Genomic DNA, 243,793 nt, shown 5'->3' with positions numbered 1-243,793 from the left:
AGAGGCCCAGCGTACTTATAATTAGGCCTACCAGTCACCTTTGGAGAGCCTTTCTGTTGCTCAGATATGGCCTCTTTCTCTAAGCCAAGTTGGCAGGCAGGTGAACTCACTGCCCTCCCCACTACATGGGACATGATTCCCAAAGGCATAAATCTCCCTGGGAACATGGGCCCTGAGTCCCAGAGATGAGCCATGACCTGGCACCATGGGAATGAGAAGGTCTTCTTGACCAAAAGGGGGAAGAGAGAAATGAGACAAAATAAAGTCTCACTGGCTGAGAGACTTCAAACAGAGTCAGGATTTTATTATTATGCATTATATAAATATCCCTTTTTAGTTTATGGGTATATTGGAGTGGCTGGAGGAAAGTACCTGAAACTGTTGAATTATGTTCTTGAAGATGACTGTATAACTATATGTATTATATATATGTAGCTATATATAATCACGCAGTGTGACTGTGATTGTGAAAACCTTGTGTCTGATGCTCCTTTTACCAAGGGTATGGACAGATGAGTAAAAAAAAAAAAAAAAGATGAAAAAGAAATAATAGGGGTAGATAAAAGTTAAAACTTGGGTTGATTGAAATACTGTGGGTCAATGAGAGGGAGGAATAAGGGATATGGGATGTTTGAGTTCTTTTTCTTTTTCTTTTTTATTTCTTTTTCCAGAGTGATGCAAATGTTGTAAAAATGATCATGGTGAAGAATACACAACTATGTGATGAAATTGTGAGCCACTGTTTATATAACATGGTTAGACTGTAGATGTGTGGCTATTTCTCAATAAAAATATTAAAAAAGGAAAGAAAAGCCCAAGACCAGATGGTTTTACGGGGAAGTTCTACCAAATATTATGAGAAGTATTTTAACACAAATCCTGCTCAAACCCTTCAAAAAAACATAATAGGATCAACACTCACTAATTCATTCTATGAGGCCAACATCACCCTCATACAAAAGCCAGAAAAAGATAGTACAAGAATAGAAAACTACAGACCAGTATCACTTATGAATATACATAAAAAAATCCTCAACAAAATACTAGCAAACTGAATCCAACAGCATATTAACAGAATTATACACCATGGTGAAGTGAGATTTAACCCTAGTATGCAAGGTTGGTTCAACATAAGAAAGTCAATTGATGTAATACACCACATTAACAGAACAAAGGAGAAAAAAAACCACATGATGATCTCAGTCGACACAGAAAAGGCATTTAACCAAATTCAGCACTGCTTCATGATAAAAACACTTGGAACCTTAGGAAAGAGGGAAATTCTGCAGCGTGATAAAGGCCAAATATCAAAAATCCACCACTAATATCAAATTTAATGCTGAAAGACTGAAAGCTTTCCCCCAAGATCAGGAACAAGATAAGGATGCCCACTGTCACCACTGTTATTCAACTTTGTACTAGCATTTCTACCCAGAACAATAAGGTAATAAAAAGAAATAAAAGGCATCCAAATTGGAAAGGATGAAATAAAACTTCCACTATTTATAGCTGACATGATCCTATGTATAGACAGTGCCCCCAAGTCTACAACAAAGCTATTACGCTTAATAAACAAACTCAGCAAAGTGGTAGGGTATGAGATCAACATGCAAGAACCAGTAGTGTTTCTATACACCAGTAATGGACAATCTAAGGAGGAAATTAAGAAAAAAAATTCCATTACAGTAATAACTAAAGGAATCAGACATCCTGGAATAAATTTAACCACAGATAGAAAGGACTTACACATCAAAAACTACAAAACAGTGCTAAACGACTTCAAAGAAGATCTAAATAAATGGAAGGACATTCCATGTTCATGGATCGGGGACTAAATTTTGTCAAGTCATCATTTGCACCCCAAAGAATTTACAGATTCAACACAACCCCAAACAAAATTCCAATAGCCTTCTTTGCAGAAATGGAAAAGCCAATTGTCAAATTTATATGGAAGGTTAATGGGCTCTGAAGAACCAAAACCATTGTTAAGAAGAATGGAGTTGGAGGACTTACACTTTCTGATTTTAAAACTTGTTACAAAGTTACAGTGGTCAAAACAGTGTAGTACTGGCACAAGGACACATATATAGTCCAAATGAATTGAATTGAGAGTTCAGAAATAGACCCTCACGTCTGTGGCCAATTGATTTTTGACAAGGGTGTCAATTCCACTCAATGGAAAAACCATAGCCTCTTCAACAAATGGTGGTGGGAGAACTGGGAATTCATATGCAAAAGAATGAAGGAGGACCTCTACCTCATACCGCAAACAAAAATAAACTCAAAATGCATCAAAGACCTAAATAAGAACCAAGACTATAAAACTCATAGGAAAAAATATAGGGAAGCATCTTCAGGACCTTGTGTTAAGCAATGGTTTCTTAGATCTTACACCAAAAGTTCAAGCAACAAAAGGAAAAAACAGATAAATGGGAACTCATCAAAACGAAAAATTTTTGTGCATCAAAGGACTTCATCAAGAAAGTAAAAAGATAACCTACACAATGGGAGAAAATATTTGGAAACCAAATACATGAATAGGGTTTAATTTCAAGAATATATAAATTAATCATATAACTCAAGAACAAGACAAACAACCCAATCAAAAAATGGTCAAAAGAGTTGAATAGATGTCTCTCCAAAGCAGATACACAAATGACCAGAAAGTACATGATACTTAATACCATTAACCTACAGGGAAATGCAAATCAAAATCACAATGAGATACCACTTCATACCCACTACTAGGACGGCTACTATTAAATAACAACAACTGTTGGAGAGGATGTGAAGAAACAGGAACACTCATTCATTGTTGGTAGGAATGTAAAATGGTGCAGCCACTGTGGAAACAGTGTGGCAGTTCCTCAGAAAGCTAAATATAGAATTACCATATGATCTGGCAATCCTACTTCCAGGTATGGAACTCCAAAGAATTGAAAGCAGGGACTTGAACAGATATTTGCACATTGATGTTCAATGTGGCATTATTCACAATTGCCAATAAATGGGGTGCAACCTGAATATCTATCAACATATGAATGGATAAGCAAATGTGGTATATACATACAATGGAACATCAGGCAGCTGTGAAAAGGAACAATGGGGTTTTGACTCATGCAACAACATGGATGAACCTTGATGACATCAGATTAAATGAAATAAGCCAGACACAAAAAGACAAGTACAGCATGATCTCACTTTTATGAAATAATCAGAATATGCAATTTCATATTCACAAAGTAGAATACAATGTACCAGGTGTGGGGGTGGGGACTGGGGAGTTGATGCTTAATTGGTACAGGTCTCTGCTTGGTATGATGGAGACGTTTGGGTAACTGAGGGTGGTGATGGCAGCACAACATTGTGAATGTAATTAACGCCACTGAATTGTATATTTGAAAATGGTTTAAGTAGAATATTTTAGGTTGAATACACGTTACCAAAATAAAATCAAAAACAAAAAAAGACCACAGAACAACACAGAGTGAGCCCTAATATAAACTATAGTTAATATAATTATAACAACATTTGCTTCATTAATTGCAACAGAAAAACCACAATAAGGCAAAATGTTAAAATAGGGAAAAATGTGTGTGAGAGTGGGTGGTATATGGGATATCTGCATTTTCTACATGATTTTTCTATAAACCTACAACTGCTCTAATTTTTTAAAATGGTGAAGAAGGAAGAGGAGAAGGTGAAACTTAGAATGCATCAATTTTAAAGAACCCCAGAAAAGCTTAGCAGTCCCCAGATGGGAACTAATTGTTTAAAAAACTGTTTAGCGGTTAGACCTCACAAGCCACCATGTCCTCACATATGCAGACAACCATACCCTGTATCCTCGCCCCCGCCCCATTCCCACACACAGTTAATTCTAGGCTTGTTCTATAGAGAAAGGGAGCCAGAGATGTTCTGAAGTTGAGGACACCGGGCACTGCAGAGGGTGAGGAGACTAAGTCCGCTACTGAGAACAGGGAGAGTAAGTGGAAGTCATATCCTTAACTGTGAAGCAAGAGCCCCTGCCCTCACCTCTTGCCAAGGGTGCGAAATGCCAAAAGCCAGGTCTAGGCTTCTCTAACCTCATGTGCTTCTCTAACTCATAACAAATTACAATGGTTTGTGCCAGCGTTTGCTATTGTTCCCTCCTTCAGACTATTCACTGGGGTGGGGATCACGTCTGATTGCTCCCTGGCATATGCCGACACTAACACAATGCCCAGCACTGGGCAGTTACAGCACTGATTAGGAGGTGACTGCACGGATTATGGGATTAAAATGCCCTCTTGGTCTAACGACCAGAATTGCCGCAAGAGGCCACAGCTAGAACAGTTCCTTGTAAGGGCAGGTGTTGAAGCCAGATTACAGTGGATCGAGAGTGAATGAGAGGGTTGAATTACCCATCTTGGTCAACAGATGAGTTTACAAACCTTCAAAATGGAGGTCGAGTTTACAAACCTTCAAAATGGAGTGAAAAGAGCATGGGTTTAGGAGTCCCACAAACCCAAATTTGAATTCTGACTCCATTTCCTATTGGCTATATGACTTAGAAGAAGAAACATCTATGTCCTCATCTATAAAGACTAATACGACCCACCTCCTAGAGGGGTTGAGGGTTAAAGGCGATGAAACACCCGTAGTAGTGTTAGTGTGTGCAGAAAGAGGGACTCATAAATAAACGGGTTGGTGGCTGACATGTATTTTTATAACCCCTCCTCCTACCAAAACCTGAACAAATCCTGATTTTACTAGGCCCTTCTGATTACTGGAACTTGACATATAAAATGAAATACTTGGGCACTCTGGGACAAGTAAAAAGCACTGGTTAAAAGGAGGTCTAGGGATTATATTTTGGTTTCAAATATGCTCTTCTTTACATACCGATGGCAATAATGTGTGTTCAAAAACAAAGCAGGGAGAATACACCCATCATAGTGTGTATTTAAATACATGTGTGTGTGTGTGTGTTTATGTATAAACACCCTTTTTTAGTGTTACCTTTGGAAGATGCACATACAAAAAACTGTTAAGAGTGATTGCCACTTGTTGGTGAGGGTTGGGGTTGAGAGTAAATGCATACACCTTTGAACGGTTTGAATTTTATTACTGCATGCATATATCACCCATTAAAACAAACAAACAAACAGGCTCTTGCTGTTGCTCTCACTCCTTGGATGCCAGCAGGCTCCGGTTATCATCGCAGCTGCGCAGTTGGGCCTGAGAATCCATCCTTTAGGTGGTGCTGGAGCAGAGCGTGTCTTCTTACCTACTCGCCAAGGCTACCTAAGCGGCCTTGTGACCCATACCTCATTAGCTTAGCTAGAGTGTGCCATCTGGCCCTTTTAAGCCATAATAATTTATTTTTTTTTAATGTCTTATTACTTCCCTTTTGTAGGTGATCTCTTTTACTAAATTTGTGAGCGTTCGCTTCTGGTCAAAATTGCCCCTATGCGGCTGCTGTATTTTTCCTTCAACTCCTACACTAATCTGCTCAGTCACTTGGGAATAATAATAATAATAATAGCAGCTAACGTTTAATGTTTACTTAATACATACAAGGCAATGTGCTAAGTCCTTTACAAACATGATGTCATTTAAAGCACAGTCAACCCCATGAAAGAAACTGAGACACAGAGAGATTAAGCAACAAGGCCCACGTAGTTGGTCAGAATTCAAATCCAGGCACAGAGACTCCAGATGCCACACTATTAATCCTCACACTACATATGACCTTTTTTTCCTCATCCATTCTATAGGATCAGATCCATTAAAGTTTCCCCAAAGAAGAATGAAATGGCTGCTGTAGTAAGCAAAAAGAAAAATACGGAGTCTGTCCTTACGAACCACATTTTACTACCGCTCCCCCTCCTGACTTAAGGGACCCGATAGTAGGTGGTGTAGCCAAAAGTAGGTCCTCTCTCACGTATAAGGAAGTCCATGGAAAAGAGTAGGAGAGGAAAGATAAACCGAGCCCCTGCTTCCTAATAAGGCCTTCCTTGGGGCCCCTGTATGTCACAGTCATACCTAGAAGCCTGAATTCTTATCCACTCCTGCCCAATGCCAAGGCTTCTAGATTTCCGTAATTAGGAGAGGCCAGAAAAGGCCAAGCCTTGTCCATCTGAATCATATTCCTAGTTAGAAGCATTTAACCAGGTGACCACCATGTTTTTTTCAAACAAGTTAAAACATAGGGATGTGGTCAGAAATATTAGGCCAGCTGCTGGGCCCTGTTCAGAAGGGAAGAAAGGAAAGCTATCCCAGTTCCTACCTGACTTGCAATTTTGAAAACCTTGTTTTCATTTAGAAACAGAGGCATATCTGTAATCATCTTAATTAGGGGATTTTATTCAAGTAAAATGTTTTCTAAAACATCTATCTAGTAAGATTGTCTTTGGTGGACTTGAAAGTTCAGAAAGTAAACCATAAACTTCTTGAGAGAAGCTGAGGGACTGAAGATTTTATGTCATTTCCAAAACATCTATGTGAAATGAAAATAAAATGTGATTTTTGGATTTTAAGAATCCAGTACCTTCATCTCGCAAACATTTTGGAAAACTCACGATCTAAAATCTGGAAATATTCTTGACTAATTTCTGGAGAGATACCAAATCCATTTTTAAACATCAATGAAACAACTAATGAGAAATGAATCTTATCTTAAACCAACATCAGTATTTATTTACATCAATATCTTATTCAAACAAGCTTTTACATTGTACAGAGCCATGTAAACAGTGAGCAGTCGTAAAACCAGACGCAATAAATCCACAAGATTCCCCATCCCCTTTATGCCCCCAAAGTGAAATTGATTAGCAAACACCTGTTTCGAAGCGCAGCTTCCAAAAGGACAGGTTACGTTTTGGTTTTGACAGGACTTCAAACAACAGTACATTGATTATTAACATCATTGACCAAGCAAGGGTGGAAGTAATAGAAACCAGGAAATCTCTCCCCTTCTGGCTTTCCTTCAGAGGAAGTGCCCAGAAATTCAAGCATCTACAAAAGCAGCATGGCTTAAACAAGCTGTAAATTAGCCTTTAAAACAATGCTGTAATTAACAGGGTTCCACACCTCAGCCTTTGGTAAAAGCAGTGGTTTTCAACCTCAGCTGCACATTATAATCCCCTGAAGGACTTTTAAACCTATCAATAATCCTGCTCTACTCCTGACCAATTAACTTGGTATTTAAATAAAAATGCTGGGAAGCAGTTTTGAAACACTCCCAGGTGATTCTAATTGCACCCAGGGTTAAACACCACTTACATCACTTGCGCAAGGGACAGGAATGGATTCTGCAGTCATGTTTTCCCCTTGGGTCCCTTTCCCTCCTGGGTTCTGGAGGGTGTAGAAGCAATATGTCCCTTTGCCCTGATTCTATATGACTACGCAGTACACGTATCAGCGCCCATATTCGGAAGGGGGTGGAGACTTTGCACCCTGAGATAAACCAAAGTAACAAGGCCAATATCCTGGTTTTGATCTCAAAAACAATATCCTTGGACATTTCCCATAAACCTGGACTACCTAACAAAAGCAATTTTATCCCAGTTTTTGCTGCACAGATGTCTGCTTTGTCATGACCTTTGTGCATATGAAAATTGTATGAAAGAATTGCTGTTTTTCCACCAAGAAGAGACTAATACAAACTTGGAAACCTTGGGAATTTTTGCTTTTTTCCTCTAAATACCTGTGCTTTTTTATTTGGCAAATCATTCCTTCTCTTGCTTTCCTTGCAGGTAAACTTCTCCTTTCCCAAATGCTTCTGTTTCTGAGTCTTTCTTCAACAAGTGTAAAGGCCAAAGGGTGTTTGGACTCAGAACTAGATAATCTGCTCCTAGGGGTAGAGAGTTCTCTGCAAGTGGTAAGTGAGAAATGAAAGCCTGTTTGGAAGTGTAATTCAAGTTCCAATTCAATTATAAATGCATCCCTTGGCTCTACAAAACGAATTAGACTCCTTTTCTGCGTAACCCATTTAAACAGTTTTTACCTATGTTAACCTCAATGGCACTAATTTTTACAAAAACTAAATTAAGAATGACCCCAAGGAATACAAGTAAAAATACAGGAACAGAACAGACACAAACACACACCAAAGAAATGCAGCCTGGCTACTTTACTAAGTTTTCTGGATCTGGGGAAAATTCAATACAGTTAAGTATTCTCTTCTGCTAACAAACGTAGTCATAGCAAATCTTATTTTAAATAGTAAAATGTAAGCTCAGTTTAGGCAAGGATCTCATCTATCTTTCCCTGTTATATTCCCAGCCCTGATTACTGAACTCAGCAAACATTTGTTAAATGACTAAAATGCATGGACTTGGAGAACCTTCTGGCTCACAGTGACTAGAGTTGTAATAATCTCTCTTGCAACCTGGGAATCCTCTTGTATCTCACTCAAGAACAAATGCTACCGTATTAGAATAAACCTTTTTTTCTTGCTAGAAATCAAACAGCCTCCTACTGACCTTATCTAAAAAGTTTTTCAAAATAAGTCTGCAATTTGGTGTGATTCTGTTTTTCCAATTCAGTCCAAAACACGCACCAGACCATCAGGCATGGGGCCTGTCAATTTACACACCATTCAGGCATTCCTGAGCAAAAATTTACTAAGTGTCTCCACACCCAGCTCTACCCGAGGGACAGGGCAGCCAGTGGCACTTCCCTCTTGGTTATAACAGCTCCTCCCTGAGAGCAGAGGGGACAGGAGTGCAGAGGTGCCACTCACTGGCCAGGGGCACAGGTACCAACCCAAGGGAGGCCCATGCACAGGCTGACCAGCAACCCTGGAGAGAGGCGAGGGCAAAGGGCTCTGCCCTATAAGGGCAAAAGCGGCTACTCAAGGCAGAGAGGCTCCTAGATCTGGACAGAGATATCCAGATAATAGACCAGGAGGGAGGAAGACTATGGCACAGTCCCACAGAGAGGCAGGGCTGTGAAGAGAAAGAGGCAGAGAGCAGTAGCCCCAGCCTGGGGCCAGGTCCTGAGGGCTCCAGTCCTGTTCCAGCCCATGTCCCCTGACCACAAACCACCTGGTCCCATGGTGTCTGTAAACAAAGGAGCCTAGCAAACAGGAGCACCTATTTAGTAGAAAACTGGGATCAAAATCCCAAGCTACACACTCCGATGCAGGAAATGAATTTCATTACCACTTTGTCCACAGCACCTAGCACAGAGTAGACTCTCAAGCATTTGCTCCTGCTGAACAAAATTTGGAAGCAGAGATGTTAAAACATTGAGATAGATGCCTGACAACCTTTCTCTGAGTTCACTTACTAAGGAGATGGGTGATAGAGCAGATGCTGATGGCCAAAAAATCTGCCTAGACTGAAGCAATACTAACAAAAGTATCTATTTCTCGATCTTCTTTCTATAGTTGGCCTCTTCTAGAAAACCTGCATTCAGACAAAATCTAGGTCAAGTGATCAAAAGAAAGCACTTTATAACCTCAACAGGCTCTTCAGAAGCTAAGAAGCTCAACTCTTAGGCCACTTGTATCATCTAACAACTTCAAAACATTTCTCCAGGCCACCCATTAACTAACTCATAACCAAACTGCATTAAAAGCAAGCTGCAACAAATTTAGAGACCAGATACTAAATGATTCTACAATTAAAGCTCTATGCCAAAAGGAAAACACAAAAATAATATACAATTACCAGCTGCCCTAGTGCAAGGATGTAAGGGTATGTGTGGAAGGTGTATGAGGGAAGGGCGTGCTCGAGGACTATGGACTCCTAAAGATTTACGGTTCGATTTGGAAGAGAAACCCCAGTCCCTGAATCAGAAGCTGCCCTCTTAGATCACCTACCACCATGACTCAACCAGGCCTTTCTTAAGGCCCACGATAATTTAAATTATGCCATTTGAAAAGGATCGCAACCTTTCTCTTCCCAGATATTTGTTAATTTCAAGTATAACAGGTAATAAATCTTTCCTAAAAACAGTGGCTATGATTGTCTGATGCCTTGTTTCTCCCACTAGATCAGTGCTGTCCAATATGGCAGCCACTAGCTACTATGGATATTTAAATTTACATTTAAATTAAATTAAATTCAGTTCCTGCATTATACTAGCCATATTTCAAGGACACAGGTAAATGTGGCCAGTGACTACTGGGCAGTGCAGATATACATCCAGTGCAAGATACAGAACATTTCCAGCTTTCCAAAAAGTTCTACTGGGCAGTGCTGCATTAGAACGAAAGCTCCATGAGGGCAGGGACGCTTTGATCTTAATTTAGCACTTCCTACAGAAAATATTACATAGGAGGGATTCAGTAAACATGGAAGACATGATCAATAGCCAATTGGCATGGGTAGAATGTAATACTATGGGTCAATAAGGGGGTGTAAAGGGGTATGGGATGTTTGGAGTTTTCTTTTTTCTTTTTATTTGTTTTTCTGAAATAATGTAAATGTTCTATGATTGATCATGGGGATAAATGTACAACCATGTAATGACACTGAGAACCACTGATTGTATACTTTGGAAGGACTGCATGGTATTTGAATATATCACAATAAAATTACATTTGAAACAAACAAAAAAATAGCCAATTGGCAAACACCCCCTCTAAAAACACCCCTAGAATGCATGTGTGGAGGGCGCGAGGGAAGAGGGTGCCCAGGGACTGTGGACTCCTAAAGACAGAGTTAGATATAGAAAAGATACCCCAGTCCCTGAACAGAATCTGCATTTAACAGGCAGTGCTTATGAACATTAAAGTTTGAGAAGCACTGGTCTATGTTTCTACCCTTCCAGGATAGACATATCCTTCCCTCCATGAATTTTTTAAACGCCACATATAATTGCATGTGAATCTATAATAATCTCAATAAAAATTTCAGTTAAGAAAGGAACATTTTTTTTAACAATGAACTGTATCTTAATCTTTTCTGTATCCTTTCCCTAACGCCTCCACCCCCAGTGGAGAAAAATATCAAACACACACAAGCATTTAATAAATATGTGTTAATATATGGGGGTGGCGGATCCATCACCACACACACACAGAAAACATGGTGTACAAAACAAGTGGTACCTAACAAATGTCAATACAAGGATCCCAGAAGAATATATCTATTTCCATTAAGAATTTTAAGTTCTATTTCAATAATAATTTTTAAGTGGCAGGATTCAATTCTGGTTATGAGAAAGCTATTCTGATTATTCAATTAATCTAGGAAGCAAAAGCATTCTACATATGATCTGGGTTTTACAAGTGTGTCACTGCACTAATTATCTCGCAATTATGTTTTTTAAAAATATAATTCTTCAAACTAATAACCAGCTCACTATCTGTAGTGTCGATAAGTTCTGGGCACAAATCTTAACTTATGATACTTTACTGCAAAGGAGGACTTTTTTTTTAGTCTCTTTACTATTTAGTTAGGAAATTAAGTTGATGAGAAACAAAACACACTTCTTAAAAAATAACAGAGCAGTTGAAAAATTCATTCAAAGTGTCTTTGGGCTTCATTATGAAAATAAAATTAAACATATTTACCTATTTCCCTCATATTAAGCTTTATTCGAACAGATTAAAAGCACAGTGGTAAAGGACATAAAATGTCAAGAAAAAAAGGTATATCTCTGAACTAACCCATCCGCAAAGAAAAACAGACTCTCCCACATTAGTTTTGGTTGGCCTGGCCTTTGGGGAGCCTTGCATCCCCAACACTGGGACTCTTAACGGGCTATTCCTATAATCAATTTCAGTGACTGTGGAAGCTTCTTTTTCTCCTGTTGGACGTTTTCAGCTGAGAACTCTGATTTTGCAGATATCTATGTAGCAGACACACCTAATGAGTCATGTCCCTGCACTAGCCTCTTCCCTTGAAATGGGGGGAAACTGGGACTTGCTTCTGGCTAACAGAAAATGACATCAATGATGGGATATGACTCCTGTGATTACACTAAGTTATTTAAGACTCTAGACTAGCAGAGTGGAGAGATTCTCTGCTGGCTTTAAGGAAGTAAGCTGCTATGTTGTATGAAGGACACAACTACAGGAGGCCTCCAGAACTGAGTGGCCCTTGGCCAACAGCCAGCAAAAAATACACATCTCGACTTATAGCCACAAGCAATTGAATATTGGAAACAACCACATGAACTTTAAAGAAGATCCTGGCTCCAGAAAGGAACATAGCCCCATCCAACGACACCTTGAATACAGTCCTACAAGACCCTAACAGAGTATCCAGCTAAAGTCTTCAAGCCCAGACTTTGGACCCTGAAACTGTGAGATAATGTATTAAAGCTGTTAAGTTTGTGGGGATTTGTTAGTCAGTAACAGGAAACTTGAGTTTTGGTTACTTGAGAATCTGCGGACACGTTACTAAGAGCTGACCATTAAGATGAATGCTAATTCTTGGAACTGGTTGCACTAAGTCTTTTTCTTCCAATATGGAAAGATATCATTGAATTTTAACAATGTCTATAATCTCACATTGGTCATTTATACTTTGGTTTGTAAAATCCCAGCGGATTTACTGGTGTAGGTTTCCAAATTTTCTACGAAGTTCTTACCATCCTTCTCTAAGCCATGAGCCGCATCTTCTACCCCCTACAAAGAGATACAGGAATACTCCCTGTTCTAACAAACTTCCCAGCTGCCAAACAGCTGTTACTGTGTAAATTCCAACAAACCAAGAAAAAGCAGTAAATGGAACAGAAGGTGATCACTAAGTTCTAGCTAAGGGAAAACTATAGCATAAAATGAATAAGAAGAGTAGGCTTTCTAGGCTTTTTAATTCCTGTACCACCTGTCTCTAAAATGTTATTATTAATATGAACCAGTATTGTGGCAAATATTTACAATGAATAGGCAACGGTCAAAAAAAGTCCTGAATTTGACTAAAATCAGCAAAAAAACACTTAAGGCAACACAAAGGCAAATTTACAGAAAACCAGATAAGAGAAAGTAGACATACTGCAAAAATTAGATGTTATTCAGCATAAAACTTGAGAAGGAGAGGTGAACACGTGCTACCATCAATTCTAGCCATTTATCAAAGTAGAGTCCACACGAGATTTGCAATAACTCACATGAAGTACACTGACTCCTTACCCACCACACCACTGCTAATCTTTACTTTCCTTTCCCAGGCATTTCAAACTCAGAAAGGAGGAGCCTTTCTGAATGGCAGAAGTATTCCAATCACGAATAAAGACTGTGCCTCACTGTAAATTAAGTTAGCAACTTGGAACACGCGTATGATGTGATTAACAAGCAAACCCAAAGAGGACCAGACCCTGAACCCCGAGGCTTAGACCCGGCCCTGCTACCGAGGTAGGCAATGGACTTCGGGGAACCCTTCTACTGCCCTACCACTAAAATGCTCAAAAGTTGAGCGTATCATCTCCAGATACAATTTGCACAGAATTAGAGAGAAAATGAGCATACAAAAATAATTTTTCTTTTAAATAAAAAGTCTGTAAAAATAGTATACTCTCCACAATTTCATGAATTACTGTATTTCACTTGAATTAATTCAAGACGTTGAGTGCAAACTACACTATTATTTTGTTTACATTTTGAAAAAAAACTCTCAAACTTTGTCACAACGTTAAATGATCATTGATTGTACAGCCTATCCTGTTTTCAGAGATGGTAAAATTATGAAAAAAGGGGCATCTTAGAATCGATGAAATAGAGTACTAAAAACGTATTTTTAGACAATTACTGAAATAAAGCATTAAACACTGTTTGTTAAATTGATATGTATTCATAACCAGGAGCAGATTCTTAAAGATATTTATCATGTTCACGTCACTTCTCATTTGAAATGAAGAATGGAGTGGTACTTACACTAATTTCTAGCAGGCATCTTGCACGTACTTTAAAAACTTATGGATTCCCATAATTTTCCATGGTGGATTCCCATCATGGAAATCATCTATTTTCATTTATAAGAGTTTTAGATTAGGAAATGAAATAAACACGGTCTAAATTAAGTGACTTTTGTCAGAGTCAAAAGGCTAGCGAGGGGCAAAGTGAAGGCTCCAAGCCCGGTGTCTCAGGCCATGTTCTGTGTTCTTTCCATAGAAATCAGAAATCATAGAAATCGTTATTATTCGGTCCAACCTTACAGATAGGGCAAAACAATTAAGAAAAGTCTCTGCCCATTTCCAAAGAAGCTCTTTTATGAAACTACTCTTCTCAGTTTCCCCGGCAGAATAATAATGCCTGATAAACTGTTCAGCTAATCAATCTGACTCCTAGATGATTTCATTTGAGGAGTATAGTACCCAACCTCTCAAAAACAAATGCCTTCTTTGCACTGAGGAGTGAAGTTGTAAAATATGACCTAATCAGCTACATGCCAAACACTAGCCTCGGAACAAGACCCTACTGTACAACACCATTTGGTTCTTTACGGAAGACTCTGGAAATTACAGAACATTTCAAAATTTTTTAGCATTTGCTATAATCTGCCCTAAAAATTCTCATCCTCAAAGCACACAGAAAATCTGCTAATGTCCTGCTCTGCCTGGCCTCTTTGAAGAACTGACAATTACTCAAGGACGTCTACAAGGAATCCATCTTCTTCTCTAAGCTTTAGTCCTTTTCTTCTTAGTTTCTGGCAAGGTATTTCCCGGGGGAGTTGCCAGCACTAACTGGAGAGGAATCAAACACTAACACATTTTGATTGCGAGTGGTTGGAGACTGTAGCTGTGGGCTCCACCAAAATATTTCTAGATGTCTCTAGTACAGAATTCCTCACTGTATCATTCATTTCAATCACTTCAAAATCCATTTCATTCCATTTTTCTGCATCCTCATCTTCATCCTCTTCCTCATAGTCGTTTAGCCCAGAGCTAGGGAGCAAAGCTTTCTGGTCCTCACTTTTTCTGTTTTCCTTTCGCTGATGATCAAGAGGTAAGGTGGCTAATTTATACATCACAGGGAATAAAACAGCAGTGGCCACCGCTGCCCCCAGAGAGGTATACAGGACTACAGGTAAATCAGGGTATTTTCCTTGAAGAATTCCAATTACGGCAGGAATAGCCATTTCTCCCAGGGCAGCACCGACCACAAAAAATGCTGCAGATTTCCCATGGATGGACGTGTACTGCTCAATCCAAGAAATGCCACTGGGAAACGTGGTCGCCATGGAGGACCCATATACTGAAGTTGCTATCCAGAGACAAATTGGGCTTTTGTCAAAAAGCACCAGCACTAAAGATGACACCAGGCTGCCGATGTTGCTCAACATAATCATGGTTCCAGGTTGTAAACACGTAGCAAAAAAGATTGCCAGGCCCCTGCAGGCTGCAAAGGTGCCCCAGAAGATGGAATTCAACCCGGCTGCTTCTCCTTCTTTCATGCCAACATGGGTAGTTGCAAATGAGAAGAGGTAAGAGCCATATGTTATTTCCGCTCCAACATAAAAAAAGAAGAAAATAAAAAGGAGACAAAGAAGGGCGTGGTGATATTTGGCTTTTCGAGATCTCTGAGCAGATGCTTTTGCTTTTTCCCGCTTTGAGCTACTCTTGAAAAATAGAGCAAAAAGTGAGACAGAAACCACAAAAATATAAGTAGCGATAACAGCATAAGCCCACAGCAAATTCATATTGTCAGGTACTCCAAATATAGATTCTGAGTTGGCGTCAGATGAGCGGTTGAGGATAGAATGGTGAAAGTCAGCCTCGGTGTGGTTTTCGGCAGACACGGTCGTACCTAATGCCAATTTAGCCAACAGGGGAGCCAAAAAGGCACCCAGAGCAAAACTGAAGTGTAAGGCCTGCATATGTGGGGCTCCTTCGTCCCCCCAAATAGCCAAGATAAGGACGTTACCACCTAACAATGAAAGATGGGAGGAAAAATAATTTAAGTTAATTACCCTACAAATAAACATAGTTTGCTACTACCAGAAAAGTATCTATCTATTTTACATGGCACAAAGATTATAAGTCATTAAATGTTGCAACTAAGTCAATTATATGATTATAAGGAACTCTAATCCACTTTGTCCAAGAACTCTAAACATAACATCACACTCCCACAAGTGGTATTCTATAAATTAATAAACAACTGCACCTCCTAGAGCCAGGCATATTAGCAAAAGGCTTTTTATAATGCATTTCTAACACCAAGCTGAGGTGGGGAAGGCATATCTATATAGTTATTTTTAAATGTTTATTTACCTACTTAACTTATTTAAAAGGCAAAATGTTATCTTCAGATAGTGGCCAAATTATCAAAGTTTTCTGTACTTGCAAATTTATAGTGACTTGAGGGAAATTATTTATGTATGTAGCAGATGCAAAATACATGTTCTGAAACCTGAACACTACAGGATTCTGGCATGCTCATTACAGGAAACAAGGATGCCTTCTAGCATTGCAATTACGCTGTCTAAACACCTACAAGGTGGAAACTAAGAAGTATCAAGTCTTGGGCTGACTTTGTTTGTTGTGTTGTTTTATTTTTATAGATTTAAAAATAAACACATAATTCCACCCTGTTATTTCACAACCACATAAGCCTAAATTACAAAATATTTCCCTGACCTATCAAATAATAGTAGAACAGGAAAGCATTTGAAAGGTAGCTTTAGGGATAAACACATGCCATGTTCATTATTCGATAGGTCTTAAAGGTAAGAGATACCTGGAGATCTCCTGCAAGAAGGCAGAAACTTACTTTTGAGAGAAAAGAATTGAAAGGAAAGAGAAGGAAAAATGGTACACAGCATAAGTATCCTTAGCTTGAAAGTCAGGTGAGGGACTTTCTTATTTGGATACTATAAACCAATAATCTCCCATAAAACAAAGACTCTTTAAATTCACTCCATCTTTAGGCTCAAAAAGAACAAGAAAAGTAGTTGCTAGAAGGGCTCTGATTAGGTGACTCCATGACAAACACAGAAGTCAGTGTGATTTCACGAGGTTTCCCAGGTGACAGTCTAATATCATCAGTTCTATTTCTTGATATAAAGTCCCTACTCTCAGAGACGACACTTAGAAGCTCACTAACCTGTATCCAGGATGCCCATTGAAGCACCAAACGTGGACATAATGACAATCAGGAATATCGCTGTCTTACAAAAAGGGACAAGATAGAGACCAACTGTGGTTGCCAACATCGACACCCCTGAGAAGAAAGGCAAAAGTCAGATAAAAATCAATATTCACACAAAAAGTCATGGATCAAGCTAACATCGTTAAAACTTCCAAAAAATGCAAAATTAAATAAAATTAAAACTGGCTAATAAGTAGATAAGAGGTTCAGCTTCTGTAAGCAGTTATTTCATGTAAAAGCATTTATAATCTTTATGAATTATAAAATATAAATTATTCAAATATGAATACATTTATAGCGCTACTAATAACCAAATTATAAATTATACCACGAGGCAAAATTCTAGCACAAAACAGAAAGGTAAAAACAGAAAAGTTAAAAAATTATGTTAGAAGTCCCCTTCGGGGAATGGTGAGAACGGGGGAAAATTCAACCTTCCCAAGTTGAATTCCTGATATTCTCACAAGCAGTGTGGACAACCAAAGCTGTAGGCTGAGCCCTCAGTCTTGGGGTTTGTTCATATGAAACTTAACCCCACAAAAGATAGGTCAAGCCTACTTAAAATTAGGCCTAAGAATCACCCACAAGAGAACCTCTTTTGTTGCTCAGATGTGGCCTCTCTCTCCAGTGAACACAATAAGCAAACTCACCACCTTCCCCCTGTCTACGTGGGACATGACTCCCAGGGGTGTGGACCTTCCTGATAATGTGGGACAGAAATCCTGGAATGAGCTGAGACTCAGCATCAAGGGATTGAGAAAACCTTCTGGACCAAAAGGGGGAAGAGTGAAATGAGACAAAGTATCAATGGCTGAGAGATTCCAAACAGAGTCTAGAGGTTATCCTGGAGGTTACTCTTACGCATTAAGTAGATATCACCTTGTTATTCAAGATGTAGTGGAGAGGCTGGAGGGAACTGCCTGAAAATGTAGAGCTGTGTTCAAATAGCCATGTTTCTTGATGATGATTGATTAATGATATAGCTTTCACAACGTGACTATGTGATTGTGAAAACCTTGTGTCTGATGCTCCTTTTATCTACCTTGTCAACATATGGAATAAAAATAAATAAGAGGGGGAACAAATGTTAAAATAAATTTAGTTTGAAATGCTAGTGATCAATGAAAGGGAGGGGTAAGAGGTATGGTATGTATAATTTTAATTTTTTTTCTGTTGTCTTTTTATTTCTTTTTCTGAATTGATGCAAATGTTCTAAGAAATGGTCATGATGATGAATATGCAACTATGTGATGATATTGTGAATTACTGATTATATATGTAGAATGGAATGATCATATGTTAAGAATGTTTGTTTCTTTCTTGTAATATATTTTTTTAATTTAAAAATTTTTTAAAATCCCATATGAATCACTTTGTAAATTGCAAAAACCGAAAATTTTATTCAAAATTAAAGATAAACAGAAATTGAAAAATCAATTAATTTGAATGAAAAAAAAATATGTTATGATGAAGGGTCTCATACTTAAGAACCTAAAATAATTTCCAGATAGGAGGTTAAAAAAAAAGCAAAATAAAATACAATTACTGTACCAGTTTGAGGTAGAAATTTATTAAATATATTAGTTTGGGGAACAGAGAAGGAAATATATTAAATATATTCTTTTAACCCATTTTGGAAGTAAGAGGAATTAGTTATTTATTCATGAATAATAATAAATGATCCTGGTTGTTCCCAAAGCACTTTTATCACATTAATCCAGTTTTTCTTTTAACAGGTCAATTTACTCTAAAATGAATGCTGTTAAAAGCTGCGCCATTAGGGTGCATGGGTAGCTCAGTGGTAAAATTCTCACCTGCCATGTAGGATTCCCAGGTTCGATTCAATTCCGGGCCTGTGCACTGCCCCTCCCCACTCCCCAAATCAACAAATGATGCTGCAATAACTGGAGACTCCCATGGAAAACGAATGAAATGTGGCCCCCACCATACAGCAAGCAAAAAAGAAAAACAAAAGCTGTGCCATCTATTTCAAAGGGAGGGGACAGAGGTCTGGGGTCACTGACATGGGCCAGCAGGGACAAAAATGTAACCTACTTCATTTCACACATCATCCCTTCCCCTTTTCATTCCCAACCCTGCGTCCAACCTGGGCAGGTTTGAGGGGCTCATCTTGACCTACAATGGCCGCAGGAGATCTGCCCTAAACCCTGACAAGCTCTTTGGACAACCACTGTGTGATTCAGGAGTAGTGAAGGTTGGGAAGGCTAAAGATCACTGACACAGCGGGCAAGTCATTGAAATTTCCTGAGCAGCCCAGCCCTTAACAGCCAAGGTGAAAGGAGGCACAGAAAAACTCAACTTCCATCAAGGACACCTGACCACAGCCCATTTAAGTTGTCAACACTTCTGCAGGCTAGTATTGTTCATTTTTAAAGACAAACTGTAAATTCACAGTGCATCACAAAGAAGCCAAAATAATAGCGATTACTTACCCAGAAGTAAAAAATGATTCATACAGTCAAAAAGAACTCCACCAATCACAGAGCCACTCAAATATCCAAAGGCACGGCCCACAAAAATCAGAGAAATACTGCTGATATTGCTGTTCACATTTGTTGCTAAATCTTGAAACGTGGGTCCCAGTATAGCAATACTCATTCCCTAGGATTTAAAAAGCCAGAAGCCATTATTTACAATCATTAAAACACTGTCAATCTATCTGGTAATTTTTTTCACTATAAAAAAGGTGTGTGTGATCACACTGTAATCGAGGGGAATGCCTGAAATTTCACAGTAAAGAATAAATTCACAATGACAATACTAGTCTTACTAAATCTACAGACTCCTATTTCTGGTGTGCCAAATTTCCGTTTCTCCACTTTTGACAATTTTCAATTTTAAAAAAATTTTAACTGTTTTGACTTTTTGCTGCACTTGTTTCCTTTTCAAACAATTCCTTAAATGACTCGTTGGTACTAACAGTTAATGTCACATTAAAACTATTTTTGCAATAGCTTTGTATATTTTGAAATATACTATATGTTTTTTTAAACATTAAATAACTAAGAATTTAAACTTCAAAATTTTAAACTATCAAATCATCAAAATATTATTCCCATGTTTGATATTAAAACAGACACTATTTTTGGGGTGCACCTGGGAATCCTCCTCTGTACTCCGCATGTAAAACATGCAGGAGATGAATAGTTCAAACGTTATTAAATCTGAATTTTTCCTTAAAGAAAACCTAAGCCATCAGGAGAACAGTCTGTAAAGATTTTCTTAGAAAATACTACACATACATGTACACAATGACTTTAAAAATAAAATCCTACTCAAAGACAGTGTAATGTTAGCAAGACCTATGGGTTACAGTTGATTTTTAGAGAAAATTCAACAGCTGGACACTAAAAAAATGTTCTTAATCGGTCTATATTTCAATGAGTAACTGATTCTAATGGTAATATGCGGCTCTAAACATATAGTTATATCACCTGCGCAAGCCAAACAGTCCAGGACTAAGGACCCACGTGAGCGAGACGCAGAGTCCGCGCTTGGAACCAGTGAAGGCTGGTTCCCAGCGCTAATTAAATTATTTTTTGCTTTCAAAGCACCTACAACAGGGCCCGGCATACAGCGAAGCCTCACAAGCGTCTGCAATGATTTCCAAGAATTGGTACTCCAAGAACCAATTGTAGCTGGATCTTGAAGACGCTAAGTGACCAGAAGTAACTCTTCCCAGGGACTCGCCCTCCTAACTCCCTAGCATCCCAATTATCAAGTCACGCGATAAAGGTAGAGTTTCCGGAAACAAGCGAATAGCGGAACCACCAAGGGGGTTGGCAAAAGCTTCTCGTCTGGCAGTTTGCTCCAAGAAAAACATCTGAGGATTTGAAGATTTGTCTTCAATAAGACTGCGGGTAGCATACGAGACATAATACTTCTGACCCTGCCACTTAACCAGTAGTGTGATCCACAAAAGTCACTTTCTCTCTCTGGACCTGAAGTGCAGCTTTGTGTATTACTTTGCGGCTTGGTGGGCACTGCGGGCTGCGGCTCTAGACCTGGGCAATCTCCCTTGCATGTCCCGATCTCACGTAGGAGAGGTAGGAAGTTTCGCGGGCTCGAAAACATATTAGGAAAATCACTTTCGCACTTAACAAGAACCCTCCAAGGTGAGAACTGCGCCTATTTTCCAGATCACAAAACTGAGGCTGAAACAAATTAAGTAGCGTGCCCCAAGGTCACACAGATAGCAGGTGGCCGACTCGTGCCCCGGCCTGGGAAGGGTCCAGCCCCGGCTCTCACCAGCCCCAGGAAGGCGGCACACAGGATCACAGTGGTGAACCAGCGCAGCATGCCCCCGGTCCGGCAGCTCCGCCGGGAGACCGCCTCCGGTTCAGCCTCCGCCGGGCCCTCGGCTTGGAGGAGCCGCTGCCCGGAGGCCGGGGCTACCGCCCCGCGGAGCTCTACTTCCACCTCCAGCTCGGCGGCAATGGAGAAGCGGTCCTGCTGCCGCCTGGGCTTCTCAGCGGAGCCTGTGGAGACCCGGGCCACAAGCCGAGCCACGAGCCAGGCCCCGCCCCTTAGGGCCCGGCCGTCCGGCCAGGCGCCACCTCCCCCAGTGCAGCCCCTAGTCACTAACGGAGAACTGAGCTTTGGAACGCGCGCGGAGTCGAAGGCAGCAGGCCCGCACGCCTGGCGCATGCGCAGGTCACGTTGCGGAAATATGGCCTCTAGCCACCAAGGGAGAGCTCCAAACCGGAAGTTGATGTGGTTGCCTAGGGGACCGATGTCTCTCTCCTACCCTAGCATCACACACATTTATACGATTCCAGTTTTCTGTTACCTTTTGTTTTTTGCTCAAGCAGAACACAGCCTCAAAGGGCTGTGTATTTTTCTTTATTAGCTAGCTGAAATGTTCTTTTTCCACTTGACTATTTTGAGTCCACAGAGGCCATGCGGGCTGGCGCCGCCACCCGCCACCTGGGGCCTGAAGGCCAAGACGTGAGACACGGCCAAACTGTTGTGAGGACATACCGGCCCTCTCCCCGGGCTTCCTGGGAAGCGGAGGGTTTTTGAAGGTTTGTTCCTTACTCAACTTTCTAAAACTTACTGGCTCCGTTATTTTTCTGCCACTCCACAAACATTTGTTGAATCTGGTGTGTAAAGTTTCACTTGTATTATCTCAATCCTCAAAGCAAAATTCTAAATTACATGTTGTAATCTTTTGCAGATAGGAAGATTAGGTCATAGAGAATAAGTAACAGGTTCTCCAAGGTCAGACAGCAAATCAGTGGCTGTAAATAAACAGTGTAACAGTAGCGCGAGAAAGAAATCTGGATCCATAGCTGCGGTTTCAAGCACACTTCTACGCCAGTAATCCAACTGTGGAAAGCAGGTGCAGCAGGCGTTAATGACAGCGGAGAAAGAATGGGCTTATCTTCTTTATACGATTCCAGTTTTCTGTTGCCTTTTGTTTTTTGCTCAAGCAGAACACAGCCTCAAAGGGCTGTGTATTTTTCTTTATTCGCTAGCTGAAATGTTCTTTTTCCACTTGACTATTTTATGGCTCATCCACTTAGGCTCCCAAGCTATACACCTGAGTGAGTCCCATCATCGCTTCCCTCACAGCCCATCTCTCCAGCCCCATCCATTTAAGTCATTAAGTCCTTTCCAGTTTATCTCAGAAATGTCTTAAATCCAATGCCAACTCTCCATCCCCAGTGCCTTAGTTCTTATGCTCCTCTTTTCTTGCTTAGACCACTGCAAATGTTTCTAATTGGCCTCCAGACTTCATGCTTTGAAAATTTCATTGGGGCCCTCTGGAACTTCAAGGTGATGATGTATGGCAGGATCTTAAAAATTACCGTCAGGCACTCAGGTGAGAGAGAGAGAGTAGTTTGAGATCACATTGTGGCCGGGAGCATGGCTGTCCAGCTCCACTACACTTCCCAGCTTAGTTTACTGTTGAATGTGAGCAGAAGGGCTGATATTGTGTTTTTCATACAGGTAACAGCTCTTTATGATAGTACCTGAGTTACTTGTTATAACTGAATATTTTTTCTCATTCTTACATTCAAGTTTTTTAAAAACGAATTATGCTTATTAAATCTGAGAAAAGCCCTGGTTGAGATTGATAGTTCATATTAAACCTATTAATTATAAAAATAAAAATTTATATATTTGTGCTGTCACTTAGAGATGGTTAAAAAAAAAAAGAGGAAGAGAGATTGAGGTAGAGAGAGTGATGAATGAATGAGACAGACTACCTACTCCAGCTGGAATCCAGGGTAGGGTCTAGTCAGTGATCAGTTTTCCAAGTTCAGAAACTCAAGTGTTAGTTTATCTAGAACTGATCAGTACCTACAGAACTGACTGATGTTGTAACTGAGAAATCAAGATTTAAGGGATGATTTTGATTACTGAATCATTATAGAGATATTCCTTTTTGCTTTCTGGTATGTTGGAGTAAACAGAGGGAAATACCTGAAATCTCTAAATTGTGATCCAGCTGCCTTGATCTCTTATAATGACTGTATAGCCTTTATCTTGTGCCCCTGTGATTGTAAAAACCTTGTGACTTACCTTCATTTGTACTCAGTTATCCAAATTTTCAACTTTGGAGTCTTGTAATCACTGAAGACAGTCTCTAATGTTTATGAATGAAGGGTCTTGGGTCATCCCAGAAGTAACCCACCCCAAGTCCAATGTTACCCTGATACTCAAGACTGGATCTAACCAAAGTGAGCCTGCCTGACATGCACAGTAGCTTAGACTTTAACCTATAGGTCACCTATACCTCATTCCACCATTTTCTTACATAAGTTTTGTGACTAAGCGTGTAATCAGTCTGTGCATGCTCAATAATCAGATCACCTCTAATTACATCATCTGGAGCCACTGTGCTCATTATCCCAGACCTGCCCATCTTTTCCTCTGATAAAGCTATCAGAATTACTGCAGTTCAGGGAGGCAGATTTTGAGCTGATAGGCCATTTGCTCTCCTACTACATGCCTAATAATAAACTTTTTCTCTCTTTGAAACCCTTGTGTCTCAGGAATTGCTTATTAGAGAGTCTTAAGCAAAAGAATCCATGGCTTTTGTCTGGTAACAATAGGGTTAGACCCACAGATCTATCTATATCTAGGTATCTATCCATCCAGATAGTTATAAACAGAATGATAGGCCCTTTTTCAAGTATTCCCATTCCTTCCCATCTGGAAGTCAAATGATAATCTAGGCAAAGGTCAACAAGCTACAGCCCACAGCCCATATCTGACCACATCTCATTTATGTAAATAAAGTTTTATTGGAACACAGCCACGCCCATTTGTTTACACATTATCTAGTTTTTGTGCTACAACAGCAGAGTTGAGTAGTTGTGACGGAGACTTCATGGTCTGCAAAGCCTAAAATATTTACTTACTGCCTCTTTACAGAAAAAGTTTGCCAATTCATGGATTAAAAGTTTCCCTATTAAAGGGTGCACGGGTGGTTCAGTGGTAGAATGGTCGCCTTTCAGGTGGGATACCCAGGTTTGATTCCCAGACCATGCCCCACCACCCCCAAAAATAAAAGTTGCCCTATTAGAATGAAAATCATAGCAGAAGGAATTATATATGTCCTTAAACTCTAGAACCAGATAAATTGCCCTTTCCCACTTTAAGCTAGAATCCTAGCAGTGTTGAGAATATACTGACAAATTCTTACCATTTAAATGTGTTCCATTTCAAAAACTATCCTTGAATTCTGAATTACCAGTCTTCCCATTATAGATGTGTCTTCAATTTCCTAGATTTCAGTTTATCTTCCATTGTTATGACTTAAATTACTATCTTTCCTTTTAGGGAGATAACCTGGGCCTTATGCTGAGATTTACAAAGCACGCTATTTTTATTAGCAATATCTTTATAAGTCATTTCTTTGGTATGTTATTTTCTTGAAAAATTTCTACAGAAGGCTACTCTTGGCCATTTAAAGTTGGTTCTTGTTAGTTTTGAAATGTTAATTCTCCCCTGCCATTGGGGAATAACATTTTCTGGCTTTGTCCACAAAACCTTAGAGGAATGGATCTGGGGTTATCAGCTAAGGAGTGTCCAACAGCATGTATTGACCACCTCAGCTTCTCAGCATTGAATCGCACAAAGAGGTAAACTTTGCTACAAGTCAAAAAGGTTCAAATGAGCAGTAACCTTTGGGCATCAAATCAGCTAGTTATCAATTTATTGCCTCTCAGTTCTAAATTAACCTTTAAGTACCTGCTCAGTGAAAATGCATAGGACTCTAAGCATTTCTCCTTTACAGTGCGCACTCTGTTAAACTTTTTTCAGTAGACGATGCTGGAGAGACGCTGTAGGGGGGAAGGAAGCTTCCCCTGATGCTGGTTTGCTGCATTTTGGTTTTTTTTGCTCCTGCCGCACAGTCTAACAGCCATGTATAGGGACTCAGCCACTGGTCTTCTGCCAAAGCTATTCTTATAACCAAGAAGTTAGGACTTAGGGGATGATTATGATTGCTGAATCATTACATAGATATTCCTTTTTTACCTTCTGATATATTAGAGTATATAGAGGCAAATACCTGAACTGTAATCCAGTTGCCTTGCTCTTCAATAATGATTATATAGCACTTATCTTGTGTCCTTGTAATTACAAAAACTTTGTCACAATGGGTGCATGATGAGAATGCTCATATGCCAGGTGTGAATCCTGACCCATACACTACCACCACCCCTACCCCCGCCCAAAAAAACCCAAAAGGCTTGTCACTTTATCCATGTTTTTCTGTTTGATTATTTAACTTAGTGTCTTAAAAACACAAAGGCAACCCCCTAATGTTAATGGAGGAATTTGAATCCTTTCAGAACTGACAACTGACTTGTAATGGTTCTAGCATAGCTCCACTCCTTTACATTTGTAATTTGTTTCTGTTTATGTGTACCATTGAAATGGTAACAACTCCATTTCCCCTTGTTTGAATCCATAAAAACCTTGAACTTCTTAGACTTAGGGAGCCAGATTTTTAAGCCCATAGGCCCAGAAATCTTCTGCTTCATGCCTAGCAATAAACTCTCTCTTTGAAACCCTGATGTCTCAGCAATTGGTCATTTGAGCAGATGGGACAGAGAACCCACCCCTTTCTCCAGTAACACTCAGGCCCTCTGTGGCCTTGTATCATCCCCCATTCCCTTCCTGGGCCCAGTGAACACCTCCACTCTGCCTCCCCAAGCTGACTCCACACCTATACTGGCAGTAGTTTATTGCCTCCTGCAAACCCACCTAGCAGCCTCCTTTCATCTGTGCCCTGAGGGTTGTTTCCTGCCACCTTCCTGATGCAGACAGTATGCACACCAGGCTCCCAGCTCCACTAGAAAGCAGACTCCTGATACCCTGATTCCCTTATACATGCCTGTCTACTAGCCTTAGCTTGCCTGCCCCCCAAAGAGTTGTTTCCTGCTGCTCAGCGACAGTGGACCAGCTCTGTCCTGGACAATCCCATGACTTTTCCACCATAGAATACACTGGACCACATCTTCTCCAATAAGATCTAGTGCAAAGTACCAGGGCCAGTGATTCCCCTCGATATTGAGAGCATTCCCCTTCATATTGAGAGCAGGCTATTGCACGTAACCTGGACAGAGATTAAAGATCTGACCTCCTCAGGGCGGGGGGTGGGGGAGGGGTAACATACATATGGTATCATATACAAGGCACTGACACTCCCCTTCCTTGATCACTGCTGATAACAGATCTCCAAACCCCTGTGTCACAAGCCCCTGCTGAAACTCTTTTGTCACACCCTATGAAATCTCTTTGTTCTGAACCCTTATAAGCCACCCTCTGACACTTCCAGCCCCTTTGCAGAGCTCTAACTTCTACTTCCTGACCTGTGCCACCAGGAAGAATCTTCTATTGGTAAGTCCCAATAAAATTCATGTCTGACTCTGCCTGATGTGTCTTTGGTCTTCAGGCTACCCCAATCAAAGCCCTCCAAGAGCTGGGTTGAAACGTCTAGCTGTGGAGAGGGGTGTCCCCTCCACATTTAGCCTTCCTTGGATACTCTCCCTTTGCCCTAGGCTGTTCTTTATCGTTTTCTTTACATTTTAATATTTATTCTGCTCTCATAATTTAACAATTCGGATATCAGACAAAAGTGGTGTTTTCTCTGCCCAATGCACTCAAATGACCAATTCCTGATACAGTGGGGTTTCACAAAGAGCTAGCTGCGAAGCAGGAGATCAGATAGCTTAAAAATCTGTCTCCTGTACTGCAGTAATTCTGATAGTTTTATATTATCAAAAAATGGGCAGGTTTTAGGATAATGAATACAATGGCTCTAGATGATGTAATTAAAGATGATCTAATTGAGCATGTGCAGATTGATTACATTCTTAGTTGCAGAACATCTATAAGAACTTAATAGGATGAGGGTGTGATTTCTGGTAATATAAGGAGGTATAAGTCATAGGTTAAAGTCTAAGCTACTGTGTGTGTCTGGCAGGCCCATTTTGATTACATCCAGTTTCGGTTATCAAGATAACTTTGAAATTGGGGTGAGTTAGTTATGGACTGACCAAAGACCCTACATGAATAAACATTAGGGGCTGTCTTTAGTGATCATAGACTCTAAAGTTAAAAAAAAAATGGATAAAACGGGTACAAGTGAAGGTCAGTGGTAAGGCTTTTACAAGCACAAAGGCACACGGTAAAGGCATACAGTCATGCTCACAGATCAAGGCAGCTGGGTTGCAGGCCAGAAATTTCAGGTATTTCCCTCTGTCTAATATATCAAAAAGTAAAAAAGGAATATCTATATAATGATTCAGTAAAATCATTCCTTAAATCCTAACTTCTCAGTTACAGTTCTTTTTATTAAATTTTATCTGTTCAAATTACTCAGATTGTCTGTCTCTGAATCCAGACACACTATGTTAAAGAAAAATTTTCATTTACATATATTTCTGTGAGACCTATTCAGGATGTCTGGATGCATCAAGAAGCATCAAATACCAGATGTTGAATTTATTTCCACTATGGCTTGTAAAATCTAAGCTTGTTCTATCCATAGGAGTTATATTGTATGATAAAACCCAAACTTAAAATAATAATCATGAAAATAAACATTTTTATTGCAAATAAAAATAAAAATACCAAGTTGACATTTCATAATTATTATAAAATAGCTACTTGTTGGCTTCAATTTCACAGAATTTAAAGGCATGACCCACTGTAAAATATTATTGACATTTTTATATCAATATGAGTTTTTGTGTCCTTTTTTCCTGTGGAAGGGCCAAATCATTTCTATACGATTAGTCTGAAGCACTCTTTATGTAAAAACTACCTATTTCTGTACAGTTATGTTCATAGTGGCATTATTCACAGTTGCCAAAAGATGAAGCAACCCAAGTTGTCCATCAACAGATGAATGGATAACCAAAATGTGGTATAAACAAACAATGCAATTGTATTCAGCCATACAAAGGAATGAAATTCTGATGCATGCTGCAATATGATTGAAACTTGAGGACATCATGTTGAGTAAAATAAGCCAAATACAAAAGGAAAAGTGATACAATTTTTTGTGATACAATTTAATATGCAAATTCATAGAGTCAAACCTAGAATACAGGTTACAAGGTGCCAGGGTTGGGGATAGGGGATAGGGAGTGTGGTAATTAGGTTCAGGTGTCAATTTGGCCAGGTGAAGGTGCCTAGTTCTGTTGCTGTGAATATGAGCCAGTGGCATGTGAAGCTCATCTGTTGATTACACCTGCAGTCAGGTAGGAGGCGTGCCTGCTGCAATGAATGATGTTTGATTTAATTGGCTGGTGCTTAAATGAGAGAGGTCAACATAGCACAGCCTAAGCACCTCAGCATACCTTACCTCAGCAGCTCAGCCCAGGCCTTTGGAGATGCAGAAAGGAATCACCCCAGGGAAAGATGTTGGAACCCAGAGGCCTGGAGAGAAGGCCAGTGGAGATCGCCCTGTGCCTTCCCCTGTAAGAGAGAACCTCAGATGAAAGTTAGCTGCCTTTCCTCTGAAGAACTATACATTTTTAACTAAATAAATCTCCTTTTATTAAAAGCCAATCCATCTCTGTTATGTTGCATTCTGGCAGCTTTGCAAACTAAAACAGGGAGTTAATGCTTAATTGGTAGAGTTTCTGTTTGGGGTGATAGAAAAGTTTTGGTAATGGATCCTGGTGATGGTAGCACAACACTGCGAATGTAATTAACACCATTGAATTGTATATTTGAAAGTGGTTAAAATGGGAAGTTTTAGGTTGTATATATGTTATCAGAATAAAAAATTTTAAAGCCATAGAACTAGACAATGCAAAGAGTGAACCCTAATGTAACTATGGACTACTGTTAATAATATAATTATAATAATATTGCTTCATCAATTATAACACAAAGTACCACACTAATGCAAAGTGGTAATAAGAGGGAAAACTGTGTGTGTGTGTGTGAACTCTGTACTTTCTATGTTTCTGTAAACGTACAACTGCTCTAATAAAAAAACCATTACACAACAGCTTAAAAAAAATCTTGGAGGGGTTTTGAAAATCAGTAAGATAAAAGATAATTAACCCAGTAAAAAAAATGGACAAAGGATATATACAGATAAATCACAAAGGATGAAATATAAATTGCCAATAAAAACTGTAAAACATGTTCAATTGTAATTAAAGAAATGGAAAAAATGGTATTTACACTTTCCTGGGGGAAAAAACCACCATAAAATAATGGAGATTTCTTCTATTGGTAGAAATAACTTTCTCAAGATTCTTTTAAGCCAATATAACAGTTGTATAGTTATGAATGATCAACTCAGATTTCCAAATTGGTGCATTATTCATTTTTCAGAAATTCTTAATCCCTAGGAGCACAATTTCTTGGTAATGGTACTGAAAATAAAATGTCACAAAGTCATACCACTGCCTGAGTGTACAATTTAACAAATTTTCTGATTACATGTTTTTCATAATTTTCACCTTTTTTGCATGGGCAAACACCAGGAATTGAACCTGGGTCTCTGGCATGGCAGGTGGGAATTCTGCCAAGGAGCCACCATCGCACTGCCCCATAATTTTATGTATATAATAAATTGCCTTGAAATGGTCATTACAATCCTATATTAGCAAATGTATTTTCATTTTTTGATAGAAATACACACACTTGTGTAATATCTTAGATTGCAAACTTCAGAATTACAGAATCCTAGTAATTCCATTCTAGAAACTCCAACTTAAGAAGATAATCATAAATGTAGAAGGAAATTTTTATATTAAAAAAGTCATGTTTAAATAGAGAAATTTAAACAATGCAAATGTCTAAAATAAATGTAAAAATAATAAAATAAAAATAGGAAAAAGTAAAAGTAATGAAATAAAAATGGAAAAATAAATTGTGGTCAAGAAAACAAAATTAAAATGATTTTTAAAGTAGATATTCTTTATAACCTATTAATTTCCAACAACCAGACTAATAATATCTTTAAACAGACAAAATTCAGTTTCATTTGGGAAGTTGTCCAGAAGCCTGCCCTTTTACCAATCTTAACCTTATTTCATAAATCATGGTAAAAATCACGGTGAAGTACATACTAAAAATCATAAGGTTGGGCGCAACCACACTAATACTGATCATAGAATCAAGAGGTTTAATTCCAGAATTCCCCTAAAATGAGGACTAACCCCTGGAATGTGTTTGGCATTCCAGTGGTATATTGGTGGCATGTATTTTAGAAGAGCCAGGAAAGAGGAAAATTTGCCTTCCAGAGAATAAGTGGTGTACATTAGTGCAATTTTATCTTCAAAGCAAGACTTTTTTTCCTCAGAGGAAGCTATGCCACTTAGTAGAAAAAGCACCTTTGGGATCAGGCAAATTAGGTTCAAACCCCAGTTCCCTTACTTATTAGTTTAGGCAAGTTACTTAAGCTCTCTAAGCCTTAGGTTCCTAATCTGTAAAATGAGTGATAATGAAGATTAAATGAGATGACATATGTAAAGAACCTAAGTGGTAACAAAGCGAGGCTGCTGTTATGCTGGTAATGTAAAGCACTAATTCTCAACCCTGTAAGAGCCAAACACTCCTTCTTATAACACATATATTGTCTTCTTTACTACTCTGAAATAAAATTCATGAATAATCTTATCTTTGGACATCATTAAAAAAACCATATTATATCCACATTATTTTGAATAACTAAAAAGCAATTCATGATAAAATAACATGCTTTTTCAGAATGTGAATGTTTTGTGCACTTCACTGGAATACAAAATAATCAGATGCTTGCACCTATATAAAATGAAGAGGATTGGTGTTAAATAATTAAGAAACCATTCCATTCCAAGAACAAGAAAATTAAAGAATAGAGGTACAAGAGGACGCTAAAATAAAAACAAGTGTTAGGATGAATAATAATCAACCAGACTTAGTTTGTAAATAGGCAGCGGGATCAAAAACCTTTATTAAAATAGGAACAACAGGGTGGGCCAGGGTGGCTCGGCAGGCAGAATTCTCACCTGCCATGGGGGAGACCCAGGATCAATTCTTGATGCCATCCTATGCAAAAAACAAAACAACAACAAAAGAACAGTCATGTGGGCAGGCCAAGGTGGCTCAACAGGCAAAATTCTAGCCTGCCATGCTGGAGACCCAGATTCAATTCCTGGTGCCTGCCCATGTTAAAAAAAAAAAAAAAAAAGTATTTAAAAAAGGGCGGAGCACAGTGGCTCAGCAGGCAGAGTTCTCGCCTGCGATGCCGGAGACCCGTGTTCGATTCCTGGTGCCTCCCGTGCAAAAAATAAATAAATAATCCACATAAAAAACACTATGGTAGAATTCTCACCCATCATGTGGGAGACCCAGGTTTGATTCCCAGTCCATGCACTTCCCAAACAAAAAAAGCAAGCAAACAAAAATTCAACAAATGGTGCTGCGATAAAGGGATACTCACATGGAAAAAGAATGAAATGTAACCCCCACTGTTCAGCATACCAAAAATAAAAAAATAAATAAAAAAGACTATGGAGTCCATATTTCTGAAAAGGTGATGTGTAATAAAAGATGAATTGGAAAACAATACAACGAAAGGTCTATGTTATATCTCTAGGGATAATATTCATGTATTGGAAACAATAGGCAATCCCAAAAGAAATAATTTTAATATGCATTTTTATGGATTTCTTACAATTGTACTATAAATATCAAATAGAATATTTTAAATATATAGAAAGCAAAAAATTTTAAACCTTTATTAAGTAATTTAATGCAATTGCTGTATTAATGTTTAATTTGATAATATTTTATTTAAGTCTACAACCCCTCTTTTACACTTGCAGTTTCATTGCTTTTATAATAACTGTACTTCCACATTGAAACCTTTCTATTAAATCCATAGCTGGAAATGCTATAAAGAGTAATCTAGCTTTTCTCTAGAAGGGGGTGTGAAAGTTTTAATGCATCCCAAACCTTTCATATTGGAATATTAAATTGTGCCTTGACCTCCAGGTCATTTTTTGAACCTCAGTTTCAAGTGGATTAATCACCCAGTCTGTTAAGGTTAATTTCCTATAAATCTTTAGCCATCACATTTTTAAAAATACTACCCAAACAAGAACAAAATATTTTAAAAGTGGCATCTTTAACCCTATTCTTATTTAACTGCACAAAGATGGAATTGATAAAAAATTGCAGGAAGCAGATATTTTAAATAATGTAACTTTATGGAGAAATCCTAAGGTAATTCCTTTACTTGAATGATATTGCACTATAAGAAGGAACCTCCTTAACTTCTAATATATCTAGAATATATGTCAGATCATTTCACATATTTCAATTTGTATGTTTAAATTTTCATTGATGGAATAAAAATATCAATGGTATGTGTTTTAGTTTCCTTGGCTGCTCAAGTAAACATCATGCTTAAATGTGGGAATTTATTAGCTCATGGTTTTGAGGCCTATATGAAAGTCCAAATCAAGGCATCATCAAGGTGATGAATTCTTCCCATTGACAGATGCCCTGGGGCTGGCTGCCCATGGTCCTTTATCTCAGGTGCCTCTTGCCATATGGCAATGCACATGGCAGTCTCTCCTGGCCTTTTTCTTCTGGGTCCTGTTGACCTTCAGCCTCTTCCTTCCTGTGGCTTTCTCTTCTGTCTGAATTTCATTGTGCTTATAAAGATCTCCAGTAATAGGATTAAGACTCAACCTGGTTGAAGGATGAGTCTTAATTTCTAAGTAAACTCATCAAAAAGTCCTACTTAGGGTTGGCCTTAACCTCTAAGTAAACTCATCAAAAAGTCCTACTTAGGGTTGGCCACGGTGGCTCAGCAGTCAGAATTCTCATCTGCCATGCTGGAGACCCAGTTTCGATTCCCTGTGCCTGCCCACATTAAAAAAAAAAGTCCTACTTATGGATTTACATGCACAGGAATGGATTAAGTTTAAGAACATGTTTTTCTGGGATAACGTGGTGATTTCAAATCACCACAGTACTCATAGTGAACAAAAATCTTAAAAACAATATGCACTGGAGAGCCATTTTACTTACATGTATAGATAAGATATTCAAAACCTTCTTCATTGGCATTGCAGTTTATGAAATAATTATTTTTCAGGGATCATTTTAATTTTTTTCTTTGTTTATTACCACTGAGCACATTGTTATTTTTGAAGTCTTTCTATTAGGATTCTTGAAGATAAGTATAGTTGATGAATAGCAAAATACCTGATGTAATATGGTGTGTGAATATATCTCAATAAAATTGCATTAAAATAACACCTGATGCTACTTTAAGTCAGCCATAAACCTATACTGCTAACAAGCATAGCTATTGTTTCTTATGCTGCAGAGCAGTGACATTGTAAAAAGTTAAATTTTTTCATAAAATAATTTTTTAGAGTTTCAATTGTTGTATCCATTGTTAGTAACTTTGGAACTAAATTTTCCTTTGTGATTTTTTTATTCCCTATGAATATTACTCATGCACATGAGAAAGACTCATTATCATGCAGAATGCTTTCATCCATTTGTAATGAAAATCTCTTGAATACAAGTCATTACATGGCCAATTTTCAACATCTTTTTTTTTACCATCTTAATTCTTCTTGACACACTCAATTCTTCTCAGCGAAACAAGAAATTATTCCTATTTAATTTCTTTCCTTCAGGTTAATAAACTCTTAAAAGGTGACAAGGTTAATTTTTCTCTGACATTGGATGATTTACTACATTACATAGTCATTTGTGCTATTCTGTAAGAAACAATAAAACCATCTTTCTGATTAGGAAAATTAATTTTAAACATTCCAATGACAGTAAGATAATTTCAAAACTTATTTCAAATTTCAGGATTGTGCTGGTTTGAAAGAATTATGTGCCCTAGAAAAGCCATGTTTTAATCTTGATCTATCTGGTGGAGGCAGCAGTTTCTTTTAATCCCTATTCAGTACTATAGGTTGGAGACTTGATTAGATTATCGCCACAGAGATCTGATTTACCCAATTGGGGTATTAACCTTTCAGAGAGGGAGTTGTGGCTCCACCCATTCCAGGTGGATCTTGATTAGTTTACTGGAATCCTTTAAAAGAGGAAGCATTTTGGAGAGAGTCCCTTTTAGAGCCATGAGAACCATGAAAGCCCATGCAACCAGAAACTTTTGTAAATGAAGAAGGTAAATGCCCCTGGGGAGCTTCATAAAACAAGAAGCCTGGAGAGAAACCTAATAGATGTCACCATAGGTTTGCCATGTGCCTTTCCAGTTGAAAGAGGAACTCTCAACCTCATCAGTCTTTTTGAATCAAGGTATCTTTCCCTGGATGCCTTAGCTTGGAACTTCCTATAGACTTGCTTTAACTGGGACATTTTCATGGCCCTTAGTACTGTAAACTAGCAACTTATTAAATCCCCCCTTTTAAAAAGCCTTTCCATTTCTGGTGTATTGCATTCAGCAGCTAGCAAACTATAACAAGGAGAACAATTTATCTCTGCCAACTTATCACCATGTTTCTTTTCAAGAGGTCACTTAATCTTGATGGTTTCATTGCTTCATTAGAAAGAAAAACACATTGACAAAGTAGGCAAATTGATAATTGTTCCTTTCTGAACATCGAGCATAGACGTAAGACCCAATTTGAAATAGTCAGCTGAATCTTGACACTTTTTCTTTAGAATCATTGAAATAGGGACTAAATCGGTATATTCATGTAGATGTATCACATCCCAATGAATGCAACAAATCTCTGTAAATACACACTGAGTTTTATTGGATGAGTATTGGCTATTCATATACCCTGAATGCATTGCCTTTGGTGATATTCAAAAATAGAAAACCACTCTTGGTAAAATTCTAAAAGAAATAAAATGTTATGTTCCTTCGATTTACATGATAATTTTCCTTCTTGGAAATTTAATGTTTATTGAAACTTCGCCCTCACAAATTTCCAAATTGCCCTCTGGGGGCAATAGCTCTTTAGTTGAGAACCACTCCTGTAAAGTATCTGTCTCAAAGTCTGGTAGACAGCATTCTATCAAATTGCCAGGGGCAACAGAAGAAAGTGTCATTCCAGTTGTCTGCTGTGAGGATTCTAGATAAAAGTTTTCCTTTGTAAATTGCTTCATAATGTTCACATATGATAAAGGTCACATATAATAAGATATTCCTTTTGCTCTTAAGCCCCAAAGCATTTTTTCTTTGCTAGCAAAGAAAGGTAAGGATGATAGTTCCTAGGTGGTAAATCCTCTCTTATCAATAATTTGCTCACTGGTATCTGAAGAGACTAGTCTTTCTCTGTTTGAAAACCCTGATACATACAAAAGAGTGAAAGTGGACCTGTAACTTACACTATATGCAAAATTAACTCAAAATGGATCAATGATCTAAATATAGAGCTAAAACTATAAAACTGTTAGAAGAAAACATAGGGAAACATCTTCAAGACCTTGGATTAGGCAGTGGATTCTTAGACTTTACACTAGAAACACAAACGACAAAAGAAAAATAGATAAATTGGACTTCATCAAAATAAAAACTGATGCATCAAAGGACATTATCAAGAAAGTGAAAAGACAAGCTACAAAATGGGAAAAAATATTTGGAAACTCTATATGTTCTAGTTTGCTAGCTGCCAGAATGCAATATACCAGGAATGGAATGGCTTTAAAAAATGGGAATTTAATAAGTTACAACTTTACAGTTCTAAGGCTGAGAAAATGTCACAATTAAAACAAGTCTATAGAAATGTCCAATCTAAGGCATCCAGGGAAAGATACATGATTCAAGAAGGCCAATGACGTTCAATGTTTCTCTCTCAGCTGGAAAGGTATGTGGTGAACATGGAGGGGTCTGCTAGCTTTTCGTGGCTCTACAAAAGGGACTCTCTCCAAAATGTTTCCTCTTTTAAAGGATTCCAGTAAGCAACTCCACCTTCAATGGGTGGAGACCCACCTCCATGGAAATCATCTAATCAAAAGTTACCACCCATAATTAGGTGGGTCACATCTCCATGGGAACAATCAAAATGCTCCCACCCAGGAATATTGAATGAGGATTAAAGGACATGGCTTTTCTGGGGTCCACCACAGATTCAAACCAGTACACTATATATCTAATAAGGGTTTAATATCCAGAATACATATAACTGCTATAATTCAAGGACAAAAAGACAAGCCAATTCTATTTAAAAATGGACAAAAGACTTGAAGCCACTTTTCCAAAGAAGATATACAAATGGCCAATAAGCATATGAAAAGATGCTCAAAAAAGATAGCCTTTAGGGAAATGCAAATCAAAACCAAAATGATATAACACTTCGTATCCACTAGAATGACTATTATTTTTTAAATGGAAAGTAACAATTGTTGGTGAGAAGGTAGAGAAAAGGAACTCTTATACATTGTTGGTGGGAATATAAAATGGTGCAACCACTGTGGGAAACAGTTTGGCAGTTCCTCATAAAGTATAGAATTACTGTATAACCCAGCAATTGTACTTCTCGGTTTATACTAAAAAAAAATGAAAGTAGGAACTTGAACAGATACAGTAAACCACTGTTCATAGCATAATTATTCACAATGGCCAAATGTGAGAACAACCCAATGTCCATCAACAGATAATGAATGGATAAACAAAATGTGGTATATAATTAAAATGGAATGTTAGCCATAAAAAGAAATGAAGTTCTGATAAATGCTATAACACAAATGACCTTTAAGATACCATGTTGAGTGAAATAAACTAGACACAAGAGGACAGATATTATGTGATTTCATTTATATGAAACAAGTAGAATACACAATTCATAGATTCAAAAAGTAGATTAGAGCTGGGAGGAAGGAAGAAAGGGGAATCAATGCTTAACGGGTAGAGAACTTCTGATTGAAGAGTCATGGATGGTGGTAATAGTAACATAAGATTGAAAATGTAAATAATGCCACTGATTGTATTGTGGTGAAAATGGAAAATTTTTGGTTTATATGTTATCATAATTGGAAGAAAGGAAGGAAGGAAACCCTGTGATAATGTCAGATGCCTTGAAAGATGATGCCCATTCTTCTTAAAGACCCACAACAACCACCCTTTGTTGCCATTAGACCCATAACTAGAGTTAAATATCAACATATTTCAGGGACACAGGTACACACTATGACCCACGAAGAAAGAGCTTACACACCAAAAGAATTGCAATTCTTTGTTAATATATACCAGCAGAGAAGAAATACAGATTGCGCAACAGGACTAATTATAAAGATTCAGAAATGGATTGCACAATACTACCTGATGGTAGCACAATAATACAAGTACACTGAATGAAGCTGAATGTGAGTATAATTGAGGGAGAAGGGATGGGGATACATATGAACCAGAAGGAAAGATAGAGGATAAAGACTGAGATGATATAACTTAGGAATGTCTAGAGTGGACAATGATGGTGATTAAACGTACAAATAAATTTTTTTGCTCGAAGGAGAACAAATGATGTCAACATTGCAAGGGGTTGAAAATGGATGGTATACAGGAAAAGGTACAATCAATGCAAGCTAGAGTTTATAGTCAATAGTAGCATTGTAATATGCTTCCACTGAATATAACAAAAGCATTATGCCCAAATTAAATGTCAACAGGCAGGAGGCATGGGGAAGGTATATGGATTCTGTGTGGAAGAAAAGGAAATGTTTCCCTATAGATTATGGTGGTGAATGCATGTCTATATACTTAGGTTGGATTGTATGATGTGTAAATAAAACTGTTTAAAAATGAACAGAGAGACACAAGTGCTAGAGAAAATGTGGAGGAAGAGATGTTCCTATTCACTGTTGGTAGGGAAACTGAGAGGAACAGCCCCTTGGAGGGCAGGGTGGTGGCTCCACAGGAGGCTAGGGGTGGGGCTGCCATATGATCCTGAAACCCATTGCTCAGTACATACCTAGATAACTGAGTGTGGGGACTCAAATGGACATTGGCATACTGGTGTTTCTGACAGCAGTATTCATGATTCACAATGGATGAAGGTGGCCTAAGGATACAATGATTAAGGAATGGAAGGGTGAACTATGGTGTATACATACAATGAACTACTGCGCTGCAGCAAGAAGGAATGAAGTTGTGAGGCATGCAACTAGTTGAATGAACCTTAAGGACAGTGTGTTGAATAAAACATCAGAAACAAAAAGACAAATATTATCATGCCTCACTCAGGAACTAACTATAATATACAAACTTGGAGAACTGAAATCGAGAGCGTGGGTTATCAAGCCTTTTGTAAAGGGTCTTAGATTGTAAGCTCTTACAACAGTCACATACATCGGGGAGTTGTAACTGATATTTCTAAATCTGGAGATACTGAGCTATTTGTATTTGATTTGGTTGTTCCCTGAAACTTTGGGTATTTATGTGACACCTGAGACTCAGAGCACTAAAGCTATGAAAGTCAGCATTACCCCATTTAGCAACTGTTTAAAAAGCTGAAAAAGTGATCAGACTTCGTCTTGAGATATGAATGAAGGTGATCTGGAGAGGACTAAGGTAAATCAAAATACTGCGTAAAGGATGATAGTCCATATTTTCAAACTTCAACCTCTGGGTGAGATCAAAAGTAGAAAGGTTTTATTTGGTGCAAAATTTATATTTTTGGTAGCACATTTCTAATTTAACTTTTATAATCAGTTTACTTGAACACCATAATTACATGGAATTCTGAATAGGGCATGAGATCTTATTGGTTTGTACAGATTAATATGATGCCCTGATATATTCCAGAGTAATTGGGGCAGAGAATAAAAAAAAGTATTTGCAAAGTCCCCTTGGGGAACTTGGGAGAAAGGAGGAAATATTCAAATTCATTATCTGGGGAATTCCAGATACTCCTGCAAGTGGTGGGGACAAAAAATTCATTTCTCTTCGAATTGACAATGACTCATTAACCAGTTGGTTTTGATGTCCTCATCACAAAGGTAGATGAGTTGGTACAACGGGCAACAAAATATTCCCGTAAGCCATTCCTACCCTGGGATGGCTAGCAGTAACTTAACAATAGCTAGAGGTGACTGCAAACCACAGAGAGATATTCCGCTACATCCACACTCAATCAGCTCCTCTCCAGCTGGATCCTAACATCAGCAGTTATAAGGAATATCAGTTAGGGTTTAATCCGAGAAGTAGAACCATATATATGTTACGTATAATGAAAAATTTATTACAGAGATATGACCTTATGCAGTTGTGGGAGCTGGTTCAATAGTTTCTGTAAGGCTTTGTCTCTAGTGTGGGAACTTGAAATACGTAGGGCAAACAAGCAGGAAGGGAAGATGGATATAAAGTGGGGGAGAATGAGGACAAACTGAACCATAGATGGGCTGAAACCAATGTTAGTCTCTTACCACTCAATTTCAGTGATGAAGGTGGCCTGCAGGAGAAGCAAATGCTCTTGTCACAGGGTTAAAGAAGCTGCAGGCCTTTGCTACCATACACCATTGAGGTAAATGTGTGTAAGCTACAACAGCACCAAGGGCTCTAAACTCAGATTAAAAATAAAAAGTAGTCAAAGAAGACCTAAATAAATGGGAGGACATTCTGTGTTCATGGATTGGAAGACCAAATCATTAAGATTTCAATTCTACCCCAAATGGTTTCTTGATTCAATATAATCCCAATAAAAATTTCAACAGCCTACTTTGCAGAAATGGAAAGGCCAATTATCAAATTTATTTTGAAGGGTAAGGAGCTCCAAATAGACAAAAACATCTTGAAAAAGAATGAAATTAGAGGACTCACGCTTCCTAACTTTAAAGCTTATTACTAAATTACAGAGGTCAAAACAGCATGGAACTGGCACATAGATATATAGACCAAAGCAATCAAATTGAAAGTTCAGAAATAGACCCTGACATCTATGGCCAATTGATATTTGACAAGGCTACTAATTTTATGCAAGTGGAGAAGAAGAGTATCTTCAACAAATGGTGCTGGGAGAACTGGCTATCCATATGCAAAAGAATGAAAGGGGAGCCCTATCTCACTCCATATGCAAAAATTAACTCAAAATGAATCAAAGACCTAAATATAAAAGCCAGAACTATAAAACTCCTAGGAAAAAATGTAGGTAAACATGTTCCAAGATCTTGGGGTAGGCAATGGTTTACACCCAAAGCACAAACAAAAGAAAAAATAGATAAATGAGCTCTCCTCAAGATTAAAAACTTTTGTCCATCAAAGGAGTTGGTCACAAAAGTAAAAAGACAACCTATTCAGTGGGAAAAAAAGTTTGGAAACCACATAACCAATAAGGGTTTAATATCTAGAATATATAAAGAAATCCTACAACTCAACAATAAAAAGACAAACAACCCAATTTAAAAATGGGCAAAAGGCTCTTTGTCACATCTACTGTGAGAATAAAGAACATTCTCAGCAACCAGACTGTCAACATTCCAGCAAATGTCACCATCATGCTGAAGGGATGCACAGTTATTATGAAGGGCCCCCAAAGGAACCTTGTGTAGGAACTTCAATCATATCAGTGTAGAACTCAATCTACTTGGGAAAGAAAAGAAGAGGCTTTGGGTTGACAAATGGTGGGGAAGTAGAAGGAGCTGGCTACAGTTTGCACTATCTGTAGTCATATACAGAACACGATCAAAGGTGTCACACAGGGCTTCTGTTACAAGATGAATCTGTGTACACTCACTTCCCCATCAATGTTATTTGGGAGAGTGGGTCTCTGGTTGAAATCTGGAATTTTTAGGATGAAAAATACATCTGCATTGTTCAGATAAGGCCAGGTATAGCCTGTTCAGTATCTCAAACCCAGAAAGATGAGTTAGTTCTTGAAGGAAATGACATTAAAAACTTGTATCAAATTCAGCTGCTTTGATTCAGCAAGCCACAACAGTTAAAAAGAAGGATATAGTATCTGTGTCTCTGAAAAAGGAATAGTTCAGTGGACTGATAAATAAGATCTTAAATAAATAAGGAGTTGTGCAGCAATGGAAACAACAAGATGCCAGACCTTGATTTTAAAGATGCAATAAAGTTCATCTGTGAAATTGAGAAAGAAATGGGCAAAAAGACTTGAATAGACATTTCTCAAAAAAAAAAAAAAAAAAAGATACACAAGTGGCTAAAAAGCACATGAAAAGATGCTCGATATCACTAGCTATGAGGAAAATGAAAATCAAAACCACAATGAATAACATTTCACATCCACGAGAAAGGCTACTATTAAAAAACCAGAAAGTTGGGCAGTGCAATGGTGGCTCAGTAGGCAGAATTCTTGCCTGACATGCTGGAGACCCAGGTTCGATTCCCGGTGCCTGCCCATGCAAAAAAACACACACACAAAAACCTGAAAATTCCGGGTGTTGAAGGAGGATGTGGAGAAATGGGAGCACTCATCCATTGCTGGTAGGAATGTTAAATGTGCAGCAGCTGTGGAAGGCAGTTTGAAAGTTTGTCAAGAAGCTAAATATAGAATTACCGTATGTCTCAGCAATCCCAATCCTAGGTATGTACTCAGAAAAACTGAAAGCAGGGACTTGAACAGATATTTGTACACCAATGTTCATAACAGCATTATTCACAATTGCCAAAAGATAGAAGCAACCCAAGTATCCACCAACCAATGCATGGATAAACAAAATGTGGTATCTACATATGATGGAATATTACTCGACTGTAAGAAGGAATGAAGTCCTGATGCATGTGACAATATGGATAAACCTTGAAGACATTATGCTGAGTGAAATTAGCCAGAAACAGAAGGATAAATATTTATAATCTCACTGATATAAACCAATTATAATAAGCAAACTCATAGATTTAGAATCTCGAATATAGGTTACCAGGGGATAGATTGGGAATAGGGAACACAGAGCTAGAGCTTGAATTGTACAGAATTTCTATTTAAGTTGATTGTAAAGGTTTGGGAATGGATGGTGGTGATGGCAGCACATTATTGTGAGTGTAATTAACAGCATGGAATTATGTATGTGATTGTGGTTGAAAGGGGAAGTTTTGGGTTGTGTATGTTACTAGAATGAAAGAAGAGGAAACTCAGTGAACCCTGTTGTGGACAATGAACTGGGGTTCATAGTATAATTAGGACAATAAGATGTCCTTTCATGAATTAAAATAACTGTTCGAAACTCATACAAGTTGTAATAATAGGATGGGATAAAGGAAACAAATACACTTGTGCTGGTTTAAAAGGATGTATGTCCCCTAGAAAAGCCATGTTTTAATCTAAATCCCAATTCTTAAAGGCAGAATAATCCCAGGGAGCTTCATGAAACAGGAAGCCAGGAGAGAAAGCTAGCAAATGACGCCTTTCTTGCCATGTGCCCTTCCAGCCGAGAGAGAAGCCCTGACTGTGTTCACCATGTGCCTTCTCACTTGAGAGAGAAACCCTGAATTTCATCGGCCTTCTTGAACCAAGGTATTTTCCCTGGATGCCTTTGATTGGACATTTCTATAGACTTGTTTTAATTAGGACATTTTCTTGGCATTAGAACTGTAAACTAGCAACTTATTAAATTTAAAAATCATTCCGTTTCTGGTATATTGCACTCTGGCAACTAACAAACTATAACAACACCTAATGTAGAATTTCAACTATAGTTAATATTACTATTTTAATATATTTCCATCAATTGTAACAAAGATACCACACTAATGCAAAATGTCAACAATAGGGTTTTTTCCAGACTTTTCTGTGAACCTACAACTTCTCTAACTAAAATAATAATTCAAAAAAATAAAAAATAAAAACATTATGGCATAGGAAAGGTAACAGACATAAAATACTACATATTTTGTGATTCCATTTAAATAAAATTTAAATATAAATAAATCTGTAGAGATAGAAATAGATTAGTGGTCTTGTAGGGCTGGAGAAGGATAGGGGGATTGAAAGGTGACTGCTAAGGGGTACTTGGTTTTTCTTTTTGAAGTAATGAAAATATTCTAAATTTCACTGTGGTGATGAATGCTCTGAATATGCTAAAAACCATTGATTGTACACTTTGTATGAATTGTATGATAAGTGAATATATCTTAATAAAATTACTTTAAAAAAAAGAGAATATACTTTGGAATGTGTTCTAGTTTGAAAGCTGTCAGAATGTGACATACCAAAAAACAGAACGGCTTTTAAAAAGGGGAAATTATTAAGTTGTAAGTTTACAGTTCTAAGGCTGTGAAAATGTCCAAATTAAGACATGGCTATGAAAATGTAATTAAGGCACCAACAAGAGGTTACCTTCATTCCAGAAAGGCCGGTGAAGTTCAGGGTTTCTCTCAGCTGGAAGGGTGCATGGCGATGTCTGCTAGCTTTCTCTCCTGGCTTCTTGTTTCATTAAGCTTTTCTGGGGGCGTTTTCCTTCTTTCTTTCCAAAGATGAAGTGGGCCTCAAAACTTTTTCCAAAGTGGTTCCCTTTTAAAGGGCTCCAGTGAGCAACCTAACCTTGAATGGGTGGAGACACATCTCCATGGAAACCATCTAATCAAAAGTTACCACCCACAATTGGATGGGTCACATCTCCATGGAAACAATATAAAAGATCCTACCCAGCAATACCAAATGAGGATTGGCTTTTCTGGGGTACATAACAGATTCAAACTGGTACAGAATACCAGGCAAAAAGACCAAGTCACTTATTTTTTTAATCTTAAAAACCCAAAAAGTTTATTGGTTTAAAAAAATTAAATTTGCATTTTTATTACTAATTTATATAAATATTTTTTCATAAGCTTCTCAGCCATTTCCATTTGGGGGGAGGATTGTCTGTTCCTGTCCTTTTTCTATTGGAGTGTTTATCTTTTTCTTGTTGATTTGTGAACTTTTTTTCTGTATTAACTGTGACTCTAATACGTGTTTCTGAATTTTTCCCCAGTTTATTATTTGCCTTTTTATATTACGTATGGCATTTTTTTTCAAGTTAAAGTTTGCATTTTTATAGATTCTGTCATTGCTGACATGATTACAAAGCCCTCCCCATCTCCCTATATAAATTCCTTCTAATATCTTTATGGTTTTATTTTTATATTAACTCTCTAATCTTTCTATAATTTTTGTGACTGGTATGAAATAGGAATCTATTTCTTCCTAACATTTATCCAGTTTTTTGATGCTGAATATTACTTATTGAATAACCAATCCATCTTCTCCCTCCTGATCTGACAATCTAATAATTTTCTACTGTAAACAATGATATTAATATATTCCCTTTTTCTCCCTCTCCCCATACTTTTCTCCATCACTTGATTTTAGTAGGCAATATTACCTTTCTTAGTGTTTACCTCTATATTATTTTGCTCTTAATTATTCACTGTAATACTTAAAACTCTCCTTATCACCTTAAAACAACTTCTGACCCCTAGTTCTTGAAGATGAAGAAAACGGTACTTTCTTCTTTTTCCATCCTTTGCTTCCCACCTATTGTTAGCTGTATCATTTCTACATTGTCATGGCTTATTCTATTGCTGTTTTTTAAATTAAATTTAATTATATATATATTTTTGTCATCACAATTGACTTTTTTTCTTTTTAGTCAAAAATAATATAATACAAAAAAAGCAATAAATTTAAAAGCACATTGCAACAATTAGCTGTAGAACAGATTTCAGAGTTTGGTATGGGTTACAATTCCACATTTTTAGGTTTTTACTACTAGCTGCTCCCAGACATTGGAAATTAAAATAAATATGAATATAATATTTCAGCAATCATACTCATTGTTAAACCCTACCCTCTCTGTATAACTCCACCATCACCATCTTTCTCCCACTCTTTAGGGGTATTTGGGCTATGCCCATTCTAACTTTTTCATGTTGGAAGAGGCTGTCAATGACATGGGATAGGGGGATGGAACTAATTTATGTTTTGGCCCGTCTGCATTTCAGGACTTTTCTGTTCCAGGGACCCATCTGGAGGTTATGGGTTTCTGGAAGGTTACCCTAGTGCATGGAACCTTTGTAGAATCTTATATAATGCCCTAGGTATTCTTTAGGATTGGCAGGGATGGTTTTGGTTCGTGTTTGGCAAGTTCTGATAGGTAGCAAGGTCTAACTGAAGCTTGCATAAGAGTGACCTCCAGAGTAGACTTGACTGTATTTGAACTCTCTCAGCCACTGACTTGCATTGTTTTGCCCTATAATCCTCATATACTTCTCAGCCCTATAGTCTTAGCAGTGACCATTGCCAATTCCTTTGCAGTCAGTTTTCAGTCATTTTGTTTGGCTGAATCTTCTCATAGATTTCTCAAGTGGGTTATAAAAACAATATCTACAGAGTTCTTTCATACTTCAACTGCCTTTTGCCTTAAAAGCTGAAAGTTCAGTCGTAATTTTTTTTTTTTTTAACATTTGTTCCCCCTATTATTTATTTTTATTCCATATGTTCTACTAATCTGCCGATAAGGTAGATAAAAGGAGCATCAGGCACAGGTTTTCACAATCACACAGTCAAATTGTGAAAGCTATATCATACAGTCATCATCAAGAAACATGACTACTGGAACACAGCTCTACATTTTCAGGAAGTTCCCTCCAGCCTCTCCATTACATCTTGGATAAAAAGGTGATATCTATTTAATGTGTAAGAATAAACTCCAGGATAACCTTTCAACTCTGTTTGGAATCTCTTAGCCATTGACACTTTGTCTCATTTCACTCTTCCCCCTTTTGGTTGAGAAGGTTTTCTCAATCCCTTGATGCTGAGTCTCAGCTCATTCTAGGATTTCTGTCCCACGTTGCCAGGAAGATCCACACCCCTGGGAGTCATGTCCCACGTAGACAGGGGGAGGGTGGTGAGTTAGCTTGTTGTGTTGGCTGGAGAGAAAGAGACCGCATCTGAGCAACAGAAGAGGCTCTCTTGGGGGGTGACTCTTAGACCTAATTTTAAGTAGGCTTGACCTGCCCTTTGTGGGGTTAAGTTTAACATGAACAAACCCCAAGACTGGGGCCTCAGCCTATAGCTTTGGTTGTCCACATTGCTTGTGAGACTCAAGAATTCAACTTGGGGAAGTTGAATTTCTCCCTGTTCTCATCATTCCCCGAAGGGGACTTTGCAAATACTTTTTTTTTTTTTCATTGGAATTGTCTACTCTTTATTCTTCAGCCAAAAAAATCCATTTTAGAAAGATTTATCTTTATGATTTTTAGCCTATATGGTCAGCTTGAGGTATTCTGATTATAGATAATGTTCTTTTTTTAATTTTAATTTTAATTTTTTTATTAATTAACGGAAAAAAAGATATTAACCCAACATTTAGAAATCATACCATTCTACATATGCAATCAGTAATTCTTAACATCATCACATAGATGCATGATCATCATTTCTTAGTACATTTGCATCAGTTTAGAAGAACTAGCGACACACCAGGCAAAGATATAGAATGTTAATATAGAGAAAAGAAATAAAAGAATAATAGCAAAAACAAAAAAAACAAAAAAACAAACAAAACACACAAAAAAACAAAAACAAACAAACAAACAAAACCTATAGCTCAGATGCAGCTTCATTCTGTGTTTTAACATGATTACTTTACAATTAGGTATTATTGTGCTGTCCATTTTTGAGTTTTTGTATCTAGTCCTGTTGCACAGTCTGTATCTCTTCAGCTCCAATTACCCATTATCTTACCCTGTTTCTAACTCCTGCTGGACTCTGTTAACAATGACATATTCCAAGTTTATTCTCGAATGTCCGTTCACATCAGTGGGACCATACTGTATTTGTCCTTTAATTTTTGGCTAGACTCACTCAGCATAATGTTCTCTAGGTCCATCCATGTTATTACATGCTTCATAAGTTTATCCTGTCTTAAAGCTGCATAATACTCCATCGTATGTATATACCACAGTCTGTTTAGCCGTTCTTCTGTTGATGGACATTTTGGCTGTTTCCATCTCTTTGCAATTGTAAATAATGCTGCTATAAACATTGGTGTGCAAATGTCCGTTTGTGTCTTTGCCCTTAAGTCCTTTGAGTAGATACCCAGCAATGGTATTGCTGGGTCGTATGGCAATTCTATATTCAGCTTTTTGAGGAACCGCCAAACTGCCTTCCACAGTGGTTGCACCCTTTGACATTCCCACCAACAGTGGATAAGTGTGCCTCTTTCTCCGCATCCTCTCCAGCACTTGTCATTTTCTGTTTTGTTGATAATGGCCATTCTGGTGGGTGTGAGATGATATCTCATTGTGGTTTTGATTTGCATTTCTCTAATGGCCAGGGACATTGAGCATCTCTTCATGTGCCTTCTGGCCATTTGTATTTCCTCTCCTGATAGGTGTCTGTTCAAGTCTTTTTCCCATTTTGTAATTGGGTTGGCTGTCTTTTTGTTGTTGAGTTGAACAATCTCTTTATAAATTCTGGATACTAGACCTTTATCTGATGTGTCATTTCCAAATATTATCTCCCATTGTGTAGGCTGTCTTTCTACTTTCTTGATGAAGTTCTTTGATGCACAAAAGTGTTTAATCTTGAGGAGCTACCATTTATTTATTTCCTTCTTCAGTGCTCTTGCTTTAGGTTTAAGGTCCATGAAACCGCCTCCAATTGTAAGTTTCGTAAGATATCTCCCTACATTTTCCTCTAACTGTTTTATGGTCTTAGACCTAATGTTTAGATCTTTGATCCATTTTGAATTAACTTTTGTATAGGGTGTGAGATATGGGTCTTCTTTCATTCTTTTGCATATGGATATCCAGTTCTCTAGGCACCATTTATTGAAGAGACTGGTCTGTCCCAGGTGAGTTGGCTTGACTGCCTTATCAAAGATCAAATGTCCATAGATGAGAGGGTCTATATCTGAGCACTCTATTTGATTCCATTGGTCGATATATCTATCTTTATGCCAATACCATGCTGTTTTGACCACTGTGGCTTCATAATATGCCTTAAAGTCAGGCAGCGCGAGACCTCCAGCTTCTTTTTTTTTTCCTCAAGATGTTTTTTGCAATTCGGGGCACCCTGCCCTTCCAGATAAATTTGCTTATTTGTTTTTCTATTTCTGAAAAATAAGTTGTTGGGATTTTGATTGGTATTGCATTGAATCTGTAAATCAATTTAGGTAGGATTGACATCTTAACTATATTTAGTCTTCCAATCCATGAACACGGTATGCCCTTCCATCTATTTAGGTCTTCTGTGATTTCTTTTAGCAGTTTTTTGTAGTTTTCTTTATATAGGTTTTTTGTCTCTTTAGTTAAATTTATTCCTAGGTATTTTATTCTTTTAGTTGCAATTGTAAATGGGATTCGTTTCTTGAATTTCCCCTCCGCTTGTTCATTACTAGTGTATAGAAATGCTACAGATTTTTGAATGTTGATCTTGTAACCTGCTACTTTGCTGTACTCACTTATTAGCTCTAGTAGTTTTGTTGTGGATTTTTCCGGGTTTTCAACGTATAATATCATATCGTCTGCAAACAGTGATAGTTTTACTTCTTCCTTTCCAATTTTGATGCCTTGTATTTCTTTTTCTTGTCTAATTGCTCTGGCTAGAACCTCCAACACAATGTTGAATAATAGTGGTGATAGTGGACATCCTTGTCTTGTTCCTGATCTTAGGGGGAAAGTTTTCAATTTTTCCCCATTGAGGATGATATTAGCTGTGGGTTTTTCATATATTCCCTCTATCATTTTAAGGAAGTTCCCTTGTATTCCTATCCTTTGAAGTGTTTTCAATAGGAAAGGATGTTGAATCTTGTCAAATGCCTTCTCTGCATCAATTGAGATGATCATGTGATTTTGCTGCTTTGATTTGTTGATATGGTGTATTACATTAATTGATTTTCTTATGTTGAACCATCCGTGCATACCTGGGATGAATCCTACTTGGTCATGATGTATAATTCTTTTAATGTGTTGTTGGATACGATTTGCTAGAATTTTATTGAGGAGTTTTGCATCTGTATTCATTAGAGAGATTGGTCTGTAGTTTTCTTTTTTTGTAATATCTTTGCCTGGTTTTGGTATGAGGGTGATGTTGGCTTCATAGAATGAGTTAGGTAGTTTTCACTCCGCTTCGATTTTTTTGAAGAGTTTGAGGAGAGTTGGTACTAATTCTTTCTGGAATGTTTGATAGAATTCAGATGTGAAGCCGTCTGGTCCTGGACTTTTCTTTTTAGGAAGCTTTTGAATGACTACTTCAATTTCTTTACTTGTGATTGGTTTGTTGAGGTCATCTATTTCTTCTTGAGTCAAAGTTGGTTGTTCATGTCTTTCCAGGAACCCATCCATTGCATCTAAATTGTTGTATTTATTAGCGTAAAGTTGTTCATAGTATCCTGTTATTACCTCCTTTATTTCTGTGAGGTCAGTAGTTATGTCTCCTCTTCCATTTCTGATCTTATTTATTTGCATCCTCTTTCTTCTTCTTTTTGTCAATCTTGCTAAGGGCCCATCAATCTTATTGATTTTCTCATAGAACCAACTTCTGGTCTTATTGATTTTCTCTATTGTTTTCATGTTCTCAATTTCATTTCTTTCTGCTCTAATCTTTGTTATTTCTTTCCTTTTGCTTGCTTTGGGATTAGTTTGCTGTTCTTTCTCCAGTTCTTCCAAGTGGACAGTTAATTCCTGCATTTTTGCCTTTTCTTCTTTTCTTTTTTTCTTTTTTTTTTTTAATTTTTTTATTAATCAAAAAAAAGAAAAGAAATGAACACAACATTTAGAAATCATTCCATTCTACAAATGCACTCAGTAATTCTTAGTATCATCACATAGATGTATGATCATCATTTCTTAGTACATTTGCATCGATTTAGGAAAAGAACTAGCAAAACAGCAGAAAAAAATATAGAATGTTAATATAGAGAAGAGAATTAAAATAATAATACTAATAATATATATATATATATAAAGGAAAAAGAAAAAAAACAAAAACAAAAGATACAAACACACAAACAAACAAACAAAAAACCATATTTCAGGTGCAGCTTCATTCAGTGTTCCAACCTAGTTACATTACACTTAGGTATTATTGTGCTGTCCATTTTTGAGTTTTTGTATCTAGTCCTGTTGCACAGTCTGTATCCCTTCAGCTCCAATTACCCATTATCTTACCCTGTTTCTAACCCCTGCTGGTCTCTGTTACCAATGATATATTCCAAGCTGATTCTCAAATGTCGGTTCACATCAGTGGGACCTTACAGTATTTGTCCTTTAGTTTTGGGCTAGACTCACTCAGCATAATGTTCTCTAGGTCCATCCATGTTATTACATGCTTCATAAGTTTAGTCTGTCTTAAAGCTGCATAATATTCCATCGTAGGTATACGCCACAGTTTGTTTAGCCACTCGTCTGTTGATGAACATTTTGGCTGTTTCCATCTCTTTGCAATTGTAGATAATGCTGCTATAAACACTGGTGTGCAAATGTCCGTCTGTGTCTTTGCCCTTAAGTCCCTTGAGTAGATACTTAGCAGTGGTATTGCTGGGTCGTAATCCATTCTGCCATTCTATGTCTTTTGATTGGGAAATTCAGTTCATTAACTTTTAGTATTATTACTGTTTGGATAATATTTTCCTCTACCATTTTGGCTTTTGTATTATATATATCATATCTGATTTTCCTTCTTTCTACACTTTACTCCATACCTCTCTCTTCTGTCTTTTCGTATCTGACTCTAGTGCTCCCTTTAGTATTTCTTGCAGAGCTGGTCTCTTGGTCACAAATTCTCTCAGTGACTTTTTGTCTATAAATGTTTTAATTTCTCCTTCATTTTTGAAGGACAATTTTGCTGGATATAGGAGTCTTGGTTGGCAGTTTTTCTCTTTTAGTAATTTAAATATATCATCCCACTGTCTTCTAGCTTCCATGGTTTCTGCTGAGAAATCTACACATAGTCTTATTGGGTTTCCCTTGTATGTGACAGATTGTTTTTCTCTTGCTGCTTTCAAGATCCTCTCTTTCTCTTTGACCTCTGACATTCTAACTAGTAAGTGTCTTGGAGAATGCCTGTTTGGGTCTATTCTCTTTGGGGTGCGCTGCACTTCTTGGATCTGCAAATTTAGGTCTTTCATAAGAGTTGGGAAATTTTCAGTGATAATTTCTTCCATTAGTTTTTCTCCTCCTTTTCCCTTCTCTTCTCCTTCTGGGACACCCACAACACGTATATTTGTGCGCTTCATATTGTCATTCAGTTCCCTGATCCCCTGCTCAAGTTTTTCCATTCTTTTCCCTATAGTTTCTGTTTCTTTTTGGAATTCAGATGTTCCATCCTCCAGTTCACTAATTGTAGCTTCTGCCTCTTTAGATCTACCATTGTAGGTATCCATTGTTTTTTCCATTTTTTCTTCTTTGTCCTTCACTCCCATAAGTTCTGTGATTTGTTTTTTCAGATTTTCTATTTCTTCTTTTTGTTCAGCCCATGTCTTCTTCATGTCCTCCCTCAATTTATTGATTTGGTTTTTGAAGAATTTTTCCATTTCTGTTCGTATATTCAGCATTAGTTGTCTCAGCTCCTGTATCTCATTTGAACTATTGGTTTGTTCCTTTGACTGGGCCATATCTTCAATTTTCCGAGCGTCATCCATTATGTTCTGCTGGTGTCTGGGCATTTGATCAGATTTCCCTGGGTGTGTTACGCAGCTGGTTGAAAGCTTTTTCTGTGAAATCTCTGGGCTCTGTTTTTCTTTTCCTGCCCAGTAGGTGGCGCTCGTGGTGCTCGTCTGTCTGCACTGCAGTCGGCCCGGGAAACCGCGCGTGGAGGTGGGGGTCGCTGGCCGCCGCGGCCTGGGAGAGTGCCGGTCCCAATTGCCCAGCTGGCCCGAAACGCCAAGCTTGACGGGAGGGCCCCGCTATCCAACGTTCCCAGTCAGGCCGGTGAGCCACGCGCGTGGAGGCGAACCCAGTCGCCAGCCGCCCCGGCCGGGAAAACGCGCGCCCCTCGGGTAGCTCACCGCAGCAGATTCTCCCTGCCCGTTCAGCTGTTCCAGAATGGGGTACGCTGTCTTTTTGGTCTCTGTCGTGACTCCGGGAGCTGTTTCGTATTGTTTCTATTTCTTTAGTTGCTTTTCTGGAGGAGGAACTAAGACCCGCGCGTCTTACTAAGCCGCCATCTTCTCCGGAAGTCCTTTTCTTCTTTTCTGATATAGGCATTTAGGGCAATAAATTTCCCTCTTAGCACTGCCTTTGCTGCATCCCATAGGTTTTGATATGTTGTGTTTTCATTTTCATTTGCTTCGAGGTATTTACTAATTTCTCTTGCAATTTCTTCTTTGACCCACTCGTTGTTTAAGAGTGTGTTGTTGAGCCTCCACGTATTTGTGAATTTTCTGGCACTCTGCCTATTATTGATTTCCAACTTCATTCCTTTATGATCCGAGAAAGTGTTGTGTATGATTTCAATCTTTTTAAATTTGTTAAGACTTGCTTTGTGACCCAGCATATGGTCTATCTTTGAGAATGATCCATGAGCACTTGAGAAAAAGGTGTATCCTGCTGTTGTGGGATGTAATGTCCTATAAATGTCTGTTAAGTCTAGCTCATTTATAGTAATATTCAGATTCTCTATTTCTTTATTGATCCTCTGTCTAGATTTTCTGTCCATTGATGAGAGTGGTGAATTGAAGTCTCTAACTATTATGGTATATGTGTCTATTCCCCTTTTCAGTGTTTGCAGTGTATTCCTCACATATTTTGGGGCATTCTGGTTCGGTGCGTAAATATTTATGATTGTTATGTCTTCTTGTTTAATTTTTCCTTTTATTAGTATATAGTGTCCTTCTTTGTCTCTTTTAACTGTTTTACATTTGAAGTCTAATTTGTTGGATATTAGTATAGCCACTCCTGCTCTTTTCTGATTGTTATTTGCATGAAATATCTTTTCCCAACCTTTCACTTTCAACCTATATTTATCTCTGGGTCTAAGATGTGTTTCCTGTAGACAGCATATAGAAGGATCCTGTTTTTTAATCCATTCTGCCAGTCTATGTCTTTTGATTGGGGAATTCAGTCCATTAACATTTAGAGTTATTACTGTTTGGATAATATTTTCCTCTACCATTTTGCCTTTTGTATTATATATATCATATCTGATTTTCCTTCTTTCTACACTCTTCTCCATACCTCTTTCCTCTGTCTTTTTGTATCTGAGTCTAGTGCTCCCTTTAGTATTTCTTGCAGAGCTGGTCTCTGGTCACAAATTCTCTCAGTGACTTTTTGTCTGAGAATGTTTTAATTTCTCCCTCATTTTTGAAGGATAATTTTGCTGGACATAGGAGTCTTGGTTGGCAGTTTTTCTCTTTTAGTAACTTAAATATATCATCCCACTGTCTTCTATCTTCCATGGTTTCTGCTGAGAAATCTATGCATAGTCTTATTGGGTTTCCCTTGTATGTGATGGATTGCTTCTCTCTCGCTGCTTTCAAGATCCTCTCTTTCTCTTTGACCTCTGACATTCTAACTAGTACGTGTCTTGGAGAACGCCTATTTGGGTCTAATCTCTTTGGGGTGCGCTGCACTTCTTGGATCTGTAATTTTAGGTTTTTCATAAGAGTTGGGAAATTTTCAGTGATAATTTCTTCCATCAGTTTTTCTCCTCCTTTTCCCTTCTCTTCTCCTTCTGGGACACCCACAACACGTATATTTGTGCGGTTCATATTGTCCTTGAGTTCCCTGATACCCTGCTCAAATTTTTCCATTCTTTTCCCAATAGTTTCTGTTTCTTTTTGGAATTCAGATGTTCCATCCTCCAAATCACTAATTCTATCTTCTGTCTCTTTGAATCTATCATTGTAGGTATCCATTGTTTTTTTCATCTTTTCTACTTTATCCTTCACTTCCATAAGCTCTGTGATTTGTTTTTTCAGTTTTTCTATTTCTTCTTTTTGTTCAGCCCATGTCTTCTTCATGTCCTCCCTCAATTTATCGATTTCGTTTTTGAAGAGGTTTTCCATTCCTGTTCATATATTCAGCATTAGTTGTTTCAGCTCCTGTATCTCGTTTGAACTATTGGTTTATCCTTTGACTTGGCCATATTTTCAATTTTCTGAGCGTGATCCGTTATCTTCTGCTGGTGTCTGGGCATTTAGTCAGATTTCCCTGGGTGTTGGACCCAACAGGTTGAAAGATTTTTCTGTGAAATCTCTGGATTCTGTTTTTCTTATCCTGCCCAGTAGGTGGTGCTCGTGGCACACGTTTGTCTACGGGTTCCACCAGTAAAAGTTGCTGTGGGTCCTTTAACTTTGGAAAACTCTCGCCATGGGGGAGGTTCGGCAGCGGAAGCGGCTTGGAAGAGTGCCAGCCGGCTCGGGGGTCTGACCGCGGGGAGGGTCGCCGGCCGCCGCAGCCAAAGGGGACTGCCTGCCCAATTCTGTCAGCTAGCCTGGGAAGGAGGAAGGGAGGGACTCCGGCCGCTTGCCGTCCCGCCTGGGAAAGCCCGTGCCCCTCGGCGATATCACCGGAGCTGGTTCTCCCAGACAGTCAGCCGTTCCAGGATGGGGTACGCTGTTCCTTTGATCTCCGTCGTGGCTCCGGGAGCTGCTCTGTATCATCTCCACTCCCCCAGTAGCTGTTCTGGAGGAGGAAAGGTGCGGGTGGCAAGGCTGTCGAGGCCGGTGGCGGAGGAGCTGGTGAAGGCGGAAGAGGGCACGGTGGTGGTTGGAGAGCCGCCGGAGCTGGAGGAGAAAGGGAAGGATAAGATGGCGGATGGAGCGCCGCCGGAGCAGAAGGGGGAAGAGGGAGAGGAGGGTGGGCTGGCTGGCGGGGCGTGAGCGCCGCGCCGGGCCGGCGGACAGAGAGGGAGAGGGGGGTGGGCTGGCTGGCGGGGGGAGCCATAATTTTTTTAAATTTATTTTTAATTTATTTATTTATTAAATATAACAACATACAAACACAAACATTCTTACCATATGATCATTCCATTCTTGATATATAATCAATAACTCACAAAATCATCACATTGTTGTATATTCATCATCATGATCATTTCTTAGAACATTTGCATCAATTCAGAAAAAGAAATAAAACATAAAAAATTCATACATACCATACTCCTTACCCCTCCCTTTCAGTGATCACTAGCATGTCAATCTACCAAATTTATTTTAACATCTGTCCCCCCATTATTTATTTATTTTTAATCCATATGTTTTATTCATCTGTCCATACTGTAGATAAAAGGAGCACCAGACACAATCACACAGTCACATTGCGAAAGCTATATCATTATACAATCCTCTTCAAGAAACATGGCTACTGGAACACAGCTCTACATTTTCAGGCAGTTCCCTCTAGCTTCTCCATGACACCTTAACTAAACAGGTGATATCTATTTAATGTGTAAGACTAAGCTCCAGGATAACCTCTCGACTTTGTTTGGAATCTCTCAGCCATAAACACTTTATTTTGCCTCATTTTGCTCTTCCCCCTTTTAGTCAAGAAGGTTTTCTCAATGTCTTGGTGCTCCCAGCTCATTCTTAGGATTTCTGTCACACATTGTCAGGAAGGTCCACACCCCTGGGAGTCATGTCCCACATAGAGAGGGGGAGGGCGGTGAGTTTGCTTGTGTTGGCTGAGAGAGAGATAGGCCATATCTGAGCAACAAAAGAGGTTCTCTGGGGGTGACTCTTAGGCCTAATTTTAAGTTGGCTTACCCTATCCTTTGTGGGGTTAAGTTTCATATGTATAAACCCCAAGATTGAGGACCCAGCCTATTGCTTTGGTTGTCCCCACTGCTTGTGAGAATATCAAGAAATTGCCACTTAGGGAAGTTGAATTCTCCCCCTTTCTTACCATTCCTCCAAGGGGACTTTGCAAATACTTTTTTATTCACTGTTCAAATCACTCTGGGGTTTATCAGGTCATCACTCTGGACAAACCTACAAAATCTCATGCCCTGCTCAAGTTTCCATGTACTATGGTGTTCAATTAAGCTGTCCACATAAGTTATGTTAGGAAATGCACTAGTCAAAATATAAATTTCATACCAAATAAACATTTTTTGCTTTAGTCTCACACATAAATTAAAGTTTTAAAATATCAATTGTCATCTATTTTCAACACCCCGCATTATTGACATTCCTTTGTTCTTCCTCATACAAAAACATTTTAAAATTTGTACCTTTAGTCACTGTCATTATACAGTCTAGGCTTTCTTAGATTATACCATCTCAGTGTTTGTCGGTTATCTTTCCTTTTCTAGGAAAGGATTATACCTAGATTATACCATCTCAGTTTTTGTCATTTATCTTTCCTTCCGATTTCATTTGTGCTCCCAGGCCTCCTCCCTCTATTATTCTCACATTCATCTTCATTCAGTGTTCTAACATTATTGTATTACAGTTAGGTAGTATTGTGCTATCCACTTCTGAATTTTACAATCAGTCCTGTTGCCCAATCTGTATCCCTTCAGCTCCAATTACCCAATATCTTACCCTATTTCTGTCTTCTGATAGTCTCTGTTACCAACTGAAATTCTCCAAGTTCATTCACTAATGTCAGTTCATGTCAGTGAGACCCTACAATATTTGTTCTTTTGTTTCTGGCTAATCTCACTCAGCATAATGTCCTTAAGGTCCATCCATGTTGTTACATACTTCATAACTTTATTTTGTTTTACAGCTGCATAATATTCCATCGTACACATACACCACAGCTTGTTTAGTGACTCGTCTGTTGATGGGCATTTTGGCTGTTTCCATCTCTTGGCAATTGTTAATAACGCTGCTATAAACATTGGTGTGCAGATGTCCACTGATGTCCTTGCCCTCATGTTCTCTAAGTAGATACCTACTTTTCACTCTTCCCCTTTTTGGTCGAGAAGGTTTTCTCAATCCCTTGATGCTGAGTCTCAGCTCATTTTAGGATTTCTGTCCCATGTTGACAAGAAGGTCCACACCCCTTGGAGTCATGTCCCATGTAGACGGGGGGAGGGCAGTGAGTTTGCTTGTTGTGTTGGCTGGAGAGAGAGAGGCCACATCTGAGCAACAAAAGAGGTTCTCTTGGGGGTGACTCTTAGGCCTAATTTTAAGTAGGCTTGACTTATCCTTTGTGGGGTTAAGTTTCATATGAACAAACCCCAAGATTGGGGGCTCAGCCTATAGCTTTGGTTGTCCTCACTGCTTGTGAGAATATCAAGAATTCAACTTGGGGAAGTTGAATTTTCCCCCTTTCCTGGAGGTATTCTTATACATTAAATAGATATCACCTTTTTAGTTAAGGTGTAACAGAGAGGCTGGCAGGAACCACCTGAAAATGTAGAGCTATGTTCCAGTAGCCATGTTTCTTGAAGATGATTGTACAATGATATAGCTTTCGCAATGCGACTGTGTGATTTTGAAAACCTTGTGTTTGATGCTTCTTTTATCTACCTTATGGACAGATGAGTAAAACATATGGATTAAAAATAAATAAATAATGGGGAACAGATGTTAAAATAAATTTAGTAGATTGACATGCTAGTGATGAATGAAAGGGAGGGGTGAGGAGTATGGTATGTATGAATTCTTTTCTGCTTTCTTTTTATTTCTTTTTCTGAACTGATGCAAATGTTCTAAGAAATGATGATGATGATGAATATACAACTATGTGATGATATTGTGAATTACTCGTATATGTAGAATGGAATGATCATATGGTAAGAATGTTTGTGTTTGTATGTTGGTACATTTAATAAATAAAATAAATTAAAAAAAGATTTATAAGATATTTCCCTACATTTTCTTCTAAAAGTTCTATGGTCTTAGATCTAATGTTTAGGTCTTTGATCCATTTTGAGTTAATTTTTGTATAGAGTGTGAGATATGGATCCTCTTTCATTCTTTTGCATGTGGATATCCAGTTTTCTAGGCACCATTTATTGAGAGACTGTTCTGTCCCAGGTGAGTTGGCTTGACTGTCTTATCAAAAATCAATTGTCTGTAGATGAGAGGGTCTATATCTGAACACTCTATTCGATTCCGCTGGTCAGTATATCTGTCTTTATGCCAGTACTATGCTGTTTTGAACACTTAGCTTTGTAATATGCCTTAAAGTCAGGTAGCATGAGACCTCCAACTTTATTTTTCTTTCTCAGGCCATTTTTAGCTATTCGCGGCACCCTGCCCTTCCAGATAAATTTATTTATTGGTTTTTATATTTCTGAAAAGTAAGTTTTTGGGATTTTTAATTGGTATTGCATTGAATCTGTAAATCAATTTAGGTAGAATTGACATCTTAACTATATTTAGTCTTCCAATCCATGAACACGGTGTGCCCTTCCATTTGTTTAGGTCATCTGTGATTTCTTTTAACAATTTCCTGTAGTTTTCTTTGTATAGATCTTTTGTATCTTTAGTTAAATTTATTCCTAAATATTTTATTCTTTTGGTTGCAATTGTAAATGGAATTTTTTTCTTGAGTTTCCCCTCAGATTGTTCATTACCACTGTATAGAAATACTACGGATTTTTGAATGTTGATCTTGTAACCTGCCACTTTGCTGTACTCATTTATTAGTTCTAGCAGTTTTCCTGTGGATTTTTGAGAGTTTTCGACATATAGTATCATATCATCTGCAAACAGTGAGAGTTTCACTTCTTCCTTTCCAATTTTAATGCCTTGTGTTTCTTTTTATTGTCTTGTCTAGCTCTGGCAAGAACTTCCAACACAACTTCAACAAGAACTTCCAACACAATGTTGAACAGCAATGGTGACAGTGGACATCCTTGTCTTTTTTGCCCTGATCTTAGGGGGAAGGTTTTCAGTTTTTCCCCATTGAGGATGATGCTAGCTGTGGGTTTTTCATATATTCCCTTTATCATGTTGAGGAAGTTCCCTTCTATTCCTATCCTTTGAATTGTTTTCAACAGGAAAGGATGTTGAATTTTGTCAAATGCCTTTTCTGTATCAATTGAGATGATCATGTGGTTTTTCTGCTTTGATTTGTTGATATGGTGTATTGCTTTAATTGATTTTCTAATGTTGAAACTTCTTTGCATACCTGGGCTGAATCCTACTTGGTCATGGTGTATAATTCTTTTAATGTGCTACTGGATTCGATTTGCAAGAATTCTGTTGAGGATTTTTGCATCTATATTCATTAGAGAGATTGGTCTGTAATTTTCTTTTCTTGTACTATCTTTGTCTGTCTTTGGTATGAGGGTGATGTTGGCTTCATAGAATGAATTAGGTAGCTTTCCCTCCTCTTCAATTTTTTTGAAGTGTTTGAGCAGGATTGGTACTAACTCTTTCTTGAATGTTTGGTAAAATTCACATGTGAAGTCGTCTAGTCCTGGACTTTTCTGTTTGGGGAGCTTCTTAATGACTGATTCAGTTTCTTTACTTGTGATTGGTTTGTTGAGGGCGTCTATTTCTTCTTGAGTCAATGTTGTTTGTTCATGCCTTTCTAGGAAGGTGTCCATTTCATCTACATTGTCGAGTTTATTAGCATAAAATTGTTCATAGTATCCTCTCATTACTCCCTTTATTTCTGTGGGTTCAGTGAATATGTCTTCTCTCCCATTTCTGATTTTAGTTATTTGCATCCTCTCTCTTCTTTTTGTCAACTTCACTAAGGGTCCATCAATCTTATTGAGTTTTTCATAGAACCAACTTCTGGTTTTGTTTATTTTCTTGATTGCTTTCATGGTCTCAATTTCATTTACTTCTCCTCTAATCTCCATTATTTCTTTCTTTTCACTTGCTTTGAGGTTATTTGCTGTTCTTTCTCTAGTTCTTCCAAGTGAACAGTTAATTTCTCGATTCTTGCTCTTTCTTTTTTGATATATACATTTAGGGCAATAAATTTCCATCTTAGCACTGCTTTTGCTGCATCACATAGATTTTGATATGTTGTGTTTTCATCTGCATTTGCCTTGAGATATTTACTGATTTCTCTTGTAATTTCTTCCTTGACCCACTGCTTGTTTAAGAGGGTGTTGTTGATATCAGGAGGCAACTGTGCTGGTTTGAAAGGAAGTATGCCCCCTAGAAAAGCCATGTTTTAATCAAATCCCATTTCATAAAGGTAGAATAATCCCTATTCAATACTGTATGTTTGAAACTGTAATCAGATCATCTCCCTGGATGATGTGATTTAGTCAAGAGTAGTTGTTAAACTGGATTAGGTGACGATATGTCTCCACCCATTTGGGTGGGTCTTGATTGGTTTATTGGAGTCTTATAAAAGAGGAAACATTTTGGAGAATGGAGATTCAGAGAGAGCAGAGCAGAACAACATAGCCATGAGAAGCAGAGTCCACCAGCCAGCAACCTAAGATGAAAAAGGAAAATGCCTCCTGGGGAGCTTCATGAAACTGGAAGCCAGGAGAGAAGAAGCTAGCAGATGATGCTGTGTTCACCATGTGCCCTTCCAGATGAGAGAGGAACCCTGACTGTGTTTGCCATGTGCCTTCTCAAATGAGAGAGAAACCCTGAACTTCATTGGCCTTCTTGAACCAAGGTATCTTTCCCTGGATGCCTTTGATTGAATATTTCTATAGACTTGTTGTAATTGGGACATTTTCTTAGTCTTAGAACTGTAAACTAGCAACTTATTAAATTCCCCTTTTTAAAAGCCAAAAAAAAAAAAAGTGTGTTGTTGAGCCTCCATATATTTGAATTTTCTGGCACTCTGCCTATTATTGATTTTGAACTTCATTCCTTTATGATCTGAGAGAATGTTTTGTATGATTTCAGTCTTTTTAAATTTGTTGAAACTTGCTTTGTGACCCAGCATATGGTCTATCTTTGAGAATGATCCATGAACACTTGAGAAAAAGGTGTATCCTGCTGTTGTGGGCTGTAATGTTCTATAAATGTCTGTTAAGTCTAGCTCATTTATTGTAATATTCAAATTATCTAATTCTTTATTGATCTTCTGTCTAGATATTCTGTCCATTGATGAGAGTAAGGAATTGAAGTCTCCAACTATTATGGTAGATGTGTCTATTTCTCTTTTCAGTGTTTGTCTCATGTATTTTGGAGCATTCTGGCTAAGTGCATAAATACTTATGATTGTTATATCTTCTAGTTGAATTGTTCCTTTTATTAGTATATAGTGTCCTTCTTTGTCTCTTTTAACTGTTTTACATTTGAAGTCTAATTTGTTGGATATTAGTATAGCTACTCCTGCTCTTTTCTGATTGTTATTTGCATGAAGTACCTTTTCCCAACCTTTCACTTACAACCTATGTTTATCCTTGGGTCTAAGATGCATTTCCTGTAGACAGCATATAGATGGGTCCGATTTTTAAATCCATTCTGCCAGTTCATGCCTTTTGATTGGGGAGTTTAATCCATTAACATTTAGTGTTATCACTGTACAGGCAGCACTTTCTTCTACCATTTTGCCTTTTGGATTTTATATGTCATATCCAATTTTTCTTCTTTTTGCCTTTACTGATAGTCTTCATTTCTACACTCTTCTCCACACTCTCTCTCCTGTGTTTTCATATCTGTCTCTAGTGGTCCCTTTAGTATTTCTGCAGAGCCGGTCTCTTGGTTCCAAACCCTCTCATTGATTTTTTTTGTCTGAAAATGCTTTAATTTCCCCCTCATTTTTGAAGGACAATTTTGCTGGATATAGAATTCTTGGTTGGCAGTTTTTCTCTTTTAGTAACTTAAATATATCATCCCACTGTCTTCTTGCCTCCATGGTTTCTGCTGAGAAATCTACGCATAGTCTTATTGAGCATCCCTTATATGTGATGGATTGCTCTTCTCTTGCTGCTTTCAAGATTCTCTCTTTCTCTTTGACAACTGACATTCTGATTAGTAAGTGTCTTGGAGTACATCTGTTTGGATCTATTCTGTTTGGGGTACACTGAACTTCTTGGATCTGTAATTTTAAGTCTTTCATAAAAGCTGGGAAATTTTCAGTGATAATTTCCTCCATTAGTTTTTTTCCTCCTTTTTCCTTCTCTTCTCCTTCTGAGACACCCACAACATGTATGTTTGTGCACTTCATGTTGTCATTCAATTCCCTGAGTCCTGGCTCATATTTTTCCAAGTCTTTTCCCTATATTTTCTTTTGATTGTTGGATTTCAGATGTCCCGTCCTCCAGTTCACTAATCCTATCTTCTGCCTCTTGAAATCTAACATTGTAGGTTTCCATTTTTTTCATCTCTTCTACTGTGACATTCATTCCCATAAGTTCTGTGATTGTTTTTCAGACTTTTGATTTCTTCTTTTTGTTCATTCCTTGCCTTCTTTATATCTTCCCTCAATTCATTGATTTTTGATGAGGTTTTCCATGTCTGTCCAAATATTCTGAATTAATTGTTTCAACTCCTGTATCTCATTTGAATTGTTGATTTGTTCCTTTGACTGGGCCATATTTTCAATTTTCCTAGTATGATTTGTCATTTTTTGCTCGCATCTAGGTATTTAATTACCTTAATTAGTTTATTCTGGAGGTTGTTGTCACTTTTTTTAACCTACGATTTTCTTGCTGGATGACTTTGTTGTTTATCTGTCCTTTGACATTCAGTTCAGCTTATTCTAGACCTCTAATTAGCTTTTGTTTAACAGATCAGAAATTTTCAGTTCTTGTTTTCTTGTTTCTTGCCTTGCCTGCATGGTGCCTTTCCCCTGCCCCCTACCCTAGGAGGGTCTACTTGTTTGAGTAGGGTCTACTTAGGTATTATAGATCCCAGCTAGATTTTCCCAGACCAAACTGGTCTCCTCTCAGGAGTTGAGAGTCATCTGTATCAGTTTTCCCTGAGGGTGAGACCCAGCAGGTTGAAAGACTTTCCTGTGAAGCCTCTGGACTCTGTGTTTTTCCTGTCCTGCTCAGTATGTGGTGCTTGTCTGCCTGTGGGTCCCATCAGCATAAGGTGATGTGGTACCTTTAACTTCAGCAGACTCTCTTGCTGGGGGCATGGTTGAGACAGAGGAGAGGTTGTAGGCTGGCTTTAATTGTTTCACTTTTCCAGACCCTGGGGTCTGACTTCCTTGAGGGAGGGATTCCATCTGAGCTGGCCGCCCCCTCCTCCTGGGGAAGGCACTGGCTCCAGACAAATACTCAAAAAAGCTCAATTCTGCCTATGCCTGTGGCAATTGGAGCCTGGAGCTGTGTCTAAAGAGTAGTCAAGCTATAGAAACAGCCACAAAAAAGAAAAAGAAAAATCCTTTTCAGAGCAAGACCCCCTTTTCTCGGGTTTGCCCATCAAAAGCTTATGTTGGTATGTTGCTTTGTGTATCTTCAGGTCCTATGTGCCCTTTCCTTTCCTTCAGGTCCCAGACCCTTTCAAGTATTATGTGCTATCTGATCCAAAAAACCTCTGTTTTTTTTCTTTTTTCTTTTTCCATCAGCCCTGCCCCCTCTGTGCTGGGGCAAAACCCAGCAACCTCTGCTTTTACTTGAGGTTCAGCTGAGCTAGGAGCCTATTTTTAGTAGTCAGAATGTGTTAATTAATTCCACAATTGGAGCTTGGTTGTGCTCAGCACCTTGCTGTTAGTCAAGTCTCTTTCCTTTCCCTTCTGGGAACCAGCCTGTGGGGAAGGGCTGTCGGCTGCCGTGGCTTGGGGAACTCACAGTTCTGGGTGGTCTCGCAGCTGGTCCAGCTTCTCCAGACTGGTGTACGCTGTGTGTCTGTCTGGTCACTGACGTGGCCCCAGCAGTTGTTTTGTACTGTTCCTGGCTATTTACTGGCTGCTCTGGAGGATGAACGCCACTAAGCCACCACCTTGCCGCTTCAATCCAGCCATAAATTCTTGATTCATACTTTCTTCAGGAATCTCAGTATTGAAGTTTTCTATGGAAAAAGACTAAGACCAGGCAGAGTTTCTTCCTTTTATGATCGAGGAAATAGAATAGGGGTTCAAAAACCAAGCCAACTCAAAATGGATCAAAGATCTAAACATTAGGTCTAAGACCATAAAACAGATAGAGGAAAATGTTGGGAGATATCTTATGGATCTTACAACTGGAGGTGGTTTTATGGACCTTAAACCTAAAGCAAGAACACTGAAGAAGGAAATAAATAAATGGGAGCTCCTCAAAATTAAACACTTTTGTGCATCAGAGAACTTCATCAAGAAAGTAGAAAGACAGCCTACACAATGGGAGACAATATTTGGAAACGACATATCAGATAAAGGTCTAGTATCCAGAATTTATAAAGAGATTATTCAACTCAACAACAAAAAGACAGCCAACCCAATTACAAAATGGGAAAAAGACTTAAACAGACACCTACCAGAAGAAGAAATACGGATGGCCAAGAGGCACATGAAGAGATGCTCAATGTCCCTGGCCATTAGAGAAATGCAAATCAAAACCACAATGAGATATCATCTCACACCCACCAGAATGGCCATTATCAACAAAACAGAAAATGACAAGTGCTGGAGAGGATGCGGAGAAAGAGGCACACTTATCCACTGTTGGTGGGAATGTCAAAGGGTGCAACCACTGTGGAAGGCAGTTTGGCGGTTCCTCAAAAAGCTGAATATAGAATTGCCATACGACCCAGCAATACCATTGCTAGGTATCTACTCAAAGGACTTAAGGGCAAAGACACAAACGGACATTTGCACACCAATGTTTATAGCAGCGTTATTTACAATTGCAAAGAGATGGAAACAGCCAAAATCTCCATCAACAGAAGAGTGGCTAAACAAACTGTGGTATATACATACGATGGAATATTATGCAGCTTTAAGACAAGATAAACTTATGAACCATGTAATAACATGGATGGACCTAGAGAATATTATGCTGAGTGAATCCAGCCAAAAACTAAAGGACAAATACTGTATGGTCCCACTGATGTGAACGGACATTCGAGAATAAACTTGAAATATGTCATTGGTAACAGAGTTCAGCAGGAGTTAGAAACAGGGTAAGACAATGGGTAATTGAAGCTGAAGGGATACAGACTGTGCAACAGGACTAGATACAAAAACTCAAAAATGGACAGCACAATAATACCTAATTGTAAAGTAATCATGTTAAAATACTGAATGAAGCTGCATCTGAGCTATAGGGTTTTTTTTGTTTTTGTTTGCTTGTTGTTTTGTTTGTTGTTGTTGTTTTTTACTATTACTACTACTTTTATTTCTTTTCTTTATATTAACATTTTATATCTTTTTCTGTTGTGTTGCTAGTTCCTCTAAACCGATGCAAATGTACTAAGAAACAATGATCATGCATCTATGTGATGATGTTAAGAATTACTGAGTGCATATGTAGAATGGTATGATTTCTAAATGTTGTGTTAATTTCTTTTTTTTTTTTTCGTTAATAAAAAATAAAAATAAAAAAAAAATAAAAAAAAAACCAAGCCAGATGGGCTTCCAATATTTAGAGGTTTGATGAGCAAGACCCAGGAAATGAGAGAAGGAAGGAGTGGCTAGAAAAACAGGAGGAAAGTCAGAGAAGCATGGTGCTCCAGAAGCCACGTGTTTCAGAGATTGGGAGGTGATCCACTGTCTTCAAATAAAATGAGGTCTAAGAAATAAGCATTAGATTTACTGATGTCGCAGTCACCTTGAGAAGGACAGTTTTAGTGGAGTGGTAATGGGAAATTCCTGATAGACTTGATTCAAAAGGGGAGATAAAATTAGTAAGAGTTTTTTCTTTGAAAGAATTTTGTTTTTATACATGGATGGAAAGATATGGGGCAGTAGTTGAAGAGGGTATGTGGGGATGATGGGGGGGTCAAAATAAAAGTGTTTTTTTTTTTAAGGTGGAAGAAATAACAGTATGTATATATATTATGCACACTGGATTAATCCCGTCAGCATATGCTGATGGGATTAATCCAGTAGAGAGGGAATTAATGATATTAAATCTTGAAGAATCTGGAGGTGTTTAATTTGGAAAAGAAAAGATGTAGATGCAACTACTGAGCCAAATGCTCAGAAGACTGAGATTCTGCAGATCCCAGGGTTAAAGCTGGGGTTTATTTTAATGACAAAGTAAAGACTGAATGGAGCTGACAGACTGAGAGAGAATGGAGAGTGGGAGAAAATGGAGGAGTCAATGGGAGGATGATCTTAGTGTTGAAAAGCAGGTATAATGGAAATGGGGAAAAGGGAACTAAAGGGAGGGGAGATGTGATAGGAGAAAGAGAGCTTATTGAAATATAAGATTTCAAAGATCCAGCATTTCCAGAGATGACAAGGTTCCAAGTGTCGCAGTTAAGTATGAGTGAAAGTAAAGTTGCTCCGCATGAATACTGTAACTTGGCCCCTAGGCCATTTGGTTAGGGTAACTGGTGGGTATAGGAAGGGACCAAGGTGGTCCACAGATGACTGTGACAAGGACAGGTAGACGGTGGTAGAGCTGGATAGGGTGAGCCCCGGAGGCGACCTCGTGGGGTGGTGATCTTCCTGTCACTGAAAGAGTTCATGATACAGGTGATGCTGAATTGAGGATTTAAAAAAAGAATTCCTGAATTTAAAAAGTTTTAGGTTCCTCTATGAAGGGACTATGAGCAGAGCTTTCAATCCTAAGAGACTGATACAGTGATAATTATTTTCTCTGAGGTATGCCTCTCAAATTACGTTTTCAGAATAAATTACCATGCTTCCAGTTTTTTAGGAGCATGAATTTAATCCTGGTTAGGACCAGCCTCTCCAGTTCCCTCAAAGGCCTTCTAAAGGCCTGCAAATTCTGGCACCTATGTGCAGGTATGCAAAGGCTTATTGGATTAATTGATATACCACAGATTCCAAGTTCTTGAGTTTAATGTTTTAAACCTCTTTAGGATGATTAGATACAATGATCTGCTTTGTAGTTAGGATTAATAAAATGATAAACATCCTCTGGCCACAGAGTCAGTTTTTTTCCAAGTGAGTAATCTACAATAGGAGGGGGCTGTTTTCCAAAATTCCAGCCTAGTTTTTCACTGTCCTCCAAAATGGTCAGTCAGTATGAGCTGAGAGTACCAACTGAGTGTATTAAGTTTAATACATGTAAGGAAAACAATTACATAAATCAATTACCAAAAAAACAAAAATAGAGTGTGAAAAAGAAATGGTTTTTGGACTAGTCAATGCTTTTGGATTATTTCTTTCCCTGTTCCTTGTCCTAGAGAAATAATAATACTCAAACACATTTGCAATACATATATGCAGCTTAAAAGCACACAGCTTCTTTTATTCCACACAGTTTCCTTCATTTCAGTAATTTTTCCTTTTTCACAGAAATTTCATATTCCCAAAGTCTTACAGGAATTTGCTAATTTTTCTGTATTTACAAAGAATACCACATTATTCCACAGTAAAAGTATTTTACCCCCAAGTGATTACAAAGTTCTTTTCATTAAGAAGGCTTTGGTTATCTATATCAAATTTCACATTATAAAAAAATCAATTACAAATTAGTTTTTTAAAAGAAACATGAATATGTAAAAAAAAAATTAAGCAAGTATTGAAATACCATATATGGATCAAATCCAGCATAATCATTTAGCACAGTGATCTACATTTAAACAACTATTAATGCCCAAAATGGCATCCTGGGTAGGGAGTGAGAAGGCACAGCTGCACTGCGGTGTGCAGCATACACTTGGAACTTGGAATCATTGGGTTTGTTTTTTTTTAATGTGTCTCCCTACATATATGTATAGCTATTGCTATACAAACACACTTACAGAGGCAGATAGGTGATATGTATAGTATAGGGAATTTTGTTGATAATTTTTTTTTAGTGTGGGGGAGGGCAATGGTACATGGGCAGGGAATCGAATCTGGGTCTGGGAGAATTCTACCACTCTTGCCCACAGGCGAGAATCCTATTACTGAACTACCCTTGCATCCCTAATCATTTTTTTTTTCCAGAGCACAGTTAGATTTTATTATGCAAAGTAACAAAGGTCTATAGGTTACAAAAGAAATTGGGAAATTAGGCTACAGGGGAGTCATATTTTAATCAAAACAGAAAATTTAATCCTTAGCATTGGCTGTACACTTTTCTAGGCTCCTGCTGTGCAGACATGCCGGCTCTGGCAAACGGAGAAGGCATATTTGGGAATGTGACTCTTTTAAGCCCCTAGCCAAGAACGACCTCCTCAGTGTCACTGTTAGGTCCACATGGGTTGTGTACTGCACAACTCCAGGGCTCCTCATGCATAGATAGTACCTAATCATTTGTTTTTGATGTCTAAGATAAAATGTTTTTCTAATAAGAGTATACAAAATAATTTAGAAACTAATTTTCAGATAAACATTAAAATAAAGTAAATTGACATAAAAATGTCATATTATACCAGGAGCTAAGACTTAAAATACCCAAGCTCCCCTTAATAATACTGCAGGGTTCAATCTGTTGTAGCTATAAGTTTCAGGCTAAAATGAAGTGGTAGAAAAGCAAACAGACAAAATGCAAATTTATCAAGTATTGCGCAATCTCCCATATCTCAAATCATGATATATCAAGTTACATCAGAAGTTACTATTAAAGGGATTTTTAATGTCATTCTAATGTAATTTCTGATTAGCAAGCCTCCATTCTCCCTTCCACCTACAATCCATGTTAGTAGCAGAAAGGAGTTACCAGTTACAGTGTGAATCCAGAATACTAGAATAGATTCAAATGCTTGATCTTCCCAATTAGGAAAATGATATCACTTTCCTAACTTATACTTATAAAATCCTCATTCAATAGTTAAGACAGAGTCGTAAATGACAGAAGAATTAAAAAAATCTGTGGTCCCAACTTTATACTAATTCCACTTTCAGGCAGCACTAGGACATTGTACTTCACTTGAAATTTTAGGAGGGATTTTAGGTGGGGGTTACACAGTCAGCCACAACCATAACGCTGAGATCCCTTGATGAATTGCAGGTCCGGGACGTGCTGACACTGACCCAGGGGCAGTACTAGCTAATGTAAATCTTTACGTTAAACCTGAAAGATGAATAATGATACTTTCAGTGTGAATTTTTTTAAAAATTGAAGTGCAACTGAGAAAACAGCACATTATCCACATTTTAAGTTTTATAGTGACTTCCCAAACTCCTATTTTAGTCTGACAAAGAGTTTCAAATATCTACTTAAGCAAGTTCAATAGAAAGCCATAATATATATTAGTAGATAATATTTTTCACATTATCTCAGAGGTATAGGAAACTTCTGAATAGGAAACTTCATACTAGAAACATAGACATGGAACTTCTTTAAAATTATTACCTTGGGTGCTATGTTCATTACAAATTCCTGTGAGTTTCAAAACTTTCTATGTTTATATGATAACACAAACATTACATACCTTTCAGTAGATACTTGAATTCAATAATCACTTTTACAGGTCAGGGTTTTTTTAAGACGTGTACACAAAGTGCAACCTGCATTATATTGCTGGAGCCACATGTTTCCTATTGTGTTATACACACTTCAAAAGAAAAAATAATTTTGAAAGGAACATGCTACCACCAATCCTGATCTAATCTTTCTTTGGTAAGGAAAAAATAGAGGCAACAACCAACTATACACAGTCTGTTCACAGCCGCGAGTCAAATACAGCACTTTAAAAAGAAGCCCTAGACCCCCTGAAACAGCTTGCCAAAATGGACTGCATTATGAAAGATACTTTGACCCATCACTTTCTGGCATATTAGAGCATGTCCATAGAACTAAGTTTAGGGAAAATTGCAGTATTTATGCACACAATATTAACAAATTTATTATTTTAGTAACAGAGTGAAAAATATGATCTGGTGAAGAGTAAAAGGCATATATCAGAAACCACAAAATTGTATCACATATCTGATTTCTAATTTATGCTATGCCAATAATTCCTATCTCTAACAGTAGTAATATTCAACTCTAAAATATCCTTCTTACAACTTTCATATTGAGAGGCAAAGAAACATCGTTAGTTAGATTGGGAATTTGTAGGTTAATTCCTACAACTCCTATCACCTCGCTCAATGACAGCATTTTCAAAAACTCCAGGGAGTCAAAAATTCATTGCCACGGTCCCTGTTCCACTAAGGCTGGGGTTCCCCTTGCAGGAGTTTAAGGTACAGGTTGTAAGGCTAAGGCACAACCGCATGAGCTATTGTCAGAGATCACAGATCCTCCTGTCAAAGGAAAAACAAGGAACAAAAATGAGACTTCACTGTTGAGCTGCCAGTGTAAGGTGAAAAGCCACCAGCGAACTATTTTAGGAAGTGTTCATTATTTTATAAAGTTTACACATTTCTTGTCTTCCTTTTTCAGATTATCCAAAGGCCATGTTAGTTGGTACTCTGCTCTATTCCTTTTATATCCATTTATCAGAACAAAGCATTTAACATTTTTTTACTGATATTTTGACCACTTGACAGGCTGCCCTCCCTTGCCTTTTAACCCCATCGTCACCATATTTCTTCTCTGATGATGCAAGAATTTACTAATCACAAAGCTGAGGTAGGTGGGCAGCACAATCAAGCGTCATGATCCAGTACTCGGAAAGGTTACATTTCATTTCCAGTGTCTTTCCTAATAAAAATGTTGAAATTTTGTTTCAGAAATGAGGTAGCTTTCTATATTGTTTTATCATTATTTGTCAAGAAAGCAGTACCAAGAGGGATTTTTTGCAGGAAGGATGACTGTACCCAGTCAATATGATACTTTGAATTTTAGGAGATTTCCTTGGATATATGACTAATGTTTACTATTTAAAAATCGCTAATTAAATAGAAAAAAAGGACAGGGCTGGCCAGGTGGCTCAGAAGGCAGAGTTCTGGCCTCCTGTGCCAGAGGTCCAGGTTCATTTACTGGTGCCTGCCAATGTGAAAAAAAAAAAGGACAAGCTAAGTAAACCACTATATCCCAAGTTTCAGAGTTTCTCTGAGTGATTAAAGATATGACATTGTTTTTTCATAGGTCTTTATTGTCTCAGGAGTCATATGATAAGGTCCTTATTTACAGTTGTTCAATACTGTGGTTCTAAGTTGGATGCAAGTTTCACTTCAGCAATGGCCACATGGCCCTATATTCTTGATAGTTGTAACCTACCACTCTGTTTAGAACACAAAGCATTAGTCTCTGTGTACTGAGAACACAAAGCATTAGTCTCGCCAACAAATAAAATGATAAGCATGGTTTCTATTTTGGTGAGCAGTGGCTATGAAATTATAGTGAGCCCAGAACTGTCTGTTTTTCCTTCACCCTATTCTCTGTTCCTGGAACCCTTCTCAAACTGAGCACCAGCAGTCTTTTTCTTATAGCAAACCATTGACGAAAATCAGTGTATAATATGGGAACTAATTATTAAGTCAATAAAGAAGAAAGTCTTCCTTTGATGGGTGTGTTCTTATTCCACATTTCTACATCTGTACCATCATAAAGTGATAAACTGCTCTTTTGTTCTAATAACAAGGCAAAAGGTTTGTGGTTTTAAGAGCTGATTAAACTGTTATGGGTGGTACATTTTTCTAATAGCCAAGGAACCATTTGCCTTTCAAATTAAAAAAGAATATGGACACCTCTGTGATGATACTGTGAGCCAGCGATTGTATACTTTCAATGGTTTGTATGGTGTGTGGAGGTATCCCAATAAAACGGCATTAAAGAAAAGAATATCGATGTAAAAAGAAAGTAATAAAATTTTACTTATTCCTCTTTTTAGGACAACACATTGGAAAAAGTAACAATCTGTAAGCTGATGCAAAAATGCTGTCATCAGTGTTTATACTGGCAACAATGAAGTGTTCAGTGTTACAGTTTTAAGTGCGGGTTTAAATTGTTGACATATTTAAATATTGGAGTAAGTAGCTTCTGAATTGCCCCTTATAGTTCTAGAGTCTGGGAATTGACCCCTTTACCATTCATCATGAAAGGTAATTCCACGCTAAGGCAGGTGCCTTAGGAACCACACCCGAGAGACCCCCACATTCAAGGCATCCTCCATGATGTGCTCCCAGGACAAGGATTTAGCAAAACTTTCATGGAGTATGAAAATCAAGTAAAAAGTTTGCTCTCTGGAAATAAATAGGTTAAGAGTTTGGCAGTTTTTTCCTTCAAAGCTTTGACCTTAAAATTTTAAGCAAAAATTAAAGTTTTAAATATTAGCACACAAGATGCCAATTGCCTGGTACTTACTACTTCCCCCAAGTATCTTAATCATGTAATTAAAAAAAAAAAATTCAGCTGAGACCATTAGGACTGCAGCCTGGGAACAGACCATTCTCGAGACAGTTTACATAAAATTAGGTGGGGATCCAGTCTCTGAAACTACAGGAACCTTAAGCAGTGCAGCTAAGTAACCAGTGAAACTACCTCAAGGTGTTAATGGACTCTTCAGAGGCTTTTTGAAGTATAGGAAGAAGTAAAGGGAAGCCAGGAAAAGAAGTGATGAGGACAAATATGAAAAGACTAACAAGAACGGTGCATATGAAAGGGGTGAAAGTGTACCCCAGGAGCTCCTCAGAGCCACCCCTGTGCTAAGTGCCTACCCCTAATCTAGGACCTCATTTTCTAGTCAGTTTATTACTGACTTAACATCGAAAGTCATCGGATACAGGGCAGTTTACAAACAATATTGGCATAAATTAAAATATCCTTAAGTGCAGTTAAGAAGCATTAAAATTGCCAAAAGTAAAATGTACATTCACTTTACAACTAAGTGTACATTTACCTTAAAAGCATGGGAAGTTGAAGCTAACTGCACCAAAGCTTTTCCATAGTTGGGCAGGGCCTGCGGAATGATCTGCAAATATGTGTAAAAAGATAATGATGGGTTTTGAAATGTACCCCTGTTTTTATTTGTGAACAGGATCTGAAGCTTCATGCAAGCACTATTGGGGAAGTAGAAATTGCGATCTTGAAGGAGCAATGGAATGAGCACCGCAACTGTCATCAAAGGGACTTACACATTTTGAGGAAAGTATCAGGAGTCTGAGTGGTATATTATTACTGACATGTATGGACCCCAGCTGTAATAAAATTTAAACATTTCTGGAAGATCCTTAGGCACCTATTAGAATAGCAGCTGATCCAGAGTTTCAGTGGAGAAGAATGATTGCTCTCCTTTTAAAGGGAATTGTTGGCTCAAATGTCAGAACCTTATGAATTTGAGAACTTGCTAAATCCCATCAGATCAGCAGAGCTCTGGCTCTGTACCCTTTTCCCCTCAGAAAGCATCCGGGTTGAATGAAACAAAAATGCAGCCCATCAGGCCACATTAGTGTTGCAGTAACATTCCGTTCAGAAATTAGAAAGGATTCACTTTGACTGAAAAGCTAAAGTAATAATTCTTGGTACAAAAGAAACACAACACTTTGTGACTATTAGTATTTTTCATTTTCTTGGTTTGTATATTTTAGATTTTTAGAAATTTTCCTACCAAACAATATATTGCTAAATAAGCATTTTATGAAATTTAACAACTTATCTTTATATTTAAAAAAAAAAATTACTGCTGCAGAGTACTCTCCCTAAGAGTCCATTTTTGTGGGGCTCTTTTAGTGTTATAGATCCAGTTTTATTCACTCCATTAGACTAACAACTACGTATGTGTAATATTACACATAGACACAATATGCTGAGAACTAAGTTTTATTATAAATACTTAAGTCACTTTGCTGTTTTAATATGGAAACCAACCACACAAGATCAAGTCATTGGATTTCAGATTTTTTTTTCTCTAAAACCAGACAAATTTTGAAAGGAAAAAAAAAATTGTGGAGGTCTTTAAGGACTAAATCTTCCATTCTAAATTTGTTCATTCTGTAAAATCAGGATTTCTAGAAGTTTGTGCTGAAACTGTACATAAGTAAACATTTTATAAATGGCAGTCTAGAGAATGAGTCTTGGTTGTGACTGTTATTGCTGAGCTTCTCAAAAGCACCATTAATAATGAGGAAGTAATATTTTATATAACTGGGTGTGAACAAATGAAGAACTTGAAAATGTATTACATGATCATTTCTAAATTACTTTCTAAAAGCTTAAAATGAGAGCATGAAAGGACAGCATGGTCAAATGGAGATTTTCTTCTGCAGTAGAGCCTTCCACAGACAAATCACCTCACCTAAGTCCCTGAATATGAAATATGGAAGTAAAGGAAGTCGTTAAGTTACAAATGTGTACATAGCATAGTAAGTTGCTAAATGTCATTTCAATAAAAATTATTTAAAATTCTATTAAAATAAATTCCAGGTTTAGCATTTACACTTTGAATGTCTAAGGTGGCAGATGCAAAACTTACCAAAAGAAAAGTCATTGGATTTTCCAAGTGTTCCATGGGCAGCCTCACTTCCCTCTTTCCCCCATCTGCCACACCTAAACTAAACAACAAATCCATATGCTCTCCAGGTATCTCCGTCCTCACCGTCCTCAGCTAGAGACAAGGAATGGATAGGAACTGAAAAATAGTGATATATTAGATTTAGTTTCTCTCCTTACAGAGAATTTTGTGGAAACAGATGGATCCTGAAGTGCTTTAGAAAAAGACAGTAGTCATTCCAGGTGAACAAGAGACATTCAAGATTAATGCACATCTATAGATAGGATTTAAATATACCATGTATATTACTAATTTTTAAAGATATAAATACAAATTTTAAAAATAAAGTACAATTTAAGGGATGAAGAAAGTGTTCTTGTTTTTGTAAATAAATATGGGTCATTGTGTGACTGTGGTTTAATTTTAGGTCCTTGGAATCCTAATAGCTATCGGTGTATAAATAGAAAAAATATTTGGAATGTTACTAGTAAGCACACTATGATAAATAAATAAATACAGATGTAAATTTTTGCCAGAAAGTTTTGGAAATACAGGAATATTTCTCTTTTTAAGTGTACTTAGCCTTTTAAGACCCAGTGATTTCATAAACCAATTGAAGCAACTGTTTCTATCAGAAATAGGTATTTTCTTCATAAGTACAAAGTGGTTGTTGTTGTTTTACCCTGTTTGTGCAACTGGATAACATACCCAATAATGCTTATGTTTAAATAGCAGGTCTTAGTGCTAAGAAATCCAGAAGGCCAAAAAATCCAAGTTAAAATGGTCAAAATACCTTTTGCTCATTCTATTTTACTTTATTACAATTAAAACAAATTCAGAAATTCGGGGGCATTTCTTGCTTACTTGAAACCCAAAGGAAACAAATATAAATGGAAGAAATGCCTGATTTCTGAACTTCTCTGCCTTATGAACAGCGTTCTTTTCCTCACACATATTGATTTTGAATACATTGTAACATCTGTCCCAAGAAAGTTCCTTTGACACTAGAACAAGATTTCACACTGGAGCAAGTCAGGACATCTTAATAATTTCATAGCTTATTTAACATCAGGCAAGCAACTTCAACATGAGGTTTAGGTAGATCAGGTACGAATTTGCAAAGTTTCCAAATAGCAAAAGAACAGAGATACCAGAAACCGGAAGTGAAGATACCATGTGAGACAACAAACAATATTTCCAGTCCTAATCAAATTTCAACTCTTTCAGTATAGCTTGAGGTATTTAAAAATATTTGTACAAGCTAAATAGCATTCAGTTTCCAACGCTATTTTTTTTTACTGAGACAGCTTCAAATTCTCTCGTACAATTAAATATAATTTGACTTTCAGATATGTTTTTAAGTACCAGAATCACCGTCCTCAGACTCATGAAAATATCAGACAGCATGTAGTGGCAGAAAATGGTTCTTGTAGTAATGAGGGTCCTTATTTCCCAATTGTTGTGCTATTCCTTTGGATGTGATTTAAAAAAAATAAGAAGTTTGCTATTCATAGAAAAGGAAAACTTGCTTTAACTTTTGAAAGCAAGGCCAGTCTGGCGGAGGTATGTAAGACATTAAATAATAGAGTCAGATTCTTTCTTGAAGATTCCAGAAGAGCTTGATAGAGAGTTCAGGTTCTCCAACATTTTCTCCCTGTTACTTCCTTCAGTAGTTTTATTGGTCTCTCTTTGCTTCTTACTATGGATCCATGGAATAAAACAAAGAATAGCACCTCCTATAAGTGGAGGGATTCCAGCGAGGTAGAATGCCACATCATAGTAGCCCAGCTTCTCACGAAGTAAGCCTGAAAAGGGAAAAAGCGGTCACCCAGAGAGAAGTGTGGCATGTAGGGATTTCAGATCCATCACTGAAGGCCTAGTCCCAGCTGAATAAACTCACCTCGGCAGGGCTGGTGCAAATAGCATCTCAAATATCAGACATTTCTTAGGAAAAGGGTCTAAAATAGAAACCTTTTCTGATATGAGAAAGAAAAAGATCTCACATCTTTACTTTTGTCACAGAGTCCAGGATTCTGGGTTTTCATACCATGAAATTACTGGGAAGAAATATTTGCAAGACAAAGCTCTGGCTTTTCCAACCCCTCAGAGGCCATCTGGGGTATTCTGACACATGGTGTAAAACTTCTCGCTTCTGGCGAAGGTAAAAAGACCATCAAGTTGCAACTTCTGTCTCACACACACCTCAAATACCTACATTGCCCACTCTTCTTGGGTGTTTTCATTTTTTAATGAAATAACATGAAAATATTTTAAATGACAATCTAAAAGCTTTAAAAACTGTAAATCTGAGAGTTCAGATGAAAAATTAAGCTGCTAAATACATTTCGGAAAGATGTTAAGGTTTGTCAGCAAATCGGGGGAAGTTGAAGAAAATGAATGTGACATGCTAATAGATCTCTGGGCTCTACTTCTGAAAACTATTAGAGTATCCTTGTTTCAAATGTCTCTAAAAAAGCCCAGTACTTTAAGGGTTCTTAAAGTCAGCTTAATGTTTTTAAACTTTTATAATACTATACAACCTCAGTCACCTGAACTATCCAGGAAACATACTGAATATCTGACTTTACTAAAGAATTAACTTGAGTATTGGTCCAGTTCAGTTCTAACACATTAAAAAATGTGTACATTCACTGTGGATAGAAATATAAAATATATGATATATCTAAAATATATGACTTTTCAATCTTCTTAATCAGAATATTCCATACACAACTGAGCCTTTCATTCTTCGGAATGTTAATTATTATATTTGGCTGTAATACTATGTGGCCCTCAAAACCTCCTGGTGAGCTAGCAGCTTTTTGCTGTCAGTTGTTTTGGAAGTTTCCTATCACTTCCCTTATTCTGGGTTTGTTATTAGTCACATCTGATAGCAAACATCACTCCTCCTAAAGTGCTGTTCATAGTCTGCTACAGACTTGGAAACCTATAACTAAACTTGTAGGATTTGTAAAAATAAAGTGAATGGTGTATTGCCTGGGCAAGAGGGAAAGGAACAGAAGGTTCTCCTACAGGGGCCTGTCAACTTTAGAACATAAGTTTGGTGGACTGTATATTGTCTGCTCAGTAGCGGCTGCCTGCTTGATTCAGAACTAGGTTCCAGGCTCAGAAGTTGCTGGATATGTGTGGTCCTGGGTACGGGAATGAACGGAGTTGAACGTTCACTGAGTCCCTCACGTGCCAGACACAGGTGACAATACATACATTTAAGTTTTACTGAATCTTATTACCATACTAATTCATCCTGGCACCTAGGTAATACTGAGTATGAAATATCTTTATGCTATTAGAAGAAATCTAAAGGTACAACATATATATATATACACACAATTAAAACTATTTCTCAGGAGGACCTAATCTCTTACACAAAACATACACATTTAGAAACCTTTCAGAATCTTCATCTCTTAAAAACAAAACCATTTTTCCTTTCCCCCAAAGTACATACTGAGTGAAAGATAGAAATTGTGACAGTTTACGCTCAGAAGCCTATTGTTACATGTTTCATTGTTTTAGATCCTGGTAAGGACAAGAGGAACTCTCCAGCAAACTTTCTCAACCTACCATCTATAGCTGATCTTATTAAAAATGTTACAGTTAAGGCACAGACAAAAGCAAAAGACCCAGTGATCAATAAATTATGATATGATTTGCATATAAATGAGACTTAGGAACTAAAGTGGAAAAGGGTTTGAATTAATAGAATAACTGGAGAATCATTACATTTACCTGCAATGGGTGGGCCCACAGTCATGGGGACAGACATGAATCCGAGCAGAAATCCAATTGCTTGGGAGACATCCTGGGCACCCACCAATTCAAAAGCAATAGGGGCCATGATGGAAATGAAGCACCCATCGAAGAGACCCATTACGAGACACACAGCGATGAGCGCTCCAAAGACACTGCACAGGGGGATCATCATGGACATCAGGCCAATGAAGAAAAAGGAGAGGACCTAGGACAGACACCACAAGGTCAACTCTGCTCTCATAAAGTGAAAGTTACAATCTCTGAGCAACATGATTAGGACTTCAAAGTAGTTAACTGTTCACTGTTTGCCTTGGTTTTATATACATAATCGACTCTCATAACCTTCTCCCCACCAGTTCCCCTAGCATTCTCAATGTTTCCACTGAGGCACAAGGGAAAAAGGAACAATTTTTCTACTTACCCTCCTCTCTAGCCTGTAAACTCTTTGAGTCAATGTCTGTATCAATTAATCTTTGGACTATATATTATGAGGTACAAGGATTTTGCACTAGACAGTACTCAATACAGAGTTCTTTGAATTCTAGTTTAAATTCATTCTTTCATTAAACATTCGATTTTTAAAATAAATTGCATTAAAAATTGTGGCAACATATATATAACATAAAATTTGCTATTTCATACATTTCTAAGTGTACAATTCAGTGGCATTAATTACATTTACAATGTTGTGCTGTCTTCACCCCCATCTTTTACCAAAAGTTCTTCCTTGCCTCAAACACTTGCTTTTGCTTCCCATTTGGTAGGTACTAAGCTATGTGCTAAAGATTTCAACAATGAATTACGATCTGGTTCCTACTACTGAGTGGTGGGGAGAGGAACATGTAAAGAAGTAAGTACAAGTGAAGACTTCTAGATGCTGTTGTATTTGTATATTCAGCGTATGGTGGGTACAAAGAAGGAGGGAACAGACAATAGCTCTTTTAAGGCAAAGAACTAATTAAAATTGGACACATCTCTAATCAGCAGAAGAAATGTTTTTAAAAGCAAGGTTTTCCAATGGAGTATTATTCAGCCATAAAAGGGATGAATTTCTGGTACATTCTACAATATGGATGGACCTTGGAAACATTATGAGTGAAAGAAGCCAGACACAAGAGAACAAATGTTGTATGATTCCAGTTATATAAAATATCTAGAACAGGCAAATTCATAGAGACAGAAAGTAGATTGCAGGTTAGCAGGGGCTGGGGAAAAGGGGAATGGTGAATTATTGCTTAATTGGTATAGAGTTTCTATTTGGAGTGATGAAAAAGTTATGGAAATAGATAATGGGAGATGGTTATACAAAATTGTGACTGTAATTAATGCCACTGAGTTATACACTTAAAAAAATGGTTAAAATGGCAAATTTTATGCTATATATATTTTACCACAATAAAGTTTTTAAGAAAGCATTGGGTTTTCAATATAATAGCATATTATGTTGCATTTTATAGTAATAATTATTTATTTAGTGTCTACTAAGTGCCAGGCATGTTCTAAGCACTTGAGAGCCTGTATTTCACTGGTGCTCCTCATAACTTTATGAAGTTATCTCCATTTTACACTTACAGAGTGATGCTGGCAGAGGCTAAGTAAGTAACATGCCCAGAGGTCTTGGGGTAGCAGCAGGAAGCATTTGGAACTGTTCCTGAAGGGTGCCCAGGGCGTGGCTGGGAGGAAGGGAGAGACCCTATAAAGCAGCTGTTCTAGTCGCCTTCCTTGACTGTCTCACTTTTTTGAGGACTCACTAGACAGGCCTTTGGCATACCAAGCTCGGCGGTGCACCTCTGGGCAGGGGCAGGCAGCGTCATGAGCGTCAGGATGACCGCGGAGCTCCTGAAGAAGCTGACTGGGGCTCAGGCAGGGCCCAGGATGGGTATTCGCACAAGTTCCCCAGGTGACGGTAATGCAGGTGGCCTACCTGACACCCACGTGCTCTTGCAAAACCTTTCAAGCTCCAGGTTGGGTCTCTTCTCGATACCATCACAGCATAATAGCCGAGTAAAATTTTCATCTTCATTAATGGACGATATAGCATTACAGTAATACTATGACTATTTAAGAATCTGACTAGGTTATTTGAAAAGTAAGCCTGGCACTTGACGCTAGCATTTCTAAATCTTAAACATCTTTTTCTCCAACCCAACTTCCATGAAAGTACAAACACAATTTCTTGGCAGGGGGTGATTATTGGAGCTTGCAGCGTGCTGGAGTGGAAAGAACTAGGGCTTGGAGGGCTGAGACTCAGGTTCTAGCTCCTTTGTGGTCCTAAGCAAATAAAAAAGACTCCCTGAAGCGTTACTCTCCGCATCTATTAGGATCAAAGGAAACCTAAAGATAAATCAAAATGTACAAAGTGGCTGGAAATGAGCAAGTAGGGAAGGGTTTAAGGAGTTATTTCTGGAGAAATGAACCAAACTCTAATTTCCTTAATTAGAAAACCAACATAAAGGGAGATAAAATGGAGAGTCTTTAAATCTTAGAACCATCTATAATCACAAACTCCAGAGAATGTGGAATAAAAATTAAGGACACTTTGGGGCCAGATTCAAGGTGTTCAACGGGTCAGGCCCAGAGGCCAAACGTTCCCCACCAGGTGACTGCAGGTGCATTAGGCTAGTTTTCAGAACAGCTTTTTTTCTTTTTCTTTTAATGTGCTTCATATTCTTTTTAAAATTTTGTTCAGTACAAATTTCTTCCAAGTTAAGAAAAAACAGTTCTGTGGAATTTTATATTTGGTGAATTTTGAAAGCCTAGCACGGTACTTGGCACAAAGTCTGGCTCAGGGAATGACTGTTTTCCTTTGAACAATTCATATAATGTGAGACAAGGCACGACACTTTTTGGTACACAATTTTCCTGATTTCTCTACCCATTTTTAGCCCCCTTCAAATTACTTTTCTTCAGTCAATTTTGTAAGAAATCACTCACTTAAAAGAGTTTCAATTTTATTACTATATATAATATATATTATTTCTTAATACTTTAACTGCTAGTTTCCCTTTCCCAGTTGGGACTGTATTAATTTATATTCTCGCTCTTTTTCAATTATTTGACAATGATTTATTCATTTTGTTATTGAAAAATAAAATATTTTCTTTAAGAACTGAGTTTATAGAAATATATGCATTTATTCTATACCATTTTTCAGAATACAACTAGCTGCTACTACCTTATTGTAGGTATAGCAGAGAGAAATGATTCTCTTTTCTAGTAGGTGTCATCCAAAATGAAGCTACCTGAGAAGGTGAGCAGGCTGTACTGGTAAATACACACCTATTCCTTCTCTGCAGGGATACATGAGAAACGAGGGGCCCATGCCAAGGCCTAGTAAGCTTCATAGAGGGGGTTAGTGCTTCCTATCATTTCCTAAGACAAATATTGACCCATCCTTCAAATACTGATCTATAGATACTGGGACCCAGTTTGAAACATGGCCAAATTTAGTATTATTATTACACACAATCATATTTTTTTCTCAAACACAACAACTCTGATTATATCTGCATAAGGGATTCGGAGGCTCCTAATTCTCCTCCGGGCTCTAGCACTGACACTTAATAAGGCAGCTGCAGTTTAGATATTTCTACTGCTCTTGTTTTCTTAAAATCATCCAAGGAAATATCTTCTATCATAGCATCACAGGCTTGAGAAGAATGATCCCCCTTGAGGCAGTTTACATACCTAAGAACAAAAATATTGGTTTAACTATCACCTCCCCCATTTCTATTACAAAGAGAACTTTCTTGGAGAAATGTCAGTTTAAGTCTTGCTCAGGAATCTGAGTATAGCTCAAGAGGAAAGATGAGCTGCACCTGGCCAAGAACAAGCAGCAGGCGTCTACGAATCAGACACACAATTGGCCACAGCTAGATTCCAAGGTCGCTCCTAAGTGGTTTTGTTTCTTCTTGTTTTTTTCCCCAGTATAAAGTTGCAGTATAAAGTTCCCAGACTTGCAGAGCCTCAGGCGTGGCACCAAGGGCAGAAAGCAGTTGCAGCTGAGTTCTGCTGTCCCAGCACAGACTAAAGGGAAGGTTCAGGTCAGGAGGCCGGTGCTGGCTTCTCCAGAGCACACAGGGGCCTCCGCTGGTGGAGGAAATGGCCCTGGACATCGGCGTCCCTACTGCCAGGGCCAGAGGAGCCGGAGGAGCTCAGAGTCCTTATTCAGGCCCAGTCCAATTGTTAGGACTGAATTTTAAATATTCAGATACTATTATGGAAATAGCTTACATTTAGTAAATACACTCTCATTCCAAGGCATCTTTAGAAAAGTATAAAATGCCTAGGGTGGGCCACAGTGGCTCAGTGGCAGAGTTCCTGCTTGCCATGCCAGAGACCCAGGTTTGCTTCCTGGTGCCTGCACATGTAAAAAAAAAAAATGCCTAAAAGAGATGTTCAGGCAAATGGAATGAAAAGGGGGCAACACAGATGGGTTTACTTCACCTGCAGCAGAAGATACTTACACAGGAAGGCAGATATGAAAGTCATTAATTTTTCTAAATTACAAAATAACTCATAAATATATTCTCTTTTCTTCTTAAAATCTTATTAATATATTTTTGCTTTGTCTGCCCTCTGTCAAACCCTGAGCCAACCAGTTTTCCCAGCCTGCCTGGGAGCTAGGGGAAAGGGAACACACGACCGACGAGACACGGGAGACAGAATTCCGGAGGCGGAGACGGCTCCTTCGCAAGGGAAAGAGGATGAGAAAGGCCACATGCAGGCAAAAGAGCCCCCCTGGCCTCCGAGAGGGCGAGGCCCAGAATGGCAGAGGGGGAGAGTGGGTGCTTCAGAGAAGGGCCCCTGGCACAACCAATGACGAGGCTCCCAACACAGTCCTGCTCCTAGCCCAGCCCAGCGACCCGACTGCGGGGGCCCCAGCCCCAGTGAACTTGGCTGCTGTGTCAATGCCTCTTGAGATGGTTTGGAAGCTGCGATGGGGGAAAGTGAAGTCAGGGGCCGTGGGATTGCCTAGCTGCGCTCATCTGCCAGCCTCTCAGGTGGCCGAGGGTGCCGCTGACCAGGCTGGGGAGACCACCTGGGGGCAGGGTGCATTTTCAGGGGGTGAGGGGCTGTGGTAGGAGACCTGCTCCCAGCGCAGCGAAGACTGAGAGGATGAATATATTCTTTAAACTGATTTGTTTCTGTAAAACCTGAAAGAAATTGATACAGTAACACGTAAAAGCCTTCCTTCAACATCCTTTCCTCCTCAATCCACGCTCACTCTCCTCCCAGGACACCACACAGTTTGGTTTGCACCCTTCCAGACCTTTCCTATGCGCACGTACATCTGTTGTTTGGTTTGTCTGCTTTATACACATGGGCAAGATGTCCACACTGCAACAGGCTGTCACGAAAAAGTGATCTAAACCCAAAGTTTTCAATTCTTTCAATTCAAAGTTACAACTTTTAAGCCTTTGAAACACTCTTGCCCTTCTGAAAAAGTTACATTTTAAAGACACAAACTGTAATAATTTAGAGGTGACTAGAAAGACAGGCCTGGGAGGTTCAGAAAGATGGAAAGAAGATACCCAAGCACAGCCTCTCCTCCTCTCCCAATAAAGCACACGCTCCTGACACCACCGCACAGATTTTCTTTTCCATTATTATTCTACATAATGCAATTCAGTCCTCTCTGGCAGGAGTGATGGCTTTCACTCAACACCTAGAATTGTAAGGCTAAAAATACCTGGAATCCAGGATCTGGATGGCAGTTTAAAATTCAGAACTCTTAAGCAAAAGTGTGAAATACAAACTCCTGAACTCTAGTGATCTACGAACAAAAACCTAATTCAGGGCAGCCAAGGTCCCTTTCTTGAGACATGTTCCAAATCAAAGTTTGCCTTCAGTATTTTACAGAATATTAAAAAACATTAAAAGCAAGGATCGGCTCGTCATCCTCTGCACCAGGGGCCTTACATATGCTGCCACCATGATCCTTGCCACAGGCCTGGGCCTGGCAGGAGACAAGCTGGTGGCAGAGCTAGGGGACCCGGGTCTCACTCCCGGCCGAAGCTTTGGTGGCCTCCCAAATCTGCAGTGACAACCAGATGCCAGGCATGGGGCAGGGCTGTGGACTGTGTCAGTGTCACCAGCGTCCTGGGCCCAGCTGCTTCTACCTCCGGAGCTGGCCTCCAGGGGACAGGGAGGGACGGCAGCTGCCACTGTCCCAGGAGTCCTGGGAGCGGGAAAGCAGACAGCAGGTGCATTCCTGCCCTGAGGAGCTGGGCCAGAAGGCAGATAGCAGGGTGGGGAGAGAAAGGGGGAGGAACAAGCAGCAGAGCTGAAATCAGTTCAGGCAGAGAAGAAAGCGCCAAGAACCGAGCCCACTCGAGTGTGTGGGAAGTTGGGAATGGGGAAGCCAGGAAAAAGAAGGGACAGAAGGAGTGATGGCGGAGCGAGTCCAGCACCTGGCGTGGCGTGTGTGTGCTGTCTCCCAGGCCGCTGTGTTCACAAGATGGAGCTGCATGCACCCGAAGGCCTCCTGCTCTCCCTCCCCAGCCTCTCTGAAACACTGTCACCTCGGCTGTGACTTGGCTCTTGCTATTGGACATCAAATCACTACCCCACATTTGGATGCAAAAACCTAGATAAGGCCTAAAAGAAGCCAGGCAGTGGCTAAAGCTCTCAACCAAAATGAAATATCAGACCCACAGTCCTGCCTTCTAACTCCCCACTGTGTAACCACAGAGCAGACATGGGACAGGTTAGGAGAGCCTCTATTTTCTTTGTAAATTACTAGAACTCTACTTCATTAAAATGTGCCCTTGGGGCATGAGATTTTGTGGGTTTGTCCAGAGTGATGCCCTGATAAACTCCACAGTGAGTTGAACAGTGAATAAAAAAGTACTTGCGAAGTCCCCTTGGGGGATGGCAAGTAAGAGGGAAAATTCAACTTCACCATGTGGAGAATTCCTGATATTCTCACAAGCAGTGGGGCTGACCAAAGCCATAGGCCGAGCCCTCAATCTTGGGGTTTGTTCATATGAAACTTATCCCGGCTTAACTTTAAATAGACTAAGCCTATTTAAAATTAGGCCTAACTGTCACCCCCAGAGAACCTCTTTTGTTGCTCAGATGTGGCCTCTCTCTCAGCCAACACGACAAGCAAACTCACTGCCCTCCCCCTCTCTACGTGGGACATGACTCCCAGGGGTGTGGACCTGCCCGGAAACATGGGACAGAAATCCTAGAATGAGCTGGGACTCAACATCAAGGGATTGAGAAAATCTTCTCAAACAAAAGGGGGAAGAGAGCAATGAGACAAAATAAAGTGTCAGTGGCTGAGAGATTTCAAACAGCGTGAGAGGTTATCCTGGAGGTTATTCTTACACATTATATAGATATCACCTGTTTAGCTAAGGTGTAATGGAGAGGCTGGAGAGAACTGCCTGAAAATGCAGAGCTATGCTCCAGTAGCTTTGTTTCTTGAAGATGATTGTATAATGATGTATTTTCACAATGTGACTGTGTGATTGTGAAAACCTTGTGTCTGATGCTCCTTTTATCTATAGTATGGACAGATGCATAAAACATATGGATTAAAAATAAATAAATAATAGTGGGAACATGTTAAAATAAATTTAGCATATTGAAATGCTAGTGAGCAATGAAAGGGAGTGGTAAGGGGTACAGAAAAGAAACAGGGGAAACACAGACTAAAATATATTGGGTAGATGGAAATACTAGCAATCAATGAGAGGGAGAGGTAAGGGGTATGGTATGTATGAGTTTATTTCTTTTTCTGAATTGATGCAAATGTTCTAAGAAATGATCATGATGAATATACAACTATGTGATAATATTGTGAGTTATTCATTATATACCAAGAATGTAGTGATCATATGGTAAGAATGTTCATGTTTGTATGTTGCTATGTTTAAAAAAATTTTTTTTTTTTAAAAGTGCCCTCAGAGAGTTACAAATGACCTGACTGCCCCATCTGTTTGGGGAAAGACTTTTAAAAGTTTTGGGGGAATAAAATGCCGATGTATAAAATTTACCACAACTTCACCTACTCTAGGACCTTAATCCCGGCCACCACCAAGTCTACCCTGGCCCACGGCCACAGAGCAGCCACAGTGACCTTAAAATGCAAAGTCAGACCATGTCATTCTCCAACAAAGACCCACTGCACTTCATCTTGGCTCTCAAGGCCGGCATGTTCTGGCCCCCAGGAGCCTTCCAACCTCTTCCCAGGCCACTTTCCCTGCCTTCCTAAGTTCCCAAACACACCCAGCTTTTCCCTGCCTCAAGTCTTGGCTCCAGGAACTCAGAGACCATGTCTGTCTTGTGTGTACCATCTTGTACCAAGGACCATTTAGGCTGGTCCTTGGGGCACAGCAGATACTCAAAATGTCTTGAATGAATGAAAGGAAACAGAAAGCCTGTAGGGCAATGAGTGTCCGCTAGAGGGGTCTCTTGTCATTTAGATGGTCACCTAAATGCTGGGCAAGGGAACCCACAGGGAAGCACTGACAAAGGAGGAATGATCACAATATAGTCAAATAATTAAAAGAAAAAAACAAAAACAAAAATCTGCCCCGCTGTCTATACCACCTTCCAGCTGTGTGATGAGACTCCTTCCTGCAGCTGTCAGCCTGGACCTAAACACATGCTCAGACACAGTGACCTGCCTCTCTGTTCCTCACAGTTCACATCTATACATGGAATTCACGACAGTACCTCCCTCCAAGTGCTGGGAAGAGGCTGAGGTCAGATAATGCATGCAGATCACTTACCTGATCACCTGGCACATGACATGCTCAATAAATGGAGGCTCTTATTATTTCAAGTCAATTAATGGAAGTTACTTTATCTGTGATAAATGCCTTTTCCAGTCATCTTTCTGTGCCCCAATTCTGCCTCTCCTTCAAGGCCCTGCTGAAATACTGCCTCTCTGTGAGTGGACATGCCCATTCCCAGGGCCCCCTCTAGCTCTCCTCACCTTCTTTCTGCAGACAAGCTTTCTGACAAAGTTGTTTAATCTTTCTGTCTACTCAACTGATCAGGATCAGTCTTCTACGCCCACCACCCCTCTGAACTGCTCTCTGTACGGTCACTCATGGCCTTTTTGTGGCTAAATTCAACGATAATGTTCCGGTCTTCATCTTGCCTGGCCCTTCACTAGATCGCCCTGCCTATGGAAACACTTTATGCCCGTTCTCTCCTACAGCCTGGCCACCTCTCATCTCCTCTTCAGGCCCTAGTCACTCACCCTGTCTACCCCATCAGGGCCAATCCCACAGACTCGAATCCAGGCCTCTCTCATGAGCTCCAAATTCAACCTGGCTTTCTCCCAAGTACAACTTTACATGGCAAAAAGTAACTCACTGCCCCATCCCCATTAACTGAATTACAGGTCTTCACACAATATCAAAACCATCTACTCTGTTGCCCAAGCCACAAACCTTAGACCCAGCTGAAGTGGCTCCATTGAAGCCTCACCCCTGTGTCCTTATTTGGCTCTGTTTGATCCTACTATCTCTGCCTTGGTTCTTCCTGTGTAGACAGTTTCCACAGTCTCCTGCTAGTCCCTCTGCCTTGCCTCTTTTATTTCACATAGCAGCTATACTGAGATACAATTCATATAGCATAAAATTTATCCATTTAACATGGGTTTTTAATGGGTGTTAGTATAGTCACAAAGTTGTACAAATATCACCACTATAGTTTTTAAACATTTTCATCACCCCAAAAAGAAACCTTGTACCCAGGAACAGCCACTTTCCAGCCCTCCCCTCCCCCAGCCCCTGGCAACTATGAGTCTGCTTTCTATGTATTTGACTCTTCTGGGCCTTTCCTGTAAATGGAATCATTAACATGTGGCTTTTTGTGATGCCTCAACTCTTGTCCCTTCTTCCATTCTCCTCTTTGATCTTTGTAAAGATCTTTGTAAAAAGATCTTTGTTTGATCTTTATAAAACATAATTCAGGCCACACAGCTTCTTGCTTAAACTCTTTAAATGGCTCCTGGTTACATTTCACAATACAGTTCATCCTCTTTGGTGCCCAGAAAGGTCTTTCACAAACTGGCTCTTGCTTATCCCTGAAGCCCATCCATCCACTATTCCCCTTTATTCCGTTCAAACATCACTCACAGTTTCCCAGATACAACATACGGGATAACACCTCCACATCTTTGCCCACATGGCTTCCTCTGCATGGCACAACCTTCTCTGTCTTCCTTATTGAATAATTACCACTTACCTCTTAACACAGCCTGCCCACCCTGCCTAGATTTCGATGCCCTTACGTTTCCATGGCGCCCATGGTTCCACTGTGCTGCAACACCATTTTACCGGTCTCCCCGTGAGACCACTAAGCTACAACCCAGGGCACAGACCACATTCCATTCAACCCTGAAACACTTAGCACAGGGTCTTGCCTGAAGGTGTCACTTAAGTATTTGTTGAACAAGTGCCAATAGGCAATAACGATCTTGGCATTAGCATTTGTTCAGCGTTCACCCCACAACACTCAGGAGGCAATTTGCAATAAAGAAGCTCAAAACATATACACAAACCCAAATTTCACAAGATATTGGAAGGCACAGGATTTTCACATGACTACGAGAAGAAGGTCGAAAAGGAAACAGTCCCCTGAGAAAAAACAATAAGAAAAAAAATTTCGTTGGGGAGGGGTTCCATAACAAAATAAAGAAGACCATTGAGTGAGCGTTAGTTTTGCATACTTAAAACCCAAAACTAAAAACTGATTTTGCACTTGAAAAACCTGCCTGTAGAAGAAATAATGTTCTAGAAAATATTTCCCGTTTTCACAGAGGACCTTAAGCAAATAAGTACATTTAATGAACCTTAAGAATAATTTTGTTGGGGGAAAAGTCCTAAGAAAGTACCTGGAGGTAAATCTTCTTCACACCAGGCACATAATCCACAATTCGGCCAAAGACCAGGCGTCCAACTCCTGAAGTGATGCCAATGCACATCAAAACCACCTCTTCATTTTTTTCATTTTGGAACCTTTCATTCACGTGTTTCACCTATAGACCAAAGAAAAAGAAACCACATTAAATATTGTAGGGATAATTTGCAAGTTTTAAGGCTTTGTACAAATGTCTTTGTTTCTACAATGCTATGGACTATCACCCCATTCCAGACTCAAATATTAATAAAAATTGGCTCTGTATCTCATAATTTTTCATGAGAACAGATAGTAAGAAAATCTCACATGATTTAGCTTGTAGAAGAAGGAATACGAGTTTTGTTTTGCCTAGTAATAAAGGGTTACCAGCACACACGTGATAAACTGACATTGAACCAACAGCTAGAGGAAGAAAAGAGACTTGGAACATACCACATGGCTTCGATCTCTCTGCTCTGAACCGAGGTCACCCAAGGACTCCACACGTTATCCAACCCCAAGAGAGGCAGGTCTTAAGGGTCAACTGTGGAATTTCATCTCTTCTGAGAGGCCCTGAACCAAGCTGACACCCCTGGAAAAGACTATCGTGGTGCTTCCAGGCTAAAACCATACAGTTCTCCACCCATGAAGACGCCTATTTATGAAGCATTAATACAGTTATCTTTAGAGATGAAGATACAGTATACAGTGTGTTAAGAGAAAAGCTTCCAGAAGGTACGACTGCTCAGGTACAAGTCCTGGGTCCACCTCATGAGCCATGTACCGTAGGCAAGTTCTTAACCTCCATTTGGCCTCAGTTTGTCTGCAAAATGGAGACAGTGATAGTATCTACTTCAGAGGGTTGTTGTGAGGATTCAACATCTGCGTAAAGAGCTTAGAACAGTGCCTGGTACACAGAGTAATAACTGTCAGATATTAATTTCAGTTTATTTTTCAAAAATGACCTTTTCCTTCAATTTACAGTCCACCTAGAACAGTGAGCATAACCTGTGAGCCATAACGGCCACAAGCCCATTTGGTTGACCTTCCCATAAAGCCCTGACTGTGCTTTAAACGGCCACGTGTCCAGGCAGATGTTTGCACCTACTGTCTAACACCAGCTTGGCCCCGCAGCTCCTGAGCTTCAGAGATTGACCCCACTGCTACCCTGTGCTTAGCACTCCCATCTTCTCAACGAGCATCTATCTGTGCTCACAACAAGGAGATAAAGGATGTCTGCACTCCCACTGCGTTCTCTGAAATCACTAAGATATTATAATATCAAACTCACTGTCCCCTGCACCAAACATGGGCCTGAAGACTCTGGAAATCTGCAAACAAATTTCCTAGCAAACTCCATGGCCCAGATGGTTCCCCGGGCAGTAAACAGCATTTCAAACTAATATCTCCTTAAGAGACTTTCATTTTGCTTTTCCTTTTTAAAACTTTTATTGTGGTAATATCTATACAACATAACATTTCCCATTTCTGTTTTGCTTTTTAAAGGCCATGTGGATATCCCAAAACCATCTCATTTCTCTCCTCCCTTTCAAAACAAGCAGGTGGTCTCCTGAACTTCTGTTTGTTCATCATGTCCAGAAAAATCCTCCTAAAATATGGCTTTGATCTCTCCCGTTTCTTACCCAACAACTGGCCACTTCCCAGCATGGTAATTCAAAGCTGCCATAATCTGTTACTAATTTATTTTTGTGTCTTCATTACCTACTGATCACTGCCTGCCTTAGAGGTAGAAAACTCAAACGTCTGCAGGACCCAGGCAAATAACATAAAGGAGTAAACAGACTTGCTGGAGAGGGAAAGTGTGCAGTTACTACTCAGCCTCAGCTGATTAGTGCCATATAGAACTCCCAGTGTTGACACATCTATCCCCAGCTCCCTTTTATTCTAAAGAGAAGTCAGAAATTTGGACTTTTGTGTGGAAATGTTGGGAGCTAACTTGAATTTAGAACACTGTGTGACCTGACCCTATAAAAACCAAATAAAATGTGTCTGCAAACTGCATTAGGCCAGCTTTGGCCTCAGTCTCAATTCCAGCTGGACTGGTTCATTCACTGTGTCACTTGAACACAGCCGATACAGGCTCACTTATCTATATTCTTGCTGCCTCTTCTACCTTCTAGGACTTTGTAAATCCGACCCATTCTTAAGATCCTGCTTAAGTCCCACCTTTTCCATGAAGTTTTCCTTGATCACACTAGCTTTATATCACCTTGTTACCGCCTATAGTCCATTTGGCACCTCTATTACTGAATGTTCCTACCAAGCCTTTTTAGCTTCTCACGCTACACACTCTCTGACCAATCTCATCCATGTCCAAACTGACATCCCTGCCTATTCCAAAGACACCTCAAAGCCAACAGGCCCCACACCCTACTCCCTCTCCTCACAACTGTTCTCCCCCCAGTTCATTTAAGAACTTTACTATTGGCCCAATTCCCCCAGGCAGAAATCTGAAAACTAACTCTAGATTATCCCCTCTCCCTTTCTTCATATGCAATAGTTACCACCAAATCCTGGAGACTGTGCCTCCTAAATCTCTCTCAGACCCATTTCTTTTGGAAAAAGTCCCCAGAATGTTGGCTTGAGTTGTCATCATCCCTCTCCTGCACCACTAACACTCTTCCTGATTCTTGTCCCCTCTCCTAAATCTCCAAACTAAATTCCCTGCGGCCACACGATTAAGTTCATAACCAGACTCCCATCTTTGTTTCAAATCCTTTCATGGCACAACAACAACAAAATCTCAAACCACAATACAAAAGAAAAAAGAGCCTTTCGCTGCTCCCACAGCCTTCAGGGAAAAGCTCCGACTCCTGCGCTGGTCCATAAAGCCTTCCTGCCTGCCGCTGCAGCCTGGCCTCCTGCCGCTCCATTACTCCTACCAGCCTAGCGCCGGGCAGCCCAACGCCATGGCCACACGAGGGCCACTTCCCCAAATGGATGAATACAGATAGAACCTGAACGCAAATTCCAAATAAAGCCAGCGAACACATGGAGTAATTATATCCCAGCTGCCTTAGTTATTCATTTTCTCCATGTCTTTCTACTTTGAATTCAAACTGATTTCTGTACTTCCAACTTTCCAAAAAGAAAACTGAGTTTAGAGCACTTAAACTCACTGGCTATTCACTCCAGAGGTAGCAGCTTCAGCCTATTCCTTTTAGTTTGCTTGCAGTTTAGGGCAATTTCTAAGACTACGTTCACCCCAATATTTGAAGAGCTATTCCATAATGCTAAAAGATCATGCTGCTTAAATGCATTCTGTAAAAGTTAAACTCAAAGAAAAGAGACTGGCTCCTTTAAAAATTAGATGTAGACCTGACTGGGAGTAGAAAGTCTGCTAGAGGGGTTAATGGATAACCTCAGGGTTTGTTGCAAATCAAAACTTTATACTACCCTTTGACTTCAAAGTAGGATGAGTAGAAATCTTCTGAATGGAATGAGAGAACTTCATTTGTTTTTTACTTTCTTTTTTTAAACAACTACCTTTTCTCCACCTCTATTTTTGCTAAGAAAAGAAGGGGACGTGAATTAAGACAAGCAGAAGTTCCCCCAGGAAGTTTTGCATAAGGTTGTACACCAGTAAATCAAGTGAGATGATTAAAGGTGGAAGAAAATGAACCCCATAGATTTAGGTACATAAGGTTAAACCCTTTACACCAAATTATGGTCATTCACATAAATATTCGTTCATTAAGCAACTTCATAATGCAGCTTGAGCTTGTTAAATTTAATCAACTGTAACCTTGAAAATAAAAAGCCCTAAGAGGTGCTTAAGGTACTTTCCTTGTGGATCAGCCTGAGACCCTGATCCCAAAATTCTTGGGCTGCCGATATTTTTCAGGACCAACAGCTTTAAACAGCCCAACAGTGGATTTCCAGTAAGAGACTTTTGTTTACGACTAAACTTGTGGTGCAGGTGCCTCCAGCAGCTGACCAAGTGGAGAGCAGACCTTTGGCCTACAGGACTCCAGGAGGCATGGACAGTTGGCTGTGTTTGTTTTTTTAAACAGCCAATCTTTCCATTTAATTAAGATGAGTTTCCATGTTGTCAATCATCATACTGGCACTGCTGAAACACTAAGCCAGTACTGAGAAAAAGAGGGAAGAGTTTCCAGGGTGAAGAGTATTTGACACCTACCAGGGGAGAGAAAAAGAAGATTCAGAAGGAAGAATGCTAGCTGATAGTTCAAAAAAAAAAAAAAAAAAAAACATGGGTCTAATTTTGAAAGCATTTTATAACTCAAACATTATTTAAAGTCTTTGTTATTTTCCCCTTTATAAAAAAATTATTAATTGAATTAATAAACAAAAAAGCACAAAAGTTCATCCTACAACAAAGTATTATTTAGACTAGATCAAGATTTGGTAAGACATCCTACAGCAATTAGCAACTAAACAAAGTAAATTTACATGTCAGCTCAAATAATCCTGAATTTTAGAAGGTTACTGTGAAATGCAACTTACAATTGAAAATAAATCACTAGGATTTTTAGGTAACTTGAAAATATATAGTGACCCTGACAATAATGTCTATGTGCCAGGTAATCTGCAAATTACCAAAATTGATTCTACTCCTTCCTGTGAATTGGAAAAGTAAATAGCTTTACTAATATTTAAAGTCCAATTTTACTCAGGAAACTAGAAAGAAGAAGAAGAAAAAAAAGCAACCAAGAAAAGTTGATGTGTCAAAGGACCCTTGCGGTGCTAATTAAGACCCCTGCCTCCATGGGAGAGAAGAACTGTGATAAACAGGTCATGCTGACACCAGCAAGTGTGCCACTCTTCACCAGAGAAGCCCATTCTGCCTATGCTGTCCAAGGATGCCCCTGTCCCAGACAACTCAAAGCTCATGTTTTCCTTGCCTGCTCCTCCCCATTCTACCCAGACCCTTTCTTTGTTCTAAGCAGGTATATAAATTGTTTCCTCACCATTTTGCTTTGAGCAGTAACTTTCTTTTAGTTCTGCTCCCACACGAGCCACTTAGCTCAATAAACTGATTCTGTACCTTGGTTTTCAGTCTTTTTTCAACTTAACATTCCTGAACAATAAAAGGTATTTATAATTGGTTATTTATTTATATTTGTATTCATTACACCTAAGTCCGCATTTGAGTAAATTTTTTCTTGGGAGACGCATTATAGCACACCAGATTCACCGCCCTCTCAGAAGAGGGTAGCTCCTTATTAGTATGGAAGAAGACAACAGACTTTTTCAGTGGAGGAGCTGGGCTGCCTCTGCTCAGTGGTCGATGGCTCTGGAGGGCCTCTCCATAGCCCCTAGCCTGTCTGCACATCCAACTAACTATATTGCAGTAGAGCCCTTTGAAGATACACAGTGGTCCCAAAGGCTCTGCAGATGTACACTGTTTGAGGTTAATGCGCTAGAGGCATCATATTTTGCATCTGTTAACACACAATTTAAAGGTGCTTTTAAACTTACTCCAGATTGATTTGGTGATAGTCACCTAGCCCAAATGTACAAGCAAATAGATAGATCAGTGTGGGTTTAATCAATAGTTGAATTGCATGAATTTGGAAAAGTGGTCCCAAATGAATAAATGAACCCAACAGCAGGCTAATTCAAATTAATATAAATTTCAGATTAGTTTAAGATAGATTTCCTCCTCAAATAGAGAAGGGATAATTTCAGAAAATACTACCTAAATCACTAGAATTTAGGGTTACTTGATAACTTTACTTATTAAATAACAACCCTGGCAAGAATGTTAATAAGCAGACCTTTTATAAATGACCAAAACTGCTTCCAGTTCCTTCTTGAACAATGTTCTAGTTTGCTAGCTGCCGGAATGCAACACACCAGAGGCAGATTGGCTTTTAATAAAAGGGGATTTATTTTGTTATTTCTTCAGAGGAAAGGCAGCTAACTTTCAACTGAGGTTCTTTCTTACATGGGAAGGCACAGGATGCTCTCTGCTGGCCTTCTCTTCAGGCCTTTGGGTTCCAATCAACTTTCCCCGGGGTGATTCCTTTCTGCTTCTCCAAAGGCCTGGGCTGAGCTGCGAGTGCTGAGATGAGGGATGTTGAGCTGCTTGGGCTGTGCTATCTTGTTCTGTCTCATTTAAGCACCAGCCAATTAAGTCAAACATCATTCACTGCAGCAGGCACACCTCCTAGCTGACTGCAGATGTAAATCAGCAACAGATGAGGTTCACATACCATTGGCTCATGTCCACAGCAACAGAACTAGGAGCCTTCACCTGGCCAAGTTGACAACTGAATCTAACTACCACAAATAATGCAAGATGTGTAGATTGTTGGTTTATTGAAATTTTAACTTATTTAAGTTTAATCTGATTTTGGAGAGAAGCAGAGAAATGAGGCTGTATTAGTTAGGGTTCTTTAGAGAAACAGAATAGGAAATATTCATAAATATGAAATTTATAAAAGTGTCTCATGTGACCGTGGGAACAGAGAGTCCAAAATCTGTAGGGCAGGCTGTGAAGCTGACGATTCTGATGGAGGGTCTGGGCTAACTCCAAAGGAGAGGCTCACCGGCTGAGAAAGAGAACTTGTCTCTTCTGAATCCTCCTTAAAAGGCTTCCAGCGATTAGATCAAGCATCACTCATTAAAGAAGACATGCCCCTTGGCTGATTACAAATGGAATTAGCTGTGGATGTAGTCAATGTGATCATGATCTAATTCTATGAAATGTTGTCATAGCAAAAGATAGGCAAGCACTTGCCCAACCAGACAAACAGGTACCACCACCTGGCCAAGTTGACACATGAACCTGACCATGACAGTCCACCCCTTGTTAACTTGGCAGCTATACTCATCATCTTAAACCATACATACTTTCTAAATAGAAAATATTAAAAGACATATTTTTTTCTCTAACGATACTCAACTGTCCTGCATATAACCAGAAACACAGTAAATCTGTACAGAATAGGGTGCAAGTCCTTGGGTAATATTCATCCTTAAACTTGATATCTTACAACTTAAATAGTATAACATGAACAAAACAGCATCATGGTCCTCATTTCTGTAACTGATTACGTGGCCATAGTTCACATTTCTCACCACCTTCTTCCACTACCCATTCCATGTTACCTTTACCCTGAGCAAGCACTTCAGCTGGCTGTGGTTTTTTGCCTGATGGGGTGACCCAAACCTTCATTCCTGAAGTTTCAGAGCCATTGGCAGCCCTGCTTGGATTGGGTTGTTACAATTTTCCTTTGATTTTAATCATAGGGCATGGTAGTACTAAAAGATGCCCTAGGGGATCGCCTACATTCCAGGAAAACTCTTCTTTATCTCTATTGTGTAGTTGCAGCCCTATTTCCACTTGGTAGTCAGGGTCAATCACCCCAGCTAGTAATGTAATTCCCTTTCTTGGCTTGTTGATCCAGGGGCATGAGTAGCCCAAAATGACCAGGTGGCAGTCTTAGATTCCAGTTCAATGGAATCATTGTTGTTTCTCCTGGTAGAAGCACTCCCCCTTTTGGAACTAAAACCTGTAGACCAGTAGAGCTCAGCATCGCTGGGACAGGAAGCAAAAATTTTCCTAATGGATCACTAGGGGTAATAGTGAGTGCTGCCACTCCCACTTCCACCCCTTGGTTCCTGGACCCATGGATCCTGGCTATGGGAGAAACAGCACCATACAGCAGATGCTAATTCAGAGCATACACAGCTTCCTGGAGAACATTTACCCCAGCCCTTCAAGGTACTGCCATCTAGTTGGCACTGTAATTGAGTTTTCAAAAGGTCATCCAGCTGCTTCTGGATGATGGGGAATGTGGTAAAACCAGAGAATTCCATAAGCATGTGCCTGTTCCCACACTTCATTTGCTGTGAAGTGTGTTCCTTGATCAGAAGCAATGCTGTGTGGAATACTATGACGACAGATAAGGCATCCTGTAAGCCCATGGATGGTAGTTTTGGCATAAGCATTGCGCGCAGGGAAAGCAAACCCATATCCAGAGTATGTGTCTATTCCAGTTAGAACAAATCGCTGCCCTTTCCATGAAGGGAGTTGTGGTAGTTAGATTCAGTTGTCAACTTGGTCAGGTGAAGGTACCTAGTTCTGTTACTGTGGACATAAGCCAATGGCATGTGAACCTCATCTGTTGCTGATTACATCTGAAGTCAGCTAGGAGATATGTCTGCTGTAATGAATGATGTTTGATTTAATTGACTGGTGCTTAAATGAGAGAGCACAATGTAGCACAGCCCAAGCAGCTCAGCATACCTCATCTAAGCACTTGCAGCTTAGCCCAGGCCTTTGGAGATGCAGAAAGAAATCACCCCAGGGAAAGTTGTTGGAACCTAGAGGCCTGGCAAGAAAGCTGGCAGAGATCGCCCTGTGCCTTCCCATGTAAGAAAGAACCTCAGTTGAAAGTTAGCTGCCTTTCCTCTGAAGAAATAACAAAATAAATCCCCTTTTATTAAAAGCCAATCTGTCTCTGGAGTGTTGCATTCTGGCAGCTAGCAAACTAGAACAGGAGAGGTCCAATGTAATCAACCTGCCACCATGTAGCCAGCTGGTCACCTCGGCTATGGGGAATGGTTCCATATCAGGGGCTGAGTGTGGGTCTCTGCTGCTGGCAGATTGGGCACTCAGCAGTAGCTGTAGCCAGGTTAGCCTTGGTGAGTGGAAGTCCATGTTGCTGAGCCCATGCTTAACCTCCATCCCTACCACCATGGCCACTTTGTTCATGAGCCCATTGGGCAATGACAGGAGTTGCTGGGGAAAGAGGCTAACTGGTATCCACAGAATGGCTCATATTATCCACTTGATTATTAAAACCTTTCTCTGCTGAAGTTGCCCTCTGGCATGCATTTACATGGGACACAAATATCTTCATGTTCTTAGCCCACTCAGAAAGGTCTATCCACATACCTCTTCCCCAGACTTCTTTGTTACCAATTTTCCAATTGTGGTCTTTCCAAGTCCTTGACCAGCCAGTCAAACCATTAGCAATAGCTCATGAGTCAGTATATAAACACACCTCTGGCCAGTTCTCCTTCCAAGCAAAATGAACAACCAGGTGCACTGCTCAAAGTTCTGCCCACTGGGAGGTTTTCCCCTCACCACTGTTCTTCAAGGACACCTCAGAAAGGGGTTGTAGTGCTGTAGCTGTCCATTTTCAGGTGGTACCTGCATATCGTGCTGAACCATCTGTAAACCAGGCCCGGGTTTTCCCTTCCTCAGTCAATTCACTGTAAGGAACTCCTCAAGAGGCCATAGTTCTGGTCTGGGAAAGAGAAGGTAATGTGGCGGGAGTGGAGACCATGCACATTTGGACCACTTCCTCATGTAACTTACTTGTGTCTTCAGGACCTGATCTGGCCCTATCTCGTATATACCATTTCCATTTTATGACGGAGTGCGGCTGCACATGCCCAACTTTATGGCTTGGTGAGTCAAGCAACACCCAGCTCATGATAGGCAACTCAAGTCTCATGGTAACTTGGTGGCCCAAGGTTAAGTGTTTGGTTTCTACTAAGGCCCAGCAGCAGGCCAAAAGCTGTTTCCCAAAAGGAGAGTAGTTATCTGCAGCAGACGTAAGGCTTTGCTCCAAAACCCTAAGGGTCTGTATTGTGATTCTCCTATAGGGGCCTGCCAAAGGCTCCAAACAGCATTTATATTTGCCAATGACACTTCCAGCACCATTGGATCTGCTGGATCATATGGTCCAAGTGGCAGAGCAGCTTGTATAGCAACCTGGACCTGTCACAGAGCCTCCTCTTGTTTAGGTCCACACTCAAAATTAGCAGCTTTTCTGGTCACTCAATAAATAGACTGGAGTAGCACACACAAACGAGGAATATGTTGTTGCCAAAATCCAAACAGACCAACTAGGTGTTGTGCCTCTTTTTCTGTCATAGGAGGGTTCAGATGCAGCAATGAATCCTTCACCTTAGAAGGGATATCTCGACATGCCCCATACCACTGGACACCTAGAAATTTCACTGAGGTGGAAGGCCCCTGTATTTTTGTTGGATTTATCTCCCATCCTCTGACACGCAAATGCCTTACCAGTAAGTCTATAGTAGTTGCTACTTCTTGCTCACTAGGTCCAATCAAAATGATATCATCAATATAGTGGACCAGTGTGATGTCTTGTGGGAGGAAGAAATGATCTAGGTCCCTGCAGACAAGATTATGACATATGGCTGGAGAGTTGATACACCCCTGAAGTAGGACAGTGAAAGTATATTGCTAACCTTGCCAGCTGAAAGCAAACCGTTTCTGGTGGTCCTTACTAACAGCTATTGAGAAAAAAGCATTTGCCCAGATCGATAGCTGTACGACAGGTACGAGGGGATGTAATGATTTGCTCAAGCAATGATACCACATCTGGAACAGCAGCTGCAATTGGAGTTACCACCTAGTTGAGCTTACAACAATCCACTGTCATTCTCCAAGACCCATCTGTTTCCTGCACAGGCCAAAAAGGAGAGCAGAATGGGGGTGCGGTGGGAATCACCACCCCTGCATCCTTCAAGTCCTTAAGAGTGGCAGTAATCTCTGCAATCCCTCCAGGAATCCGGTATTGCTTTTGATTTACTATTTTGCTAGGTAGGGACAGTTCTAGTGGCTTCCACTTGATTTTTCCCCCATAAGAGCCCTCACTGCACAAGTTAGAGAGCCAATGTGGGGATTCTCCCAGTTGCTCAGTAAGTCAATTCCAATTATGCATTCTGGAACTGGGGAAATAACTACAGAATGGGTCCAAGGCCCCACTGGACCCACTGTGAGATGGACCTGAGTTAAACCACTATTGATCACCTGACCTCCATAAGCCCCCACTCTGACTGGTGGACCAGAGTGACATTTTGGGTCCCCTGGAATTAACTGCACTTCTGAACCAGTGTCTGATAATTCCCAAAATATCTGATCATTTCCTTTCCCCCAATGCATAGTTACCCTGGTAAAAGGCTGTCGGTCTCCTTGGGAAAGGCTTGGAGGAAGATTAACAGTATAGATTTGTGGCAGTGTAATAGGGTTCTCCCCCAAAGGGACCTGGCCTCCCCTTCATTCAAGGGGTTCTGGGTCTGTAAACTATCTCAAGTCTGGAAATTGGTTAAGGACCATGGCTCTGTCTTTTTGTAATTCAAATTAGACTTCTGTTCACTTGACTTAGAACTATTTTGTTTATACAGCTCAAACAAGAATTTAGTAGACTGCCCACCTACTGTATTTCTAGGTACCCCATGATTTATTAGCCAAAGCCACAAATCTCTGTGAGTCAGATTATTCTGACTCCTGCTTTGAGTTTGCTGTCTATTATAATAGCCCCGTACATGCTGTCTTTGGCAATTAAGTGCTGCCACCTGGCTTCTGCCAACTTGGGATCCAGTCATCCCCATTGTGTTTAAGGATTCCAGCTCAGTGACAGCAGTTCCCACAGTATTATCTGACCTACAGAGAAGTGCAACCACAGAGCTCTTCAGGGATGATGGTGCTATTCTCACAAATTTATTTCTCACTGTTCTGGTAAAAGGTACATCCTCTGGACATTCCTGGGTGTAAGAGCAGGCTTTGCATGATAAATCCACCCAAACATTCCAATCTCTCTAAGCCTCTGGATCCCCTCATTTACATTATACCAGGGCAGTTCTGGCATTTCAACCTCGGGTAATGTCAGCCACCTTTTGATCCATGTTTCAATCAACCATCTAAACAAACTGTTAATGCCTTTTCTAACCCCTCGAACTATAACATTAAATGCAGACTCTCGGCTCAGTGGGCCCATATCAATAAATTCAGCCTGATCCAGCCTTATATTCCTCCCACCATTATCCCACACCCTTAAAATCCATTGCCACACATATTCCCCTGATTTCTGTCTATACAAATTGGAAAACTCACACAGTTCTTTTGTAGTATAATGTACCTCCTCATGTATAATACTTTGCACCTCACCTTTAGAGGCCTGTTGGAACTTTAGTCTAGTTATAGGTCTGGAAGAAATGAGGGTGGTGGGGGTGGGTCATGAAAAGAATTAGAAATATCTTCCAAGCCATTTGCTTTAGGGCTTTCATGTGCAGTTTCATTTGGTGAAGCAGGATTAATCACTCTAGGGCTAATCCCTTCAGGTGGAGGTTGGGTGGCCAACTCCTCAAGGTAGACTGGAGGTGGGTTGGCTATGTCCTCAGGGCAAACTCTTACAGGGTTATCTAGAGAAGACTCAGCATGACCTAGGGTTTCAACCTCACCCCTGACATCATTATCAATCCATATGTCGCTATCCCATTTTTCAGGCTCCCCCTCCTTCCCAATCAATGTCCTCACCTTAATGGCAGACGCCATGCAAGATTGAGATTTCAGTTTATGTAATGGCAGACACCATGCAAGATTGAGATTTCAGTTTACGTTGTTAAGTTGCTACTCTAACGACAAGATTCTGAGTCTGATTTTCAGAGCTCTCAAATCTATGACTACAGGAAATAAGATTTTCCTTCAGGACACTCACAGAAATGTGTACATCTGTCAGATGGTGCTTAAACTTCTTATTTGAAGCCTTAAACCCATCCCTTTCACTCATTAAGGTATACAGTGTATCTAACAACAAGCAGCCAATATCTCTATACTTACTATTTCTACAAAACTCTGTAAAGAAGTAAAAAACATTATCCCCCAGAGCCTAGCTTCGTACAGGCGAATCATTAGAAGAATCAAATGGTGATATTTTGACTATCTCTTTTGCCAACTCACTCCACAGTTTGGCAATGTCATTCTGATTATGGGAATCAGAGTCCTTAAGTGCCTTTGAGTCCAGTCAGTTTAGAAAACCATTCATAAAAACCCATTTTTAAGATTCTGTTTCTTAAGAACCACTCCTGGTACCAAGTTCTATTAGTTAGGGTTCTCTAGAGAAACAGAATCAACAGGAAATATTCGTAAATATAAAATTTATTAAAGTGTCTTATACAACCGTGGAAACGTAGAGTCCAAAATCTGTAGGGCGGGCTGTGAAGCCAACGATTCCGATGGAGGGTCTGGACGAACTCCACAGGAAAGGCTTGTCGGCCGAAGCAGGAAGAGAACCTGTCTTTTCTGAATCCTATTTAAAAGGCTTCCAGTGATTAGATCAAGCATCACTCATTAAAGAAGACACTCCCTCTGGCTGATTACAAATGGAATTAGCTGTGGACGTAGTCAACGTGATCATGATCTAATCCTACGAAATGTCCTCATAGCAAAAGACAGGCCAGCACTTGCCCAACCAGACAAACAGGTACCACCACCTGGCCAAGTTGACACGTGAACCTAACCATGACAGAGGCCATCAGTTCTTATTCAACTTCTTCATTTTGCTCTTAATCCTAAAGAAAGTTTGATCTTTCCACAAAAATACTATCTTCTGATATCTCACTAGATCCTTCAGGTTAGAGGGGTACTTTGCCAAAGCCTTCCACTTTCCTCTCGCCTCCAGCCTTTCCTCAGGCACAAAGTGTTTGCTGAGCTTTTCCTATTACTCCAGGAGCTAGCTAGCTAATTGCTGGCTCTCTTCCTAGAATCATCCATAAATTCTGATTTTTTTTTTCTGTATCTAAACAAAGATGACAAATTCTTAGGATAAAACCCAAATCAATTTTTCTTTCATTGTTGTCAGTTCTACATACTTCTGTGATTGTCAACTCAATTTCCATTTTCTTACTCTTATTTCAGAGTTTTGGGGGAAAAGTGTAATTAACATTATTTTAAACATAATCACTTTTGTGATTTTTAAATCTTCAAGAAGGAAAGGCCCACACCCCTTAGGAGGACAGTAAGAAGGTGGAAAACCTGAGCAGTTGGGATTAAAACAGCTGGCAGAGTAGAGAGAGAAGGTCCCTGGTCTGGGAGTCACAAGGCTTAGGGGTAGTGGAAAGAAATGTCATTGGTGTCAGACACAGGAGCGCTACTCCTTAGTGATTCTAAGATCTTAGGCATTAGTTTCCTAAACTCAAACAAATACTACCCACTGGCTCACAATTGAAGTAGTACCACCCCCCCCCCCCCCACACACACACACACTGGGGGTGTTATGGAAATTTGTGGGGATTATTTTTTACGTTTTTGGTATATATACCAAAGTTGTGCCTTAGCCTTACCTTTTACAATTCATATTATTTTATAGTGACTTCTTTTACTTCTTTATATTAAGAGTTTATATTAAGAGTATATTAAGAGTTGATTATTTATATACAATTATATTATTGATTTTTAAAAATTAAGTTATGTGTTTAGATAGGTTTTATTATCTAAGAACTTCATTTCAGGAGAGAAAAGAGGACACTGGATCCCTTATGCTGTTCTATGGACAGCACAGGATTGCTGTGAAGGTGAACATGCTGCAGAGCTTAGAAACGTGGGGTTACATTCTGGACAATTCCAACTTCAGAATTCAGAGTGGCCCTGAGGGCTGAAGAGCGGAAGCAAGGAAGAGACACCTAGCAGAGAGGAAAGCAGTTAATGCTCAAGGCATCAACAGAGAGCTAAAACCGAGGAAAGGCTGGAAAGGACTAGAGGAACCGTGAAAAGTCCCTGAGGCGGCTGCTGAGGAGTGAGAAGCATGTAAAAGAAAACCATGCTCCCCAAGCAAAGACTAAAACAAGCGGGACAAGGACACTTGAATGATCGTGAAGACTTTTGTTTTCTACACTTTAGAGCATCATCACGTTTCATAAATCGAACAATCAGTAGATAACAGTACCTAAAATTCACAGATACATGTGTGGGTCAAAAGGGGCACAGGTATCTGTTACTTGCTTGGGCTTTGATTACCCTCAGCAGGCACCCCAATATTCTGGAAGCAGGTGCAAGGCAAAAGGGGAGTCATTTCATCTCAGCACGGGGGAATCTTTGCCACCCATTCCCGTAGCTTCAAGTTACTCCACAAAGAAACTAGTATGGGAAGGTGTCTCAACCTCCTAACTCTTTTGCCTATAAGATGGAGATAAAACCATTTCCACCTTCAGCGGTTATATATTGAAGATCATAGAAAGAAAGAACTTGAAAAATACAAACTGCTAGTCAAATGAAAAGCCGTAACGGGAAGGGGAATAAGTAGACCTTGTACTTCAGCCACTCAGCCAACCTGTAAACTCAACGTAAAATTGCTAAAAAATGATTTATTAAGTGCCAGGCCCATGTCGGGTGCTGGGAACAGAAAAAGAGAGAGGAGATGTTTTTGTCTGGCTACCTTATTCGTTTCTTATCATTTCCTGTAGTGTGAGGTGCTCTCCATACAAAACAGTGTTTTTTGTCTGTAGATGAATCCAGTTTTCACCAGCCTTTCCCACACGTACATTGAATACATTATACAGCAATAGAGTCTAACAAAAATATATGTCTCCTGCTTTTCAAATAAAATAAAATTTAAGTTAAAATGAGATATTTTTAAATGTTTGTGGATTTCAACCTTCCAGACAAATTTTAAATCTTTTAGACATTTGGGGCCTACCTTCTGGGGATAATTTTCATGCCGGAATAAACTATACCATCATCTCTAAAAACTATAATTGAATTATAAATTACATAAATTTTTGGCTAACAAAGTACAATTTAAGACACATGAGAAATGTATTCTGCCTCACTAAAAGCAGTAGCTCTGGGGCGGGCCACAGTGGCTCAGTGGCAGAGTTCTTGCCTGCCATGCCGGAGACCCGGGTTCAATTTCCGGTGCCTGCCCATAGCAAAAATAAATAAATAAAATAAAAGCAGCAGCTCTGTTTTAGCTTATTTGTAAATGATCAATTTTCTAGGTTTCCTATGAATTATGTCCTCTTTTTCTATCAAATTCCTATACTAGCATATCACATTTTGAAAAAGAAAAATACCCTTTGCAAAAGACTAGCCTGTTTTAATGAGTGTTTTGTAAATATATAAGTTCACCATTAATGGACTGCAAGATGCCAGAGAGGTAAAGATCTTCATTCAAGTAGGAGAATGCTGGGGAACACTGCTTAAGGCACAAAACTGGTAAGGAGACAGATTTTCACTAACCTGAGTAGTCAAATTGCAGCAGATGTTGAGATCTGAAGGGAAATAAATGCAAGGTTAGAAAAGCAAGAAAAGCATAGACACCATTGAAAAATCTGAAAAAAAGTAGGGATAAGTAAGAGGAGAGAAGATATCCAATCAACCACTTAATAGCCACACCAGGACTTAGTAATGGTAACATATTATTAGAAGAGATGAGCAGCCAATAAATTATATGAAGAAAAAACAATGCTTGGGTCCTAGAGCAAAGTACACAAGAACTTTAATTTCCAACATACAGATTCTAGAATAATACATGAGACAAAAATAAATGGGGTAGAACTCATTAACTGTTAGGTGACCTTAAAGCTAGAGATTGGAGAAATCCCATGTTATAGCTCCTCAAGGGCAGCAGGAAGTCAGATTAATTTTGTTTTTTCCAAATGCTTAATACTGCCATTTATCCATACACTGTGCTTACCGCCACCTCCTAAAAGAGGCTGTTCCTGACTGCCCAAACTAAAGTTGTTTCCCCCATCACCGCTCATCAAATTTTAGTTTTTCAAAAGAAAACAACTTTTTTTAACACCATTTTATGTATTGGTATATTTACTTGTTTATTGAGCTCTGTAAGGGCAGAGACCACATCTGTGTTCACCACTGCCTCCTCCCATCTAAAATGCTCATGGCACACAACTGGTGTTCAATATTTGTCAGATGAATGATTAAATGAAAAATTTTAAAAATTGAGTTTTAATTTTTAAAGGAAGTCACACACATGCAAAATAGTGAAAGAATGGAATAACCCATTCTATTTCTATTCTAATGTCGCCTCTGTCATTTACTGTGCAACTCTAAGCAAAGAGATAGGATTTCTCTGAGCCTCAAGGTCCTTTTCTTAGTGGGAGAAGCAATATTAGACTGCTTTCTTCTAAAAGGTTGCTGAGAGTTGACTCAGAAAACGAATGTGTCAAGTAAATAGCTTCATATTCTTTTTAGAAGTTGGTTGGGAAGAGAAGGGAAGAGAATGAATGAAACATTTCCAGATGTAACAACAACAAAATGCAACAAATACATATGGGAGTTGTGGAGGTGTAAATAATCAGCAGTGAACTTAATGGGTAAATCTGGCATTTAGATTAATACACTTAAAAGAATTATCTTTGTGCCACAGAAATTTTATAAGCTTGTTTTTTTTTTTAATGAAAAATAGAAAAGCCAATATTACCTAAAGTAGAAAACCTGCTGAAAAGGCAATGTGATTATTTGGATTCTGCAAAGTGTCAATACATCCTGCATGGTTAATGTGGAAGGAAGGAAAGAAGGAGGGAGGAAAAGGAGTGGGGAGAGGAATGAAGGAAATGAACCCTAGTCCTAGAGTTTAAGCCATTGGGCCAAAAAGAAAATTTTAAATGCTTGTTCTCACTCTGTCATCTAGTTGGAGTACTAAGACTGAGGCAGGCTGTACAACTCCATTTTACACCAATTTAGAAGCATTTACAAAGCTTGACAGCCACTGTCCACAGGCTGGGGACTGGTAGTGGGCACTGAGGCATTGCTCCTGAGAGAACCTTCTAGTGACCAGAGATGAACAGTTATCAGGAGAGGTCAGCTTCGGCACCCAGTACCTCTAGTTTACAAAGACAACTGTGAGCCCTTCATTCTCAGGAAAAATCGGGCACCTAACAATCTTGACCCTGAGCTCCAAAGACATCCATGAAAGAAAGCAACAAACCCCATGCAACTATGACAACTTTGGAGAACTGGACTGTGTCAACGTGCCAAAGCAATCTCCTGACTGGAAACGTGTCCAACTCCGAGTTGACTAGGGTGATACTAGCTAAGAAAACAATCTCCTTCCTCTAATGGTTCTGTGCCTGCTATGTACATATTTGGGATATGATGGGCTTCCATATGTTTTCCATGGATATTTTTAGGTATGACATCTGACTCTGCCACTTTTATAATGTGACTTTTTGGCTACGACTTAACCTTTCTGTACCTTAGTTCCTTTACCTATTTAAAAAAATACAGTACAATTAAATGACCTGTACCATCCTTTTTAGCTTATAAATTACAGTCCAGCCATATTATATACAATCAATGGCTCACAATATCATCACATAGTTGTGTATTCTTCACCATGATCACCTTGAGCTTTGAAAATCTAGGGATTATTGTCTATAAAAACTTCTCCAAAAAGGTGCCCCAGAATTTGGAGACAGAAATGTGCTCTCATGGATGAGATAACACTCTACCCCTCAGGCCACTGGGTTGATGTGGGATAAAAGCCTGTATCCAAATAAAGCTTCATGAGGGGAGGAGCCTTCAAATTAACAATTCTATTTCTGTTTATTCTATAACATAACAATTTATTTTCTAGTTGACATAAAACTTGTGAAAGGGTCCTTACCTCATCACCTAGTTTAGTTTCCTCAAACTTGGACAAACATTAACTTGATACTAATCCAAGGATAAGCAAGTATCCATAGTACTGTTGGATTCTGAGATAGTATTCAAATAGATACTATATTTTATCAAATAAAACCCAAGATAGCCAAGAACAAAACAAAACACCTGGAGAAATGCACACATAAACAAGCGAGAGGAAGCCGCAGCTTTCTGACACGCTAACTTTTTAGGGCCCTCCCAGGAGACTGATTCATCAGGAGCCTCCAAGAGTTTATATGTTTACTCCAAACTTCAATCAACTTACTTTATTTCAATTTCTCCACAATATTATTTATGTTAATAAAATACAAAACAGATCTTGCTATAATTTTGTCCATTTGCCCATTTGTGTTCCTCTGCTAGGTTTAATGTTTGTTGCAGAAAACAAACTTGAACATAAAGCGATGTACGGTCCACGTCTGCTCCTCACAGCCCGTGAGTGGCGATTGTGCACTGCCTCAGTTATCTCATGTTCCCAGTGTATTAGAGATCAAGGAGAAGTTGGACCTGGACATAAGGCCACATGACCTCTTGTCATCCACATCACACTGGAAAAAAACCCCGTTCTCTCCTGAGTCCTGTCCGTGGCTGTGTGGCACACCCTGAGTCTGGAACCGTTCAATGCTGCCTGTGCTCTCAGCTTTGAGAGCACAGAAGAGAAACTTACAAGGAAAAGGAAACCTCTGACTAGGCCCAGTGTGGCTGGATATGGGTGGAATCCCCTCTCTGAGGGGTGACCTGATGGAGAAACTGTGGACTCTCTTGTAAAAAAGAACATGGGTGGGCAGGCCACGGTGGCTCAGCAGGCAGAGTTTTCGTCTGCCATGTCTGAGACCCAGGTTCATTTCCTGGTACCTGCCCATGCAAAAAAAAGAACATGGGACTTAAGAGTCTGAGACCTGTGTCCAAATCCCGGCTCTGAACATACTCAATGAGTGACCCTGAATAGGTGTAGCTCTGCAGAGTGCTTCCTTAGTTGCAAATATGTACTTATTTATTATATTAATTAGTCATCTTTTGTGATGATCATGTGAGATTTTCTGAAAATACTCCATGTGTGAAGATTCTTGACAAATGTTAACTGAGTCTCTCTCTGCAGAAGTCAGAAAGATGAAAGCACACGTGCTGCACCTATATCTAGGAAGCAGCCCCTGAGCTTGGCTTCGAGCAGAACCCCTCTCTGACAGCAGTGTGCATAGAGGTGCCAGCCCATGAGGTCTAACGGCTGCTTTCCAGGAGTGACCCACAGCCACATATGGGGTTACTCAAAGCTATAAAATCTCTCTTACTGTACAAAGTGCCCATTGGCTTGTTTGCCTCATTTCATTTCCAGCTTAAAAACACAACTTATTTGTTCACTATTTACAACTGGACTTGGAGTCCACTTAACTGCCCTGTCAGCAGACTAACAATGGTGTCTTCAGTCACCGTTTCAGGTAAATGACCTTTTCTCTCGAGAACAGTCAATTGCTACCCATATATCGCCAACACACGCCTTTTTCACAGAGGTTTTGGAAAACAGGCTGTTAAGCATGTATATTAGAGATTTCAAGTCATTGGTCAGTCATCTTCCTACATGGGTCTAAAGCTTAAAAACTAAAACTTGATCCAAATGTGGTATATTATGGACTCAAAGAACACATGTGCCAAAACAGCCGATTTTTCAAAGTGAGCAGTGTGGAGAGATATGAAGCCCTTTGAAACTAAACTTCATTGTCACATTCAATTCAGGATGGAGGATTTCATGGCACCAAGAAAAGTTGCCTGGTCACTGTCATTGTGTGGCATCTGTGAATCGTCTGATGGGTGTGGCTCTAAGCTCTGCAATGCAGGGTTCCCGGGCAAGGGCTCTCAAAGCCTGTCCTGACAGGCGCCACCCGAGGCTCTTCAAGATTTTTGACTTTGCTTTTATTTTGCTGTAGGTATCAGGTAGAAATGCAGACACTGAATGAAATAAAGATTGTGTCTGCAGTGAGTGTTTTTGGGGGGGATACAGTTTACAGACATGTCTTTATATAGCCTCATCTATTAGTCACATATTAGTCTATGTTTGAGCTTGTAAAATGAATACTTTTTTACACGTTTAATATAAAACAAGGGCCTCTGTCTGGCCTTCCTTGTTAACAGGGATGGCTACCAAGAGTTCTTGGTGTTAAAAAAAAAAAAGTGCATTCACTTACAATAGGGACAGAGGCAAAAATTTTTCCCCTCTACCAACTTACAGTTTCAATGAATGTGAATAAAACTACAGGTCAAAGCAAAATATTTCAACTCTCCCCACCATCAATAGATGGCATTAATGGTTACACAATTATTCTGAGGTTTGCTGCGTTTGAGCCCTTTTTTCTTTTAAGTGTTTAATGAATACATATATCAAGTCCTAGAAGTAAAAAACATGAAAAATCAGTATGACATCAAAAGTAGGGAATTTTAAATGGTGAGAAAATGATGAATGCTGCTTGCATAGTGTCACTTTAGACTTATCCAAAATAGGTTTAGTCACTCAAGTTTCTGAGCACCCATTGTGCACCAGGCACAATGTTAGATGCTTGGGGCCCATCAATGAACAAAATGGAGAAAGGTCCTCACCCTAGTGGAGTTCACAGTCTAGTAGAGGTAAATATACAGACAATGAACAATAATCATAAGAATTATTCATTCATGTAGTGTATCAGAAAGTATTGAGTGCCATCAGAAAGGAAAGCAAGCAGTGTGAGGTGGAGCTGGGAATGCTGCGTGGGGTGTGGGAAGGGGGTGGTCAGTGTCAGCCTTCCAAGGGAGAAATTAAGAATTAACAAATGATTATGATTACTGAACACTATATAGATGTTTTTCTTTCTCTATTGTGAATGGGCAGAGTTAATACCTGAAATGCCTGAAACTCAAGTAGTTTCATGCTTGTTTATACTTAAGATTGTAATGGTTATGACCTGGTCTCAGTCCTTACAGCTGCTGTTGTAATGGCTATTCTTGCCTAGTTTCAGCCCTGTTTATACTTTCTAATTGATGGTAACAATTTCATTACCCTACTCCCACCCTCCTGCAGTCTGAATCCATAAAAATCCTGAATTCCTTAGACTCGGAGAGACAAATTTTGAACTCTCTCTTTGAAACCAGGGTGTCATGGATTGGCTGTTATGGGCATCAGACTTAGAAACCACCATTTTTGATTGGCATCTGCTGCATTAAGAAGGTAAATAGCAAAGGTGCCCTCTCTTTCCTGGGAAGGGAAAGAGAATGGAGGAACTGCAGACTGAGTTCAGTCACATGGACATTGATTCTATCATTCATGCCTACTTAAATGAGACCCCATATAAATTTAGAATGCTTGAAACCCTGATAAGCTTCCATGCAGGAACAGAGTGAAGGAGGCGGATGGTGGCAGGAGATGAGACTGCAGAGGCAGGAGGGACCAGAGGCGGCAGGGACCAGATGGCAGAGGACCTTGTAGGCCACAGAAAGGACATCAGTTTTTCTTTTAGATAAATGGCTTTTGAGCAGAGTGGTTTCTGTTTTCAAGTGTGGTTTCTTTGTTGAGAACAGACGGAAGGTGGCTGGGGAGGGAGCTGGAAGACAGCTGTGAAGCTATTTCAGTGATCCTGGCTAGGGGTGATGGTATCTGGTCTAAGGTGTTAGTGGTGGGATGGCGAGAAGTGGTCAGATCCTGGATATATACTGAAGGGAGAACCATCAAGATTTCATGCCTGTATCAGGAATATAAAAGCACAAGAAAGAGGAGCCCAGGATGACTCCAAGGTTTAGAAGAATGGAACTGCCATCTTCTGAGATATGGATGGTAGGGTGTAGTGCAATGAAAAACTAACATGGCTAGATTTTGCCCTCGGTTCCTGATGAAGCGATCACTGAATCTTTGGAATTTCCTATGTAGGAGTATCTTTTGTTTTTCCAGGTGGGCCCTGGACTCACACTTGATAGTCGTAGAGTGGGCCAGCCACACTGCAGTCCTAGGGTGGAGGCCAGCCACAGAGACCAACCAGATGATTATGGGGTTGGAGCTATGAGCCTTCTCAGATCAGACCCACCACCTGGGCCTCTGGGAAGGGAAAGAGGAAGGAGGAGCTTCAAACTGAGTTCAGTCACATGGATGTTGATTTTATCAATCATGCCTGCTTAAATGAGGTCCCATATGAATTTAGGATGCTTGAAACCCTGATAAGCTTCCATATTGCTGTCATGCTGGGAAGGTCAAGAGACATACTGACTCCAAGTGAAGAGCACATGAAAGCTTGTGTTTGAGACCTTTCCAGAACTTGCCATAGAATTTCTCCTTTTGGCTTCTTCTTATTTGTATCTTTTACAATAATAAAGCTGAAATTGTTAAGTATAGTGCTTTCAATGAGTTCTGTAAGTCATTCTAGTGCATTAGCAAACCCAAAGTGGTGGGAATCCCTGAATCTATAGCCAGTTGGTCAGAAGCACCGGTGGCCTGGGCCCCTGAACCGGTGCCTACAATAGGTCTTGCAGAGGATTGCCCTTAGCCTGTGGAGTCTGGTCTAATTCTCGGTAGAGTCAGAATTGAATTGACTGAGTTGCTATAAATATTTGCTGTTGGTGTTGGAAACTGGCAGAAATTGGCTGATAAACTTTATACAGGGGGCAGAGCAAGTTTGGGGAAGATCAGAACTTCAGGGTTGGATATATTAAGTCTGAAACATCCAGCAGTCATCCAAGTGGAGATACTGAGTACACAGTTGGATATCGGTCTGGTGAAGAGTTCAGCAAAGAGGTCTGGGCTAGAAATAAAAATTTGGAGTCACTAGCAGATAAATGATATCTGAATTCAGGAGACTGAATGAGATCACCAGTGGAATGAGTAGAAAAACAGATGAAGGAGTAAGCTGTAGCACACTGATATTCAGAGGTCAGAGACAAAAAAGAAGCGACTAGCAAAGAAACAGAAGGAATGATAGGGAGGTAGGAGGAAACTAAGACAGCATTACCCTCCTGGAAGCTAATGGAGAAAAACTGGATAAGGAAGAGCCATAAACCCTCAAAGCAGAAAACAAAACAACTTAACCCTCAGGCAAAAGGGCCAATCTGTAAAAAGTGAAGCAGCTGCTATGAGGAATAGTTGTTAAAAAAATTTAGGTCTTGGGGGTGCAAGGGTAGTTCAGTGGTAGAATTCTCACCTGCCCTACGGGACACCCCCGTTCAATTCCTGGCCCATCACTTCCCCAAAACAAAACAAACAAAAACTCAACAAAGGGTGCTGCAATAATGGGATACTCACCTGGAAAAAAATTGAAATGTGACCCCCCCCACCATAGAGCATACAATGAAAAAGTAAAAAAAATTAGGTCTCATCTTAATTGATCTAGAAGATTTCAATGGATAAGCATAAACGAGTAGGCCTAAAAGAGAGATCATTTAACAGCTTCCAAGTATGAGACTTCATTTTTAAAAGTCAACTACTGAAAAGATAAAATCCCTACCCTTGCTTTAGGAGCACATTTGCCACAAAGCACATATAATCTCTCTCAAATCATTGTGTATGGCCTGATAAACAGGGAAAGATTTTAGAATTTTGAACACAACCATAAGAGTACCTCATTGTACTTCTGAAGCTCAAAGAAGAACTAGACTGACAAATTACTTTCCTAGCTGATTAAAGATCCACTTTTAAAATAAAACTTCACAAAACCCATGGAATTATACTACACAGTGAGCCAACTTAAACCATGGACTTCAGTGAATGGTACAATTATAAAAAGTGCTATCACCCATTGTACAAACGTCCTACACCACTGCAAGGTGTTGGTGGTGGGGTGGTATATGGGAATCCTGCATTTTATGCATGATTGTTCTGTATAAACCTATAACTTCTCTAATAAAGAAAAAAATGAAAAAATAAACCACCAACAACAACTCAAAAAAACCCCACCTCATCTTCAATTCCAACTCCAATGCCAAGAAGCTAGGGAGATTTTCTTAACCACCTACCCAAATGGATATGATCTTTCTTCTTAGAATCTTCTATACCTCCCCCCTTAGAACCACTCCAACAGGAATCACACTGTTTTAAGCCATAATAACTCATTCTCACGCCAGAGCAGGTCTAAATGTTTAACATATGTTTTCTTCAGTCCTCACAACAACTCTGCAAAATTGGGTTTATTCCTATTTTGCAGAAGAGAAAACTGATATTTAAAAGAAGTTGCCTAAAGTAAGGAACAAAACCAGGATTTCAGTCTAGTTCTGTCTCATTTTAGAGTCTTCAGCTTTAGCCACTATATAATACAGCTTCTTGCACCAAAGAATTACACTAATAATTACCATTCAGTTACTGTTTCTGTGACATTAACTTTGAGAAAAGACAGAATAAATGTTTTTTTTGACAACATAAGCTATGGAAGAGGTAGGATGGTAAAGTTGATCCTTCCACAGTAGATCTATATGAAAATGAAAAATAGCTTCAGGTGGTTCAGATACACCTTTCTAGGAATGTGAAATGGACTATCAGATCACAATGTGGCCACATAACTGCATTTGTGACAGTGTTTCCATGCTAGTTAATTTTACCTACCATGTCAGTCTCCGGAAAACACCAAATGGCTAAGAATACTAAAACCTACTCTTTTTCCCTTGTCTCCCCACCACTGGTCGTCACAGTTGCTTCCTCAACTGCTCTGGCAAGATGAGAAAAAGGACAGTAGAGAAATCAGTTATTTCTAGATCCAGAACACGTCCACAATTGCTCTCCTTGTTTCTTTGCTCTAATTTCTTCCTGAACTAAGTAAGCACGGAACAGTTGAGGATACAGTTTAATAGCTACCTCACGAACCCAGTAATTCTTTGAATTAATGATGCCAACTTTCACCAAAACTCTTAACTAAAGAAAAACTGCACAAGCATCCAAAAGTTGACTATAAGCTAGAAAAAATACGGGTATATAAACACATATATGAAAAAGTTATGCTACTATTATTTCTGTTCATCATTTACCAACTATATTAAACTGCAAATACATTTACTGCCATAGCAGAAAAAAAAAAAAAAAAAAAAAAAGGAGGAAGTATAATGAGCATTTCTGACGAAATTTTGTCAGGGCCAGAGACTTCAGACACTGCTTATTCTTGTTATAGAATACAGAGGCTGAAATCTGCCTGTGACATAGAAATAAACAATATAAACTGCTTTAGCACTTGAAATTCTAATTTCCTTTGGAACCCTAGCTCTCCTCTCCTCTCCTCTCAATCTCAATTTGGAACTCACCTTTAACATTTTCCAAATATTCCTCTGAATAGAATTCCCATTTTCCCTTAAGTGTCCCACAAGTAAATAAAAGGTTTCTTCGTACAAAGGCCATTGCTTTTCAGCTAGTTACCTAATTTCTGTGCCTTTCTGTTGAAAAATAATTTATTGATGTTAACAAACTCATTGCTCCATCCTTGTTCTTCATTAAGATTAGTAAATTACTTGAAGGAAAAAAATGACCTATCAAGTATTTTGTGCTGATGTTATTTGTTCTAAGCTTTTAGCCTTCCTTTATTTATTTTTAAATTGTTTTTATTTGTTTGGGTCTGGGGATTGTTAAAATACTAAAGCACACCATGAAAACAAATCTCTGTTCAATGATCTGATGGATACGCTGTCCTTAACTTGAGAGACCTTTAGTTTCAAGAGTCTCTAAATTACAACCTGGAGTGTGTGAGGCCAGCTTCAACCTGATCTATCTCACTCCACCCAAAAGCTTTCCCGTATAAAACAATATCCATTACTGGGGAGGCCAAAAAAGCATACTCACCAAATGCATATAAGGCACAAAGTATCCAAAAAGTGCGAGAGGTATTCCGATGGCCCACACCCTATAAGCTGTCACCTTGAAGATGGCAAAATTGAAAACTCTTTTCGGAGGACTGAACTTTCTCCTGGAGAAGAGCGCGCATCTGCTTTCTCCTTTGGCTGCACTCTCCTTATCACTGGCACTGGGAGTGAGAGGTCGGTAAGTGAAGCCAGCCAGAAACAGAATAAACATGAAGACGCAGAGGACCCTCAGGGTCCCGGAGAGGCCCACGCTCTTAATCAGAACCCGCAAAAGGAAAGGCCCCAAAATCGTAAAGACGCTGCTGCCGGCGGTGACGATGCCGTTCACCAGCCCAAGGCGCTTCTGGAAATAGTGTCCCAAAATGACCAGTGAAGGCTGGTATGCAAAGGAGCAGCCGCAGGCAAATATGATTCCATAGGTGAGGTACAGAGGCTCGATGGAGCTGTATAAAGATGAAAAAGATGGAAAGCAGCTTTCATTATTTTCATCCCTGTGCTTGGTAGAATAAAACCCTATACTAAAAGTGACTTTTAGTTAATCAACAAATTTCCTACAGACAAATATTAAACAAAAAACAGAGGAGAAAACTTAATAAATCAAGAATGTGCATGAAAAATGTCTTTAATTGACTCTGAGTAGATTAAAAAAAGGTTTCAAGTATGTGAAAAATGACGGTGATTTTGTTCCTTCTTTCCCCCCTTTAAAACTGACAGTGATTAAAACTAACAAAAAGCTTAGTTTCAATAAAACTTTTAAAAACTGAAGAGTTTTATTATTAAAAGCCATTATTTTACTGGATTTTTTCCAAGCACCTATTATGAAATCTATTAAAATAAAAGGCTGCATTTGATATATTTTCTCCCCAAGGTTATTTTGGGAACATTTGCACAGAGCAGCAGTTGTGCCTCATTTTTGCTGGCTTAAGGGCTGCAGACCGACCTTCACCCCTCTATTGTGTGTCTCTTGGTGTTGTGTAAGATACCAAAAAATCATATTCTGATTGCAGAAAGACTAAATTGTGTGTCCATCGGGGATCCCAGTTTGCATGCCTCAAAAGAATAATAGCAGATTAAGAATTTTATAGCTTAATCTAAAACTTGATATTTTGAGGGCAAAGAATCATATTATTACATTCTTTGAGACAATTAAGGTAAGGAATAAAAGAAAACTAGTTAAAGTCTTCTTTTTTTCCTTTTGAAAAGTCTAATTCAAAGGCTATTAGAAACCAAGATAAAGTTAGTTAATAATTAAATTTTGGAGAATAATGCTAGGCTAGCCATTTGCGAGGTATTAACATGGAATTCTAGAACCTGATAAAGTTAAGACACATCGGCGATCTTCTCTGAGGTGCCCTCCCCTCTCTGCTGGTCCAAAGCCAGCATCATCTTCAAATCAGGCTCAACACTCAACTCCTAGGTTTCCCCAGGTTAAACCTACCTCACTCCTCTTTTACTAAGCCTACACACATCGTTCAACAGGTATGAGGAAGCTACTGTGTACCAGGTATTTGGTAAAAAAAAAAAAAATTAAAAATATGGCTCTACCCTCTGCTTAGGGAAACAAGACATCCACCCCAAATAATATAATTATACAAAATAAATAAAAAATAATACTTCACTCGTTCTGCATCAGCTTTCCAACATAGGTAATTAATTTTCCAGATAACTGCAACTGAATTCTTAAAATGCTAACATCTTTTCATTTAACATTTTTTTGAGGGGAAAAAAATCTAAGATCTACTATACACTCCTCTGCCTACCTCAACCATACCATAAAAATAGTATTGACAACACTGTATCATCACAAACATCAATTTCTATGCAGTTATATCACATTATTATAACGCTGTTAGTAAGAAAACTGGACTGCCACATATATCAAATTAGAAATATTCTTTTACATACAACTTTGAATACCAACCCTTTAGAGACACTAGCTTCATATCTTCACCTACAGAGTAAAAAGCATGAGCTTTTTGATGGTATCCTTCCCTGCTACTGAATCTTTTTCACTTCTAAATTTTCACTTCAGTAAACAGACAATTAAAATTAACAGACATTCAACAACTGAATAAGCGTAAAGTAAACCAGTAAGGCAATAGGATACTGACCTTGTGTGCAAAAAAGGAGTCAGAAGGGACTGACGTTACCTGAGGTTGCCGGAGGAGGCGGTACTAAGAAGGCAGACCCAGAGCCAAGAGAAAAGTGGTACCCGGCATACCACATTGGAATGTCTGTCCCATCCCACCTTGCTGCTGTACATTGGTCTGAAATCATTCTAGTACAGTCAGTCATGAAATACGTTTGGTAACTTCTGACCAGGAAGTTAAATGAATAGGAATTGAATAGAAAGAGAACATTACATGTAGTAAGAAAAACCTGGTCTCAAGGTTTTGTTTCAGTTAGGAATGTGTGATGAGCTCACAGAATTATCTAAATAAAACTATTTTTTCCTTTAAAAAGTTTTTTTAGAAGAAAAATAATCATAAAAGTAATTTAAAGATGGATGTCTATTTTCTACTAAGCAATAGTTGTTTAGAACCCAACTAAAATTTCTAAAATAGGTGGAAGAAAATCAGAAATGGAGTTCACTTTAGAGTGGAGGAAGGTATGGAGAGAAAGTGCTTCCTTGCAGAGTCTTTGAAAGGAACTACTTTAAGATATCTATCTTCTTAAAAAGCAACACAAAGAAACCAAGTCCTTACCTTACAAAAGAACTGGACATGAGCCCAATGAAACCAATAGCAGCCCCCACGACAGCTGTTTTCCGACAACCAAATATGTCTGTGAAGACACTGGCAATCGGACAGCAGAAGAAAATCATCCCCATGGAGAGAGAACCTACCCATGCTGTAAAAGAGAAAGGAAAAAAGGACACGTTTATATTTATTTATTACATCTGCTATAATACATATATTTTAAATGTTAATCTGAAAAAGCATTACTAACACTGATAAATAGGGGGCAAGTTGAAATAAGTTAGTAACAAATCTGAATCATAGTTCAAAGCATTGGTTAATACTAATTGTAATTAAAATAGCAATTATGGGTTTAATTAAATTCCTGGAAGTTTGTACTCAAATCAAACATTTCCCCTATGATCCTAACGCTATTAATCTCTACCCTGAAATCTATGGTTTTATGCAACTTCTGATTTATGAAAGAAAGTCATTTAGGAATAGAAACTGCAAAGAAATGACCACAGCAAACAGAGTCATTAACTCTTGCAGGGATGAAGAGAACTATAATCATTTGGGTCCAGCCATTAAGAATGGATAATTTGTTTAGGGTTCATTACGTAGTTAAGGAAATAGTCATACATTAGTAGACTATTTGTTGACCTGGATCAGGGTTACTGGGTGTACACTTGATAATTGTTCATAGAACCATATATAAGTTTAATATATCTTTTCTGCAAGTACATTATTTTTCACATTAAAAAACTGTAGAATCATTAGTCATAACGTCTTATTACAAATCTGTAAAGACCACACCCACCCACCCCATCCCCAGCTGAGAAACAAATTCTGAGTATAAATAATCATAATCTATGCCAGGAAAATGAATGATCTCATAGGAAATCTGTAAGTTCCTCTGAAAAAGTGTAATAAAATTGATGGGCCTAAGTGAATTTGGCTGTAGAGCAAGCAGATCTGGGTTGAATCCCTCATCTCCACAATTGCAATACGTCCTTGGGCAAGTCACCTCACCTCTGGGTCTGTTTTCTTATCTCAAAAATGGACCTTTCCAGGATTATTAAGCTATAAGGGCCCAGGGCCCAGACTTGCCACCTCCTGTATTTTGAGAGCAAGTCACATAGCCCCCCACATGACCAGGACAGATGTTAAAGGTCAGAAAGTGTGAAAACCCCTTCACCCCTAATAACCAAACTTACAAAAGTCTGCTGAAAACCTCATTGGAACCAAATCTCACAAGACTGTTAAACTTTATAAACCTTTCCCTAGGGTTGTGCTTCTCTCTCTCACTTGGCTTTGGGTGGAGTGCAGATTTTCATCTCCCAGCTGGCTGCCATTGGAAAGATCTTCCTCTTGTCCATAAGCCCCTAATTAAACCCATCGGTAATCTTCTGTCTAGTATGTTCTTTGGTTTTGGGGTTGTGCTGGACTAGAACATTTGGTGAGCCAGCCAGGAGAGCAAAGAGCCACCAGCTGTAGAGAGTATGATGGGGAAAGGGGACTCTCTGAGGTAATCCTGGGGCACCCGGCTTCCCTGGTGCAGGGAGGGTTGCCCATTTGTCTGACTACACTGCAGGTGGTTGGGCATTGTGTACAGTGTGGCCAGTTATGGCAAGCTGTCTTGAGGAAGACAGAAAAAATCTGTAAGTCTGTGGGGACTGTTGCAGCATACTGTTTCAGAAAGACAGGGAAATCAGCAGATTTCAAGGAACCATTGAATGAGAGGCAACACCTTGTAGATAAGAGTTTAGAAATATTAGCATGCTGGTATACTAGAGTGAGAAGGCATATCCTGACTTCCCCTCACTGGGATCCAAAGGCTTGAGGTCCTAGATTCTTTATCTGACAATGAAAAGGAGAAAAAAGAGGAAATTTGGGAGGCAAAGGGTAGAGCTATGTCACATCTCTATGCAGTGTTTCCAAAGGTTGCCTCTTTCAACACTCAATTCTTTCGTATTTCCTTAAATAGGGCCAGTCAACATGTTTTCATCCTCACCTGGGAAGAACAAAGGATTTTCATCATGCTTCTAGGAGGCTAGTCACATATCCTGACCAATTGCTATGGGCTAAATGGAAAAATGTGACTCTATTTCATTATATTGATTATGTCATGTTAACCAGTTACTTTTCCAGAACCAAAAAAAAAAAGCCTCAGGCTCATTATTATTTTGTCTGAACATCTGGGAATGGACAACTGATAATGGTGGACTGCAACGCCTCAGCTGCCCTGTCAAATTCTTGGGTATTGTATAGTTGGGGAACAGCAAAATCTATTCATTATGTAGTAATTGATAAGGTACAATGTTTTCCTATGCTGAATATGCCAAAACTAACGGCTTTCTTGGGATTGTTGGGATACTGGAAACTTTTCATTCCTCGCTCAGCCCAAATATTAAAACCTGTGTATATTTTGATTAGGTAAAGCTATCCTGGGAATGGGGTACCTCTCAGCAGGCTGCTTTTGAAAAACCCAGATGGGCCATACCACTGGCTCAGATTTTATGTGGGGTGAACACAGATGTAATTTGTGAATTAGATATGGCCAGTTCTGATATTTGTTTTGGGTGGGGCTTGTGGCAAAGGCAACAGACAAAGCAAGTTCCCACTGGCTTTTGGTTTTAGTTCTACAGTCCCTTAGAAAAACAACCATGTGCTGCCTATAATGCCTTACTGCAAGTTTAAGGAGACTAATTCAGAAATGCCCTGTGAAATTAAGAATAACCATCCCCATACGGGGATGGGTATATACTTATCTGCTACAGCACAGCATTTTCAACAATAGCCCCTTAAGTGCAGAAATGCATGATATTCTGAGACCAGGTTCCTATATGGAAGAACAACACTTGCTCCTCCCTGCTGATCCTCCCAAGGTGGCTGTCCCTGTGCCCACCATTGATGGATATGGACAGTATACCTAAGTCTGCCTGGTATAATGATGGATCAGACATGGGCAGTCTGCCACCTGGATGGCAGTAGCCATGCAATCCAATACATTCACAACATGGTGGGAAACTGGGACTACGCAAAGCAGTCAATGGGCTGAATTAAGGGCTGTATGGATGGTCATTGTTCATGAACCAAGAGATGAATTAATTATGTGTACTGACAACTGGGCAAGGTACCAGGGCCTGGCATTGTGGATGATCACGTGGAAGCAAGAGCAATGGACTGTCGTCTGGCGCCCCTTATGGGGAAGAGAAATGTGGAAAGATATCTGGACTGTCACAAGCAAAAGGTAACTGTGTTCTATGTCTCTGCCCATAACACTGATTCTTTGCTTGGCAATATTAAAGCAGATGCTTCAGCAAAAATTCATACTCTAAAGCCAGCATCGCACGAGGCTGTCAAATGGTTGCATAGAAAAACAGAACACTATGAGTACCAGACTCTGTGGAGAATGGGACAACAATTCCAGCTGCCCATCACCAGAAAACAACCCAAAGAAGTCACAGACGCCTGCTCCTCCTGTTCGCGGTGATGCTGAAGGATCCTTCTTCATCAACTCAATCACATCAGCCTTGATCAGATGCCAGTCACCAGGTGGCAGATAAAATGTATGAGGCCCCTTCCCTTATCTAGAGGTGCAATATATGCTTTTACAGTTGAAGATATGGCCATTAGTCTGTGGTTGACCTTCCCAGTATAGAAAGCTAGCCAAGAACTACATATGTAGCTTAGAAAAGTTCTGTGCATTCTTCGGGGTCCCCAAACATGTGGACAGTGATGGGGGACCCCTCTTATGGACTGCCTGCACTACTGAACATGACATCTTATGAACATTTCATTTGCCTTACAACCCACAGCAGTAGGGGTTAATTGAAAGGATGAATATGCTTTTGAAAAAGCAATTAAAAGGTGATAAGCAACCTCTGCAGCAGTGGCTAGCTGGTTGTATCCAGCCCTTGTCAGCCTCAGTTCACAGCCCCAGAAGCTGCTCTGGCCCTTGTTGAACTGGTAACGGCAGGGCTATACAGGTGCTGTGAATTCAGGTAAAAGGAACACAATGAGATAATGAAAATAACTTGGTCTTGCCTGTACCACAAACATTAAAAATTGGGGAAAACAAGGTTGACTGGCAGAGGTCCTGGCCAACACAGCTGTGCTAGCTGGGAATCCCAGGTCCGTGGGGTGTTGGCATCACCCAAAATGTAAGTATTAGACCACAGTTTATACACAAAATGCTAAAAGTTGTATATATAACCAATTCAGGACCCCCCACACCCCAAGGCACAGTATATATGACTGTGGATACTTATTATGCCCAGGCTAAGTATGGATTTGACTCCAAAAGCTCCCTGCAATTGCAGGGGGGAAAGGTGTGGTTATCCGTCTACTAATGGAAATTTAGCTTGTATTCTTTTTGCCCTTAGTGTCATAGCAAATACCTTCCTGCAATAGGCTTCTGTGGTAATCTACGTGCATGCTCAATCTCAATGCCGAGTGTGCATTGAACTGCCACTGTCAGGTGCCACCAGCTGCCTTGGACTATGGAGAATACCCTGCTGGCCTTGCAGAATTCAGCATATCAGAAAATCTGGGCGACAGTCTCACTTAGAACTAATCACAGGTTTCATCAGTTATCAGTAGAATGATTCCATTCCCTTTTGCAGTTGTGGCGGCCTCACTGTAGAGCTGTTATCTCTGTGTAGGTGTTGTCTCTGATGTTCTCTGTCTCTTACACTGTTACTGAACGCAGTGTCTGTTCCATGGTCAATGCAGTTTGCTGTGCGGGGTGGAAGGTAAGGACCCAGGACCTGGCCCCGCCACCTCCTCCATTTTCAGAGCAAGTCACTGCACACAGACACTGCATGATGAGACAGATATGAAAGGTCAGAGAATGTAAACCCCCTACCCTAGCAAGCAAATCTCACGAGAGTCTGCTGAAACTCCACTGTAACCAAATCTCGTTAGAATGCTAAATTTTATAAGCCTTTCCTTGGATATGCCTCTCTCTTCTCTCTTGGCTTTGGGCAGAGTGCAGACTTTCATCTCTGCCTCTGGGAAGACCTTCCTCCTGTCCAGAAGCCCCTAATTAAACCCACGGGTAATCTTCTGTCTGCGTACTCTTTGGTCTCGGGGTTGTGCTGGGCTGGAACCGTAGGATTACAGAGAATGTTCCAAAATCTGTCTGTCTTATAAAATGAAGTACATGATCTCTAGAGCCCTTAACCAGCTCCAAAGGCTGCTAGGATAAGACTATTTCCTTAGCACAGGAAAATGCAAATGATCAATTCTTAATTACTGGATCCAAATGAAGCTTTACCATACTCCTAGGAGTTTCATTTAACTCTTTGTCTTCTTACATTTTACATTATTTTCTAAATTATATTTATTTCAATCAGCCATATTTCTACTTCCGTTCTTCCCTTACAAAAAGTAAGCATGACTATAGTCTTAAAACAAAACAGAGTAAAAAGATCTCAAAAAAAGCCACCTTGATGTAGGTGATACAGGCGGTTTTAGGAGTGGACGGTGGAAGGAGGCTGGTTGGCCAGTTGATTTAGCAAAGCCCAAACCCCAGATGTGCTGAGCCATTCCATATGGGTCTGCTCCGGGAGAAGGAAGCATTTTTTTTGTGTGTGTACTATTTTATATAAAAATTTCACTGTTTTAAAATAATTTAGTCCCCTCAGAAATGGACAGCACAATACTACTCAATTGTAATGAAATTATGTTAAAACACTGAATGAAGCTGCATGTGAGGTATAGGTTTTTTGGGTTTTTTTTTTTTCTTTCTTTCTATTGTTTTAATTCTTATTCTGTTGTCTTTTTATTTCTTTTTCTAAATTGATGCAAATGTACTAAGAAATGATGAATATGCAACTATGTGATGTTATTAAGAATTACTGATTGTACATGTAGAATGGAATGATTTCTAATTATTTTGTTAATTCTTTTTTTAATTAATAAAAAAAAAACTGGAAAAAAAATAATTTAGTCCCACTCAAAAAAGTCTGGTCATCTGTTATGTGTAAGAAACAATCTGACATTAAAACTAGGCAGACTAGGGGGAGAGAACACCAAGTGACGGGAGGCAGGGACGCAAGCCCAGGGACCCAAGGACTGCAGCAAACCGGCACTGAAGTCAGGGAGAAAACGTGGTTTTGCTAATGACTTGATTTTGGACCACGGCCTCTAAAATGCAACTCCTCTTTTTTTGAAGACACAACCTATTCATGAAACCTTCTGTGAGCACTCCAGAAGAATTTAACATTGTTTCCTTTGCACCCCTACTCGCCCCTGAAAATAAGAAAAGCGCATATAATACACACACAAAACTAGCAGACTAGAAGAAAAACATCCTAACATCTATTTTTGGATACAGGCACATTTACAATTAAGTAAAACGCCGACACTAAATGTTAAACTGCATCAAGAGATTCAGGAGCATGTATATAGTCAATTCTCAGAACTCACAGTCATGTTGCATAAAGCTGCTGGGAGCCCTGTAAAGTAGTGAATACTGAATTAGCAATTACTGAACCATATTTCAGGAAAACATAGGGTTCGGTTCCAGGGAACCTTTGGTCACAACATTTTTCAGCCAATCAATATAAAACCTATTCTTTGTGTGTTTCTGTTAAAAGATGTCTTATGGCTTCTGCTTCCTCCCTAAGTGAGCCAACAGGGATACCCTAGGAAGGTCCGCATTTGACCAGTCTTTCAGAGCTGCCCCCACTGAAGCCATCTGGAAACAGTATCATTACCTTCAGAGCATGTTACAGCAACATTTAAGCACAGTTTCTGAACACCAGTTTAATTACAAAATTACACTGGGTGGGAGGGGTAGGTCATTGGAGCTCATTAAATAAGGTGTTGATCATTAGCACTGAACTCTGTGCCAACAGCACTGTGAATGCTGAAAGCTTACTAACCTACACGATTCCCTCCAGCCCGGCACAGGCACATCACAGCTGCCTTCTGCTTAGAAACACTAGAGAGCACTTCAGTTCTATGCTTGGGGGCCATTTTAAGCAGCAAAATCACCAACAAAAAAGCACACAGATGTGGAAAATGTGGCACTAGATATCCAATGAAAAGGACACTTGTTTATGGTCTGAGAGCTGAAACAAAGAGGCAGGGACCCATTCGACCTCAGTGGGGAACAAGCGCATTGTGTCACCCAAAATTTTTTGGGCTCTGGCATGTCTGCAAATGACTATGAAAGCACTGTGTGTACTGATTTGGGGGTTCCAAATGAATTTTAATGGCAGGCAAATTCACAAATACAGAATCTGGGTTTACGAAGGATGGACTGTACTTATATTGTATGTAATGCTCATGTAAGTCAGGATACCTTCAAGAATAAAAAACCCTTGCAAAAGTCTTTGGGAATTACTGTAGATTCAGATCTATTGCTATTTCAAATGGGAAAAATTAAAGATTTTTCTTCCACTGAATAAACACTAATTGTAGGACATAATCAAATGCAACTTTATTTTTGTCTCCCACTGTCCTCTTGAAATTTATTCAGCGGGGAAGTTCTTTCCCCTGCCAATGGATGACCATTTCAGAAGGCTCACATGGTTCTTCTGGCCAGCATTAGGTACGAGAGAGGCCTATGGTCATTTTAGGTCACAAACTAATCTTCACCCAGTAATCAGATCTTCTTCCCAACTGCAGCTGGGAAGGGAGGGCTTTTTTTCCCATGGCCTCCCCTCTCCTTCCATAGCTGCAGCTTGGGTTAGGGGGAGGAAGGCAAGGAGGTTCTAATGTGGGTAATCTTGCCAAAGAGCCTGGCTGATGATAAAAGGTGACTCTTTCCCCAAATCCACTTTTGTGGCTTTTTCAGTCTCACCTCACAGTGCCTTCTGGTTGCAGCTCCACTAACTACAGTTCCATCTCCTCCTGGCTTTCTGGCTGTGACTCCTCATTAAGTCAAACATCTGGCTACTCCGCTAGGCCCACCTCTGATCTGCAGGAAACATGCCTCCTTTGCCCCAACAAATGCTGAGGTGCAGGCAAATTCCAGTATAGCCCCTTTCTGTGGCTTCTGCAGTAGGAGCAGTTAGCCAGCCATAGTTTTCTGCTTGGGTTTCTCAGGGATTCAGACGCCACTCCTCTGTGCCCTTCAACTGGAGGAAAGCTTAATTCTGTAAGTGGTCCCTCTTCACTAGACATCAAGTGAGAGGTCATGTACTTCCACTTCTCCCTGGGGATACAGAAGTCACAGCATAATTTTCTCAAAAAAATTTTTTTTATAATATGCTCTTTTTTGACCAGTAAGCATCCTTCTTATGGGTTTTAAAAACAATTCTAAATGGTTCTCCAACACATCATTTGAAAAGTCACTTGAAATACTTCACTTTTGAATTTCACACTATTGTACCTCTATGCCACAACTGAAAGTCCAATAGAATATTCTGTTCCAATACGAATTTGCAATATATGACCCTAGATCTGTCTTGCTATATTAGATATTTTCTGATCAAATTCAAGAAGAAATTCATTTTTGAAAGAATCATTACTTGCCATTGTCAATTCATAACATTTCTAGCCTTTGTGAAGTTTTATGGTCATGTTAGTTTGTGACCTAAAATGACCTAAAATGGTCAGGTTAGTTTGTGACCTAAAATGACCTGAAATGACCATGAAACATGGCATTTCAAAGAATTAAGGTCCTATGGGTTAGGTCATACACCATAAAAGCAAAATTGACTATTGTTGTCTTTCATCCTTTCTAAGTCTGAAAAAAAACAGGATTCCATCGAGTTTGCTGTTGTGCAGCTAATATACTTATCATGTTCAAACAATTATCTCATTTAGTCCTCAAAACTCCATAATATAGGTACTTTTATTAAATTCACTTAGCATGCTAGAAAATGAAGTACATACTCACTACTACTAGCATGGTAAAATTTCTATTTAAAAAAATGCAAACTGGCCCTAGTGCCTCTATGAAGCTCTACCAAATACAGTCATAGATGGTTTCCTAACACAGTTGCAGAAACGAATTGTTCTTCAATGGAAGAAGAGCTATTCAAATTATTTTATACTGTGATATGGAATAAGAATACTCCCTCCCTTTTTATTAAGGATGATTACGTTCTAGGTACCATGCTAGGCTGTTAAGAATAGAGAACTAAAAGATTTCTCTACTTTCCAGAGATTTTCAGTCCAGGAAAGCAGATGTAAATAGAGGTCCAACCAGAACACAAGATAGACTGTGTTAATGTCTTAAGAGACACAAATGCAAAAAAAAATACACAATAAAGAAAGGCTTTAGATGTGATGATATACTCTTATTTGAGTATGTGTGTCTGCTTAATGTTATATAGAGATGTGCATCAAAGAAAGCCATGTTGGGTAACCTTTCTTAGAATATACCAGGAAGCTTTCCAAGTTTCCCATTCTGACCCTCTTGAAATCAACTTCCTTCCCATTTTGTATGCCATACTGAGAACAAAGATCCTTCTCTCAGTTTATGGCTAAGACACAATGTAAATCACTCAAAGGAAGTACTCAGATCTAATATTTAAAATTTTTTTCCTGTATATGAAATAAATCAAGTGTATTGTAATTAAGAGGATACAGGTTGTTCTATACACTCAAACTTCTCTAATAAAGAAAAAAAAAGACATAAAGGATTGCAAAGGCAAAATGTTTACAAAGAAAACAACTAAAGGAAAGATTTATTGTAGTTAATTCAAGGTTGGTTAATATTCTTTTGCTCCTTTTGGTACCTCCAACCCGTATTTCCTCTTGATCTTGGCCTCTTTCAAGACATCTTTGTGATATAATACCTCAACAGCTGGTCTTATAAAGCCTTAAATGAAATGAAACAATAGCATATAAAACATTAAAATGCAAAAGACTATTTAACAAATTTCCAATAGCTCCTAAGGCATGGCGTTGTTTGGCAACTACACAAAAAATTGAGAAATAAGTAGACTGTACTTGCCTTGACCATTTTATTGCCACAGTAAAGGTTATTTGATAATTATACTTTACTTAAGAGCGGTTTTAAAATTATTTCTTAATCAACTCCTGTTAATGACATTGGAATGAAGGAGTCATATACACCCTCCTGAAAATAACCATTATAAAATGTAGACACACACACGCACACAAAAAATAATTGAAAAATGTGGACAAAAAAACAAAACCTATTAAAATATGCCAGAAAATGGCCTAAAACAGACAGAAGCTGGAGGAGAATTTATTCTTGAAAAGCTACAACTGGAAGATAGAAGCACTGCAAGTTTGTAGGCTATCTTGAGAACCACCAAACTATGCATGTGCTGGGGAGATCAGCAAGGGGCCAGGCTAAAAAAAAGAAAAGAAAAAGCAGATGCTGAAGGTTGTAAGAACTGAGCAATGATATCAGCTGCTATACACTGCACTGCAGACAGAAGCTGCAATTTGAGGCCATACAATTAACTACCTGCTAGGAATAAAAAGTTAATAATCCTTGGAAGAACACAATGGAGTTAGAATTGCTTCAATATATTATCTACAATGTCCAGGTTTTAACGAAAAAATAACTGGGCATGTAAAGAAACAAGCAGCCAATAAAATTGGCTCTGGCCCAGCTATTGAATATAGCAAAGACTTCAAAATATCTACTTTAAATACGTTAGAAAAATAAAAGGAAAATTTTTTTTCAGAATTCAAGGTAAAGAAAAAAGATCTTATTGAATGAAGAGATAGAAAATATCAATGGAGAAATGTAAACTATTAAACACATACACACAGGAACTTCTAGAGATAAAAAGGACCATAACTTAAAAATTCATTCAGTGGGCTCACTATCAGATGGAGATGAAAGATAAAGAATCTGGGAAGTTGAAGATAGACTTATTGAAATTACTCAATCCAAAAAAGAGAGAGAAAAATAATAAACAAAATCTTAGAAAACTGCAGCATAAATTCAAGAAGCCAAACTACATGTAATTAAAGTCCCAGAAGATGAGAGAAAAAGCAGTAAATGATATATGAAGGCACAATGGCAAAAAAAAAAAAAAAAAAATCATGAATTCTGTGAAAGTCATTAAGTTATAAATCCAAGACACTTAAAGAACCTCAAAAGCAGGATAAACATGAGGAAAACCATTTCCAAGCACATCCTAGTCACACTGCCAAATGCCAAAGATAAAGAGAAAAGTTTGAAAGTAGCCAGAGAAAGATGAAACATTATATCCAGGGAACAATGATACCATTAACAATTGGCCTCTCGTTTGGCCTCTCGTAAAAAATAGAGGGGAGAGATGTCATACACATGGTGACATGAGACATCCCCTGGAAAAGTCACTCCTCAGAGTCTACTAATAAAAGGACAAATCCCACTTGTCTGGATCTCTGGAGGGCGATAGAGACTGGAGAAGGACTCCACAAATGCTAAATCATAGAAAAAGAAAACTAATCTCCGAAATCAGGTAGGAGATTTCCATCCTGTACTCCCCCAGTCCAGAAGGCGCCCTCTCACATAACTTGAGAGTCACACCAAGGCAGCAGGGGGCAGGTCCCTCCCAACGCAGATGTAATCTATAGAGCCACTCAGAGCTGCAAGTTAGAACCCCAGGCATATCCAGCCAGGCACAGGAACCCAAGTCCACAGAGACTCAGGGCGCAACAAAAGTGGCCGAGGATTACAGCAAACAAAAGGGCTCCCAGGGGGTTGAAAAAAAAAAAGAGAGACCGTGGCAGAAGCATTGGCAAGAGATGTGCCCACTCATTCCAGTCTCTTTTCTGGACCACCTAAATCCAAGACAGACCTTTCTGGATGGACCCTCCTTCCTGAATTTACTCATTTGGATCACCAATGGTGGGATATCCTAATGGGGAAGAAAGCAAAGGATAAACAAAATGTGATATATACATATGACGAAATAGTATTCAGCATTAAAAGAATGAAGTTCCGGTTCATGCTACAACATGGATGAACCTTGAAGACATCATGTTAAGTGAAATAAGCCAGACACAAAAGGACAAATTTTGTATGATCTCACTGATATGAAGTAATTATAATAAGCAAGCTATTCATAGAGTTAGAATCTAGAGTAAAGGTTACCAGGGGTTGGGTTGGGGTAGGGAATGAAGAGTTAAGCTTACTTGGTACAGAATTCCTATTTAAGTTGATTGTGGAGTTTTGGAAATGGATGGTGGCAATAGCAGCACAACATGATGAGTGTAATTAACAGCACTAAACTATTTACGTGAATGTATTTAAAAGAGGAAATTTTAGGTTGCCTATATGTTACTAGAATAAAAACTAAAAGATAAAATTACAACTGTACAGAACAATGTACACTACTGTAAACAATGGACTATAGTTAATAGCACAATTATAAAAATGGTCTTTCATGAATTATAACAAATGTACCACACTAATGCAAGGTGCTGATAATGGGGTGGGGAGGGAGGATATGAAATGCTGCATTTTTTGACATGATTTTTCTGTAAACTTACATATTCTCTAATTTAAAAAAATTTTAAGTGGAAGAGTTAAGGCAGAAGAGAGCTGTGACTTGAGAAGGACTCAACATGCTGGCTCTGAAATGGTAGGAGGAGTTCACAAGTCAAGCAATGAAACCCTTAGCTAAGAGCCAGCTAAAAGATGAAGAGTTTGGTCCCCCAGCCCTGAGGAACTGAATTGTGCAAACAACCCAAGTAAGCAGAAATAGGTTCTCCCTCTGTGTCTCCAAAAACGAGCATCGCCTTGCTGACACCTTGATTTTTTTTTTTTTTCCACATGGGCAGGCACCGGGAATTGAACCCGGGTCCTCTGGCATGGCAGGCAAGCATTCTTGCCTGCTGAGCCACTGTGGCCCGCCCGACACCCTGATTTTAACCTGGTGAAACCATTCTGGGCTTCTGACCTCTAAAATTGTTAATAATTTTGTGTTGTTTTAAGCCAAAAAAGAAAAGATGATCTCTGCTCCAGCCATCATCTGAGTATACCTACCTGACAGACTCTAAGAGAGGATCATCTACCTGAGCCCAGCCAACCTCCAGGACTGTGAAAGATCATAATAAGATTATTTTATTGTTGTTGTTGTTTTTAAAAAACTCAATAAAAACCAGACAACACAATTAAAAAACAAAACAAAACAGGCAAAAGATTTGAACAGTCACCTCAGAAAAGATATAGACAAATGAAAAATATGCATTTGGAAAAAGATGCTCAACATTATTAGTCATGAGGGAAATGCAAATTAAAACGAGAAACTGCAAAACGATGCCTAAGATTAAAAGGACTAATTACACCAAGTGTCGGTGAGGAAATGAAGAAGCTGGGCCTCTCAAATACTGCTAGTGAGAATATAAACAGTACAACCATTTCAGTAAGCAGTTTAGCCACTTCTTAAAAAGTTAAACATCTACCTAATCATGCAATGCAGCCATTCGACTTCTAGGTATTAACCTAAGAGAAATGAAAGCACATGTCCCTACAAAGACTTATAAACAAATGTTTATAGCTGCTTAATTTTAATAGTTAAAAACTGGAAAGAACCCAAGTGTCCAGAAATATGCAAATAAACTATGGTATATCCATAATGGAATACTACTCAGCAATAGATGGGAATGAATATCCATCCATGCAACAACATGAATGAATATCAAAATAATTATGCTCAGTAGATGAAGCCAGAACACAGAATACATACAGCATGGTTCCATTTATAGAAAATTCTTTAAAATATGACTCAATCTAAAGTGACAAAAAGCAGATCACTGGTTAGCTGGGGAGAGGCCTAGAAGGAAGGATCATAAAGGGGATAATAATTTTTTGGGAGGTGTGAGTGCTGGATATGTTCACTATCTTGACTACAGTAATGGTTTCATTGGTATATATATATTGAAAGCTGTGCTGGTTTGAAAGGAAGTATGCCCCCTAAGAAAAGCCATGTTTTGATATAAATCCCATTTCTAACAGGTAGAATAATCCTTATTCAATACTATATATTTGAAACTGTAATGAGATCATCTCCCTGGTTGATGTGATTTAGTCAAGAACGGTTGTTAAACTGGATTAGGGGATGACATGTCTCCACCCATTTGAGTGGGTCTTGATTGGTTTACTGGAGTCCTATAAAAGAGGAAACATTTCGGAGAGATTCAGAGAGAGCAACACTACAAAGCAGAGAGTCCACCAGCCAGTGACCTTTGGAGATGAAGAAGGAACATGCCTCCCGGGGAGCTTCATGAAATAGGAAGCCAGGAGAGAAAGCTAGCAGATGACGCCGTATTTGCCATGTGCCCTTCCAGCTGAGAGAGAAGCCCTGACTGTTTTCGCCATGTGCCGTCTCACTTGAGAGAGAGACCCTGAACTTCATCGGCCTTCTTGAACCAAGGTATCTTTTCCCTGGATGCCTCAGATTGGACATTTCTATAGACTTGTTTTAATTGGGACATTTTCTCGGCCTTAGAACTGTAAACTAGCAACTCATTAAATTCCCCTTTTTAAAAGCCATTCCGTTTCTGGTATATTGCATTCCAGCAGCTAGCTAACTAGAACAAAAGCCATCAAATTATATATTCTTAACATGCAGTTCATGTCAATTATATTTCAATAATGCTGATTTAAAAAGAAATGAATTTATGAAAGCTTTTGACAACAGATTTTATAAAAAAGCATGAAAACAAAAACTCACAGAATGAAAGAGAGAAACAGACAAATCTATCGTCATAGTTGAATATTTTGGCAATAGTGTATCTATTTTGGCTAAATAGTATCTCTTAGCAATTATGAGACAAGGCAGACAAAAAGTTAGTAAGGATACAAAAGTCTGGACAACATTATCAAGTCTCTTAATCTAATTGACATTAGTAGAACATTGTACCCAATAACAACTGCAAACGATTGTTTGTTCTGCCATGAAAAGTGTTAGTTTCTGATCAGGGTGTAGTGAGAACAAGAGGAGAGAAACAATATTTCTGGAGTGTCTCCGAATAGAAATAAAGGATCTGGCACAGAATTGTCATTAAATCCTCAGGCAACCCTAAGGCATTACCTTGATTTCAGAGATGGGAAAAGGAGATTAGAGTTGTTAAAACCTGCCGAGGTTATTTAATCTTGGTGGGATTCAAACTAAACACTCTGCTTAATCTAAAACAGGGACAGCATGCACAAGAGTCCTTCCTTCCAAAAGCATCCATGGAGTCTCCTCAATATGATAAAGGGTATATATGAGTAACCCACAGCTAAAATCATAGTCAATGATAGATGACAGAAAGCTTTCCCTCTAAGATCTGGAACAAAGCAAGGATGCCCACTGTCACCACTGTTATCCAACCTTGTACTGGAAGTTCTAGCCAGAGCAGTTAGTCAAGAAAAAGAAACCAAAACCCCGGAAGGATCAAACTCTCCCCACCCTGATTTACAACTGTAGGTGCTGCCCTATGACCTCTGCCAAAATTCATGTAAGGAGCTGAGTTTTTAAAGATTGAAGAAAAACAAGTCTCTGGAAAAAAAAAAAAGAATTAAACATTGAAAAAAAAGGAAAACAAACGTTGGAGAGAATTTGGAGAAATAGGGTCACTCATTCATTATTGGTGGAAACAAGAATAGTGCAGCTGGTAATCTCAATTCTAGGCATATACCCCAAAGAACTGAAATCAGGGACTCAAATAAATATTTACACACCGATGTTCACAGATGCATTATTCACAATTGCCAGAAGATGGAAGAAACCCAAGTGTCCATCAACGGATGAATGGACAAACAAAATGTGGTAAATTATTTGGCCATAGAAAGGAAATGAAGTTTTGATACATGAGACACCATGGGTGAACGGTGAAGGCATCATGTTGCATGAAATATACTAGACACAAAAGGTCAAATATTATATGATCTTACTGATATGAAATAAATAGAATAAACAAATTCATACTCAGAAACCACAATACAAGTTACTAGGAGCTGGGGTATGGGTAAGGAATGGGGAATTAATGCTTGATTGGTACAGAATTTCTGTTCGGGATGATAGAAAAGTATCAGTAATGGATGGTGGTGATGGTACCTCAACATTAGGAAAGTAATTAATAGCACTGAATCATACATTTGCATATGATTAAAAGGGGAAATTTTAGGTTGTACAAACATTATTAGAAAAATCAACAGTCAATACTTGGAAACTTTGTAAGAAGTACACTTTTTTACTAAATTCTTACAAAAGACACTGAAAAATATTCTAGAAAATAATGAGTAAAAAACTGTTTTTCACTTGGAGGTTATTCATATGCAGTATATAGATATCCCTTTTCAGTTTTTGGTGTTTTGGAGTACCTAGAGGGAAATACCTGAAACTGTTGAACTGTAATCCAATAGCCTTCAATCTTGAAGATGATTGTAAAACTATATAGCTTCTTAAAGTGTGACAATGTGATTGTGAAAACCTTGTGGCTGACACTCCCTTTTATCCAGTAAATTGACAGATGAGTAAGAAAATAAAGATAAGAAATAACTAAATAATGGGGGGAGGGTGGGAGTATGAAATGTTTGGGTGTTCTCTTTTACTCTTTTTCTTTTGGAGTAATGAAAATATTTGAAAATCAATTGTGATAATGAATGCAGAGCTATACAATGAAACTGTGAACCACTGATTGTACACTTTGGATGATTAAATGGTATGTGAATATATATCTCAATATAATTTTAAATTCTGGGCAATCAAAAAGAAATCCTAATTAGACTCCCTTCAAACACCTCTTTTCTCTACACCCATTTCTGAGCACTTCCTCTCCCCTAGTGGAACTTTGCTTTTTTTCTTAACTGTAGGAACCATGTGGGTGGTATTAGATTAAGAGTTAAAATTATAACCAATAGTGATCTGCAAGAACATTAAAAACATACTCAGAGCAAGGATTATGTCTTCGTAAGAAAAAAACCTAACATTTACTGAGCACCTACCAGGTGGCCGATGATGTACAGGACACTTTGCATACACCTCTTTATTCAATCTTTGAAGTAGTCCCAGGAGTTCAATAATATCCTCATGTTACAGACAAGGCAGCCAAAGCTCAGAGAGATTAAATCATTTGACTAAGAGCACCTAGCAATTTATTTAAGTGGTAGGCTTCAAACCTAAACCCCAGAATGTCTGGCCCAAAGCTTGCTCTATCCATTCCATTACTCCTTGTAAACAACCATGCTGCTTATCAGTGCCCCTAAAGGGAAGTGTCCCCCCCACCTCCCACTCACTGAGAACACCATTTATAGAATAAGTACCTGCAGAACTGATTAAAATGCCTTCTATGGAGGAATATATCAGAACTGTGCTCTTCCAAAACTGTTCTACCATATTGGCGTCAGTGCCCTCTCCCTCCTGAGTTTCTCCAGCCCTTACTATTGGTGTTACTTGTTTGCCACTGACTCAAGGTTCTTTACCCTGTGTACGATCTTTAAATGTAATATAGCTTGTCTTTCCAAGTCTAAATTTCTTAAATGCTAAGGCCATGCTTTATACATGCTTTTTCTACCTTCTATTCTTCAAATCATAGTGCATACTTATCAAATAAAGGAATGGATGGTGTTTTAGTTTCCTAGGATGCTCAAAGCAGATACCTTGAAATGCGTTGGCTTTAAACAAATGAGAATTGATTGGCTTACAGCTTGAGGCTGTGAGAATGTTCAAATCAAGGCAACATCAAGGTAATGCTTTCTTCCCAAAGACGCTGCTGGCAATCCATGGGTCCTCTGCCACATGGCAAATCACAGGCAGCATCTGCTGGTCTCTCCCTTTTCTTTCAGGTTTTGTTGCTTTTAGCTTCTTCCTTCTGGAGTTCTGTGTGTTCATTCTGTTTATAAAGGACTTTGGTAAAAGGAAAGACTCATTCTGAATGAGGTGGGTCACCACCTTAACTGAAGTAGCCTCATCAAAAGATCCTATTTACAATGGGTTCACACCCTCAGGAATGGATTAGCTTTAAGAACATGATTTTCTGGGGTACACAGGGTTCCAAACCACTACAAATGGGAACATTCAATCCTTGGAAGGGAAGTTACCACTGGAGATGTAATCAGACCTCTCCGACACTCTCCAAGAGAACCCGATCCAAATCTACTGCCTTTGTCCACATTAAGTTTCTCCCTCACTCCAGCAGCATGCTCACTGAGACATAAGAAAAGAATTCTTGCACATTAAGCCTGAACTATTTACAGCACAGGGATCAATTGTTTCTATGTTGCTTCATTTCTACAGTGAAATAGCCTTGATTCATTAAGATTTTCTTTGAACTTTTCAGTATAATCTTGTTCTGCTAAAAGGGTCATAGAACTAAGTTCTATGTAGCAATTAAGGAATGCTTAAAAAATTATCCCTGATAAGAATGTTGAACAGGACAGGTTAAGGAGAAAGATTTGAAAGGAAATCCAAGTTCTACCTATCAAATTTATACATGACCTATTCATTCATTAAACAAATATTCACTGAGTGCTTATAATGTATATGACAACACGGTCCTAGATGCTGTCTAGATATCAGTGAACAAAACAGACATTAATCTCAGTCTTCATGGAGGTTTCATTCTAGTGGGAGACGCATTGCTAGGAAAAATGGTTGTAAAAACAAAGACACAAAATCTATATAAGGAGACTAAAATTAATAAAAATCTAATTCAATGGGGAAAAAAACCATTTTACCTTTAGAATCCAATAAATCAAATGTACAAATGGGAATGGAAAATATACAGGTTTATTTATGCAATGAACATTTATTGAGTCACAGACCCTGCTGGGCACTGGCACTTTTGAGTGCCTAATCTAAAGAAGCTCATAAGCAAGACAGGCAGACAAGGACTTCAGAGCAGTGTACACTGTAACCACTGACCAAATCATGTACTGTGAATTAAAGTACCACTTCGGAGACAGACCCAATCTAGATATGGGAAGGAAGGGGTAACCAGATACTTTTTCTTCAGGGTGGCACACAAACCATCTTGAAGGGTGAATGGGACTTAATCAAGAAAAGGACTAGAGAATGAGAGGGAGGAATATTCCACATCAATGGAAGAGCATGTACAGAATTAATACCAGCAAGTGGTTCTCTAAGGATGTGGCCAGAATTACACAAAGCCTTGTCTGTCACGAGAAATCTAGACTTTACTTTTAGCTGTTAGGACGCATTATTAGGTTTTAACCCGGGAATTACATTATCAAGCGATATTTTAGAAACGTCACTCTGGCCACAGTATGGAGAGCAGAACTTGTGATTCGTCAGATATAAAACGATTAAGGGGATGACAATAATGTTGACTCTTTTTCCCCCTTAATTTCTACTCTGACAACATATATACAACATAAAATTTCCCATCTTAGCCACTTTCAAGTTTACAGTTCAGTGGCATTAATTACATCCATAATGTTGTGCAACTATCACCCTGATAATAAAGTCAACTCTTAAGAGATATGGCGGGGTTACAAAGCGATGGGGTGTGCAAAAGGGGGAAGAGAGAAATGAGACAGAATAAAGACTCAGTGGCAGAGAGATTTCAGAGTAGAGAGATTATCCTGGAGGTTATTCTTATGTATTACATAGATAGTCCTTTTAGTTTATGGTGTATTGGAATGGCTGGAGGGAACTACCTGAAATTGTTGAACTATCTTCTAGTAGCCTTGAGTTTTGAATAAGACTATAATTATAAAGCTTTTACAATGTGACTGTGTGATTGTGAAAACCTTGTGTCTGATGCTCCTTTTATCTGGGGTATGGACAGATGAGAAACAATAACAATAAAAATAAATAAATAATAGGGGGAGATAAACGGTAAAAAAATTGGGTAGACTGAAATTCTATGGGTCGATGAGAGGGAGGGGTAAGGTGTATGGGATGAGTTCCTTTTTCTTCATTTTATGTCTCTTATTATATCTCTTATATAAATGTTCTAAAAGTGATCACAGTGAAGAATACACAATTATGTGATGATACTATGAGCCACTGATTGTATAATATAGTTGGACTGAATGTATATGGATATTTCTCAATAAAAAATATTTTTTAAAAAAGTGATGGGGGCAAGACTTCTGAGTCAAGATAGTGGCTAAACAACGTGCGCATTTTAGTTTGTCCTCCAGAACAACTACTAAATAACCAGGAACAGTACAGAACAGCTCCTGGGGCCACATCAGTGACCGAACACACAGCGTACCCCAGTCTGGACCAGCTGGACTAGCTGCGAGCACCCCCCAGAATCGTGAGTTCCCAAAGCTGTGGCAGCCAGCACCCCTCCCCCATAGGCCGCTTCCCAGAGGGGAAAGGAAAGGACTTTACGAGCAGCTGGGACTGGGCACAATCAACGCCAATTGTGGAACTAATTAACAAATTCTGACTACTAAAAATAGGCCCCCAGCTTAGGTGAACCTGATCAAAGCGGAGGTTGCTCATTTTTGCCCCAGTGCCAAGCAGGCAGGACTGACAGAAAAAAAGGGGGAAAAAACAAAAGGAAGGAAACAGAGGTTTTTGTGGCTGTGTATCTACAAAGGCTTGACTGCCTCTGGATACAGCGGCAGGACTTTTCAGGCTGCAACTGCCCCAGGCATAGGCAGAAGTGAGCTCTTTTGGGGGCTTATCTGGAGCTTGTGCCTTCCCCAGGGGAGGGGTGAAGCCCCATCCAGGTAGAATCCCTCCATCAAGGAATTCAGACACGAGGGCTTGGTAATTTGAAGCCATTAAAACCAGCCTACAACCTCTCCTTTGTCTCCACCGTGCCCCCAGCAGGGAGAGTCTGCCAAAGTTAAAGGTACCGCATCATCTTATGCTGGTGGGACCTGCAGTCAGACAAGTGCCACATACTGGGCAGGATAAGAAAAACAGAGTCCAGAGACCACACAGAAGTCTTTCAACCCGGTTGGGTCTCTCCCTCGGGGAAAACTGACGCAGGTGACTCTTTCCTCCTGATAGGAGACCATTTGGTCTGGGAAAATCTGGCTGGGGTCTATAATATCTAAGTAGACCCTCCTAAGTGTGTGTGGGGAAAAGGCACCACACAAGCAGGGCAAGAAACAAGAAAACAAGAACTGAAAAATTCTCCTCTGTTAAACAAAACTTAAGCTAAAGGTCCAAATAAAGCTGAACGGAATGTCAAAGAACAGATAGACAACAAATTCATCCAGTAAGAAAACCCTAGATAAAAGAAGTGAAAGCAATCTCCAGAATAAACTAATTAGGGTAATTAAATGCCTAGACGCCAGCAAAAAATAACAAATCACACTAGGAAAACTGAAGATATGGCCCAGTCAAAGGAACAAACCAACAATTCAAATGACATACAGGAGCTGAAACAATTAATTCAGAATGTACGAACAGACATGGAAAACCTCATCACAAACCAAATCAATGAATTGAGGGAGGCTATAAAGAAGGCAAGGAAAGAACAAAAAGAAGAAACTGAAAGTCTGAAAAAACAAATCACAGAACTTATGGGAATGAAAGACACAGCAGAAGAGATGAAAAAAACAATGGAAACCTACAATGGTAGATTTTGAGAGACAGAACATAGGATTTCTGAACTGGAGGACAGAACATCTGAAATCCGACAAGAAACAGAAACTATAGGAAAAAAAATGGAAAAATACGAGCAGGGACTCAGGGAATTGAAAGACAATATGAAGCACATGAATAAACGTGTTGTGGGTGTCCCAGAAGGAGAAGGGAAAAGGAGGAAAAAACTAATGGAGGAAATTATCACTGAAAATTTCCCAACTCTTATGAAAGACTTAAAATTACAGATCCAAGCAGTGCAGCATACCCCAAAGAGAACAGATCCAAATAGACATACTCCAAGACATTTAATAATCAGAATGTCAGAGGTCAAAGAGAAAGAGAGGATCTTGAAAGCAGCAAGAGAAAAGCAATCCATCACATACAAGGGAAGCCCAATAAGACTATGCGCAGATCTCTCAGCAGAAACCATGGAGGCGAGAAGACAGTGGGATGATACATTTAAATTATTAAAAGAGAAAAACTGCCAACCAAGAATTCTATATCCAGCAAATTGTCCTTCAAAAATGAGGGAGAAATTAAAACATTTTCAGACAAAAAATCACTGAGAGAATTTGTGACCAAGAGACCAGCTCTGCAAGAAATACTAAAGGGAACACTAGAGACAGACACGAAGACAGAAGAGAGAGGTGTGGAGAAGAGTGTAGAAAGGAAGACTATGAGTAAAGGTAAAAAGAAGGAAAATTAGATAGGACATATAAAATCCAGAACACAAAATAGTAGAAGAAAGTACTATCCATGCAGTAATAATACTGAATGTTAATGGATTAAACTTTCCAATCAAAAGACATAGTCTGGCAGAATGGATTAAAAAACAGGACCCATGTATATGCTATCTCTACTCAAAGGACACGAGGCCAAGGACACAAATGGACATTTACACACCAATGTTTATAGCAGCATTATTAACAATTACCAAGAGATGGAAACAGCCAAAATGTCCATCAACAGACAGTTGGCTAAACAAACTGTGACATTTACATAAGATGGAATATTATGCAGCTGTAAGACAGAATAAAGTTATGAAGTATGTAACAACATGAATGGACCTTAAGGACATTATGCTGAGTGTGATTAGCCAGAAACAAAAGGACAAATACTGTATGGTCTCACTGATATGAACTGACATTAGTGAATAAACTTGGAATATTTCCTTGGTAACAGAGACCATCAGGAGATAGAAATAGGGTAAGTTATTGGGTAATTGGAGCTGAAGGGATACAGATGGCGCAACAGGACTGAATATAAAAACTCAGAAATGGACAGCACAATATTACCTAACTGTAATACAATTATGTAAAAACATTGAATGAAGCTGCATATGAGAATGATAGAGGGAGGAGGGCTGGGGCATAAATGAAATCACAAAGAAAGATAGCCAATAAAGATTGAGATGGTGTAATCTAGGAATGCCTAGAGTGTATAATGATAGAGACTAAATGTACAAATTTTAAAAATGTTTTTGCCTGAGGAAGAACAAAAGAATGTCATTACTGCAGTGTGGTGAAAATAGATGGTACTTAATAGTTTAAAATTTCAACTAATGTGTGAGACTAAAGCAAAAAATGTTTATGCGGTACAAATCTATATTCTGACTAGTGCATTTCCTAATATAACTTATATAGATAATTGATTGAACACCTTAAGTACATGGAACTTTGTATAGGACATGAGATTTTGTTGGTTTGTCCAGGTGATGCCATGATGAATCCCAGAGCGATTTGATCAGTGAGTGGAAAAGTATTTGCAAAGACCCCTTCGGGGAATGGTGAGAACGGGGAAAACTCAACTTCCCCAAGTTGAATTCTTGATATTCTCACAAGCAGTGTGGACAACCAAAGCTACAGACTGAGCCCCCAGTCTTGGGGTTTGTTCATATGAAACTTAACCCCACAGGGGATAGGTCAAGCCTACTTAAAATTAAGCCTAAGAGTCACCCCCAAGAGAACCTCTTTTGCTGCTCAGATGTGGCCTGTCTCTCCAGCCAACACAGCAAGCAGACTCACCACCCTCCCCCCCTGTCTACGTGGGACATGACTACCAGGGGTGTGGATCTTCCTGGCAGCGTGGGACAGAAATCCCAGAATGAGCTAAGATTCAGCATCAAGGGATTGAGAAAAACTCTAGAATGAGCTGAGGCCCAGCATCAAAGGATTGAGAAAACCTTCTCGACAAAAGGGGGAAGAGTGAAATGAGACAAAGTGTCAATGGCTGAGAGATTCCAAACAGAGTGGAGAGGTTATCCTGGAGGTTATTCTTACGCATTAAGTAGATATCACCTTGTTATCCAAGATGTAATGGAGAGGCTGGAGGGAACTGCCTGAAAATGTAGAGCTGTGTTCCAGTAGCCATGTTTCTTGATGATGATTGTATAATGATATAGCTTTCACAATGTGACTGTGTGATTGTGAAAACCTTGTGTCTGATGCTCCTTTTATCTACCTTGTCAACAGATGAGAGGAACATATGGAATAAAAATAAATAATAGGGGGAACAAATATTAAAATAGAGCTAGTTTGAAATGCTAGTGATCAATGAAAGGGATCAGTAAGGGGTATGGCCTGTAAAAATTTTTTTTTTTCTGTTTGTTATATTTTTCTGTTGTCTTTTTATTTCTTTTTCTGAATTGATGCTAATGTTCTGAGAAATGATCATGATGATGAATATGCAACTATATGATGATATTATGAATTGCTGAGTGTATGTGTTGGGAATGTTTGTTTCTTATAATTTTTTTAATTAATAAAAAATTTTTTAAAAAGTGATGGGGTACACAGGCAGCCTAAGACTAAATAAACTGAAAAGGCTTGGTGAATGGGGAAAGGGGAAGATGGTGAGTTTGTTTGAAAACATCAGCAACTTTCTCAATATGCCTGAACATAAGCAGGGTTTCTTTTCCCAAAATTATCCCTCAGAGAAGTAGCGGCTTTATACTCAATTTTCTTTCAAAGTTTCTCCTATCATGGGGCACTTTCTCAATTTCTTTATTTTGAACAAAGTATTGTCTGTGAAAGACACATAAGCCTGAAACCACCTCAATCAATGCTGGTTTTGGATGCTACTAATGGCCACTGGATACATGGAATCAGTCAAGATGCAACAAAGACTTTTAACATACATTTAGTAATCTTTTAGAAAGTCTAACCTCACAATTGCAAGATTGGATATTACAAATTTCAGAGCAATACACAGTGAATACGTAGTTATGTTGTGAAGATTACAAATATACACTCACAGGACAAATAAAAAAATCTGTACTAAGTTGTACAAGTAGAGACTTGTTCAAGTTCACAGGGAACTTGGGTCACTGCCTGGCCTCTGTCTCCATTCAGGGACTTCCCAGTGGAGTCAACTCAAGACCTGTGTCTAACTCCTCAGTGACAGATCCTGGGAAAGAAGATCCATCATATCGGTGCCTTTGGAAGAAGGAACTGAACATGCTCACTTAGCCTCTGCTACTTTTTTTTAGTGGTCTGTTCTCAGGAGGCCAGAATCCTCTGATCATTCACGGCATCCATTTCCAGGGCAAAGTTTGCAGGAGATGTTGACAGCTGACCAGCTCACCTCCCCATTCTTTGATTTCAGAGGGAGGTATTATATGGCCATGGATGATGATGATGATGATAATGAAGGCTAGAATTACAACTCACTGTGTGCCATACACTCTGGATGCTTTATATACATGACATCATTTACTATCCATAACAATCCCATGAGGTAGTTTATTCTTAAGGAAACAGAGGCACAGAGGTTAAAATACTTGCTCAGAGTCACACATATCTCAAGAGTGGTGAGGCTGGAATTCAAACCCAGAGTCCACACACTTTTAGCCACTGTGTTATACTACCTTTGAACTGATTTAGCCAAAATTTGTGACATATATTAAGAGGATGAGAGAAGGGGTAGTATAAGAAAGCTAAATCCTTCTCTTCATAGGAGGAAATCTATAGATATCTAAATTTGAAAATTCAAAATACAGCTATAAGCATATTGTTTAGAAATATGAAGGTAACAAGAAACAGCTGAAAGACTTGAAAAGCAGTTGCCTTTGGAGTAGGGTGCCCAGGTGAGTGAAGGAGGGGCAGAGTAAAGTTACTTTTTAAATAAACCATATAGAAATCTGACCCTTTATACTATATACACATATTGCTTTGATAATCATAACATTATGTTTGTTGGAATTAATTAGAACATATGACCAAGCCATTGCCCTTAAAAATAACATGATCCCTTTACGATGAAATGACTTAATAAAACTACCCAGCAAACAGCTTAGCCTGAGAATGCAACCGGAAATAGGAGAGTTGTGATGGGGTATGACCTGGCTTAAAATTCAAGAACCCTCATTAGAATTCCTGAATCTGTGGATCAGGTTTCAAAGACAGAAGCAGATTCCCTATATCAAGTTAGAATACAGCTTCTCCTGATTAGGGAGAAAAAAATAAAAAGACAAAAAAAAAAAAAAAAAAGAGAGAGAGAGAGAGAGAGCAAATACAGTCTTTTGTAAATAGTTGACTGAGCAACAATCTAGTTCAGGGACTAACTTGCTAGAACACCTAACCCTTGAAAGTATAAAGACATCCATCCTTCCTTTAGCAATGAGAAGATCTGAGGCATGGGGGAAATGGAAAGTTAATGTAATAACTACAGAGCAAACTTAACAAGAAAGGTCCTGACTATGAATAGGCTGTTTGCCAAGAAAGATCAATACCATCAAGGAAAGTAAATATCAGGGCCACAGAGAAGAAAATAATTACTTCGAAAAAGTCCTATGTAAGATCTCTGAGAATTTAAAAGTGATCTGAAATCATTAAGTTTTATCTTGCTATTTAATACTTCATAGTAATGTGTGTTGTTTTAAAAAAGTAGAAAAGGAATATACTTTACAGATCCCAGAGTAATAAAGGATAATTGAGCTTATTAGAGACAAATCTGATAACCCCATACCCTTCAAAAAGGAAGAAAGAACTGTATACTCCCATTCAAAGGCATTTATTCTTGGATAAGTAATTTAGGCATATCTACGACAAACTCCAAGGAAAAATTGCCAGGTAATCTCACACCATTAGCCCCTATGTTGTAGTCAAACACAGAATTTGGTATCAATCTTCTACAGGTCTGTGCTACTTAACATGAAGTTCTTACAGTATGATAGGCACTCAGTGTTTTGGATGCATTATGTCGTTTAGTCTTCACAACAACCCTGAATGAAGTGTGTTCATTATTCTCAGACAAATGAGAAAACCGAGGCAGAGAGGGACTGAACAACTTGCTCAACATCACAAAGATATTGTTCTAGTTTGCTAGCTGTCGGAATGCAATATACCAGAAATGGAATGGCTTTTAAAAAGGGGAATTCAATAAGTTGCAAGTTTACAGTTCTAAGGCCAAGAAAATGTCCCAATTAAAACAAATCTATAGAAATGTCCAATCTAAGGCACCTGGGTACTATCAAGAAGGCCAATGAAGTTCAGGGTTTCTCTCTCAAGTGAGAAGGCACATGGCGAACACAGTCAGAGTTCTTCTCTCATCCGGAAAGGCAGGTGGCAAACATGGCATCATCTGCTAGCTTTCTCTCCAGGCTTCCTGTTTCATGAGGCTCCCCAGGAGGCACTTTCCTTTTTCATCTCCAAAGGTCACTGGCTGGTGGACTCTGCTTCTCATGGCTATGTCATTCCCTGCTCTCAGAATCTCATGGCTTTCTCTCTTGTTGTTCTCTAGCTTTTTCCAAAGTGCTTCTTCTTTTAAAGGATTCTGGTAAAACCAATCAAGACCCACCTGGAATGTGTAGAGACATGTCTCCACTTAATCAGGTTTAATGCCCACACTGATTGAGTCACATCTCCATGGAGATAAGCTAATTAAAGTTTCCAACATACAGCACTGAATAGGGATTAGAAGAAATGGCTGCCTTTACAAAATGGAATTATGATTAAAACATGGCTTTTCTAGGGTACACAGATCCTCTCAAACCAGCGCAGATATTAAGTGGAGGAAGGGAACCCAGACATTCTGGAGCCCATGCTCTTAACCACTGTGCCCTACCACTAGGAACGGTGCAATATCTGGAGAATTTCAATAAACCTCAGAGAATACCTCTTTCTAAATCTGTCATGCAAAAACAAGTCTTAATATTCAAGCACAGTATCAATCTACGCAAACAAGTTCCTACCTAACGGGGTGGGGGTGGGGGGTGTTCAATCTTGGTGAATAAAATGCCTCCTTGCCCATAATTGTCACAGTCTCAAATAGATAACACCTCCTGTCCTAAGTACTGACAAAGACACTTTGATAACAGCATTCCTAGCCACAAGTAATTCTGCCAGGGACAAATGAATAGCAGGAAATTAAGAGATAAGAACATTTGAACTGCCATGATATACCATAAATTGTATACATAGGCTAGGTTGCAAGCCAAGCTTCTCATCCACATTCCTTCTTGACAGTGAATACGAGACCTGGATGATCTTTTATTAAAAAGTTTATTAAGACAAGTTAAGATGATGAATTACTGAGAAAAAAAAAATAGCTTTAAAGAAAGGTTACCAAGACCATTCATCCTTTGCTCTATTCTATGTTTTAGAAACCTTTTCCTTCTTGCCATAGCACAAAAGGAAAGATTCAATTTTGTCAAATAAAAATGATCTTTTCCATTTGTTTAATCTCAAAATCAGATTTAAATGGCTGGCATCCATTAGAAGTATAGTAGTGAAGAAGTATAGAAGCATTATAGTTAGCTGCCTTGCCTCTGAGGAACTATATGTTTTTAACTAAATAAGTCTCTTTTTATTAAAAGCCAATCCATTTCTGGTGTACTGCATTCTGGTAACTAGCAAACTGGAACAACATCCCTGGATTTAATATAAGAGAAATGTGATACTGATTCTTTATATTGGGAATTAACAGGCATTGAACGCCAGAACAACTGTGACTTCATGAAACTATTTAATAAAATTTTATAAATTAAAAAAATTAAAGCTTTGTATGCATGAGTTTAAAATATTCACAGATAAGCAGAAATTGAGAGAGTTCATCAAGAAGAGTACTGCCTACAATAAAAACTAAAGGGAGTTCTGGTTGAAAGGAAAGGGAGGCTTGGGAGAGTGTACAGAAATGAAGATTATCAATAAAGGTAATTAAAAGAGTAAAAAGAGAGACAAATAAAAAATAAAAATACACTGGAGGGTACAACAGCATATTTGAAAAGGTAGAACAAAGAATCAGTGATTTAGAAGACAGGACATTCAAAATCTTACAGACAACAGAAAGAGAAAAGACTGAAAAACATTGGGCAGGGTCTCAGGGGTTTAAATGACAAACATAGCACAGAAACATACATGTAATGGGTGTCCCAGAAGGAGAAGAAAAAGGAAGAGAGGAAGAAAGAATACTTGAGGAAACAATGGCCAAAAATTTCCCAACTCTTATGAAAGACATAATTATACATGTCCAAGAAGTTCCATATACTCAAACAGAATAACATGTCTTTAAGTGGGTCAACTAATGAGAATTTCAAATGCCAAAGATAAAGAGAGAATTACAAAAGCAGCAAGAGAAAAGCAATTCATTATATACAAAGGATCCACAATAAATCTAAGCACCAATTTCTCATCAAAAACCAGAGAGGCAAGAAGGTAGGGTATAATACATTTAAGGTATTGAAAGAGAAAAAACTCCCAGTCCAAAATTCTTTACCTGACCAAAATTGTCCTTCAGAAATGAGATTCCGGGATATCCAGCCCCTCAGGACACCACCAGATTGGGCCAAACATACATGTTTCCAGTATGTGCAAAAGAGTTACTCTGCCCCTTTCATAACAGGGACAATAATGGATTCACACAATTAGAGTACAAATGGGCTCTGCGCCAAGTCAATGAGGACAAGGTGGGAGAGAGGGGCCAGACAGGGCACCAGGAGATCTCTCTGCTTTTAAGTATAGGATCATGTCATCTGCAAATAGTGACAGTTTTACTTCTTCCTTTCCATGAGTTTAACTCACAACAAAACTGTTTAACTCATAATAAAACACAATAAAAATTGGATGTCTTTTATTTCTTTTTCATGCCTAATTGCTCTAGATAGAACTTCTAGCACAATGCTGAATAACAGTGATGACAGCTGGCATCCTTGTCTTGTTTCCAATCTTAAACACAAAGCTTTTAATCTCTCACCATTGAGTATGATGTTAGTTGTGGGTTTTTCATATATGCCCTTTATCATGCTGAGAAAGTTTCTGTCGATTCCCACCTTTTGAAATGTTTTTATATTGAAAGGATGCTGAATTTTGTCAAATGCCTTTTCTGCAGCAATCAAGACACTCATGTGGTTTTTTCTTCTAGATTTGTTAATGTGGTATATTACATTAATTGATTTCCTTGTGTTGAACCACCCTTGCATACCTGGAATGGTCATGGTGCATAATTATTTTAATATGCTGTTGGACATACTGCTTTTGAGTAACTTTTTCTTCATTTGTTGCTTGCCCTATACTGCAGTCCTTTTTTCTGTGGAGCTTTGAGAAGGGTGTTTCTGTCAGTACTTGCTGGTTTTCAAAGCTCCTGTGGGGAGATGGAGCCCTGAAGCATCTCACTCTGTTCTCTTGATTGGGGTGGGGATTTGGATGCCTTTGATAATAATAATTTTTAATATTTAGAAGAAAACTAACATTCTCGAAAAATGGTTTTTAATTTTTTACAGCTTTATAGAGCTATAGAGAGAGGGAGAGTAAAATAAACTGTTAAATAGAAACTGAGAGAGTTCAACAATAAGAGACCTGCCTTACAAGAAATATTAAAGGGAATTCTGCAGGCTGAAAGAAAAAGACAGGAAAGAGGGGCTTGGAGTATGTGAAGAAATGAAGATTATCAGTAAGGGTAACTTAAAGGGTAAAGGAAGACCCAAAAAAAGGTATGACATAACAAACAAAGGATAAAATGGCTGAAGTAAGTATTGCCTTTTACAGTAATAACACTGAATGTTAATGGATTAAACTTCCCAAAAAACAGACACAAATTGTCAGAATGGATTAAAAAGTATGATCCCTCTATATGCTATTTACAAGAGACTCACCTTAGATCCAAGATACCAAAAGAAAAGAAAATTACAGAACAATATCCTTTCTGAATATAGATGCAAAAATCTTAAAATACTAGCATACCAAATCCAACAGCACATTAAAAAATTTTAAACCATGTTCAAGAGGAATTTATCCCATGTATTCAAGGATAGTTCAACATAGAAAAAAATCAATTAATGTAAAACATCACATTAACATATGGTAAAGCTGCATGATCACTTGAATTGATTCAGAAAAAGCATTTGACAAAATCCAGCCCCACTTCATAATGAAAAATACTTAGAATACTAGGAACAGAAGGAATTTTCCTCAATATGATAAAGGGCATTGTTCTAGTTTGCTAGTCTCCTGAATGCAATATACCAGAAATGAAATGGCTTTTAAAAAGGGGAATTTAATAAGTTCGAAGGTTGAGAAAATGTCCCAATTAAAACGAGTCTATAGAAATGTCCAATCAAAGGTGGCATCCATCCAGGGAAAGATACCTTGGCTCAGAATGCCGATGAAGTTCAGGGTTTCTCTCTCAAATGAGAAGGCACATGGTGAACACAGTCAGGGCTTCTCTCTCAGCTGGAAGGGCACATGGCGATCACAGCATCATCTGCTAGCTTTCTCTCCTGGCTTCCGGTTTCATGAAGCTCCCTGGGAGGTGTTTTCCTTCTTCATCTCCAAAGGTCACTGGCTTGTGGACTCTCTGCTTTGTGGTGCTGCAGCATTCTCTGCTCTCTCCTAATCTCCTTCTTTCTCCAAAATGTTTCCTCTTTTATAAGACTCCAGAAACTTATCAAGACCCACCCAAATGGGTGGAGACATGTTGTCACCTAATCCAATTTAACAAACACTCTTGATTATATCACATCTCCAGGAAGATGATCTGACTACAGTTTCAAACATAAAGTATTGAATAGGGATTATTCTACCTTTATGATATGGGATTTAGATTAAAACATGGCTTTTCTAGAGGACATACATCCTTTCAAACCAGCACGGGCATATATCAAAATCTCACTGTTAATATCAAATTCAATGGTGAAAGACTGCAAACTTTTCCTCTAAGTTGCCCACTGTCACTACTGTTATCAACATTATGCTAGAAGTTCCAGGTAGTGCAGTTAGGCAAGAAAAATAAAGAAAAGGCACCTAAATTGGAAAGGAAGCAGTAAAAATTTCCCTATTTGCAGATGAAATGATCCTATATATAACAAGCCCCAAAAGAGTCTACGACAAAGCTACCAGTCCTAATAAATGAGTTCAGCAAAGTGGTGGGGTACAAGATCAACACACAAAAATCAGCAGTGTTTCTATACACTAGTGATGATCAATCTAAGGAGGAAATCATGGAAACAAGTCCATTTACAATAGGAACTAAAGAATCAAATCTGTAGCAATAAATTTAACTATGGATGTAAAAGACTTATTACCAGAAAACTACAAAACATTGCTAAAAGAAATCAAGGAAAACCTAAGTACATGGAAGGACAGTCCATGCTTATGGATTAGAAGACTTAATATAGTTAAGATGTCAATTCTACCCAAAGTGATTTACAGATTTAATGCAATCCCAATCAAAATGTCAACAGCCTACTTTGCAGTAATGGAAAAGCCAATTATCAAATTTATTTAGAAAGGTTAAGGGCCTGCAAATAGCCAAAAAAGATCTTGAAAAGGAAGAATGGAGTTGGAAGACTTGCACTTCCTGGCTTTAAAGCATATTACAAAGCTACAGAGGTCAAAACAACATGGTACTGGCACAAGAACAGATATATAGACCAATGGAATAAAAGTGAGATTTCAGAAGTAGACCCCCCACATCTATGGCCAATTGAAAACTGACAAGAAGAACAAGTTCACTTAACTGGGATAGACTAGTCTCCTTAATAAATGGTGCTGGGAGAGCTGCATAACCACATGTGAAAGAATAAAAGAGGGCCCCTGTCTTACACCATATGCCCAAATTAACTCAAAATGGATTAAAGGCCTAGATATAAGAATCAGGACCAGAAAACTCCTAGAAGAAAATGTAGGGAAGCAACTTCAAGATCTTTGTGGCAGAAGAGAGAAATGAGACAAAATAAAGTTTCAATGGCTGAAGGATTTCAAACAGAATGGAGAGGTTATCCTGGAGGTTATTCTTATGCATTATATAGACAACCCTTTTTAGTTTATGGTGTATTGGAGTGGCTGAAGGGAAGTACCTGAAACTGTTGTGCTGTGTTCCATTAGCCTTAATTCTTGAAGATGACTGTATAAAGATACAACCTTTACAATATGACTGTGTGAGTGTGAAAACCTTGTGTCTGATGCTCCTTTTACTCATGGACAGATGAGTAAAAAAATATGGATAAAAAATAAATAATAGGGGGGACAAAGGGTAAAATAAATTGGGTGGATGGAAATACTAATAGGCAACAAGACGGAGGGGCAAGGGGCATGATGTGCATGAGTTTTTTTTTTTTTCTTTTTCATTTCTTTTTCTGGAGTGATGCAAATGTTCTAAAAAATGATCATGGTGATGAATACATAACTACTGTGATGATATTGTGAGCCACTGATTGTACATCATGTATGGAATGTATGTGTGAAGATTTCTCAATAAATTTTTTTTAAAAAAAACCTAAAATTTGTGGAATTGTAACCCATACCAAACTCTGAAATCTGTTCCACAACTAATTGTTGTGATGCACTTTGAAATTTATAGCTATATTATATATATGTTACTTTTCAAAAAAGAAAAAAGAGAGAAGGAGAAGTATAATATAATGACTGATAATCATTATATTGATATTTCTTATAGTCTCCAGTATCTTGAAGAAGCTAGAAGAAAAAACAAATCCTTGTGGAACTGCAACCCATACCAAACTTTAAAATTTGCTCTATAACTACTTGTAAAAAATGTACTGGAAAATTTATTGCTTTTTTGTATATATGTTATATTTCACAATTTTAAAAAAACATTAAAAAATTGTAGGCAAAAAATAGATAAATGGGACCTCCTCAAAATTAGAAACTCTGTGCTTCAAAGAAATTTATTAAGGAAGTGAAAAGATAGCCTAGTCAATGGGAGAAAATATTTGGAAACTACATATCCAATAAGAGTATAAGGGGGCGGGCCGCGGTGGCTCAGCGGGCAAGAGTGCTTGCCTGCCGTGCCGGAGGACCCCGGTTCGATTCCCGGCCCCAGCCCATGTAAAAAACAAACAAACAAACAAAATATAATAAAACAAGAAAATGTTTAAAAATGTTTCCCTTCCTTCCTTCCATCCTTCCTTCCTTCTCTGTCTTTCCTTCCTTTCCTCCCTCTTTCTTTAAAAAAAAAAAAAAAAGAGTATAATATCCATAATACATAAAGAAATCCTACAGTTCAACAACAAAAAGACAACTCAATTTAAAAATGGGCAAAAGACTTCAGTAGACATTTTTCCAAAGAGGAAATACAAATGGCCAAACAGCACACGAGAATATGGCGAACATCACTAGCTATTAGGGAAATGCAAATTAAAACCACAAGGAGATAGCATTTCACACCTACTAGAATGGCCACTGTTTAAAAAAACCCAGAAAACTACAAGTGTTGCAGAGGATGAGGAGAAATAGGAACACTCATTCACTGCTGGTGGGAATGTAAAATGCTGCTGCTGCTACAGAAGACAGTTTGGCAATTCCTCAGAAAGCCAGAATTGCCAGAAGCTCTGGCAACCCCACTACTAGGTATATACTCAGAAGAACTGAAAGCAGGAACATAAACAGACATTTTTCACATTGATATTCATAGTAGCATTACTCCCAATTGCCAAAAGATGGAGGCGACCCATGTGTCCATCAACCAATAAATGGATAAACAAAATGTGGTCTACACAAACAATGGGCTATTATTCAGCTGTAAGAGGAATGAAGTCCTGATGCCTGTAACAACATGCATGAACCTTGAGGACATCATGTGGAGTGAAATAAGCCAGACATGAAGGGACAAATACTGTGTGATCTCACTGATATGAATTGGAATAAGCAAACTCATAGAGTAAGGATCTAGAATATAGATTTCCAGGGGCTGGGTTGATGTAAGGAGAGTTAAAGCTTAATAATTTGCACAGATTTTTTATTTATGTTGATTGTAAAGTTTTAGAAACAGATGATGGTGATGGTAGCACAATACTGTGAGTGTAATAAACAAATTGAATTATATATGTGAATGTGGTTTAAAGGGTAAGTTTTGGGTCATGTATGTTATTAGAAGGAAATTTAGAGGGTAAGACATGGGACTGTATGACAGTGACCTCGGTTGTAGACAATGACTGTAGTTAATGGTAAAATATAAGAATGTTCTTTCATGAATGAACAAATGCATGCCACTAATGCAAGGCATTAATAATAGGATGGTATGGTAGTTTGAAGCTGTTATGTATCCTAGAAAAGACCATGTTCTCTTAATCTACTCCTGTGGGTACAGATCTATTGTAAGTTGGACCTTTAAATTAGGTTTCTCAGTTGATCCGTGACCCACCCACACAGCTTTGCACATGCAGGAACAGGAGTATCTGGTAAGCAGCAGCAGTGACAACCAACAGCGAGTAGCTTTTCTGCCTGGTATCATTACTGCTTCCTGAAGGCAGAGGTAGTAACTCCCAACCCACAGAGTAGCTCTACACACCAAAACAGGATGTTCACGGCTAAGAGAACAGCATGTTATTTAATCCAGGCTCCCCAAAATGGAACAGCTTGGGGAGAGATGCTTCTAAGCTTTGCTTATTTGCAAACACAAAGGACATCCCAGGATGTCAGCAAAGAGGTTTATGAAGACTGTCTCTAGAAACCACAAAGACAAGTACCGTAAGGAGAAGACAGCAATGACGAAATTTTTTTTTAATTTTTAATTTTATTTTTTTAAATACCAAAAAAACACCAAACGCAAACATTCCTATTTTGATCATTCCGTTCTGCATATATAATCAGTAATTCACAATATCATCACATAGTTGTATATTAATCATGATGATCTATCTATTCTTGGAACATTTGCATCTATTCAGAAAAAGAAATAAAACGAAAACAGAAAAAAAAATTTATACATACCACACCCCTTACAGCTCCCTTTCATTGATCACTAGCATTTCAAACTAAATTTATTTTAAAGCAATGATGAAAATTTAACAGGAAGACCGTCTCTCTGGAAATTTCACTGTGGTGGCATTTCATTTGGAACACATTCCCCTTGACCTATCTATGATACAGGACTCACATCTGTCTCGCATTTTTATGATAAAAGTAGAAAAAGTTTTAGAGTATACAAGAAGCAAATACACTTTCTGACATAATGATGATGTTTTATAATTAAATATTCCAGTTCATAGCTCAAGTGTAGGCTTCCAATTAAAAGAAGTATGATGGCCTCAACTTAATATAAAACCTGATTTTAGAATTCTAGTTTATATGAATTATTTTCCCAAGGATTTGTTGTATAAGATGATCTCAGTGAGTTAGAATCTGACGTGCCAAAGCCAAAATAAAAAACACTTTGACCTTCTCCACATAGGTTTAACATGCTTACTAGTTTTTTTTGAGGCCTCTCAACTCCAGAGGTCCAAGAGAAAAGGCACAAGTGAGTTGAGGGAGCCTCTCAGTAAAATCCCAACTATGGGATTCCATCCTAAGAGTGGCTGACATTAGATCATGAAGGGCTTTAAATAACACATGGTTAGTCTATATTTTTACAAATTTGAAACTCGAAACCCATTTTGAGTTAATCACAGAATACAAAATAACGGCTTATCACTAAAATAGAATTTGTTACCTACTTTTGTTCTTTCAACCTGATAAAACTGGTTTTTTTTTTATTAATTAAAAAAAGAATTAACAAAACAATTAGAAATCATTCCAATCTACATGTACAATCAGTAATTCTTAATAACATCACATAGTTGCATATTCATCATTTCTTAGTACATTTGCATCGATTTAGAAAAAGAAATAAAAAGACAACAGAATAAGAATTAAAACAATAATAGAAAGAAAAAAAAAACAAAAAAAACAAAAACAAAAAACCTATACCTCACATGCAGCTTCATTCAGTGTTTTAACATAATTGCATTACAATTGGGTAGTATTGTGCTGTCCATTTCTGAGTTTTTATATCCAGTCCCGTTGTACAAAACTGGTTTTAAAACCAATAAGTCACTAATAAACATAAAACTACTAAAAAGAGCAACATATTGATCATTCTGATGAACTATGATACCCTTTCACTCAGTTAAAGTGCCATATTAGGAAGGGATTACATTTCTTCTTTTCTAACACTGAACTCAACCAGCTCGTTAGCTTCGCATCAGTTCCCAGGCTCTGTATTTTTCCATTTCCACCTCCCCCCCGCCCGGCTTTCTTGGAGGGCTGACAGATTGCCTGGAAAGATGAAGACTTTCCAAGGTCCAAACACACAGCTGCTCCTTCCAAGGCCAGCTCCAAAACTGACGGGGGCTGGCTGGTAGGCACCACTCCAACCAACCACTAAGGCCTCGTAATGTGTCCCAGTCCAATCTTTTCCTTTTCATTGGAGGGAGTTAATGCTTAACTTTAAAACCGTCGTGACAGAACATTAAATGAAAAACAAGCAGATATTCCATAATTAGAACTACATACAAATTATATACACAAGAACACAAGGATTGGAAGTGAATGTGAAAAACAAGAAAAACCAACTTTTTCTTAAACATTTTTATTATTTCAGTATTGTTTGTGCAACATAAAAACACTAAAGAGGTAGTAATCACAATTTGTCACTCGTATGCCCCCTTCTCTAAAGGGACAGCATAACCCCTTTTGAAGAAACAGAGGTATTATTAGTTCTTTCCTCAATAAAATACCCAACCATAAAACATTTCACTTCAAGTGGTAAACAGGTGGAACTCTTCAGAATAGAAAGGCTTACAATATAGGGCTAGGGATTTAATGTCTATCCTTCTTATAATCAACCAGTGTGTCTTCCAGTCTCCTCAGAAAGAAGAGAACCATCTACCCCTCTTATCAGATCACTAAATTACCAATAAGTAACTAACAAATAAACACACAGAAGTATGAAGAAGCAATTAAGAACATAGTCTCCAGCCTAAAATTAAGTCTGGGTTTGAAACCTGGCTTTACTAACCTGCTGTGTAACCTCAAGCAAATTAATTACCTTTTCTGTGCCTCATTTTTCCCATCAGTGAAGTGGGAAGGATAGTGTTAACCACAGAGAGTTATGAGCATTAGTGAAATAATGCAGATAAAAGTGCTCAGGAAAGAACTGAGTGAATGTCGGCTCTACAGCATGTTAGCTCCTTACAAAGAGCAAAGGCAGCAGCATCTGGGGTTGCACTGCGTGGATTCGGTGTGGTGTATCAGGGAAAGGCCCAGCCTGGGGGCCTGTGCTTCACCCACACCACCTTATGAGCCAAGAGTTTAAAAAGCATCCCTCATCTCTGTGCACAGCAGGATCTTGCTTTTCCATCACTTCCCCTCCTTCCTAATCTTTATTTTGTTTCCAGGGTTCAGAATTAACCTCTTTAGCCTTGTCTCCCACTCTATCTCCATCCTCATCCCCCTTTAGACTGTTAGAGCAAACAGATTCATCACTATATAACAAGACCTATGCCATTTCAGAGATGACTTTTTGACAGTGGATGATAAATAGCTGTCATTATCAGATTAGGAGGCAGATAAGTATACCAGCAGGAAGACTGCAGTGAATCAGAAGGACTAATTCTAACTGCAGATCTGCCATTTGCTAACTGTATGACACAGAAGGAAAGAAACATCTCTTCTATATTCTTTATTGTTCTCTATCTTTGCTTCCTTCACAGCACCAGGTTTAGTGCCTGCTCAAAATAGAACACATCACTCCCCTGCTCAAAATCCCACACTTTAAATCAACCCAAGCTCTTTACCATGACTTAGAGGCCCTACACAACCTGGCCCCTCCATCTCTCTACACTGGGCGATGTCCTTCTGTTCTTAAACACACCACCCTGAATCCTGCCTCTCAGCCTCTGTGCTCCTGTTTCCTCCTCCTGGAAGGCCATTCCCAGATCTTCACACGGCTACTGACACTCAGATCCCAGATCAAATAACACTTCTTTCAACCAGGAGGACTTCCCAACAATGCCCCTGCCTTGCATCATCCCATTTTATCTCTTCAAAATCCCTGTCATGACAAAAAAATTTTATTGATGCATTTATCATTGCTGCCACTAAATATATAAACTCCATTAGAATAAGGACTTTATCTCTCTTGTTCACCATCATGTCCCTGATGCCTCGCATATGGAGACCAGCAGGTAGAAGGTTCTGTGCTAGTTTGAAAGGATGTATGTCCCTAGAAAAACCACGTTTTAATCTAAATCCTATTTCATAAAGGCAGAATAATCCCTATTCAATACTGTATGTTTGAAACTGTAATCAGATCATCTCCCTGGAGATGTGATGTAATCGAGAGTGGTTGTTCAGCTGGATTAGGTGACAACATGTCTCCACCCATTTGGGTGGGTCTTGATAAGTTTCTGGAGTCCTATAAAAGAAGAAACAGTTTGGAGAATGAAGGAGATTCAGAGACAGCAGAGCAGAACGACACAGCCATGAGAAGCACAGTCCACCAGCCAGCAACCTTTGGAGACGAACAAGGAAAATGTCTCTTGAGAAACTTCATGAAACAGGAGACCAGGAGAAGCTAGCAGATGACGCTGTGTTCACCATGTGCCCTTCCAGATGAGAGAGGAACTGTGACTGGGTTCACCATGTGCCTTCTCACATGAGAGGGAAACCCTGAACTTCATCGGCCTTGTTGAACCAAGGTATCTTTCCCTGGATGCCTTCGATTGGACATTTCTATAGACTTGATTTAATTGGGACATTTTCTTGCCTTAGAACTGTAAACTTACCAACTTATAAAATTCCCCTTTTTAAAAGCCATTCCGTTTCTGGTATATTGCATTCTGACGTTAGCGAACTAGAACAGGTGCCCTCGGTTTTTGTTGCATTAAATAATTGAGTAATAACCTCTGAAGATAATATTACTAATATTTATTGAGTGCTTACTATATTACTTCATGTCCTCCATTCTTGTAAACATTTCCTACCCATTATCTTATTTGAACTCCCCAACCACCCTTCAAGGGCCTCATCTTACATTTTAGAAACCCAAGGCTTGGAGAGTAGGGGAACCTTCTGATGGGGGAATCTGAAGGGAAGGTGTAGTGAGACTAAAAAGGTAGAGGCCAGCTGATGCACTAACAGATTGCTACAAATAGACCAGAAGCCGACCATTATAGGATATTTGGGTGCAGGTATTCAGATTCATAGGAGACATATTTGAGGGGCTGAATCAGAGGAAATACAGCATATTTGCACTTGGACTTCATTTAAATGACAAGATTTTGGGCCTCTAGTCTGAGCCTGATGCCATCGTGGGATGAAAATGTTGGAAGTCTTGAGAAAGACGCTCTTGAGATATTTCTTCTTACAAACCAGCTATTGCTGTGAGAAGCCTACACCACACGGAGAGACCCCTGAAGGCCCTCCAGGTGAGTGCTTGAAGGCCAACAGCCAGTATCACCCACCATTTTGGAAGAGCAGCCTAGTACAGCCTCAGCCACTGCCCAAGACCCTAAGCAAAAACTACCTGGCACAACCCAATCAGTAAAAAGAACCATGACAGACAATACTATTTTTTTTAGCCACTACATTTTCAGATGGTTTGTATGCAACAGTACGTAACCAAAACAATAAACATTTGTCACACCTTGCACACTCCCTTCCCTCCACCTGTAATATCTTGCCTTCTCACATTTTTAAGTGTCCCACAAACCAACCTTTCCTCTAAGATTTCCTTGAAAGCTCCAAATAGTCAGTCTTGGTTCTTTGACTAATCTTACTTATTTCTGAATTTCTCCTCTGCATTTGAGATATAATTCATCTAGTGTTAACTTGCATTTAATTACTTTTTTGCTTTCTATAAGTCCTCGATTCATTCTCAAGCAGTGTATTCTCTGGGTGTTCCTCCCCCCCCCCCCGCCCCCGCCCCATTCATTGTAAATTTCTCAAGAGAGACTCGGCAACACAGGCAGCTGCCTAGAGAGAGGCAGCCGGTGTCTGAACCGCAGTCGCTGGGGGAAGCTGCTGCTGCCGCCCAGGACTGGACCCTCAGGGAGGAGGAAGAAGCCAGAGGATGGCAGGGGCCCCGAGTGCTGCTGACGGGAAGGTAGAGAGCTAGAAGACCAAGACGCTCATCAAGAGCTTGGCAGTGGCCCATAGGTGAGTGCCACATCCCACCCCCGGTGTCCTCCTGGTTCTGGGGCCCCTCAGGACAGCTGCCCCTGCTGCATGGCCCAAGGAGGAGAACCAGGTAGCAGCCAGCTCCCACCACCTGGACCTCTGGAGATGGCACAAGCATGAAGACCAGATTTCAGGGGTGTCAAAATGTTAGCAAATGAGTCTGGAACTGCATCTAACATTAACTCAGGAGTGAACCGTCCTTCGGTCCTGGGACCCATTACATCTGTACAACAAAGACTCAAACTTCATAGCAAAGTACCTCCAAATGGTCTGCTTGTTTACTGTGGAACAACTGGAACAGAAGAAGGAAAGGAAAAGAAAGTCAACATTCACTTCAAGCCTTTCAAACCAAATACAAATCATTGTATTTGCATGACATCAAATTCCATTTGAGGCCCTTCCAATGCTACTGATGATAGCAAGTTCAGCCTCATTGTAGTAGAGAGATATAGTGCACTTTGGGCACACTCCAAAGTAGCACAAGAAAAGTCCTATACAAATTCACTGTGGAGGTCCCAAAGAAACATGGTAGAAGAGGTCAGTCTGCCTTATGTTTTGCCTGTTTAAGAATGGGAAGAGGATATAACTATGTTCGGAAAGTAGCTGAGACTGCTGTGCAGCTGTTTATTTCTGGGGACAAAGCGAATGTGTCTGGTCTTGTTTTAGCTGGATCAGCTGACTTTAAAACTGAACAAAGTCAATCTGATACCTTTGATCAGAGGTTGCAATAAAAAATTTTTTAATTAGTTGCTATCTCCTATGACAGTGAAAATGGATTCAACCAATCTATTGTTATCTACCGAAGTTCTCTCCAATGTGAAATTTATTCAAGAGGAGAAATTAATAGTATGATATTAATTAATTAATAGTATGATTCTAATGCCAGAACAAGAGAAGGCTAAATCTCATTTCATAAAGAGATAGGCCAGGAACATAAATTGATTGAGATCATGCCCCACGCTGGAATGGTTTGTTAACAACTATAAAAAATTCAGAGCTACCTTAGAAATTGTTACAGATAAGTCAAAGAAACACCCCAGTTTTTGAAAGGATTTGGTGGAAATGGTGGTATCTTGTGGTACCAAATATATTTCCAAGGAATGCCAAGGATGAGGTGATGAATTTTATAACCTTGATGACTACTATTGCAGTCGACATGGGTCTGGCAAATTGTGCTTCACCCTCCAGCACCCAACTGAAGGAGCATACTCACAGGGGAATCCAAAAAGATCCCTACCATGCAACTGGAACATTTCCAGAACTTAATCCACGAGCACTGAGTAGTAAAAAGAAAATCAAAAACAAAACTAGGCCCAACCCTACATTTTGGTTTGTCATGATGTCAGCACAGCAGCCTACAACTAAATTCCTAAATGCCACTTGGAATTAATTTAAAAAAGAGTCCTAGGTTTTACTTTTATTCGATGGTGAAATTGGTTGCTCTTGTATTTTATGGGGAAAATTTTTTTTTAACTTTTTATACATAGAGGCAAGAATACTTTAACTGCTGTAAACTTTCAAAAGTTAATAGAAGTAAGATCATACTGAATTGCTTCTTATTTTGATTGAAGAGAAGTTAAATTGCTGCATTTTGCAGTAACCCATTTATATGGCATTCTCAGTTTAGACTGCATAAGAAGAAATACATGTGGTGAAATGTTGGAACCAATTTTCACTTAGTCTCTGTTTAATGTTGAAAGGGTGAGCTAATAGGAGGCAATCTGCACTTGACTCCCTCACACTATTTCTCCCTCCAAACTGTAAGTTTCAAGGATACAAACTGCATTTGCAAGTTAACTGACTTCTTTGAAGATTTAGGCCAGTGCACTGTTTCTTCCGTCTTTTTGCAGACATATTTTGCCCACAGGTTGGGCACAAGCATCAGTTACTTTGGCAGGGGTCCCTATAATCCTAGCCTACTAAAAACCAGTTTGGGATGGGTATGATGGGGCATCTATGCCTTTGCTGGGATGTGAGAAATAAAACACGCAATTTAAGCAAAAGCAAAAAAAATTTCAAGAAAATTTTATTTTATTTTGATTGGGTCTATTCCTGGTAAAAAGGAAGTGACTGTTTTCCTTGTGTTAGATAGCATGAGATTATGTGAATGTTTTGATCTTAAAAAGTGAACTACAAGGTTTTTTACAAGAAAGGCAGACAAGACACTGATAACTGTGCATGTATTTATGAACTCTTAACCTCCCAGTGGGGTTGGAGCATTTGTTTTGAATATGGGACTTACAAGCAGGTCTCACGAGGAATTATGGGTCAAAGGGTAGGATGGCCAGGGATGGAAGGGACTGGACATGGCACCAAGGACTTAACCATGTTGGCTCCAAAAGTGGGCCTGAAAACCTGAAGCTTATGCTTCATGAGTAGGCTGTAAATTGGACTTGAATTCAGAAGATATGCAAGGTCATGGCACGCCTGAGATGGTGACAGTGAACAAGGTATATAGGATGTACCCTGTGGTAGACATGGAAAAGTATACTAAATGACTTTGAAGGATCAAGGGTTTAAAAAGTCAATTGGGGGGTGGGGGGCGGTACAAGGGTAGTTCAGTGGTAAAATTCTCACCTGCCATGCGGGAAACCTGGGTTCAGTCCATGCACTTCACAAAAAACAAACAAACAAGCAAAACTAACAAAAACAAAAATTCAACAAATGGTGCTGCAATAACCAGATACATAGAAAACAATGACATGTGACCCTGCCATACAGCATACTAAAAAAAAAAAAAGTCAATTGGTATTTCCTTGACACAGATTATGGTAGTGGAGTGTATTTGGTTTTCAAATTGGGTGCTTTTAACACTTGAGTGCCTGACTGCTGTTCTTCACTGACTTTTAACTCAGCATTAGTGGTCTGAACCAGTTTTGTTCCCAGATTACAGACCTGCCTCTCATTTTAATAATCCTGTTTACTTAAATGAAGGGAGTATGTCTTCAAATGTAAAGCTTCTGGCTCTCCCACTGTATTCTGAGTACAAGTGATTGTCTGCTGATTGTAACCTGATGTCTCAACCCCCAGTGAGAAGAGTCAATTCCATGGGGTTTACTGACTCTGGGAAGCTAAACAGGAACAGGTTTTTGCTTTGGGCTCTGTTGTTTGCAGAAAATCCAAGAGGATGCAAACATGCTCTCTTCAGAGCGGTATGTTAGGGTTTTCCCATTGTAGATAGGTCTAACGTGTTATGACAAGACAGAGAAATTGGATGTAAATTTATATTTCTGATATGTTTGTTGTTTACATGATACAATCAGGGTCTACAGTTTTTGCAGTTTTTATATTACTATTTAAGTTTGGAAAGGATGCCAAATTTTTGTATTTCTTTCATCAATGTGCCTCTTTGGTGATTTATACTGCAATATATATAATGATGTGTGTATCAACAGATGCTGATATGTGTTACACTTAAACATACAAACACATAAATAAAAGGGAGTAGAAAACGTAGCCTTTGCATTCTCTATAGCCTCTGCAGAGAGAAATCTTGGTGTTGTGATGTACAGAAATGGAGAGGAATATTAAACCATACTTAAGAATTTTACAAAAGGCTCAAATTTCTCTAATATTCTCACAAACACAGTCTCTAGCTTATACTAATCACTCAATAATTTTAACTACCTAACCTCTTCTAGAAGTCTTTTTTAGAATAGGATGATGAGCTTTTACACACTCTGTTGTCCTTACACCCCTACTGAGCTTATTTAGTATCAACTATCAATCACCACATGAAATTTTCTGTTCTATACCGGATTAATGGTTTGGAAATCTGGAGACTGCTGATTTAGCCCGTTTTTCTATTTTTTTCCTGATCCTGCCTTGACTTGGCCTATCTACCTGTTTCTCTCATTCCCCAGCCCTGTGGCCCTGGTGATTTTATTTGCCATGCCAAGCTTTTTGCTGTTTTAAGACCTTTGCCTTTGGGCTCCCTCATAGCCTCCTGGTCTCAGCTCAAATGTCACATTCTCAGAGAACTTTCCTGGACCAAAGTAGCTTCAAATTTCACCAATGTCACTATGCCATTTTGAGTTTATTTTCTTCATAGCATTTATCATTACCTGGAATTATCATTCTCATTTATTTATAGTTTATTGTTCAACTCCCTTTAATCTTGTCTACTCCTCTCTCACTAGTATGTGAGCTTCAGCAAAGAGCAAATGTTTTCTTGTTATTTGCTTTAGTTGTTTGCACATCCCTGGAGCATAACAGACTGCTGGACACATAGGAGGTATTCAATAAATATTTGTTGAATCAAAAAAAAAAAAAAGAAAGAAAAGAAAAGGAAACCAAGGCATAGAGAGGTTAAGTTATTTGCAAGGTTATTCAGCCAGTAATTGGTAGGACCAAAATTCTGGGTTTGTCTGATTCCAGAACTGATGTAACCATGGTGCCTTACTACCTCCAACTCAGATTTCTTCATTTGTAATGTGGGAATAATTATATCTTCTCACTTAACTTAACAAGCTTACTGTGAGGTGCAAAACATGTAAAAACAGATTGAAATGTTCAAAGTGATATGCAGATCTATTACAATATCCTAAAATCATCATGGACTGCTTAACATGAATCTAACTAGGCCAAAAAAGAAATGCAGTAAGCAATAAAATGATTTAATCTCACACTTCATCTATGGCACAGTTGTCAGTACGAGCATGAATCTGACACTCCTAGACATATTTCTAAATAAGTAGATACATGTTCTATCAACCTATCCATCAGCTGCAATTGCAAAAGCATGAAGTATAGGAAGAAGCTAGCCAAAGGATTAGCTTCAAAAAGAGAACCTGTAAATACCAAGAAATTACTTCAGTGAACTCAGCTTCACCTTTACAATCAAAGATCAACTCACTAGCTCCTCATTCATTACATGGAAAAAATGGAGATAGTACTCAATCTGGAACACTATTTTGAATAGCCTTTGAAATTTCACTCTTATTCTTGGACTTTCAGATAATTCCCATTAAAACAGTAAGCAGTTTTCAACTATAAATCTAAAACTAGACTGCAAGTGATCATAATTCTGATATTCATAACAAATATGACATACATATAAACCTATACCATAAAATATGTATGTGCCCAGATTTGAATAAAACCACTAAAGAGTCAAGATTTTTTCTAAGATCTTATATTGTAAATCAGTATATAGCAGTATTTTATAGAGTGCAAGTGAAGGAATACGGAGTTTAGAGTCCAAAGATCTCGGTTTACATCTGAGGTCTTTCAGACACCTGCTGTTTGATCTAGTCAATGTGAGATAAGTTTCCTTATCTGTTGACCACATTAAGATTAAGGGCACTATCTATGTAAAAATGCACCAGAAAGTGTAAAGCAGTAAATAGACTTTACATTTTTGATTGGCAATTGACAGTAATATTAACACCAAATATACCATATAACTTCTAACTGATATTCAAGGATAGAAACAATTGTAAGATATAGTGAGAAATGAAGGGAGTTGTATAAGATATGTATTTACCCACAGAAATATACAAGAAATTACTCCATTATCCAAACTGTCTAGAAAAACAACTTAGGAGAAGGGATTTCTTGGCAGTTTGAGGAGACATGGATAGAATAGGTTTTTTTTGTGGATTTATCAAGTCAGACAGAGTTTCTAGTGAGGTTTACTCATAATATCTTCCCGTAAATATGTTCTGGTTTCCCAGATCATTCTTTCCCAGAAAATTTATAGGAGATAAATAACTACCCTGTGCCCATATACATTTATCAAAGCATACTACCATTTCTACCAAGGTTTACCCCAAACTATTCCCATTAGCCCTGGAAATAAATCAATAAACTATCTTTAATTTAATGATAATACTGTTTTAAAGTTGATAACTTGAAGCTTAGTGTGGTTAGTTATAGAGGGACAAAGATCCTTCGATTAAAATAAGTCTCTGCAGATTTCATGATCTATTTAGATTTACCTGAGGAATTTAGAAAAAAAATTAAGAATAATTCAGGGTTAAAATAAATTTTGTTTATAAAATTTAAGGTATTTTAATAAAATACTTTTCTGTTCAGCACTGCAGTTAAAATATATCTTCTCAGATTGTACCATTTAGTCATCAGCACTTATGATTCAAAGTCTTACTAAATAACAGTGAGGAAAATTTCCAGAGGCTGTGCAATGAACTGAACGTGAGCTGTGACAGTTATTAATAGATGAAATTACAGAGGTAGGAAGAACAAACAGTTGATAAGCAGAGTTCATAAATATTTGTTTTTCCTATAGAAAGTCTGTAAAGAACATTTTCTACTTGATGCTTCCAGAAATATATTCTTACATCATACTAAAGATCACACTAAAAATTATTACTCTCTCCCGTTCCCACTCAACAATAAAAGCCAGAACAAAATTTTATAGGATAGCACTCTATTGGTGAAATGAACTTTTACAGTTTTTGTTTCATTTTTTTTTCTAATTATAAGCATAAAAGTTCAGTTCTCAGCCACCAACCAATCCCAAGTAATTTGATTCAGAATAAGCAGACAAAATGTCCTAAATTCACAGGAGTTGGAAGTGTAGGAGCCTCTAGACGGCTATGGCCAGGCTTACTTCTTGGCAACCAAAAAGCCCACAACTGATCAGAAGCCCTCCATCTTATGTCTCACGACAAAATCCTCCTGGGGTTAGCACGACTTTCTCTAAGACTTCAGCGTGTTTGGTCTGCTCTGGGTGCGGCCTCTCAGGCCCTCACCCCCATCCCCCACCCCCACCCCATCCCCCACCCCCACCCCATCCCCCACCCGAAGTGGGACCCAGGGGCCCTCTCTCACCTCGGACTGGCTGACTTCTCTGCTCTTTCTGATCCAATTGGACCACAACCCTGGGATTTCTAGGAGATTTTTTTTTTAAGTGGGAATCAAAGCCAGTGTTTCCCTGATGGTAACTTTTTTCCTACTATTCCTTTCCTTATGGATATTAGCACCTCTTTCAGGAAGGCATTTAGGTCAGAAAAGACCCTCTAAGCTGAGGGTCCCACGCAAGTTAGTATGAAGGAGGACAAACACTCAAATCAAAACAAATGGCTCCCCCAGAGAACCATCTCTGTAAAGGGTTTCCATGTCTTCCAAGGGAATTCAGACTCCTACTGTCCCCAGGACCTAGATGAGAAAATTTAGGCACCATTACTGGTTAGTAGTCAATTGGAACACAACAATCAGACAAAGATCACTGTCACCTCCTGGCTCTAAGGGCTCAACATGAAGCAATTAACTGGCCTAGCAGTTCTCCACCAGGTGGTCTCCTCCCCACCCCAATTTAGTCTTAATGAGATGCTGCAAAAAGAGGCGAATACTAGACACAGACCCTTCTCCACAGGGAGCCCCAGCATCAGCGCTACACTAACATACACCTGAGCATGGACATGAACTACACAAGTAAATAAATAATTGACCCACTCAACAGTGAGAGGTTGAAAGGAAAAGGATTGTTTTACCCTCTAGTAATATGAAGAGACTGTCCTGCAAGTATGGAAACAGTCTAGGCTCTGGCCTTCAAACTGGGATTATCAGGCGCATGAAAGAACTGTATTTGATAAGAAAGGCAAGAATAGGTGAGGAGAAGAAAGAAAACTTCAAAAGCAGAGTTAGTGTGGCACCAGGCAGAAAGATCAACCTGATTAGGATGGTGACAGATGGGAGGAATGAGCCAGACTCCAAAAAGCACCTGATGATAAAAACATTTGTGGGAGTAATAAGATCCAGGCTTCACTGGACTCCAAGATCATGCAGATCCTTCCAGAAGGAAAGTTAATATGCAACATGTGAATGAAAGGAGAGTGTAAAAATATTATACTGTGCACATGTGAGGTAATGCTTATTTTCCAAAGGGAATGATTCTCAGTAATGAAGAAGAATTGGTAGTAAATAAAATACCAACAGCAGTAATCAGAAGATATCTAGTGCTTATGCTCAGCAACACTCTCTCAGGACCAACCCCCGCTCCCAGGAGGTGGGTAACCATTCAACCATGCAGAACAACCTAAAACAGAACCTACCAGGTATCTCTGGGAAACAGAAAGCAGGAGCTATGCTGAGCTTGATAAGAATTTGATAACAATGTTGCAATAAGAATCTTCACCTCAACCAGGTGCTAAGTCTGGATGAAAGCTGCATTTGAAGGGGTTCAGCTCTGACCCTGGAAACTTTAAAGAGCACAGTGTGAAAAACGGCCAGCACTCTTCTGTAGTGAGCCTGCTACAGAGAAAAAGAGTTCTCACCAGTGGGCAGGCAGTCCAACAAGCAATGAAGTTCCTCTTGCCTGCAAATTCGATGACCCAGTCCACAGTCTGAACTCCTTTCCGATCACTGGCACATTGGGTTCCATATTTAAAATCCCAAAGCAGAGTCCTGTCCCAATCAAGATGGCCAAGTGAAAAGCATCAGAGCTCCATCCCCCCACTAGTGCTCTGAACAACCAGGAAGAACTGGCAGGACAAAGCATCGGAAGAACTAAAGCAGCAGAGAAACCACAGAAAGCAGTTAAAGGATTGCAGTAACACAGTAAGCACTGAATTAAAAAAAAAAAAGACTACTTAAAAGCGGTAAGATCTCCTGGTATCCTGGATGGCCCTCTCCACTCCCCTCCCCAGCTTAGTACACAGCTGGCCCCAGTTTCCAATGCGGATCCCTGGTCCTAGTTCCAAAGGGAACAAAGGAATCCTCTTGCACGTACTAGGAGCATGTATATCTGGCCCAATCCGTCTAGTGGTGACTTGAGGGAATTGCCATCCCAGAACTTGCCCTGCATGTAGAAGGCAGCTTATGAAACTCTCCTATGGAATGATGTGGGAGAGCAGTTGAGATGTGCTGCCTGTAAATCCCCTTGGGGGACTGGGGAGAAAGGAGGAAATATTCAACTTCCCCATTTGGAGTATTTCTGATAGTCTCACAAGCAGTGAGTACTGCCAAATCAATAGGCTGAGCCCTTGATTTGGGGTTAGCCCCTATGAAACTTATTCCTGCAAAGGATAGGCTAAGCCTACTTATAATCATGCCTAAGAGTCACCTCCAGAGCAGGTCGCGGTGGCTCAGTGGCAGAGTTCTTGCCTGCCATGTGGAGATGCGGGTTTGATTCCCAGTGCCTGTCCATGTTTAAAAAAAAAAGAGCCATCTCCAGAAAATTTCTTTTGTTGCACAGATGTGGCCTCTCTCCCTAAGCCAACTAGGCAGGCAAATTCACCACCCTCCCCCTTACATGGGACTGAATCCCAGGGGCGTTAATCTCCCTGGCAACATGGGACAGAATTCCTGGGATTTGCATGGGATTGAGAAAGCCTTCTTGACCAAAATGGGGAATTGAGAAATAAGACAAAATAAAGTGTCAGTGGCTGAGAGATTTCAAACAGAGTCGAGAGATTATCCTGGACTCTATTTTTATGCATTATATAGATATCACTTTTTTGTTTATGGTGTATTGGAGTGGCTGAAGGGAATTACCTGAAATTCTTAAGCTGTCTTTCAGTAGCCTTTATTCTTGAAGAAGACTGTATAATGATGTAACTTTTACAATGTGACTGTGTGATAGTGAAAACCTTGTGTCTGATGCTCCTTTTATCTATAGTATGGACAGAGGAGTAAAAAATATGGATAAGAAATAAACAAATAATAGGGGAAACAAGGTTAAAATAAATTGAGTAGATTGAAATATTAGTGGTCAATGAGAGGGAGGGGTAAGAAGTATGGTATGTATGAGTTTTTATTTTTCCTTTCTTCTGCTGAAGAGATGCAAATATTCAAAAAATGATCATGGTGATGAATACACACTGTGATGATAGTGTGAGCCAATGATTATAACCATGTCAAGAATATTTGTCTGTTTGTTGTTAAAAAAATAAATAAAATAGAATGCTGCTGGGTAAAAATATATATATATCGATAAAAATAAATAATGGGGGTAAGGGGTAAAATAAATTGGGTACATGGGAATACTAGTGGTCAATGAGAGAGAGGGGTAAGGGGTATGGGAGGTATGAGTTTTTTCTTTTTATTTCTTTTTCTGGAGTGATACAAATGTTCTCAAAATGATTGGCGGTGATAAATACACAACAATATGATGATATTGTGAGCCACCGATTATACACCAAGTATGGATTGTATGTGTGTGAAGATTTGTCATTCAAAAAAAAAAAGATGCACTGTCTGGACCAAGGGATTGTTGGCTGTAGGATATACAGTGCAGTGCCTAGGACCATGAGGAAACTGTTTCCTAGGGAAGAGAGGCATCTGTATCCATGTAAACATGAGAATTCTTGGGACCACATTCATACAGAAGATAAGACAAGATATATGCTCAGACAGCATCAGCGCTGCCCCTACTCTTTGGCCCAGAGCTAATCTCTAAATTTGTATGGATAAATCCTGAAGGAGAACATTAGCACAGGTCAATCTACAAAGACTGAGAAAGGTGGGTTTTTTCTTCCCTTTTCTTCTTCTTTTTTTTTTGTTGGCTCCTGGCATTCAAGGAACAGTTTATCATAACACTAGTTGGGTACAAGGACAGATAGCTCACAGTCTAAATTTCAGTGATAACATATTAAAATACCAAAATGCCAACATTTCAAAAAAAGGTTATAAAACATACAAAGAAACAGGAAGCAATGGCTCAGGCAAAGGAGATTAGAGCATTAGAAACTGTCAATGAGTAAGACCAGACCTGGGACATACCAGACAAACTTTAAAAATACAGTCCTAAATATGCTCAAAAGCTAAAGCAAAACATAAACAAGGATCTAAAGGAAACCAGGAAAACAATATGAAACAGAACCAAATATAAGTGAAGACCACAGTAACAGAAATTTTAGAGGGGTTCAATAGCAGAATAAAGAATCAGTGAACTTGAATGTAAAGCCATGTAAACCATCCAGTCTGGGGAAGAGGAAATGAAGAAAAGTGAACAAAGCCTGAAGAACCTGTGGGAAATTATCACGTGTATTAATATGTGCATTGTGGAGTATGTTGCTTACCTTGACTCTTAGCTTGTCGGGGACAGTAATCAGGACCTGGTGTCTCCTCCTGTCATCTTCAACTCCTAACCCACAGCCACCATGCATGAGTGCATCTCCATCCATGTCGGCCAGGCTGGTGTGCAGACTGGCAATGTGTGCGGGGAGCTCTACTGCCTGGAACATGGCATCCAGCCCAGTGGCCAGATGCCAAGCAACAAGACCATTGGGAGAAGAGATGACTCCTTCAACACCTCCTTCAATAAGATGGGTGCCAGCAAGCATGTGCCTAGAGCAGTGTTTGTAGACCTGGAACCCATGGTCATTGATGAATTTTGCACTGGCATTTACTGCCAGCTACCCTAAACAGCTCATCACAGGCAAGGAAGATGCTGCCAATAGCTATGCCCATGGTACTTACACCATTGGCAGTACACTTCATCTTGGACAGAATTCACAAGCTGGTCAACTGATGTACAGGTCTTCAGGGCTTCTTGGTTTTTCTACAATTTTGGTGGAGGAACTTGTTCTTGGTTCACCTCCCTGCCATGGAATGTCTCTGTTGACTATGGCAAGAAGTCTAAGCTGGACTTCTCTATTACCCAGCCCTTCATTTTCCACAGCTGTAATTGAGCCCTACAACTCTATCCTCACCACCCATACTACCCTACAGCACTCAGATTGTGCTTCATGGTAGACAATAGGGCCATCTATGACATCTGTTGTAGGAACCTCAATACTGAGTGCCCTACCTATACCAACTTCAACCACCTTGTTAGCCAGATTGTGTCTTCCATCACTGCATTCCTCATGTTTGATCTGACAGAATTCCAGACCAACCTGGTTCCCTATCCCCACATCCACTTTCTTCTGGCCACATTTACCCCATCACTTCTGCTGAGAAAGCCTACCATGAACAGCTTTCTGTAGCAGAGATTACCAATGTGTGCTTTGAGCCAGCCAACCAGATGGTGAAATGTGACCCTTGCCACAGTAAATATATGGCTTGCTGCCTGTTGTACTGTTCTGATGTGCTTCCCAAAGACGTCAATGCTGCCATTGCCACTATTAAGACTAAGTGCAGCATCCAGTTTGTGGATTGGTATCCCACTGACTTCAAGGTTGGTGTTAAGGGCTCAATTACAGCTGTGGAAAATGAAGGGCTGGGTAATGGAGAAGTCCAGCTTAGACTTCTTGCCATAGTCAACAGAGAGACAAGGTTGGTTGCACTATGGTATCTGGTGGAGACCTGGCCAAGGTCCGATGAGCTGCGTGCATGCTGAATGAGACCCCATTGCTGAGGCCTGGGTTCACCTGGACCACAAGTTTGACCTGATGCATGCAAATGTGCCTTTGTTCACTGGTATATGAGTGAAGGGATGGAGGAAGGAGAGTTTTCTGAGACCTGTGAGGACAGGGCTGACCTTGGGAGTGATTAAGAGAGGGCTGGTATGGATTCTGTTGAGGGAGAGGGTGAAGATGAAGGAGAATACTACTACCCATTTATTTCAACCCTACAGCAGGTTATGCTCCTAGTGCATATGCTTCTATGTTAGCTGACAGGCATCTAAGCTCTGGTTAGATTGTCTTCATTCTAAGTTATGATCATGCCTTATTTTTCCATGTGTAGCTGTAAAGTTTTCCATTATGTCTCAAAGTAAAGACTTATATATGCATTGTGGGAGTCCCAGAAGGAGAAGAAAGAAAGGGGCAAATAGAGTATTCAAAGAAATAAAGGCTGAAAGCTTCCCCAATTTAACAAAAAACATTAATATACACATCCAAAATGCTCAATGAACTCCACACAGGATAAGCCCAAAAGACCCAGGCCATGGTATATTTAATGAAACTGTCAAATGCCAAAGATCAAGAGAGAATTCTTAAAGTCCCAAGAAAGAAGCAATATGTCATGGATAAGGGAAGCTCAAAAGGATTAAGTACTGATTTCTTATCAGAAACCATGAAGGCATGAAGACTGTGGTATGGCAATATTTAAAGTGCTGAAAGCAAAAAACAAACAAACAAACAAAACTGCCAGTCAAGAATTCTTTACTTGGCAAAACTATCTTTCAAAAATGAGGAAGAGATTAAGACATTCCCAGACAAGTAAAAGCTGAAGGACTTTTTTCACCACTAGAATGGCCCTACAAGAGATGCTAAAGAAGCTTCTGCAAGTTAAAAGGAAAAGTGTTAACTCCACTTTTTACTTCCTACAGGATGTATAAATGAGTAATGCCCAGGGCTCTTTAAACCTCTGTGCAGGGCACACCAAGTACCTGGAGAAGAGATGAGCTAATGGCTGCCCCTACAGAGACACAGAGACACTGGTCATTTGCCAACCAGATGGGCCAGGGTGTTGCCAGCCTTGGATGGGGATGGCCAAAGATGGGCCAGGGTGCTGCCAGCCTCAGATGGGGATGGCCACTAGCACTCCCCATGACACAGCAGGGCTCAAAACGCCCCAGCCAGAGGAGGAAAGTAACAGAACCAAGCGTCTCCCCAACACCTGAGGGAAGGCAGCAGTAGACATGGGGCAGAAGCAGGGAAGAGGGCAAGATCTGGAGTACCAGTGAACTGAGAACCCATCCTGGGGAGGTGGAGAGGTGGGACCAGGCAGGAAGGCAAGGCTCCAAGCCCTAGCATGGGCTCTATTGTCCCATCAGACTTCACTTACAAAACACAAGATCAAAGATAAAATTACTCAGAATTTCAAGACACTTAGACCATATGCCAATGGCTGCTGTAGATTATTTGGTAGCCTTTTAAAAAGGAGATGAGCACCATGTCAAAGGGTTGATTATTAATATTTTAAAAACTATTGGGGGGTGGGTGCAAGGGTAGTTCAATGGTAGAATTCTCACCTGCTATGCGGGAGACCCAGGTTTGATTCCTGGCCCATATACCCTCTCCCCCCAAAAAAGCAAGCAAGCAAAGAAAAAACAAACAAAAATTCAACAAATGCTGCTGCCATTACAGGATTCTCACATGGAAAAAGGATGAAATGTGACCCCCACCATAGAGCATACTATATACATATGTGTATATATATATATCTTAAACCATATATTTATATGATACCATACCATATATGGTATAAATGGAGCTATTTCAGAGTAGAGTTTATTTTGTGAGAGATACTTTTTTCAATGTCCATGGGTACATATGAGGCAAGAAGGCAATTTATTTCCCTAATGGAAAAAAATACAAAGTGTTATTGTCAAATTTTTGTTATATTTACTTATTTATTCGAAGTATATTTGGAACATTTACTGCCAGACAATTTTAGAATACATAATACAGTCAGTTGCTTCTTTTTTTTTTAATTAAAATATTTATTGCCAGGTGAAAAACCAAACCAAACCAAATATAAACAAAAAGAAATGAGAAGTCACTCAAAATGGTACAATATTAAAAAAATCAAATAAATACGAAAGTAGGCATTAATGGAAGAAATGAGAGAGAAAATGGTACAAAACCAAACAGCCCAAGGTGAAAGTATAATACCTCCTCAGTTGTGGTGGTTTGAACTATGTTTCCCAGAGAAACACATTCTTAAATCTAATCCAGTCCTCTGGGTGTAAACTATTGTAAGTAGGAGTTCTGGTTTTTTGGTCTTTTTTTTTTTTTTTAACTTTTTATTGTATAATATAACATATATACAAAGCAAAGAAATAAAAAGCAACAGTTTTCAAGGCACTCTTCAACAAGTAGTTACAGGACAGATCCCAGAGTCTGTCATGGGCTACCATATGATCCTCTCAGATTTTTCCTTCTAGCTGATCCAGAATATAGGAGGCTAGAAGGCATAAGTCTTTTTTTTTTTATCATCATGATTGACTTTTTCTTTTTTGTGAAAAATAACATATATGCAAAAAAAAAAAAGCAAAAATTTCAAAGCACAGCAGAACAATTAGTTGTAGAACATATTTCAGAGTTTGACATAGGTTATAATTTCACAATTTTAGGTCTCTACTTCTAGCTGCTCTAAGATACTGGAGACTAAAAGAGCTATCAATTTAATGATGGAGCAATCATATTCTATGTTAAATTCTATCTTCTCTATATAACCCCACCATCACCTTTGATATTTCTATCCCTCTCATTAGGGGTGTTTGGGCTATGGCCATTGTTTTTCTAACATGAAAAAGTTGGAAGGGTCTGTCAATAACATGGGGCAAGGAGATGGAACTATCTGATGTTCTGGGGAGACTTGGCCCACTGGGTTTCAGGACTTATCTGGTCCAGAGACCCATCAGTCAGTTTATTGGAAAGCATAGGTCAAATAGACTAAAGTCACTAAAAAAACTGTTCCAAGATGGGGGCTGGTCTATGATTATATGTTCAGGACAAGATAACCTACAGAATCAGACAGTGTTTAGAAATGTTTATAGGAATATGAAAGAATAATTTTACATCTGAGAAATCTAATACTCTAAAACACAAACCCAAATTCTTGATACGTATTCATTTAAAAGTAATTCTGTTCTGGAGTTATGTACACAATAACAGATTCCAATGGGCATTTTACTTTACTTCCATTTGAGGTATAAAATTAATATCATGTAGAAACTCTTCTTACTATAGAGAGGCATATTTTGAAAGTGTAAAGGCTTCCAGAGTTATCTAACCCTAAACTATTCCATAAGGCTCTAAGACAGTGAAAAGAAGGCAAAACTGCCATTTATTAACTATAAGAAGCACCTCTGATTTGTGTGATTTTGTATATCTTAAACCATGTTGATGAGCACTTTTCGGACTAGGTACATACATACGATTAAAAGTATACAAGTGTAAAAGTATTTTAGCTATGAATATATTCCTAGAGGGAAATATCTTATTTTTTCAAAGAATGTAAGAAAGTACTACACACACAAAAGGAAGAAATGGGGAAAAGTGCTTCATGAAAACCAAGCTAGAGATGTTGAAAGAATGATGTCAGGGTGTCTCCTTATGAACTGTATGATTCTGCAATGTGAAGACATGTACAAATAAGTTTTTATGGAAATGGATGTAGGCATTATGGTCACAACCATATTTTTTATGTTTCTACTATATATTTTCAGTTAATTCTTTAATGGATGTCCACATTAATACTACCTTCATGGTTTAAACCAACCTCATAGTTAAAAACTGTACCTAATCACTTTTAAAAGAAATTCTTTTATCATAGAAATTATGTGTTTGAATATATAAGGCTCTCAGAGGAAGACATTCAAAGTCATAATAATAAAGGCCAGAAATCCTACCATCACCATGGTTCCCAAGCTAGTGAGGTTACAGTGCTCTCCTGTATTGTTGTTTAGGTTCCAAATTTCCAGTCATTAGCTAGGGCCTGGGTATGATCAAGTTTTCGTCACCATGGCTATTCTTTTTTCTTTTTTTTTGTCTTGAGAGCCAGAAATAAAGAGCCACGGAACATTGGGGTTAGTGGCAATTACTTAGACCAAAATAAATGTGTCTTGTTTTATTTAATTTACTCACCCCTTTATACCAAGAGGTGAAAACCTACCTTTTCATGTTTATATTGCTCTACTGATATCTTAAGAACACTTATGGATTTGATTATGAAATCTAAATTCAAGACAAAATACTCACAATTCATCCTACCAATATACCATGGTTTCAAAATGCCCCAACTGCAACCAAAACACCATAGACAAGATCAAAAAGCAAATGGCAAACTGGGAAAAATATTTGCAGCTCATATAACAAGCAAAGGGCTGAGTTTTTTAATAAATGAGGAATTCCTACAAATCAGTAAAATAGACCAACTTCCCAGTAAAAAAGGGGGGGGGGATATAAACAGTTCAGAAAAAGTAAATAATAAGATTTACTTATAATAATAAGTAAATAATAATAAGAGAAATGTAAGCTATAACAAAATACTATTCTTCCTCTAACAGACTGTCAAAAAGCATTCACACTCTTGAGGACATTATGTTGAGTGAAATAAGCCAAAATTGAAAGGACAAATATTATAAGTCCTCACTAATAAAAACTACCTATAATGAGCAAATGCTGAGAATTGAATTGAATTCGAGAGCAGAAGTTATCAGAGGATAGAATGTAGGCAGAGATTAGACAACTGACAATTAAGGACTACAGAATATTCAATAAGACTTACAGTAAAGGTTCCCAGATTGTAAGCTCTTATGGCAGTCACATCTACCGAGTTTTCACTGTTATTTCTAAATTCTGAGATGCTCAGCTCTTTGTGTATAATCTGGTAGTCCCTTGGAACTTTGGGTATGTGTATGACACCTGAGACTCAGAGTTAAGAGTTTTACACCGCTGAAAATCAGGATTACTCCATACAGCAACTGTTAAAGAAGCTGAAAAAGACATCAGACTTCAATTAGAGATATGAATGAAAAGGACTAGGTTAGGACTAAGGTAAATCAGAATATAGGGTAATGGATAATATTGACTATAGTTTAAAACTTCGACTTCTATGTGAAACCCAAGGAAGAAATGTTTATTTTGTCCAAAATTTAAAATTTCTGTAGCATACTACCTAATTTAACTTGTATGGTCAGTTTATTTAGACAACATAATTACATGGGACCTAGAATACGGAATGAGATCTTGTCATTCTGTACAGGTTAATGCAACACACTGATACATCCCAGAGTAATCTGGGCAGAAAATAAAGGAGTATTTGCAAAGTTTCCTTGGGGAACTAGGGAGAAAGGAGAAAATATTTAACTTCCCCATGTGGGAAATTCATGATATTCTTCTTGCAAGCAAGTCAACAGGCTGAGCCCTTGATCTTGGGGCTCACCCCTATGAAACTTATTCCTTCAAAGGAGAAGCTAAGCCTACTTATAATTCCAGAGAACCTCTTTTGTTCTTACATGTGACCTCTCTCAGCCAACTCTGCAAATAAACTCACTGCCCCCCCCCCCCGCATGGGACATGACTCCCAGGGGTGAAAATCTCCCTGTCAACATGAGACATGACTCCTGGGAGGAGCCTGGCTCTGGCATTGTGCAATTAAGAATGACTTCTTGATGAAAGGGGGGAAAAGAAATGAAACAAAACAAAGTTTCAGTGGCTGAGAAATTTCAAATAGAGTTAAAAGATCATTCTATAGATTATTCTTATGCATTATATAGATATTCCCTGTAGTTTCTACTGATTAGAAAAGCTAGAAAGAAATACCTGAAACTCTTGAACTGTAATCCAGTAGATTCTTGATTATGATGGCATAACCATATAGCTTTTACAGGGTGACCTTGTGATTGTGAAAACCTTGTGACTGACACTTCCTTTATCCAGTATATGGGTAGATTAGTAATAAAGAATAAATAAATAAATGGGAAGATAAAAGGTATGGGATGTTTAGTGTATTCTTTTTCTTGGAGTAATGAAAATCTTCTAAAATTAAATGTAGTAATAAATGTACAACTATATAATGATACTGTGAGCCACTGATTGTATACTTTGGATGGATTATTTGGTATGTGAATATATCTCAATAAAACTGCATTTTAAAAAAGTTTACTCTATGTAGGTGGAAATGAATCATGCATTTTCATGCATTGCTTTTGCGAATGTAAAATAGTACAACCTCAATGGAGACAATATGGCAACTTTTATCAAAATTAGAAATACAGTTAACATAAAGGATTCAAATGATGAAATTGGAAAAATGGAGGTTATATAATAGATAAATGTATTGGATCCATATTCAGTTTAGTGAGGTTGACAACTTACGGTGGTTCTATAAGAAAATATCCTTATTTTTAGGAAATAACACACTTAAGCATTTAGAGAAAAAGGGCCATAATGTGTGCAACTTGTTCTCAAATTCAGAAATTTTTTTCATATTTTTATATATATTTTCTTTCATATAGAAAATATATGTGTGTTTTCATATCTATGAGCGCATTTATGTGTGTGTGTATATATATATATGATAAAGTAGAGTTGATAATTGGTAAAATATTAACAAGAGGTGGCAAATAGTTCCTGGGTATTCCTTATACTCATATTTTTGCAATTTTACTTCGAAATTTAAGAGTTTCTAAAAGTGTACTCTAAAAGTACCCTTCCACCCAGAACTTTCACTTTTAAGAATTTACCTACAGATTTACCAACATGTTAGGAACATTACGACAGTGATTGTAAAGCAAAGGGTTGGGAACCACTCTATGTGTCTATCAATGGGGGCCAGTTAAATGAATTTTGGGATACCCATTTAATAGCATGTTATAGAGCTGTGCTACACAACATGTTAGCCACTAGCCACAGGTGACTGCTGAGCACCTGGAAATTAAACTTAAGCCTGATACTCAATTCAGTTAGTGTGGAAAACCTTTAAGCAGGTTTGGAACAATTTGTGTATATGACTCCAGGGTTTTCCAACCATAAATTATTAAATCTAAATGCAAGATCAAATAACAAGCATCTGATATGGGGCATGCTGTAAATGTAAAATACACAAAGAATTTCAAAGATTTCAAAATGTCTCATTAGGAATTTTTTGTGTTGATCACATGTTAAATGTTAAATTGAGATTTGGTGGGTTAAATAAAATACAGTATTAAGATTAGTTTCACCTGTTTCTGCTTACTTTTTTTTAATATGGCTACTAGAAGATCTTGATTCACACATGGCTTGACTATGTTTTACTGGACAGAGTGTTATAGAGCAGGGGTCAGCAAACTATGGTTGACCAGCTGAACCTGGCCTACTGCCAAGGTTTGTACAGCTTGTAAGTTAAAAACTCATTTTTACATTTTTAAATGGTTAGGGATGGAGGAGAGAATCTAAAGAACATTTAATGATATCTGAAAAAATATAAAATTCAAATAACAGTGTGCAATAAAAGTTTTCCTGAAACATAACCATGCCCATTCATTTACGATTGTTTGTAGCTACTTTTATTATATTACAGCAGAGCCGAATAACTGCAACAGAAACTTTACAGTCTGCACTAAAATATTTACTATATGGCCCATGAAGAAATATCTGCGGATTTCTGCTACAAAGAATTACAAAGAATGAAGTCCTGAGACCCGTCTGGCGGGTGGGTGGCCGCGCAGACAGGCTTCTGCGCCCCTGGCTCCCGACCGCCACTGCACGGGGTACCCTGGTCTCGCCATGCGCACAGCCATGGTGGACCTGCAGAGGCTACAGAATGGGCCCGACTCGTGAACACGAAGAAGGAGGGCAACGGCGTCCTACACAGCCCTGACTGCAGACTACCCACCAGCCCCAGCCACCAGGGATTCAAGCTGGCCAGGAGCAGCCGTGGCAGGAGCACAGGCCGGCACTGGGAGCACTGAAGCCCGACCCCAGATCCAACATCTCCCCCCAGCCTGGCCTCCAGCTGCCTGCTGTGGCTGTGCCCCGTTTTTCAGTTGAAGGAGTTGGTTTTGATCCCTTACGACAAATGGAAGTAAGGTACTTTCTTCGTCAAGTACAACTCAGTGGGGAACTTCATCGACGTCATCCACCTGCCCTGGGACTGGCAAGGCCTCCTGCAGCCAGAGGTCACCTGCAACCCCAACTGCACGTGGGGCAACTACAAGGCAACCACAAGCCCGCACGTTTCCTCAGCACTGTCTACCCCAAGTACCCATTGTCTACACCACCACTCTGGATTACAACTGCCGCTAAACGCTATGGGGGATGGGGGAGTGGGTCTGTCCGCAGAGTCCCCGGGCAGCAGTCACCTCTGGGATGCGCGCTGGACTCGAGGAGGCCGGCCACAGTCTGCGCTCTACTCTGCTGCACTGGCCCCCAGACAGCCCTAGTTAAATTGGGCGATGCTGTCCTTGCACGTCATTTCAGCTCCAGAAGAGTGTAAAGATAGGGTGAAGTTCAGTCTTAGGAAGAAGAGGGATATCACTGCATCTTAGAATTGTTGAGCGAATTTGTCTGTTTTTTAAAAAAATTTTTAGACTGTTTTTAAAAGGAGTATATTTCCTCCTGTGCTGCTGCATATTTCCACCAGAGTCAGAATTTGATGAGAAGATGAAAGGAAGACAAGAGCAAAAGGAAAATGGCAAACATCTGAAATACAGAGGGGGAAAGAGTTCTTCTTCCATTAGTCAGCTTGTCTGAGGAAAAGCATGGAAAAAGTTTCTGGGATGAGAAAACTGAATTTTATGAAATTTAAGCACTGTATCTTCATTGCTATAAAAGAGGTGCTAATTCAGCGAGTTGTAACAGCCCTCTAAATTCAGTCTGTGGAAAATTGAGTTCCATTTCCATTTGTATCTCCTGTTAGCCAAAGCTCTTGGAATTCTCTAAATCCTCTCCAAGATAACAAAAACCGCCCAAAAGCTACACTATAACATGCTTAAAAACCAAAAACCATAAAGAGCCACCCTGTTCTTGCCTGCTTCAGGATGGTCAGGCTGACTGGTCACTGTGTTGGAGCGGCAGTGGCTGTGGTTTCGGTTCCTCCCTCTGGTTCTGTGGCACTGGCTCTGGCAGAGCGCCCTGCATCCTTGGCATCTGGTTGACATCTCCACAGGCTTGGGTAGCTCTCCAGATATTCATTTTGGGGTTTCTAAATGTTTTCTTATTTTTCATGAGGCAGAACATTGTAGAGGGCCCTTTTAGGGTCTGACTAGACTGACAGTGGGCCACACGTAAGACCTGCTGTCACCAGGTCACCATGAAGAGAAAAACGGAGGCGTTCCTGGCCATCTGGCTCATCGCAAAAGGTGTGTCCCTCTCCAGGGATGCTGGATCAACTCGCTGTAAAGACTTTATGTCAAAACCGTAGAAAAAAATCTGCCAGAGCCTTAAATCTAATCCAGAAAGCAGATTTCCTATCTGCCTCTCAGGTTAAGTAAAGCTGAATTCAGAATAGGGAATATCACAATTCAAACTCCAAAACCAAATTCAAAGCACTGTAATGATGGCATACATTTCTTTTAACTTTTCATTTTAGTGTAAACGACAGACATGAAGTTAGTTGGATGTTAACTGAAGATGTTCCACAACTGTGAATTCAGCCAATTCGGCTGGAGGCAGGAAGGCCACAAGTCTGGCACAGTGTGGTCAGTCAGCCTGCCCCTCGGCTTTAGCCCCCTCGCTTGCCCTCCCTTACATCGTACCCTACCCCTAGCCCTTAACCCTTCTTCCTGCCAGTCGCTGCAGCTTTTGAGTAAAGAATGTGACAGATGGCTTTTTCTCTTCTGGGTTTCAGAAAGAATAAACGTGGATATTTCCTTTGAATCCATCTAAATCATGTCAAGTACTTGGAGGGTTACAGAGCACTGAAAACTCAGACACCTGCGATCGCTCAGAGTTCCTGCTGATGGTTTCCATCTGTCCTGAGAGCAGAACTGATAGCTCTTTGGACACTCTGGAGCAGGGATTTCTGCTACATTGGAGCAGGTGTGATAATAAGCACCCTCGTTCAAAGTCATTGGAGATCTATGGAGCCCAACTGTCTGGTGTTCTCTTCAGACTTGACAGTGTTCAGTCTGTTGTACTGACTGGCTCATCCCCTTGGACAGGAGCCCGAGGTTGGCTTAATGACCCGAGCTCGCCAGGGTGCAGCTCAGCAGGGACCCAAGAAGGGGGCATTTTGGGACCCAATAGTCCTTTCAGTCATCATGCGGAACAACAAATGCTTCCTAGGTTTGAAGAGCAAATTACATGAAACTGACCGATACAAAATTGATTTTTCTCTCTGATTTCATAATCTGGTCATTTAAATAGTAAACATAATTTTTATGTTTATGTGAAGAGAATCCCTAAGGCCTTGCTCTGACCAATTGGAGACACTTCAATGAGTTCTAGGTAATGCTGGGGCAGTGCGGCTGGGGAGAGAAGAGTGTAGGAGAACAGGGCCTTTGAAAACAGCCACATGTTGAGATGTCCTTGTATGATGTGTTTTGTTTTATATTTTAGGATGATTTCAGGCAAATAATGCCAGCTGGAGAAAATCTAAAATATAGCAGTAAAGTAAGTAGAAATGAGTGATGATAAACGTGTAACAGGAACAGAGAGGCAGGTTTACTTTAAGTTATTCACTAGGGAACCAACTAGTTCCTCCTAATCCTCTTTTCTCCTTCAAAACGGCTTTGCTGAAAGTTGCGGTAAAGGACACACGTGAGGACACAATGGAACACCTCAGTGCAAGTGTGCATCAAATGAGGTAAATCAAGAGCGTATCATGTTAGTTTTCAAGTGCAAGCAGTGATTTTTAAAATTCATTGGTCAAAAACAAACATTCCTAATTGTACCTGGGAGTTACCATTCACATGTTAATTAGAAAACTTTTTTTCTTAGTCTTTTTTTTGGGGGGGTGGGGGGGGAAATGCATGGGCTGGGAATTGAACCCAGATCTCCTGCATGGCAGGTGAGAATTCTACCACTGAACTACCCTTGCACCCCCTAAAAGGAGATGGCTTTATCTGGTTTTTTTTCCTTTTTTTTTTTTTTTTTTTGGAGATGGGGGCGTGGTGGTGCATGGTCCAGGAATCAAACCCAGGTCTCCCACATGGAAGCTGAGCATTCTACCACTGAACCACTGTACACCCCTCTTAGCCTTTTAAGTTGTGACTTTCATGTATTAAGGATGATGATTTAAATTTTAAGAGGAGTTTTATGTTTGTTTTTTTTAAATCACATACTGTTTTTTTAAAACTTAATTTGAGAGAGTACATTTTCATTTGACACTTTTCCTGTTTCTAACCTTAGGAAACCCACAATAGTATATGACCAAAAACTATTTTTTAATTTATCTTTGGCAACTGTCCCATTCCATTTTGCTTTGTGACTTCTTTAACAATAAATGGTCTAAAAATGAAATAAATAAAAATAAAAAAGAATGAGGTCCTTTCACAAATGAAAGGATATACAAATTATGGATATCCATACAACAGAGTACCACTCAACATTACAAAGGAGGACTACAAATTCATATTATGGATGAATCTCACAGTAATTATGTTGAGGGTAAACAGTCAAACTAAAAAAAGAACATACTGCATAATTCCATTTATCTAAAACTATTAAAAATGCAAACTAATCCACAGTCCCAGAATACGTACTAATCCCATAAAGTAGACCTGTGGTTGCCTGTGGAGACAGGGAGGTGGGGGAGGAAGAAGGGATTACAAAGCAGTCCACAGTAATGTTTGTTGGTGATGGATGTTTATTTCACATTCTTGATTGTGCTGATGGTTTCACTAGTATGTAAATATGTCAAAACTTAACAAAATTGTACTTTTTTTTAAAATGAGGCATCTCTATATGGTCTGATTGGGCCCATAAGCAAAAGCTACTACCAAATAGGATTTGAAAGGACTTATTTTTGTGTCAATAATATTAAATTCAAATCTCTTATCAGATTTCCCAGACTGGTCTAGCCCTTCAGACAGTGACGAGGTATGCTCAGATGTGGCACATGCTTCCAAGGACAGAAAACTTGCTCGGTTCCCTCATGTTGGCTTTATTTACTTGCACTTGGCTTCAGCATTGCGGCCAAGTCCCCCTCCCTGTCTTCTCCTGTGGGACACCTCCAGTGACATGTCTGTGCTTCCCTTTGGTGCAGCTCCTGTTTTGAATATTCTCATTCGTTGGTTCTGTCTTCCTGAGGACCCTGCAGTAGCTTCTGCATAAGTACAGGGACATTTCTTTAGAGCTGAACCAGCTTCTGTTTGTGTGGGACAGGAAGTAAAATAAGGTGCCGATATCTATTCTCCACTGCTTTGAGCCTTTTACAGCTTCCACCCTACTGGTTCGCTGTTGGCATATACCAACTGAGATCATTCATCATTTGGATGTCAGATAGAATTATATTGAATAAATAAAAAGAAGTTTAGGGTGCACAGGTGGTTCAGTGGTAGAATGCTAACCTTCCATGTGGGAGACCTGGGATCGATTCTCCAACCATGAACCAAAAAAGAAAAAAAAAGAGTTTAAAGCCATCAGAACTTCTGTGAAATTTATTGGCCAGGTTGTACTTTCTTTTACCATGTGTATCAAATTTTATTCCATTATAATTATATTTCTATAAAATTAGAGTAGATTATCAACAAGAAGCCCCATAAAGGCAATGGTCCAGATAATAAAGCTTGTAAATGTAAATGTTTTACCTTGAGGGGGCAATAGATTTTTTGTTTGTTCATTTTTACATTATTTACATCTCTGATTACATTGCATTTTTTTTTTCATGTTTATTGTACTTCTTCTTTAGAGAGTTGCCTAGTCATGTGCTTTACCTGTTTTTCTTTTGGGGTGTCGGTCTTTGCGAAAACTATTTGTAACTTAAGACGATAATGACTTCAAGCCCAACATCCTGTCCTTTCTGAAAAAGCAGCTCCCAAAATGTCAATAATTTAGCTTTGCTGTTTGCTTCCCTCCTCCTTGCAGTATAACAGAAAAGGCACTAGATTCGGAGCTGTAAGACACAGCTTCATTGCAACTTGTTTCCTTACCTGTAAAGTAAACGAGTTGGATTAATTGGTCAGCAAGGCCTTTAAAGAACTAAAATTCTTGAGTCTCTTTTTCTGTTTTCTCCCCGTTCATCCCAGCTCCAATTCTACCTATGATAGCAAAATTCACACGATTCAACTGTGAATTAATTATGGAATTTTCCTTTTTTTCTTTTTTGGTTACCATAAACTATTGTTGAAGCAGAAATTAAAAAACAAAAAGTAAAGAGAGAGGAAATCCTCCTTAATGTCCTCAAAGGATGTGATTTCTATATCAGCAATAAACCTGGTTAAGATTCTGCCATCTGAGGGTCCGACTTCAGCTATGTTAAAGATGTTAAAGGCATTACTGCAAAGAAATAGCTCCAGAGAAAATAATCAAATATCGACTAAAGTAGACACAGTACAAAAATTCGGTTTACTTGGTAGTGCAAAAGAATAAGCCAGTCACATTGACTTTGATCCTCCCACTTCTTTTACCAATCCTCTTCAATATTCCCATTTCCAAACAAATGTGCTAGGCCAATTTTCTTCTAAAGGACAAAATTAAATAACCAATATGTGCATTGCTAAAACAATCCTAACTTTAAATAAAAGGGCCGCTGCTTTTAGTTTTCTAGTGTTCCCCCTACCTACAAATCTGCCTATCCTACCATTTCTTAAAACGAAATTAAAATCCTCTTTAAAAGACCTAGCTCCCTAAAAAATAAGTACAAAAGTTTTTACAAATGGCAGGGAGAGACATCCACTCAAAATGCTACCATTCTAATACAACTCTTTTTTTCAGTTTTCCCTAGTCCCTCCATCATTGTTCACCTGAACCCACAATTTTACAGTCACAGTCATTTAGGACATCCTGCTCTTGTCATCAGGCATTTTTATATGTTGCTACCTAGAACCACTGTTATTTAGAGTTGTAACAAAATCTATAAAGTAGAATCATCATCATCATTTATTTAGTCATTTCTATATTTGGGTGCATTTAAATTGACTCCAAAGTGTTATCGGGTACAGTAATGGTATGGTGAATATCTTCCCATATATAGCTTTTTTTTTCCTTGTGAATTATTAAAGCAAGGTCTTAGGGAGTGAGATTCTGGTTCAAAGCAGTGTGACTATATTTGGCATTTTTTTATACATCTTGTCAAATTATTATTTTTTAACCTAACAGTAAAGGATTATTAAACACCTAAGTGTGACATTAAAAAAGACATGATGGTATATGAAAAATACCTCTTTTTGATGGATGTAGGAGGTAAGGGCTTCTTAAAGGCAGTGAGATACAGCAAATACTCCTTTCAGCGCCTTGGTTCTAACTGCTTGGGACATAATCAGCAAACACCCTACAACAGTCCTTTCATCTGGTGATAAGAGAGAAAAAGTGAAGATATCTCTCTATGTTTCAGTACAAGGGTAGAAATCTTCATAACCCTATTTTAAAAGTATCTATCAGATTTCTAGGCACAATAGTACTTACTTCTGTTCAGCTTGCATAATAATTATTTTTCTTAAGGTAATCCACGACCTGATTCCTCTTTAGACATCATGTGACTAAGAATGAAAGAATAAGGGAGCAACCAGAAAATTGGCTTCAAAGAAACAATAGTAGAAGATGTATAATTTATTAAAAGCAAGACATAATGGCAGCCTATCTTATCCTTTCTGTGACATCTTTATCTTAAAAATTTTTCTTTTTATTATTAGTAAAACAATACACTCTATATTTTTAAATTCAAAGACAAAAATGGAGGCTTGAAAATGATCTACCCAAGTCCCCTCCCCAACAAAAAGCTACTGCTACAGTAAGATAGACATAAAATCCAATACTATTAGAAAATAAAATAAGATCCATTTTATGCAGGCTTTTGCAAACTTCTTTATTTGTACCTTTTAAATAAATACTTTTCATTTTATAAACCAATTGAAAGCATACAGAAAATTATAGGCACTTGTGGTGGTTAGATTCAGTTGTCAACTTGGCCAGGTGAAGGCACCTAGTTCTGTTGCTGTGGACATGAGCCAATGGTACGTGAACCTCATCTGTTGCTGATTTATATCTGCAGTTGGCTAGGAGGCATGCCTGCTGCAGTGAATGATGTTTAACTTAATTGGCTGGTGCTTAAATGAGAGCACAATGTAGCACAGCCTAAGCAGCTCGGCATTCCTCATCTCAGCACTCTCAGCTCAGCCCAGGCCTCTGGAGGTGCAGAAAGAAATCACCCCGGGGAAAGTTGTTGGAACCCAGAGGCCTGGAGAGAAGGCCAGCAGAGACCATCCTGTGCTTTCCCACATAAGAAAGAACCTCAGTGGAAAGTTAGCTGCCTTTCCTCTGAAGAACTAACAAAATAAACCCCCTTTTATTAAAAGCCAATCCATCTCTGGTGTGTTGCATTCCAGCAGCTAGCAAACTAGAACAGTACTCACCAATCACCTTGGCTTTGTTAAACTTAGCTTTTGCTATGTTTGCTTTAGATTCTTAAAAAGAAATTATAGAGTTGAAGCCTTATATATGTCCCTACTTCTTCATTCCTCTTCTTCCCTTCCCAGAGATAATATATCCTGAATTGGTTGTTTATTATTTCTGTTTTTATAGTTTTATTACATAAATGTTTCAATAAAATAGATATACCTACTTCTTTGATTCTAAGATGCCCTTCTTTTCACAATAAAACATCTCCAAAATTGGAATTTATCTTACAATCTATAAAGAAAGCATTACATCAGTTTAATGGGCAGGTCTCCTCTTGGTGTACATAAAATGATGGTGCATCTTAATATCAATACTGTCTTAAATTCTATGAACTATGGTGTATCATGCAATATGTTTTTTAAATAAAATATACATGGCATCATTATAGACATTCTGCAACTTCATCCATTCATTCAATGTTGTGTTTTGAGTTCTGTCCACATTACTACATATATGTAAACATCTTTAAATCTCTTAATTTATGGTGATACAAAACCAAAAGCCTTTTGAAACCCCAGTGTCACAAACTGAAATCTGCCCAATGCACGTAACAGCCAAAGACCTACCTCTGTCTGTCTCTCTGCTCTCCTACACACACACACACACACACACACACACACACACACACACACACACACACAGAATAAAAGCCTCAGTTACCACACGGTACTAGATTTTGCTAATGGTACATAAGAAAATTTTCATTACTGGGTCTTAAAGCCAAACTCCAGTTTTAGTTTATAAAGAGTTAAACAAAGGGCAAAAAAATAACGGAGCTAGAGTCCTGACAGCATTTTATTTTCTCTTTTCACATGATACAAAACACCGTACTGGAGGTAGATTTTATTTATTTTTTTAAAAGGTCCTCAGTGGGGGTGGTGCAACAGTGGCTCAGTGGCAAAATCTCACCCACCTGCCGGAAACCCAAGTTCGATTCCCTGTGCCTGAGTATGCAAAAAAAAAAAAAAAAAAATCAGGGAGGCATCAGTGGTCTTTTCAGCAAACACACATGAACACACACACAAAGAATCCTTACCTTTGGGAATCAAACAATATACTGCAATTGCTCTTATATGGATGTCTTACATTGCTAATTAATTCTACCTGTATTTTTCTCCTTCATTTCCATTTAACCATAATATACTTCACAAAAAGAACACTTTAATACCAGTTAACAGATATGTCCATATTTACTCATATTTGTGTTCATGGACTTACTAATAAATGTTAAGCATCAAGGAAAAAACAGACCTCCTAAATTATTTAACTTATTAATATGTAATATATATCTTTTAAAAGGTAATATTTTAAGCTCCAATATAATTTTATTTAATATAAGGTAACAGAACCAAATGGTCCCAAATCATTTTATTGGCTTTTCTTTCTCCAAAGCATTACAGTAAACCACATAATTTGCTGGGGGATGGTTTTTTTTTTCATTTCTTTTAGCATTCTACAACTAAAATTTCTGTTACCTGCTGATATATTTGAAGTTTGTTCAAACACAAATTATTGGAATTCTTTCAACTCTCAAATTTGATTAACTCACTTTCTGTCAAGTTATCCTAATTAACCTACAGCCTTCAAACTTTAGGATTACTGCTGCCAATTCAGTATAACTATGTGTTTAATACACATTCTGCTCTAATACCCTCCAAAGTGAAATTACAAATATAAACCCTTTTTTATTTCAACTAATTAACTAGACATTGGAATGTGCTATGCCCTATAATCTGTATTAATATGTGAATCCAAGTTTTGCCTACTTCATATGAAGCATTCAGAAAGAACTTAGTAAGCAAAAATAATTCTCCTTTCTGGTTCAAAAATCCTTCACTTAATGCCTACTATGTGCCAAGCATTATGTTGAGTAGTACAGATATAACTATAAACAAGACAAGACATAGCCCCTGCCCTCATGGACCTATATGTCTATTTAGGGATATTAATGGATATTAACAAATAACCACAACTTAATAGCTTAAAAAAATCACCCCATAATGTGTGCCACGCACAACACTTGTCAAAGTTAAGCCGAGTACATTCTGTAATCAATGCCTCAATTTCAAAAGTACAAATACTATACCCAGCAAAGGACTTTGTTGAGTTTATAGATTAGGAGCACTACAAAGGGTGGAGAAATGATAAAGTCATGCCTCAAATTAAAATCATATTTGGTTGTGTAATCAACTTCAAAAACACACGAGTACTTTCAGGCCTCAGAATAGTGATAACAAAAGGTAAAGAGGAAGGCTTATAATGCATAGGTGAAAACAGAGAACACGAAATTACTTTCTTGGGCTCTCTTCTAAACCTTATATCGATTGTACAGTTTATCCTCCCTAGTCGCATATCAAGCAGTGGAGTTCACCCCTGAGGAAAGAAAAAACCACAATCTTGGAAAGTGGTTTCACTACAAATTCTTGGTTTCTGATCTTGATTGGGTTCTCAAAACTGTTATCAGTCCTTTCACTTATTACTATTCAGCTTCCAAACCATTTCCCATTCCCTTGAAATCAGACACTCAACCCCATACACTATGATCAACAAAGGACCTCTTTTGTAGCTTCCTGCTCCTCACCAAACCAACCTATATTTGTTCCCTTTCTTTCCTTCTCTCCAGGTCCTGAATAGGTAGTGTTCCTGTCATACCCCTCAGTAGGCTACAGGGAATACATATTCAATAAAATAATTTGCCTTATAAACATTCAAAAAAGGTATAAGAAATATTTAATATTAAAAATGAGCTTCTGGCTATTATTAAGTGAAAGTAGCAAGTGCAGAATTCTATGTATGGTCTGCTGTATTTTATGTATGGCTATCAATGGGTCTCCAGGATTATTATGTGTAGAAAACAAGGTGCTGAAGAGTATATGCAATATTTTTTTCAGAAAAGGAAGGAAAATATATATTTGCTCATATTTTTCAAAAGATGAAAGAGTAAATGAAAAGTGAATAAAAATCCTTACCTAAAAGGAAGGATGGGGCAGAATTAAGAAACCAGACCTGAATATATCTTGTTCTACAGTGCGGATTGTGGAACACTGTAGATGAGTTCTGCCATTATAAAAAAATTAAAGGTTAGCTGAATGTGAGAATGATGGAGGGAGGAGGCCTGGGGGCACAAATGAAATCAGAAGGAAAGATAGATGATAAAGACTGAGCTGGTATAATCTAGGAATGCCTAGAGTGTATAATGATAATGACTAAATGTACAAATTAAAAAATGTTTTTGCACGAGGAAGAACAAAGGAATGTCAATATTGCAGGGTGTTGAAAATAGATGGTAATTCATATTTCTAAACTTTAACTTATGTGTGAGATTAAAGCAAAAAACGTTTATTTGGTACAAAATTTATATCTTGACTAGCACATTTCCTAATATAACTTATGTGGACAGTTTAATTGAACACCATAAGTACATGGAACCTTGAATAGGGCATGAGATTTTGTAGGTTTGTCCAGAGTAATGCCCTGATAAATCTCAGAGTGATTTGAGCAGTGAATAAAAAAGTATTTGCAAAGTCCTCTTGGGGGAATGGAAAGAAAGAGGGAAAATTCAACTTCCCCAAGTGGAGAATTCTTGATATTCTCACAACCAGTGGGGACAACCAAAGCCATAGGCTGGGCCCTCAATCTTGGGGTTTGTTCATATGAAACTTAACCCTGCAGAGGATAGGCTAAAACTACTTAAAATTAGGCCAAAGAGTCACCCCCAGAGAATCTCTTTTGTTGCTCAGATGTGGCCTCTCTCTCTTAGCCAACATGACAAGCAAACTCACTGCCCTCCCCCTCTCTACATGGGACATGACTCCCAGGGGTGTGGACCTTCCTGGCAATGTGGGACAGAAATCCTAGAATGAGCTGGGACTCAGCATCAAGGGATTGAGAAAACCTTCTCGACCAAAAGGGGAAAGAGAGAAATGACACAAAATAAAGTGTCAAGGGCTGAGAGATTCCAAACAGAGTTGAGAGGTTATCCTGGAGGTTATTCTTATGCATTATACAGATATCACCTTTTTAGTTAAGGTGTAATGGAGAGGTTGGAGGGAACTACCTGAAAATGTAGAGCTGTGTTCCAGTAGCCATGTTTCTTGAAGATGAGTGTATAATGATATAGCTTTCACAATGTGACTATGTGATTATGAAAACCTTGTGTCTGATGCTCCTTTTATCTACCTTATTGACAGACAAGTAAAACATATGGATTAAAAATAAATAAATAATAGGGGGAACAAATAATAAAATAAATTTAGTAGATTGAAATGCTGGTGATCAGTGAGGGTGAGGAGTAAGGGGTATGGTATGTATGAATTTTTTTATTTTTTATTTCCTTTTCTGGATTGATGCAAATGTTCTGAGAGGTGATTGTGGTAGTGAATATACAACTATGTGATGATATTGTGAGTTATTGTTTATATACCAAGAATGGAATGATAACATGGCAAAAATGTTCATGTTTGCATGTTAAGTTTAAAAAAAATTTTTTTTAATTAAATGTTTAAAAAGAGCAATCCTTAAAGATTGAGAACAAAACAGAACAAAAGAAACTGTGTATCAAGAAGAATTATTCACTGCTTTACAACATAGTCCCAATGGGATCTATCCTACAGATAAAAAGAGCTACAAGGAAATCCTAAATTGTATTTGGTAAACATATTGTTATTAATAATGCTGTTGTCATTTTGAACCAAAAAAAAATAAATGGACAATTATGTCAAAAAAGTGCAAAACATCTATCTGATGAAGAACTCAAAAGTAGGATATATACAAATCCATATAACTCTAATAATATAAACAACCCAATTTTAAAAATGGACAAAAGACCTGAATAGACATTTCACTAAAAAACAGATATAAATAACACATGAAAAGGTATTCAACATCAATGTCATTAGGTAATGCAAATTAACACCATAAGATACCAACACAAACCCATAAGAATGGCACAAATCAAAATCAACAAAGACAACAAAACCAAAAAGAAAAAGACAATATCAAGTGTTGCTGCAGATGTGAAGCAACTGAAACTCTCACACACTGCTCATAAGGGTATAAAATGGTACAGCCACTTAAGAACAAAGTTTGGAAATTTCTTACAAAGTTAAAACATGCACTTACCATACAACCCAGCAATCACACTCCTATGTATTTATTCAAGAGAAATGAAAATATATGTCCAGGTAAAAACTTGTACACAAATGTTCATAGAAGATTTATTAGAAGAATCCCAAACTGGAAACAATACAAGTGTTCATTAACAGGTGAACTGATTAAAAAAATTATGGTGTAGGCATACAGTGGAATCCTACTCAGCCATAAAAAGAATAAACTACCGATACGTGAAATGACATGGATGAATCTCAAAAGCATCATGTTGAGTGAAATTAGTCAGACACAACAGAAAACATGTATGATTCCAGTTATACACAATTTTAGAAAGGGCAATAGAGTGACAGAAAGCAGACTGATGCTTGCCAGAGGCCAGGGTGTGGGGGAAGAAGAACGACTGCAAAGGGTCACAATGGAACTTTGGGGGGCGACAGAAATACTCTATATCATGATTATGATGGTGGTTACATGCCTGCCTGTATACATTTGTCAGAACTTAAACTGTATACTTAAATTTCATCTATCTTATTGTATGTAAATTATCCCTCATTAAGTTGACCTTCAAAAACTGAAATTTTTAACCTTTAAAATGTATCCTGTTTAAGACTCTCAAATTTACATTCATAGTTTCTATTTTAGTTCTAAGGTGACTCAACCTGTGCTGGTTTGAAATTACATGTCCCAGAAAAGCTATGTTTTCTTTCCTAATCCAATATCGTGGGGGTAGACTATTGTTTAGAGTGGAGACTTTGATTGGATTGTTTCCATGGAGATGTGACACATCCAATTGTGGGTGTGACCTTTTGATTTGATGGAGATATGACTCCATCTATTCAAAATGAGGTTTTATTTTTGCTAATTTTTTTATTAATATAACAACACAAAAACACAAACATTCTTAACATACAAACATTCCATACATGGTATACAATCAGTGGCTCACAAAATCACCACATAGTTGTGTATGCATCACCATGATCTATTTTTTAGAACATCTGCACACTTCAGAAAAAGTAAAAAGAAAACACTCATGCATACCATACCCCTCACCTCTCCCTCTTGTTATCCACTAGCATTTCCATCTACCAATTTATTCTAACCTTTGCTCTCCTTATTATTAATTTTTTATCCATATTTTTTACTCATCTATCCATACCATGGATAAAAGGAGCATCAATCACAAGGTTTTCACAATCATACAGTCACACTGCAAAAGCTATATCATTATGTAATCATCTTCAAGAAACAAGGCTATTGGAACACAACTCTACAGTTCAGGTACTTCCCTCTAGCCACTCCAATACAACATACACTAAAAAAGGGGACATCCATATACTGTATAAGAATAACCTCTTGAGTCTGTTTGAAATCTCACAACCACTGACATCTTATTTTGTCTCATTTCTCTCCTCCCCCTTTTGGTCAAGAGGGTTTTCTCAATCCCTTGATACTGGATCCTGTTTCATCACAGGATTTCTGTCCCACATTGCCAGGGAGGTTCAAGGTGAGTCTCGATTAGTTTACCAGAGTCCTTTAAAGGGGGAAACATTTTGTAGAAAGCTCAGAGCCAACAGAGAGAGCAGATGCCTAGACAGACACTTGGAGATGCACTGCCCAGGAGACATCGCCAGGTGCCTTCCCATGAGATGCTAAGCAAGTCAGAACCCAGATTGTGTCCCGGAGGAGCTAAGCGAAGGCCTGCAGATGCTTAGAGAGGAAGCCACTGGCATCAGAAACTGGAAGCACAGGAACCAGGAACAAGGACTAGCAGACACCAGCCTTCTGCCTTCCCATGTGACAGACAGCAGCTTTTCTTGAGTCAAGGTATCTTTCTTGATGCCTTAGTTTGGACATTTTTATGGCCTTAGAACTATAAATTTGTAACTTAATAAATTCCCTTTATACATTTACATATGATACTATTGCTGGTATGACGTGTTCTGGCAGCTTTAGCAAACGAAAACGCAACCCCATATACAAGAATCCATTTCTTGTAATAACACAAATCCTTCTGTACTGATTGGAGACAGTACTTAGCAGAATTGTTTTATTTCCAGAAATGTTATCGAGGCATCAATGTACAATGTTAATAAGTGAATTTTGGTATTACCATTTGAATATCAAAATGGCATTGTTTCAATTGTGACAAGTAAGCAGTGGATCTCTGATTCCACCCACATAGCAATCTAAATTACTGTAAAAAAAATTGGTAATCTCTTGAGTGAAGTATTCAAACCCCAAAAAAGTAAGCACTGGTCTACCTTTGAGACACTGTACTCATATGGAAATTGCAGGGTAAGAATTTCCTCTCTTCTTTATTTGTTTAGGATTGAAATTTACACTTTTCTTTGTCCCCACCCCAACCCCAACTTCTAAATAATATGGTATTTAAAGTTGACTCCTTCAAAATATTTACTTATATAAATGGAATTACTGTCACCAAAAGACCAAATTCATAGTCAAACCAATTTTACAACTTTAACTTGTCTAATTCTAGTAATCAAAAAAAAAAAAAACAAAAAAATACATATGCAGATTGCAAGCCTTTAAGTATTAAGGCATTTTCAATAAACTTCATTTAGGAGGACTCTAACACCTGTCTTAAAACATGGTACAAGATAGTGTATTAATGCATTTTTCCATACATTTTCAAGAGTTATAGAATGATCACACTACAATGCAGGGGAAGGAGAAGGGTTAAGAAGTAATTTCCATTCACTTATTATTAGACTTAGACAAGCTGATCAATTTTGACAGTTCTACTAACTCACTGACTCACTTTCCAAAAAACTAGGGCTATTTCCAGCTCAATGGAGTAACTATCCAAAGATTAATGACCAATGACTAATTTATCCTCTTAAGCAACCATAAATAATGCCATTTTTCCATAACCCAGTCTCAGCTGCCACCAGAACTCTAAGCTATCATGATGAATTAAAGAAGACAGATTAATTGGATTAAGCTTACTTTTACCAGATTTTTTTTTCTAAAGAGGAAAGTGTGCCTTCTTTTTTTCTTTATTAGAGAAGCTGTGGGTTTATAAAACAATCATGCATAAAATACAGGATTCCCATGCACCATCCTATTATTAGTACCTTGTACTGGTGTGGAACATTTGTTACAATCAATTATAGCACAGTTTTATAATTATACTAGTAACTCAAGTCCATGGTTTAACTTAGGGTCCACTGTTTTGTAGTGTAGTTCCATGGATTTTTAAAAATGTTTACTCAGTTACCATATACACAATCTAACATTTCCTCTTTTAATCAAATTCAGATATACATTTCAATGCTGTTAATTATGTTTACAATGTTGTGTTGCTATCATCACCACCATCCATTACCAAAGCATTTCTATCATTCTAAATAGGAATCCCTCTACGTTTTAAGCCTTAACATCCCATTCTTTATCCCTACTCTATCCTCTGGTAACCTTTATTCTAGATTCTGACTCTATGATTTTGCTTATTCTAATGATTTCAAATCAGTGAGATCATATTTGTCCTTTTGTATCTGGCTTATTTCATTCAATGTGATGTCCTCAAGGTTCATTATGTTGTCACATGTATCATGATTTCATTCCTCTTTACAGCTGAATAATATTCCATTGTATGTATATACCACATTTTATTTATCCATTCATTGATCAGTAGACACTTGGGTTGCTTCCATCTTTTCCCAATTGTGAACAAGGCTGCTGTGAACACTGGTGTGCAAATAAGAGGCTGCCTTTTAAGTGGCTTAAAATTTTTTCCTGCTCAAAGTTACAATGAACATAGCTGATTATAAAAGCAATACACAACAGATGAATACTAGATTACAGAAAACAGTGTGTTTTGAATAACCAAATAAATCAATACCAAAATTTACATTGCTCTTTTGTAATCCCTGGCTTTTGTTATTTTCAAATCTCTTTCTTTCTGGGTGTGTTGGCATAGGCCTTAAAAGATTATATAGCTTGTATTTCTGAAACTCTGAGAACAAAAAAAGTTCCTAGTTGAACTTCCCTTTTCCTGCCTTCCTCATAATCTTTAGAAATCAAATTTACTAATCAGCAAACCAATACTGCAATTCATCCCAGTAAGCACAATAGTAGACAACATGTTCAAAATACTACTTTAAACCCTTATATAGCCGATTTAATACAGAATTTATAAATGATGCCAAATGATAATAAAAGACAAAACAGTTACTGGAAGGATAGGGGTGTCTTGGCTTACAAAAACAGGCAGATATCCTCTTCTTGCATAACTATCAGTTCCCTGCATCCACCCCCTGCTTTTACTGGTCCTTCCTCCAGGGTCACTGCACTTCCAGCACCTTCAAATGGGCTTCAGTCACGGGACAGCATAACAGGTAGGCCAGCAGCACCCTCAAACAGATGCCGCTGCCAACCTGCTCGCGTCACAACGGGGTCTGATGTGCCCGCGTGCACTGTGCTTTTAAAACCACTTTTACATTCTAGTATCTTACACGAGTTTCGCTGTGACACAGTGTGGCAGGAAACTAAGGCAAAATACACTGGTGTGTGGCCAGACAGCTAGCTCATATCTGAATTAAGACTGAGCCCACTGCTGGCCAGGAAGCATCTCAAGATGACACTTCCTCTCCGCGCCAACCCTAATGCAAACGTTACACACACACACACACACACACACACACACACACACACACAGAAAGACACCCAAGTATTGCTTTTTAACAAACTGTTCAATATTTCACCCTAATCCTAGTCAACAGAGAACTTAATTTCATTTATTCCAGCTTTCTGGTGGCTCTCTAGCCAATATTTTTTAAAAGGGTACAGGCTACACTTAAGAGTTAACTGTTTTCATTACAAATTGTGAATAAAGTAGCTAACAGTTACTAAACTTTGTAAAGGCTAACTACAAGATAACATCATCTGCCCCTTGGACAGGTTTTCCACCACCGGCAATGCTTCAGATTTAAATTTGAAATACATAAAAAGTTGACATAATTCTAAGCTATTTTCATAATCTCCTGGTCTAGAACATCCTGAAATAAGCCTTCCAAACTGGATCTACTACACCATGAGTGGAAAAAAGAGTAATCTGCCAATAGTTTTAGGTACTGTAAAATTAAAGGAGAAAAAAATAAATAGGTTTTAGGATTATGTTTTGGAAAGACTTAAGACAGAGATAGTCAAAAACACAATTTTAGCCTTTGGAAAGATGCAAATCTTAGAGAAAATACAGAATGACATTTTTATTATTTAGGTATGATGATTTCAACAGAAGCTAATTGAACTATTTAGGAGCAGCCCCTAGGTCTGCTCCAGAAATTTCTTGGTTTCTGTTAACGACATCATGTAACTCTTAGAGACTTCATGATTGTTCCCAAAGTTTTACCTCTGCCTTCAGCTTTTCACTCCTAGCTCCAGGTTGGATTTCCAATTATCCACTAAAACTGGATTCAGGCTTTCCCTGTCAACTTCTTCTCCTGATACACTACTGTTCCTGTCAATGGCCCTACACAGGATTCTTTACAGAATATGTTGGGCACAATGCAAAATGAAAATGTGGGGTCCCCTGATCAAAATCATTAAGAATTTCAAGACAGAGACAGCAGAGCATTATACCAACGTGGAGCCCTTCGCTACTGCACAGGTGCCTACCTAGAAAGCTGGCCCCACTATCAGCTCCAGATGTAGGCACCATCTGCTTCTATGTTCTCTACTGCTGTCCATGCCCAGTCATGTGCCAGGAGTCCTCAGTCTGTCCCCTGACATGTTTACATCTGTCCCTCCCCGTTTCTACTGCTGTCCATCCTGGCTTTTGGCCAGGAACTTCATAATCAGTGTCCCTCCTATTTCTGTCCCTCTCCAACCCACTCAGCTTTCTGAAGTACTACTTCAGTCACTAATCCTCCTCTTCAGAAACCCTCAGTATGCCCCCATTGCCTGTCCATTAAATGTCCAAACTTAACTCTACATTCAAATTTTCCATTCTCTGGCTCCACCATTCTTTTCCAGCCTTTTCTTCTGCTGCTTTTGTCTATGCATCTGGGCCAAACCAAACTCCTTGCAATTCACCTAATACACCCAGAGTGTAGTCAAGTAAAGGGATCTGTGTCTGGGAATAAGCAATGTAAATTCAAATCCAGCCCACTACATACTAACCCCAATGGCCATCTAAAACACGGGGATCGTAATAGTTACCTAATCCATAACAGGATTACTGGATGATAAAACAAGACAGCACAGATTAAAGAACACGGGAAAGCACAGTAGAAACATTCATTATTAGAACAGCCTCCTAGCCCTTGCCCAGGCCTTGTGCCCTGACCTGGAATACGCTTCTCTGCTGAGGAAAATCTATCAATCCTTGAAAGCCAACTCAAAAGCTACTTCCCCAAAGCCTTCCCTGATCAACTCAGTCATTTTGCCTTCTCCTAAAGTCCTATACTTTATTTAGATTGCATGTAGCATTTAAGGCATATTGTCTTAAGAGTTATTTATGTACATATCACTATGTCTCCCGCATAACCTCTCAGGGGCATGGAGTAAGTCAAATTCATTTGTTTCTTGTATAACTCTAGTACACAGCTTGTGCTCATTAAGTTAAATGATTATTAAAGCCTCTTAAAAAAAAATAAATTAAAGCGCCATCCAAGAGAACTGGCCTGGGTCCAGAGGAGATTAAGACCCAAACAGTGGTAAGATGACAGCACAGAAACAGAATGAGATAGACTGCTCTCGCAGACTCCGCCTCTGAAGGATGAGATGTCACCTGGAAGAGTCACAACATCCCCGTGACCACATCTCCAGATGGTTAATTAGTAACTCCAACCCCCACCCCCAAGAAAGGCCTTGATCAACACCTAGGCTGAGAGAGCCGAGGAGAGGGAACAAGGGTGCCCCCTAACCGCCAACGTGTGTCAGGTGAGACTCTAGGGCCAAGGAGAACCTCGGGCCTTCCTGTCATTCCCGCCTTTGGTAAAGAAGGTTTACTCTATGTATTATTCACTGCAATATGTCCTTTCATTTTTCCAGAACTTTTTCTATAATCTCCAAGTCATTGGTTGCTCAAAGGGCTCACCAAATGGAAAATCACATACCCCTATAAGCAATGAAATACAATTTAAAACTAATTAAAAAGTATCATCGGCACTTGTCAAACTAGCAAATATTAAAAAAAACAAAACAAAACAAAACACTGTTAGGGCTTTCAGGAAGCCAGTTTATTGCTGACGGCACTATGAACTGGCTCAAGTTTTCTGAAGAACAATCTGGCAATGTGTAACAAGAGATATAAAAATCTTCTTATCCTTTGAACCAGTGATACCCCAAGGGAGTGATCCGAAAAAGGGGGAGAAAACAATTTGTTCAAAGTAGTATACAGATATGCTACTTATATTGCATAACGCTGCCTGTGACACAAACACCCAGTAAAGGAGGCCTGAGTAACCTCAAGTGAACAATATGGTAGAATACCACACTTTCTAAAAATATTCAGCAAGTGCACTATGTGCTACACAAAATGTACCTGAATAAGAATGTTAACTGAGAAACAGAGAGTAAAAGTAAATATCTACATTTAAATCTACAACTCCTTGTTTGCCATTCTGAAATCCCAAACCCAAAGTTCTTTTGTAAGATACTATGGACACACACATGGAAACAAAACCTGATTTGAACTGACAAAAGGCAATTTATGGTTTCTATTTATCCAAATTACTCTCAATAACCATACATTCTACTGCAGAAATATCAATGTATTTTATTAGAATGCTGCCTCAGTCTCCTCTAAGGGTGTTAAAAATATATAGTCGTAGATACTAGGTTACTTTGGAATGGCTTTTTTTTTTTTTTGGCATGGGCCGGCACCGGGAATCGAACCCAGGTCTCCGGCATGGCAGGAGAGAACTCTGCCTGCTGAGCCACCGTGACCCGCCCAACAATAGGTTACTTTGGAAAAGAAAAAAAAAAGTCTGGACTCCAAAACTTGTATGGCCCCAAGAGTTACAGTTAAGGGATTGCGGATTTGTCCATACATATGTAAAAACTGATTACATCTATACATATGTAAAAGCATATGTATATATGTGTCAGTAAGTTTAAAGTGCAAGGGTTAAAGTTCAATGTTCCTTGGCTATTGAAAGAATTCTTGAAAAGTATATTCTTTCAGGAAAGCTAACCTCCTTAATTGCAACTCTGCAGGAGTGAAAGAGACAAATAACTGTAGCTCAACCAAATCCTTCTCCAAATAATTACAAACCAATAAAAACTAAACCTATTACATTTCATTTTGCTTAGATTCTAATACATTTCTATTGAAGATTTCACAGCATTTCTGGAAAAGGGTCTGTTTTCAGTTCTACTGGGTAACATTTACAGGCCCAAATCTATTGGAAGAAATGATAAAGTCTTGTGTTTTATAAAGATTGTTCCAGGTGACCCTTAAATAGATTGATCTAAAATGTAAATTATTTAAAAGCATTACTGTTCTAGTTTGCTATCTGCTGGAATGCAACACACCAGAGACAGATTGGTTTTTAATAAAAGGGGATTTATTTTGTTATTTCTTCAGAGGAAAGGCAGCTTAACTTTCATCTGAGGTTCTTTCTTACGTGGGAAGGCACAGGATGCTCTCTGCTGGCCTTCTCTCCAGGTCTCTGGGTTCCAACAACTTTTCCCAGGGTGATTTCTCTCTGCATCTCCAAAGGCCTGGGCTGAGCTGAGAGTGCTGAGGTGAGGAATGCTGAGCTGCTTGGGCTGTGCTATATTGCGCTCTCTCATTTAAACACCAGCCAATTAAGTCAAACATCATTCACTGCAGCAGGCCTACCTCCTAGCCGACTGCAGATGTAATGAGCAACAGATGAGGTTCACGTACCATTGGCTCATGTCCACAGCAACAGAACTAGGTGCTTTCACCTGGCCAAGTTGACAACTGAATCTAACTACCACAATTACTCTAACTCTTTTAGTTGAAATGAACATTTAACGCAACTATTTTTTATACCGGCAAAGACCTTCTGAGTTTTTTTTCTGGTGACAAGCAACAAAATGTGGGGAAAATCATCTATTTGCCCTTGTTCCCAATCCAAGTAGCCTGTGCACCAGAGATATTTAAGGACCACCAAAATAAGATTTTACATAATCTTCTACAATGATCAATTCTGGATTTAATGTTTCCTATGGAATTATATGCAAAAACACAAATATCATCTCATATCTGACCCTTCTCTCCTCTTCTGCCCCCAAAAAGAAAAATCACTGAGCATTTACTATGTGGTCTCTGGCTAGGACTACAGTGTTAGCACCGCGTGATCCAACCCAATGACTGTGCATTTGATAGTAATGGTCTCCATTTCAATCCCAAACCAAAATATAATAAAAGAATCTGATCTTATTTAAAGTCAGATTCCGTACCAGTTCCAGCATATTCCCCATAGAATACTTCTCTCCCAATAAAAGATAAAACATAACATCTACAATAAAAAATCCACACATCTAGTATTTATTTCTACAAAACCGCTTATTCTTAGGGGCAAGTTCAGTATTACAGTCATTAAAGTTAATATTTCTAGTGGAAGATTAGAAGAAGAAACCCAAAAACCCATCAGGAGTAACTTCCTGAGGGGTTCTGCTGTCAAAATTTGGGTGTGACATTACTATAGGTCAACAGCAACTCCCTGCCCCACTAAAACATCAATTAACTTTGTGGAATGTCCTTGTTCAAACAACCATTGATAAAAGTGAATCCTTTGAGACTGTACCATTTGAAATTGCAACATGACGTCTAAACTAATAAAAAGGATAATTAGGCAAGATGAAAAGGTTTTTACTATTAAAAACAGTCACCATACTAACCCACTTAGCTCAGTATCTACCCAGAAAAGTCAGTAAATATTTCCACTTAATTAGTAGTTTTCTATTTTATCAAGCATATCTCAGAATTGGTTTTTAGATGCAGTCTTAGCACATTACAAGAATAAATTTTGGCTTTCTAAACACAGGCAGAAAACTGTTAATGCAACATAATCTTTAGCAAAAAATGGGTACTGCTGAACTGCACACCAATGCATCTCTCCCTGACTTTTATCCATCAACTTAAAGGTTGACATTTTGTTTAGATTTAACTACCTATATTTGTCTGTAAAGTTGCCAGAATGCAATATATCAGAAATGGAACAGCTTTTTAAAAAGGGTATTTAACAAGCTACAAGTTTACAGTCCTAATGCCGAGAGAATGTCCAAATTAAGGCACCATCAAGGACACCTTCATCCAAGAAAGGCTGATGCCATTCAGAACACCTTTGTCAGATGAGAAGGCATGTGCGGGCATCTGCTGGTCCCTTGCTCCTGGGTTATGTTGATTTCAGTTTCTGATGCCAGTGGTTTCCTCTCTAGGTGTCTGTGGGCACTCACTTAGCTGCTCTGGGACAAAACTCTGGGCTTCAACTCTTAGCTTAGCATCTTCCAGGGTTGGAAATTTATCCTCTTCAGGTTCTGGCTATTTCTGTGAGTCCTTGCTTAGCACTTGTGCTACTTCTGTCTCAATTTCCAAAGGTGTCTATATCGGCTCTGCTCTTTCTCCAAAACGTTTCCTCTTTTAAAGGATTCCAGTAAACTAATCAAGACCCACCTTGAACAGGTGGAGTCACATCTCCACCCAATCAAAAGGCCATACCCACAATTGGAGGTGTCACATCTCCATGGAGATAATTTAATCAAAAGTTTCCACTCTACAATATTAAATCAGATTAAAAGAAACAGCTGCCCCCCACAAGACTGGATGAGGATTAAAACATGGTTTCTCTAGGGTACATAATAACTTCAAACCAGCACATTATCCTGTGATGGAAACACATGCCTTGAACTGAATATAATACTCTTTAATTCAGAGATTCTCAAATGGGGGGGTTAGAATGGGGTATGGTACAGTTCTCATCAAGAGGGGCCTGTCAGAAGTTCCAGAGGGGTACAAGCAGTTCAAAAAAGCATGTTCAATATAATTTTGTATTAAAAAAAACAAAAACAAAAAGAATCCCAATTCTTTCCATAAAAAATAAAGTTTGACAAAATCTTGGCAGTTAGATAAACACAGAAGCATGGCTTTATCTTCTGAATAACAGCAATTCTCACTCAAAAGGAAAATAAACTCCCATTGGAGGTACGTAAGTTTCAGATTTTCGAGAATCATGAGGTTTTTAATGTTCATCAAAAAGGAATAAAGGTTAAGAGAGTCAAAAACATTGCTTTAGCCCACTTACATTATTTCAAATCTATACTTCATACTTGTGTCCCTAATTAAAAATTAGTGAAATGAAAAAAAGACTTTTTACTTGGGAATTTGGCTTTAAGTAAGTCCTTTCCTCAGCTCTTTTTTTTTTTTTTTTTTTAATTTTTTTTTTTTTTTTTTTAAGAGAGAGGGAGGAAGGGAAGGAAAGACAGAGAGAAGGAAGGAAGGATGGAAGGAAGGAAGGGAGGAAGAAAGGGAAACATCTTTAAACATTTTCTTGTTTTATTATATTTTGTTTGTTTGTTTGTTTCTTACATGGGCTGGGGCCGGGAATCGAACCGGGGTCCTCCGGCATAGCAGGCAAGCACTCTTGCCCGCTGAGCCACCGCGGCCCGCCCCTTTCCTCAGCTCTTTTGTTCTTAATTCTCATTTCCTACATGCAAGGCAGGGGAATTACTTTTGCTGCTAATGAACATACTTAAGCAAAGAATGTATGATCATCACATTTGGTTCCTATATGTCTGAATGCACCGCCTTCCTCCATCACTCCAGCCAGACAGGGTGGTGGGTTCGCACAGCTCCTGGGCTTGCTGAAGTGGCCTGTTCTGAATCACTGCCAATAAAAACACCTAAGGTTCCTGGGTGGGTGGCACCTGGCTAGGCAGGTGCTCAGAGCTTTGGCAAGCTTACTGTTTGAATTGTGTTTGGGCTTATTTGTTTTTGTTAAAGGTTGTTTGTTTATTTAAATATGAGATCAGATTTCTGGTTGGGTTGTGATAACTCTAGATGGAATTCCGTTCCAAAAACTACTTCACTGGATTTCTAATGACTCCGGGAGGAGGTAGAAGACACTATACAGGTTCTGAGAGCACATAGATAAATACGCAGAACACAGTTTCAAGGGGAAGAAAAAGAGCAGGACTCAGCCTTTCGGACAACTTTAACATAGGCTCAAATTCTCACCCAGCTAGACAGATGCTCTTAAATTCAACTTAATGGATGTAAAAACTCATGTCACATGACCTAGCCCTAAAGTGTGCAAGTCACTACTTCCTTATCTATAAAAGGAGACAATGACACTCTACAAGGCTACTCTAAAAAATAAATTAAGTTACATATGTGAAAGCCCTTTCTTTATGATGAATGACTACGCAAATTATTACCTAAACAAATACGGCTCACCTTTAAAATGTCTTTCACAGAATGCTACAGTGGAATAGGTGGAAATTAGGTTCTCTGTCTTCCATTTTAAGCTGAATTCCTAACTGACTTGAATTCATTTGTAAAGATAATTTATTCTGAGTGCACCAAAAAATGTGGCAACAGTTACATGAAATCATTGTTACATTCCAGGATTGTAACACAAAGAATAAAATAGCCAACCGTTTTATCAGAATCTTGAAAGGAATACTAACCATGCTGAAGAGAGGAGAGGTACACACAAAGATACAGAGGCAAAAGATAGTAAAGATATGCTGTAGAAAGTGAAAGACCTTTAACTTGGCCAGAGACAAAGAACAAGTAGAAAGAGATAAGGGGCAAGTCTGGTGGGTTAGGCAAGGGTATAAGGAGTTTGATGTTTTCCTAAAAGGAATGGGTTTCAGTGATGGCTTTTAAACAGGAAAATGCTATGGTTCAGTATTTTAGAGAGCTGACTTAGGTGTAAAATTGAAGTCAGGGATCCTGTTAAAGGGTTATGGCAATAATTGAGGTTCAAAGTAACGAAGGCCTGACTTAAGACTCAGAAGTGGAGAAGAGGAAATTGATTTCAGACATTAGGAAGGTAAATGCAAAAGGACTGTGATTAAACACAACAGTTAAGGAAGAAAGAAAAATAAGAAATTAACACGAGTTCCACATTTCTGACTTAAGCCACCAGAGGAATAATGTACTGTGAGAGATTTCAGGAGGAGGGATATGTCTCTTTGCAGGTGGGCTGTTGTTTTTGGTGGTGGAGGAAGACTTTTGGTGGTGGCTAAAAAAAACAAGTCCACTTTAGTTGAATATGAGGTGCCTATGCATCCGTGACTGTTCAGTAATAGTAAATGTGGATCTAGAAAATAGAAATTTGGAAATAACACCCCCAAATGGTGGTAGGCATATGAGCAGCCCAAGAAGAACAGGAAAATTAAAGCAAGGATGTGACCCAAGACTGAGCCTGAAGGGTTCAAGATGGGTTCAACAGAGCCCCACATAAAAAGAAATGGCAGGGGTGGGGGCTGGGGGGCTTGGGGGTGGCGCGGCAAGCCACAGTGGCTTAGCAGGCAAAATTCTCCCTTTGCCATGCCGGAGACCTGGGTTCATTTCCCAGAGCCTGCCCACACAAGAAAGAGAAAGAAACAGCAAATCACATGAAGATCCCAGAGTAAAATTAATTGTAAAAGACTATAACATATAAATAAAGACCCATCAAAACCTTCACTAAAATAATTCTGCTATGCTATTTGGGATTTATTTGGTTCTTCCGGCAAATAATTTCATTGATAAAAATTCCATGATAAAACATAACAGGAAAATTAAATTAAAATTCGCTATACAACATATGTTCTCACTAAAATGAACTAACATTAATGAGTGAACTTTGAGAGCTGAAGTTAAGAACATAGGTTATCAGGAGATAGAAACAGGGTAGAGATTGGGCATTTGGGGCTGAAGGAGTACAGCTTGTGCAACAGACTGACTGTAAAAATTCAGAAACAGATAGCACAATACTACCTGACAGTAGCACAGTAATATAAGTACACTGAATGAAGCTGAATGTGACTATGACTGAGGGAGAAGGGATGGGGGCATGTATGAAACCAGAGGAAAGAGAGTATAAAAACTGAGATGGTATAGTTTAGAAATACCTAGAGTGGACAATGATAATGATTAAATGTACAAATAAAAAATGTTTTTTGCATGAGGGAGAACAAACGAATGTCAATATTGCAAGGTATTGAAAATGGATGTATAAGAGAAAAAGCACAATTAATGCAAGCTGGGGTCTATAGCCAACAGTAACATAGTAACATGCTTCCACTGAACGTAACAAAGGCATTATGCCAAAACTACATGTCAACAGGCAGAGGGCATGGAGGATGGGTATGGATTCTTTGTGGAAGAAAAAGAAATGTCTTCAGATAGATTATGGTGGTGAAGGCAAGTCTATATACTTAGTTTGGACTGTATGATATGTAAATAAAACTGTTTAAAAATGAACAGAGATGGGAGATGATTCCCGGGGATGAGTCCAGCCCTGGCACCCTGGAATCAACAATCCCATCCTGACCAAAAGAGGTAAAAGAAGTGTAACTAATGAAATAGCAGCAGCAGTGAGAGTTTATGGTGGTAGGGTTCCCGATCCACAACGGATGGAGATGAACCAAGGGTACAATGACTAAGGAATGGAAGAGGGAACTATGGTGTTTACATATAATGGACTACTGAACTGCCACAAGAAGGAACGAAACTGTGAGGCCTGCAACAAGGTGTGAGAACCTTAAGGACTGTATGTTGAATGAAATGTCAGGAACAAAAGACAAAAATCATGCCTAGATCGTATGGACTAACTACAATATAAAAACCGAGAGAACAGAAGTCGAGAGCGTAGGTTACTAGGTTGGACCTACCATAAAGGGTCCTAGATTGGAAGGTCTTACAGCAGTCACACAGATTGAGGAATTGTAACTGATATGTCTAAATTCTGAGATACTAAGCTATTTGTATATAACCTGGTCATTCTCAGAAACTTCAAGTAATTTTTCAACCTGAGACTCAGAGTTACAGCTTTGAAGCTATGAAATTCAACAGTACCCCATATAGGAACTGTTTAAAAGGTTGAAAAAGGGATCTGACTTTGAATAGAGATATGAAGGAAGCTGATCTGGATAGGACAAGGTAAATGAGAACACAGGGTTAAGGATGATGCTGTCCATATTTTAAAACTTCAACTTCTGTGTGAGGCCAAAGGGAGAGATGTTTATTTGGTGAAAATTTATATTTTAGGTAGCCATTTTCTATTTTAACTAGTATGGTCAGTTTAGTTGAACACTATAAGTACATGGAATCTTGAATAGGGCATGAGATCTTGTTGGTTTGTCCAAGTTAGTGTGATACCCCGATATATCCCAGAGTAATCTGGGCAGTGTATAAAGAAGTATTTGAAAAGTCCCCTCGAGGGTCTGGGGAGAAAGGAGAAAATATTCAACTTCCCCATTTGGAGAACTTCTGATATTCTAACAAGCAGTGGGAACAACTAAATCAAAAGGCGGAGCCCTCGATCTTGGGGCTTACCCCTATGAAACTTATTTCTGCGAAAGATAGGCTAAGCCTATTTATAATTAGGCCTAAACCCCAGAGAATCTCTATTGTTGCTCAGATATGGCCTCTCTCTCTAAACCAACTCAGCAGGCAAACTCACTGCCCTCCCCGCTATGTGGGATATAACTCCCAGGGGTATAAATCTCCCTGGCAATGTGGGACAGAACTCCTGGGGTGAGCTGGGACCTGGCAGTAACAGACTGAGAAGTCTTCTTGACCAAAAGGGGGAAGAGAGAAATGAGATAAAATAAAGTTTCAGTGATTGAGAGATTTCAAACAGAGTTGAAAGGTTAATCTGGAGGTTATTCTTATCCATTATATAGATCTCCCTTTTAGTTTATGGTGTATTGGAGTGGCTGGAGAGAAGTACCTGAAACTGTTGAACTGTGTTCCAGTAGCCTTGATTCTTGAAGACAACTGTAAAAAGATACAACTCTTTTTTTTAAAGATATAACTTTTACATTGTGACTGTGCAGTTATGAAAATCTTGTGTCTGATGCTCCTTTTATCCAGGCTATGGACAGATGAATAAAAAAATGGATAAAAAATAAATAAATACTAGGGGAGAAGGGGTAAAATATATTTGGTTGATGGAAATAGTCACAGTCAATGAGAGGGAAGGATATGGTATGTATGTGTTTTTTTCTTTCTATTTCCTTTTCTGGAATGATGCAAATGTTCTAAAAAATGATCATAGTGATCAATATACAACTACGTAATGATATTGTGAGCCACTGAATGTACACCATGTATGGGCTGTATGTGTGTGAAGATTTGTCAATAAAAATATTTTTTTTAAACTCATTATACACCATTCCCTATTTAATCTTGCTCTAAATATAGAAACATTCTGGAAATAATACATGAAATGGTCACCCATATTCACTTCTTTATTATTCCAAAATCTTGCAATGATTTTTATGGTCCATCAATTATTTTACCAGGTAGTTTAGATGAGTTTCCTGGAAGTATAATGCTGGATGTTTTAAGACAGAGGAGAATGAAGGAAATTCAAGCATAATGGCTGCCATAAGTGAGATGTTAGTTTCTCTTCAACCTCTCCCAGGGTATATAATAATCAGATATTTTACTTATAGAGAAAGTTGTGTTAAATCATGGACCAGATTACAGTGTAAATAATAATCAGATATTTTACTTATAGAGGAAGCTGTGTTAGATCATGGACCAGATTACTTGCTTATCACAAATTAACAAAGCACTGTACTAAAAACTTTCCAACGACATGGAAATGGTTAGTTATAAAGGCAACTTGAAAAAAAAAGAAAAAGAAAAATGTTCTTAGCAAGAAGACCAAATACAGCCAGCCAAAAACATCTTATAATACATTCAGCAGGTAGGCATCAGTATAACTGTAAATATGAAAACTAAAGAAAAAAAAAGTCTGGAAGCACTAGTGACTTAAATGTTTCAGAGGTCCTAGCAAAACTATGTTGAAAAGTGCTGTAAGATGCAGTCATCCCTAAACGCTGTTGAAAATCTTACTTCATAAAAATAACTGTCTAAAGAACAATCTTTCTTTATACAGGAAAGGCAGGGCTGCATTAAAGATTTAAGACAAAAGAGCAAACCTTCTGACCTTTTTTTTGACTGTCAAAAAACATATATTTAAAATTAGCCAGCTGGATTCAGTTTAGATGATCCCAATTTTGTTGGCCCATCCAGAAGCAAGTAGAACACAAGCCTTCTTCTCTCCATCAGGCCTGACCAGCGTGCTGACCTTGGCCACGCCAGTGTCATGGAGTGTCCTCACAGCTGTTTGATCTGGTGCTTGGTGGCCTTGACAGTGAACACAAGTGCATTATTGTCTTCCTTGTGGCTGACTCAGTAGACAGGGGAACTTGATGATGGCATAGTAGCCAAGCTTGTTTCTCCTGGGGGCACTTTTCCAAGGGTATTTGGGCTGTCTTCTGAGACGCAGTGTCTTGGGCCGCTGGCAGGTGGGTGAAGGGCAGGTCTTCATTTTTCTGTGGCTGTGGATGCCTTTCAGTACTGCCTTTGTGGCTTCCAAAGCCTTTGCTTTGGCTTTGGTTTGGGGAGGGGCAGGGGCTTCCTTTTTTACTTTCAGTGCCATCTTCATGAAAAAGTCTGGGACCTTTTTGATAGCTTGCTTTTCTTTTAAACTACAAGAAATTGAACATCTTCTTTCTCTCTTTAAATCTACAAAAGAGGAATATGATGTGCAGTTTTTCCCAAACTTATTTGGACCACAGACTTACACTTTCAAGAAAAGTTATTAAGGAATACATTCAGAGAATTACTGAAAGAGGTGAGGTTTTTCTTGATCAAGCCTCTGAGCCATAAAGACATAACTTCTTCAAAAGGATTATCATTAACTACCCTGAATATTGATTCTGAACACATAGTTGTTCTAAATAGATTTTTTTTAAGTCAACTTGCCATTAAAATATTTTTCTTTTCTGGGAAGAAAGGTAAGTAAACTAAATTAATATCCTGGCATGATGATCCCAGAGATTGCCTATGGTATTACATCAAAAGAGATAAAAGAACTCTAGATTCTATATCAGTTCTATGGAAGAACTACAAATGAGCTCCCAGAATACAGAGTTACAGCAAATTGCAATTTCTAATAAAAAACATCATTCCAGTTAATTATAGTATCTGTCTTAGTTTTCCCCAAAATATCTGATTCTCCTCCACCCAGGCAAGAAGCCTGCACATATTAAAAAGTGAACTGAAAGCAAACAACTTAACCTCAGCTTGCTCCTGACACACTTTCCTGACACAGGAAGATATATAAGGTATATCTGAGTACAACGTCAACGGCACGAAATGGGGCTGTGATATCCTCAGCATTTTGATTGATTCTACACACTGGCATGCAGTTCCTCTTTCCAAAGCCTTAGTTTCATAAACTGAGATTTATAACCACAGAGAAAAAGTCCACCAAACACCTTTCATAGTCCCCACCTGCTAAAACTTTCCTAAAAGCAGACCGATTCCTCTTACACTGCAAATGCCTCTGGGAGGTCTATTTACAATTATTTGTATTGCACACAGTTTGCAAACTCCCTGGGAACACATGAACCTGTCTTTGTCAGTCACATCTCCCATGCCTTGCACAGAACCCACCAAGGAAATGTTGGGTGTTTGGTAAATATTTTTTAAATAAATGAGGATTAACATTAAGACGTGTAAAATTACTGACTATGAATGAATTTCTTCAGGCCCGTCTCTGAAAAATTGTGGTCAGATAATCAGTTACATAAAAGCAGTAGAGAGTATCCTGATGAGGATCTCCTGGTGCCCTGCAGGTCCCTCCGCCACCTCTTACTGGATTGACACCAGCAGGTCTGCACTCCCTATACAGATCCCTAGTCCAGATTCCAGAGGGAGGAAAGTAACCCTCACACACACGCTGGGAGCACACATGTCTGGTAGCTCCCTGAGAGACTTGCTGTTCTAGAGCTTGCCCTGCATGTAGAAAGAAGGTCATAGAACTGTCCTACAGAACGCTACAGGAGACCTGTCAAGTCCTGCTGCCTGGAACAAGGGACTGGTGACTGTAGGCTACAGTATAGTGAACATATAGAACACTGTTTCCTAGGGAAGAGGGTATATTTGTATCCATGTAAATAGGAATTCCTAAGGCCTCAGGGACATGCCCTATCCAAGACAAGATACATGCACAGAAAGTATCAGGGAGGCCCCTATGGACTGTCTGAAGGAGATCACGCCACAGGTCAATATGCAAAGACTGAAAAGTGTTTTCATTTTTCCCTTCTTTTTTGGGGGGGGGGGGGGTGGAGGTAGGGGGTGGAGTGATTAGCTCCTGGTATTCAAGGATAGCTCTGTCATAACACTATCTGGATACAAGCTTTAAAGAACAGATGTCTCAAGTCTAAATTCCAGCAATTACAAATTAAAATATCAAAAGGTCCAGGTTTCAACAAAAGATTACAAAACACGCAAAGAAACAGGTAAAGGAGAAAGGTAAAGGAGAAAATTAAAGACTGAGAAACTATCAATGAGGTGGCCAGACCTAGGACATTTCAGAAAAAGATTTCTTTTAAAAATAGTCCTAAAGATGCTCAATGAGAAAAAGGAATATATGGACAAAGAACTAAAGTAAATCAGGAAAACAATGGATGAACACAAAGAAAATGTCAATAAAGATATGGAAATTATGAAAAGAAGCCAAACAGAGCTAAATACCATAGTAACATAAAATAAAAATTCCCTAGAGGGGTTCAATAGCGGATTGGAGATGAGAGAATCAAGAATCAGTGAACTTCAAGATAAGGCAATTGAAATCACCCAGTCAGGATTAAAAGGAAGAAAGAATGAAGAAAAGCAAACAGAGCCTCAGGAAACTTTGGGACACCATCAAGCACATCAATACATACATCGTGGGAGTCCCAGGAGAAGAAAGAAAAGAGCAAAGCAATAGCCAAAGAAATAATGGCTGAAAGCTTCCACGATTTAACGAAAGACATGAAAATAAACATCCAACAAGCTCAAAGAACACAAGATAAACCCAAATAGCCCCAAACAATGGCATATTATAATGAAACTGTCAAATGCCAAAGATAAAGGGAGCATTCTGAAAGCCACAAGAGAGAAGCAACACATCATGTACAAGGGAGCATCAATAACCTTGAGTGTTGATTTCTCATCAACATCATGGAGGCAAGAAAGCAATGGACTGACATATGTAAAGTGTTAAAAGCAAAAACAAAAAAATTGCCAACCAAGAATTCTTAATCCAGCAAAACTATTTTACAAAGATGAGAGAGATCCAGCCAAGAGGGCAGCCTAAGACGCCCTGGCCTCAATAGAATCTTCGAAAGTCTAGCAAAAATTAGCAGAGCCATCGTCCTCAAAACTCTGGAAAACAGTTAAAGGACAGGAGTAATTAGTAAAGTGCCAAATCAAGAAAACACAGCTTTAAACAAGGGAGAAGCACATGGTGCCCTTGCCTGCACCTCCTCCATCCCATCCCAGGTATGGAATGGAGTCAATCTGAACTCCCTTGTTGGTCCCTGGCTGTGTTCTGCAAGAAGCAGAGTAGTCCCTATGTGCATACTGGAGTGCCTATATGTTGGTGCTCACCTACAGGGTGGCTGCCTGAAAGACTGGACCAAGACATTAATCTATGAGTGAAATGCTAAAAGAGAGTTTTCCCTCTAAGATCAGAAACAAGATAAGGATATCCACTACTATTGCCACTGTTATTCAACACAGTACTGGAACTTCTAGAAAGAAAAAGAAATAAAAGGTATACAAATCAGAAAGGAAGAAGTAAAACTTTCCCTATTTCCTGATGACATGATCCTATAGGTAGAGTACTGAAAAACTCACAACAAAGTTGCAAGTGCTAACAAATGAATTCAGCAAAGTAGCAGGATATGATCAACATGCAAAAAGCAGCAGTGTTTCTATACAAGTAATGAACAATCAAAAGAAAAAAATTATTTACAATAGCAACTAAAAGATCACATATCAAGGAATAAATTTAACCAAGGGTATGAAGGGCTTGTACGTGGAAAACTACAAAATACTGCTGAATGAAATCAAAGAACCTAAATAAATGGAAGGACATTCCATGTTCATGGATTGGAAGACTAGATATCCTTAAGATGTCAATTATATCCAAAGCAATTTACAGATTCACCAAGATCTTAGTCAGAATTCCAAGAGCCTTCTTTGTAGAAATGGAAAAGCTAACCATCAGATTTATATGGAAGAGTAAGAGGCCCCACATAGCCAAAACCAACTTGAGAAAAAAATGATGTTGGATATCTCACACTTCCTGATTTTAGAACTTATTACAAAGGCATAGTAATCAAAAAGCATAGTAATGGCATGGGGACAGACATTTGGATCAATGGAATTGAATTGAGAGTTCAGAGTTCATATCTATGGCAGACTGATTTTTGATAAGGGTGCCAAGTCCACTCAATGGGAAAAGAATAGTCTCTTCAACAAATGGTGCTGAGAAAACTGGATATCCATATGCAAAAGAATGAAGTTGAGGCCCTACCTTCTACCATATGCAAAAGTGGATCAAAAGCTAGGGGATGCAAGGGTAGTTAGGGGGTACAAGGGTAGTTCATTGGAAGAATTCTCATCTGCCATGCAGGAGACCCAGGTTCAATTCCCAGTCTGTGCACTCCATCCCTGCCTCCCCCCACCCCGCCAAAAAAAAACCACAAACAAAAACAAAGCAAACAAAAAACAAAAACAAAAGCAAAAGTTCAAGAAATGGTGCTACAATAAAGGGATATTCACATGGAAAAATAATGAAATGTGATCCCGCCATACATCATACAAAAAAAAAAAGCAAAACAGATCAAGGACATAAATGTAAGAACTGGAACCTATAAAACTCATAGAAGAAAACACAGAGAGTATCTTCAGAACCTTGTGTAGGCAATGGCTTCTTACACTTTACACTAAAAGTGTAAGTAATAAAAGAATAAATAGACATCATCAAAACTAAAAACTCTTGTGCAAACCACTTAATCATAAAGTTAAAAAAAAAACATATGGAATGGGAGAAAATACTTTGAAACCACATATCCAACAAGAGTTTACTATCCAAAATAAAAAGAAATCCTACAACTCAGCAACAAAATGACAAATAACCCAATTATAAAATGGACAAAAGACTTGAATAGACATTTCTCCACAGAAGATATACGAATGACAAATAAGCACATGAAAAGATACTCAAAATCATTCACCATTAGAGAAAAGCAAATCAAAACCACAATGAGATACACTTTCACACCCAGTAGAATGGTTACTAATACAAAAACAGAAAATTACAAGTGTTGGGGAGGATAGGAATACTTGTGCATTGTTGGTGGAAATGTAAAAATGTGCAACCACTGTGGAAAACACTTTGATAGTTCCTCAGAATGTCAAATGCAAAACTGCCATATGACCTGGCAATTACACTTCTAACATATCATATACCCAAAAGAATTGAAAGCAGGGACTTAAACAGGTATTTGCCCATCTACGCTCATAACAGCATTATATACAACTGCCAAGAGCTGGAAGCAACACAAATGTTCACCAATAGATGATAAACAAAATATGATATATACATATAACGGAATATTATTCAACCATAAAAAGAAATGAAGTTCTGATATATGCGCTATCATGAAAAAATGGTGAAGACATCATGGTGAGTAAAATGTCAGACACAAATGGCTGATTACTGTATGATCTCACTGATAGAAAATAATTACAATAAGTAAATTCATGGAATCAGAAACAAGAATACAAGTTATGAGGGGCCAGGGAGAGGGTAGAGAATGGGATGCTAATCCTTAACTGGTACAGAGGTTCTGTTTATAGCAATGGACAATTTGGTAATGGATGGTGGTAATGGAACACAACATGTGACTGTAACTAATACCAAAGAATTATATATTTGAATGTACTAAAGTGGAAATTTTAGGTTGTATATATATTACTAAAATAAGAATTTTAAAATATATATAAGGCTGCATGTACATCATGGTGAACCATAATGTAAACTCAGGCTATAGTTAATAATATATTATCTCATCAATTGTAACAAAGGTACATTAATGTAAGGCTCTAACAGGGAAAGCTGGATGTATGACAGGGAATATGATTTCTCTGCAAACCTAAAACTTCTCTGATTAAAAAATTAAAAAGAAAGTAGAGGGGAAACACGAAGGGGGGAAAAGGGAGAGATAATGAAATGCCCAGATAAACAAAAGCTGAAGGAGTTTGTTACCACTAGACCACCCTACAAAGGATGCTAAAGACAGTCCTGTAGGTTGAAAACAAAGGACAACATATAATAGATGGAAGCAACATGAAGAAATAAAGAACTCAGGTCTGGGTAATGACGGGTAAATATAAGTGCCAGTGCCGCTATATTTTTGGTTTATAACTCCACTATTTACTTCCTACAAGATCTAAAAGGCAAATGCATAAAATGTAATGATAAAGCAGTGGTTTAAGACTCATAATGTGTAAACATGTAATGAGGGACAAGAACTACATTAAAATGGGACCACAAAGGGGTATAGGAACAAAGTTTGTGTTTACTATTGAAGCTAAGTTAGTATCAAAGCAAACAAAATTATTACAGATTTAGGATGTTAAATTTAAGTACTATGATAACTACAAAGACAATATCAAAGAATATACAAGCTCATAGAGACAAGTTAGAGTACAGGGGAATGGGGAGTTAATGCCTAATGAGCATAGGGCTTCTGTTTGAGGAGATGGGAAAGTTTCAGTATGGAATGCAGTGAGGGTACTACAACAGACTGAAAGTGACTAATCCCACTGAATAGTATGTCTGGGAGTAGCCACAACTGAAAAGTTTGTGCTGTACATATATCCCCACAATAAAAAATGTAAATAGAGAGCAACTAAAGAGACAATGACAAAGGCAATACATGATCACGGACAGGATTTAATAAGGGAGGAGAAAAGGCTCAGAAGTACATTATCTGGACATATGAAAAAAAAAACTGGAATATAACCCATAGGCTTTATATTGATGTTAAATTTGTTGAAGTTGATAACTGAACTTAAGGCGGATTCATAAATGAATAGCCTTGTTATGAGGAAATGTACATGGCAGTAATAAGTATTCAAGAAGCATGATATATACAACTAACACTCAAGTGTTCAGAAAATAGACTGATAGATCAATGGATAGATAAATGGATTGGTAGACTGATGGATGACAAAATGGTAAGGCAAACATGGCAAAAGGGTAAAATTGGTGGATCTGGGTATCTGAGGGAATAGAGGTATTTCGGAGTTTTCTATATGGGGTTTGTATCATTTTTGTAAATGTCCTATAAATTTGAAAGTATTCTGAAATAAAAAGTTTAAAATGTAAATATATATATATAATGTATATAAAATATAAAGCTGTTGGGGTAGAGGTGAGGAAAGACTTTAATACTGATAATATCATTTGTCTTAGTTCAAAAACATTTTAATTCTAACACTACATGAAATCATAAGGGGTATTATCTTATTTGAAATTAAAAAAATAATAATAAAGCCTAAGACAGGCTTCTCTTCAGTTCTGCCATGGATCAGTCTGAAAGGAGCACTCTCTGGATCATAAACACCTGGTTCTTCAAAGAAAACCTCAGACTTCTGTTTGAATACCATATGAAATAATCTTGTTTCTCCATGCAAGTGTCTCTACACTACAAAGCTCTATTTTCAACAAGATGTTAAAAATTGGAAATTGTTTATTGGCACTAAGAGAAGACCATGTACAGGATCCTACTGCCTGGTAGAATACTCAACCAATATAAAGAATGCTGAATTAGCAAATATTATCTAGACAATGCAATCTGATCAATGGTTAAAAACCTCTGGATTATAAACCTGATGTTAAACCTGGCTCCAATGTTTAAACTCTGCAAGCCTGCCTTACTACATCTGAAAAGATAGTAATAAAACCTTTCCCATGAGGTTGCAGTAGGTCTATGTAGGAATGCATGTAAAGTGTTTAGCACAGGGCCTGCCACCCAGGAAGCACTCAAGAAATATGAACTACAATTTGAAAATCCAGGTTTCCTTTCCACCACCACCTCCCTGTATATCCATGGGCTAATCACTTACTATGAAGAACCTAATGAAAACATGGAGATGAAATTACTTGCCTTTAATGCCAAGATTATCAGTCATGAAAAGGTAATAGAAAATAGAAAGAAACTGAAAAAGAAGAGCCTTAATGAATAAATTCCAGATATTTGGGGGGAGTAAATCTGAAGACTGCATATTCTATATAGAATATAGAAGATATATATATCAATAGTGGTTTCAGAAGCTGGAGATTAAAGTGACCTTTACATGGAGAAGTAATTTGCACATATGAGATAGGAAAATGCTCCTTAGGTATGTTGTAGGCCTACTTCTTACTTTAAACCATTTAAGTTATGGTCCAAAGTAACTGTAATTTGATGTTAAATTATGATGAATGACTTTAACTGTTTTTTTTTCCAAATCATCATATGTTCACATGCTTAAATCTGGATATCAGAATTGAAGCTATTCTTAAAATGTATGGCTGTCTCCTTAATACCCCAAACTACAAAGGAAAAAAAGTCTGTGTTTGATCACAGGTGATTCAGCAGTGGAATATCAAAATGAAAAAGCCTGAATAGTCAAACCTCAGAGCAGTTACTTTCCTTGAATACTTGAGTATCTGTTGTAGATGATATACTTCATTAAACACTTGCATCTATACATCATTCTCAACAATAATTAACTTAAGGACTATCTTGTCACCATTCTTTTTTCCACAGCTGAAGTTTAATCTGTTTTCTTCTTTGGTCCTTAAAATTTATAAATCGTATCTGTTTTACCTAGTGCCCAAGTAAGAGCCATTGTTCAATTTCAAGTTGTGTTATAGAGGGACATTACAAGTGCATAGGATCCCTTTAGAGGAGCATAAAGGAAGGGCACCCAGAGCACAGGCTGCTTTCCAGTCCCCACCTACCTCTGAGATGGATGCCTTGGGCAAGGGTGCAATCAAACATGGCAGCCATAGATAAGACACAGAACTCCACATACTTGACTGGTATACTTGTATAACAGCTTACATGATACACACTCACACATCCACAAACGTGGCTGAAAGCTGTCAAGGCTTTAACTGAGTACATGGAGAAAGATGTTCAACAAAATTGAAAATACAGAGTTTCAGAGTTCAAGGGACAAACCCTTTTCCTTCCCTCACCCTCAGCTCCCCAGTATTGGGCTACTGCAGCCAATAGGAACTTTGAGGATGGGGGTGGGTAGAGGTTCTACCATTGCAAAACTCTGATCCCTGGCAAAGTTATGGTCTCTCTCCAGCAGCTGCCCATTCTCTTTCAGTAGAAAACAGGAAGGAGGGAAAGAGGGAGGGAGGCAGGAAGAAAAAATTAAAAGCCCACAGGCATCTATGGATCTGCCCATCTTGAGTCTGCAAAAACAGTGCTAAGCAAATGACTGTTGTTGCTTTGACTACATTAAGAACCCTAATTGATTACTCCAGGGTTTTCCCAGGTGAGAATATGCTAAATGCTATAGAAACTAGACTCAAAATGTTAACTCTGCCTCCTTCTTGAGCTTTTCCCTCTCAAGCCGTTTTTGACCTGCACAATACAGCAGTTTCAACAGTTACTTAAGGATTAGCACTTCCAGGTTAGATATGGTCCCATATTCAATACAAGAAGACAGTGTACAAGACTATCCATTGCAGCATCGTTTATAATAAGTTTGGAAGTAAATTAAATGCCCATTAAAAGGAAAATACATAAATAAATTATAACATATTCATACAATGGAAAAGCATAGAAGAGTTAAAATGGAAAGAATTTAAGCTACATGTATCATGTGGATAAACCACAAGGTTGGTAGAAGAATGAGACATACAGTACAATGATATTTACATAAGGTTTTAAAATCTACAACCCTACCTCTGGCTTAGAATGTGTTATTAAAGTCTGTATAATCCTTGTATGCACACTAAAGACCTAAGGAATATTAACCCTAAAAAAGTAGAAAATTAGGTTTAAAAAAACACTATTAATCTCATACAGTTCCCTAAATGGTAGGGAGGGAACCTGATTTAGTAGTAGGAATCACTTAGCTCTTGAAGCAAGAAAAAAATGTGTGTTCTGCTACTTACTGAGACACTTGGTTTCACTGAGCTGGAGTTTTCTCAGCCAAATGGGGTTGACAACACCTGCCGGGCCGGATCAAGTGAAATAACGTATGTGAAAGGGTGACACTGAGGGTTTACACTTGTTCTCGGCCTCATCACTCAAAACAACAAGTAAACACGCTCCACTGGGGTGGGGGGTGGGGATGCTGAGTCGGCACCTTTTTCATCTAGTTAACCATATAATAAAAAATTTAAAAATCAAAAAAATCAAAGAACACAACGACAGGAACACAATGTCCCTGATTCGACTGCCTCCTATGTTTTCTATATTTAGCACAGAGTGCAAAAACAACACACACACACACAGTAGCTCTGAGGAGGACTCCCTTCGGAACTCCCTGTGACCTTGGAATAACTATCTCACCACCCACCCACCCCACCCCCACGCCCATCCCCGTCTGCAAACCCGGGGGCAGATGAACAACTCAACCGTCACCGTCACGAAAGAGACGAAAATGACAGCGCGATGTTGCTGAGGGGCGGCAGGTTCGGCTTGTTTTCAAAATTAAGAAGAAAGTCTACCGGGGACTCTCGGCGCCTACTCTGCAAAGCGGAAAGGAAGAACTGGGCAAAGTTCTGCTATTTCATTCCAAACACAGACACAGTCCCTGCATCTGGATTCAACACAAAGAAAGGCACACCGAGGCCCCGGGGGCGGCAGACCCCCGTTTCCAACCGGACAGCACCGCCGCTCACACCCAGGGAAGCGCACAACCGGCGCTGACACAGTCCGCACGCGGGACGCGCTGGGGGACCCAGCCCGCCCTCCGCCGCTCACCGCTGCGGGCACGGCGCCTCACCTGTCTTGAAGACCATCTTGTCAACGTCTTTGGACCCGAAGGTCTTCAGCATGGACACGAAGAGCACCCCACAGGAGTTCTGGATGCCGAACACCGACCCGTTGCACCACATGGCCGCCAGCATCACCAGCCAGCCCCAGCCGCCCTCGGGGGGCCGAGGCGGCTCCGCGCCCACCGGCCCCGCCAGCTCCACCTCCACCTTCTCGGCGGCCGCCTCGGGGCCGTCGGAGGGTCCCGGGCCGGGCAGCTGAGCGGCCCCCACGGGCGCGGGGTCGAGCGGCTGCCCCTCGCTCGTCCCCCGCGCGGAGGCTGGCTCCTCCTGGTTGAGCACCATGGCCCGAGGCGACCCTTTGGGCGCCGGGGGCGCGACTTCCCGGCGGGTGCGCGGGGAAGGTGCGGAGTGCCGGGCCGGGTAGTGAGGCCGAGGCGACCGCGGTGGAGCCCCCGGCGGGCGGGCGGATGGCGCAGGGCGCGGACGCGAGGGTGGCAGCGGCACACGAGCGCCTCAGGGCTCAACACACGGGCCTGGCAGCGCACCGCCCCGCACCCTCCATGGAGAACGCGGCAATGCGCCGGGTTCTTAAAGGCACCCCAACCACCCACCTCTCATTCTGCCGGCCGGGGGCGTGGCCGGCAGCGGGACGTGCCCCCACATCCTTCAGCTGATTGGGCGTCGGGAGAGATGAGGCGGGGCCCAGGCAGCTGGAGCGCTCCAGGCGGCCGCCGCGCGCGCTCTCCCCCGCGCCCCGCCCCGTGGCGCGCGGATTCAGGTGAGGGCCGGTGCGTCCTGGAGTCGGTGTCTGCGCGCGCATGCCGTCGGGTTTCTTCCCAAACAGACCGAGACACGAGTGTGTACGTCTCCCTGCCTCCAAGTATTAACAGAAGGGGCGCGTCTCCTCCTCGGGGCAGGCAAGACGGAATCTTCTTTATCCTCAGCTCGCTGGCCCACTGTGAAGACCGAACTAACATTGTGTCTTGTTTTCTTCTGTTTTATAGCATGCACTACTTATTACCAGTTATAATATATATAAGTTACATTGTCACCTGCTTACTTAAAAATGAAGTTGGAAGGACCAGAGGCCTTATTTATTTCAGTTCAGTTCTGCATTCACATACGGTTTCCTATTGAATACTTAAACTCTTATTTTGGAAGTCACAGACTGGAACGCCCAAGGCTTCAACTAACAAACATTATTGACAGGAAGTTAGAAAACATTGTTTTTTGAGCTTCAGCACAGTTGTTTTCACTTTAAGCAAAAAGTAAAACCTGTAGCAACTCCCCTGTCTTCCTGAAGCATGGAGTTTTAAGGTATGCGAAAGAAAGAAGTTATGTACTAGTTATGCAATATTGAACGAGCTTCCTAATTTCTAGGTCACTCAAATTATTAATTTCAAAGTTAAAAACAAAAAAAAGCCAGTCCCCTTGTGTCCCACCACTCTGATGGGGAATGCGGGGGTTACACAAATAAAACTAGTAGGAAAAACTGTCCTGGGACACCAGAGGTGGCCCAGATGAAAACTATTATAACACAGATAGACCAGAGAGAGGTGGGAGTGAACCATTGAATTTCTTTGGAAACACTGGAGAAGAGCTTCTACAGAACCTTTGCGCAGCATCCTGAATTAGTGGGCAACACCGGGGCAAGAGCATTCCAGGTAGAGATAAACGGCCAAGCTAAGGAAAGTAGAGTATGCTTGAGGAACAGGAACGTGGCCCAAGGGTTTTATGCCTCAGGGATGAGAAAAGAATAGTTAACTAAAGAATAGTGAAACAAGTGCACAAAGATAAATGTACAAGGATGTTATCCCAGTACTGCTGGAAGCAGGGAAAATCTGGAAGCAAAAATATGCATCAGTAGAGCATTGATTAAATAATGCTCTGTAACCTCTAAAAATGGTGTTCATCTATATTTATCAACTTAGAAAGGCGTCATAATATATTAGTGAGCAAAGAAAGCACATTTTTTAAAAAGTATAAATGGGGGTACATGGGTAGCTCAGTGCTAGAATTCTCACCTGCCATCTGGGAGACCTGGGCTCGATTCCCGACCCATGCACCACCACCATCCCCCCACTCCCCCGAAAGAAAGGCTGTGCACAAAATTCCGCATGATAGACACATCACATATCTGCCTCTCTCTGTGTGTATGGAAGATATAGAAAAACATATACTCAGGGAGATGTAGAAAAAAAAATATGAATGATTTTTTTTAAGTGAAACAACTTAATTTTATTATCTTTCCCTTAGTGGAAACAAACATGAGTTCAACATTTAAAATATTATTCAAAAGGTAGTCCATCAAAAATGATCTTGACTTCATTACCATAGGGAAGGAGAGGAGGAACAGAAGGGTCGGGGGCTCTCAGGAGGAGAAGAAAAGATTGGCCTAAAGGGGAGCAGCTGGGATGAGGGGCAGAGGCAGGAGAAAGTGGGTGGTGTGGAAGGGAGGGTGATACACTGGGCCTGGAAGTGGACTGCTTAAGAACCTTGGAATTGAGAGGTCCTGGGGTCAAATCCCAGCCACGTTTCCCCTCCTTTCTTAGTCGCAGTTCTCTTATCTGTTGAATGGGAACATTACCTCGGTTATTATATGACATAATTCATGTTCTTCAATTGACATTTTTGAAAGATCTGTCCGGCCACCTGGTTGGCATGGGCTAAAGAAAATGGTCTGCAGAGACTACTTGACACTGTGGAAGCTCCTAAGACAAGGGAGAGATATTATTATTGTGATAGTTGTTGTTTTATAGCTTTACCTGTTATTACTTCCTAAGATGTTCTGATTGGCCACTTGTTAGTCTCAGCTCTTCAGCTGCTCTTGTTGAAACGTGTAAATGAATTATAACCCAAAATACAAAATAAATGTCCATTAGTCCATAGTGATATAAAGGGCTGAATGAATAAATAAATGGGGAAGAAAAGACAACCCTTCCATACCAAAGAATTCCAAATAATTTATGTAGATACTCGACCTTCAAGGAGTTGAAGTAAAACCTCCCCGCTCCTTAAGTGTAGGCTGCGCAGAGTGACTTCCTTATAGTGTTAGGATATGAAAAGGGAGAGAAAAGAGTAACTTTATAGTGCGGAGAACTGCGAGACACCTCAGCCAGTGATCACAGTCAGTATGAACAGTGACATGGTATGTCACCCTGACATGGCATATGGTGAAAATGATGCTTCACCTCCGCTGTCCCCCACCCCAAACCCGTAAACCCAGTCAATTCATGAGAAAAACCTGAGGCAAATCCCAACTGAGGGACATTCTACAAAATACCTGTCTACTCCTCAAAACTGTCACAGTCCTCAAAAACAAGGCAATTTTGAGAAACCATCACAGCCAAGAGGATCCTAAGGAGACACGGCAGCTAAGGGCAGCGTGGTATCCTGGCTGGGGTCCTGCAACAGAAGAGGGACGTTAGGTAAAAAACCATGGAAATCTGAATCAAGTATGGACCTCAGTTAATAATAATGTATAAGTATTGGTTCACTAATTGTAACAAAGGTACCAAACTGACTTAAGATGTTAAGAATAGGAGAAAGTGGATGTTAGGGTTTACGGGAGCCTTCTGTAGTATCTTCACAATTTTTCTTGTAAATCTAAAACTCTCCTAAAAAATAAAGTTTATTTTAAAAGAATATGTATATCATAAGCTATCCTTGAAAATATATATATACACATAACTGTAAAAAAATGATACCGCTTTTTTAGTTTCATTTATTGTATATGATATTTGTACACAGACCCTATGAAATGTTACTTTTGAATATATAGTTCATTATCAAAATTCTTTCCAACTTATTTCTGAACGTTATACAGTGTATCGTGTTTCAGATTAAAGTTTGGCACTTTCCAAAGGGGTTTGATTTAGGATCAGCTCTGACTTAAAGGATTAGAAAGCTAATGCCTTTCTTAGCAAGGTACCTGGAACACACCTGTAAATATTAGTGATTATTATTATTGTTATTGATGATGTCAGTGTTTATTTCCAGAGACTCCCCCCCACCACAATTTTATTGGAATAAAAATAATTCAAGGGAATGTTTATCTTTTTTATAGAATGCAACTTTCATTTAATCATGAACATTCAAGAAATTACAGGAACATTTAAATATAAGGACATAGACATCCTTGTCTAAGTCATTATCTCTTTTTTAGGAGAAATTTTTAATTTTCCACAGTCACTCTTTCTGCAACTCACAATTAGGATAGAAAGAGGCACCACTTACCAAAACCTGATACAAAGTCTTTCTCTTGTTACTTACTTGATCTGTTTGGCAAGGTTGTGGGCTCAGTTACTCCAAGGCAAAGTTTTCTTCCCAATCACAGACTGAGTGAAGGATGTTTGCAGAAGTTTTAACAATAAACTGAAGTTCCAGTGCAGTGATTGACTCTGCTTTCATCGCCACTGTTTTACTTTACTCAAATTTCTAAGTTGGTAAAAGGAAAGAAGCTATCATAATTTGAAATGAAATGGTAGAATGAAAGCACTTTGTAAACTATAAATTGCCTTAAAACATTAAAACTAAAGTATTACTTTAGGTTTATGCTCCATGAAAAATGTAATTAACTCTGGAGATACCTAAATCAGATTTTCTTGTTTGAATATTTTATAAAGCAGAGTATTTAGTTCTAAATACCAATAAGCTACTGAATGAAGCAGTTTTGGGTGTCAAGAGAAACTACATTCAATTTCTATGTCTACACCTGCCGCTAACTCACATTGGGTTATTGGGTTGACTTTTTGCTTTGGCATCTTTAACTGAAAAGATGAACTTGTTTACATCTAACATATTTTTAATGAGTGATAGCATATTCTTTAATGAGTTCATTTTTATTAAGGGCTTTGAGATCATCAGATAAGAAGAATTTATAAAATATTAAAAGATATAATTGTTTATTAAGTTTAAATGACAACAGTACCTTCCATTCATAAAAGGTAGTTTAAATTAAGTGTATTACTTATTAACTAAAGTATCCTTAATTGACTCCTTACTCTATTCAGAAATGTCAACCTTTCCTATTTAGGACACTTTTGATTTTTTTTAAGCTAAATATTAACCTTTTTTCACTCTCCAAGAAAGTTTCTCCATCTAGTCCATAAAACATAGATGCTCATTAAATATTTAAGTTAAATTGAATATACTAAATACTAAAGTGTTAAATATGTGGTCATGGATTTCCGGTTATGCTATAAGTAGATTTAGTACATGATAAAGGCTGCTTTGCTACCATTTCAATTAATGTTTTTAAATCGAATGACTGACAGAAGTTTTACTGTTGCCTTTTGTGGGCATGGACAAATTCTAAAGCCTAATCCTTCCATGTCTCCACTCTCCAAATCATAAAATAGGAATAGTACTATAATGCTGATTATTTTATAGAAAGTTGGATTATTGCTGAACTGTAGTGATAAAATAAAAAAAATTAAGCAAACACAACCTAGAAAACTTATTGTGTATAATTTGGTTAAAAGCACAAGCACAAAGATTTGTATAAATGATAAATGTCAAGGAATTTGGTGCAAAAATTTGCATTTTAGAAATGAGACTGAATTAACTCTCTGACCTCTACTTCCTTACCTTCTTTTTTTCAGAGATCCCCTCAACCATCTCCGCTAGTACTCCTCCTAATCCTCCCAACAGTGCAAGCTTACAAGCTGAGGCTCCCCCTTGTTACACCTCTCCTGTTTGCCCTAAATACAATTCTGTCAACTGTAGCTCCAGAAGGACAACTGTCTAAACCCTTTACTCTCCATTCCAGCTGCTGGCTCCCTACTGCTTCCTTACCATTTCTCATGGGCCATTGTAATGACCTCCAAATTAGTGTCTCTGCCAACAAACTCTACCTCTGCCAATCTATGCTCCACCCTATACCTGCCCAAACCTTATTCTCCACCCTTAAGTCTTGCTTCTCATTTCAGGAATGGGTCATAAACATCTCCATGACTCTCTGCAGACCCCACTCCTGAAATTATCTTCTTTCCTTTTTCTTGAACGATGAACTTAGTCTTCACGAATCAATTTTAAACTGGAAGTCACTGCTGGAAAATCTTCACTGAGCCTTCTGATCCTTCTCAGTTTCCATATTTTATTCATAGTAATTTTCATAGTCAGTGGGGTACTTTTCAGTCTCCTTAACTAGAGTAGGAATTTTCAGACAGGTCAGATGCTGTCTCATGAATCTTTAAATATAGCACAAAGCACAGCGTAGGTGGCACAACAAATATTTGTTGAATATATTGAACTGAATATATGTGGTCATGGATTTGGTCACATGTTGATCTAAATTGAATGGAATTCAAAAATAATTTAAATTATTTATAATTTTAAAATAATTCAAAGCACGAACTCAGGACATCAAGTTCACTGCCATATTTTCAGATGGAAATTTTTCAATATTTTAGAAATAATATGTGTATCTTATCCAATTACAAAAGAAATACATGTTCATTATAGCAAAAACCATAAATAAACAATAATTTTTAAAACATCCATGATCATACGACTCAACGTCTTTTAACACTTGATGTGCAATATTTATCAAATTATAGGATTCATTTTATCCATTGAAAGCATCCTACCTTTGTAGCATTTTTCCTCTATAAAATGTGGTATCATTTCACAAACAAATTAAATGACTTTTTTAAACCTTCATAAAATTGCTACATCCAAAATAATGAGTGATGCCTAGAGAATCCCAACGAGATAAGGACACCCGGCAAGCGGGTAGAATCACTTACTAAATACCAGCTCCACTGCAGGTCAGCTTCAAGTGACCATGTGACTCAGATTTGTATATCAGCAGTTACCGACCCATTACCAGATATTAAAGACTTTCCATTTTGCTCACAAAACCAGAGGACTACTGTATTTCCTTTCAGTCTCTCTTTTTTTTCCAGTGCATTTTTCCCCTAATACAGAATAAACATTTATTAGCAAAGTAACAATAACTCAATCCTATTTCTAATCTATTAATTGGATTTATCAAGTATTCCCACTTTGTGAAAAACTGCTATTCTAATTAACAAGAACATAATCTATTTAAAAGGTATGAGTCAAGCTTCAAAAATGCTTAACTCAAAAGAAAAAAAATCTTAACTACATAGTTGAACTATTACCCTACAGGTCCAACTGTCCTGATTGTGAGAATATTAAAATGCCAGCACATGTCTGAGTCAGATCTTTAGTTAAAAATCTGATCTGCCGACTTAGCGTTTTGCACCAACTCGGGGAGCAGAAACCTTCACTGGCTTCGCATTCTTTTGTGTAGGTGCTGCCTTTGTAGGAGCCTTAGTGGCAGCCATTGCTATCTTTTTAGATGCTTCTTTGGCAGCTCTGATAGCTCGTTCTCATTGAGCCTTTCTAAACATTGGGTTTCTGATTCCTCTTGGCCATAACATCAGCAAGAGATGCACCAGTAATAGCCCTCTGGAGCTTAACTGCATGGCGAATTCTTTTCATTTGTATTTCTTCCGACTGTCCCTTTTTATGCTTTCTTCTGTAAAGGACAGTCCAGTTTATCTGCGGAGGGATCCTCTTGGAAAAGAATGCCGACTCGCATTTTCTTTTCTTTTTTCTTTCTTTCTTTCTTTTTTTTTTTTTTTTTTGGTATGCTTTATGGCGGGGTCACTTTTCATTCTTTTTCCATGTGAGTATCCAGTTATTGCAGCATCATGTGTTGAATTTTTGTTTGATTGTTTTTTTGTTTGTTTTTTGGGGAGGTGCATGTACCGAAATCGAACCTGGGTCTCTGGCATTGCAGGTGAGAATTCTACCACTGAGCTACCCTCGCACGCACACACACACACACACACACACACACACACACACGCACTGATTTTGCATTAACAAATTGGAAAACCTTCCCGTTGGACCTGGCATAGCACCTCCCACGTTGAGGATAGATGTTGTACCGACTGAAACTGCAGAGCTCTACCTTCATTCATGGTTGCCGATGCTGCGGGAATGGGAAGGTGCCAAAGAGAAGTTCCTGCGCATTTTTAAACAAAAAATCAGAATCATAGAAAAAGCACAATGTTGTATCCTGCATTTTTTTTACTTAACCCAATATATCATAAATGATTTCCCATGTTATTAAATATTCCTAAAAAATAACATTTGATAATGTAAAGGACTGTACTTTAGAGATGTACCACAACTTATTTAATCATTTTCTTATTGTTACACATATCAATTATTTCGAGTTTTGTACTATTATAAGTAATACTACAATAGGAGGTGCAAGGATAGTTCAGTGGCAGAATTCCCACCTGCCATGTGAGAGACCCAGATTTGATTTTGGTCCATGCACTTCCCAAAAAACAAACAAGCAAAACAAACCCAAACCAAACAAACAAAGCAAAAAAAACAACAAATTGTGCTGCAATAATGGGATACTCACATGGAGAAATAATGAAATGTGACCCCACCAAAGAGCATATAAAAATAATAGTGCAATAAACATCCTTACACATAAATATCTGCATCTCCAATAATTTTTTAGGAGAGAATTCTAGATGTGGAATAGCTGGTACAGAGTATACAGATATCTTAAGTCCCCCACCCCAATACATATTGCTAAATTTTAGAGCAACTTTATCAATTTATACTCCCACCAGCACTATAAATCTCACCATTAAATGTTTGCCAGTTCATGTTTAAAATGAAATCTCATTGTTTATGCTTCAGATCTTTGGTTATCAGTGAGAAAGAGCATATTCATTGACTATTTGCATCTCCTTTTTTGTAAATCATCTCTTCATGGTCAGTCCTCACATTTTCCAACCGGGACACTGATGCTTTTCTTTTTTGACGTTTATTGATGTTTCTTCGTATAGGTCCTGTGCATTTCTCATTATGATTATTCTCAGAAGTTTCATTATGTTATAGTCATTGCTCCTGAGGTAGTTGTCATTGCTATCGTGAATGAATATTTTTTCCCATTAGGTCTTCTAACAGGCTGTTGCTAATCAGTAAAAAGCTGTCATTTTTTACGTACTTGTCTGACCCCACCATTCTGGTGGGCTGTATTTCTGAGAAATCTGGAGAAATTTAAATACAGTGCTTTAACTATCGTCAAATGATTAGAAAAACAATTGTTAGCATTGGTCTAAATGTGACAATAAAGCAAGCTCTACTAGATTAAGATAATTGATACATGCCTTAAATAACTTTTTATTACTTTCAGTAATCTCTACATTAGATCCAATCTCTACAGTTTGAATGGATCAATTTTTGGGGGGAGGGGTGCATAGTCTGGAACTCGAACCAGGGTCTCCCACATGGAAGGAGAGCATTCTACCCCTGAACCACCCGTGCACCCCTTGAATAGACCAAGTTTACTGTGTGTACATATTTAGACAGTTTACATTTCTAATTTAAAATAACTCCAACATCTCCATTTTCCTATTGCAGCAATTTCTGATGCAATAGCTTCTGTCCTCAAATGTTTTGTTTCTTGTCAAAACCGTGTTTAAAAGCTAAAGATTGTGCGTCAGTTTTAATGTTATGGCTGTTTTGTCAGCCTCCTGGATCTCTGTGCTGTTATGTTTCTGCAGGACGCCACAGAGACAGGCCAGGGGGCTGCCTGGCCACTGTCAGGTGTGAGTCTGAGTACCTTCAGCTGGGTGGGTGTGATGGGGACCCTGCATCTGATCTTCAGATCATTGTGTTCCAGAACCTAATGATTTCTGTGGGCCCCCTAGGGAATGGGTTTGTCAAAGCAAACTCATAATAAACCTATTGAGCACTGGGATATTGTTTCTAATGTGATTTCATGGATGATCAAGACAACCTGAATATTCTTATAGGTTGCTCAGTGCCTTATTATACCAGGGGGAATATTGTGTGTGACAATACAAATGACTATCAGAAGGCTGGTTTGGGGAGCCTAGGTCAGGTTGAAAAATCTTCAGAGCATATGTCTCCAAGCTATGCAACCCCAGCGCCCCTCAATTCCACTATAGAAGATTCGGCTAGGGTGGCAAGAGCACTTAGAATCAGAAGATGAGCTCCTGTTGCCATTTGCATGACCTTGGATCAGTCATTTGCTTTCACAGAGCCTGGCCACTGGTCAATGCTGGACACCTATACACAATTCCTTGGCATCTCTACCCAGTTAGGCCCCTTACATTCTATTCTTCCATCTGACAGCCCTATCCCAAACCTTCTATAGTTTATCTTAGATATATTTTAGTATCAATAAAGACATTTGGAGAAAATTATTCCTTAGTCACTATTGTATTCACAAATATTCTGGAATCAGAACAATGGATTAAACACTGACTCAGCTTCATGTGTAGAGGGAAGCATTGCCCCTCCTTATCCCAGATGTTGGGAGCATGTCCTGTGGATCCTCAAGCTTTCCCCCACCTATACCAAGTGCCCCCAAAGCACAGTTGCTCAACAAAAAGCTGTCAAGTGCAGTCCCGACCCTTGGCACAAGCCCTGCTAACATGTGTTGAAATGTACTGGACAGAATTAAATTTGCTGTCATGAGAAGAAAAAACACATTTGACAATTTACCCTTGGAAACAATGATTCCCCCATCATGTAATATGGTGGAATTGAAAAGGGATTTTCAGGAAGGAGATTTGGGGTCCAGTCCTGCCTCAATCCCCCACAAAACTTCCCCGGGTGTGGGCCCCAAGGACTTTGGAGCAGATGATGAAGGATGATGACCGGGAAACCCCAAAGAACTCACCACAAAGGTGCCTACTGTGGTTGCTGCTGCTGGAATGAGTGTCCTTAATCAGAAATATTCCTTGAAATTTTATGTTTATAGAATCATGCAGTATAACCTTTAAAGAAGTGATCTGATTATTACTCTTCTGCTCAATGCCAGAATTGCTTCTAAAACCAAGGGGCATACGCCATGCAAGAGATTGTCCCTATGTATGTAAAAGTCCACATGGTGCCATGGAATCGGTGTTGTTTAACAATGTCTCAGTTATGTCTCAGCCCTTCCTCAGCTTACTTTCTGAGGAGCTCTGCAGGGCTCTGGCTGAATATAAACAAAGATTGCCTCAAGCCTTCAGGGTATGGGAAAGCCTCCTGAAAGCTGGTTCTCCCAAATCACTTAGGGAGGTGAATTCCTAAATAGAGCCTTCTGCAAACACAGGGTGTCTATCAGGGTGAAGGAATCTCAGGAATCCTAGATTTCTGTGTTTTCAAAACATTGTTTTACTGTAAATCAAGGTTAGGAGTACACATACATATAGACACACTCAACACAAATTGGAAGTTAACAAAATAATTTTCACATTTCTAAGAACAAAGCAACACATTCTAATCTATTTTCTTTCATTAAAAAAAAAAAAACTTGCCGGTAAGAATTTTACATTGATTTTATGACCATCCAGTGGATTGCGATTTGAGGTTTGGGAAAACACTGATCCAGCGCAATGCTCCCTTCTTATAAATGAAGAAATCGAGGCTGGGAAAAACAAGATGATTTTCTCTTGACTATTCCATGACACACATGCAGGCAAGGCACGGCCACCTGATTCTGAGCACAATGATGAGGGGTGATGACCAGGAAACCCCAAAGAACTCACCACAAAGGTTCCCACTGTGGTTGTTGTTGCTGGAATGAGTGTCCCTCCTATAATATCTCCTGCCCTTGTGTTGTAAGGGTGAACACAAATTAAAAAAAAGAAGAAGAAAGAAAGAAGGAAAAGAATTTACCCTGGTGCAAAATGAGAAAGAGGCAGCTTTCCCGCATCTTTTTTCCTTGCAGCATTTGCCTTACAAAGTTCTTTCTCTGTCCCCCGTTGATACTGATCAAATGCCTGATTCTCTGTTTGATGCATTTAACAGCCAATCTGAGTTTATTGCTAAGCAAAGTGTGAATAGATGGTCTATCAGCCTAAAATCTGTCTCCCCAGAGTTTAGAGATTTATGGATTCAAACAAGGGGAAGTGGAGTTGTTATCATTATAATAACCAAGTATATTCACAAATGTAAAGGAGTGAAGCTAAACTAGAGTTACAGCTAGCTTTATCATTACAGTAGTAGTATAAACACTGTAGCCAGGAATTAGTTCTGGGCTAACTCAGGTTCCTTCCTTAACATTAGGGGGTTGTCTTGGTGATTATAAGACTCTAAAGTTGTAAAACAGGATAAGGAGGTGCAAGGGGGGCCAGTCATGAGGATTTTATAATGCAATTCAGTGGGCTTCAGTAATTTCGGGTCTTTCTCTTTAGTATTCTACAATATACTAGCAAGTAAGAAGAAGTTATCTGTACAATGATTCAGTCATCATAAGTATTTGCTAAATCTTAATTTCAAGGTCACACTGAAATGTGTGTATATCGTTAAAGTTTAAATAAGCCCCTTGCAAATTTCATCACTGAAGCATGTTTCCTAAAGGAAATAAACCATTCTTTTGAAATGTAATCAAGGAAGATATCAACTCTGTTCTAGTTTGCTAGCTGCTGGAATGCAGTATAGTAGAAACAGAATGGTTTTTAAAAGGGGCGATTTAATAAGTTGCTAGTTCACAGTTTTAAGGCTGAGAAAATGTCCCAATTAAAACAAGTCAATAGAAATGTCCAATCTAAGGCATCCAGGGAAAGATACCTTGGTTCAAGAAGGACGATGATATTCAGGGTTTCTCTCTCATCTGGAAAGGCAGATGGCAAACACGGTCAGGGTTTCTCGCTCACCTTGAAAGGCAGATGGTGGACACGACATCATCTGCTGGCTGTCTCTCCTGGCTTCCTGTTTCATCATGAAGCTCCTCGGGAGGCATTTTCCTTCTTCATCTCCAAAGGTCTCTGGCTGGTGGACTCTGCTTCTCGTGGCTATGTTGTTCTTCTCTGTTCTCTCTGAATCTCTCATTCTCCACAATGTTTCCTCTTTTATAGGACTCCAGTAAACCAAACAAGACCCACTCAAATGGGTGGACACACGCTTCCCCTCATCCAGCTTAACAACCACTCTTGATTGGGTTACATCTCCAGGGAGATGATCTAATTACATACAGTATTCAATAGGGATTATTTTCTGCCTTTATGAAATGGGATTTTGATTAAAACATGGCTTTTCAAGGGGACATACATCCTTTCAAACCAGCACAAACCCTATCTTCCAGTTTCCCGGAAATTTAGGAACAAAACTTCAAGGTGGCTCCTGGTTCCTGGTAGAAACCTCCCTCAAGTCCAAAAGATGGGAGAAATGTGTTGAGAATAAGTATGTAATGAGTTGTGAAAACTTAGATACATAAAATGGGTGGGCTTTCTTTCTGTCTTTGCATTCTCTTTGGTGGATTGCCTGTGATGCATCATATTCTGTTTACATGCTTATTCAATGATATATTTTTTTCCCTTTCTCTTCTACTTTTCTGGACAGGTTTTCTGGGTTGGGAGCAGATTTTGATTTTAACTATAATTTCCCCCAATAATTTTGACAAGGAGGACAGGATTGCCTGGCAGTTCCTGAACTGAGGAGACCAACCAAGGACCAGTGGCCACACAGCAATCAAGTAAGAGACCCTGAATCACAGTCTTCCCTTCTAACTCTCCAACTCTTTCAGAATCCTAGCCAGGCCCACCACTTTCTCCAAATTAAAGATTTTACTATTGGATAAGCATAAGTGATACTGACCTGTTATCCACACACAACATAGGAAGGAGAGCAGAAATGAGAAGGAGACATGACCAGAGAATAATTGAGAACTTGGATAAAAGACTGTGTCCTATGAAGGTAAGAGGATGGAGAGTTGCTGCATTAGTCACTTTGGAAGAAAGACAAACAAGGTATTAGGGCTGATAAATACCAAATCAGGAAAGGATTTTCAGCCATTTAGCAACTGAAAATGGCACAAATGTATTCTCTTACATTTCTGGAGGTCTGAAGACTGAAATGAGTTTTAAGGAACTGAAATGAAGATGTTGGCATGACTGGCTCTTTCTGGAGTCTCAGGAGAGAAGCTACTCCTGGTCTTTCTCAACTTCTAGAGGCTGCCCGCCATTCCTTGGTTCATGGTGGCCTCACTCCAATCTCCTGCTTCTACCTCTCATTAACTTTTTCTGACTCTGCTGCTTCTTACTGCTTCTTATAAGAAATCTTGCAATTACACTGGGCCCACATGGAAAAATTGGCCTTCTGGACCAAAAGGGGGAAGAGAAAATTGTGGCAAAAAATAAAGTGTCAGTGGCTGAGAAATTGCAAGCAGAGTCGAGAGGTTATCCTGGAGGTTACTCTTATGCATTATATAGGTACCCCTTGTAGTTTATGGTGTATTGGCAAGAAATAGGCAGCCTTGTGCTGACTAGGGATGGTGGGGAAGGGAGCGAGGGTGGTTTCCAGGCAGAGAGAATTTTTAATATTTATGTGTCAGGCGCATGCTCAGCCTTTGCTTGATCAATCCCCAAGATGGAGAGCGCATCTATTTATGAGGCAGTCATAAAGTACCTGAAACTATTGAGCTGTGTTCCAGTAGCCTTGATTCTTGAAGACGACTGTAGAAAGACAGAACTCTTACAATGTGATGGTGTGGTTATGAGACCCTTGTGTCTGATGGTCCTTTCATCCAGGGTATGGACAGATGGGTAAAAAAAATGGATAATAAATAAATAAATTCTAGGGGTTATAAGGGGTAAAATAAATTGGGTAGATGGAAATACTAGTGGTCAATGAGAGGGAGGGGTAAGCGGTAAGGAAAGTATGAGCTTTTTCTTTTTTCTTTTAATTTCTTTTTCTGGAGTGATACAAATGTTCTAAAAATGATCATGGTGATGAATACACAGCTATGCGATGATATTGTGACCCATTGATCATGTACCATGTATGGACTGTATGTGTGTGACGATTTGTCAATAAACATGTTTTTTTTTTAAAAGCCATTGAAAGCTTACTATTTATGCCATAAAAATTTGAGGGAGTTCATTTGTCACCATTATTGTAAATCTTGCAAAACGTATACATCTTAAACCATGATAAACTAATTAATCTCCAAATCAGAAATTAAACTGTCCTTGTAGCTTCCTGAAGGTCAACAGGAGAAAAACAGAAGCTAACACAAGCACCGGCATAAGGTTATAATTTAATCAGTCTTCCCACTGGAGATGACCACATTCCTGCACAGAAAACGAAATATTTGTTCAGCAGTTTTTTCAGTTTTCTTCCTCTGCAACCAGCTCTTTAGGAAAAGTTTGGTAATTGGACCATGAAGCAAATTTTATTACTCCTACTACTGTCTGTAGGTTAACTACGAATATGTGTAATTAGGCTTTCCTTGGTAGATTAGAAACCAAGACAGCACAAGCCAAGAAATCTGGAAAACCAATGAAAACCATAAGCTAAACTGGTATGCGTTTAGTTAGCGCTGGGGTGAGATCAACAGGCACAGTCAGGAAATGGATGGCAATAGGGATGGCGAAAAACGTTTCAAGCCAGAGCGCCCCCTACTTGCCTCACAAACAGAAATTGGCCTGTGCCCCCACTCCCCTAAGGTTATCGGTATCTTTCAGATCATCCAAAATGTTTAAAACCTTGAAAACAGCCCTGAGCACAGATGACTCCAAGAAAACAAGTCCCCGCCCTCCCCGCCTAAAGTGGAGATAGTTCAGTTCCTTCAGGCACCGTTCAATTGATTGTTGATCATGCACTTTTCAGGCACCTCTGGAGATACAGTGGTTAAAAAAATAAAAAGACAGAAAAGGACTGTGTTAGTTAGATTCAGTTGTCAACTTGGCCAGGTGAGCATACCTAGTCTTGTTGCTGCGGACATAAGCCAGCGGTATGTGAACCTCATCTGTTGCTAATTACATCTGCAGTCAGCTAGGAGGCGTGTCTGCTGCAGTGAGTGACGTCTGACTTAATTGGCTGGTGCTTAAATGAGAGATCGCAATGAAGCACTGCTAAGCAGCTCGGCATTCCTCATCTCAGCACTTGCAGCTCAGCCCAGGCCTTTGGAGATGCAGAAAGAAGTCACCCCGGGGAAAGTTGTTGGAACCCAGGGGCCTGGAGAGAAGACCAGCAGAGACCATCCTGTGCCTTCCACGTAAGAAAGAACCTCAGTGGAAAGTTAGCTGCCTTTCCTCTGAAGAACCAACAAAATAAATCCCCTTTTATTAAAAGCCAATCCGTCTCTGGTGTGTTGCATTCCGGCAGCTAGCAAACTAGAACAAGGACCCTGCTGGGTAGGAACTTAGTGAGGAAGGCTGGAGGAGATGACACTTCTGCTGAGCCCTGAAGGGCAAGAAATAGGCAGCCTTGTGCTGACTAGGGATGGTGGGGAAGGGAGCCAGGGTGGTTTCCAGGCAGAGAGAATTTTTAATATTTATGTCAGGCACATGCTCAGCCTTTGCTTGATCAATCCCCAGGATAAAGAGCTCATCTCTTTATGAGGCAGCCCAGCATCCTGCCACTGGGCAGCTCTGACTGGGACGGTCTTCGTTCTACTAAGCTAGAACTCTTATCCCTTCTAACTCGGAATCACGGTCTTCATGGGTTTGTTTCTATCCCTTCAGTCATGTGGAACAATACGAATCCCTCATCCATATGACAGTCCTTCAATATTTGAAGATAAACTTCACATCCCCATTGAGTTTCCTCTTCTCCAGGCTGAGTATCCTTAGTTCTTTTAACTATTCCTCAGATGATTTCTCCTAGCTTTGTGGTTACCCTTCTCTAAATTTGTTTGTTTGTCTACACTTCCTTTGAAGAGTGACGTTCAGGGCAAACTGAATTCACTGAAATAGAGGGGGCTATGACCTTGCTCATGAGATTGATCGGTGGTATCCAATAGAAATTTCCATGATGGTTGAGATGTTCCATATCTGTGCTGTCCAATAATATAGCCACTGGCCACATGCAGCTGTTGGGCACCTGAATTGTGGCTAATGAGAATGAGGAAATAAATGTTTTATTGTATATAAGTTCCAAATGCAACGGAGAATCATAGGAGGAGTGGGATGACAGGATCTGATGGGTTTTTATCTGTGCCACATACAACGGCAAGAATAACATTAAAGCAAAATGGCTTATATGACACAAAAGTTATCCCCAACCCAGAGGACCATCCTCTTTGCTTCATTTATTTGAATACCATGTCAGAGGATTAGTCAGGCCAATACATATATTTTTGTTACTTTATTCAACACTTCACTTTTCTTATAGATTGTGCTAGGGTGTACATTATCATTCTAACTTCTTATGAAAGCTTTCTTTATGCAGGTAGTCCAAACCACCTGCAAGTCTTTTGACAACAAACTTCAAGGACCTCCCTATCTCAGTGCCTCTACCTGGTTGCTTACGCCTCCTATAGTTGACATCCCCATCTGCACCCACTGTTTCCATGCCATCTTCACCATCAATGTCAATAAATGAAGTTTTAATTTTTGTCCAGGAGGTAAGTGTATTCCTTCACTCAGTGCATATTTATGGGCACTAGAGATATGAAAACAGATAGAACGTAGCCCCAGTCATTGACCTTAGTCAAGTTGGGCAGAATCAGTAAGAGCTCCTATTTGTCACCCTATGTTTCAGCACCTGTCCTCCACTTAAACCCCTTGTGTATTTTGTGACATGGTGGCTACTATGACACCCAGAGAATAACAGGAGACCTGGGTGGAAGGGAGGAAAAGTAGTCCCATCACTTGGCCTTGGAGGGTATGGTCTGCACAAACTTGTCCTACAAAGCCACATAAGAAGATTCACAGCTTCTCATGCCATTTTGTACCTACTTAAGAAGGAAGAAAATGAAGGTATTGATATCATTGGGAGAGCCTCCTCTCAGTGTCCCCTTTCTCCTTCTCCTGTCCCAATTGCCATCAGCTGCAGTCATTGCCAGCAGCCACCTGTAAGATGGGTTCTGTTGACTTGTTCTACAAAGTGGCTGTTCCTTCTCAGCCTACATGGCCATACCATTCATCCAGCCACACTGAGGAAATCAGACCCCTGACCTGGGCCTAGAGGGATCCAGTGTGCCCCACAACTAGCTGACTGTGTTTTACACTTGCCACCGTTAGTTATCAGGTATCTGCAATGTGCAGGATCAGGAGCCCTGCCCTCACCCTGCTGTGGATCTGGCACGGAAGATAAGACAGCAGCAATGGACAAGTACCTTGGAGGGACAAACTGAGCACTGGAGTTTAGAGGAGGGTGGGGGAAGGGCATCCCATTGAGGGGCTTGGGGGCAGCTCCAACGAAGCAGGCAGCCTCTTAGTGAATGGGAAGGGCAGGTGCATCTACTGCAGAGACCATTTCTTAGGCAACTTGGTTAACAAAAATGGAGAGAAAAAAGGCATTTGCTAAAAGGAAAGGGAGGATGAGAGAAGAGCTTGTTCTTAAGACAGGAGACTTTAATCACATTTGTAAGTTGAGCAAAGAGGCAGCTCAGTCTCAGATGTGCAAGAGGTGAGGTTGGTTATAAATGGAGGTAAAATGAAGAGAGAGCCAGAGAGTTCAGGTCCTTGAAGTTTTGTGCCTCCATTTTCTTGGTGAAGGAAGGAGTCAGTTGCTGAGAGTGAAGCCGGGTCAGCAGGGAAGCTTTGCAAGAACCACTGAGGCCTGTGGAGTACACACGGGGCCCAGCTGCAGTTGGAGCTGGAGGTTTTGTGGTTGCCTAGTCATCGCAGGTGTGTGATTTTCTTTAGCAAAAGTCAGATGCTCATGTGTCCCTATGGAGGGATGAGCAATGGAAAGTTGGGGGAGGTGTGGTAATTCAGGTCATCAAGTGAGTAGTCAAGGCTGGATATGAACATCTGAGGTTAAGAGAAGACTTCCTGAATAAGTTAAATATAGAATTGCCATATAGCACAGCAAGTCCACTCCTGGGGATATTCCCAACAGAACTGAAAACAGGAATTCCGATAATTGTACAGTGTTTACAGCAGCATTATTCACACAAGCCAAAAGGTGGAAGTGACCCAAGCATCCATCAACAGATGAATGGATAAACAAAATGAGGTGTATACACACAATGGAATATTATTCAGCTGTAAAAAATAATGACATTCTGATACATGTTGCAAAACGGGTGAAACTTGAAAAAGTTATGCTAAGACATTAAAGGATACAAAAGGACTAAAATTGCATGATTCCAGTTATATGAAATATCTAGAATAAGCAGATTTTTAGAGACAGAAAGTAAATTAGAGGTTACCAGGAGCTAGGGGGAGGGTGAAAGGGAAGTTATTGCTTAATAAGTTCAGAATCTTTTAGGTGATGAAAAACTTTGGGGAATGGATGATGTTGATGGTAGCACATTGGAAAAGTTTTAATGCCACTAACTGTACACTTAAAAATAGTTAAAATGACAAATGTTATGAATGCCACTATCATAAAAAGGAAGAGAGGACTGACAAACTTGGAGAAAGTGGGAGAGACAGTGAGACTGAAGGTCCCCATGAGAGGAAAAAGAAAGTATAGAAGGGTGAGAATGTCATGGCTGGGAAGAAAGGGAGGAGACCACGGTTGGAGAGAGTTGCCAGGCTGGTAGTGTCCTCAGCATCACTTTTGTGGTCAGTCATGGCAGAAAGAATGCAGAGGGCAGGTAGTTTTGAGAGTGGTCCCCTGGAGATGGACTCAGTGGAACTTGGCAATTCATTAGATGCCTGGTTGATTAAGGCGTCTTGGTGTCTTCTCAGGAAAGGAGTGGAGGTAGAAGCCACACCACAAAGTCATGAGGGAATTTGTGGTGAGGAAATGCAGATGGTCAGGACAGATGAGGTCTTCAGAAGTTTGGGAATGAACTATAGGAATAATAATAATAATAATAATAATGCCACAGCTCAGGTGATTGCCGTGCTAGAAGGAGGCATGTTCTAGGAACAAAATATCAACAATTTAAATACAGACAAGCTCAGTACAGTCCCTGGGAAGCAGACTCAGTTTCTCCCCAAGGTGAATGCTTCACTCACCTCACCCTCATCATGGCCCTGCTCCTCAGATGACCCCTCGTCTTACCCATCCACGTGATAAAAAAAAAAAAGAAAGGAGGAGGCATGTTCTTTGGGTATCTGTGTGGGTCAGTTGCTGAAGACCAAGTCTGCCAGTTTGAATCTGTGGTAGATCCCAGAAAAGCCATGTCCTTTAATCTTCATTCAATATTGCTGGCGGGGAGCTTTTTGATTGTTCCCATGGGGATGAGACTCACCCAATTGTAGATATTAACTTTTGATTAGAGGGAGATGTTGACTCTACCCATTCCAGGTGGGCCTTGATTAGCATCTTTAAAAGAGCAAACATTTTGGAGAGAGTCATTTTTAGAGTCATGACAGAGCCACAAGAACTGCAGAGGCCACCAGCCGCCAACCACCTTTGGAGATGAAGAGCGCCCCCTGGGGAGATTCAGAAACAAGAAGCCTGGAGAGAAGCTAGAAGAGATTGCCATGTTTGCCATGTGCATTTTCAGTTGAGGGAGAAATTCTGAACTTCATCGGCCTCCCTTGAGTGAAGGGAACCTCTTGTTGGTGCCTTAATTTGGACATTTCAATAGGCTTGCTATAATTGGGACATTTTCATGGCCTGAGAACTGTAAACTAGCAACTTAATAAATTCCCCCTTTTAAAAGCCATTCCATTTCTGGTATATCACATTCTGGCAGCTAGCAAACTACAACACCAACCTTGGGCTCAAAAAAAATTAGTATTTTCATTCTTTCTCTTTCACTGCAGATACATTAAGTCAAATCACATCTCTCCATCATAATTCTGAAATAGAATTGAAGGGAGGTTCAAAGAAAGGAGTGTGTGTGTGTGACCCTGAATGTGTGTGTATGTGTGTGTGTGTGTATGTGTGTATGTGTGTGTGTGTGTGTGTGTGTGTTGGGAGGATAGAGGGCTGAACACTCAGCAACTGTACATCTCATCTCAATGAAGCCCTTCGGTGTGCTGAGCTGTTGATTTCTCAGATAGTGGCTCCCACCTGGTCCTGACGCCACTCTGCCCACCTGCTGGCCATCCCCTGGGGGTGGGGTGGTGGTGGCTGCCATTACGGCGGTTTGCGCCTGGGACTTCTGCAGCCAGCAGGGGCTGCAGCCCCGGGGGAAGGCTGGTTCACCATGGTGAGGTGTGCTTTCCCTTCCATCTGTTTTTCTCTCCCCTATATTTCTAGATCACATACTACTCGTTCCTGCTGGGTAAGGACCCATCATCTAATGTTGTGTTATGCCTGAGTATGAGGACAATTTGTTGTTGTGATTCTTCTTTTGTTTCTGAGCAGGATTCCTTCGCCTACATTTCTGGCACAGAAACAAAGAGCTGGTTAAAATGAATACCTTGTCCTAATGGAGCCCTGGAGATGAAAGCCAGAAGATCAAGGGAGGCAGCTCTCTTCCAAGAGCCTGAGAAGCACTTTCCTTCTAGCCCAGTTTTGTTGCACTCCTCCCCATTTGTTCAGATGATGCTTAGCCATGATATAATCCTCTTGCTCCGTTTGCAGCCTGATGCCAAGAGAGAATTCATGTTTACTCGTTAAAACTTTACGAAGAATAGAATTGAGTAGGATGAACATTTAAAAATAGAGTCAAGTCAAATTCTTAGCTTTGCATGCTGCCACCCACCCAGCCCAGGTCTGCTGATGCATAGATAAGGGAGAAAGGACTGGACAGGAAGAACCAGGAAAACTGGTAGAAGGGAAGGTTTCTTTGCTCAGGCCCCCTCTAGTTCGCCCCTCGGTTACATCCAGTGATTTCATACCATTTGAAGGTCAATCCTAGCAAGTGGGGGGATAAAAGAAATGCCAGTCTTTCATTCACTCATTCATTCATTCATTCAATGTCCTGAGCACCTACTATGTGCCAGACATTGTTCAAGTAAGGCTCTGGGGATATAAAGAATAAAATACAATTCCTGCCCTTGGGAAGTGACAAGGGTTGAGGATTAAGGTCCATTTAGAACACAAAGAAGAAGTGAAAAATACTTCCTAGGGAAATTGAGACGGTGTCAAAGGAAGTGATCATTCAGGTAACTCTGGGTGACTAGAGGTTTGCTAAGTACAAAGAATAGCATGTATAAAGGTAGAGTTATAAAGGACATATTTGGCCCTGAAAACATTAAGAAGCTGAAGGCCTGTGGAATTTAGGCAGCGGTAGGCAATGGGCCAAAAAGATAGGCTATAAAGAACCTTTTGGTTTCATTTGGATTTTTTTAAAAATGTTTATTGTAGTAACTACTATACAACATAACATTTCTTATTTTAGCAACTTTCAAGTATACAATTCAGTGGTGTCAATCATATTACAATATTGTGCTACTATCCCTACCACACACCACTAAAATTTACCATCATGCCAAACAGAAATCCTATACCCATTAAGAATTAACACCCTATATGGACAGGTGAATAAAAAATATGGATAAAATAAATAAATAAATAAATAACGGGGGACAAAGCCTAAAATAAATTGTGTAGATGGAAACATTAGTGGTCAATGAGAGGGAGGGGTAGGGTGTATGGTATGTATGAGTTTTTTCTTTTTATTTCTTTTTCTGGAGTGATGCAGATGTTCTAAAAAACGATCATGGTGATGAATATGGAACTATGTGATGATATTGTGAGCCACTGATTGTGCAACATGCATAGAATGTATGTATGTGAAGATTTCTCAATAAAAAAAAATTTTAAAAAAAGAATTAACACCTCATCTCCCATCCTCAGCCCTGCCTCTGGTAACATGTATTTTTCTTTCTGTCTCTATGAATTTGCATATTCTAGTTACTTTAAATAAATGAGAATGTACAATATTTGTCCTTTTATGTCTGGCTTGTTTCATGCAACATGACGCCTTAAAGTTTCACCAGTGTTATAGCATGTGACCGCACTTCATTCCTCTTTACAGCTGAATAATAAGACATTTGGATTTTATCATGCGGCTAGAGCTCTGCTGGGAGTCATTAGGTAGGAGAGTTACTTGGTCAGATTTTCATTTTAAAATGATATATTGACACCGTTGTTTATAGCAGCATTTTTCACAATTGCCAAGAGATGGAAACAGCCCAAACGTCCATCAACGGATGAGTGACTAAACAAACGGTGGTATATACATACTGTTAGATTCGAAAAGGCTCGGAAGCAAACTGATTACAGGCAAAGGAATGTATTCTGGCAGCTGTAAGACAAGATAAAGTCATGTCGCATGCATGAAACTTGAGGACATTATGCTGAGTGAAATTAGCCAGAAACAAAAAGACAAATACTGTATGGTCTTACTGATATGAACTAACACTAATGAGTGAACTTTGAGAGTGAAAGTTAAGAACACAGGTTATCAGGAGATAGAAAGGGGGTCGAGTTTGGGCATTCGGGGCTGAAGGAGTACAGATTGTGCAACAGGACTGATTGTGAAGACCCAGAAATGGATAGCACAGTGCTATCTAATCCTAGCACAACATCGTAAGTACACTGAGTGAAGCTGGGTTTGAGAATAGCTGAGGGAGGAAGGCTGGGGGATGTCTGACACCAGAAGGGAAGATAGAGGATAAAGACTGGGATGCTAGAACTTAGCAAAACCTAGAGTGCAGTGATGGTAAGTAAATATACAAATATAAGAGTGGTTTTTTGTTGTTGTTTTTGTTTATTTATTTATTTATTTTAAATTAAATTTTTTTTAAAACATAGCAATATACAGACACGAACATTCCATTCTTGGTATATAATCAATAACTCACAATATCATCACATACTTGTATATTCATCACCATGATTCTTTCTTAGAACATTTGCATCAATTCAGAAAAAGAAATAAAAAGAAATAAACTCATACATATCATACCCCTTACCTCTCCCTCTCATTGATTGCTAGTATTTCCATCTACCCAATATATTTTAGTCTTTGTTTCCCCTATTTCTTTTCTGTACCCCTTACCACTCCCTTTCATTGCTCACTAGCATTTCAATATGCTAAGTTTATTTTAACATT

The 243,793-nt window shown here is 39.0% G+C and overlaps 2 protein-coding genes, 3 long non-coding RNA genes and 1 pseudogene across 5 annotated transcripts; 1 reads left to right on the top strand and 5 right to left on the bottom strand.

Annotated features, from left to right (window-relative positions):
* Positions 1-6,655: 6,655 nt before the first annotated feature.
* Positions 6,656-21,674, bottom strand: SLC60A2 (solute carrier family 60 member 2). Its single transcript, XM_077162678.1, has 4 exons — positions 21,299-21,674; positions 19,483-19,651; positions 16,985-17,101; positions 6,656-15,805 (listed from the first exon to the last, which is right to left on the bottom strand). Exons 1-4 carry the CDS (start codon positions 21,347-21,349, stop codon positions 14,634-14,636), a joined length of 1,509 nt encoding a protein of 502 aa, XP_077018793.1. The 5' UTR covers positions 21,350-21,674; the 3' UTR covers positions 6,656-14,633.
* Positions 21,675-21,780: 106 nt separating this feature from the next.
* LOC143685071 (uncharacterized) lies at positions 21,781-73,335 on the top strand. The gene is made up of 2 exons (XR_013176355.1): positions 21,781-22,074; positions 73,148-73,335. It is a non-coding gene; the product is annotated as an uncharacterized LOC143685071 (long non-coding RNA).
* A 603-nt stretch (positions 73,336-73,938) lies between these two features.
* SLC16A10 (solute carrier family 16 member 10) lies at positions 73,939-220,257 on the bottom strand. Its single transcript, XM_077162670.1, has 6 exons — positions 219,924-220,257; positions 118,145-118,289; positions 115,420-115,882; positions 89,235-89,378; positions 78,350-78,578; positions 73,939-76,404 (listed from the first exon to the last, which is right to left on the bottom strand). The coding sequence occupies exons 1-6, from the start codon at positions 220,255-220,257 to the stop codon at positions 76,175-76,177; spliced, it is 1,545 nt and encodes a 514-aa protein (XP_077018785.1). The 3' UTR covers positions 73,939-76,174.
* LOC143685069 (uncharacterized) lies at positions 173,816-185,578 on the bottom strand. Its single transcript, XR_013176354.1, has 3 exons — positions 185,551-185,578; positions 184,105-184,320; positions 173,816-176,241 (listed from the first exon to the last, which is right to left on the bottom strand). It is a non-coding gene; the product is annotated as an uncharacterized LOC143685069 (long non-coding RNA).
* Positions 185,587-187,721, bottom strand: LOC143685068 (uncharacterized). The gene is made up of 4 exons (XR_013176353.1): positions 187,619-187,721; positions 186,951-187,018; positions 185,795-185,868; positions 185,587-185,678 (listed from the first exon to the last, which is right to left on the bottom strand). It is a non-coding gene; the product is annotated as an uncharacterized LOC143685068 (long non-coding RNA).
* Positions 220,258-227,132: 6,875 nt separating the features above from the next.
* On the bottom strand, positions 227,133-227,866 carry LOC143682874 (large ribosomal subunit protein eL24-like; annotated as a pseudogene).
* Between the last annotated feature and the right edge of the window lie 15,927 nt (positions 227,867-243,793).

The sequence above is a fragment of the Tamandua tetradactyla genome, chromosome 5 (genome assembly GCF_023851605.1).
Source record: "Tamandua tetradactyla isolate mTamTet1 chromosome 5, mTamTet1.pri, whole genome shotgun sequence".
Lineage (NCBI taxonomy): Eukaryota > Metazoa > Chordata > Mammalia > Pilosa > Myrmecophagidae > Tamandua > Tamandua tetradactyla.
The sequence above is the reverse complement of the archived record's forward strand: the minus strand, read 5'-3'. Positions and strand labels throughout refer to the sequence as shown.

What these genes read in the sequence shown, in the direction of transcription:
- SLC16A10 (XM_077162670.1), bottom strand. Translation starts at nt 220,257, where the DNA reads ATGGTGCTCAACCAGGAGGAGCCAGCCTCCGCGCGGGGGACGAGCGAG. An exon ending in ATGTCCAGTTCTTTTGTAAG is followed by an intron (nt 115,883 to 118,144) that starts GTAAGGACTTGG and finishes ATCTTTATACAG; the next exon opens with CTCCATCGAGCCTCTGTACC. An exon ending in TGAAGAAGATTTACCTCCAG is followed by an intron (nt 78,579 to 89,234) that starts GTACTTTCTTAG and finishes TGTCTGTCCTAG; the next exon opens with GTCCTCTCCTTTTTCTTCAT.
- SLC60A2 (XM_077162678.1), bottom strand. Translation starts at nt 21,349, where the DNA reads ATGCTGCGCTGGTTCACCACTGTGATCCTGTGTGCCGCCTTCCTGGGG. An exon ending in GAATCATTTTTTACTTCTGG is followed by an intron (nt 17,102 to 19,482) that starts GTAAGTAATCGC and finishes CTTTCTTCTCAG; the next exon opens with GGGTGTCGATGTTGGCAACC. An exon ending in AATGGGCATCCTGGATACAG is followed by an intron (nt 15,806 to 16,984) that starts GTTAGTGAGCTT and finishes TTTCATTGTTAG; the next exon opens with GTGGTAACGTCCTTATCTTG.